The sequence below is a fragment of the Homo sapiens genome, chromosome 13 (genome assembly GCF_000001405.40).
Source record: "Homo sapiens chromosome 13, GRCh38.p14 Primary Assembly".
Classification (NCBI taxonomy): domain Eukaryota; kingdom Metazoa; phylum Chordata; class Mammalia; order Primates; family Hominidae; genus Homo; species Homo sapiens.
The window spans coordinates 85,027,576-85,315,933 of record NC_000013.11 but is presented as its reverse complement, the minus strand read 5'-3'; the positions used below and the strand labels follow the sequence as shown (position 1 = coordinate 85,315,933).

The window sequence follows — 288,358 nt, the reverse complement described above, 5'->3', positions numbered from 1 at the left end:
AGTTGAGTTAAAGATAAATTAAAAAATTATTAAAGTGATCATAACTTATAATTTTTCTGAAATTGGAAAACTTTGGTCCTACATCAAATTTAACATAGGTGACTTATCAAGAATCAAGAATTAGGGCCAGGTGCAGTGGCTCAAGCTTGTAATCCCAGCACCTTGGCAGGCCGAGGCGTGCAGATCACCTGAGGTCAGGAATTCAAGACTAGCCTGGTTAACATGCAGAAACCCCATCTCTACTAAAAATACAAAAAAATTAGCCAGGCGTGGTGGTGGGCGCCTGTAATCCCAGCTACTCAGGAGGCTTAGGCAGGAGAATTCCTTGAACCCGGGAGGCAGAGGTTGCAGTGAGCCGAGATGGTGCCATTGCACTCCAGCCTGAGCAACAACAGCGAGAATCCGTTTCAAAAAAATAAATAAATAATTGAGAATCAGGAATTATTAATTTTGGGTCATTTCATACAGAAATGAGAATATGTAAATATTCGCTTTGTATTAAGAAACACCTTTAAATGCAAACACACATACAAAAAATACACACATGAAAAAAATGTCTCAAGAAATAGGATATTATAATGTAATCATTACAGGTTTTTCCTGTTTATTTAAATTTCAACATAATGTACAAAGTCATAGAGGCATAAACTTTAATAACTAGACAGCTTTTTATTAAAAACATTTACACATATTTTTTATAAATATAGAGATTTTTCTTTTTAAAATTCACTTGAATAGCAAAGTGAGCTTTATTTATAGACATAATTTTCCTTAAGCAATTATTAACTTATTTTTTTCCTGTTTGGACAATGATTAAAACTAGTGCTTACAATCAAAGCTTTGTTATTTGTTTTGTTGAAAGTGAAGAGATGGTATCGTGAAATTTAGGGAAAAAAAGGACAATTATTCCAAAAGTGAATGAAAGTAGTCCATTTTGTTTGCTGAAATGGCATCCTAATCATCTAACCATCTCTTCCTTTGACATCTAGAAGTCTTCATTGTATGCTCAATGATGAATGCTTTGTTCAGACTGAACACTTTAAGCTGCTGGAAGTAAGGGCATCTGCCAGTTTTAAGCTTATGTGGCCTTAAACAAAACCCCTTCTGTTGTTTGCCTGACAGAGGAGCATACATCTCCTCTTTCAGCAGAAAGCCTCTGTTGAGAGCCTAAACTTCAAGTCCTTTTGCCAAACAACGCCCCATCCATGATCAAAGTAAAGCAGGAATATGACATTCAAGTTTATGTTCAGCATCCTTAGCAGACATTGACTAGAAAAAAAACCTTTAATTTCAAAAAAAATAATTTGATTAGTATCTGCAAGTTGGCATTTCACCAAAGACTACAATGCCCAACAACGTAAAAAAAAAAAAAGGCTTTATTTTGGCCCCATTTTAATTACTTTCAGCCTTTGCTACTCTCTCAACTTTACCAAACATATTGGCCTCAGGGGTCTTCATTGTCTTTGAGGCAATTCTTCAAATTATCCGCAAGATTTATTTAAAATTACCCTTTGTATACCTCTTCTATATCACCTTCTCAAATTCTTTATTTTACTAGAATCAAATCTAATCCCTGTGCTGCATAGAAATAGCTCTTGTGAGGTTAACAGTCTCCTCCAGGTGACTGGGCCAATGAGTCTGTTTGTGATCTCCTTATACCACACCTCAATAGTATCTGAAACCCTGCCAGGTACTTACTTCATTAAAGCATTTATCATACTTTATTATTTATCTACCTCAATTTCCCTTGACAGAGGCCAAGAAATGCCTGTGACTTCTTACCAAAATTGTCTAGCAAGATTCTTGGTACCTATAGGAACTCCAAAAATATTGAACAGATGTGCGAATAATGAGATGGAATAGAGTCTTTTAGTGTTCTTATCTGATTCTCTTGAGTGTCTGGGTATATGGGATCATTACATCTCCAAGGACTTTGAAGTTAGGTGTGAGTCATACGATCGTTTCTATCCAGTGAATAATTAGGGGAAACAATGTGTGTGTCACTACCGGGCCAGGGCTGTAACTGCCATTGCAAGGCCCTCTGGCACTTTTTGCGTCTGCCACAGTGATCTTGAAAGCATGTGTTGGGAGGAGATGCTATGTAAACAAAAACAAAGCAGTCAGAAACACTACCTAATAGAGAACAACTGCTCTGGAGTTTCACCCAATACCACAAGAGGTTTAAATTTCAGCAAGAAATAAATTTCTTTTTTTATTATGATGAGATATTTTCATGAACAACAAAGAGATCACCACAGAGACAAAAGCTACTCACTTTCAACTACTGAAGTCTGCAGAACAAGAGATAATGCTGAGTCCCCAGACCAGTTGCTCTTAATATGTTGTCAGCAAATCCCTGCTTGTCAGCTGGGCACTTCCAGGGGTGCATGGTGAAAACAATTTTCCTTGTACTACTAAGACAATATTTTTGTTTTCACTATGATGGGTGCAAAAACAGTGGTGAGTAAAACTACCAGCAGCTTACCAAGTACCAAGGCAATGAAACCAAACAGCCATGGCAGTCATTGAATTCCTTACCCCTAAGCAGTTCCAGGAGAAAAATACTAATTTCCTTTAAGGGTACTTTTGGTGAAAATTTATTAAACAGAAAAATATTAATAATTATTATTTATTTAATTTCATTTATTCCTGGTCCCTGAGTAAACATTGTTTTAAGGTTTGTTGTATAAAAATGAGAATTCTGCATATAGCACTTCTGTGTCAGGAGAAGAACTTGTGTGATTGTTTGAATTGTAGGCTGAAGTAGCAGCATTTTCATGAAGTTTTTACTTTAAGGAACAACAGGCAATTGAAGTGTAACTTATCTAACTTGGGTTATTTTTAAGTTTCTCAAAAGAGCATAAAGTAAGCCTATCTCTTCAAGAAAAAGAAAACAACTTAGAGTAACAGGTAATTAAAAGCATCAATAAAGTACATTTTTAAAAATAGTACAACAGAAGTTATATGAACTGTGAAGATATAACATTTGTATCTACCCAATTTAAGCTTCACATTGAATGGTTAAAATGCCAAGTCTTTCAGAATATTTTATAGAATACAGAATAATAAAGAGGTAGAGTATAGAAGAATAAACCTGACTAGCTCACTACGTTAAGAAGAACAGAGAAAAAATGCATCAAGAGATATTTAAGTCCATTTTAAGTCCAAAATGAAACTCTATACCCACTAATCCTGGAAAAAGAAGTCCTTTATATTTAGGTCTATATTCTTTATGTAGAAAATCCTGTGTTGTTGAAAGTTTTCCTAATGCATGAAACATACCTATTAAAGTGTGTGTGTGTGTGTGTGTGTGTGTGTGTGTGTGAGATATTAGTAGAACTTTGTTCAGGTTCTATATTCTACCAGAAATATTTACTTCTAATATTTTAATAAAGTATATAAACAATATCTCAACAATTTTACTACAGAATAAAAGCCTTAAGCAAAAGTTAAAGATGATGTTAAAATGTGAAGAATAATTTTAATTACTGATCATTCGTTAAGTTGTAGAGGGATGTTAGACATAAGTCAGACATACTGACTTGTTACTAATAGTCTGTGGGAAGACCAGACACTCAGAGTCAGTGAGGAGACCTTTCTTTAAACAGGCCAGTGACCACAGAACCATTTTAAAAGGCCATTAAAAACGATGTCAACAGATCTCATTTTCCCAAGCTAATTAACAAGAAGCAGACACCATTGAATTACATGTCTATGAGACCGTTTCTCTAATTTTATAAGGCTGTGCTGGCATGGACATATTTCCACTTCCAACCTCTCTAAGAGGTTATTCATATGCACGAAAAGAGAAAGAAAAGTAGACTTGTCTCCCTACTTATCTCAGAAAACAGCCCCTACCCATCGTGGTTGTGTTTATCTGAAGTATCATCACGTTGGATCTATGAGCTGAATTGTCAGTCTCATTGGCCTACAGGATTTGACAGAGTGTTTTTAAAGTTGGATTTTATTTTTTAATTGATTGCTTAGGTTAATCCCTTGTCTTTACTTGGCCATCTAGGAATGGGATTCTACTAATAATACTTTCATAATAGACAATCCAAGGTATAATAGTACAGAATGGTAAATAACAGAAAGAACAAGAGAGAGAGAACATTCAAAAGCAAATCCAGTACTGTCTTCCTGCTCACAGGGGTGACCAGAGCACCTGAAACTGGGAATTGATTCAACCTAAGGTTGTTGCCAAAGACTGACAAAACAAAACAGAAAAAAATAAAACAATGTAAACTAAGAACATTCAGCTGCAATGTCCTCCCATTCCTTATCCAAGTGGGTAAAATAGTTTACATCTTTTAGTTCAGTTATAAGATAAAGACAATACATTAATCTTAACATAAGTGACAGATTTGGTCCTGAGCCTCTAAACAAGGATAATCCAGCAATTCAGTACATTTCTCTACTTCAAGGAACTATTTCCCCTGTTCCAATGATGGTGTTGGAATGGGTAATTTTAAACTCAGTATTCTGCCCTTTAAACTTCAAGTATGAGAACACGATTCAGGTGTTTACAGTAACTAATATGTCTGCATCAGAGAACTGGTCCAGGGATGAAACATTACCCATTTTGTTTTTTTAGTTTGAGGTGAATTTTTTTGTCACTTGTAATCTAAACAATTACTGAGACAAATATTAGAGAAACCTTTTTTCATTTCTTCATTTTGAAGAAATTTCTAGCATCTCAAAATGATTCAGGAATATGAAGGGTTTTTTGTAGCACTTTGATTATTAAATCATTTTTTAAAAATATGCTACCCCTTTGAGAAGCCACTCCACAATGGCCAGTCAACATGGATTGTCATGCCACGTAAGCAGAGTCCACTGAGAACAGAGTCAGTTGTGCTTTCCACAGAAAGGATCTAGGAGAAAGTATAGTAACACATCTTGCTATTATTGGTTAACCCCGTGTTAAATTAAAAAAAAACATTTAAGCATAAATTACTCTTTGAACCTTTCATTATGCACATATAATAGGATGATGTTCATGTTTTTCCCACTGTCTAACATCAAGGAGCAGAAGTGAGACCTCAGTATATTCTCACATGTAGCCATCTAGCTTGGAATCTAGTCAAGAGAAAGTGCCATCCCCCTTCTCTAGTTCCACGGTGGAGGAGACACCTGCTTCCATTCAAACTAAGACAGGAGGACAAATCGCATGAGATATGTCTAATAACTGACTCATTATAATATGTCTAGATTATGTAAACAAATTATAATACTAATAGGGCTTTGTTTCACTTGTATTTAAAATATACACATATATAACAAGCACAAGGTAATGTCTCGATCAGAGGCAGAAACAAAATACACGTGCACTGTGTTTCTTTTATGCAGTATTTAAAAACATGCACAAATAAACAACATATTATTTATGGGTAAAAACTCGATAAAATAAAAAAAAAGCTACGATGAAACACAAAGAGAGAGGAAATTGAATAGGTAAGGAATCCATAATGTATTTAAAATAATTAAAATATTTTTAGACTGCTTGGTAGGAAATAGGGTATTTGTTGTTGCATGATTTTTATGCCTTTCTTATTTTTATAAATACTGTGTGTATTTGCTCAATATTCAAAAATTACTTTTATATAGTATATTTTTCTGAATTTGTTTTATTTCATAATAAACATTTTTAGACCAGTTTTAGGTTCACAGCAAAAGTGAACGGAAAATACAGAGAATATAATTGATGAATTGTCCAAATGTATAATGACATGTATTCACAACTGGAGTATCATAAACATTCTTTTCACTGCCCTGAAAATCCTCTGTGTTCTGCTTCCTTCCTCCTCACTATTCCCTGACAATCACAGATTCTTTTACTATTTTCATAGATTTGCCTTTCTGAGAATGTCATATAGTTGGTGTCATACATATGAGCCTTTTCATGTAGGCTTCTTTCACTTACTAATATGCATTGAAGTTTCTTCCATGTCTTTTCATGATTGCATTACTTAATTAGTTTGTTTTATTTCAGAACTAAAGTTCACATATGTATTAGTTAGAATTGGTTACCTAGAATATGCAAGTTGAAATTGTGTTATTACAGATCTAATGATGCATATCATAATGCCTATCTTCATGGACATTATAGTTTATTAGCAAGGATAATACACACACATGCAGATGTCTGTGACATTTTTTTTCCAAGGCTGAGATTCCTAAAAGGACATTCCTAGGGATGAGATCTTTAATTAGAAATCATTTAGGCAAACATGAATAAAACTCAGTTTTTGTTTGTTTGGTTGGTTTATTTATTTGTTGGATACATCTTTCTTTAATACTGACATAGAATAGATACACTTGAATAAACAACCAACAGTTCAGCAGTTTCTTGACACTACCCTTGCAGGTGCCTGGTCACAGAAGAAAATGAACAAACAGTCTGGCATAATAGATATTGTCTGTATTAATTCCTTCTAATGCTGCTATGGAGAAATACCTGAGACTCGGTAACTTATAAAGGAAAGAAGTTTAACTCACAGATCTGCATGGCTGGAAAGACCTCAGGAAACTTACATCATGGAGGAAGGAGAAGCAAACACATCCTTCTTCACAAGGCGGCAGGGGAGAGAAGTACTAAACAAAGGGGGAAAAGTCCCTTATAAAACCATCAGATCTTGTGAGAACTCACTCACTATCATGAAAACTCCATAGAGTAACTGCTCCCATGATTCAATTACCTCCTACCAGGTCCCTCTCATGACACGTGGGGATAATGGGAACCACAATTCAAGATGAGATTTGGTTGGGAACATAGCCAAATCATATCATTGCCATTTATAGAATTCCTACTATGTGATAAGTATCTTATTAGGCAATATATGCACTATATTACTTCAAACCAAAACTTTACCATTTGTGAAATATATCTAAATAACAAAGAAGACATCTATTCAATTAATTATAAGATGCTATCAGTTATAACTTGCACCCTAGTTTCAGACATGTAAAATGTGAAAAGAAAATTATTAGAATTAAAATGTGTTATTTTTCTCCCTTATTCCTACTACATTATAATGAAGTATAAACATTATCATTCTTTAATGCACAAGATCATTGAGGTTCAAGATACTGTTGTTTGACAAAGTTACAAAGACAGAAAATGAGATAATTCAATCAATATTTGGGTACTCAATCTCTATAAATCCTGATACTGTTAATTTGGAAATACAAGTTACATTCAAACTAACGTAGAAGAAAACTAAGAATTTATAGTTAAAAAAGATAATTTCTTAATAATAATAAAACACACTGATTAGAAAATAGTTTTAAAACCACTATTGGGTCATTATAACTATTCTGACATTTTCTAATTCTTTAAAACTAATATTAATGTTTTCATGTTAGAAAACTCTCTATTCTTACATTTTTAGATTTAAAAATTTCCCATCATAATAATCAAGATATGGAATCAACCTAAGTCTCCTACAGCAGATGAATGTATAAAAAATATGTATACTTATATAATGGAATACTATTCATCTGTGAAAAAGAATGAAATCCTGTCATTTTCAACAACATGAATGAGATAGCAATGCATAATGTTAAGTAAAATAAGCCCAACACAGAAAGACAAATATCACATGATCTTTCTCATATGTGGAATCTAATAAAGTTGATCTTATAGAAGCAGAGAGTAGAATGATGGTTACCTAGAGGCTGAGGTGGGGGATAACAGCAGAGAGGTAAGAATGAAGAGAAGCTGGTCAATGTTACAAAGTTACAATTAGATAGAAGGAATAATCAATTGCTTGATTGCTCAGTAGGGTGACTGTATTAGTCTGTTTTCACCCTGCTACAAAGAAGTACCTAGACTGGGTAATCTGTAAAGGAAGAGATTTAATTGATTCATAGTCCCACCTAGCTGGAGGCCTCAGTAAACTTACACTCATAGTGGAAGGTAAAGGAGAATCAAGTACCTTCTTCACAAAGTTGCAGGAAGAGAGAAGAAGATCAAAACGGGGAAGCACCAGACACTTACTAAATAACCAGATCTCCTTGGAACTCACTCACTATCACAAGAACAGCATAGGGAATGCCACCCCCATGATCCAATCACCTCTCACCAGTTCCTTTCTTCGACAAGTGGGGATTATGAGAATTACAAATCAAGATGAGATTTGGTGGGGACACAGAGCCAAACCATATCAGTGACTATAGTTAACAGCAATGTAAGGTACATATCAAAATAGCTAGGAGAAAGGATTTTGAATGTTCTCACTCCAAAGATACGATAAATGTTTCAGATGGTAAATATAATAATTACCCTGATTTGCTCATTATGCAATATATATAGAGACAAACATCAATTGTACCCCATAAATATGTATGATCATTATGCTTCAATTTTTTAAAAGTACATTTTTCCCAACATATTAATGTTGCTGCTCAAACGATTGATTTGCCCTAAGCACTTTTTTTTATGGCTTGTCAAAGGGACAATTGCCATTTCTCTGATACAATCCCTAACTAGCTTGTAGTCTTTATACAAAGGACAATACGCCCCTAAAGAAAATTCTTCTCTCTTGCGACTTTCCTAACTGTAGTCAACTAATAATCACTAAGTTTCTTCAGTGTTTATTCTTCCTTGATGTCACGATTTGATTGGTTCCTTGATCTTTCAAACTCTACCCGTTTGTATGGCAATAAAATCTATAGAGAATTAGCAAGTTTCATTAAAAAGGAATATTTTGAGGCAAATTCATGAAGAAAGAAAGATTAGTGTTTTTCAGAACCTGGGGGGTTGGGGGAGATTGTGGAGTAACTGCTAGCAGGTACAGTTTCTTTTGGGGGTGAAAAAAATGCGATGCTATAAAATTAGATAATGGTGATGGTTGTACAACTCTAAATAAATTAAAAACCAGTAATTGTGCACTTTAAAATAATGACTGTTATCACAGCTTAATTATACCTCAACTGTTATTTACGAAAGTAAAAGCCTCCAAAATGTTCTTAAAAGAGAAAGACAGCTTGATTTTGGAGTTAGCTAAAATGGCAGTAAGTAAAAAAGACCAAATATTTAAAAGTATTTAAAAATGGAAAAACAGCTGAGCGTGGTGGCTCACACCTGTAATCCCAGCACTTTGGAAGGTTGAGGCGGGTGGATCGCCTGAGGTCAGGAGTTCGAGACCAGTCTGGCCAACATGGTGAATCCCTGTCTCTACTAAAAATACCAAAATTAGCCTGGCATTGTGGCAGGTGCCTGTAATCCCAGCTACTCTGGAGGCTGAGGCAGGAGGATCATTTGAACTCGGGAGGCAGAGGTTGCAATGAGCCGAGATCACACCATTACACTCCAGCCTGGGTGACAAGAGCAAACTCCATCTCAAAAAAAAAAAGAAAAAACAAAACAAAGGACAAAATAAAAAGAGGTTTAACATACTTTTATATTTTTAAAAAGAATATTTAATGAATATTTTAAAAATGATTTTAGTGCTTTTTAATCATTATATTTTATAAACATATTCAATAACACCATTAACCTAGATATTGTATATGTTAATAATCATGAAAGGAAATCCCTTGTAAATAATATCTTCAAAATGCTGAAAAGAAAAACTAACATTGAACATAGTAATAAAAATAATAAAAAATAAAGAAGTGATACCAATATGTCTAAAATTGAAAAAGGTTTTTTGCTTATGCTAGTCTAAAGAATATCAAGTTGTGTAGCATGTGAGATTTTGTGGCAGTCAGTAGATCTCTGTATTACAATTAGAAAATCAGCTGTGAATGATGAGATCAGGGTGTAGGAGCCAACGATGTGAATGATATATCTCTGATTATATTTTATTATATAACTAGACTTTGAAGGCATCCTAATATTTTGTGTGTTTAAAATATAAAATTAAAGCAAAAGTTAAAAGTATTTTGATTGTATATCCATAGTGAGATATAGTCAAAGAACAGAAACAGTTATGAGGAGATCTTGAGTGTCAATTCTTTATTTTTTCCAGTAATTCAAAAAGCTGTAATACTTTGAAATTATTAAATAATATTGTATATATAATTGTATGCATCAATATAAAGAAAAACATTTTCAAGAGGTTAAATACAGCTTTTCAGAATAAAGGAAATTATAGAAAAGCCCTGAAATGTTAAAATTGAAATAGATAAAATTTAGTTTTTTTTTCAAAAATTCCTATTTTTTACATTTGCCCACTCAGAAGGTCAAGAAGCTATAACCTCTAAATGGCAAGTGTCCCAACCACTAGACCCAAAACTGTGAACTCTAAATACCATTTCCCATTAGATAAACAGCTCTTCAGAAGAATGGCGATCCTAGGACCACTGTGTCAGAAGACAAGGAAGCTGACAAAACAAGAAGGTGTGTCAAAGGAGAGAGGCATCAACAGGAAGGACCCTATTGGCCCGGAAGTGGGTCACTTTCAATCATGACTTTAAGAAATGAAACAAATTATATATTTTTTAAAATAATGTTTCAATTATTAATATATGAATATTACATATTCATATGTTCAAAGCAAATGGGATATAAAATTCCTGAAGTTTATAATAATACTTTTTAAAAAAACCAAGGTGACCTAAGTAAAATGTAGTTCTAAAATTTGAGGGTCATCATTGAAGTATTAACTTCTTATCTTAAAATTTGGCAGACAGAGAAAATTAACGTATTTATTTTGACTTTCTTGTATACTTATATCTCAAGGTAATCAAATAACTCTAGTTGATGAAAGAAAGTTTTCTTTGCCAAAAGAATTTCAACTAGTAAATGTGGAAGGAATATGAAAATTAGACAATCATTATTTTTCAATCACTAATAAATGACTCAAGCAAAAATCATTAATAGATGAAATTAGAAGATGAAAGCCTGAGGAGAAATTATATAATGAAGGGATAAGTCACCACTTAACTCCCAGATATCTTAGAAGACAGCAAGACTTTGTATTTTGATATGTTACAACAGAAACTACACAGCACCAATGTGACTGCATTCTTGCAGAAAAGAATATAACCTGACTCAAAATGAGGTTTAAAGCTGAGTCCCGTGTGTAGGAAATACAGAAGATACAGCAAAAATATTAAATAGCATAAAAAAATGAGTGAATAGATGTATAGTAAAACTGACCTGATTTCAACAAGAAATTACATTTTTTAAATAATAGGATTATACTGCGGATTAAAACAAAACAAACAAACAAACAAACAAACAAGATGGTCAGGCACAGTGTCTCACACCTGTAATCCCAGCACTTTGGCAGGCTGAGACCATATGTCTGTCTCATACCTGTTGTTTGAGACCAGCCTGGGCAACATTGCGAGACCCTATTTCTAAATGAAAAAAAAAAAAAAAAAAAAGTGATGCATGGTGGCATGTGACAGTACTTCCAGCTACTCCAGAGGCTGAGGCAGGAGAATAGCTTGAGACCAGGAGTTTGAGTCTGCAGTGAGCTGTAATATTGCCACTACACTCTAGCCTGGGTGACAAAGCAAGACCCTGTCTCAAAAAATAAGTAAAAATTAAAATAATAAAATAATAAATGCAAAGTTTTGAAAGAACCTATCCTATGAACATATAACTCCTTGCCTCTAATATTCATTTCTTGATTCTATTATACCACTTAATATGTTGCATATTACTTATCTCTATGATTCACTCTTACTAATTTGAGCTCCTCAAAGTCGGGGATTGTATCTTATTCATTGATGATATATTCTCATCTATCATCGTTCTTGATTCACATAGAATAGCCATATAAAACAGGTTTATTCAATGAATAGATTTGAAAATGTCTCCATTGGGAGATGTATTAGTTTTACATTCCTATAAAAAGTTATTGCAAACTTAACAGTTTATAAAAGCATTTATCACATAGATTCCATGGCTCAGGTGTTCAAGCATGTCTTTATCTGGTTGTCTGTTAAGGGTTTCATAAGGAGTAGGCTGGACTGCACTCTCATCTGGAGGCTTGCTTCCATAATCCGTCAGGTTGTCGGCAGAATTTGTTTTTCCTACTATTGTAGCACTGAAAGTCCCAGCTTCTTGCTGTATGCCGTTTTCAGTTCCTAGAAAATGCTCACAGTACTAGCCACATGGGGATCCCCAACATGGCTACTTACTTCCTCAAGCACTGGAGGAGAGTCACTAGGGTGAGCCCAAGTTTGCTGGCAAGATGGAGTGTTACATAACACGATGTAATTATGAAAGTGACATGAAATATTTTTTGACATATTCTACTGTTTAGAAGCCATAGAACCAAGTTATAAGTCCTGTCTACACTGAAGTAGAGAATAATACAGAAAGGCATGAATAACAGAAGGTGAGATTATGGAGGGCAACCTTACAATCTGTCTAACATAAAACATTATGTGTAATTGGTTGTATTCATCCTTTACAAAAGTAAACTGCCAAAAGTATAACCCTACTGTAGAATTCAATCTGTTTGAAAGCAGCCATAGTTAAATCCCCAAAATTCTTACTTTAAATATACTTTTACTTTAAATATATTTGATTTTATCAAATAAGAAAAGCCATTTTCACTAGGCTAAATTTTTGTAGATATTGACAGGATAAAATATAGTTTCAGTAAAATAATACATTATAATTTTTTATTTTTTTATTTTTTATTATACTTTAAGTTTTAGGGTACATGTGCACAACATGCAGGTTTGTTACATATGTATACATGTGCCTTATTGGTGTGCTGCACCCATTAACTCTTCATTTAACATCAGGTATATCTCCTAATGCTATCCCTCCCCCCTCCCCCCACCCCACAACAGGCCCCTGTGTATGATGTTCCCCTTCCTGTGTCCATGTGTTCTCATTGTTCAATTCCCACCTATGAGTGAGAACATGCAGTGTTTGGATTTTTGTTCTTGCAATAGTTTTCTGAGAATGATGGTTTCCAGCTTCATCCATGTCCCTACAAAGGACATGAACTCATCATTTTTTATGGCTGCATAGTATTCCATGGTGTATATGTGCCACATTTTCTTAATCCAGTCTATCATTGTTGGACATTTGGGTTGGTTCCAAGTCTTTGCTATTGTGAATAGTGCCACGATAAACATATGTGTGCATGTGTCTTTATAGCAGCATGATTTATAATCCTTTGGGTATATACCAGTAATGGGATGGCTGAGTCAAATGATATTTCTAGTTCTAGATCCCTGAGGAATCGCCACACTGACTTCCACAATGGTTGAACTAGTTTACAGTCCCACCAATAGTGTAAAAGTGTTCCTATTTCTCCACATCCTCTCCAGCACCTGTCATTTCCTGACTTTTTAATGATCGCCATTCTAACTGGTGTGAGATGGTATCTCATTGTGGTTTTGATTTGCATTTCTCTGATGGCCAGTGATGATGAGCATTTTTTCATGTGTCTTTTGGCTGCATAAATGTCTTCTTTTGAGAAGTGTCTGTTCATATCCTTCACCCACTTTTTGATGGGGATGTTTGTTTTTTTCTTGTAAATTTGTTTGAGTTCATTGTAGATTCTGGATATTAGCCCTTTGTCAGATGAGTAGGTTGCAAAAATTTCTCCCATTCTGTAGGTCGCCTGTTTACTCTGATGGTAGTTTCTTTTGCTGTGCAGAAGCTCTTTAGTTTAATTAGATCCCATTTGTCAATTTTGGCTTTTGTTGCCATTGCTTTTGGTGTTTTAGACACACATTATAATTTTTTATATTGAAAAGTATCAATGTCCTGTTTTTGGTGTTTTGTGGTTCTAATAAGCTTATCTGTTAATAAATTGTTTATCTCTGAAAAAGAAATATTTTTGTATATGCAAAAATTGTATTTCTATAGCTAGTTTATATATACTTTTGAGACTAAAGATTTCTACATATATATATATATATATATATATATATATATATATATATATATAGAAAGAGAGAGAGAGAGAGTGAGAGATGAAGATATATAGAATCAGATGTAAATGTAGGCGCAGGTATTATTCCCCAAGTTTGCAGGAGCACTGAAATTGTAATAGAACCAACTTGCTTTTTGAAAACTGGGGTATGATAAATCCAACTTAATGGTGAGTCAAAAGAAAACTGAAATGAGAGCATGACTATATTTGTTCTCAGCTCACTTTATTCTTTTTCTTCTTTATAGCTCTCTTCATGGCTTTCTAACCCTTACCCCATCATCACATATTAAAATTCATATTAAAAAACTCTACAAACAAACAGGAAGCCAGGACTCTAGCTCGAACTGAAACTGAGGAACAATTACTTTCTTATTGCTACATGCTGGTTTGGTTTGTAGATCTGTTGACTCTCACCGAAGACTAAAATTTGCCCCTTCCCCACTCAATTATATAAATTATGTGAGTGAGATAGTTATCTCACCAAAATCAGAACCTTAGGTCATTGAGCCAGCACCCTAGTAATTCTCTGTGAAACATCCTAGCAATGTCTCTGCTACAGCCAAAACACTGAAGTGTCACTTACACTCAAACTTTGTACAACTATCATTACTCCCTAACAATTCTTTGCCCTCATTTAAATATTGAACAAAATATATTTAATTTTAATTTTTTACCGTATTGGCTTTATTTCAAATACAGTTTACTTTGTAGATAATATAAATTATTATTCTGTAATAAGGCAACACCATTAACTTAGATAACTTTTGTGAAGTACAATTAGAAGTAGTTCTTGTAAACCTACTATTCTATCTGAGATTAGTAAGTGATAGGGCTAGACAGATACATGCTAGTGTGTATATCCAGCCTTCTATGTGCTTTTTATTCAAATGTCTAGAATATGATTGACAGTCTTCTAAACTTAAAATTATCAATATGTACACAGTTGAAAACAATGTGTACTTTTTTAACACAGTTAAAAAAGTCTAAGACTGTTAGTTGGAAATAGAATGTATAAATAAAATTTACTTATATTGCTAAATAGTAGTTGAAAATTGGTTATTTAATAATGTATATGTTACATAAGATTATTTTTACTTTCAGAATATACTGGTTGCCAGTCATGTTTATGGGTTTCTAGACCCACATGCATAATTTGGAATTTGAGAAGAACTAAAGAGCAAAAATGTCTCTAATATGATTAAATTTGTAAAACAGAAATTGCCTCTGGAGCCCTTCTTGAGCTTTCACTTGAGGGAAAGTGATTTAGCCCTTGAATCAGATGTCATCCCAACAAAGAAATAGCATCTACTGACCTCATAATCAACACTACCATCCTATGTTTATAAACTATTTTTTCCTTAGATATTATTTAAAACATCATACTAAATAATGAATCATTGAGATAACATTTTATATTAATGTTAAATGAAGGGGCTAAAGAATATATTATATTTATAGGCTTTAATTATGAATTCTAACAAATGATTTAACCCAACTGTGACGTCTTATATTAAATTCACATTTGCCTGTTATTAATCAAATGTATTTCTACTACTAGAATTATAAAATACAAATTTCAACCCAGTAAGCAAAATATAAATCTATGTCAAATGTTAATGGGACCACTGTTTTTTCTATGACTAAGTATCTGGTAACATCTGTTCTTAACATGTTTTATAAGTCAAATTTCACTCATTTATGTTTTGTGGTATGGATGTCTGCTGCCTCAGCAAGAAAAACACAAAAATTGACCAGTGCTAATCAAACTGTTAAAAATTTTGAAGAAAACAAATTACTCCTACTTTCATGTGGTTCTGTTCTTTTTCTATTTGTTCCACGAATAGTTAGAAATAAATACTTTTCATGTTAATGGGTAAATCTGTTAAGCATTTCAATTGTTTTATATTTTTGTTTTTATTTTGGATGGTCCTTTAACATGTTTTTGTTCTTTACTTTTAATTGTTTTCATATACTCATCCCTATTTCCTTTAGAATTGAACAGTCTATATGTAAGACAATGAAGGACAGTATGAAACAGGCTGCATTTCACTTCGCCTGATAAATGACGCCTGGAGATACCAATTAAATAGTTTAGAGGATGGATCACAGAAATACTGAGACTGGGAGCTTAACAAGTCTTTACCTCATTATAAAAAGTTTTTGATGGGAATCAAAAATATATTATAGATAATAACATTTTATAGATATGTTAATATTGAATAATAACATATATCTGTAAAATGAAATAACTACCTATAACATGGGACGATACACATGAAGGCCACTTACCTACATCTCAAAATTTCTTGGCAGTATGTAGCTTGAGCTCCATGAGTACACTTTCATGAAAATATGCATTGATTTGACTCAATGAGGTAAGAACAACCAACAAGTAAGTAAATATACTTTCTTATGATTTTCGTTTGGTTGTTCATAGATACATGTACAAAGATGTTCATAACAGCATCCATTGTAATAACAAGCAATTGGAATCAACTCAAATGTCCCTAGATAGGGAAATGGATGAATAAATTTTGGTTGATCAAATACTATAGATCAAAATATATATATACAGCAACCACCATGAAACTTTTAAACGCAATTTTGTTTGTATTTCCACAAAGCCTTTTGAATGCTTATCACATATCTTTTAGGGTTTTTAGGATGCATCAGAGACCAAAACTAGCAAAGGTCCCTGCTCCTCTGGAAATTACAGAAAAATATGATGAGTTGATTAATTAAGAAATAGTTTAAATTATTTTTAAAGAATATTTTCTTTACTGCTCATATTCAGCCATGTAAATAGTACATGTTTATTATAAATACGTTCTAGCATATAACTGTATATTATGCATGTGATAAAATATATAAAAATAAAAATTTAGAATAAAGTAAAGAGAAATTAAGTATTTAAAACTTATTTTATTAATGGCAATACCCAGCATTTTTAAAATTATTTAATTGATACATTATATTTTACATATTTATAGGGTACATTTGGCTATTTTACGTACATAGAATATAAAGATCAAGTCAGGGTATTTGGGATATCTCTCACCTTGAGTATCATTCCTATGTATTAGGAACATTTCAAATTCTCTCTTCTAGCTACTTTGAAATATACAATACATTACTGCTAACTCTATTTAGCCTACTCTGCTAACATTAGAACTTATACCTTCTATCTAACTACATGTTTGTACCCATTGACCAACTTCTCTTCATCAACCCCTCCCACCCACACACTTTTTCCATCCTCTAATATATGTCATTCTACTCTCTACCAACAGGAGATCAACTGTTTTAGTTCTTATATGAGTAAAAACATGTGGAATTTGTCATTCTGTGTCTGGCTATTTTCATGACCTTCAGGGACATTCATGATGCTGCAAATGCCATGATTTCATTATTTTTATGGCCAAATAGAATTCCATTGTGTATATATAACACATTTACTTTATCCATTTGGCTGTTGATGGACACAAGTTGATTCCATATGTTTGCTATATTAAAGTAAAAAGCTTCTGCTCAGCAAAGGATACCATAAACAAAGGGAACAGACAACACGTTGAATGGTAGGAAGTATTTGTAAACTATTTACCTGAGAAGGCACTAATACCCAGAATATACAAGGAACTGAAAAACCTCAACAGAAAAAAAAAATCCCATTAAAAAGTGGGGAAAGGACACAAATAGACATTTCTCAAAATAAGACATACAATGGCCAAATTGTGTATGAAAAAATACTCAACATCACTAATTATCAGGGAAATGCAAATCAAAACCACAATGAGTTATCATCTTACCCCAGTTAGAATGGTTATTATTAAAAATACAAAAAATAACATCTGCTGGCAAGGATGCAGAGAAAAGACATCTCTTATACATTGTTCATGGGAATGTAAATTAGTACAGCCACTATAGAAAAAAGTATGAAGATTTCTCAAAAAATTAAAAATAGAACTACCACAAAATCCAGCCATTCCACTACTGGGTATTTATCTAAAGGAAAAGAAATCAGCATATCAAAGAGACAGATAGCAACCAGTATTTCTAGAATTATGATGCTATTATTATTATAATGAGTGGTGTGTTTATATTCAAAGTTTTATAACTCTGAGCACTTTTTAATACAGTGACTCAAAAATCTGTTTCTAAATAACATCTGTCCTATTTCTTGAATTTAATAACAAACTTCTGCTAAAATTTATACCATAGAAAGTTAAGTGCCTTGATTTTTAAAAGTTGATATTCTACATATAGTTAAAAATACTTTTTGCTACAATTAGGTTTTAGTATAACTTCTTTCATCATTGATTAAAGCAGGAAAGTAGATGAATTTTAAACAAAAGCAATTATACAATGATGGAAACACTGATTGATCAAAATTTCTAACACTATGTTCTAAAATTAACTGGCTACTCATTATATTCATATCCACATATGCAAACATATTAAGTATCAATATGTATACATCAATTAGTGGTAATTATTTCATTATAAATTGGAAAAAAATGTACATTTCATCTTTTCAAAAGTCTTTACCTAAATTTCATTAGTATCGTATTTTCCCAAATTACTTAAAGGAATTAGAGTTAAAGAAAATATATCCATATCACTATTAAAAGCAAATTTTAAAAAGTTTATACTAAAATAGGTTACAGGAATATTAGAAATTGTACATAGAGACAGATCTAGAATGTCTAAATATAATAGAACATTTAAAATGCATATAATTGCAGTATTGTGTTTTACAAAAACTTATTTGAAGAAACTACTTATTTTAACTATAAGAATTTAAAAATAAATCTAACTGTCTTCCAAATACTAGTGTAGATAACAACTTACCTGGGTAACAAAGTAAATATATGGTCTTTAGAAAGAGTCACCCATTTTAGCATTTGTGGTAAATTCAATTGTCTGTGTGAATTAAATGTCTTGCTTATTGCCCATTTTGCTCTGTATTAAGTGCACTATTGCAAAATGAATAAAATATATAGTCATGTTTAAACTAAAACCATTAAAAATTCAATTTCTTCCAGAGGAGTTTAATTTACCAAGAAACATTAAGTGATTTTTGGATTAAAATCCAATTTTCCTGATATTGTACAATCTTATGCAACTTTATAACTCTCTAGTTCTTTGTTTTAAAGCTTGTGAATAAAATTTCCTTTTAATTGAAAGCATTTGTAATTTACAACTATAAAACTTTAAGGTTATTTTTTATTTAAAAAGTAGTATAAGCCTTATCTGTAGATTGAAAATTAAAGTTTTAAAAGAAACTTTGAAAAGAGAATGAAAATTAGAAAATTATTTGTAATTAAAAGTAAAAAATAAATTAAGAGCACTGTTCTTTATCTCTGGTTAAACTCAACTCAGGGACATGGAAATTATTCAGACAAAAATTGAATTTCTCTTCTACTTTTTCATCTATTGGGCAGGTAAGCTGTTATTTTGGAAAATAGGATAAGTAAAGTTAAAAAATGCTGCTTAAAACTTTAGTTTTACAAAAATAGATTTACCTTAGAATTTTTAAAATAAAATTGTTAGCTTTGCAGGTCAACACATTCAAACTCAATGTATCTGAGTTAGCTCATGAGATAGTACTGCAGAATCGTGCCTTCCTTCATCACCCCTCAACCTCAAGATCTGGGTGAATCCTTCTAATGCAGATGACCACTGACCGATCTCAGGAGGTGATATGAGACTAATAAAATGAGTTAGAATGTAGAAGGCCCCAGAAGAGCATTAGCCGTTATTATTATTATTATTATTTACTAATAAGAGCATAGCATCTATTCGTTAACCAAATGTTAATATGCATTTTTTTATTTTTACATTTTCTACAGGGAAGCTTACTTTTCCATGTTGAACAATTGTTAAAAACTATCCTCCTAATTTTGTTAGTAACCACTTAATAAATTTACTCAAATTACAGAATTTTTACAATTTCAGCTCTCTCTAAAGTGAAGATCTGACATGTAAGGAAAAAAATCGCTTTTATGAGAAAGGATGTGACAGGAGACAGTAAGAGTAACAGTTTACTGGGCCTCTAGCTTTCACGAAGAAAAAAAAAACCTGGGAATTTATATAATTTTTAAAACCAAATATAAAGTGGTATGTTATTACAATTCTTTATCTCAATATTTAAAATCATATATAGAAGTCAGATGCACAGATGCTGAGCAGATAGAAAAAAGATGTTTCCTCAACCCTCAATTATCTCAGGTCTTCCATACGAAGTAAAATCATTTATATTTTTAAAAAGTAATAGCTGTATTAATATGAGTGCCAGTGGAGATTTTAATGCTCACATACTTCTGAGTATGAAAAGTATCTTTACTGTAATCCCAGCACTTTGGGAGGCCAAGGTGGGCGGATAACCTGAGGTCAGAAGTTTGAAACCAGCCTGGTTCAACATGGTGAAACCCCATTTCTACTAAAAATACAAAAATTCGTCGGGCGTGGTGGCAGACACCTGTAATCGCAGCTACTCAGGAGGCTGAGGTGGGATAATCGCTTGAACCCTGGAGGCGGAGGTTGCACTGAGACAAGATTATGCCACTGCACTCCAGACTGGGGGACAGAGCGAGACTCTGTCTGAAGAAAAAAAAATGTATCTTCAACTAACAGCTATTCATTAAATCCTGATAAGGACATAGACTTACTCAGCTAACTGTTGTCCCAGGCACAGAAGGCTTGATTTGTTGTTGTTGTTGTTGTTTGTTATTGTAACAAGAGAAATTAGTCAGTTTCAAACCAATTGATGTGAATTTGGATTCTCAGACTTTATGAAAAAGGTTGACATAATACCAAATTCTAACAGGTTAGGCTATAATTCCAAGAAAGCAACTACTTATTAACAATGCTCTCCAATTTCTGCTGTTCGTGATTACTTAGTCAAGACAAATTGTGAAATATACTAAGACACTACACAGTTTGCTAATATTCAGAGATAAAACAATAAAACAAAAATTATTATCCTCTGAGACCCCACTGTTGGTGGTTGGCCACTGTAGCTCCCTGTGGGGAGGGCCTACAGTATGGCTTGCATGTCACTCCCTGGGTATTCAATTCAATACATGGCACCCGTGGTTGACTGCTCATAGGGGAATGACCAGAGAAGAAACCCTCCTCCGGGGGACATATATACTGTCTGTGTGGCCTATTATGAGCTCCCCCATGACTTTGGCACAGAAACAGGACTCAAAGGAACCATGGGGAGCTGAGAAGGTGTGGTACCATTACTCAGGGCAAAGCCCTTGGCAGTTGCATTGTTATCCAGTTGCATTGTTATCCAGGCAGTTGCATTGTTTCCATCAGGGATGGAAAGTTAGCCTGTATTTTGCCTGAGGGATGTGATCTACTTCTGTTAGTACCTGTGCCTGCTCTGACATTTAGACTGTAGGTTAACATGCTTCAACTGCATTGTGGCCGGGGCCCACACCTATGCTGAGGTGACCCATGTTTCCAACTGTTGGATCTGCACTTTCCCCCTTCCAGCAGCAGCTGCTGCTTGCCTTGGCAGATACATCCAGCATCTGCAGAGAGCTGGACATGGCTGGAGACTCTACGATTCCTTGAGTGCTCTTCCAGCTACCTGCCACTCACACACTGACTCCCCTCGGATCTCAATTAGAACCTGACATATATATTTATTTATATATACTGCTCAAAGGAAGTTGTTCTAAATGAAGTAGTTGCTTTAAAGGAAGTAAACATTGAGAAAAATTAGATCCCTTGCTTTATATCAAATTAAGTATATTCTAAGATGTTTAGTGTTTTTTTTCTACTATGGGAAAAATAGGCCCCCACACAATATTTTATCAATAATGTCAAGTATATACAAACACCTCAAATATAACACTGTTGCCAAAAGTGCCTGAGACTCAGATCTTAGCAAGCATTATGGGTAGTTTAGAGGGGAAAATTGGGGCTAAATTACAAGACTTCTACCCCAGGGATTCAAAGGTATACAGTTTCTATTATTCCTTCATAAAATATATGTGTATTTTAGATATTTTTTCTCTTCATTGAAGCAAAAAGTCACTCAACTATGCAGGTTTATGCAGGTATAATTTACCTTAGAAAAGCCCTGTTCGTTTGAACTGAAACTCAGTTTAGTTTTTTTTTTTTTTTTACAAGTAATCAGTCTGTTTTTCAGCCACGGCTTGAGCTGGTTAGCCAGAAATTCAAAGAAATTTAATGGAAACACATGATTTCTGATGCACTTTTATCTTGGTCTACTAGTTTGTAAAACAGTAGAAGACTGAAGGATTACAGAGTGCAGAATAACAGGAAAACCTTTCCAAGACTCACGTAACTGTAAGCTTCCTTAGCCCTCCTCTTTTCTTGCTGCTACCCTGCCATGTGATCAGCTTCAATCTGGACGCCAGCTGTCTTGGGCACTACTGGAGAGGTGATTTTTCATCTCTACAGCCTTATATCTCCCTGTATGCATCTTTACTCCTTCTCTTGGGGGCTTGAAGATGCTTTGGATTAGAAGAAATAGAGTCTAAGGGTTGACTTGACATGTTAGTTTTAGAGTCTGTGTTCCAACTATGTCACATTAAGGTCTAAGAGTTCAGGGATCTAAGCAAAGATTATAATTCAGTGTTAGTTTCTTTCAAGCCTAATTGAAAATTAGAATCACCCAGGGAGATTCTGTGACCTGGCCTTACTCCTAAATGTTATGAATTAATTGGTTTCAGGTGAGGCCAGACAGACTTCATTTTCAAAAGCTTCCACGTGATTCTAATATACTACCCAGGTTTAAAATGTCCCAATTCTTTTAACAAGACCTTTAGAGCTCTATCAACAGAACATGGTGTGCTCTAGATAGTAAGGTATCCTTGTAGTTACTATATGTGTGTTGGCTCCTAGAAATCATAAGAAATTCATGATAAAACTGTAAGATTTTTACTGATTACAAACTGTAATTGTGCTGCCAAAAATATTGTCACATAATATTAAGTATATATATTATTAGCCTTGCTAAGTCTATTGTCCATCTAGGAGTCGCTGAGCACTTCATATTTGCTTCTAGAACTGCCCAAGCAGAACCTATCCACCCATATATAATGTTTTCCTGTTCTCTTGTGTGTGTATTTTCAGTCAAGATGAATAGAGAGTTTAGTTGTTGCATTATTTTTTATTTTTCTACTTAATATTATTTTATATGGTTAATATGGTCCAATATACTTTTGAAATTTTTGAAATGATGTTAAACATTTTCCTTTTAGATATTTGCTTCTATAAAATTATTTTTGTTATAAATATGACAGTGATTAAGTCATTTTAAAAACTGGCTGCATCAGTAAATTTTTCCTTCTCATATACTCAAAATATATAAATACCTTACAGGATCATAACATGTATTTCCAAATGGCTTCTTAAAAAATGACTGTCATTATAGTATGTAAATTAGAAGATAGATGGAAATTGATACTTCATTGTTCAGTTGACTGGCCTTTATCAGTACATGCTCGTTTATTAGCATGTTTATATTTTTATTTGTAAAGCTACTGGTCATTTGCACTAGTTTAATCATATACTGTCTGCTTCTACATCTCACTAATTCACTTTTGAAATTTTAATGTTACTTAATACACTTGAAAAGTCTCCATTTCCATTATTTTCTCATTTTAACAAAATGTATTATCAAAATTGTTCTCACATATTCTCAATGTATTTTAAATGTCTATGTTTTTTATATAAACATTATGCTTTATATATCAATTATATTTACCCTTTCTTATGTTATTATAGCATTTAGAAAGCCCTTTAAAATACTACAATCAGATGCAGTGCAAATTTTATTGGTATGCAGATGTATTTTATGAATTGTTTTTCTCAATACACGTGGAAACTATTTTGTTGTATAGTTTAAAAAGAAGCTGTAGATTGATAGCAAAACCACTTAGTAAATGAACCGTTTTCCTTTTGGTGTTGAGAGACTGCAAATGACTTTTTTTCTACAAAATCATATGGTCTCTGGTGTTTTATTGCAACATATTTTTGGATAAATGGATAGTCCCAGACTTAAGGTGGTTTGACTTATGATGATTATTTTTCCAAAATATTAAGATTTTCTTAGAATCCATAGAAAGTTCAATGCAGGCATCCTTTAGAGATTGACTTAATCACCAGTTCTTAATTGCCTTTGTTACCTTCTATGCCAGTCAGAAAAATAGAATAGATCAACTTCTCTTCTCTAGCCCCATTAGGGTTGAGGGAAAAATTTGGAAGTGTGTGTAGCATAAGATGAAAGTCTTTTGAAATTCTTAACAATAGATTTATATGTTATATTACTCCCGAGGATGGAGTTTTCCATACTTGTAAGTATGATATAAAAGAAAAGCTTCTGATCATTTGTCATAAGCATAACCATAACACCAATGGTATTAAGTAAATATCCTATGGGTGTATGTTTGAGTGAGTGATCATGTGTGTTTGATGTCTCCATTAAATTCAAGGAAAGCATAACTTGTTAAAAGAAAAATGTGGAAAAGCAAAACCCTAGCAAGGTGTTACATTTCAATATTTCTTTTTTTGTATAGGTCTACTGTATGAGAGAGTGAGAATATAATCCCTGTATTTTCAAAGCAATAAATTTGTCTTTTAATCAGAGAATAATGCAACTTGTTTTTTAATGTTAATAGGCATATGAGATTATGTGAGTAGGTAGGTAATCTATAAACATAAAAATTATATCCATGGGAGAGGATGTAATTTTCCCAAATTACACATCTTTTAAATAACAGACAAAATGAAAATGGAGAAGGCAAGTAAATAATCCAGCTTAAAGCAGTTGTGATAGAGATAGAAAATCAAGAATGAAAATCCACACTGTAGAAACTAATCACCAAGAGGCAATACCACATTTAAACAGCAGTGCACTTTGTTGGGTATAATATGCTTAAGTCTCAAAAACATCTGTCAATAATCATGGCACTAATTCCTGGAAACCCTGGCATTACTGATGAAATGTTAAAGAGTTAGGCCAGGTTCATGGCTCATGGCCGGGCGCAGTGGCTCATGTCTGTAATACCAGCATTTTTAAAGACTGAGGTGGGCAGATCACTTAAGGCTAGAAGTTCAAAACCAGCCTGGCCAACATGGCAAAACCCCATCTCTACTAAAAATACAAAAAAAAAAAAAAAAAAAAAGAAAATTAGTAGGGCATGGTGGTGCATGTCTATAATCCCAGCTACTCAGGAGGCTGAGGAGAATCAACTGAACCTGGGAGATGGAGGTTGCAGTAAGCTGAGATTGTGCCACTGCACTCCAACCTGGTGACAGAGCAAGACTCTGTCAAAAAAAAAAAAGTTAAATAGTTTTGGATTGAGACACACTCTTCATGGAGAGCCTGTTCTGTCAGTATACAGGCACCTAGAAATACTTTGGAATATGAATTATAAACAACCCAATAGCTAGGTTTTTGGTCAGGTGGCTAGAGTGGCAAAACTGTAATGTCCATTTACTTGTATTTTCAGTTTTAATTGTAACTTAGTTTTATTTTACAAAGACCCAGATGCCTGGGCCAAATAATGCAGTATGCCTGGATAACATGTGTTTTGAAGACTTGCTTTAAGCCTGAAGGAAAAACACAAGATAAACAGCACTCTAAAGATTTGGCAGTACAAATATTGGAAAGAGGGGTACTGCCATACCATTCCAATGTCAGACCAATCACTGATCAAAAAGAAATATTCTTAGATAAGCCCTCATTTTAAGGTTTCTCCAGCTTTAAAATCATAGAGTTAACTATTCAGTTATGTAGCCATACAGTTTACATCAGTTAATCAAACATTTAGCGAACATAAGTATGTTTATGAAGCATTAACTGAATGATACAGAGGAATTTATTCCAAAATCCAGTGTTTTCCAAGCAACGAAACATGGGACAGAGCCATTCCATTAAAAAAAAGTATCCATTGACTCAAGGTAAAATGAGAAATATGAGGAAAATATAATACTTTGATTATTTTTGTAAGCAGATATGTTCAAACTAATGGAAACATTAACAAGGGTCTGATTTTTTTGTCAATGAAGAAAAATATTGAACCTCTAAACACAGTATTAGTACAACAAAACACAAAAATTGGAATAGCATTTAAATTAAATACATGTGAAAGGAAAAATACCTATCCTGCTGAATTCGTCTGGCTCCAACTAAATCACACATTGAATTGTAATCCTCAATATTGGGAAGAGACCTGGTGGGAGGTGTTTGGATCATGGGGCCAGTTTCCCCCTTGTTGTACTCATGATAGTGAGTGAGTTCTCATGAGATCTAGTTGTTTGGAAATGTGTAGGACTTTCTCTCTATTCTCTCTCTCTCTCTCTCTCCTGCTTCGCCATTATGAAGATGTGCCTGCCTCCCCTTCACTTTCCACCATAATTATAAGTTTCCTGAGGCCTCCACAGTCATGCTTCTGGTACAGCCTGCAGAACTGTGGGTCAAATTAAACCTATTCTCTTCATAAATTACCCAGTCTAAGAGTAGTTCTTTATAGTGGTATGAGAAAGGATTAATACAGAAAATCGCTACCAGATAAGTAGTGCATTGCTTTAAATATAGCTGAAAATGTGGAAGCAGCTTTGCAATTGAGTAATGGGAGTAGTTTGGGGGACTCAGAAAAAGAGGATGATGAGGGAAGGTTTGGAACTTCCTAGAAACTTGTTGAATGGTTTTGACCAAAATGTTAATAGTGATATAGACAGAGATGGCCAAGCTGATGAGGTCCCAGATGGAGATTAGGAATTTATTGGGAACTGGAGTAAACGCCACTCTTGCTATGCTTTAGCAAAGAGACTAACGACATTGTGTCACTGCTCTAAACATCTGTGGAATTTTTTAACTTGAGAGAGATGATTTAGGGTATCTGTTGGAAAAAATGTCTAAACAGCCAAGTGTTCAAGAAGTAAGCTGGCTGCGTCTAACAGCATGTTCTTATATGCATTCACAAAGAGAAGGTCTGAAGTTGGAACTTACATTTAAAAGGGAAGTAGAGTATAAAAGTTTGGAAAACTTGTAGCCTGATCATGCAGTAGAAAAGAAAAGCCCATTTTCTGGGGAGAAATTCAAGCCACCTGCAGTAATTTACATGAGTAAAGAGGGTCCAAATGTTAATTGCCAAGACAATGGGGAAAATGTTTCCAGGGCATTTCAGAGACTTTTCCAGCAGCCCCACCCATATAGGCCTGGAGGCCTAGAAGGGAAAATGGTTTCATGCGCTAGGCCCAGGGCCTCACTGCTCTGTGCAGCCTTGGGACACAATGCTCTGCTTCCCAGCCACCCCAGCTCCAGCAATGGTGAAAAGGGACCAAGGTACAGCTTGGGCCATTGCTTCAGAGGGTGCAAGTCCCAAGTCTTAGTGTCTTCCACATGGTGTTGGGCCTGAGGGTGCACAGAAGGCAAGAATTGAGGTTTGGGAGCCTCTGCCTAGATTTCAGAGGGTGTATGGAAACAACTGGATGTCCAGGGAGAAGTATGCTGCAGGAGCAGAGCCCTCATGGAGAACCTCTACTAGGGCAGTGTGGAGGGAAAATATGGGATTGAAGACCCAACACAGAGTTCCCACTGGGGCACTGCCTAGTGAAGCTGTGAGAAGATGGCCACTATCCTTCAGACCCCAGAATGGTAGATCCACCAACAACTTGCACTGTGTGCCAGGACAAGCTGCAGGCACTTAATGCCAGCCTGTGAAGGCAGCCTCAGGTGCTGTACCCTGCAGAGCCACAGGGAAGCAGCTGCCCAAGGCCTTGGGAGCCCACCTTTTTCATCAGTGTGGACCTGATATAAGACATAAAGTAAAAGGAGATTATTTTGGAGCTTTAAGATTTAATGACTCCCCTGCTGGGTTTTGTACTTATATAGGGCCTGTACCCCTTTGTTTTGGCTGATTTCTCCCTCTTGGAATGAGAACATTTACCCAATGCTTTTACGCCCATTGTATCTTGGAAGTAACTAACTTCTTTTTTATTTTACAGGCTCATGGATGGAAGGGACTTGCCTTGTCTCAAATGAGATTGGACTTGGGACTTTCGAGTTAATGCTGAAATGAACTAAGACTTGGCAGACTGTTGTGAAGGCATGATTATGTTTTAAAATGTGAGAAGTACATGAGATTTGGGAGGGGCCTGGGGCAGAATGATATTGTTTGGCTCTGTGTTCCCAGCCAAATCTCTCATTAAATTATAATCCTCAATGTTGTGGGAGGCCTGAGGTGATTGGATCATGGGGGTGGTTGTCTGCAGTTGTTCTCATGATAGTGAGGTGAGCTCTCATGAGACCTGGTTGTTTGAAAGTCTGTAGCACTTCCTCCTTTGCCCTCCTCTCTCTCCTGCCTCACCATTGTGAAGATGTGCCTACTTCCCCTTTTCCTTCTATCATAATTGTAAGTTTCCTGAGGTCTCTCCAGCCATGCTTCCTGTACAGCCTGCAGAACTGTGAGTTAATTAAAGCTCTTTTTTTAAAAAATTACCCAGTCTCAGGTAGTTCTTTATAGCAGTGTGAGAACAGACTAATATACCTGTAAGTAAAATAAAACAAAAATTAATTCAAATTAAGCACATAAAAATGAAGATAGTGCAAAGGAGAGGAGCACAGCATTTAAAAGAAAATAAGGCAATAAATCAACCAGATAAAACTATGTATAATAAAGCCATCTCCATTTTCCTTAACAAAGGTAATGATTTTAGAGACTACCTATGTAGCTACCATATATATCTCTACCATATATATCTACTATATATCTATATTTACTATGTATATATAGTAGAATACTATATATACATGTATCTACTATAGATATATGTCTACTATATATATATAATATATATATTAAATATATTTCTGTGTCCCTTCTTGGCCATTCTATTGACTTCTTTCATAATTAAAATTCAATGTTACTGTTCCCTGATGTCACAAATCCTGGGATCTATTATTATACATCATGTAAAACCTGGAATTAACTAGATTACAGTTATGATATACACATAATTTATTTTTAATAAGTTAAAACTGATTTGCTATGTTTGATGTTAATGAGTATTATAGGGAAGAGCTCTAAAGTAACAATTACTAGATTGAAACTAAGAATAATTTTCTGGGCATGTTCCAATATTATATCATATGTATCATATGTCTTCTTTAGAAATATGAGAGAAATATCTCTGGTTCTCAACATCAACATATTTTTTAACTGTTGTTGTGGTGCTATAATGAAACATTTCTTAATTTCATTGCACTGTGATGCAGGGGTGATAGAAACCTACATTTGCTTTATTCATTTAATGCAAATAAACTTTCTCTCTTTCTGACCTCATTATAGTATGTGGTTTCAATAAACCAGTTTTTGCATTTTTTCTATTGCCCTATAGAACTCAGTGTCATTTTAGTATTGGTTGAAAATACTACCCATTACAACAGATAACTAGGAGGGCAGAGGGGGGAGGCATGGTAAACTTATGATTTCCCCAGTTTTGATTTATTGATCAAAGTGAAAAAGCACTGACCTACGGTTTCATTGTGGTAAAAGACCAGCATCATATTCTATAATATAGTTTTATAATACTTTTGACACATTATCTATATTCCAGTTATTCAAATACTGGCACCCATTGTCCATCAAGCCTGGAACTATATAAAAGAGTCAGTTTGAAATTTACGTTAACCAACCTTAACCTTTGTGGCACAAGGGAAAGTGTCCACAGTTTTTCCTTTCCTAAGAAAAATCAGCTGGTTTTAAAACCACAAATATTTTCCAGGAAACACTGCCATAATCACATCATCTTCTTGGCATAACTTCCCTTTCACCACTGAGAATTGCCAGTCTGTGAGTGGGATGTTTATGTGTAGAAGAAATCCACATGGAATAAATGAAATAATAAATATAGCTTCAACTCCCCAAGTTAATTACTCTGAAATCTTAGTTCAGATAATATAGGTTCATAAATTAATAATAAGTAAATAAATAGATATGAGTCCAAAATCAAGCAAGAGGTAGTTTTGTCCTGGAGGTAGACTTCCAATTACTGCCATTTGCTACTTTACAGACGTGGCGTCTTTGAAAGGTTGGTCAAAGAGGGAAGGAGATTATCAGTTTCTTCTGTGATTTGTTCAAATTTCTCTTTAAAAAGTGACTATCTCAAATGAGCTGCTGAAAAATAAGAAGCAGCCAATATTAAGATACATATATGTCTGTATGTGCACGTATGTACACACCCCATACTGTCATACACACATGAGTTTGTATGTCGCATACTAATAAACTTAGAACACTATGGAAATTTCTGGGAGGCATTAATTTATGAGAAAAATGACTACACACTCTTTCTTCTCACATGATTACTGGACCATAGTACATTTTCCTATTACTGACTGTGTTGATAGTTTATTGCTGACAATAGCTATCCACTCTGCTCTGCCAACCTCTGCTGATATTTTAATTGTTTTCCTTTGTTTTTATACACAGTTGAAAGTTTTGAGATAAATAGCAATTAAAATATACAAATATGTTCAGTGGTAATCATCAGCCTTTTCTGCAACAAGCCAAATAATGAGACTTTGACAGTATTTGATGAGTTTATATTCCATTAAATTTAAATTACAATAGAAACATGTTTTCAGTGCTAGATTATAGCAAGTGCAAAATTCAGAAGCAACTAATCTTAGTTGTCTATGCATCAAGAGTAGACCATTATTATTGACATTATGAACATCTCCAGCATAAGGCGACAAAAGCTAACCTTTCTCAGGGTCATGTGAAGTGGACATTTTACAGTGAATAGGTTTAAATACTCCATATGTTGAAAATTGTTTTAGCTATTTGATATTTTGCTGACAAATAAATGTCTGTTACTTATTTCTAAATGTATACCTGATTTTTATTTAATAATAATTGTAGACTAATGAAAGGCATTAAGAAATGTCTTTACTTTGTTAGGGAGAGAGTAAAGGACCAATGTCAAAGTGTAAAGTTTTATATGTATAAATCTAATTTATTTACATCTCATTTATATATATATATATATCTCATACATATGTCATATATATGTATATACATGATAAGATAATTTTTGGCAAAGCACTCCTCTGTGAAATCCATGGTTTTTAATCATCTTTATGTCATATTATCTCCTGGACAATCCCCATTTCTTTTCTCTGTCTGATCAGACTCAGTCCCGCGTCTGAGGTCAAACTAAGACTCATTTGTTCTGTCAAAATTATATGGAGTACACTTCAAAACATGAAGTGTTTCCTTCTTTTCCATTCCTTAACTACTTCTTATAAATTGTATATATGTTTAAGATGCTTCATTATTGCCAAGCTCTCAACTAAATGAGTTATTGTTATTTACTATGCACAAGGTTTATTTTGTGACCCCTATAGAAATAGACATTCTTGTCAGTGATTGAATACAAAATTCTCTATCTTTTCGTAGAAATTGTGCAATGTCTCTTTCATGATGTTCATGCAAGAAATGTGTATTGCTTTGATATTTTTTGGACAGATGATTGATGAATTTTATAATATGAATCAACTGCCATAAGCAGGAAAGGAAGGATGGATCATTCCTTAAATTCAGAATGTCAGGTGTATTTACCCAGTCAATATATATCTAGCCTTATTAGTAGGTCTTTTAAGCTAAAACTATATAATTTAGGGATTTTATAGTACCGCTTCTCTAAACACCAAACTAAATGAACAATTACTGAAAGCTATTTTAAAAGAACTGAAAAAGACATGTTGTAAAAATACATATCTAAAGATCTTTGTAAATATGCTTCCTTATTAAAATTATTATTAAAATCTATATTAAATTTAAAGTCGATTTAATGTTAAATTTAATTAAAATATTATTAAAATTACTATAAGCTCCTGTCTACCCATCATCGTTGCCAATTATGTTGTTTCTTCATGCTTCTTTTTCAAAAATTAAGAGAAAAGTGTTTGATGTTTTACTTATTAAAAATTTTTTTTGAAAGAATAGCTTTTCCTCACTGCCAATGGTATTGAATACCTCTTTTCCTTTTGAAATTCACCTCAGTTTTTTTGGTGTGTGTAAAGAAGATTTCATGAGTCTTTTTCATGAGCCTGACATTGTTATGAGTGCTTTGTATGTATTAAAGCAGCTAAGCCTAATCTCAACTTCATGAAATACTTAACTGATATTATCCTCAGTTTAGGGATGAGGAAACTCACACAAAGAAGTTGAGTAACTTGTACAAGACCGTATTCTAAGAGGTGGTGGAGTTAAAATTGGAACCCAGGCAACTTGACTCCAAAGGCTGCCTCATAATTCCTACCATGCCTTTTCCATTCTCCTTTTACTTTGCTGGCCCTATTGTTTCACTGCTCAAAAGCCATAATATTTCCATTTCTATTATAAATGGCAAGCTTATCTCACAATGTAAACATTCACTTCTAGAGGAATTTACTCATGAGTGGCTCTAACTCAGTATCTCCTACACTCCTCTGTCACTCAAAATGCTTGTTGAAAAGTTCCACTTGTGCCTTAAAGTGTTGTCAATTTGAATTCAAAGTGTTCTGTGGCAGTTTAAAGAAGGGACAAAGAAGACAAAGTCTGCTTTATCAAAATTCCAACAATTCTATCACTGCTTGTCCAATGATTAAGGCTAATGATATGTCTCCCAAAGCCTCTGGCTAACAGCATTCTAACAATCACTGTCAATTTTTCTTCCCTTTTTCTATATGTTCTCTTTCTGTTATTGTTCACTATCAGCTCTACTCAACAGCTCATATCTTTTTTTTGTTTTGTTTTGTTTTTTTGTTTTTTTTTTAATTTTGTTAGCTGCTTTCCTACAGGAAAGATTCTCAGTATCTAGTTTTTCCACCATACTTTCTCTTCTACAATTCCTGTCTTAGACAATTTGTGTTGCCATAAAGGAATGCCTGAGTCTGGGTAATTTATAGGAAAAAGTGTCTCATGTTTTTGCAGGCTGTACAAGATGCATGCTGTCCACATATGGTTTTGATGAGGGTCTCACACTGCTTCCACTCATGGCAGAAGGCATAAGGGAGCCAGCATATGCAGAAACCTTATGGGCAAGAGAGCTAGCAAGAGAGAGAGGCAGGAGATTCCATGCTTTTTTAAACAACCAGCTCTCCAGGGTACTGACAGAGTAACGACCCACTCACTACAGCAAGGAGTGTACCAAGACGTTCATGAGGAATTTGCCTCCATGGACAAAACACCTCCCGTTAGGCTCCACATCTAACACTGGGGATAAAATTTCAACATGAGTTTTGGGAGACAAACATCCACACTATAGCATGTCCTTACTTCATTAATTTTAAAAAATACCGCTTTTCAGTAATGCAGCAGTATTACTCTTCTTGAAATATTTTAAGGCCATATATTCTCTAGACAATCCTGTATGAATTGTTCTAACAAAAGCCCTCCATATGTGCCAAATTATTCCTCAATTATTGCTGTGCAACATCTTCCTTTAAACCCACATGGGTTATTGGGCCACCCTTGTCCAGATATTCCATGTTCACTCTACCCTTTACTTTTGGTCACATAAATATTTTTTTCCCTCTGGAAAAGTAGCTCTTATTTTTTCCAATTACTGAGATTTTTTTTCAATCAAGATTTGTATTAAGCCCAAGCATCTCCATAAAACCTCTGTTGCTACCCTAGTAGACAATTGTCTCTTCTCTAAACTCTTAGGTCACATTGCATCTGTCTACTTATTTGTTTCTTACCATGCAATAGTGTTTTGTGGTTTCTATTTATTCCTATTTTAAGTCCTACCACAAGCCCTATATCTTATTATTTGTGTGTGTGCAAAATCATTTATTTGCATCACCATTCTGTAACATAGAGCTTAGAATATATTAGGTATTCAAATATGAGGTTGCTGATACACACAAAGTATTTCAGCAAAACCAGTTTGAAAATATAAATAATAATAAATACATTAATTAAAAAGCTTAGAAATAGATCTAATTAATGTACTTTAAACAGACAACTAATTTATCAGATTAAAAATGTTACATATTTTGAAGGTGATTTATCAAAAAGCTGATTTTAAAATGTGATTGTTTTGCAAAATTATTTTGCTGTCCCCAATTTTTGACTCATAGCTAATTAACCATGAATATATATTTCAAAGTGTGGTGAGTGAATCAACTGAAATAGGAAGATAAAAAGTTTTGCAAAGCATAAACTCAGGAGAAAAAAAAAGCCAATATATTAATCAAGGTTATTTAAATGTCATTGAGAGTAGGAGGTTTTTTAATGTTTATACTTTTTACTTTCGGAATTTGTTAGTACTTCAAGTTTGTTTAAAATACTTTTGGTTTGATTGTTTAATGGGGTAAACAATTGCTGTTTTATGGGCTATATTTTTAGTGCTTTTAAATGAAATATATTCAAAAACCAAATGAAATACCTAATAAAATTTCAACTTTAGTGAAATTCAAACAGCTAGCAATGTATTTTATTCTACCAATTGCCTTGTGTGTTTTTTAGGATGATGCCATAAAAGAAACATGTTTCTTGTATTCAGAATATCAGAATTTGAGTTCTTGCTATTCACTTTATCTGTAAATTTTTATATATCATTTAATCAATCTGAACTTCAATATTATAATTTATACTATTAAAATTTGATTATTGGCCTTTCTGGGTTGTGGGTAGAAATAACATAATGAATATGAAAACACATTACGCAACTCTTAGAAAGTAGTGAACCACAAATATTGATTGAATCTGGATGTTTGGAAGCATTAAAGCAAAAAAGTTAACTGTACATTTAGATTATTCTTCTATATATTCTAACCCAATTATAAAAGACAATATACTTATAATTGAGAATGGGATGCTATGGTAGATATTACAACTGATACCGCAGAAACACCAAGAATAAAATGAGCTACTATAAACACTTGTATTCCAATACATTTGATAACCTAAAATGAATGGATAAATTCCTAGAAACATAAAACCTCTCAAGACTGAATCATGAGGAAACAGAAAATCTGAACAGACCAATAATGAATGAGTAGAGATTGAATTGGTAATCAAAAAATTCTCAAGAAAATAAGCCAAGGACCTGATGCCTTCAACGGTGAATTCCAACAAACCTTTAAAGAATTAACACCAATCCTTCTCAAACTCTTGCAATAAATTGGAGAAAAGGGAACACTTGAAAACTCATTTTATGTGGCCAGCATTACCCTGACACCAAAGCCAAACAAGGACATTACAAGAAAAAATGACTGGTTAATATTACTGATGAACTTGGATATAAAAATTCTTAACTACTGGCTAACCAAATTCAACAGCACGTTAAAAGAATCGTACACATGATCAGGTGGGATTTATTCCAAGGACGCAAAGAGAGTTCAACATATGCAAATCAGTAAATGTGATACACCACATTAAAAGAATGAAAAGTAAAAATAATACAGTCATCTCAATGGATGCAGAAAAGGCATTGACAAAATCCAACATCATTTTAAGATAAAATTACTCAACAAACTAGGTTAGAAGGAATGTACTTCAACATAATAAAGGCCAAATATGACAAGCCCACAGCTAAACATAATACTCAATGGTGAAAGCTGAAAGCTTTTCTTCAAGATCAAGACCAAGGCACGAATGCCCCTCACTTTCACCACTTCTATTCAACAAAGTGTTAGATGTACTTGCCAGAGTAGTTGTGCAAGAAAAATAAAAGTTACTCAAATTAGAAAGGAAAAGGTTAAATTGTCCCTGTTTATACATGTCCTGATCTTACATGTGACTCCATCAAAAAATTTTAGAACTAGTAAACAAATTCAGTTTCAGGATACAAATTAACATACCAAAATCAATAGTGTTCTGCACAGTAACAATAAAGAAATTGAAAAAGTCTCATTAACAGCATAAAAATACTCATAAATAAATTTAACCCATGATGTGAAAGATCTGTACACTAAAAACTATAAAACATTGATGAAATAAATTGAAGACAGAAACAAATGGGAATTTATCTCATGTTCTCAGATTGGAAGAATTTGTATTGTTAAAATGTCCATATTACCCAAAGCAATCTAATGATCGAATGCAATTTCTATCAAAATTCTAAAAACATATTTTATAGAAATAGGAAAAAAAAAATCCTACAATTCATGTAGTATCACAAGAGGCCCCAAAAGACATAGCAGTCTTGAGCAAAAAGAATAAAGCTGGAGGCATCCTACTAGCTGATTTCAAAACACTCTATAAAGCTATGCTAATCAAACAGTATAGTACTGGCATAAAAACAGGCATATAGACCAATGCAATAGAGTAGAAGAGCCCAGAAATAAATCCATATATATATAGTCAGTTGATCTTTAATAAATGAGCCAAGACCATGCAATGGAGAAATACAGTCTGTTCAATAGTGGTGTTGAGACAACTGTCTGTCCACATGCAGAAGAATGAAATTGGGCAATTATCTCCCAACCATATTTAAAAATGCACTCAAAATGGATTAAAGACTTAACATAAGACCTGAAACTTCAAAACTATTAGAAGAAACCACAGCAAAAAAAAAATATATTGACACTGATCTGAGCAATGATTTTTTTATATGACCTCAAAAGCACAGGCACCTAAAGCAAAAATAAATAAACATTCATTTTGGAAGGAATAAACTAAGGGGCATGTGTATATAGACATTCATTTTACAGAGTGAAACATATTTACCACAGGAAGAATTTTAAATAGAGTTTTCATTAAAGTTTTGTTTCCAGTAATATTGAGGGCCTATCTTATTCTAAATGTCTTTCTCACTCCAAATCGTGCTCACACCACACATTTCTTTTCATGTTCTGATTATAGCTACTCTAACTATAAAGAAGAAAATGGCTGGAAGCATTTGTTTTACACAGGCACAATCTATAAAGATAAGCAATTTGATGAAATGAAATTACTAAAAATTTTCATCCATTTCCCTAAATCTTCAGCAAGTAGACCTTCAATCTAGGAAGAACAGCAGCAGGTCTCCCTGTTGGTCTGTATTTTCTCAGTACCAGAAAAAAATCAGATCAACTGTAGAAACCTAGAGGCTATTTTTACAGGAGTTCTGTTCAGGACTTCTTCTTTTGTGTTTCCAACATGTGCATTTCATTTGGAGGAAATGATAGCCATACAGTTTTGATTCGTTTACACTCAGTTCCTAAAAGTACAGTGTTTTAAAAGGTATTTGACGTCCATGGAATTTCTGAGCCTTTTTATAAGCCAGTTTATAAAAACCAGAAACTTAAATTTTGCTAGCATATGAAATAAAATACCAAACAGTTTATATATGCTAAGAAAAGTAAAACTCTCAAATCTATGAATGGATGTATATATTACACAATTACTTGTTATCTTCACTTTCTTACTCCTAGGATTTTGTTTGCACATTCTCAGTGAAGTAAAGAATTGAAATAATTATTTACAAAGTTCATTAAAATGTTTTTTAGTGAATTATATGGCTAATTCATTACTTTTTAGTTTGTTTTGTAATATATAAAATTTTCATCCAAATTTCCCTGAACTACATGCAAACATTTTTATGTCCTTGTAGCATTTATTTTGAAAATAAGACATGAATTTGAGCTGTTTGTATTCTACTAACTGGTTTTGTGATATTAGGAATTCCAGAAGCCTAAAACGTATATTTTAGAAAATTGTAATTATAACAAGCTTTTGAAGCTATAGTTTGCCATTAATTTTTTTTTTACAAAATTGTTTATTCAAGTAAAAAGTCTAACTCATAACTTGTGTATTATTTAACACTAAATAATTCAGAAATGCAGAACACCTCAGAGACAAGCATATACACTGCAGATACTGGTAACTAAATAAAGAACCTAGTTCAAGTTGATTTCCAATAGCCAGCGGAATAAAATAAACATGAAGTGGAAATAAATGAAAATAAGAATTTCTTATTTGATTTTAATCATTTTTATTTCTCAAATTGAGGAATTTTTTTTTAAGTTTGTTTTACTGCCCTGGGTCCAAAATCAACTCATTCAAATCTCTTCAATCTTTTTTTTTTCCTTTAACACTTTATCAAAGTCATTAGTTACCATACTGGCTGCATGGTGGGATTCAATGATGTCATAAAATCAACATGCTTTGTCAAATAGTATATCTCTTACTCACTCTAATCAGCAGCTAACTGATGAATGGCATTCCTTTGGTGGGCAGAGTATCTCTCTGCATAGTTACATATTTATTCAAAAGCAGATAATTTGAGAGAACTTACATTAACTTAAAGGAGAAAATGATTTTCTAAAAGCATTCTTTTGGAGTAATGTATGCTATCTGTACGTGTCAAAATCTTCACATGCAATTATTTACGTTTTTACTACAACATTGATTTTTACAGTTGTTGTTCCATGTATTATAATATGCATACTTTATCAAAGTAGGATTATTATTATGCCACTTCCTGAAAAATTAAACTTACAATATTAAAATGCCTTTTACCAAGCACCACCCTTTTTTGCAATTGTTATCATATAGTGGAATCTGTATAAGTAATGATTTTGAAAGTTGTTATTAACTGTATTTACATTTATGTTTTTCTTTATGTCATCCTGAAGATTTGAGTTTCCATTTGGTGTCAGCTCCTTTTCACCTAAAGAGGCTTCTTTAGCAATTTTTAATAATGCAGTTCTACTGGTGGCATATTTTCTCAGCATGTGGTTATCACAAAGTCTTTATTACACCCATTTTTAAAGAATATTCTCACTTTATCAGAAATTATTTGTTTAAAGTTATAATGGTAGTTTCAGGTTTTTTGAAATTTATTTTACTGTCTACTCTGACCTCCATTATTCTTAATCAAGAATCAGTCATCTCTTACATCTTTCTAAGTAATTTATCTTTCCCTTTTTGGGTCTAATATTTTACTTTTATATTTTTTTTTTTACCAGTTTGCCACTGCAGTTTCTAGATATGCTGTTACTTACATAAATCCTGAAGTTTTCTGATCTAGATGAATCTGTATGTTGATGATCTAAACTTTACACTAAATTGTTGAAATCCTAATTTGTTTGTTTGTTTGTTTGTTTATTTGAGACGGAGTCTCGCTCTGTCGCCCAGGCTGGAGTGCAGTGGCGCAAACTCGGCTCCCTGCAAGCTCCGCCTCCCGGGTTCACGCCATTCTCCTGCCTCAGTCTCCCGAGTAGCTGGGACTACAGGCGCCGACCACCACACCTGGCTAATTTTTTGTATTCTTAGTAGAGACGGGGTTTCACCGTGTTAGCCAGGATGGTCTCGATCTTCTGACCTCCTGATATGCCCGCCTCGGCCTCCCAAAGTGCTGGGATTACAGGCGTGAGCCACCACGCCTGGCTGAAATCCTAATTATTTATATCTCTTTCAGAGACTCCAATTATATAAGCAATATACCTATTAATTTTTATCCAATAGGGCACTGCTCTGCTTATTTATTCTTTTTATTTTTAAAAACCGGTTTTTTGTTTATTTGTTTTTAACTCTATGTTCTTTAGTGTAAATTACTGATCTTGCTATCTCTTCAATGTCACTGACTACTTTTTGTGCCACCTTTACTTTGTGTTAATGTTGATCCAGTGAAATTTTACATGTTTAGTTCTATAATTTACATTTGGTTTCTATTTCTCTGCCATGATTTTCCAAATGTTCATTTTAGGTCAAGCTTTTGCTTTAGGATCATGAATATATTTACAATAGACATCTTAGCATTTTTATCTGCTGTTTCCAACATCTGGCTCATATTGAATTTGTTGACAGTTAAAAAATAAAGCTATGCATTATGTTATCCTCCTTCAGTAGATGTCCAGTATTTTTTAAATGCATATTGTATAATAGGGGTGATACATTGCAAGTAGCTAAATTATACTGTCTTCCTTTAGAACTTGATGAGATTTTATGTCTCAGATAGTAAAATACTGACAGCTTTTTCAAGCATTGCAGACTCATCTATTTAGAATATAATTTTGATAGAAAGATGATGGTATGGAGTATACTATACCTACAAAGTACTGATTCTGAGCTACTCTCTTTTAAAAAATATTTTTTTCATCAAATCATATACTTTCCCAGCTATTGTTTTTTCATTCAAAATCTGCAGGTAATGTTCATCAGACTGGTATCAGAGTAAGAGAGAATATTGCTTTATTGTTATTGGTCCTATTGTTTGTTTAGTTTTTACTTTTTAATTATTGCTACAATTTTAATTCTATGAATAATGAGAAATTGATGTAAATCATTTTTAGACATGTGTTTATGAAATTATAACGAAGAATTTACACTCTAATCATATGGTTTATATATTTAACAAATCTGAAAAATAAAAAAGAATCCTTTACTAAACTATTTTATGTTTTTACCTTGATAATGTGTTTAGAAAGTTACTTTTTCAGAAGTATAAGATTTATTTTATGCTTTATTTTATTAGAAATAAATAAGAAATAAAAGCACTTATTGAAAATGTGAAATTGCTTTTATCCTGTATTTTTTCCTCCATAGAACACATACTTAAAAAATTAATTTTATACTGCTGTCAATATTTCAAAATCATATAAAAAACCATTGTTTAAAATATACTCAATAATATTTTAACATGACTAAACTAAAAACACATTACTTAAAAAATATATTATGGTACTAAATAAAATGTGTGTTCATACTGAATAAATTAAGAAGTCTCAATAATGAATGTAAAAACAGACAGGATTATACCCATATGTAAGAGACAGAAAAACATTAAAGATGGAGGTCCTTTTATTCTTCAAGAAACATTTGATTATAAAATCATATACTTAAAATAATTTCCGAGGTCTTAAACACCCATTGATTACCAGTACCTTAACAGCTTATTTAATTTTCTATTTAAGATCTCCATATTTATAATATGGTATCTTAACCATTCGACTTAGTTTCCAATTTGGCCTTGGTGTGTTTTAAGTCTTTCCAGATAAAACATGAGGGAAAACCAGATTGTTCCTTCACTCAAATTTTCACAGATTCTAAAAAATTTTTATAATAATATATCATTTCTAGCAAAAACCTCATATGTGTAATAAAATAAGATATATCTTCAAAATAAACTAGCCAAGTGCACAGTTAAAATGTCCAACCTAGAAGACTTGCATTCTCGAAGATAATTATTTCTCTCTGTCAAGGAAGTACACTTTATATACAATCTGGGTGCATCTGGGAATGCCATCTGGGCTTACCATGTATCTTTCCCCTATGGTTCTTGGGGAATAAGGGGAACTGATAAGAATAGGAGGTGCATGATATTTGCTGTGCTCTGCTGCAATGATGTCCTTTGCTCTACCTCCAGAGTCTTTGTCTTATGCTAGCATCCATGAAACTGGGGCGTATTAACTTGTTAGGCTTCAAGCAGGATAAAATCTGAGTCCTGTTAGATTTCTTGACAGTATCTATTAATCACTAGCTGTGTAATCTGAAATATGCTATCTACTGGACAATATACTTTATGAATATCACAGTGAATGATATCCACAGTGAAAAAGACCCATTAGCAAAACGCTGTTATTAATGTTGTGATCAAAGCAAGCAAAAATCAGACACAGAAATAAAAACAATATGTAGGACTGACAGGAGGCTTGGGATGGAGTTTATAAAGGATTGTCTGAAAATGACTCTAATTAACAGACTTTGAAGGTGAAAGGCCAATTTTAAGAAGAACCTTGTCACCAGAAGAATGGGTCAGAAAGTAACACAAGGGGAATCAGCATGTTCACCATATCTCAAATGACAACACTGATGTATGTTAGAGAAAGTTACATCTAGTAGTATAGCTAGAATATATGGCGTGAGAAGAATAATGAAATAGGCAGAAAATGGGTACATGGTGTTAAAGAAAAAAATATTCTGACACTTCTTAAAATTGGCAAGAAGAACTTTGAGGGATTGGGCTCAATTCAAACTTAATCTAAAGTAAAGATCGCTGGGGATCTGAAGCCAGGGAGCAATGCAATGGGGTCAGTGGATGGAAAATTACTAAGAGGGGACATCAAGGGTAGGACAATTCTTACTAAACTGACCCAACAAGATTCTTGAGATAGGCAGGCAAAGGACATATACATCAAGGGTGGGATGAAGAAATATGAGCAGATATCAAGGATGATCAGGTATCAAAGGTGGAAGGAGGAGTTTTACAAAAGAGACATAGAATGATTCCTGCTAAGACAAGGCTATTGGTAGAAGACAGTGCTTGTGTCAACAGAAAAAGTGAGGATTATAAAACATTTTATAGGCCATACAAAGTAGTTTACTTTCTAATTAAGATACAAAAGATAGCTATGAATAAATTTCTACCAGAAGAGAAACAAGATTGACTTTTTTCCCAGGGGATAACTTCTGCTGCTATGTGAAGAGCCAGGACTTGAAATCAGTGATATTTTGACCTAGTTATGAAAGTGGATTATCAAAACTTAACTAATTTTTATGATTTATATAGAAATTCTACTAAAATATCCTTTTCTACATTTTCCTTTTGTAACAGGTAAAATAGAAAGCAAAAAATATGTTGTATATCTATTATCGAAGTTTTTCATATTTATACCTTTTCCTTGTGAGACTGAAATTGTTTTTGATTTATTTTTAAAGCTTTTATTTCATAATTATATTATTTATAGCACAAATAATACATGCATATTTTTGAAAATCGATCAGTACAGATAAACAAAGGAAAAATTGTTATAAGTAATTTGTTATTACTATCCAAAAATAAACACTATTAAGATTTTGATGTACCATGTGAGACTTGTGTGCTTATGTGTGTGTGTGTGTGTATTCATATATAGATTCTTTTTTTTCTATTTTTTGGGGGTAACAGATGGTGTTTAGTTACCTGGTTAAGTACTTTAGTGATTATTTCTGAGATTTTGGTGCACCCGTTACCCAAGCAGTGTACACTGTACCCAATGTGTAGTCTTTTATCCCTTGGCCCCCTCCCACTCTTCCCTCTGAGTCGTCAAAGTCCATTGTGTCATTCTTATGTCTTTGCATTCTCATAGCTTAGCTCCCACGTATAAGTGACAATATACGATGTTTGGTTTTCCATTACTGACTTACTTCACACAGAATAATGGTCTCCAGTTCATCCTGGCGAACACGGTGAAACCCTGTCTCTACTAAAAAATACAAAAAAAATTAGCCGGGCGTGGTGGCGGGCGCCTGTAGTCCCAGCTACTCTGGAGGCTGAGGCAGGAGAATGGCGGGAACCCAGGAGGCGGAGCTTGCAGTGAGCCGAGATCGCGCCGCTGCACTCCAGCCTGGGAGACAGAGCGAGACTCAGTCTCAAAAAAAAAAAAAGAATAATGGTCTCCAGTTACATTCAGGTTGCGCACATGCCATTATTTCATTCCTTTTTATGGCTGAGTAGTATTTCCATGTGTATTTTTGTGTGTGTGTGTGCGTGTGTGTGCATGTAGATAGATAGATACTTTCTATGGCATATATATATATAGAGAGAGAGAGAGAGAGAGAGATCATTTTCTTTATCCACTCAATTGATGGGCATTTGGGCTGGCTATTTTTGCAATTGCAAATTGTGCTGCTATAAACATGCGTGTGAAAGTGTTTTTTTGTTGTTGTTGTTTGTTTGTTTTTTGTATAATGACTCCTTTTCCTCTGGGTAGATACCCAATAGTGGGAATGCTGGATCAAATGGTAGATCTACTTTTAGTTCTTTAAGGAATCTCCACACTGTTTCCTATAGTAGTCGTAGTAGTTTACATTCCCACCAGCAGTGTAAACATGTTCTCTTTTCACCATATCCATGCCACCATCAATTATTTTTTGATTTTTTAATTATGGTCATTCTTGCAGGAGTAAGGTGGTATCACATTGTGGTTTTGATTTGCATTTTCCTTATAATTAGTGATGCTGAGCATTTGTTCATATGTTTGCTGGCCATTTGTGTATCTTTTGTGAATTGTCTCTTCATGTGCTTAGCCCCCTTTTTGATGAGATTGTTAGTTTATTTCTTGCTAATTTGTTTGAGTTCCTTACAGACTCTGGATATTAGTCCTTTGTTGGATGCATAGTTTGTGAGTATTTTCTCCCACTCTGTGGGTTGTCTATTTTCTTTGCTGATTATTTATTTTGCTGTGCAGAAGCTTTTTAGTTTAATTAAGTCCCATCTATTTATTTTTGTTTTTGCTACTTTTGCTTTTGGGTTCTTGGTCGTGAAGTCTTTGCATAAGCCAATGTCTAGCGGGGTTTCTCTGATGATATCCTCTAGAATTTTTATAGTTTCAGGTCTTAGATTTAAATATTTGATCCATCTTGAATTGATTCTTATATAAGGTGAGAGATGTGGATCCTGTTTCATTCTTCAGTATGTGGCTTGCCAATTATCCCAGCACCATTTGTTAAATAGGGTGTCTTTTTCCCACTTTACGTTTTTGTTTGTTTTGTCCAAAACCAATTGGCTGTAAGTATTTGGCTTTATTTCTGTGTTCTCTATTCCATTCCATTGGTCTATGTGCCTACATTTACACAAGTATCATGCTGTTTTGGTGACCATAGCCTTGTAGTATAGTTTGAAGTCAAGTAACGTGATGCCTCCAGATTTGTTCTTTTTGCTTAGGTTTGCTTTACTTTTTTTTCTTCCATATGAATTTTAGGATTTTTTTTTCTAGTTCTATGAAGATTGATGATGACATTTTCATGGGAATTGCATTGAATTTGTAGTTTGCTTTTGACAGTATGGCCATTTTCACAATATTGATTCTACCCATATATGAACATGGGATGTATTTCCATTTGTTTATGTCATCTATGATTTCCTTCAGCAATGTTTTCTAGTTTTCCTTGTAGAGGTCTTTCACCTCCTTGATTAAGTATATTCCCCAATATTTTATTTTTATTATTATTATTGCAACTACCGTAGAGGGGTTGAGTTCTTGATTTGATTCTCGACTTGATCACTGTTGGTGTATAGCAGTGCTACTGATTTGTGTACAATCATTTTGGGTCCTGAAACTTTACTGAATTAATTTATCAGTTCTAGGAGCTATTTGGATTAGTCTTTAGCATTTTCTATGTATACAATCATATATCATCAATGAAGAGTGACAGTTTGATTTCCTCTTTACCAGTTTGGATGCCTTTTATTTCTTTCTCTTTTCTTATTGCTCTGGATAGAACTTCCATACTATCTTGAACACAAGTGGTAAAAGTGAACATCCTTGTCCTGCTCCAGTCTCGGGGAAATGCCTTCAATTTTTCCCCATTCAGTATAATGTTGGCTATGGGTTTATCATAGATGGCTTTTATTTTTTTAAGATATGTCCCTTCTATGCCAATTTTGCTGAGGGTTTTAGTCATAAAGGGATGCTGGATTTTGTCAGATGCTTTTTCTGCATCTATTGAGGTGATCATGTGATTTTTGTTTTTAATTCTGTTTATGTGGTATATCACATTTATTGACTTGTATATGTTAAAAAATTCCTACATCCCTGGCATGAAACCCACTTGATTATGGTAGATTATCTTTTGGATATGCTGTTGAATTCAGTTAGCCAATATTTTGTTGAGGATTTTTGCATCTATGTTCATCAAGGATATTTGTCTGTAGTTTTCTTTTTTGCTATGTCTTTTCCCAGTTTGGTATTATGGTGATAATGGCTTCATAGAATGATTAAGGGAGGATTCTTTCTCTATCACCAGAATCAGTGTCAATAGGCTACATACCAATTCTTCTTTTAATGTCTGATAGAATTCAGGTGTAAATCCATCTGGCCTTGAACTTTCTTTTGTTGGCAATTTTAAAATTATCATTTCAATCTTCCTGCTTGTTATTGGTCTGTTCAGAGTTTCTATTTCTTCCTGGTTTAATCTAAGAGGGTTTTATATTTCTATTAATTTATTCATCTCCTCTAGGTTTTCTAGTTTGTGTGCATCAAGGTGTTCATATTAGCCTTGAATGATGTTTTGTATTTCCATGGTATCAGTTGTAATATCTTCCATTTCATTTCTAATTAACTTATTTGTACCTTCTTTCTTCTTTTCTTGGTTAATTTCACTAATAGTCTATCAATTTTATCTTTTCCAAAAAACCAGCTTTTTGTTTAATTTATCTTTCATTTTTGTTTGTTTGCTTTAATTTCATTTAGTTCTGCTCTGATCTATGTTATTTCTTTTATTCTGCTGGGTTTAGGTTTGGTTTGTTCTTGCTTCTCTAGTTCCTTGAGGTATGACCTTAGATTGCCTACTTGTGTTCTTTCAGACTTTTTGATGTAGGCATTTAATGCTATGAACTTTCTCTTAGTACCATTTTTGCTTTATCCCAGAGGTTTTGGTTGGTTGTGTCACTATCAACTTTGAGTCAAATAATTTTTTAAATTTCTATCTTGATTTCATTAATGACACAATGATCATTTAGGAGCAGATTATTTAATTCTCATGTATTTGCATTGTTTTGGAGTTTATTTCCAATTTTATTTCACTATGGTCTGAGAGAGTATTTGATATAATTTCGTTTTTTATTTCATTTTTTTTTTTTTTAAGATGGAGTCTCACTCTGTCACCCAGTCTGGAGTGCAATGACATGATCTTGGGTCACAGCAACATCCACCTCCCGGGTTCAAGTTATTCTCCTGCCTCAGCCTCCCAAGTAGCCGAGATTACAGATGTGTGCCACCATGCCCAGCTAATTTTTGTATTTTTAGTAGAGTCAGGGTTTTGCTATGTTGGCCAGGCTGGTCTCGAACTCCTGATCTCAGGTAGTCCGCCACCTCAGCCTCCCAATGTGCTGGGATTATAGGCATGAGCCATTGTGCCCAGCCTCAATTTTATTAAATGTATCGAGACTTGTTTTGTGGCCTATCATATGATCTATCTTGAAGAATGTTCATGCACTGTTGAATAGAATGTATATTCTGCAGTTGTTGGGTAGAATATTCTGTAAATATCTGTCAAGTTTATTTGCTCTACAGTGTAGTTTAAGCCCGTTGTTTCTTTGTTGACTTTCTGTCTTGGTGAGCTGTCTGGTGCTGTCAGTAGAGTATTGAAGTCCCCCACTATTAATGTGTTGCCGTCTACCTCATTTCTTAGGTCTAGTAGTAATTGTTTTGTAAATTTGGAAGCTCTAGTGATAGGTACATATATATTTAGGATTGTGCTATTTTCCTGTTGGATTAGACAAGACGATTTATCATTATATAATGCCCCTCTTTGTCTTTTAACTGTTGTTGCTTTAAAGTCTGTTTTGTCTGATATAAGAATAGCTACTCCTGCTCATTTTGATGTCCATTTGCATGGAACACCTTTTTCCACCCCTTTAAGTTTATGATTCCTTGTGTGTTAGGTAAGTCCCTTGAAGACAACAGATTCTTGGTTGTTGAATTCTTATCAATTTTGCCATTCAGTATCTTTTAAGTGGAGCATTTAGGCCATTTACATTCAGCATTAGTATTGAGATGTGAGGTATTATTCTATTCATGATAGTTGTTACCTGAATACCTTGAGTTTTTTTTTTTTTTTCATTGTGTTGTTTTATAGGTCCCATGAGATTTATGCTCTAAGAACATTCTGCATAAGTGTATATTGAGGTTTTGTTTCAATACTTAGAATTCCTTTTAGCAGTTCTTATAATGCTGGCTTGGTAGTGGCAAATTCTCTCAGCATTTGTTTGTCGGAAAAAGACTATATCTTTTCTTCATTTATGAAGCTTGATTTTTCTGAATACTAATTTCTTGAATGATAATTGTTTTGATTAAGGAGGCTAAAGATAGGACTCTAATCCCTTCTAGCTTGTAGGGTTTCTGCTGAGAAATCTGCTGTTAATCTGATAGGTTTTCTTTTATAGGTTATCTGATGCTTTTGCCTCACAGCTCTTAAGAATATTTCCTTCATCTTGATTTTGAATAACGTGATGACTATGTGCATAGGTGATTATCTTTTTGCAATAGTTTCCTGGGTATTTTTTGAGTTTCTTATATTTGGATGTCTAGATCTCTACCAAAACCAGGGAAGTTTTCCTCAATTATTCCCTCAAATATGTTTTTTAAATGTTTATATTTCTCTTCTTCATTGGGATCACCAATTATTTTTAGGTCTGATCATTTAACATAATCCCAGACTTCTCGGAGGCTTTGTTCATTTTTTAAAATTCTTTCTTCTTTGTCTTTGTTGCATTGTGTTAATTTGAAAGCCTTGTCTTGAAGCTCTGAAGTTCTTCCTTCCACTTGTTTAATTCTATTGTTGACACTTTCCAGTGTATTTTGCATTTCTCTAAGTGTGTCTTTCTTTTCCAGAAGTTGATTTTTTTTATCTATACTATTTATTTCTCTTTAAATGTTTCCATCCATATCCTGTGACATTTAAAAAAAATTTCTTTAAGTTTTTATTCATCTTTCTCTGGTGCCTCCATGATGAACTTACTAATCAGCCTTCTGAATTCTTTTTCTGGCAATTCAGAGATTTCTCCTTGGCTTGGATCCATTGCTGGTGAGCTAGTGTGATCTTTCAGGGGTGTTAAAGAACCTAGCTTTGTCATATTACCAGAATTGTTTATCTGGTTTCTTCTCATTTGGGTAGACTACGTCAGCGGAAAGATCTGGGGCTCAGGGGCTGCTGTTTAGATTCTTTTGTCCCACAGGGTACTCCCTCAATGTGGTGCTCTCCCTCTTCCCCTAGGGATAGGGCTTCCTGAGAACTGAACTGCAGTAATTGTTATTTCTCTTCTGAGTCTAGCCATCCAGTGGAACTACCAGGTGCCAGGCTGGTACTAGGGAGTGTCTACAAAGAGTCCTGTGACATGATCTGTCTTCAAGTCTCTTAGCCATGGACATTAGCACCTGCTCTGGTGGAGGTAGCAGGGGAGCAGACTCTGTGTGGGACCTTGGTTGTAATTTAGCTTAGTGTGCTGGTTTTCTCAATTACTGGCTGTGCTAGCAGTAAAATTCTTCCATGGACAGACTCAGGACCTCTGGTTAGCCAGGATGTTACAGGCGGTGGAATTAGCTGTTGTTTTCTTCTTTCTTGGGACAGGGTTGTTCTTTTATTAGTTGCTGTAAAGGTTTGTATTGGTTGGCCTCTAGCCAGGAGATGGTGCTGGTGCTTTCAGGAGAGGATCAGCCACAGTAGTATAGGGAGGATACAAGCTTGCACTAGGGTTGCTTGGGTAAGTCCTCAGGTTTCTCAGGCAGTGGGCAGGGCTATAGAGCTCCCAAGAGACTATGTCTTTTTTCTTTGGCTACCAGGGCAGGTAGAGAAAGACCACGAGTTGGGGGTAGGACTAGACTAGATGTGTCTGAGCTGAGACTCTTCCTTGGGCAGAGCGTGCTGTGGACACTGTGGAGGATGGGGGTGTGTTTCTCAGGATAATAAAGTTATATTCCCAGGGGCATTATGGCTGCCTCTGCTGCATCATACAGGTCATCAGGGAAGTGGGGGAAAGCTGGCAGTGACAGGCCTCACCCAGCTTCCATGCAGCCAGAAAGGCCAGTCTCACTCCTGCTGTGCTTCCCCAACAGCACCCAGTTTATATCCAGGAAGGTGATGATGAGCAGGGATGGGAACTTGCCCCAGGCCACAAGCCTCCCTGCTGAGAAAGCAAGCAGGGCTCTCAGGCTTCCTCCCTCTCCACTGCAGCTTCTGTGCTCCCATCTGCACTTCCTGTTCACTCCCCACTCCCGGATTCTGCCCTGGAAAATTTACACTCAGTCAAAATTATTACAAATTTCCTCTGGAAGTTTCCTTCTCCCTGTGGTCTTTCCCCAGTTTCACTGGCAGCCCTCCGCAAGGACCCCTGCGAGATCAAGTCAGAAACAGGTTCCCTGGGCTTCCATGAGGACTGGGAGTGCCTATAGGGCTCGTCCTGCTGTTTCTTCTACTTTTATATTTTGCACAGCTATCTAAATTCATGTCACCTCTAGGTAAGGTTAAATCCTTCTCCTGTGATCTGGATTTTTAGGCTCCCCAGAGAGGATGTATGTTGGGAGGCAGACTTTCCCCACCTCACGCTTTGGGCACTCCCCGTGTTTCTGCTGTTTCTCAGAGTTTGCAGCAGCAAGCCACTTCTTTCAAAGGGTCTGTGCATTCTTTCCGTTTTCTTGGTATGTTCCTGCAGTAGCTCTTAGAGCAAAAGCTCACAATGTGAATCTCCACACACAGTTCTGTCCATCTGAGTGGGAGATGCAAGTAAGTCCTGCCTCCTATCTGCCACTTTTCAGGATCCATATATCAGTTTCTTATTATTTTCAACGTTGTAAAATGTAGCTACATAGTGATTAATCGTACCATAGCAGTGAAATCAGAAAGCACATAACCCAAATGTAACCCATGCAGTCTGTATTATTCAGCAAACTCATATAGGAGATTAAGCTCCCCGGTCAACCTATGTTCTGTCATTTTTTGATAAGAGCAAAATGAATTAAAGTAATAGAGCTGGCCTGATTATATTACCTGATTAGCAAGATGAGGCAGGTTAAAATTCCTCAGTGACGTATCGTGTATATAAATAGTGCTCTTGGCATAGAGTAATAGAAGTAGCTATAATCCAGATCAATCCAGGATCATGATCTCTTTTGATGGATAGATTTTAAGAATTTATAACATGATACTTCATAATAGTTCAATAACCACTACATCAATAGTGATATATACACGATATGTCACTGGGGAATTTTAACCTGCCTCATCTTGCTAATCAGGTAATATAAAGGGTTTGGTGAGTAAGGAGAATGATAGTAATGTTACAACAGAGTTACAACCTATGGAATGATAGTTTTAAGAATCAGAATTAGAAATCACAGTGAAATATTCTACTATGGTAAGGATAGATTAAAAACAAGCAAAAAAAAAACACATGCCATTCTGTTTTCACATATTTTAATTATATTTCTATATGGATTGAATAAAATTTATATTATTTCCTTCTAGATATTCTTTCACTCAGGAGACAAAAAACATTGTATTGGGCTTAGTTTTAAAAAAATATTCTCACAATCCACGAACTCTTCCTGTTAGTGCTTATTTGGAATCACTCACCTTAACACCTTGGAAAAAGGTCTTATGGAAAAAACTTGGAAAATGTTGGCTCATGGTAGCAGCAAATGTGATCCCCTCAGAGAACTCTGCTACAGAAATAGCTTCACCTGCAAATGTATAGAAACAGAAAGGCAATGTGAATTACTATTCTCTTGAATTGTAAAATTGTCTACAGGATAAGAAATGGAAAACATAAGCAGCCATCCCTCTTGAGAAAAAACAAAGAAATCTCCTGTTCTCTCTCTCTCCATACATAGCTCACCAGCATAGGGGATTGAAGATCTCCACACTTCTGGCTTTTGTTACATATTTGAGGAAATCTTTAAGTTATAGGTATCTAAAGTCCTTGCAGTACAGATTATTTGACAAAGAACCAACTCAACAGAGATCGTAGTTGTTCTGCTGCAAAGATAATTGGCAGGGAAAGCATAAAGACAAAATCTGCCAGCACTAGAACTGTCAGGAAAAGGTATATGACTGTGGCATATTGAAGATAGAGACATTATTAATAGAAGGTATAGGCAAAATAAAATGAGGAGGTAGCTCCAACAAATAAAAGAATATGAGAATTATTGTATTATGTGGAGTTACATAGAATACATTTTTCTTAGTGGTACAAAAATGTGTGAGCATCATGTATGATTACTTGGTTCAACAGGAATCAAATAATGCCCTAAAGCACCACTGAGTTTTATATACTTCCTGTTTTAAAGCAGAATTTTTTGCATTTCAATAGTTAGTATATTTCTACATGCATACATTAAACACCCACTCTTTGGAGGACCTCATCTCATGTCTCAAAAAGAGCAAAGGCAATTATAAACATATATATATATATATACACACACACACACAAACATATATATGTATCATAAATAGCATTGCATATATGTGTATATGTGAATATATGTATCATAAATAGCACTATATAATGCCAATATATATGTATGTGTGTGTGTGTGTGTATGTTTGTGTGTGTGTGTGTGTGTGTGTGTGTGTGTGTGTGTGTGTATGTATATATATATATATGATTCAGGGCATGGGAGCCCAAAAATTGGGGCTTAGCTCAGAATAGTTCTTGGCTTCACTCAGGAAAGATTTCTATGACAAGCTGTTGGTCTTAGCAACTTTTGTTGAAGCAGCAGTGTACAGCAGCAGTGAAGGTACTGCTCCTTGTGGAGCAGGGCTACCCCATAGGTAGTGTGCCCAGAGTAGCAGCTCAAAGGCAGTTCTGTAGTCATATTTATACCATTTTTAATTTCATGCAAATTGATGAGCAGATTATGCAGAAATTTCTAGGAAAAATGTGATATCTTCCAGGTTGTTGAGTTATTGGTATGGAAAGAGGTAGTAACTTCCAAGTGTTGCCATGCTATGGAAAATTGCCATGACAAACTGGCGGGCATATCTTACAGAGAGGTGCTTTCCCCTCTTCCCTGATTTAACTAGTCCTCAATCTAGTTTGAGTCCCACCTCCTACCTCACAAGCATGCATTATTTACAATAGAGTATTTAAATAGGTAGTTCAAAATCCGTGTGGTTATATCCCATGATCCCATGATAATAGAATAAAATAGTGCAAAGTAAAACAAAAGATGTCTACCCATAGACTGTAGAATAAGCTTCAGAAGATTTCAGAGAGGACCTGAAGTCCAAGGAAAAAACTGAATAGTAAATACTAATTTTCCTTATTGGCAATTGGCTTTTCCAGAGAGAGGACAAAAATTTTTCAAAACTCAAAGAAATATAGGGTAAAAATAGTGTTCCAGGGACTAGAAATAATTTATTAAGACTAGTGCTTAAGTTGGCATGGAGGATGAGATGAGCGATATTGGCAATATCTCAGCCATTGAGACTTACAGAGTAGAGCTGAGTTTCTAACTGGGCTGTTCTTGAGGGTCAAAGTGGTTGGGAGTTGGTCTTGTTTGTGAAATAAAAGGATAAAGTTTCTTTCATAACTGTAAGTTCATTTAAAGAAAAGGGTACTACAGCTGCATGAATAGAAATGGGCCAAATTACTTTGATTAATATTTCAAGAAGACAGAACACTTAATCTTTTCTTTAAAATGTTAATAAATGCTCATAAACCTGTGCTTTGTCAGCAATAAAAATGAAAATCACTAGTTAAAAGTGTTTGAAGAGTTCTGCTTTTTAGAAAACAAATAATACAAACTATGTTTCCTTCAAAATTTCAAAGGAAACATCTCAATTATGTGATGTACATGTTAATACTTTTGCATATAGCATATAAAAGTGAAGACTAACTAAAACATGTATGTCTGTTGATAGTAACCTGATGCAAAAGAAAAAAAGTAAAAGTTATTGGTTCCTTGGTACACATTCGCATGTGACTTAAGTGCAAATTTATTGCTAAAATGCAAATATTTTAGATGTTTACATAATAATGTGGCTTCACATGCTTATCTTAGTCACAAAGTATACCAGGACATAAATCCATTGCTTACTGTAAGATTGGAAAGCAGTGAAAATATTTCATAAAATATGGATTTGTTAGCAGAAAAGAGTTTTCTTTCTTACTTAATATTCGTTGCCTTCTAAAATATCCTTGGAAAAAATATGCAGATCTTTAGTAAAAACAAAATAAATTCTATAAAATTATATCAGTTTCAGATTAGGATATTTATCAATGTTTAAATTTGAGGGAGCGGAGACAACTCCATTTAAACTCTGATATTTCTAATTTTCAGAAATGGAAAGTAGATTGTGTCTTCAAATCATTTCTTCCTGTTCTCCTTTATATATTCAGTTAATGTAAAACAGAGGAGAGAAAATAGATGTCTCCAGAATAAAAGCAAACCAAAGTTTATCATATTTTAAAAGATCAAAGAGGAAGAGACAGAGGGAGGGAAGGAGGGAGAGAAGAGAAAGAGAGAGAGAAAGGGAGAAAGGGAGGGAGGAAGTGAAGAAAAGGAAGGAAGGAAGGAAGGAAGGAGGGAAGGAAAAACAAAACAAACAAAAAACACACGCACACAGAGAATTAGCAGCTGTGGTAAATATTTTTTATCTCTAATCCATAATAGTTTCCAAACACAGGGGTTTCAGGTATGAGCTCTTACCACAAAATTTCCACTAGGGGCAGCTTTGCATATGTGAGAACTAATGTATTACAAAATAAAAGTGTACAGTAAGAGTTTGCATATAGCATCTAAATTTTGATTACCAACTATTTGTTAGAGTGAGAAAAGGTTGGGAAATCAAGAAGTACCACAGATAATGAATTGTTTTGTTTTCTGAGAAGAAGTTGGTGCTAGAGAAAGGAGAATAAAAGGGAATACTTCTTTGATGTTTGTGCTGGCAAGCAGACCTTTCTGCTGGCTAACAATGTCTATACATTTTCAGTGTTTATATAAGGGAAACCTCGTAGAATAAATGAAGTGATGAGGACAGAAGAAACAAATGGAATAAAAGCAGAAAGTACAAATGAAGATTAGATTATTGAATATGAGTGTAAACATTTTATTTGTGGTAGCAATATTGATAACATTAATTCAAGATTATCAGATAACAATAGCAAGACTGTTATTTGAAAATAAAGAGTATCAGCAATAGAGCCCAGAAAATTTCATCTACCTCTGCAACCAGGAGTGGGTAAAATTTTTCTTGTATCATTACTTTTGTGTCATTATTAGTAAGTTAATATGAAAGTATGTGTAAATAAACCAACAATGGAATAGACTGACACATAGTCAGGATTCTAAAGATTTTAGTTTTGTCCTTTACTAATTTCCTAAAGGTCTAATGAACAGATTTCCATGGCAAAATTATTTTTCAAAAAGCAATGAAAACAGTGACAGTAGCAATCAGAGCAGCAGCAACAACAAATATCATTGCTGCTGCTGTGGCTCAGAACATGATAGCCCACAGCATGGCATCTTGGCATGCTGAGTAGTTTGTAGTAAAAAACATTAGAAGGGCCTTAGAAGTAAGGTCTTCCTGACCTCCTCCCATCCTCCTGTCTCACACCTCTCTTTCTCACACTAAAGAGAATCCTAGAAGCCAGAATTCTTATACCCCAAGGCCGGTCATAGAAACTAGAACTCCTCTCCCAGAAAGCAAGCCATAAAATGTAAAGAGATCACCCTCTTCCTTCTCCCTTTAAGAGTCTAATTCCAGAGAGGTACTGCCCATTTCTGGGGAGTGGAAGTGGAGAAGAGGTAATGCTACACAGGCAGACCAACAAGAATCTTTGTACAAAGGACTTGCTGGATTTCTCACCTCAGTGTATTATCATTACATTATACCCTTTGGTGCAACCCCATTTTTACATGGCTGACCCTTTTTTATATCCCACGTATAAAGTTTTCCCTGGAGTCTTTGAGTCTTCATTTCTGATCTTTCATGTCACATACAATTTTGATTAAATATATTTGATATGCTTTTCTTTTGTTAATACGTCTTTTGTTATAAGAGTGCTGGCTTTGAACCTTAATGGTGGTGAGAAAAGGCTTTGCACCTTTCTGCCCTATGCTGCCTACCTGTATACCTGACATTGGTGATTATTTTTGTGGAAAACAACTTGGAATGTCTGATTTAGATTCTTGTTTTCTTGCCATTGTTTTATCGATGTATATAAGGATTAAATCATTTGTGAGGTACTCATTCAAAAATTTTGTTTTTCTATTATTCTTAATAAAATTTGTGAAATGTTTGAACAATTAGACATTAAAATGATTTTTTTATTGGGAACATGGAGATAGTTTATCATCAAATACAGTTTTATACTTTGGCTTTTTACCAATTAGATATATTCTTTTCCAAAAACAGTTTTCATGTAACTCTTTTATTGATTTCTTTGTTAATATATTGGAATTATTTTACACATAATCATGGGAAAATCTTATAAAATAACTGCCAAATGTAAAACTAAATACCTTAGCTGAATTTTTTGACCTTTGTTTGTGGGTTTCAATTATGATACTTTTCTTTAAATATGATACTTTCTGTTGATAGATGATACATATCCTACCTATTTGAAAAGATATTTCCTTGCTAAAAATTATTGACATTTAACAGTCTTCCATTGTCTCCCTGCTTATCACAATAGTGACAGAAATTAGCATGTAGTAACATGTTTAGGAATTAAAACTAGGATTCTAATGTATGGAGAAAACTGTGCAAATATAGATATATTACAAAGAATACCCTAAATCCCTATTATATGCCAAAGATCTAGAAATAGTAATGATATCTTAAGGATCTATCAAGGCTTTGTTGTATAAAGAATGAAGTAAAAATAACTTAAGAAAATTATTATTTAAGCTATTGGAAAATTACTGAATCTAAAACAGATTTAAAATTGATTATGTTGGCTGTCTACATTAGCTTGATTAATTCAATATGATATATTACTCTCTTTACTAGTCATGTAAATATGTCAGCAATGTTTACATGAAATCTGAAAAGTGTTTTATGAGACATGTTAAAACCATTAAAACTGCAACTTATATGCCTTCTTTTAGATACTCAATCATTTATAACCTCTAATTTTCAGATGAAGTTGAGTCATAAGCAAAGAACAAATCTGTCTTAACAGTGCTTATTTTAGTAATTAGCTATTATAAGTGACTTCTTACCTAATCAGTACACAATTGTTTAAAAAATGAATTTTCTATCATGTGCTAAAATAGAAAACACCCATTTTACTATCATGCTACCAAACATATGTTAAATAAAATTAAAATTATTTTGTAAAATGTAGTTTATGTTTTCAGTTAAAGAAATTTTGGTAAATTGCTTTTTGCGCGAATAAATTTAAAATATAATCTTGATTAACACAGACAAGGACTTACACTTAATAATTTATCCAGGTCAATCATATGAAATAATCGTTTCACATATATGAGGACATGAATACATTTTAATTTTCATATGAAATAAGATGCAATATATATGAGGATAATTTTAGGTGAGAAGTTGGTATCACCTATGACTGTCTATTGACATATTGGATATTCATATATTGGATATTGCCAATTGACAATTGTCTATTGAGACATTGGATGTTATCTATTGTCTATTGTCCTCTGTTGGTTTAAATTATATGATACTTTTCTTTGAAAATGCTATTAGACAATATCCAGTATATTGATAGACAATTGTCCAACAGACAATATCCAATATATCCAATATAGTCTATTGTCTATTGGACAATTGTCTACACTGGATAACTGTCTATTGACATATTGGACATTGATATATTGGATATTGTCTATTGACAATTGTCTATTGATATATTGGATTTGTACAAATGTATGTCAGTGAGGCCAGCAGAATAAAAGCATCATTTTTCTCAGAGAGAAACACTGTGATTCTGGGTTGCATATAATACCCAACATCCTAGAAAATTAAATGTTAGATGTTTTCCAAATCATCCTTGTAAAAGTAACATCCTTCAATAGTTATGTTCTAGATGCTTGGGTGAAATATATATGCATATATCATGCACACACATGTAAATACATATATATATATGCATACACTTATATCCAAACACACACCTACACTTTTATTTGTAACAACTACCACCCTGTAAAGCTGCCATAGCTAACAATTTTTTCCATTACATATTATATTTATCTTTAAACCTAAGGAAGCAATGAAAGGAAATTTAAAATTGACTCATTTTCATATATATGAAACGATTAAATTTCTATTTCTCAGCATATTAAAATTATCTCCTTCGGCCTCCATGACCAAAACCATGTGTTTACTTGTGCCTTCATAAGGACTTCTCAGCTCTTTGAGCTTCCTTACCTTACTCCCTTCCCTAACCAAAGTCAGTGCCCCTAAGGACATCTCTTTAGACTGATTCTCTACTGACTGCACCCTACCTTGGCAAATGTGTCCACACTTATCATTTCAAATACTATTTCTGGTATTTTTTCCAGCTTTTGCTTTACTCACATCAATCTTTTCTTCTCACTATCACCATCATCTTTCAGGTTTATCTCTGTTTACAACCAGAATATGTCAATATCTGAATATTGACAAAAACACAAAATGAGATAAACTTGTTAAGATTGACACAATACATATTCCCATATCAGTTTTATATGAATGACAATTAAATTTTTTTGTTTCAGTCTCTATATCATTTAGCTGATGGCTTGAGCTTTTACTTTAAAATTTTCTCCAAATATACTATTTTGGGTGTTCTTTTGTTTCAACAAAATGATTTATGTACTTTCAATATATCTTCAGTAACTCCTAGATTAAATAATCTTGGCATGCAAATTTTATTTTTTAAATTCTTACAAATTCAATTTGTCTTATAAAATCACCAATGCAGAATATGAAATTAATTCCAAGGTAGAAATTTATTATTGGAGAATCCAAAGCTTCAGCTTCATATGTGATAGCAGGAATGACTAAACCTCTGCATATAATTTTGCATACAGAATTTTTTAATAATCTACGTTGTACTGAAAGACATAATCCATGTTTCCTGATACAGAATGTTCTTTTTTTTCTCAAATTATATGTACTTTTTTAAATCTAAAATGTCTAAGTTTACTTAGACCTAGTTGTGTGCTAAAATCCAAACAAAAAGAAAGGATTCACTGCTCTGTCACTAAAATTATTATTGCTACCATTGATTCAAAAGTTGGAGACATTATCATGAATAGTAATTTTCAATTTAAAAAACTTTCAAGTTAGGTGTTATTCAATATTGGGGTATGGCCAAAAAAAATTCAAAGTCTTCTGTAAATGTGTGCCTTTTAAAAAAGTCACTATTAGTAAGATACATAAACAAGGCAAAGAGCGATAAAAATGGAAGTAAATTATTATTTTCTAGCATAAAATGTTTTGAAATATAATGAGTTAAATTTTTTATTTAGCCGTATACCTGATAAGAAAAATAAGCAAGAAGTAACAGAAATAACAGTACTGAAAACCATTTACTTATAAATAATAGTGATGTGCTAGTAGAGAATAAACATTAACACTACCTTGTAATCATGTCTTGTAGGTATTGGTTTATGGAGATCTACTTTAATAATTGTTCTGGCTAATTTCTGTTACAGAAACTAATTTCCTCCTTTTTTGATTATTGTATTGAGAAAGCTGAATGAATAGGCTGTTTGCCAGGCTGTTGGCATTCAATGTAGAGAAAGTGTGTACAACTGTTTCCATCAAATATTAGACTGCAGAGATTTTGTTTGCAGGGCCCTTATCTAATCTATTCATCTATCTTATCTATCTATCTATCTATCTATCTATCTATCTATCTATCATCTATCTATCCACCTACCTATCTACCTGTCTCTTGAGCCGTGGAGCTATCTATGCCATATTTTTATAAATAATCTGAGGAAATATGCTTCAGGTTGGAATTGGCTATTTTGAAATTTTTACTCAGTGTTTTAAATTTTAAATTTTAAAGTTTATACAGATGAAACACACCCATCCCTTCAACTTATTACACCCTTTTCAAAATATTTGAATGACATACAGTGCAGTTTCAATACTTGTTAACTGGGTATAATTCAAACCACACTTGTCAGCAGCCATGCCTTTATCCACCTTACCATTTTGTACTCCACACAGGAGAACACTCTTACAACCTTTGGAACTCCAGAATGAGGTGTCATCAGGATGAAGAAAATGACTAGGACCTGCAGTGGGATCAGGAGTAGGACCTATGCAAGATTTCTGAGAAGCCGAGAAAGGTATGCAGAAGCCAAGATCAGAAATTATGGATTATTTAGGCATTGAAGAGGAGTTATAGGAAGTCAGGTAAATAAAATTTTTACTAAATTCAGAAGGATTAGTGTACTCAGTCATTTAATCCTGTTTGAACATTTGACTCAAGCCAACCTACCCCCACTTTGTTTTCCCGTAATCTTAACAATTTTCAGATAATTGTTTCCTGCCCCAGTGTGTCAGAGTCTAAAGATAGAATCCCAGCCTTAAAATTAAAACAAAGCATCTGTTGCAAAGAATAAAGCTGCTTTTTCCCCCTCAAATAGTTAAGATCCATAGTAAAAAAAAAAAAGAAAAAACAAATTTGGAAAGTTGTTTTGTTTCTCAAATTAGAAGTGCAATAATATTACTGTCTTATTTGAACAAAAAGTATGTGATCTATCAATAATTTTCACTTAGCTTACTATTTCTTTATAAATTAAACCAATCCAGACATTTTCAAAATGATTTCAACGCTATTTACTTTGGATAAATCAGTCACAGTGGAAATAAAAAACTGTCTCTCAACTATTTTAGATACCTCATAGAAGTGAATTCATGCAATATTTGTTCTCCTGTGACTGGTTGGTTTCGCTTAGCATAATGCCCTTCAGGTTTACTCATGTTGTAACAAACGGCAGTTATTTTAGTTAGTTTGGGCTACTATAATAAGATACCATAAACTGGATGGCTTAAACAACAGCATGTATTTCTCAGAGTTCTGAAGGCTACCTAGTCCAAGATCAAGGTATTTGCTGGTTTTGTTTCTAGTGAGGGTCCTCTTCCCAGTCTACCATCTTGATGTATCTCTACATGGCAGAGAGGAAAAGGAAGCAAGCTCTTTCCTGTCTCTTATAAGAGAACCATCTTTATCATCTAATCACCTTCCAAAGCCTCCATCTTCAAACACCATCACCTTAGGGATTAGGGTTCAAACATATGGATTTTGGGATGACACAAACATTCAGTCTATAGCAGCAAGATTTCCTTTTTTAAGGCCAAAAAATATTCCACTGTATGTATATACAGCATTTTCTTTATCCGTTCAGCTGTAGGTGGACATTTAAATTATTTCTACATCTTGATTCATGTGAATAATGACTGAAATGAACATGGTAATGCAGACATCTCTTTGAGATCCTGTGAGTAGAGAGACATGGAGAATTGTTATTCAATTGATATAAAATATCACATATAGAATCATTAAGTTCTGTAGATCTACTGTACAACATTATGCCTACAGTTAACAGCACTGTATCATATTCTTTAGAATTTATTGAGGGTAGATATCATGCTGTTTACTTACCACAATTTAAAAAAAAATTCTTAGTTTGCCCTTAAACTTCTCCAGGTCCCATTTTAAACCACGAATGCACACAATCTTACATATCAGTATACAAGACAGAGGTCATATTCATTTAAATTATAACCACACATTACTCATGAGAGGAGACACAGCTTGCTAATCCAATATTTCCTCTCTACTTTCTCCTGGTTCCTGATGTTGACATAACAACCCCAGTCCTTTCATCATAAGCAATACGTGAATACGAGGAAGGGGTGAAACTGCGTGCCTTCACAGGATTACTAACTTCCCGCAGATTTAGAAAGTGCTGCTGATCACCTGAGAGTTCACCAGGTATATAAAAGCGGCATCAATCTCTGCCACTTTTAAGTTGCCACTTTTAAGAACCTCACTATTGACAAGGCCACAGTCTTTTCTCAGAGATGTATCTGCCTGATACTTAGCAGCACATTCATCTATGCATTCAATTCATAAAACATTCATAGAGTGAATATTCTGTATTAGGTATCACTTTAATACTGGGCATAGAATCATGAACCAGATAGTGAGGGTATTGCTCATGTTAAGCATTCAGTTAAGAGAGAGTTGGCCGGGCGCGGTGGCTCACGCCTGTAATCCCAGCACTTTGGGAGGCCGAAGCAGGCAGATCATGAGGTCAGGAGATTGAGACCGTCCTGGCTAACACGGTGAAACCCGGTCTCTACTAAAAATACAAAAAATTAGCTGGGCATGGTGGCAGGCGCCTGTAGTACCAGCTACTAGTGAGGCTGAGGCAGGAGAATGGCGTGAACCCAGGAAGGCATAGCTTGCAGTGAGCTGAGATCGCACCACTGCACTCCAGCCTGGGCGACAGAGCTAGACTTCGTCTGAAAAAAAAAAAAAAAAAAAAAAAAAAAAAGAGAGAGAGTTAAGATGAGTGTTATATTGAATAATGAAACAATATTGTATACAAAATGTACATACTTACACTGGGTTGCAAGAGGATACTTTCTTCTTTTTTTATTATACTTTAATTTCTGGGATACACGTGCAGAACGTGCAGGTTTGTTACACAGGTACACACGTGCCATGGTGGCTTGCTGCACCCATCAACCCATAATCTACATTAGGTATTTCTCCTAATGCTATCCCTCCCCTAGCCCCCCACCCCTCAACAGGCCCCTGGTGTGTGATGTTCCCCAGCCTGTGTCCATGTGTTCTCATTGTTCAACTCCTACTTATGAGTGAGAACGTGCAGTGTTTGGTTTTCTGTTCCTTTGTTAGTTTGCTGAGAATGATGGTTTCCAGCTTCATCCATGTCCCTGCAAAAGACATGAACTCATTCTTTTTTATGGCTGCATAGTATTCCGTGGTGTATATGTGCCACATTTTCTTTATCCAGTCTATCATTGATGGGCATTTGGGTTGTTTCCAAGTTTTTGCTGTTGTGAAAAGTGCTCCAAAAAAGATATGTGTGCATGTGCCTTTATAGTAGAATGATTTATCACCCTTTGGGTAATGAGATTGCTGGGTCAAATGGTATTTCTGGTTCTAGATACTTGAAGAATTGCCACACTGTCTTTCACAATGGTTGAACTTTTTACACTCCCAGCAACAGTGTAAAAGCGTTCCTGTTTCTCCACATCCTCTCCAACGTCTGTTGTTTCCTGACTTTTTAATGATCGCCATTCTAACTGGTGTGAGATGGTATCTCATTGCGGTTTTGATTTGCATTTCTCTAATGACCAGTAGTGATGAGCTTTTTTTCATGTTTGTTGGCTGCATAAATGTCTTCTTTTGAGAAGTGTCTGTTCATATCCTTTGCCCACTTTTTGATTGGAGTTGTTTATTTTTTCTTGCAAATTTGTTTAAGTTCCTTGTAGATTCTGGATATTAGCCCTTTGTCAGATGGGTAGATTGCAAAAAATTTCTCCCATTCTGTAGCTTGCCTATTCACTCTGATGATAGTTTCTTTTGCTGTGCAGAAGCTCTTTAGTTTAATTAGATCCCATTTGTGAAGGACCTCTTCAAGGAGAACTACAAACCACTGTTCAAGGAAATAAGAGAGGACACAAACAAATCGAAAAACATTCCATGCTCATGGATAGGAAGAATCAATATCGTGAAAATGGCCATACTGCCCAAAGTAATTTATAGATTCAATGCTGCCCCAATCAAGCTACCATTGACCTTCTTCATAGAATTAGAAAAAAAATACTTTAAATTGTATATGGAACCAAAAAAGAGCCCATATAGCCAAGACAATCCTAAGCAAAAAGAACAAACCTAAAGGGATCATGCTACCTGACTTCAAACTATACTACAAGGCTACAGTAACCAAAACAGCTGGTACTGGTATCAAAACAGATATGTAAACCAATGGAACAGAACAGAGGCCAAAGAAATAACACCACACATCTACAACTATCTGATCTTTGACAAACTTGACAAAAACAAGCAATGGGGAAAGGATTCCCTATTTAATAAATGACGTTGGGCAAACTGGCTAGCCATATGCAGAAAACTGAAACTGGACCCCTTCCTTACACCTTATACAAAAATTCACTCAAGATGGATTAAAGACTTAAACATAAGACCTAAAACCATAAATACCATTCAGGACATAGGCATGAACAAATACTTCATGACTAAAACACCAAAAGCAATGACAACAGTTTTTTTTTTAAATGGAGTCACTCTGTCACCCAGGCTGGTGTGCAGTGGCATGATCTTGTCTCACTGAAGCCTCCACCTCCCAGGTTCAAGAAATTTTCCTGCCTCAGCCTCCCGAGAAGCTGGGATTACAGGTGCCCACCACAACACCTGGCTAATTTTTGTATCTTTAGTAGAGATGAGGTTTCACCACGTTGGCCAGGCTAGACTCGAACTCCTGACCTCAAGTGTTCCGCCTGCCTCGGCCTCCCAAAGTGCTGGGATTACAGGCATGGGCCACCATGCCCAGCCAAGAGGATACTTTCTGAAGCTGAAATCTGAGTACTAATAAATATCTATTCATCTAAAATTCAGGGGAAGCATTCAAGCACAAGGAACAGCCATTGCAAAGGCCAAAACTGTGGAAGTAGCACTCTATCATTAATGAAACTAGAGATGTCCAGGATGGCTGGAATGTGATAAGCATATGAAACTCCTCTATGCCTTTCTCTCATTTGTCCTCATGGCCCACTTTTAATACAGACATTGCTGTGGGAACCAGCTTTGCACAGGTAAAACCTGTCTCAGCTCTCTGCCTTACTACGCCACCCCCTCGAGCTTTCTTCTCCAATTGTATAGGGATGACTTGGCATTGGACCCCTGGGAGAAACCTTGACCCTCTGGCATGTGGAAGCAGAGGTTTGGGACCCAGTGAATGGGAACCAAACACTGTGTTCATTCCCTCTGCTTTCTTAAAGTAACAAACAAACAAAAAGAACCTCTTTACTTTTATCTACTTATTGTCACCAAGCTTTATCTCATTCCAGGCATGGGGAATAAAAAGACATTTTGTGGTGCAAAACTATGTCTCAGTCCATTTACTTTTTCACTTGATGCTGTGTCCTCCAAATAACTGATTTACAATCTGCTGAATTTTTCCAAACTTTCAAGTTTGGAGTATTGTACAGAAGAAAAAAGCAACAGACCTTTAATATTTCAAGTTGTCTGTCTGCCTCGGGTGAATAATGTACATACCTTTCTGTCAGAGTAATGGAGAGGTAGATATGCTATGCCACAGTGGACAGGTAAATACAAATGATCCTTTCGCTGCCTTCTTTCTGTTTCTCTTGTCAGCAGGCACTGGCACTCCAGCACAGCAGATACTTGAGGAACCAGGTGCTGGGGTAGAAGATGTCAGGAAGAGTAGAGCTATAAAGCAATCTAGAGAATGGGAAGATCCTGTGAGATGATTAGTGGGAACATTTGGTGTGTAGCCTTTTGAGAATTTAAGAGATTTCTGGTTCTTTCCCTTTCTCCGAGAAACTCAGAATTCTTGGGATTCAACACTGATTTTGAATAATAGCAATATATTTCAATCACTGTGTTAAGCAGCCTATATGCATGTTTATATATATATATGCGTATGTGTGTGTGTGTGTATATATATATATACACACACACACGCATATATATATACACACACATACATAAACACATATATATCTGTGTGTGTAGGATATGTAGGATATATACATATTATATATATTTTACATATATAGTTATATACGCTTATATATATATAAAGTAGGATATAGATAGATCAATAACATTTAAAAACATAGCATGAGTCAGGCATAGATTTATAAAAAATAAAACTCAAATTCAGCAGGTATATAACAAAATATTTTATTGGAAATATTTTTTACCTTAGATCACAATATTGGTTGACCAGCGATCTATCAGTAAGCTCATATCATATAGGACTTCTTCGTGATGATTCTGAAGAAAAATATAGAAATATAGTAAATGTGTTTATTAAAGTCATGAGTTTGTGATTATACAGAAAAATACAAAAAAGCTAGAAGTTGAAATTACAATTTTATGGTAGGATATGAGATTGCATAATTAAATTATTCAGTCTAGGTTTAGACAGACTTGTTCTAGCATTGTGTCTTAACAGTATCAAATGCATGGTCCATCACAAACACATAAAGCTGGTATCCATTTGCAGGCAGACTCTATGGGTGGCTCTGTTTTTACTCTTTATATTGGTCAATTTCAATGAGAGATCATTAGTTTCGCTTTTGTGAGAAAAACTATCAGAAAATTCACTTCTCCCAACAGGACTTAACCAAGACATTCTAATCATAATCCTTTATTTCAAGAAATGTCACTAACAAGGCAAGCCAGGCATCCATTGCCACCCTGGTAGATCTTTATGTGGATAAAACTTGCCTTTAAGCTGCAGACAGCTCTTTAATCTTATAATGGTTCAGAATTGTCCAACTGTATTCTGTTTTTAGACTTTTCACGGGAAGAGAAATCCACCCTGAGTGTCTTATTTTATTAACCTATTTGGCTGGATAGATCAAAGTTTTAAAAATAATAAGACCAGGATTTCCATTACTTTATATAATGATACAATTCTCCTACAGTTCTTGTGATTTTAGTACCTACAGAGATTAGAACATTTTTATTTTATATTTGGCATTGTGTAAATTTAAATCACAGAGTTGTTCTCATTATTATATTTGAGATGTAAATTCTTAAAAACAAATGAAAATATACCTATAAATCTAACGTTTCTTTAAATACTGCAAGCAAATAATAGCTTAAATAAAATAACATCTAAAAAGGTCACATTTTTATGACAAAATCTAAGTTTTTAGTGACTCCTTTTTTCTATATTACTATTTTTTACACCACAAACATACTAGAATATCACAATTGTGTCACTTCTCATGGCTCTTTACTTCATTATTTTATCTCCCCTTTTTCTTTTCCTTTTATTAAAGCAGCAGAGGTCTGTTTGGAGCCCCCCTGCTTGGCACTGCTGCAGGGATTTAAACTTCAGCAGGTTCAAAGAAAACAAGAATTATAAGGAGAAGCCTTGGATTTATATAGATGCTTTTGAAGAGCTCAAAGTATGAGAAACCTTGCATGGTCAGGGTTAAGGTTACAAAGGGTAGACCATGCAATCGCTGTGTTCTTGTCAGCCTCTCATCCTTCTGCATGATTCCAAAAACACCTTACTGAAAATGGTAGGTATATTATCAGTTAGAGTCCCATTAGGAAACACAGTTCTACTCATATTTTTCAAGAGTCTTTATGAAATATTTACAGAAGTAAGGGCCAGGTTAAGGGAAATAACAAAGGGCATTGAGACATTCAGAGTCTAACATGTCTTTCCTGGCCTTACACTGGAAAAGATAACAGGAGGAAATCATGCTACTGAAGCGCAGTGAAAGTTAGCGCTGTGGACGAAGGGCTGGCCAAGGGGTGCCGTAGTGATCAGTAGATATAGGCACAATCTTAAAATGCTGCCCGCAGCAAGAAGGGTGGATAAGGGCGATTCCTCCTCCTTTCCTCTGATCTCTCTGTAGCTCCAAATTAGCTCACCTAACTGGAAGCCAATCTATATGGAAGCCTGAGTGATGCAGTCTGTAGAGGTCCTTCTATTAGGACACAAAGAATAGAGAATGAATGTGAAACAAGGCAACAACAACAACAAAAAAAGGCACAGTCATGACTTTTGCCATTTCGATTTTTTTTCCTTTGCTCAAAGTGAGTAATTTGTATTAAGTAGAGGGAAGACAAGATTTTAATAAATCATAATATTACTGTGGGATGATGTCAATTAAGTCATCCTGCCACTAAAATATAAATTGTAACATTAGCCAGCTCCAGAACTCATCGTATGAGGGAAAGAAAACTGGGGGAAGAAAGAGGCTGAAATAGCCAAATAATAATAGATAAAGGAAGTGCATAGCTGCGAAGATGTGAGGAAATGTACAACACATGGAACATAAGAACACAGGTAGAAATAGTCTTTTTATTTTGCTTAATTATATTTTGTTCATGGTTCTTATAATTTTCTATATTTAGGTACTGATTTCTTTGAAATTATATATCCCCTACATACCCAAAGTAGTACGGTTCCAGTGGCTGATCATGTTGCATACAATAGAAGCATTTCAATGCATCATTTATCTAATCTTTCAGACTCATTCTTCAGTATTACAGGAATGGTATAGCCCTTCAACTTTATGACCATAGGCTAGTATTGAACACAGATTTCAATCAGTCAATCAATCAATTTGTTTGATTCAGGAATTTATGCTAACATATGAAATTACAATGCACAATTCGATAGATACCACCCTGTTTAACTCTATATTAGCCTTATTCCTGTAACCCTTTTGGGATCCTTTTCCACTAATACTCCCCCAACTTAGCTGATAAACATGGAACGATTTCACTGTTCCTTTGGTGTGTATGTATGTTCTTTGGGAGCCAAATTCATTTTTTTTTTCCTCTGGACCATGTTGGAGTTTAACTTTTGTTAAATTTTCTGGACCTAGTGATTGTTCTTAAAGAACACAGAGTTCTCCTTGCAAATAAACTGACTGTGATAAAATCATGGCATGATCTTTATTGAAGGAAAGACTTGTTCCTCATGCAGGGAAGGATGGGCCTGGAATCCCGGTGTTCAGATTCGTCAGCACCTGCCAAATCTCAACTCCTTGTATTTCAAAGCCCTTTTGTTTTCCATCTACTATTTGAGACCTAGCATTTAGCTGACCTGCTGCTGGGCAGCCTGCATAGTAAGATTTTTGCTTTTTAATGATGTATTAGCGAAAAACTGCTTTAGATTTGAAATACTTATCAGAAAAGCCATATATCGTAAAAAGGACCAATGCAATTCTTAAAATAAAATCATAAAGTAAAATAAAAGATGCATTTTTTTCTCATAGTGGTTTTGATTTTCATTTCTCTAATGACCAAGGATGATGAACTTTTTTTCTTATGTTTGTTGGCCGCATAAATGTCTTCTTTTGAGAAGTGTCTGTTCATATCCTTTGCCCACTTTTTGATGGTGTTGTTTGTTAATCCTGATAGTTTTATGTTGGGCTAGTAATAAAGCCTAATGGTGATTGAATGAGTTTAGAGAAGAAAAATGCACTGGGCACTGAAGTAATATTATGTTATAATTCTATCATTGGCATATAACTGTTATGCATATATATGCACATATATCTGATTGCAAAAATTTATAATAAAATAAAGATATGAACTTAATCTCAAGGATGTGATAATTCAGGAAAAGTTATAATTCAGTAAAAAGTAGGAGCAGCCCTCTTAACCTAGTTTTCTTAATAACAGAGCCGAGGTCAAAACTTATGTGCTAATATTTTATTAAGATGTGGTGGTCTCAGAAAGACAAGAATAAGACAAAATGAAAAGTGTTTCAGTAAACTTGGTCATAGTTCTGCAACACACATACAGGACTGCTTGGCCATGCTGGATATATCCTCAAAGACCATTTAAAACAAATGGATCTTGGTATGGTCCATATGGGTGAGGAAGGGTAAACAATGTATTTGTTTGCACCTCGCATTTTTTGGTCTCTCATTGTCAAATCTACCCCCCCCACCAGTACTGTCCAGCCAGAGAATGGAATATTCCCAGGACTCTATCTCTATATAATCTGAGGCTTTAGTTGCTGAAAATAGTTGCTAAAATTATTTTTTGTTTGTTTCGTTCTTTTAATACCTGAGAACAGAAATAGGAAGAAATACCCAAGTGAATTGTCTTAGTTTTAGATATAATTCTGAATCTGTTTAAAGCTGGACTCTAGCGCACAGTTTCTATCACACAATTTGTAGCTGACGATGCACAATTTTACAAACGGATAGATACGCTATGCAGTTCACTTTTCAATCACTTGTCTTCACTAGGGCAAGTTTATGAAAACATGAGGAGACGTGTGCCAGAGAGAAAAATTCTTGGCTCTAAAATGTTCTAGAATTGTAGAATTCCAAGCTGCGTCTCTCCAATCAGGCCTTTCCAGTGACTCTTTGTACCATCTTTATACACTATACATACTTAAAGCACCATCAAATATGCTGAGTAATGTGGACTAAGTGCTTTTTCACACATCTTTGAGTGACTACAGAGCTTCTGACTCTGTCTCAAAGCAAACACCTTCAGAGGCACCCAGTAAATGGGGCTTAGCTACACTCCTAAATGTGATATACAATGTCTGTAAAATCCAAAGACCTTCACCAAACACTGATCCTCTTTCATGAATATAGGATGTGAAAGGTGCAAAAACTCATCCTTTATCATAGAAAGCATATCCCACCATATTACAGACTATTTGAATTTTAAAGATTTCAAGATTTCGAATAACCATTTAATCTCTGCTAATTTTATCTGTCCACCTCTGGCACACATTTTCTTTCTATATTGTTTAGGATATTTGATACTCCATACTCACTGGATCCAATTAGCATGATGTAATTAGTACATTGCGCCAGTGGAATGTCTAATGAAATGTCAACATTACCAAAGTCCCTGCAGAATAAATTGTAAAGAGAATAAGAAAATTAACATAGCTCTCAGGCAAGACTATTAGTGTGTACTACTGCCTTTGTCAGGTAACATTTAATTGCTTTCAATTCTCTCTACTGATGGAATATCAAGATGTAATAATTCACCACTCAATACCATGTTGTTCTGTCCTCAGTAAAAGATACCATATCTGCAGTAGCAGTTGCAATTGGGGCTGCCCTTTGGTTAAGTTCAGAGTTGTCCACCACCACCCATTTGTTATCTGCAGAGGGCAGACAGACAATTGAATATGAGGTATAGAGAGGACAGCTACACTGGCAACCTCCAAGTCTTTATTAGCATCACTAATCACTGTACATCATCATGCAATGTGTTATTGCTTCTAAATTACTATGTTGGCAAAGTGGGGAGAAGTGTCTGTTTTTATGTGGTCTTTCTGACCCTAATATGCTGTAACCTATAAATTAGTGACCAAAGGTTTGAGAATTTATTAATATATCAATCCCAAGTTATTAAATTTTGACTCAGAAGAAATAACCACGGTTGTGTTGGTGGCCCCTTCTCTTCAACTCTAAAAAAAAAAAAAAAGTAAAATTTTTAGCATATGGCCTTAGTAACTCCAACTCTATCTGGAAAACCATGATGGCATTTTTTGTTGTGTGGTGTCAGTGTCAGAAAAGACAACTTATCAAACATTTCTTACAAAGTCTTGACATTTTTTAAAATTATGCTGGTAAATCCATGCATGTCCTTTGGCATTACAGGGCTCTTCCTCAAGGGGACCTGATCTCTACCTGTGGAAATGACCTATGGATTTGTGAACTAGAAACTGAGGGAAGAACCATACTTTTCCCTTTTTTCCATGTTTCCCGGCTTTAATGAAAGGTACAATTGGTATGCAAAAAACTGTATATAATTAATATAAGTGTACAGATATGTCCAAACCCACAATTTGGTGGGTTTGGACATATCTGTACACTTGTGTTACCACCACCACAATCCAGATAATCAACATGTCTATTCTCTCCCAAAGTTTTCTTGTGTCTTTTGTGTGTGGGGGCGGGGGTGTGTATGGTAAGGATATCTGACATGAAGTCTGCCCTCTTAAAAAATGTATGCTCCCCAGTTCTTGAGCTTTTATTGATACAAATCAAGTCACACCATAGTTGGCTATCCATCTCTTTTCTAGGAAAACCATGATCTATTTAGTCATTATCACAAAGCCTTGTGGATCAAGTTATCTTGATGGCCTCTCAGGAATTGTTGCCCATTAATAGTAATGCTTTCCTCGTTGATTCTGAAGGGTAAGTTTTGCCATCTGGTTTTGGCTATGCCATAGTCCCACCATGTCTATTGATTATTAGGTGGTCCATGGCATTATCCTCCCACTGAAAACTCCACCATGCAGAGAATGATTACCATTGAAATTCTAAGAAATGTTGGAGTCCCCCTTATCAGTGGATTCCCTACTAACTTAGTCCTGTTCTTAGGAAACTCTAAGAACATAACCAGGCGATTTAAGGTCACCTGGTCTTGTATGAATCCATTCTAGCATTTCCACCTCTTTCTACTTTTGTTCCTTTTTCAACACTCTGGTTCTCTTTCACAGTTTTTGAAAACCTTTATTGAGGTTTTTCAATGAAGAAGTTCATTGAAAACTGGTATAGATACCACATAGGAATTTCCAAGACTATAAAAAGAAATGAATTTTTTAATACAGTTGGTCCCATGAAAGTATCAGTAGTCTGGTATATTGTTTTCAACATTTTTTTTTGTGGCAAATTAAGCTTTTAATATCCAAGTGGAAAACCATTTTAAGAGATCTAGTTGAAGGAGTCAGAATCGGAAATGTGTTTAAGTTTTGGGAATGTACACCAAGTTGGGTGGTATTGATGTGGTTCCAGGAAACAACTGCAGTTGAGACCCAGTAAGCTGTCTGTATAAGAAGGAGGAAGGAAAACATTGGCAAATAAGTTCTCAGAGAAAAAACAGACTAAATAAATTCTCATGTCAAGGCCCTAACCAAATGGAAAGGGGTTTAAGGCAATTTTCCAAGCTGTACAAAGAGAGAGATAATCAGAAAAACAAAGCCAAAGTTCATTATAAAAATGAAGCAAAGTAGCAGAGAAACATGGATTTTTATTAGGAGTATCTCCAGTTGGCAACGGTTTGTAAATCTAATCTAGAACAAAAATAAGAATAGTATTTTTGGACTCTGCATATTCTTGATAATGAAAATTATAAACCTTTTTTAAGTTAGACACAGAATTGGCAATTCTAAGGCAAGACTAACATATTTTGGCAGGTCTAAGAAGAAAGAAGCTAAGAAAATAATTCCTGCTCCTTAGTTCTGCTTGTGCGTGTGTTTTTTTGAAACAAAATTAAGTGAAATTATTAGAAAATTAGAACATCTTGCCTAAATTATAAGTATGCACTTTTCTAGTAATTCCTTTGATGTTTAGATCGACATGTTATGCTAATATGTAAAATAACTTCTAAATAAATGTCACCTCTACCATTTTCCAGGGCCTATGAAGAAAGAAATGTAATATTAACAATAATTTTCTGTTTTTAATAAATGGTTAGCTAAACGTATACCAATCTGAAAAAAAATGCTTATTATATAATTTAAAGGTTTCTGGAGGTTTTGAAGACATAAGATACCAAACTAATATGAGAATATTTATACAATCATTATAAAATTAAAGAAAATACTAACACATAATTTTCAGAATTTTGGCTTGAAATGTCTTGAGTTTTATGTTCAGATATTTTGAACCTTTAAATAAATAATTAAAATAATGGTTTCCATCTTAAATCAACAGAAAAACTTAAAGAAGCCTAAAATTTTATAATTAAAGCTATTAGTATTTCAGAAAAACATGGATCAATATGATCAATTTGGTTTCGTCTTCATGTAGGCAGAATATAGTAATTCTTATTTGGTGTTAGTGAAGATGTTATGAAGGCACATATGCTTCTGAATGTTTTCTCTTCTGTTGCCTACATTATAGCATTAGAGAATGCCAGGCCAAGTGTGACATCCTCAGCAAAATTGAAAACCAGGGTGTCTTAGGTCAGTCAGAATCAAATACATAACTAAGGGATTGAGAGATTTAACAAATGAGCTGAGACAGAGATGGACACTTTGAGGAAAACATATTATTCCACCTCTTCACTTTTCTGGGTTGCATGCACTCTAGCTTATTTCCTATGACTGCTCTTTTAAATGATTATTCAGCTCTGCCTAATTTCATGTTGAAACAATTCATAGCATTTTTTAATTCCAAAACAATGTTTGCCTTTCTATTAGTTCTCTTGGGCTCTTTTTCAAGTATGAGTTTTAAATAGTCTCTGATACTTTGGTTGTTATTGAATGCTTTGTTAATACATTTTATCATTTTATAATCATTATTTAAAGGTCTTATCCAAGAAGGGTTCTATTTTGTAAAACTCTTGAAATGTTATTTCTCCTTTCAGTTGGATCTTCTGTCTTTTATTCATTATATAATAGATTGTTCAATAAAACAAAGATTGGACAGTACCTGCTGATGGACTTGTGATTAAGTTTGTAGGGAGAATTGGCAGGAGCAAGCCAGGAGTGTTATGAGGTGTGAGGGGCTGGGGAAAGAAAGATTTCAGGAACAGCTCCCATGATCCTGGCCTAAGTTTATAGGAAACAATGCCATTTACTGAAATGGGGAAGAAGTGGGATTTAGGGCAGATGTAAAGAAAAGAAACAGACATTTTAATTTTTAAATAAATTGTGATAGAAATCTAAGGTATTTTGTGTGCCGTTCTGAGTTCCTAAGAATGTTTGCCTTGAAGCTAGCTGTCGGACTATTTAATGGATTATTTACTTCTAATCCTACAAATGAACCTCCACTAATTGAAGTAATTCACATATGTTTGTGTTCTTTGCAACTAAAAGAAGCTAACTAATAAACTTACCAAATTTAGGAGATGACTATTTATGGCCATGGGTATAAAAGTGTATTTTCATTGTTTTTTTTTCTTCTTTTTTGGTGCACATGTTGTCAGCAGAAAAAATAACAGTCAAATATAAATTTTAAAATATGTAGAATTCTTAAGAATTAAGTTAAATTTCTGTTGAATTTGACACATATTTAAGAGGCTGAGAGTAAATTTTAAGGATCAGAATTAGGATAAATGATGTAAGTAAAAGTCTATGAAAAACATTTAAAATAGAATTATAAAGATTAATAAGTTGATAGGTATCCAGGAATGAAGAAATATTTATCTTCCCAATTAGGAGGAAACCTCACTCTACCTAAACTAGATAGAATGGATTATGTTCTTTGCAACTGAACCCTAAAGGACAACACTCCAAGGGGAAATTAATGTGAAATAAAATGCTGAACTTCAAGAAATTGGTTGTGATGGAGGTCTATTCTGTCATATATATATATATAAGACCTATATGAAGTATTTGAAGCCAGAGGAAGTTTGCAAAGGTACATAGTGCCAGAGAAAAATCCCAACTGAATATATAAATTATATATGAGTAAGTGTAAGAAATATTTTTAAAGTACAGTTTTATATGCCAAGGAAGAATGGTGGAGTGTTGTGAGAGATCATGTCAGCAACATCATCTTAGATTAGGAAAAAATGCCAAATTGGGTGAGTTCTGGGGATATCAACCATGATTTTACTATTTGTATGAGGCTCTGTTTTTGTGCAGAAGGACAGTGGGTAGCAGTGCAATTTTAAGGAAAGGGAGATCTGTTTTTAGTGGAAATGAGTAAGCACCTTGCTATGTCTCCCAACCTTAAAACTTTTGACTTTGTGCCAGTATGTACTTGAAAAGGTCCTTGAGGTGGAAGCTAGGCATAGCCAGGAAAAGAAGTGGTGCATTTCGGGGAACCACGGAGAGAAAGGGAGAAGAGGTGGATTCACAACTCTGTTAATTCACATTTACCATTTTACCACATTTAACATTTTACAATGTTTAACCATTTTTATGAAACAATATGATAGAAAGCACACACATATGTACATATACTTTGAGGTTACTGTTACAATTACTTATTTATTAGATAAAAAGAACAATAAAGAACTGGAACTTTTGCATTATATAGATTAAAAGATACACTATTATACTTGACAAATTTTGTTCATGAATAGATTCTTATTTGAAAATTTTTGGTTAGGGATAAGTTAGAATACATAACTCAGAAAATATAACATGATTTCTAAGTTTGAGTAGATTGTCAAAGCAATCAAATATATAGAAGAGTAGTTAATGATTTTTTTCTTAAATGTGCGATAAAATTACTGGGGCCATGAAACTTAACAATAACAAATAAAAACATTTCTTGACAACAAAATAAACAACTAACATACTTGAAAATGAAGCCATACTCATACAATTTGCTCTAGATTTAGCTGTGTTAACATTCAGCAGGAAGTTGTCACAGAGCAATAAACCTGCGGTACACACAGATGGCCCTACCTGTAGGAACAGATATCTGTACTCATCTGTGACAGCAGATCAACATTTTATTCTTCTTATTTTCTCTAGAATTTCTGAGTTACTATTTTTCTATGTAGAAACAAAATATGCATTTATAATTGTCTTTAACTTTTGGAATTATATTAATTGAATTAGTTTGAATCATAATTATTATTCTATTGACAAAATGAAATCATTTTCATAGTATTTGATTGATTTGATTAGTATTTTAACCTATAAGGCAGTTAGAAAAAGTTTTATTATAGATATATATGCATTAGGAAACTGACCCAGAAAAAATCAACATTATTCAACTTCTAAATTCCAACCAAGGATCAACAAAATAAATCATTTGGTTACAAAACGGTGCTACAGTATTTTGCTATAGATGTTATTACTTGTAGAGACTTGAATTTGTGCTTAAAGATGACTAAAATTACCTTACTATAAGTTAAAATAAATCAACTTAATACTTTCATTTGCCAGACATGATGGCTCACACCTGTAATCTCAGCACTGTGGGAAGCCGAGGTGGGAGGATCGCTTGAGCCCAGAATTTGAGACCAGAGTGGGCAACACAGTGAGACCTCAACTCTACAAAATTTTAAAAGTTAGCTGGGTATGGTAGTGCATGCCTGTGGTCACAGCTACTTCGGGGGCTGAGGTGAGAGGGTCACTTGAGCTGGGGAAGTTGAGCATGCAGTAAGCTCATTATCCTGCCACCATACTCCAGCCTGGGTGACAGAGTGAGACCCTGTCTCAAAATAATAATAATAATAATAAATTAAAGAACACTTTAATTCAATTTTAAAGATCCAGTACAATATTTTTGTCTCACCATCACCTTGATGATTTGTGGATTTTCTTTTCTTTTTTAACTTTATATAATAAAAAGTAGAAGAAAAATTAGAGCAGCAAGGAAGCTAGAAGAGAATAAATAATCACGACTTATTTGTACCTTGTCCCTAAGATGGTTAAAGACTTCCCTTAGACTTTCCTAAAATTAGTTTGGAAATGTGATTAGGTCCCATATGACTAGAGACAGAAAAGTTCTAAGACTTCTGTCTATAATATCTTGTCCTTATCCGACTTGAGTTCCCCAAACCTTTTTTCCAATCTAAGTTCATATTCTGAGAAATATTTTCTAATTCACTCCCCAATTACCAGTGTGATAACCTCTCCTTCTTGATATTATATACTTTTAGCATTCTTTACTGATCTCCTATAATGTACATTGTGGCTATAATTATTATTACTTTATCATTTATATTCTGTGCCATGTGTATCAGTGATGCAATTCTGCATTCCAGGTGATTATGGCTCACCATTCTTCTTCCATTTGCCAGTTTGGGGATGTGTAGGACAATATCACTTTGGCAGAGAAAAAAGGAAAAAAAATTATTCATCTTCGAATCATTGCTTCAATCAATCCTGAAGCTCATCTTATTAATATTTCTGTATTTTTCTTAGTTTTAATGGATTTGCAGTTATATTCAGGCTAAAGTGTCATAAAATGTAAACATTTATAAGGTTCCATAAGCTGTTCTTAGAACTTATATGAACAATCTTAATCCATTATCTCACAATTTGTGAAGTTGATAATAATTATCCCCATTATTGGGATCAGGAAACTGAGGCCTAGAAAAGTTAAAAACATACCCAGGTACACAGACTAGTGAGTGGCAGAGCCAGGATTCCAATTCAGGCAGTTTGGTGTGATACCCAATCCTTGTAAACAATATGCCATATTGCTTCTGCTAGCTCACAACTCACTGTATGTGTCTACCTTGCACTTTAGTTCTTTGCAGATAACTTTTTTATTGGTATTTATTGGTATACATATCTCCAGTATTCAGCATCATGCTTGCAACATAATCAAATACACTATTATGGGCAATATGGGGTATGTTCCTTCTATAAGATAAAAAGTAGTGGGTAATAATCTACTCATTAATTGTTTCAGCAAAAAAGAAAAAAATTAACTAGAGAAACTAAAAAACTACTGTCATTATTTTTGTCTAGACACTTCCCCAATGGCATCTGTCCTAAATATTCTTCAATACTTGTTCCCAACATGTTTTGAAGATAATATTTTAGTTTACAGAATAATAGCATTTGAATAGCCTGGTGGTCAACGACTCATCTCACTTTATTATCGATTTTTTATTCAAAAATTATTAAATACATGCTAAGTATGTATTGAACCATGCTATGGAGTCAGTGAAGTCCCTTTCAGTATTGCCTCTTGATATTATGCAGGAGGTTATTTTATTTATTTATTTATTTATTTAGAGACAGAGTCTCTCCCTGTCGCCCAGGCTAGAGTACAATGGCGCGATCTTGGCTCACTGCAAATTCCACCTCCTGGGTTCAAGGGATTCTTCTGCCTCAGCCTCCCGAGTAGCTGGGATTACAGGCGTGCACCACCATGCCAGGGTAATTTTTGTATTTTTAGTAGAGATGGTGTTTCGCCATATTGGCCAGGCTGGTATCGAACTCTTGACCTCAGGTGATCCACCCGCCTCAGCCTCCCAAAGTTCCAGGATTACAGGCGTGAGACATTGCGCCCAGTTGGGAGGTAATTTTAGAAATTCTGTTAAATATTGGCTTGAGGAAATATGCACATGGTGATCCCTTATTGTCATTTCCAGTGTCTCAGAGAAGTCAGCTATAGTCAAGGGCTTTTGATTTATTCTCCTATAAATAATATAAGAAACAACAGTTGATAGTGGTTTGTTGGTTCAGTGGGTTTGATTTTTAGTCTTGAGAAAGAATATGGAAGAGAGAAATGAGAAAAGAAAAGTAAGTTCAATATTCCAATAGGTATTTTGCTACAGCTACAATTATAATTCTAAAATTTAGTTACTGTTTTTTATTGATAATTCTTTTTTTGTTGAAAGCAATATTATTTCTTCTGAGTAGCATATCACGGTGAATCAGACTTAAAACCGTTATTAGCATAAATGTTTTCTTTTCTCCATTAACTCTTACCACACTAAATAGAATTATTTTAACTGTTCCTTACTTAGTAATTACCGTGTGGCTTTTTAGTGCTAACTTCTGTAATAAAAAGGAAATGTATGAACATATTTAATTGAAAATTATAGTAATAAAAAAGATGCATTTCACTTATCTTAGCTAGAATAATTATTTTCTTGTTTTCTATGTTAAAGTATGCTACTTTAAAGATGTCATTATTTTTTATTTTTTTATAAAATATGTATCTTATGGAGAAAACTAAATATACATGCTGCCTGCTTTATTTTATTTTTAAAAAATTATTGAGATTTTTTTAAACATTGATAAACTTTATTATTTATAGCAGTATTAGTTTTACAGGATAATGAATGGTAGTACAGATAATTCCTATTTACCCTGTTATATCCCTCCAGTTTTCCCCATTATTAGGGTTCAATATTGAATTGCACATTCTATAGGTTCTGACAAATGTATACAATATCATTTATCCACCACTATTGTATTATACAGAATAGTTACACTACACTAATATTCTTTCGTATTTCACCAATTTACCTCTTGCTCCCTCTTACTGAATCTCTGTCAACCACTGGACATTTTACTGTCCCTATAGTTTTATCTTTTCTGTAAAGTCATTTGGTCGGAATCATATAGTATGTAGTATTAAATATTCCCAGATTGGCTTCTTTCACTTTGCAGTACCCATTTATGGTGCTCCTTGTCTTTTCATGGCTAGTATCTTATTTCTTTTTATTAGTGCGTAATAACCCACAGTAGAGATGTACCACAGTTTAGGTATTCATTCATCTATTGAAGGACACTGTATTACTCAGTGTTCTCCAGAGAAACAATCAATAGAATGTATGTGTTTATCGGCCTGTCTGCCTGTCTGTTGGTTTCTTTATTTACTAGAAAGAATGGGATCAGCCTACCATTTAAATGTAAATCTCATCCAAAAACACCCTCACAGACACACCCAAATAATGTTTGACTAAATATCTGTGGAATCCATGACTCCATGATCCAGTCAATTTGACACAGAAAAAGTGACTCATCACAAATATCTTGGCTGCCTCCCAGTATGGAAATCAGAAATAAATTTTATGTAAACATTACATAACATTTTTTTGTGTGTGGATGTAAGTTTCTAAATCATTTGAAACAATACCAAGGAGTGTAATTGCTGGAACATATAGTGAGAGTATGTTTAGATTTGTAAGAAAATATTAAACCATCTTCCAAAGTGAATGTACCATTTTGCATTCCCAACATCAGTGAATGAGGATTCCTGTACCAGCATGTGCTGCCGTCAATGTTTTGAATTGTAGCCATTCTAATAAATGTGTAGTGATATTGCATTATTATATTTAATTTTTAATTCTCTAGTGACATATCATGTGGACCATAATTTGAATGCTTGATTGCCATCTGTATATCTTTTCTGGTGAGGTGTCTATTCAGATTTATTGCCCCCTTTTAAATTGGGCTGTTCATTTTCTTATTGTTGATTTTTAAATGTTCTTTCTATATTTTGGACACAGATCCTTCATATGACTTTCTCCCTGTCTGTTATTTGTAATTTCATTTTTTAAAAAGAATAATGGTTTTTAATATTAATGAATTTATTTATCCAGTTTTTCTTTCATAGATCCTGTTTTTGTTGTACCTAAAAAGTCATTATTAAGCCCAAAGTCACCTAGATTTTCTCATACACTATCTTCTAGGAGTTTTATATTTCCATTTTACATTTACATATGAGCTCTATGTCTAGGTTATTAATTTTTGCAGGTTCATTAGTTGAAAATATTATCCTTTCTTAATTAAATTGCCTTCAATTATTCATCAAAGATCAGCAGACTGTATTTGTTTTGGTCTATTGCTGGGTTCTCTATTTTATTCCATTGTTCTATTTATCTATTACTTTGTCAGTATCAACTGCACTGATTATTATAGGTGTATAGTAAGCCTTGAACTATAGTAGTGTCAGCCCTGGACAGCCTTTGTTCTGCTCCTTTAATATCCTTGGTTATTCTGTGTCTTTTGCCTTTCCACACAGACTTAGAATCAGGTTGTTCATATCCACAAAAAGCATGCCAGGATTTTCACTGGGATTATATTGAATCTGTAGATCAAACCAGAAGAATCCAACATGTTGACAATATTGAGACTTTCCACATATGCAGAATATCTCTCTATTTATTTAGATTTTATCAGTGCTTTGTAGTTTTCCTCATGGGGATCTTATACACATTTTGTTAAATATATATTTAAGTATTTAATTTTTTTGGAAATATAAATGGTATTATACAATTTTCAAATTCCACTGTTCATTGATGGTATATAAGAAAGCAATTGGCTATTATATATTAACCTTGTATCTTATTACTTTGCCATAATTGCATATTGCAGTTTTTTTGTTTTTATTATTGCTGTTGATTGTTTGGGATTTTCTACATAAACAATAATGTTATCTGTGAGCAAATACAGTTTCAGTTCTTTATATCTCTGTCTGTCTATCTATCTATCATCTATCTATCTATCTATCTATCTATCTATCTATCTATCTATCTATTATTTTATTTTCCTGACTAATGGCATTAGCTGGAACATCTCATATGATATTTAAAACCAACAAACATTGTTCCTGCTGCAACAACAATAAGCTATGTGTGACTATACTTTATCTTGTTGCTTATTTCTCTCTACAGTTGAAGATCAAATAACTTGAAAAGTAACTACATTGGAAAATCTTCTAAGTATATTTTAATTTTGAAACAAAATAAAACTAGACAGTTTGCCTAAATTAGTGAGAAAAACATTAGTTTAAAAATTAGAGAATGCATGTCAGAGGAAAGAATACAACTAAATAATCTAAAAGAAGAGATTTTATACAATGTGTTATATATTTATATGAAAGAAACCCTTTCTTAATACAATTTTCATGTTAATTGTGTCATTTCATTCATTACCTAATGTACAATTGGAAAGTTTGAAAAAGCTAGTTTATATTCAAAACAAAACAAAAACTTGAGAATGATTTGATCTTAGGAATTCATTATGCATTATCAGTTATATTGGTAAAATTAACTAAAAAAGCTGGTTTCTTCTATTGAAAAATCATCTCACACTTGATAGTCTACTGCGTATTCTCTACATGGAGTAAACAACATACTGTGTATTAATAAGACCCCACTTAATCTGGGATATTTTGAAAGGCCTTAATGTGTCGGATAAATGGTAGATATAATGAAAAATGTCTTTTAGTGGAATTGATAGTAAAAGATTTATGCCTAGATAGCTTAAAGAAAAAAACAGTACTTTTGTGATATAGCTAATTAATGCTTACCAGGAAAGTATTATAATATTAGGATCAGAACAAAACACTGTTTTCAAAAGTAAACATACAACTTTACACAGATATAGTTACTTTTCTCCCTGTAAAAAATTTATATAAGTGCTATATCATTCTGTATTTGCATTTACCTTATAAGACGTTTTATCTACAGTAATTTGGCTATTGTATACAATGGGCCCTCCGTATCCTTGGGTTCTACATCTATAGATTCAATCAACCTCAAATAGAAAATGTTTGGAAAAAAATGGATAGTTGTGTCCATACAGAACATACATACATTTTTTTCTTATCATTATTCCTTAAACAATTAAATACAACAACTATTTATGTAGCATTTATATCATATTAGGTAGTGTAAGTAATCTAGAGATGACTTAAAGTGGCCAGCAGTGTGTGTAGGTTATACGCAAGTACACCATTTTATATAAGGGACTTGACTGTCTGTGAATTGCAATGTCTGGAAGGGGTCTCACCACAACCAATCTACCACAGATACTGAGAGATGACTGAATAGACTTTGCAGAGCAGTTTCTTTTCCAGGTATAAGTGTGATTTCAATTTGCTGTGAAATTTGAAAAAATAATAATAATATGCTCTTTACATTAAGGGTACTAACTTTTTTCTTATCCTACTAACACATCCTCTAATCAAAATAAATAGGAATATATGAATTGGTTTAAGCTAAACACCCCTCTAAAGTTTCTTACACATATTTTTTGCATAATAAACAGCATTGCTACCACATGGTGTTCAATCTATTTGTGTGTCCTACGTAATCTCATCAATTCTTTTTGCATATTTTGTTACCAAGCCTGTCATGAATATATTACTTATTATTTTTCTTGTTTCTCACCCACATTTTCTCCATAGGCTTTTCTAAACAGATGACAGCCACAAACATATTCTAATGTTCTCACTCATCACTATTTTGTAGTATTGATATACCCATGCCACTACCACAGTTTATACTATCTGTGAACTAAAACAAACATTTTTTTAAGTTCACACATTTTCAGGTGGCTCTGTTAATGTTTGAGAGCTGGTGAATATCTTACAAATTATATAAGAAATTCTTCCTGATAAAATATTAACACCTACATAGTCTCTTGATCAGTCAATATAATTAGTTCTCAAAAGGTCAATAATAATAATACATTATTTACATTATCAACAATTACAACAATATTTACTGAATGCTTAATGACCTTGTGTATCGAATTATATCATTAAACCAATGTGGCAGACATTATTATTATCCACTTTTAAGAGATGGAGAAATTGAAGTTTGTAGATAAATATCTTGCTCAGGATTTACAAAGAAGGTTAGTGATGCAAAGAATTTTTAATTCAGAGATTCTGATTTAAAAAAAGTCTAATCATTGCGCTGCTCTAGTTTATTTATTTGTGAACACCTCACAATTATTTCCTAATAAGTATTTTTGCTGTTTTCATTGATACAGTAGAAATCAAGAAGTAATTTATTTATTTATATTACTATAAACCTTTTAAGTATACAGAATCTTTAATAGCTATACAACAATTTCAAGACAAAACAAAAGGATCTTTCATGAGCAGCAAAATGTATCAACATTTATCTGATGGCATGCAACAAAGTCTCACCACCACCACCACCACCATCCTCACCACACCACTTCTCTACTAGGCTGAAAGCTGCTTAAAAATGGAGCTCATGAAATTTATCATGAGTGTCTAAATTGATCCTTCACAGTGTACTTAGTATACTATACTGATTAATTAATTTTTGCATACCTATTTTGTTGGAAACAAAAAAGAATAGACTGCCTCAGATAGATAATAAAATTTTTATTCTCAAATTTCAAAGGAGAGTTTCCTTTCTTTCGTCATTGTCATTTGACTCTAAGAGACATTTTAGAAATGTATATTCAATTTTTCTTTTCTTTTTCTTTTGAGATTTGGGAGAAAGAAACCAGGCTATGGTGGTCATGCCCTATAATAGAAATAATTCTTTATTTTTAAAGCTCAACATAATTGGAAACAATCAATATTGGAAAGATAATCTCACTATGACAATTCTATATAGATGAGTAAACCTATATGGGTAATAATAACTTATTGCCTCAGAGTTTAAATGCATGTCATTTAACAAGTTTTATTTTCATAATTAAAAATTGCAGCTTTATTTTACATTTTTAACTCATACTTCTTTTAAGTAGTAAATAGAGACGGAAATAGTAAATAGAAGTAATTAGGTGAATAGTATGGTCCAGTGATTTCTACTTGGATGGCAGTTCTGTTCGAATTTTCTGATGCTCTTTCCAGTATCTCAGATGGCTTCAGGTTGTCAGATGGCTTCACGTTGCTGGTCTTGGAATAAATTTGCTATTTAGTGCACAGGTGATCAGGTGTGACACAGCTCTGCAGAAAACCTTTCTTCACACTTGATAGATGTGTGTCACTTTGTAGACTATAAATGGTGTCTGGTGAAGCAGTGTTGCTGTAGAGGGTACCTTGCAACAAAGGACATGGCATAGATATTAAACCAGTTACAGTTTTAATTACAAGAGTTCTTGTACAGGAATTCTATAGACTCTAAGAGGTTACTTATCACACAGGTGGAAAGTGAAGGCTGCGTTACTAGTCACTGAAATGAATATCAGTAATATCTGGTTGCTCTGGGTAGTATCCTATAATTAACTAAGTAATTAGTTAAGTATAATAATTTGGAAAAAAATTATAAGCAAGGCTCAGAATATGAGATAATAGATGCTCATTAAACATTAGATCATCATTTTTTTTCTGGAAATGAATAGCTACAATAACAACAAATACAAATTTACAAAGTATCATATTTTTTCCTGGAAGTTGATTCATAAAAGCATGAAAACTATTTAAAGACATAAAGCATAATCATGGATATGAAAGTCTTTAAAATTTAATTGGGGATGCAAAATAACTATATATCACAAAGTATTGTATATAATTAGTACTGGGGAATAACCTTTACCTATATGTCTTTGGGTGCTTAAATTGTCAGATTATGTGCAGATTCAATGAATAGACCAAAATTTTATGTTTAAAAATTAAATCTCATCTCTTATTTTGAAAAATCTTTTGGTGAAACTATTTAAGTTTTATTGTAAAGATAATGCCTCATTTCAAAGAATCTTGGGGCCCATCACGTTTTGCAGAGCGTGTGTAAGGAATGCATAGTTTTCATCATACCCATACTAGAATGTGTAGCATAATCTCCATTTGAGATGAACTAACGAAAACATCTTGACGTTATGATTATGGACATCTGCCTTTGTTTACATTCATCTCAGCTTAATGCAGAAAATGTCAAAGAAAGAATGTGGGGGTGAAAATTGTGTATCTTTCGGTTTTACTTTCATTGCTTAGCACAAAGGATGAAAAGGCATTGTGCTTCTTGTGTGGTAAGCATTTAGCTAATGGATGCAGAAAGCAAACAAAGCTGAAAGGAAATGTTTTATTGCCCCATTCTGGACCATATGAATTTTTGCTGCTTTTGTTATTGTTGTTTTTGTTGTTGTTGTTGTTTAAATGATTTGAAATGTCTGGAACTTCACCAAAATCTGGAACTGTACCAACACAGAACTTTGTCTTAAAACATCTTACAATTTTGCTTATTCTCTTGCCAAGCAAAAGAAGTCACACATGTTTGGATAGAATAGAGAAGTCAGAGAACTGAAAATAAAAAGGACAATATTTTCGTTAAAGTAGTTTAATTTTTTGTCCCATTACAATAAAGACAAATGGAAAATAGAAAATACTTTGAAGAAAAACATGACACTTTGATGAAAATACTCTGATGAAAATCACAAAGTAATCTGACTCTATTCAAATGAAATCATAAATATCCTCGGTTAATATATATGGATATATTATGCACTTATTTTAATATATTTTTAACTGAGGATATTTATAATATTGAAGTATGTCCTTTTATTATCAGGACAAATGGATATCAACACTCACATTTTGTTTTATACGTGTATAACTTTTATTTATATATAATTGTCACATACAATTGTCTTCTTGATATATATGCTTGCAAAATCAGCTTGCATTTCCACCGACTCTTATTTTCCAGATAAATCTGAAATTCAGAGCATTTTTGTACAAGTGTCCATTATCTTAATTCAATCTAGAAGATGCAAGCAAATTCCACTTTCAAACGTATATGCATACTAACTTGCAATTCTTTCTTTTTTCATATGTTTTAATGCTGTAAACTTTCATAAATTCTTCTGTTTAATTAATGTCTAATGAAAAAATGAGAGGGTAATTTTTGAATTTTTACACTGAATTCAATTACTTGTTCAAGATGACTGTGTTAGCATTTCATACAATAATTGGTCTTAATATAAGGAGGTATTCTTTTCTATTTTAGAAATAATTTACTAATATCTTCCTGTGCTAAAAAATATATTAGCATTGTTACCATTCCCCTCCCCAAGCATGTCCTTTTCCTCTCTCTAACTTACTATTTGCTACAGAGTTTAGTTAAGGCAATATTTGGTGTTTACATTTCTGTGTTTATTTATGAACATCTGGATAACCGCAGAGACATGTTGATTAGTGCTAAAGGCAGGATGGCAACATCAGCCTCACCTGGCAGCTTTTCAGTTGGAGTAGTAGCTCTGGGAGACACTTCTAGAATTTAAATTGGAATCTACACATTAGCAAGATTTCCCAGGTATGCTTTTGAAGATTCTGATTTAGTAGATCTTAAGTATGACTTGAGATAAGATTATCTAAATATCTCCAAAAATATCTTACATGACGCCAGTGCTCTGGTTCTCCAAATACTCTTTGTAGCAAGAATGTAGGAAACCATGATTACCTTTTCTCTTGGTATAACATTTTCTAACAACTATATTCAAATTGACTTTTTCTACTTATTTTTTAAAATAAATATCTGTCAGTAATCCAGGCCTGTATTTTCTGACAGAACTCAATACAGTCAAATGCACCAGGTTACAGATCTTTCTTCTCTTTCCCCCCTTCCCTTTGGGAAAAAGAGCCTTGCAATTTTACATTGGCTCTTCTATTCTGATTTAGAAAGGTTGAGCTTCACGTCAGACTCAGCTGTAGTCCTAGGTCACTATCAACTAGCATCAGACCCTGCACAGCCATAGAACTTGCGGGACCTAGTGAATACATGAAAACCCTCTTTCAAAAAGCAAGAAAAAACTGTCAATAATGGGACTAAAATATAAAACTTTCATTGTTTTTTCTGCAGTTTCATCTCTCTCTCTCTCATTGTCATGGTATCTTTTTAAGTGTTTTTTTCTAAGTTTAAAAAATCAGATTAACACAATTTTTTACTGTTCATCTTTATATTACGCAATGCCTATTTTAAATACATTCTTAATAGCTTGTAACTCATGTGAAGGATCACCAAAATTACTTAAATTTTATTGCATCATTTGTAAACTCGCATGAATCTCATTCTTAGAAGTGTGAAAGCACTACACAAAACTACCTAATGTATTCTTATTTCACTTGGTAAACCCATTCTACCAACACTGTATACTACTGGTTTACTGATGAGTAAGAAAAGAAGCTGTGACTACCTGACATTTCCCTTTCCTTCTTTGTCATCATTTTTTTTAATTGCATGTGATTTACTAATACGGGGAAGTAACATGAAAAATAAAGAATATGATAGAGTTCCTTGGTCATTCTTGTTTCTTAGAATGTGATTAGCTTTTTTGCTTTTTTTTTTTGGCGGGGTGGTGGGGGGTGTGTATGGAGAGCGTGTCCCCACCGTATTGCCCAGGCTAGTCTCAAACTCTTGGCCTTAAGGAATCTTCTTGCCTCTTTGTCCCAAAGTGCTGGGATGACAGGCGTGAGACACCATGCGTGGCATTTTATGTGCTTTCAAAGCAAGTTCTGGTTCAAAAGGAATGTGTTGCTTCTCAGGCTGTCAGTGCCCCACTTAATCATATATGCAACACAATTACCTTGCACCAGCTTGGGGTCTTGCTAAACTCCAGGGCATCTTGTGACCTCCAGAATTGTGTGCTCCTGAGGCATGTAGAATGCTATATACAAATGGAATGTTACAGAATTGCAAACATATATTTTCTCCTTATGTACATGTGACATTCATTGTCCTATAGGGTGTCACTTACAAAAGGTCAAATATAGAATTATTAAGAATTTCAAAGGCAGTTAGCAAGGCATTAAACCGAGTTCAGGGTTTCTGCTCCGTGCTACTGCACTGGTGGGACATCCTTCAGCTGGCCTGGACTAGCAAACAGAGCTTTGGCTTTTACTCTTATGTAATATCACTTGCTTCCATGAGCCCATGTCTTTTTCTTTATTGAATAATTTATTTATAGGGCAATTTTCTCTCTTTTACAATAGGATCACAAAAATGATTGCAAGTAGTCTGTGATCCGTGTAGGAAAATATGGCTTATGTAATGTAATTCAGTATGTGGATTTTTACTTATTCAATTTTTGTTATGACATTCACCTGCATTCCAATTCCTACCTGGCGCTATTGGATATAAAGCCTCTTTTGTTTTCTGTCTCAAACATGATCTTCCTATATTCTGTTTAGGCAAAGAAAGTAAGCAGCTGCCTGTGAAATCTGAGAGAAAGAATTTCTCCTTACATACACTACATCAAATGCACATATTTTCAATGTGTCGTATACTCTGGGATTTGGGTAACTCGTGCCGAAATTGCTGAGCCTTTCTGGATTCTTGTCTTTACAACGGGCACATTCTCATTTGTGTTCACCATTAAACAAGTAGGTATGTTTATGCTTCAACGTCAGCTACAATTTAACAAAAGCTTTCCATCTTCCAGTATGTTGCTGACTTATCTGTTTATAATCTTTCCTTCACACTTTTCAAATAGCATTTATTATTTTAATAAAAATAACACTTATTTTAAAATTATAATAGTTATCTGAACATAGGAGTTTTTGTTGGTTTTGTTTTCAGTTTTGCAATATGTTTTCTGAAAATTTTCTGGAAGTCAAAATGTGCAAAAATAGAGGATATTGAAAAGCCAAATGGTTTTTAGGTTTATGTTTTAATGTCGCAGATGATCAATGATGCTTTCTCACTGTAGAAATGTATTAGTAGCTTTCTTTTTTTTTTTTGCATTAGAAGAGAAAGCAGGTCGGGCATGGTGGCTCACGCCTGTAATCCTAATACTTTGGGAGGCCGAGGCAGGCGGATCACCTAAGTTCAGTTCGAGACCAGCCTGGCCAACATGGTGAAACCCTGTCTCTAGTAAAAGTACAAAAATTAGCCAAGCGTGATGGCGGGCACCTGTAGTCCCAGCTACTCGGGAGGCTGAGGCAGGAGAATTGCTTGAACCCGGGAGGCAGAGGTTGCAGTGAGCCAAGATCACACCATTGCACTGTAGCCTGGGTGACAAGAGGGAGACTCCGTCTCAAAAAAAAAAAAAGGTAGACAAAGCAAATGAAAAATCAAACAATAAACATTATTAGTTTGAATATCTTAAAGGAGAATTTCCAGAGGCACTCAGACTTGAACATTTTTCTTGGCAGTGACACTATGATATTATCTATTACAAATTTACATTCTTTAGAATTCCTTGGGAATATTCTTTGTTTAAGCTCATCATCTTATAAAGATTTAATAATTGGGATATATAGCAATTTGAATTTAGAAAATGAATTTATATAATATGTAAGTAAAAATAATTCTTAATAATCATATAAAAATTTTATCATTCATATATAGTCTGGCATGGTTCAAAATATAATGAAAAAATTATTGTAATGGTTTTTTTTTGGCAGAGTCTTGCTCTGTCCCCAGGCTGGAGTGCAGTGGTGTGATCTTGGCTCACTGCAACCTCTGCCTCCCAGGGTCAAGCGATTCTCCTGCCTCAGCCTCCCGAGTAGCTGGGACTACAGGTACACGCCACCACGCCTAGCTAATTTTTGTATTTTTAGTAGAGATGGGGTTTCATCATGTTAGCCAGGATGGTCTTGATCTCTTGACCTCGTGATGCACCCGCCTTGGCCTCCCAAAGTGCTGGGATTACAGGCATGTGCTACTGCGCCAGGCCTGTAATGAAATTTTTAAATGAACAAAGGCAGACATAGTCAACACTACACTTGTACTTCTAATAGAGCAATATTCTTCCTCTCATTATAGCCATTAATAATTTATGATCATTATTTTTCTACATTTATTATAATGTTCAAAAAGCATTCAGTATTTTTCAATACATCATCTGAAATGATCAATCAACCACTTCATTATCTTGACTACATAGAAGCAATAGGGAAATATTTGAAGGATTTAACAACATCTTGCCCAACCAGGGCAGGCACTGACTTTAACAACCTTTAAGATGGAGCCAGTATATACAGGTTCAGCATCATCCGCAGATCCAGCATTTAAGGGGTCAGGCAGAATACTAGTTTAGGAATAATGCAGATTACTTTCAGGAAAAAAGTGTCTACGGACTAATCAAATATATGCATTAATAAAGAGTCTAGGAGACTGTAGTGACAGACTCTGGCTTACAGGTTTTTGGAAAATCATATGTTATAATTTCACTGTGAGTGTGGTCCATATTTCTTCTTTATACCTTAAACATCAGAACAATATTATGAAACTGTGGCATTAAATATTAATTTGCTGATGAAAGGTATAATTTTAATATATGTTTATAGTGAAAGGAAAATATTAATCAAATACAACTAAATGATAGAATAAAATGAACACTGTCTTTTTTCTTTTTTTTTTTATTCTCTTAAGAAAATTTGTAACTCTTTGTTTCCTTACTTATGGAAAAAATAAAAGTTGTAAATCTAACTTACATAAACCACAAAAAAACTAAATACATTATTTTGTTCACTTTAGTTATTTACGCTATGTTTACATAAAGTGAATAACAAATTTCCAAATGGCTAAAAGTTTTTACTCGATTATGCTATGATCAAACTTAATAAATAAAAACCGTCATCTAATTCTATGAACATAATATGTTATTTTTTCAGCCCTGTTTCATTTAACATTATATATTTATCTGCTCCTCAGTTAAAGCAGACATAAGCGATACAATGTTATATGAGACTATCATATCAAATATGTTACTATCATTATTGCAAATGATTCCTCAATTTAACCTTTTTTAAGGCTTTGTGTAACAAAGAATTACATTTAATTGTGTTTGGGCCAGGCGTGGTGGCTCATGCCTGTAATCCCAGTACTTTGGGAGGCCAAGGCAGGCGGATCACCTGAGGTCAGGAGTTCGAGACCAGCCTAACCAACATGGAGAAACCCGGTCTCTACTAAAAATACAAAATTAGCCAGGTGTGGTGGCACATGCTTATAATACCAGCTACTCAGGAGGCTGAGGCAGGAGAATCACTTGAACCCAGGAGGCGGGAGTTGGAATGAGCTGAGATCACACCATTGCACTTCAGACTGGGCGACAGAGTGAGACTCTGTCTCAAAAAAAAAAAGAAAAGAAAAAGAAAGAAGGAAGGAAGGAAGGAAGGAAAGAAAGAAAAGAAAGAGAAAGAAAGAAAGAAAGAAAGAAAGAAAGAAAGAAAGAAAGAAAGAAAGAAAGAAAGAAAGAAAAGAAATACATTTAACTCGGTTTAAGTAAAAGGAACATCTGTCAACATTGTATACCTTCCCTTAGGGATAATAAGCTGTTGCAGTTGTTTGTTGTTTAGTAACTAAGTTACCTGGTGTGGCATGAACAAACATATTTGAGATTTCATGTTTCTTCCTGCAATGACTTTTATGAATTACCACACTCTATTTAAAATACATGCTAATGTTCTATATATAATAGGACTTACATATCTTAAGTGGATTCTTGGCACACAGAAATAAATATGTTTCACTTTATGGCAGCTGCTGAAGAGTCCAATAACTATTTTGCTAGAGCTCTTTCAACAGGCCTTCCTCTACATAGTTTTCACTCGATGCATAACCTCACAAGAGTTTTTCTGACAAAATCTTATTATCAATGGTAATTGCAATTACTAGTATAAATATGATATGCTGCATGAATGGATTTAAATTGCAAAAAGAAAGCTAATTTTTTGAAATTTTGATAATTCAACAATAGTTTGCAAATAAACACTTGGTCAAAGACAGCTATGGAAATATTCTGCTCTAGGTTTCATTTTGTTTCACAATGATGTCAACTACATTGCAGCAATATGTGGCACAGCTAGTAGCAGAAAGAATCCGATTTAACTTGGAAATATGTTCACAGAACATTGTTAGTATTCACAGCACATATTTCCAACCCATAAAGAGGAAATACATAAACAAAATTAAATAGTGAACCAAAACCTAGGAGTAAACGATGCAATAGAATTTAACAAGTCCTTAAATTAGTACAAAGCTTAAAAGTAATTAGACATTCCATTGCTTTTATTTTTAGTGCTGTTTGAGGCAAATTTCTAAGCATGACTATTTTTCTCAAAAGATATAAATTAAAACACCTGCTCAGTTGCCTTCTGACGCCAGTGGATTATTGAAGGCAAGGAGAACATAGGTGCACAGGATAGCCCCAAATCAGCAAATATTTGAGATCTATGTTGCCCTGTGAGTTTGGGTGGCAAGGGCATCTGATGGACATACGATGAAGCCTATGCTTTTTACTGTGCTAGAGTAGTAAATTTATTTGTCCCTGATACAGGGGTTTCATGCCTTCTGCAAACATCAATTTATTAAATGGTACTGGCTATCTCGTTAATTTCTTTATATCGTTAATTAATGCTATCATTAATGAAATGATATATGCGTGTATTTACTTCCATGTCACTTTGTGCTTGCTAAGTGCAGCTCCACATGAGAAATTGTTTTTAATGCTTTTAACAGCTTAGTACTAAGGGTTTTGTTTCCTTTAAGGAACTCATTTTATTCTCTCTGTTAGAAATAATAAATAATCATGTCCCAACTTTTTAATTTTCTTTTGGTGGCCAGGAAAACTTTCAGCCTGATGTTTGTTATTTATTTTAATTTGCATATTCCCATTTTTTTGGCCTCAAACAAAGCAAGACATAATAAAACAAGCAAACAAATAAATAGTATCATGTTGTCTATCATCAACTGAGATTGGTGGATACTTCACTCTGGTGAATTCCTCACTTACCCTACTCTCAGAATCTTGAAAAATGTAAAAATTGGCAAATGTTAGTGATTTTATTTTTGACAAGTCTTTTCTTGGGAAGATGTAGAACTTTGTATAATACTTTGAGCTATAAATATAGAACTTTAATACTGGATGTTAAATGTGCAACCACATTAAGCTACCTAAATAAAATTGAAATTTATAAATGATACTTCCTATAAAATGATTATGATCTATGGAATTAATGGTCATAATTTAGGTAGCTCCAGTTATGTAGCCCTTTGTTTTCTTAGGCAGTTTACACCACTTGGCAAGCTCTTACCAAGTTGGACTTCATATATTCAGGTCATAGCCTCATAGTCCATGATTTGGGGAAGGCCTTTACTGCTTGTAACTATTATAACTATTAACTTTCTAAAAGTTTATTTGTTTTGAAAATTCTTTTTGCTTTGAAGATCCTTTAAGGTATCTAGATTGGGTTCAAAATCTATTAATGGTTATAGAAGAAAAACTCATGAATGCTTTATCTATTAATTATTTCAAAGTGATCCTCTAGGACTGATGAGAGCAGAGAGATCTAATCACAAACCAGGATTCCATTTAAATAGATTCTGCAACTCCCAACACCTACTAGGAAGCAAAGTGAAATATAAAAACATGGTTTCTGGTATCAAACTTCTGGGTTTCTAACTCTGTCACTCTCTCGTGCTTAGATGAGTAGCTTTGGGGACTTTTCTAAGCTTGATGAGACTTCATTTTTCTTGACACAAAACTGAAATAATAACAGTTAATCAGCAGGACTTCTTTGTGTTACTAATCAAGATAACATGAAATTCACAGCATAAAAAGAGCACTTTACAGAATAATTTTCCTAGAATGTTTAAGGCATGTTAAAAATTATAAAGTATAGACTTTCCTCAATAGTTTGCAGAGTTATAGGATTTTTTTTTGTATGATTTAATCCATATTTTTGAAGTCATGGGTAATTGTGTTAACACGTCAGTTTATAGCAGACAGAAGTGCTTCTGTGTGTTAAATAAATCTGAATTCAAATTCCATTATGTTTCCCAATCAAGCTACTGTGATAACACTTCTGACATGTATGTCTTTTTTTTTATTTTTTTATTATGCTTTATTTCTTTATTTTGCTATTGAGTATTGTATTAGTCCATTTTCACACTGCTATAAAGACATACCCAAGATTGGGTAATTTATAAATGAAAGAGTTTATTTTATTTTATTTTATTATTTGTGTGTGTGTGTGTGTGACAGAGTCTTGCTCTGTCACCCAGGCTGGAGTGCAGTGGCCTGATCTCAGCTGACCACAAGCTCTGCCTCCCAGGTTCAAACGATTCTCTAGCTTCAGCCTCCCTCATAGCTGAGATAACAGGTGCGTACCACCATGCCCGGCTAATTTTTATGTTTTTAGTAGAGACGGTATTTCATCATGTTGGCCAGGCTGGTCTCGAACTCCTGACCTCGGGTGATCCTCCTGCCTCCATTTCCCAAACTACTGGGATTACAGGCGTGAGCCACCCCACCTAGCTGGAAAGAGGTTTAATTGACTCATAGATCCACATGACTGTGGAGGCATTGGGAAACTTACAATCATGGTAGAAGGCAAAGGGGAAGCAAGCGCCTTTTTCACAAGGTGGCAGGAGAGAGAGGAATGAGGAGAAACTTCCAAACACTTATGAAACCATCAGATCCCAAGAGAAGTCACTATTATGAGAACAGCCTGAGGGAAACTGCCCCGATGATCCAATCACCTCCTTCCCTCGACACATGGGGATTACAATTTGAGATGAGTTTTGGGTGGGGACACAGAGCCAAAACATATCATTCTGCCCTGGCCCCTCTCAAATCTCACCTCTTTTCGCAATTCAAACCAATCATGCCTTTCTAACAGTCCCCCAAATTCTTAAGTCAATCCAGCATTAATTCAAAAATCCAAGTCCGAAGTCTCATCTGAGACAAGGCAAGTCCCTTTCGCCTATGAGCCTATACAATAAAGACAAGTTAGTTACTTTCAAGCCACAGTAGGGGTGCAGGCACTGGGTAACTATTCCCATCCCAGATGGGTGAAATTGGTCAAAACAAAGTGGCCACAGGCCCCATGCAAGTCCAAAATCCAGTGGAGCAGTCATTAAATCTTAAAGCTTCAAAATTATCTCCTTTGACTCCATGTCTCACATGCAGGGCACACTGATGCAAGGGGTGGGCTCCCAAAGCCGTGGGCAGCTCCTTCATGGGTTGGCCATGAGTGCCTGTGGCTTTTCCAGATGAACCATTCAAGCTGTTGATGGATCTATTATTCTGGGGTATGGAGGACAGTGGCCCTCTTCTCACAATTTCACTAGGCAGTGCCCCACTGGGGACGCTGTGTGGGGTCTCCAACCCCACATTTCCCTTCTGTACTGCCCTAGCAGAGGCTCTCCATGAAGGCTCTGCCCTTGCAGCAGACTTCGGTCTGGACATCGGAGCATTTCCATACATCCTCTGAAACTACATGGAGGTTCCCGAACCTCAATTCTTGACTTCTGTACATCCACAGGCCCAACACCACATGGAAGCCACCAAGGCTTGGGGTTTGCACCCTCTGAAGCAACAGCCTGAGCTGTACCTTGGCCCATTTTAGCCATGGCTGGAGCTGAAACAGCTGGGATGCAGGGCACCAAGTCTGGAGGATACACAGAGGAGCGGGACCCTAGACCCAGCACAGGAAACCATATTTTTCTCCTAGGCCTCTGGGGCTATGATGGGAGAGGCATCTCTGAAGGTTTCTGACATGCCCTGGAGAACTTTTTCCCATTGTCTTGGCTATTAACATTTGGTTAATACCATAGCCTCATTACATATGCAAATTTGCATAACCTTGTTATTTATGAAAATTTCTGCCACTGGCTTGAATTTCTCCCCATAATATGGGTTGTTGTTTTTTTTACTATCACATGGTCAGGCTGCAAATTTTGTAAACTTTTAGCTCTGCCTCCCTTTTAAACATAAGTTCCAATTTCAGACCATTTCTCTCAAGTTCAAAGTTCCACAGATCTCTGGGGCAGGGGCAAAATGCCACCAGGCTGTTTGTTAAAGCATAGCAAGAGTGACCTTTGCTCCAGTTTCCAAGAAGTTTCTCATCTCCATCTGTGACCACCTCAACGAGGACCTTATCGTCCACATCATTTTCAGCATTTTGGTCAAAACCATTCAACGTCTCTAGGAAGTTCCAAACTCCCTCATCTTCCTGGCTTCTTCTGAGCCCTCCAAACTGTTCCAACCTCTGCCTGTTACCCAGTTCTAAAGTCACTTCCACATTTTCAGGTTATCTTTATAGCAGTACCCCACTCTCTGCAGTACCAATTTGCTGTATTAGTCCGTTTTCACACAGCTATAAAGACATACCTGAGACTGGGTAATTTACAAAGGAAAGAGGTTGAATTGACTCACAGTTCCACATGGCTGGGGAGGCTTCAGGAAACTTACAGTCATGGCAGAAGGGGAAGCAGGCACATCTTACATGGTGGCAGGTGAGAGAGACAGAGCGAGGGAAGGAGGAACAGTTAAACACTTATAAAACCATCAGATCTTGTCAGAACTCATTTTCACAAGTTGCAACTGTTATTACTGCTACTACTAATAGTATTATAAAGGAGTTTATTTTATTTTATTTTGTTATTATTATTATTTTTTTGTGCGTGTGAGACAGAGTCTCGCTCTGTCACCCAGACTGGAGTGCAGTGGCCTGATCTCAGCTCACTGCAAGCTCTGCCTCCCAGGTTCAAGCGATTCTCTGGCCTCAGCCTCCCTCATAGCTGAGATTACAGGTGTGCACCAACACACCCTGCTATTATTAATACTATGAATAACAATAGTATTAGTAGTAGTAATGATTATTTAGTTTACAGTAAGGCAACTTAAAATATGCAGGGAAAACACACTACAGTATGTCCCATCTACGTAGAGGATGGCAAAATTGAAATGTAATCTGTCCTGATTCAGATTTTTTCTATTTTTTTCTTTTTAACTCCAGTAGTTATATTGCTAATGTGTCCTGATTACTAAGAGTGACACAATAAAGGCTAAATGTGTGTTAGTTTTTCTAATGACAATATGAGTTTATCTGAAAGCTGTTCTAATAATTAATTATTATTCATGATAATGGTAATAGAGATGCAGATTAATTTTGGAGATGAGTAGGTCTTAATGTATACTGATTCCATCAAGCAGATTAGTTCCACTTAATATTAATCCATGTGCCATTTTCCAAAACCTTGTCCTAGTTTACTGCTTTGACGTTATTTCCAAACACCTACAATATTATTGTAAATATTATTAAGTATAATTAAATTTTTAATTTTAGACTGGAATGATTTTCATCCTTTATATAAATATCATATGCCATTTATTAAGCTATTGTTTCTCTGTTCTGAATCAATTGTTTCTTACTATGCTTTGTGATGCAGAGCCTAAAACTCTGCAAAACACATTTCTGCTTTGCCAGCTAGCACCCAGCTAGGTACTGCTAACCAGGGCCATTGGAGAGAGACTACAGGGCTGGATAAAAAAGAAGGAAATTGTACCTTTCTGTCTGCCTACTGCTGCATTCTGCTCCCATTACTATTGCTGTATAATAAATTATCCCAAACTGGAGTGACATAAAACATCCCTTTTTTTTTTAGAACACAAATTTGCAGGTCAGGGACACAGTGTGGGCTTGACTAGGCAGTGCTCATTTGGGTTCCCCTCTGCAATGGCAGTCAGATGTTGGCTAAGGCTGCAATCATGCAATCATCTCATGCCATAATTATGCCCATTGCTAGCATAGCTGCTGGCTGTTAACTGGGAGATCAACTGAACTACCCACAGAAGTGTATATAAGTGGCCTCTTCAGCATGGCAATGTAGAGTGGACAGACTCTTTATATGGCAAGTGATTTCCCCAGCAAAAAGTGTTCTAAAGACCCAAAGGAAAGCAGAATTTCAGAAATTACACAGCATCACTTGCAGGGCATCCTGGTAGGGCATCCTGTTGGTAAGGGGTCTAATAATGATTCAGAGGAAGAAGACATAGATCCCAACTCTCTACAGAAGGAACATCCAAAAGGTCTGGGTGCCAGACCCATGAAGCGCCCTTTAGAAAAGACTCAGAGCTTCAGAGATCTTACTTTCAGTTCTTCAAGACCCCTCCTCCAAGATTCAAAATTTTAATCATCTTAACCTTTTCATTTTGTTCCCCCAGTCCTAAGGAACACCTTAGTCTTTTTCAAAATTTACCCTTTCAGCTATCTAACTAACTTAACATCTAGTTAAAAACTGTTAATACTATTTTTTCTAGGTAAAAATAAATATAATTTCTGCCTCTTCATTGTATATGATGACTCACATAGAAAGAAGTGACAAATGAAAACTATGTTAAAAGTTAGGCAAAAATCTGAATGACATATTTCAAACAACTGCTTCTTAAGAGTTTAATCATATCTTGGTATGTTGATATTTTATATTATATAAATTATAGCATTTGATCAAAGACCAACTACTGCCTGGGTTTGGCTATGTTCACATTCCCTTAATATATCTTGATCTTAGACATTTTTACATCAAAGTTTAATGTGGACTATTATAGTAGCTAGAATATGAATAGAAAAGTTGAATAACATTGGCAGTGTAAGATAAGAACAAATTCCAATTATATATTGACAGACTGAAAATAACCTTATTATTAAAATACATTCTTACAATATATGTTTAATAGATTGAGTCTCAAAGGGGTCAAATTTCTTTCACACAATTACAAACTAAATGGGAGAATACACCTTAGAATAGTTGTATTTAATTTTGGATCCTCCTTTAGTGCTATTTCTATGAAACCATTAAGTCCCCCAGGTGGCCAGTTACAATTTTTTTAAGATTAAAGCTTGTTGTAAATTACAGTAGAATATCATTTTCAGGAACATTTCATAAAGCCAATTTCAAAGCTATGAACTTTTTACTATTTCCTGAAATTTTACGCTCTAATTTAAAATCTCCAAACTCTAAAGTATGTATAAAAACCTATACATTAGAATGCCTCATGTTTTGAACTATTTAATAAAAAAAGATTATTTGAAAGTTTGAGTCAGTACTTTAATTTTTGCCGAAATAACACTAAATTTTAGACGTGCTTAATAAAATACAGGAACTTTTCACTGTGATTAGAGAGCTTGCTAATTTATTTTTTTCTATCTACCTATCTATTTTATTAAACATAATCATAGGCTTAAACATTCAAGCAAAATCCCTGTAAACTATCATGAATTACTTTGTAAGAGAAAATAATGAGGCTCATGGCTACTGCCCAGCTTATAATAGTCCATTTTTAAAGCAAAACTTCATTCATTTGCCAAAATATTTGATGCTTGTGTCATCATGCTACATTTAGAAGTGAACATAGATAATTGATTCCAATTCCTGCCTATTGTAGGGAAGTCTGTCAGAAATCACCAAATAAGTTCAGAATTTCTGACATATAATTAAGTAATAATTTTTGATATTGTTTTTTACTTTTTACTTTTGACTGAATTTCACAATAGACTGGCAGTTCCTGTCCTTAGAAAATAGAATGTTGAGTGCATTCTCTGCCCTCTAATGGGGAACCAGTCATGCTTAACTGCAGAAACTTTGCTTTGAGAGAACAGGCAAACTCTAATTACCAAATAATCAACACTACCGCTGTGCAGGAGCATCCAAGTAATTGCGGATTCTCACATACTGGAAATAACATAAATAGTATTTTAATAAGAACTATGAACACTTAGGTTGGTTCCTCATCCATTTCTAGAAATTTCATCCCTTTTTTTTGGATCAAATTTCTTTTTTTTTTTTTTTGAGACAGAGTCTCCCTCTGTCTCCAGGCTGGAGTGCAGTGGCGAGATCTTGGCTCACTGCAACCTCCACCTCCCGGGTTCAAGCAATTCTCCTGCCTCAGCCTCCCGAGTAGCTGGGACTACAGGCATGCGCCACCACACCCAGCTAATTTTTGTATTTTTAGTAGAGACGGGGTTTCACCATGTTGGCCAGGATGGTCTTGACGTCTTGACCTTGTGATCCACCTGCCTCAGCCTCCCAAAGTGCTGGGATTACAGGCGTGAGCCACTGTGGCTGGCCCACATTTTTATTTAAAATAATCACAATGGAGTCTACTCTAGAAAGACCTTACAACACTTCCTTCAAAAGTCTTAAAACCTAGAAGAAAAAAAATGTGTGTGTATATATACCCACATATATATGATACATACACACATACATACATACGATACATATATAAACAGGCATTAAAATATTAACTGATTGAGCTCTGTAATAAAAGTATATAAATACTACCCAATCACAAGTTCAAGAGAGTGGATAGGCCGGGCGCGGTGGCTCACGCCTGTAATCCCAGCACTTTGGGAGGCCGAGGCGGGCGGATCACGAGGTCAGGAGATCGAGACCATCCCGGCTAAAACGGTGAAACCCTGTCTCTACTAAAAATACAAAAAATTAGCCGGGCGTAGTGGCGGGCGCCTGTAGTCCCAGCTACTTGGGAGGCTGAGGCAGGAGAATGGCGTGAACCCGGGAGGCGGAGCTTGCAGTGAGCCGAGATCCCGCCACTGCACTCCAGCCTGGGCGACAGAGTGAGACTCCGTCTCAAAAAAAAAAGAAAAAAAAAAAAAAAAAGAGAGTGGATAACTGGAATGGTTAGACTTATTATTAAATAATCTTTTTATTTTATTTTACTTTTAAGTTCTAGGGTACATGTGCACAACGTGCAGGTTTGTTATATATGTATACATGTGCCATGTTGGTGTGCTGCACCCATTAACTCGTCTTAATTGTAAACTAGTAAAGAAAAAAACATAGAGTAAAAAACACATTTTATTTCTGGTTGCATTCCTATGTTCTCCTCCAACAGGTACCAAAATAAAGTGTATCCTAGAGTTCTTTAGCTTCTTTACATTGAAGGCCAGACCCTCAAAAAAATGAAAGTTCTTCATTTTGGGTCTTCTGAATCACTTACTCAATCTCACATTCACAGGGAGAATTTATAGGAAACAGATTAGCTTACCCTTGATGGTTAGCTTCAATATTTCGAAGAAAATTAAAAAGAGAATGAGAAGTTTAAGGATTTAAGGAAAGAAAAATTTATCTTGATATGTGTAAAGTGGCATGGAATGCAGAGAAGATATTCACTATTTATTAGACATGGACATAAGTAGATTGGAAGGAATATTAGGGAGATGATTAGGCAAACTGTTCACTTACCTTCACTCCACTTAATTCCATTATTCACAATCAAATTGCTTATAAAGTCAGAGCCTAACCCTTTTCATAATTCTATTCTCTTTCCTTATTTAACCCTGATATATTTTCTGTTTCTGCTCTTTACTTTCAGGATGATGGACCACCTCTAGAAAAAAGCCTTAGAGTGTTTCCCAACATTTCATAACTTAGAAGATGAAGATGATTCAACAAAAAGATAGTTAAAAGAAAAAGCCGGCTAAGTAAAATGAAAAGCAAAAAAATAGTGAAAAATCATAAAATGAGTCCTTCAAGACTTAGTGGTTGATCAACCAAACACAATGAAGGTGAGAGTCAAATAAACTGAGCACTGAAAAATTAAAATGAATGGTAAAAACAATAGCCTTGTTTGACTATGGAAGAGACAAAGTAGATCAGTGAGCAGAAAATACTCTTTTGATTACATTTGCTAAAGTGGGAAAAAGAAATTGCCATCAATTAGAGAGTGATATCAAATGAAAGTTTCTTCATCTTTTAAAGTGCAATTTTTACAACATCTTATTTTGCTTAAGGAATTGTACTGAAAAGATAGACATTTTTTAGTCAGGAAGAGAGAAAGTAACTTGAAAGACACTTGAGAAACATGCCTACTTAAGAAAGGCAAGAAATGACAAAGTCTTGTATACAGGTCGACTGGATAGTCTCAGATAGGAAACAGTTTGTTATACAAAAGAGGCCCTAAATGAAAGTAGATTTGTTGTCGTAGGATTAGGAAATTCCACTCTCACCTTTTCCTAGTTTTTTTTTTTTTTCAGTAAAATAAGAAACTCATAAGATGAGAGTGAGAAGATGTATATGTTTGAAGAAAAAGGATGCAAAAAATACAACTGAAAGAAAAAGAGATCATAAATCAGAGATATGTAGTAGATTTCCAGATGCAGCTGAGGACTCAATGTTTGTGATCAAGCATCTAAACTAACCAAAATCTACCCCTACTATGGGCTTTTCCCTCTCCATATTCAAGAATTCTATTCAGAGTAAAGAAAAGGTGGCAATTTGCATTCAACTACGGTTAAATCAGAGAAAGATAAATTGTGTGTGAAAATTGAAAAGATTACTAAAATAATTTGCAGTGGGCTAACCAAAAATAAATGAAATAAACTACATATGAATAAATATTAACTTTTGATATTCATCATGAAGTGAATAAAATCTTTTCAAATGAAGCAGTTTCAATAGATAGGATGGGAGGTGGGCAGAAATAAATAAATAAATACTGGAAAAAAATCCCTCAATAAATATAGACAGATATTGCCACATTATAAGGTCCACTGAGATACACTGAATAATAAATAATAAACTTTAAAAAGCATAGTAGCAAAGTGTTGTGAAATTTTACAATGTCCAAGTACAATTTCGAGTGGGGATAAAAAAGAAGTGATCTAAGGAAAATTATAGCCGGAGGCCAACCAAACATTCTGATCAGCAAAACGGTTGATGGAGACAGCAAAGCCATTAAAGTGGAAAGGCAGGAACATGGAGGGGTGTAAAGATAAGACAACTAAGCATATTATCAATATTTTATTATTAATTTAAAATATATTTATAGAAAAATTGAGCAGAGCCTATATTTGATATGTTATTGTTAACCAAATTCTATAGTTTATTCAGATTTCCTTAGCTTTTATCTAATTTTCTTATTCAGTTCAAGGATGCTATCTAGGATACCACATCACATTTATTTACAAAGTTGCCATCATCTCTTACCTGGATTACAGTAACAGCTTCATATCAAGTCTCTGCTTTCTCAACTTCTGTCACTGCTTCCATATTCTAATGCTTTTTGCATATTATTTAGTCTTTATCCGCTAGCAGATAAGCAGTATGACCACAGGTATATTTTGCTTATCAACATATCCCAAGTATTTGAAATATTGCATGACATTTAGTAGGTGTTCAACAAATTGTAGTATAAACATTTTCAGTACTAATTGTCTTTTTAAAAAATTTTATTGTATGTCAGCAAATTATAATTGTATATATGTATTGGTTACAAAATAATGTTATGATATATGTATACATGTAGACTAATTAAATCAAGCTAATTAATGTATCCACCACCTCAAATACTAAATTTTTTGTCGTGAGAAAATTTTAATTTTATTCTCAGCAATTTTGAAATATACATGATTATTAGCTGTATTCACCATGTTATGCAAATGATCTCAAAAGGTTTATCCTTCTTGTGCCACTGAAACTTTGTACCCTTTAACCAACATTTTCCCATTTCCCTAACTCTGCAGCCTCCAGAAACCACTATTCTATTCTGTTGCTATAAGTTCATTTGTTTTGTATTCCAATATTTTGAACTTTTTCTCAAATCCATGGTGTTTGTCGTGCAATTTGACACAGTGGCTCTAAAAACTTAAGGCAATAAGCTTACTGTGAATCACACGCACTTAGCCTGTTTTTGTTGTCTTCAACTTTCTACAAACTTCCACTACCATTAAAGCCCCTCTGCACGTATTCTTACTCTCTCTGCTTATCCTGGTCATCATTAATACTTATCTACAGGTTTACATTCAGTCAAGCTTTTCCCCCTGAATAAAATTAATTCACTCTTCTCTCCTACTTCTAGTCAACTCAGCCTAGCCAAAAATTTTGTTTAGATCTTCAGATATTGGTCCCTAATCTTTAAAAACAAATTAAGTCACACACTGGTACCTTGATAAAGCTCTGCTTATGAATATACTTTATTGTTTACATTTAAAATGTAAGCACTTTAAAATCATTGGTCCTTATAATTTTTCATGAGTCTTGCTGATGCGTGCATTTTGAAAAGTAGTGTCAGAATTGAACAAAACAGTAAATGTCTTAGACCATGAAAAATAATTGAGATGATTTTTACTTGATAAAATTAAAGGCCATTCAATAAAGGACAATCTTAGTACAATAAATCCCTATGCATTATTTTCTTGATATAAAATATGCCATCCCACTTGTAAAATTGCTATAATTAATGGCCCTCAGTTTTAGTATGTTCACACCTTCTAAGCCTGATAGACACTCTACTGGTGTGCATGAACTGTAGCCTCAGCATGTTTCTCATTTGCAGTGAAACTTTTGAAGATAATAGTATCTATTTTTGACAGGGCACAATGAAGCAGAAAATGGGCAGATGCCATGAACTGTATAATCAGTACAAGGAAGATTCTAGCTAGCATTCACAGTACCTCAGACAAACCAAGGAGTATTTAGTGGTTAACTCTAATGTAATGACAATCAAAAGCCATCTGTTGTGAAAGCCTGCAATACAAGGACCTGCTGCTGACCCACACACATTCTAAAAAGACATTTAGAGAGTTAAATTAATACATTATACTTTAAAGAAAGAAATAATTACTGATTGATATGGTTTGAATTTGTGTCCCTGCCCAAATCTCATGTCGAATTGTATTCCCCAGTGTTGGAAGCGGGCCTGGTGGGAGGTGATTGGATCATGGGGGTGGATTTCTCCCTTGTTGTTTCTGTGATAGCGACTGAGTTCTCATGAAATCTGGTTGTTGGAAAGTGTGCAGCACTTTTCCCTTCGCTCTATGTCTTCTTCTCAGCCATGAGAAGACGTGCCTGCCTCTCCTGTGACTTCCATCATTATTGTAGGTTTCCTGAGGCCTCCCCAGCCATACTTCCTGTGCAGTTGGAGAACTGTGAATCAATTAAACCTCTTTTCTCATAAATTACCCAGTCTCAGTTCTTTACAGCAATGTATGAACAGAATAATACATTGATAAGCTGCATAAAATTTATTTATTAATTTCACAGAATATAAGACATTGCAATGTAGCAACAGATGTCAACTTTCAAAGCATTTGTTTCAATGATTTATGTGTCAGTTGTTCAATTGACTTTAAAAGGATCATTTTTCATGTGTTTAAAAAAGTGTACATTTTTTCCCTCATAAAATTATCAGATTAAACCTTCTACTTTTAATATAGTATGCTTTAAACACTTAATAGGTAGCATATTTAACAAATGGTATTAATTTTAGAGTCTATAAAGCCAAAGTATTTTTACTGCGGTGGTTATTCTTGATTTTATTTTCATATTTTTAAAATCATTTTACATATTTCAACTAATGTGAGAAGTATCTAATTTTCCTTTATCAAATTCTAGCAAAGTAAAATGTCTCACAAGTAGTCAATGTTACTGTGTGATTTCAAAATTTAAATTTAAAATGTGAAAACGTTGTATGCAAAGATCAAAGCCTTTGAGATGATACATTGATTTTCAAACTAAATTGCCTGTATTAATTTCCCAGGACTGCTATAATAAACTTGGTGCCTTATAATAACAGACATGTATTATGTGAGAGGTGTCAGCAAGGCTAGTCTCCTTATAAAGGCACCTGGGAAGGAACGCTCCCATGCCTCTCTTCCAGCTTTTGGTGACATTAGGCATCTTTTTCTTGTAGATGTATCACTTTAATCCTTGGTCTTCACATAATACTCCTTGTATGTCTTCACACCATCTTCTTTTTGTATGTGTTTGTGTTCAAATGCCCCCATTTTAAAAGGACACCAGTCATATTGGTTTTAGACTCACTCTAATTAATTCATCTTAACCTTGTTAAATCTGCAAAGACCGTATTTTCAAATAAGTTACCTTCTGAGGGACTAGTGTTAGAACTTCAACCTATATTTTTCTGGATGACGCAGTTCAGCTGCGTGCCCATGTTGGAATATCATTTCTGCCACTGACCATTTCTGTAGCCTTAAGCAAGTTATACAGTCTCTGTGAGCCTCCATTTATGAGCTGTTATGAGGAATAAAGACTCTAATACAGGTATATGAAAAGTACTTAGAAATATTGGCTATTATGAGTCTTACCCAACAATAATGTCTGTTCTTTTCCAATGGCTTTTTACTATTCAGTATTTTAAATCAATATTTTACTCTTTGATAGTAGATAAAAATTTATGTTCAACACTTTTATCTGGCTTAGAAAATCTAAGTTACATTGGCTTGTCAGGAATTGCCAACAACAATGGCACAGTATATCCTGACCCAGTTCTCCACCAAATCAGCATAGATCCTGACTGTCAGGTCAGTCACCACTTCAGATTACTTCCTATCCTTTTAGTGTATATGGCCTTAGTCAGGTCACCCTAATGTTCTCGTAAGAATGAGACAAAATAACTAGAAATCTAGGTCACGTTTGCCTTTCTGTATTAGTCTTTTCTCACATTGCTATAAAGAACTACCTGAGACTAGGTAATTTATGAAGAAAAGAGGTTTAATTCACTCACAGTTTCACAGGCTTAACAGGAAGCATAACTATGAGGCCTCAGGAAACTTACAATTCTGGCAGAAGGCAAAATGGAAGATAGCATGTCTTACCATGGTGGAGCAGGAGAGAGAGACAGAGTAAAGGGACAAGTGCCATAAACTTTTACACCGTCAGACCTCATGAGAACTCACTATCATGAGGACAGCGTGGGAGAAATCCACACCTTAATCCAATCACCTCCCATCAGGTCCCTCCCCCCACATTGGAAATTACAATTCAACGTGAGATTTGGGTGGAGATACAGAATCAAACCATATCATTCTACCCCTGGCCCCTCCTAAATTTCATTTTCTTCTCACATTTCAAAACAAACCATGCCTTTCCAAAAGTCCCCAATGTCTTAACTCATTCTAACATTAGCACAAAAGTCTAAGTCTAAAGTCTCATCTGAGACAAGGCAAGTCCTTTCTGCCTATTAACCTATAAAATTAAAAACAAGTTAGTTATTTCCAAGATACAGTGGGAGTATATGCATTGGGTAAATGCTCCCCTTCCCAAAAGGGAGAAATTGGACAACTCAAGTGGGCTACAGGCCCCATGCAAGTCTGGAATCCAGCAGGGCAGTTATTCAATCTTAAAGCTTCAAAATAATCTTTTTTGACTCCATGTCTCACATGCAGACCACAGTTATGCCAAAGACCAACTCCCAAGGCCTTGTGCAACTCTGCCTCTGTGGCTCTGCAGGGTACAGCCTGTGCAGCTCATTCACAGGCTGGTGTTGAGTGCCTGTGGCATTTCCAGGTGCATGGTACAAGCTGTTGATGGGTCTACCATTCCAGGGTCTGGAGGACAGTGACCCTCTCACAGCTCCACTAGGCAGTATCCCAGTGGGGACTCTGTGTGGGGGCTACCACCCCACATTTCCCTTATGCACTGTCCTAGTAGAGGTTCTCCATGAGGGCTCTGCCCCTGCAGCAGACTTTTGCTTGGACATCCAGGCATTTTCATACATCCTATGATATCTAAGTGGTAGTTCTCAAACCTCAACTCTTGCCTTCTGCACAGACACAGGCCCAACACCACAAAGAATCTGCCAAGGCTTGGGGCTTGGACCATCTGAAGACATGACACAAGCTGTACTTTGGCTCCTTTTAGCCATGGCTGGAGCTGGAGCAGCTGAGACGCTGGATGCCATGTCCCAAGGCTGCACCAAGCAACTGGGCCCTGGGTCTGACCTACAAAATCATTTTTCCCTCCTATTCTTCTGGGTCTGTGATGGGAGGGGCTGCCATGAAGGTCTCTGAAATGCCCTGGATACATTTTCCCATTGTCTTGGCTATTAACATTCGGCTCCTTGTTACTCATGCAAATTTCTGCAGCTGCCATGAATTTCTCCTCAGAAAATGGGTTTTTCTTTTCTACTACATGATCAAGCTGCAAATTTTCCAAACTTTTATGCTCTGCTTTCATTTTAAATATAAGATCCAGTTTCAGATAATCTCTTTGTTTACGCATCTGAGTGTACATTTTCAGAAACAGTCAGGTAAACATCGTAAATGCTTTGTTACTTAAAAATTACCTCCACCAGATATCCTAAATCATCTCGCTCAAGTTCAAAGTTCCATAGGTCTCTAGGACAGGGGCATAATACACCCAGTCTTTTTTGCTGAAGCATAGCAAGAGTGATCTTTACTCCAGTTCCCAAGAAGTTCCTCATCTCCCTCTGAGACCACCTCAGCCTGGACTTCATTGCCCATATCACTATCAGCACTTTGGCCAAAATCATTCAACAAGTCTCTAGGACATTCCAGATTTTCCCACATCTTCCTATCTTCTTCTGAGCCCTGCAAACAATTTCAACCTCTGCTCATTACCCAATTCCAAAGTTGCTTCCACATTTTCAAATATCTCCTGGTACCAATTTTCTGTATTAATTCATTCTCACACTGCTATAAAGAACTACCTGAGACTGAGCAATTTATAAAGAAAAGAGGTTTAATCGACTCAAAGTTTTGAAGTTTTGCAGGAAGCATGAACACAAGGCCTAAGGAAACTTAGAATCATGGCAGAAGGTGGAGGGAAAGCAAGCATTTCTTTTTTTTTTTTTTTTTTTTGAGACGGAGTCTCGCTTTATTCCCCAGGCTGGAGTGCAGTGGCGCAATCTCTGCTCACCGCAAGCTCCGCCTCCCAGGTTCACGCCATTCTCCTGCCTCAGCCTCTGGAGTAGCTGGGACTACAGGCACCTGCCACCACGCTCGGCTAATTTATTTCTATTTTTAGTAGAGACGGGGTTTCACTGTGTTAGCCAGGATGGTCTCAACATCCTGACCTCGTGACCTGCCCTCCTCAGCCTCCCAAAGTGTTGGGATTATAAGCGTGAGCCACTGTGCCCGGCCAGGGGAAGCAAGCATTTCTTACCATGGTGGAGCATGAGAGAAAGAGAGAGCAAAGGCCAAAGTGCCACACACTTTTAAACCATCAACTCTTTTGAGAACTCACTCACTATCATGAGAACAACATGAGAGTATTCTGCCCTCATGATCTAATCACCTCCCACCAGGTCCTGCCCTCAACATTGGGAATTCAAATTCGACACGAGATTTGGATTGAGACATAGAGCCAAACCATATTACTCTTTCAGAAATGTCATTACCACTATGAAAATGGACCAACACAAACGAAGTTTGGAAAGATACTTCTTACAGTCAAGAATTATACTAAAACCATATAAAAATATTAAATTATGAGATATAAAAATAACATGATATAATTTTAATCACTTTTAATAAGAGTCTTCCATAAAGAATCAAAAAAGTGGATACATTCTTTAAGGTAATTGAACCAATAAAACAAATCTTCCCAGTTTAAGAAGAGCATAAACTATTGAAATACCCACATTAAATTGAAATTTATTAAAGTTTCTAAAATGTCCCACAGTAACAAAACATCTTTAAATTGACCTGAGTTAAATGTTTATCCTCGGGAGAAGATTTTGTTCGTTTCTTTGAAAACAATCTAGTAACATCCCTTTAATATCAATTTGAGAAGTGCTATATATATACCTTTGAAATTATACTTCCTATATGAAATTTTGTATTCTTTCCTAACCCTTCTCCACCATTCCAATTTATAACTTTCAAAAGTTAAAATTATGGCTGACGTAATATTAAAATGAACTTGTGTCGAAACTTTTTCTTTTCAATGGGGTGATCAGAGAACATCAAATCTAATTCGAGGAAAATTCAAGGGGAACTACAGAAAAAAATGCTGGAATAAGCTTGCTGCCTTACACACAAAACTACTTAGTGTCCCATGAATTTGGGGGTTATATTTTCTATTGAACAGTAATAATGTCCTTCCACATATGAATGCAATAAAGAGCATTAACACACTATTTTTTCTACTTACCAGTTACTTTCCTCAATATAAAGTAAAATATATGGACAAAGAGTTACTTGTTAACATTGATTATGCTGATACTGTGTCCAGAATTGGTGGGTTCTTGGTCTCGCTGACCTCAAGAATGAAGGCATGGACCCTCACAGTGAGTCTTACAGTTCTTAAATGTGGTGTGTCTGGAGTTTCTTCTTACTGGTGGGTTCGTGGTCTCACTGACTTCAGAAGTGAAGCTGCAGACCTTCGCAGTGAGCGTTACAGCTCTTAAAAGCGGCGCATCTGAACTTCTTCGTTCCTTCCCGTGGGTTCATGGTCTCGCTGGCCTCAGGAGTGAAGCTGCAGCCCTTCATGGTTAGTGTTACAGCTCACAGGTGGACCCAAAAAGTGAGCAGCAGCAAAATTCATTGCAAAGAGCAAAAGAACAAATCTACCACAGCATGGAAGATCTACCACAGCATGGAAGGAGACCCGACTGGGTTGCCTCTGCTGGCTTGGGCAGCCTGCTTTTATTCCTTTATCTGGCCCCACCCACATGCTGCTGATTGGTCCATTTTACAGAGAGCTGATTGGTCCATTTTACAGAGAGCTGATTGGCCTGTTTTGACAGAGTGCTGATTGGTGCATTTACAATCCCTGAGCTAGACACAGAGTGCTGATTGGTGCATTTACAATCCCCTAGCTAGAAATAAAAGTTCTGCAAGTCCCCACCAGGCTAGATACAGAGTGCTGATTGGTGTATCCACGAACCCTGAGCTAGACACAGAGTGCTGATTGGTGCATATACAATTCTCCAGCTGGACATAAAACTTCTCCAAATCCCCACCCAACTCAGGAGCCCAGCTGGCTTTGCTTGGTGGATCCCGCTCCGGGGCTGTGGGTGGAGCTGCCTGCCAGTCCTGTGCCGCGTTCCCGCACTCTTCAGACCTTGGGTAGTTGATGGGACCTGGAGCCGCGGAGCAGGGGGCGGAGCAGGGGGTGGCGCCCGTAGGGGAGGCTCCGGCCGCGCGGGAGCCCACCACGGGGCGGGGGGCGCTGGGCATGGCGGGCTGCGGGTCCTCAGCCCAGCCAAGCGGAGGTGGCTGAGGCCCGGGGCGAGAATTCGAGCGCGGCGTGGGCGGGCCGGCAGTGCTGGGGGACCTGGCGCACCCTCTGCAGCTGCTGGCCCGGGTGCTAAACCCCTCACTGCCCGGGGCCAGCGGCGCCAGCCGGCCACTCCAAGTGCGGGCCCGCGGAGCCTGCACCCACCCAGAACTCGCGCTGGCTCGCGAGCGCTAGGCGCAGCCCCAGTTCCCGCCCTAGTCTCTCCCTCCACATCTCCCCTCAAGCAGAGGGAGCCGGTGCCGGCCTCGGCCAGGCCCAGAGAGGGCTCCCACAGTGCAGCAGCGGGCTGAAGGGCGGAAGGGCTCCTCAAGCGTGGCCAGAGTGGACACCGGGGCCAAGGAGGCGCCGCGAGCGAGCTAGGGCTGCTAGCATGTTGTCACCTCTCAATATGACAATGCAAATATTAGTTACAAATTATCAAATGGGTGTTTTATTATATTTACCTGGGAATAGACTTTAAAGTTTTACAAACAAATATCCAAATACAAACAAGAAATAAGGCGGCCTTGGTATATAAAACTATTCATTTATTGATTCATTAAAATCCTGTATCTTTCCTGTGATTCAGTATGGACATTGGATTACATATGACTTTATGTTCCAAGTATGCATGTGTCTAACATCAATTACAACAGTTTACGTACATGAAGAGTTCAATGTAAACAGGCATGTTTGTAATTAAACTTATAAGCAAAAAAAAAGAAAAATCTTTCAACTTGTTTAAAATAGGCAGTCTAAAATTGCTTTTAGGTTTTATTCTCTAATATACATAAAATTAAAAAAACTGGTTTCTAGTCTACAAATATGCATTGATTATAATCTTTTATTATGAGGCTTAATTTATTTCCAGTAGATATCAGAAGACAGAAGGAATGGAGATTAATGATAATGATAATACAGATTATCTTAGTCATTGTTAAACAAGTATTCCTAGGTATACACATATAAGTAAAACCAAGTTTTTGGAAAAAAAAGATATATTGCAATACAGTGATAATATGCTGCTGTTACATATGAATCATGTTATTCTTTAATATATTCTGGGTGAGTTCTCTTACTTTCTATTTATTTTTTTATAATTACAGGTGCAGAGAAAAGTCAGTGGGTTCAGCCTTGCCAGATAAAAAGTAATCAAAGGTAAAAATGAATCAAGATTACTTTTGCATAAACACGTCTTCTTTAAATCAACCTGATCTCTCTTTGAAACGTAATATCTCATATGAATTTAAACATCTTTTTTCTTGCATTCTTCTTTTCATAAACAAAGGAGTTTTTAAAAAGTTTCTAGTAGCAATTCTTTGATATATAGGGTCTATTCTCTTCAAAAATTAAAGTACATAAATAAATTACAAATTTAGGTTATAAATTTAATAAATTTGTCTTCTACTTGTTGGGAAAATATTGAGAATAATCAAAAATTAAGGAATAAATCTGAAAATTATAAGCATAGATATTGTGAAGCAGTACAAACAAAACATAAAAACTTTAGATAATTTAGTCTAAAAATTAACTCTTTTCTCTGAATTTAAAGATGTTAGAACACATTTGCTAAACTAAATGAAGAAGATTAATTGAAAACCTATCTAAAGTGGATTTTTTAATAATTTGGAAAATAGCACATGATACCTTATGGCTGGTATATAGCTACACTGACACATTTAAGCCTATTTTGGGAAAAATAAACCAAAAATAGGATATTGATCTATGGCTTAAAGACGTTGGATATAAAGAGACAATTATGCAGCTAAAAACACATGGGTATTTATTATTTGTGAAGTGATTTTATTTCAGAATTGAAGTTTATGAAAATGGCATATCACTTTTATTTAATTAGTTATACTTTACCAACTTTCATTGTGACAGTTTTTCTTCAAATTGTTTCCATAGAAATTGCAAAACATAAATAAAAATACATTTAGTATAACTAAAATTCCTACACATGTTTAAGTATGTTCTTTTAAATACTTTATTTTTAAATAAAATTACATATATTTATCATGTGCCGACATAATGTTTTGAAATACATACACGTTGTTGAAGGCCTAAATTGTGCTCACTGACATATGCATTACCTGATATACTCATCTTTTGTGTGCGTGTGTGTTTGTGTTTGGTGAAATTTACTCTAGTAGTGATTTTCAAGTATACAATGCATTGTAATTGACTGTAGTTGCCATGTTGTCCAATATATCTTTGAATTTATACTTCTTATATGACTGACATTTTGTATTCTTTCCTACCCTTCTCCCCCAGTTCTTAGTAACCAGCATTATACTCTATCCTTTTGTGAGTGAAACTTTTAAAAATTCCACATATATGTGAATTAGCCTTTCTGTGCCTAGCTCATTTTACATAACATGATGTCCTCCGGGTTCATCCATGTTGTAACAAATGATAGAATTTCTTTCTTTTATAAAGTGAGATAGTATTTCGTTGTGTATATGTACCACATTTTATCCTATGATAGATACTTAGATTGACTCCATTTCTTGGCTACTATGAATAATGTTGCAATGAGTATTTCTTTAAAATACTGATTTCATTTCCTTTGGATATATACCCAGTATTTGGATTGCTGGATTATATGTTAGCTCTGTTTTTAAGTTTTGAGGAACTTCCTTGCAGTTTTCCATAATAGCTTTACTAATTTACATTGTCACCAACAATATGCAAGTGTTCCCTTTTCTCCACATCCTTGCCAGTACTTTTTATCTTTCATCTGATTATAAAAAACATTGTAACAGGGTGAGATAATATTGTGATTTTAATTAGCTTTTCTCTGATGATTAGTGAGGGTGAGCATTTTTTTATACACATATTTACCATTTATGTGTCTTGTTTTGAGAAAAATCTTTTCAACTCCTTTGCCCATTTTTGTAATTGTGTTGTTTGTTTTCTCTCTGTATAGTTGTTTGAGTTCCTTACATATTCAGGATATTAACCCACTGTCAGATGTATAGTTTGCAAATATATTTTCCCATTATATAGGTTGTCTCTTCACTTTGCTGATTGTTTCCTTAGCTGCGCAGTAAGGTTTTAGTTTCTATAATCTCATTTGTAGGTTTTTTTTATTTTGTTGTCTGTATTTTTTGGGTTATATCCAAAAAATAATTTCCCAGACCAACACCATGGATCTTTTCCCCTGTTTTCTTCTAGTAGTTTTATGGTTTCAGGTCATATGTTTAGGGATTTAATCTATTTTGAGTTGATTTGTATATGGGGTGTGAGATTAGGGCTTAATTTCATTCTCTGCATGTGGATATCCAGTTTTCTCAAAACCATTTATTAAAGAAAATGTCCTTCCTCTATGGTTTGTTCTTGGCACCTTTGTCTAAAATCAATTGACAACAAATGTGTGGATTTATTTCTGGGTTCTCTATTCTGTTCTATTGGTCTACATGTATGCTTTTGTGCCATTACTATGCTGTTTTGATTACCATAGCTTCATAGTATATTTTGAAGTTAGGTAGTATGACACCTTCAGCTTTTTTCTTTTTGCTCAAGCTTTGGTTACTTAAATATGGAGAAAGTAGTATGTTCCATTCTCCCTCCATATGAAATATGTTCTTATTCTGGTGCTTAAAAGGACCATTCCCTTTAAAATAAAGCATGATCCATGGACTGTCAGCAGGAATATCAGCTGTTAGTGTGAGAGAAAGGCAAAATTTCAAGTCCCACCTCACGTTTTTAAATCAGAATCTAAATGTTAACAAGATGGCCAGTGGTACCTATGTGCATTAAATTTTGAGCAGAGCTGGAATTTGCAATAAGTTAAACTGTTGCTCTCACAAGCATCATTTTTTAAACTCTTGATTTTCAATTCTTCATTTTGTGGTGACAATGACAAAAAAGACTTGCAGTTTAACTGTGAGCCTTGCAACATACTTATACATTAATTGATAAGAATTTATTATTATACCCCGTTTGGCTTTTTTTAGTTTCAAACCAGTCTCACTATATGAAAAAAACATGGGGTATCTGCATAATAACTATAAACTAGTTTGTGATTAAAATAAGACAATAAAAATAATCTACAGAACAATATCAAAGTTGAGAAAGCGTGAGTGAAAAAAAGTGCTCTGAGGTTTTGAAGTTTGAGATTTCATTAGTGATTAAATTAAACGTTTCTTTTTTCAGTGTAATACTTTATTTTCTATTGTATTAAACAAACGCCAGGAAAAACATTATACATTTTAATAATTTAAGTTCTTATGTTGACATTTTTGAGTTAACCAATAAAGTAATATCAATAATTATCCAATTAGTTAACACAGAAATACACACACACACACATACACAAAGATTTCAGAGAAAAATCAACTAACCCAAATGAAGAAAGGATAAGAAAGAGAAAAAAAATCAAAGAAACAGAAAGTGAATGCTAAGTAAAAAGCATAAAATAAAATGGTTGGAAAGTCCAAATAATAGTAATTAAGACAGATATAAATGGCTAACAATACAATTAAAAAGAACTTTGCAAAATCCAGCTATTTTAAAGGGACACCTAAAAAAGGAATAAGGATCAAAGATAGCCCAGGAAAACTTTAAGCACATAAGTGAATGTAGCTATTTCAATATTAGATGAAGCCTTAGAAGAAAGGTCCTTAAAAATAATGAAACATTTAATTCAGCAGGTAGATATTACAAATATAAATTTTTATGAACTTACATGCAAAAGCTCAGAGAGTAAGGTTGCTGTTAACCTAAGAAGAGCTGCCCAAGTTCTTTGAAGGATGGAAAAACAAATAAACAAATAATAACAAGAATACATTATATTTTTATGACTGAAAGGTGGTACCTGGTTTACTTAGAACAGCATGCACAGCTAGCAGACATAGGGGACAGTTCAGATTATCAACAAAGTAGATGAGCTAATGCATATAGCTGGAATAGATTTTAAAGCTTTTGTGGATCAAAGACAGACCAGCCAATGGGCTGATACATGGCTTTTACCTGGAATTAATGCAGAGAATTACGGAAACAAGATAAACCAAGATGAAGATAAGATTTGGGGAAATGTCTGAGGTCATGAATCTCTGAAATTAATAAAGGGAAAGAATTTATGAGGCTATGATTTTGTATTTTGTATCTGAACTATATATACTGTTTTTCTGTCAGTCTTTGTGTTTTATGAAGATATTCTGGGTAGTCATCACATGGACATGCTGATTAGGATGCATTCATTGACACCTCTGTTTTTGGACTCTATAAAGGTCAGCCAAACATATGGCCCCAAACAGCTTATATTCCTAAATCTTGCCAAGTTTGGAAAATTGAACCTACATTGTATATCAGAAAAAGACAATTTTATTCAGCAACTCATAAGTATTTTGTACAGACCAGGGTACTGTACAATATTATCTTCTAACTTAATAGCCCAGTTTTCTCTGTGGAAGCCAGGTATGCTTAGAGTATTACAGTGATGCCAGCAACTGAGGTTTAAACATGAAAAAGGTTGATATTGTTTCAAAAATGTCTAACATCGTAACAGGACTGAAATAAGTCATGCCTAGTTGGAAGTGTATGCAGCCTTCGATCTTGCTAATGCATCTTTATTAGTTCTCTTCAGTTGCCTTCATTAGTCCTCTTCAGTTTGCCTTCACTTGGCAAAGCATATATTATGTGTTTTCAGTCTCCTGTGTGTCGAGCTAATCCTAGCTCAATGAAAAATGTTGATAACATGCAAATATTTTATTATAATGGTGATATTTTGCTAAGGGTTTACATTGAAAATACATATTTACATATTACTTTGATTACTACCAAAAGAACTAGAATGAAGACAAAATCAGTGGTTTAGCCTCTCCCAGCCTATGTTAAGCTCTATGTATGCTGAAAGACACAGCCTATTAAGAACAAACTTTTCATCTACAGTTACCAACCACAAACAAGAATTTTCAACTGGAATCTTACATCTGGGAATTTTACTGTGAACTCTATCCTAAGTCATTAGCTAACTACCAAAATTGAGTGCTTCATACAAGTAAAGCACAAAAGCAGTGAAAATACAATAAAACAAGCCTTGCCATGAAAACTGCTACCTTCTCAAGACTCCACAGAATTAGAAAAACATCTGTAGCTAATTTCACATCTTGGTTGAACGTTTGGTAAAAAAATGCTAAGGAGACTGAACACTGAAATTTCTTCAACTGTTAGGTATAAGTGGGTAGCCTATTTGTGGGCTCAAAGGGAAACAAATTATTTTACTGTCTTATTGATAAAACAAAAACAAAACAAACGTCATGTCCCTTCAACACTACATTATTATCTTATAACAAGTCTTTTCTGAAACAAGCTTAAGATTGAACAATACCTCAGATTTTCACTAAAGAAATGACACTTCAAATTACGAAATAATTCTTATCCAAAACAACTTAGCCATTTTTATGGCCATGTGTCTCTCCACCCATTATACCCAGAGACTTACAGTATTAGTTATTACACTGCTGATAAAGACATACCCGAGACTGGGCAATTTACAAAAGAAAGAGGTTTAAGTTTAACTGGACTCACAGTTCCATGTGGCTGGGGAGGCCTCACAATCATGGCAGAAAGCAAGAAGGAACAAGTCACATCTTACGTGGATGGTGGGAGGCAAAGAGAGAGCATGTATAGGGAAACTCTCATTTTTAAAACCATCAGATCTTTTGAGACATATTCAGTATCACGAGAACAGCACAAGACAGACCCACCCCCATGATTCAGTTACCTCCTACGTGGTTCTTTCCATAATATGTGAAAATTGTGGGAGTTACAATTCAAGATGAGATTTGGGTGGGGACACGGCCAAAGCGTATCACTTACTGTTTTATTAAAACTTAAATTTTTGGCTCAAGTTGCACCTTTATTTACAAGACTCATCTATTGAAAAGAAAACATGGATAAATACAAATTTGTGTCAAGCTGTGTAATAACATCATGATGCTAAACTACTGCTAACATATAACACATACTATCCCTAAGCACTGGAATGGGACTTGTGTGCAATTCTTAGCCGTAGAGTGTACAACCATGAGTTAAATGAAATATATTTTACTTGGATTTATAGGCCATAGTAATTATTTACTATATAATTAGGTCATTGAGGCCTCTAATACTGGGTGATAAACACACACCGACATAAGGTACTTCCTTATGAAAACAGGTATGACAATTTAATCATAAACTTATTTATGCTATGTAGGAACATATCCATAGGAAGCAACCCTATCAAGAGTAAGGCAGACAGCTTGCATGTAGTCACCATACTTTCTTCTCCAAAGAAGAGCTCTCCAGGGCAAGCTGACTCAGCCATTCTTAAGTACCTAAACATGGTTATATTTCCCTCTGACTTTGAAACAGAGCCAATTGTCCCATAGAACTAATGTTTATTGTTTTCTGATAAATGTAGATATTGACTTCCTGGTCTTAAAGCTTGAAACTTGTATCTGTCTTATCTGAGTTCCTTCCTCAGGAAACTGACCATCAAGCCTCCCAGATGGTATCAGGGAACTGAAACTCACCAGATCCTTGAATCTGGACAATGAGATGTCAGACCCCTCACCCATCACGATTGCCTAACTGACCACCTCCTTCCTGTTGGCTAACTTATCTTCTTTAACCCTCCTTAATTCCTGTTTTCCCACACTTAAGTTACAATCCTTCCCTGCTAAATCAACCCCCAATTGTAGTCAGTTGGGGAGATGCATTTGAGACTGATCTCCCATTCTCCTTGGCTGCAGCACTTGAATAAAGCATGTCAATACCCATTGTCTTAGTGATTGGCTTTCTGTGGGGAGACCAACAGGACCTAGACTGAACTCCTGGTGTTTAGGTGACAACTTATCTGAATCTATACACATCTAGTATTCAAGGGATTAGAAACAAGAAGTATTTCATCAGGAACAGTCACAAGACTCTCTCTTTTTCAAATAGCATGCATTTTCAGAAGACTGGTGCGTTGTTCTCCCTTTCTATTGCACCTGGTTTCACTGCAGCATACAGATAGACTGCTTTGTAGAGCTAATATTGAGGATAACAGGATAGATGACCTGAGACACTGACTTTCATTCAGATGGTACCAGGGCCTTATAGTCATTTCCTAGGATTGCCACAACAAACTACCACAAACTGGCTGGCTTATAAAACTCATACATTTACTTTCTCACATTTCTAGAGGCTAGAAGTCTGAAATCAAGTTGTGAGTAAGACTATGCACTGTCGTCAAGCTTCTATAGGTTGTCAGTAATCTTTGGCATTCCTTGGTTTGCAGCTGCATAATTCCAATCTGTTTCCATAGTCATATGGCCATCTTCCATCTGTGTATTTGTTTTCATATGTGGTTCCCTTTTCTGTGTTTCTGTTTGTGTATCTCTTCTCCTCTTATGAGGACACCAGTCATGCTGGATGAAAGACATACCCTACTCAAGTATGACCCCATTTAAGTTACATCTAGTTATATCTCAAAAGGCACTATTCTAAATAAGGTCACCTTAACAGGTACTAGTGAGTAGGACTTCAGCATACCTTTCTGAGGAACTCAATTGAATGCACCACAGTGCTCTCTCCACTAACATGAGTACATCCATTATAAAAATAGGTTGACTATGGAGAATTGATAGAGCTCATCACTTTGAAAAATCAGTGCTCATACAGGCATACCTCAGAGATAATGTGGGTTCAGTTCCAGACCACTGCAATAAAGCAAATAGGACAATAAAACTAGTCCTACAATATTTTTGGTATCCCATTGCATATAAAAGTTAAGTTTACACTGTACTATAGTTTATTGAGTGTGCAGCATAATTATATCTACATTAAAAGTGTACACACCTTAATTTAAAAATACCTTATTTCTAAAAAATGCTAATGATCATGTGAGCCTTCAACAAGTCATAATCTTTTTGCTGGTGGAGGGTCTTGCCTTTCTGTTAATGGCTGCTGATTGATTAGAACGGTGGTTGCTAAAGGTTGAGGTGGCTATGACAATTTCTTAAAATAAGTTAACAATGAAGTTTGCCTCATGGATGGACTTTTTCTTTCATAAAAGTTTTCTCTGTAGCCTGTGATGCTGTTTGGTAGCATTTTACCCCCAGTAGAACTTCTTTCAAAATTAGAGATAATTCTCTCAAATTCTCTTGCTATTTATCAACTAAGTTTATATAGTATTCTAAAGCCTTTGTTGTCGTTTCCACAATGTTCACAGGATCTTCAGCAGGAGTAGATTCCATCTGAAGAAACCACTTGCTTTTTCATCCATAAGAAACAACTCCTTATCCTTTAAATTTTTACCATAAGACTACAGTAATTCGTATCTTCAAGTTTCACTTCTAATTCTAGTTCTCTTGCTATTATCACCACATCTGAAGTTACTTCTTCCACTGAATTCTTGAACCCTTCAAAATCATCCATGATAGTTGGAGTTAACTTCTGTACTCCTGTTAGTGTTGATATTTTGACCTTGCCACACATTATAAATACTCTTAATTGCATCTAGAATGGGGAATTCTTTCCAGAAGGTTCTCAATTTACCTTGTCAAAATCCATCAGAGTAATCTAGTCTAGAGCAGGTATAGCCTTAGAAAATGCATTTCTTAGATAATAAGACCTGAAAGTCAAAATTACTGCTTGATGCATGGGTTAGAGCGTAGATGTTGTGTTAGCAGGCATAAAAACAGCATTGATCTTGTACATCTCCAGCAGAGCTTTTGGGTGAGGAGGTGTATTTTCAATGAACAGTAATAATTTGAAAGGATTCTTTTTTTCTGAGCAGTAAGTCTCAACAGTGGGCTTAAAATATTCAATAACTATGCTTGAAACAGATGTGCTGTCATCCAGGCTTTGTTGCTCAATTTTTAGAGCACAGGAAGAGGAGATTTAGCACAATTCTTAAAGACCATATGATTTTCATAATGAGCTAACACTGGCTTCAGCTGAATGGCCCCAGCTGCATTAGCCACTAACAAGAGAGCCAGCCTGTCCTTTGAAGCTTTGAAGTCAGGCATTAACTCCTCCTATCTAGCTATGAAAGTCTTAGATGGCATCTTCTTCCACTACAAGGTTGTTTCATGTACAATAAAAATTTGTTGTTTAGTGTAAACAACTCCTTGAATTATTTTAGCTAAATCTTCTGGATAACTTGTTGCAGCTTCTACATCACCACTTGTTGGTTCATCTTGCACTTTTATGTTTTGGGGACAACTGATTTTTTAAAAACTCATGAACTAACCTCTGTTCACTTCAGACTATTCTTCTGCAGCTTCTTCACCCCTCTCAGCATTTATAGAATTGAAGAGAGTTAGTGTCTTGCATTGGATTAGATTTGGGCTTAAGGGAATATTGTGGCTGGTTTTATTTTCTAAATAGGTAACTAAAACTTTCTCCATATCAGCAATAAGGCTGTTTTGCCTTCTTATCATATGTGTGCTTACAGAAATTACACTTTCAATTTCCTTCAATAACTTTTCCTTTGGGCTAACTGGCACAAGAGGCCTAGCTTTTGGCCTAGATCAGTTGTTGACATGCCTTCCTCATTAAGCTTAATCATTTCTAGATTTGTATTTACAGTGACAGACATGTGACTCTTCCTTTCATTTGAACACTTAAGAGGCCATTGAAGGGTTGATAATTGGCCTAATGTCAACAAAGTTGTTCTCAGAAAATCAGGGAGACCCAAGGAGGGAAAGAGTGATGAGGACAGCCCATCTGAGGAACAGCCAGAACAAACACATTCACAGATGAAATTCAACCTCTTATATGGGCACGGTTCCTGGTACTCTCAAACAATTACAATAGTAACCTCAAAAATCACTGATCACAGATCACCATAACAGATATAATAATAAAAGTTTAAAATATTACAAGAATTACCAAAATGTGACACAGATGCACAAAGCGAGCAATGGGAAAATGTCACTGATAGGCATGCTCAACATAGAGTTGCCACAAACCTTCAATTTGTTTAAAAAAAAAAATCACACTATGTGCTAAATGGAATACAGCAAAGCACAATAAAATGAGGCATACCTGTAACTTAAATCACTATTTTTTGTTGCTAATATTATCATAATGTTTTCAGATTTCATATGTAAGTAATTTTTTTTTTTTTTTGAGACGGAGTCTCACTCTGTTGCCAGGCTGGAGTGCAGTAGTGCGATCTCAGCTCACTACAACCTCTGCCTCCCAGGTTCAAGTGATTCCCCTTCCTCAGCCTCCCGAGTAATTGGGACTACAGGTGCGTGCCATCATGCCCAGCTAATTTTTTTTGTATTTTTAGTAGAGATGGTGTTTCATCATGTTGGCCAGGATGGTCTCAATCTCATGACCTTGTGATCCACCTGCCTTGGCCTCCCAAAGTGCTAGGATTACAGGTGTGAGCCACCGAGCCCAGCGATAATTTTTTTTTTAAACAATCTTGCTCTGTCGCCCAGGCTCAAGTGCAGTGGGGCAATCTTGGGTCACTGTAGCCTCCACCTCCCAGGTTGAAGTGATTCTCCTGCCTCAGCCTCCTGAGTAGCTGGAATTAACAGGCACCCGCCACCATGCCCAGATAATTTTTGTGTTTTCAGTAAAGATAGGATTTCATCATGGTGGCCAGGCTGGTGTTGAACTAGGCCTCAAGTGATAGGCCAGCCTTGGCTTCCCCAGGTGTTGGGATTACAAGCATGAGTCACCGCACCTGGCCCTAATATAAGTAATTGAACAATAAAAGCTAGTTTAAACTTTAAGGTATATTAATACAAAGAAATTCCATCCTAGCTCTACTTTTGTTGCCTCTATTGTATATAGTAGTAGAGTGTAGCAATGCAAATAAAAAGTTATATATGTATTAAGGTAAAAATAAATAAAGTCTCCCTTTGAAATGCTTTATTTTAAATGATGTGCCATCTTACAAATATTCAATAGTATAGGACTTAGAAGCTTAGTCACTGAAAAAAAACTTATTTAGGTCTAACATTTGGGCCTACTTCTGTTTCTTTCCTCCATATTCCAAAGCCTGAGATTTGTGCAGGTCTTTAAATGTAGAGAATGAAGTATGTGAACTTTTACTGTGCATTTCCTTTGATGAGACAGAACATATCAGAGGCTAAATCAATAGAAAACTTGTATCATAAGTACTTTATAAATATTTTTAAAATAAGTTCTAAACCTGGGATTATATTGGCTAGGAAATAAGAAACTAAAACCTTACATTGATTTAATGTTTCTCTCTGAACCTGTAACTGAAACGTGATAGAAGTTTACTATTATTTCTTATGAAGGCCCTGTTTTCTCTTTACCTCAAATTAAGCACTAAACTATAATTACAGATAGCTTTTGTTTTTAATTAAAGAGTTAATGTTACTGATCAAGCATCATGACAGAGATTGCACACTAGATTTTCTGAGTGATTTCATACACAAAGTCTTAATTGATAACATCTAATCTCTTTTTACTTTAGTATCATCAATGTAATTCATATAGGCATGGCAATTAGATGCTAAATGTGTGATTAAAGCAGTCAGTACATTTTATCAAATTTAAAAGAAAATTCCTTAAATCACCATGACGTGTATGTAAGCATGTCTGTTTGTATATATGTGTATCCATTTTCTTCACTATTGTCAACATAGCTAGATTTATTCTTTATTCATTAGGTTGTGCATTAGGTAAAGTACATGATATTAAATCCATGTTGCATGAAAATGCCAAACTCATAGGCAATTTGTCAAGATGCCCAATTTAGAAGAAGGTTATAGGAAAAAATATTGTCAAAGCAATTGCAACATTTATGTTTCCATTGGCCAAAGGTCAAACAGCCATTGAAATGTTTGGGACACAGATTAATGATCATTATTTAAATATTTCCTCCTCTCCAGCTTCACATTTTTAATATGCATGTAATTACATATTCACATTTAAAATATTATTAAAATATAATGTTATTAAATATAAGATTTTATACTATAAAATATTAAAATATTATAAAATATTTTAAATTATAAAATAAAGTGTTATTAAAATATAACATTATATATAAATATATAAAATATAATAATATTATATATAAAGAAACCCAAGCACAGACATGCACAACCAAAGTTAATCATGTAAAATATATGTCAAATGAAATAGAGAAAATAAACCACTGAGTTTTAGTCCACTTCTGTCTGCTATATGTCATCCTCTTCATCAGTTAGGCCCAACATTGTGGAATACAGCAATCATTTATAGAACTTAAAGTTTGAAGTTACCTAATATTATGTGTAGGTATTAGGTGTAAAATAGAAATATAATATCATACACAAAATATATTTTGAAAAGGTTGCTATATTAACATGAGCATTTAGAATTTAAAGTGTACTATATTTCCTATGGATACTTGATTATGCAGAGTCTGTATATCCAGTCTCTGTACAAATTAGTATAAAAGCCAAAAAGCTAATTATGTTTTAATTTAATATAACCTTTCTCCTAATTCATAATTCAACCATGCAACTGCATATAGTATTGAATTTCATATTATTTGTGCTACTTTTATTATATAACCTAATGTTAAATTAGACACATATTACATAATTGAAAATATTTAATGAAATAAATATTTAAATAAGACTTATGAATTAAATCCAGCTTTTGGAAATTTCCTCAAACTCCTTCACTAAAATAATGGTCTTATTTTAGTGACCGTTGGAAAAATCCCCATGGGAAGTTTTCTTTATTGTGTTCATATATATTTGGATGATGATACCAGTTTAATGTAAATGAATGATCATTTCAATTATCATTGAAATTTATTTCACTTTAAATATACCTGATATTTATCATTTTATTCAAGGACAACAATTATGATGACATCTCAATTCTTTATCTTAGTATTTCTCTTCTATTATTGAATTCAGAAATCTTTGTAATCTATTAAGGAAGATAGTGCTTGACTGAGACACATTTTTATATCCAGGTAGAACATATTTCTCTCCTTGTCCTAGAAAACATTGGTCTTACTTGACAAGATCAAAACATTGCAAAAGCTTAGAAACAAAAACATACCCAGATAGCAATATAAGTCTGGCTTACAGAATTATGCATTCATTTTTTACATATTGAAGCCTATTACTGCACTGCTTATATATAAGTAAACTGCAATGAAACCACTAGCAAATCTCATGCTCAATTTCTTTATCAATACTGAACATTTACTTTGTTGACTCTTCAAATTAAAGAAAGTAGACTTTTGAAAATTACAAAGGTAACGAGTAAATATTTTATTAGAAGTCAATCAACATCAAAGCATGTAGAATAAATGTGAAATCAAAGGTTACCCGACCAGGCTGGGTGCAGTGGTTCACCGCTGTAATCCCAGCACTTTGCGAGGCCGAGGCGGCCGATCTTTTGAGGCCAGTAGTTCAAGATGAGCCTGACCAACATGGCAAAACCCCGAAACTCTGTCTCTACTAAAAATACACACAAAAATTTAGCCAGGTGTGATGGCGGGCGCCTGTAATCTCAGCTACTTGGGAGACTGAGGCAGGAAAACCACTTGAACCTGGGAGGTGGAGGTTGCAGTGAGCCAAGATTGAGCTACTGCACTCCAGCCTGGGCAACAGAGCGAGACTCCATCTCAAAAACAAAAAACAAACAAAAAAAACCACAAAGTTTACCCAACCATATTCATATGATCTCTCTTCTTCAATATTAATGATTACTAACAATTTGGAAAAAAAAATCGTTAGAGCTGTTTATATCCAGACAATTACATAATTGTTTGAGAGGTAACTAGATAATAACGTTTTCATTCATCAACTTCCTAGAAGTTCCTTGTGCGTCAGGCACTCTACAGATTTTGGTAATGCAGTAGAAGGCATAATAGAAAATTTCCTACAGGAGTTTACGTGGAAATTATAAAGGAACGATATAGATATACTAAATAAACTAAACAAATACAAAGTTGATGAGCAGTGCAAAATAAACCAAGAAAAAGGAATTGCCCATATATATGTTCTCAAAACAATTTGCATGTTCTTGATTACTGTAATGGCTGATTGTTCCTCCTATATTTTGATCATTTATATATTTTTATGCATCTTTTCATGTTCTTTACTGGAATAAACAGTCTGATTCCATTTTTGTTTTTTATACTGCTGTTAGCTTTTAAGCCAAACCACCTTCCCTTTCACTCTGTCACACATCTGAGTGAGATGATAAGAAAGATCAAGTGTTCCCTTATATGCATGGGAACTCTAACTAATACAAGCCCCACCAATTACCTACCATAAAATCCTAAAGTAGCCACCCCTCCTGCTCTCCAGTGAAACTCGTTTGCAGACCTGCAAGACAGCCTGCCTGTTCACCCCAGAAAGCCTTTGCATGTGAATCTAAATTTGTTCTTACACTCTTGGTATATACATGGTATCCATTAGTCTCAACATCAGAACCACATTTTGTTGGGGGTGGGAGGTCCAGTTCACCTCCATGAAATGACCACAAATTTACCCTCTTTTACAAAGGGGTTCTATTATGTTATCTAAATATAAACTCAACATTCTGGTGTCTATTTCCATCTGTATTTTATTCTTGCTTTGGAAGATATCCTGGTTTGCCTTACATCCACATAGTATAATGAAATTACTTTACTGTTATTCGAAAACCATTAATGTGCTGTACCACATCCATTCTCCACCCTGCTCTGTGCTCTGGTAGACTCATCTGTGTGGACAATGCCAGGCATCCTTAGCCTTGGACTTCCATTAGATTTTGGTTAATAGAAGATGCTTGCATGAGATTTCATGCTGGAGAGAACATTCAGGATATTAATATTTTTAACTTTTATTTTAGATTTAGGGGTACATGTGCAGGCTTGTTATACAGGTAAACTCATGTCACAGGGATCTGTCTTACAGATCATTTCATCACCCAGGTATTAAGCCTAGTGCCCATTCGTTATTTTTCCTGATTCTCTCCCTCTTCCTACCCTCCACTGTCTGGTAGTCTGTTGTTCTGGTCTCTGTGTCCGTATGTTCTCATCATTTAGCTCCTATTTATAAGTGAGAACATTTGGTATTTGGTTTTCTGTTCCTGCGTTAGTTTGCTAAGGATAACACCCTCCGGCTCCATCCATCTCCCTGTAAAAGACATGGTCTCATTTATATTTATGGCTGCATATTATTTCATAGTATATATGTACCAGATTTTCTTAATCCAACCTATCATTGATGAGTGTTTAGGTTGAATCCATGTCTTTGCTATTATTAATAGTGCTTTAATGAACATATGCATGCCTGTGTCCTTATGATACAACAATCTATATTCCTTTGGGTATATCCAGTAATGGCATTGCAGGGTCGAATGGTAGTTCTCTTTTTAGCTATCTGAGGAATCATCACACTGCCTCCCACAGTGGTTGAACTAATTTACACTCCTTCCAACAATGTACAAGCATTATTTTCCTCCACAACATCGCCAGCACCTGTTATTGTATTCCCCAAATTTCTGCTCATCTTTTGTAATTAGTCCTTTATTAGTCCATTTTCGTACTGCTATGAAGAAATACCTGAGAGTGGATAATTTATAAAGAAAAAGAGGCTTAATGAACTCACTGTTCCATATGGCTGGGGAGGCTTCACAATCATGGCAGAAGGTGAACAAGGAGCAAAAGCACTTGTTACATGGCAGCAGGCAACAGAGTGTGTGCAGGGGAACTGCCCTTTATAAAACCATCAGATCTCATGAGACTTATTCACTATCATGAGATAAGCATATCACGAGCATGGGAAAATCTGCCCATGATTCAATTGCCTCCCATCCAGTCCATCCCACAACACATGGGGATTATGGGAGCTACAATACAAGATGAGATTTGGGTGGAGACAAAGACACACCATATCAAGTTCCTTTATTAAACTTCCATTAAAATCCAGTCTAAGTGAATAATTTGTTTCCTGCCGGTACCTGATATGTAAGCTCTAAATATTTTGTACAGTCTTCCATTAAACATAATTCCTATACCATCTGGATTAGCGACTTTTTGCATAAACAGTACTAATCCATGTTATTTATTTATTTATTTATTTTATTTTTATTTTTTTGAGACGGAGTCTCTCTCTGTCCCCCAGGCTGCAGTGCAGTGGCGTGATCTCAGCTCACTGCAACCTCTGTCTCCTGGGTTGAAGCGATTCTCCTGCCTCAGCCTCCTGAGTAGCTGGGATTACAGGCACAGGCCACAATGCCCGGCTAATTTTTGTATTTTTAGTAGAGACGGGGTTTCACCATGTTGGTCAGGCTGGTCTTGAACTCCCTACCTCGTGATCCTCCCTTTCAGCAAGATATAGTCCAACTTCAGTTACAAGGATATGTAACCAATTTGACTTAATTTTACCACTTATTCATTTAATTATAACCGTATTTTAACTATTTGTGCTCTCCAGTGTTCTCTGAACTGCCTCATTTCATTCTTTGTGGTATCTTTGTCCAATGTTGAGTTTTGCAGATTTTCTAGCAGTGAAGCCAAAATTTGTTTTGTTCTATATAAGAAATTATATCTGAATACTTAAAATGCTTTATTTATGACTTATAATTTATATCCTAATATATGAGAATATTTCCAAAATATTCCAAAATAGCATTATCGTGTCAGGATTCTAACCCTATGTTCATTATTACTATTGTTAAGTTCTCTTCTATTAAACATATGAAATGGATTGTTTAGAATGTTTTATTTGGCACTCCACATTCTTCACGTACGCCCGATCCAACATTCTTTCCTGATATTTGGGAATAGATTTTTGGATAAACTGCTCAACTTTTACAATAACATCGACAGGGTTAATTTTTTTTTCTTTCCAGCTGCATCTTATTTTTACTTTGGAAGATGTCCTGTTTTTGTTTTCCTTTTATCCAAACAGTATTTTAATGTGGTCACATGAGAAACTTCACCAATTAAACTCACAAAAACACAATTTTATGTTATGTGTCCATTAAAGTCTAGTGTATTGTGAAGATATTATCTTAGATTTATCTCTTTGCAAGGAAATGTGAAACGGATCAAACAGTTCTAGGCTCAATGCGAATGGGTAGTTCTCAAATGGCATTTAAAATCTCTTGTATAAAACTTACGATATTCTGCTTAGTAAATAAAGTGATATATAACACTTAATTCTAAGAAAAAATCAGAAACAAAAAAGTATAATTATAATCAACTGGTATAAAAGGAAAGGCATAGCGGTATATGTCTGTTACAGAAAGTTAAAAGTAAGAATGAGAGGAATTTGATATTACAATATTGTGTTGCTAAAAATATGAAAGGCCAGATGGGGTGCATCACAGGGACTACAAGGCAATTGGCAGTAGAAATCTTGTACTTGAACCATTAACAACATTTGACAAAGTCTACCAAGTAAGTGATATGTTCAATAACTGTAACACAATTATGTGATTCTGGTTGTAGGAAGAAAAATGAGAGCATGATTAGCAATTAAAAAACTATCAATCATGAATGCTATCTCAGATTAAGAGGAAAAACACACAAGAAATGATCTATGATCCCCTTATGCTGATTTAGCCTAACAATGCCTAACTAGATGAAGGGGGCATAATGTTTGACAACTGTTTTTGAATCTTTAATGCACAGTTGGTGACGGACACACCAGATAGTTATCTCTTGACACAGAAAGAAAGACAAGGCTAATTGTTCTTCATAAGGAAACATAATAGAGATTTGTTTGTATATAAGCCATCTTTGGAGAGAATACTAAGTTTCTTACCTCTTCAAGAGTAATTAGAGAAACTATGATTGCCTCTAAAGTCAAATGTCAAAAGTGGTAATCTACTCAGAGGATATGTTAATACAGCTGCTTTGAACATCTAAAACTATTAACTGTGAACTCTAAAAGTGTAGTTTGTCCCAAATAAAAAAATAGAGTTAACTCTTAACACTTACAGGTTATGATATCAACTACAGAAATGTTGTTAATTCATTCATGCCTATAAGAAATATTCAAATACTGAAAGAATTTATGTAGTCACTAGTTTACTAATACTCTCAGTGCCCATAATGCTTGACAGGCTACAGCTTCCAGCTGGGTTGACATTGCCAATTATTCTCCATTTCAGTGTAATGAAGTGATGCCTGATAAAGATATGATATTTTATGCTGTAGTAGAAAAGATATGATATTTTTATGCTGTAGTAGAAACTAAGAAGGCAATGATAATCTACTACTTCAATATTTGAAGCCACTATGTCTTTAGGTGACAAATTGATGTCTAATATATAAAGCCATTTTGTATTTAGGTGACAAATTGATGTCTAATATGTAAAGGCACTATGTCTTTAGGTGACTCTGTCACTAATTCTAATACGCTTTACGTATTAGAATTTTCCATTGCTATCTCCCAGTAAAACATGCTATAATTGAAGATTTTTACTCAATGTAATATATTCCATGCTTTAGGCATATTCCATACATTAGTTACATGATGTACATGTTCCATACATTTGGCAAATAATGACTTTATTTGCTGCACGGAGGTTCAAACCCAGGCTTTTTTTTCTGTTTTTAAAGATGGAGGATGCACATGTCTTCCTGTGTTGTCCAGGATGGTCTCAAACTCCTGGGCTCAGGCAATCCTCCTGCTTAGGCCTCCAAGGTGCTAGAATTACAGGCATGGGCCATCACACGCAGTGATATTTTTTGATTATTCTCACAATCTCATAATCTTTTACTTGTCCATTTTTTATTAAGAAATTTTTCTGTTATCCAAATCATATGTTAAAGTTTATGTTCTTTATAATATTATTCCTATTTCTTTGGTTCTGCTGTTAAAAAATTTGTTTTTCAACATTTTACCTCTACACTTCTTACCAAAGCCTTATACAGAAAACCAATTTGTTGGACAGTAAATTCAATGAAATAATTTTATTTTTCTTGACTACTGTCTTCAGATATGTTTTTTCCAACTTCCATTACAGCAACATAGGTATATCCCATTGGTTACTATCCACTTGTACCTATAAAGTAGAGTGATCAAAGTTTATTTTATCTTAAATTTCAATTTTGTACGTTATTAACATCCCAGTGGTAGACAGTCTTGACATTAATGACTAGGCATGGAGAGGAAGTATATCATTATTTTTCAGTTTCCATCAGCTAATCTTTTTTTCACTTGGATCTTCAAATCACAGCACTTAAGTGGGGTAGAAAGGAAAGAGGAAAAAAAATGTCCTACATAAGATGGTATTTTTGCAATTCTTGACTTGACCATCCATGCTCAGATTCTGGCTCTTTCATGAGTGCTTGTATGACTTTAATAGGTGGAATGTCATAGGACATCCCATTGTGTATTTCTCTGACACAGAAAATGTGTTGTGATGTGACCTTCTCTGTGAACACTCTCTATTTCTTCTGGTTTCCTTATGAAAGTTGCTACATTCTGTCCTAGTAAGAAAGCTCAAGCTAACCTTCTTGAAACACTTAGACGTTCGGGAAAATCACATATTCTTTTCATGCCAAATGGCTCTCACTAATGAATCCTGTCTCTTTTCTCTGATATCGTTGACTTATCTTCCTGTAAACAAAAGTAGGCACACAATGCAGATCACCAAGTCACTTAATTTAGCAGCATTCAATCAGAGAATTAAATGTCAGTCCCTTCTTTCTATAGGAACGTCCTAACACTGTAGAACATTTTAAAACCTCCTCACTATGTTTGGGGAAATATAGACCTTTTTTCTCCATGGTAAAGAACTTTTTACCATGAATGCAGTCCTCCTGAAAACTCCAGACTTATCCATCCAATTATTCAGGTGATATCTTCTGTAAGTGTGAGGAGTAGTGATTGGGCAAAGTTATACTTGCGGTTGCTGGGTTATTCTGCTATTCCTTGTTATATCCAAATAAGTCATATCTATCAGTTATCTTTAGAATGTAAACTTTGTGTTTTCACCTATGGTGATTACTTGGAATGAAACAGTAAAAATTTTGTTAAACATCTATTTACATTAAAGCTGTTAGATTAGCCATAGCCTTAAAAAATTACCTTCAGTGATTTTCTCTGCTTCGTTGTAGTGTAGAATGTATTATTAATAAAAAAAAATTAACTCAAGATGGATTAATGACTTAAACATAAGACCCAAAACCATAAAAACCCTAGAAGAAAATGTAGGCAATACGATTCAGGAAATAGGCATAGGCAAAGACTTCATGACTAAAACACCAAAAGCAATGGCAACAAAAGCCAAAATTGACAAATGGGATCTAATTAAACTAAAGAGCTTCTGCACAACAAAAGAAACTATCATCAGAATGAACAGGCAAGCTACAGAACGGGAGAAAATTTTTGTAATCTATCCATCTGACAAAGGGCTAATATCCAGAATCTACAAGGAACTTAAACAAATTTACAAGAAAAAAACAACCCCATCAACAAGTGGGCGAAGAATATGAACAGACACTTCAGAAAAGAAGACATTTATGCAGCCAACAAACATATGAATAAAACCTCATCATCGCTGGTCATTAGAGAAATGAAAATCAAAACCGCAATGAGATACCATCTCCTGCTAGTTAGAATGGCGATCATTAAAAAGTCAGGAAACAACAGATGCTGGAGAGGATGGGCAGAAATAGGAATGCTTTTACACTGATGGTGGGAGTGTAAATTAGTTCAACCATTCTGGAAGACAGTTTGGCAATTCCTCAAGGTTCTAGAACCAGAAATACCATCTGACCCAGCAATCCCATTACTGGGTATATACCCAAAGGATTATAAATCATTCTACTTTAAAGATACATGCACACATATGTTTATTGCAGCACTGTTCACAATAGCAAAGACTTGGAACCAACCCAAAAGCCCATCAATGATAGACTGGATAAAGAAAATGTGGCACATATACACCTGGAATACTATGCGGCCATAAAAAAGAATGAATTCAAGTCCTTTGCAGGGACATGGATAAAGCTGGAAACCATCATTCTCAGCAATATAACACAGGAAGAGAAAAGCCAAACACTGCATGTTCTCACTCATAAGTGGGAGTCGAACGATGAGAACTCATGGACACAAGGAGGGGAACATCAAACACCGGGGCCTGTCGGGGGGTGGAGGGCTAGGGGAGGGATAGCATTAGGAGAAATACCTAATGTAGATGACAGGTTGATGGATGCAGCAAACCACCATGGCACATGCATACCTATGAAAAAAACCTGCATGTTCTGCACATGTATCCCAGAAAAGTATAATAAAATTTTTTTAAAAAGAATGTATTATTAATTATTGTGTAAAATTATTGTCTCCATTTCCTCTGCACTGAGAAGTCATATCACATTATTGAACCTATTTCCTTGTAAGTAACCAATATTTAATTGCTAAATCTAACGAGTTTATATATTTACTGTTCTCTCTTCCTTCTCCGTGAACACTTCAGGTTCTGTAATATATAATTTTACTTGCAAATTAGCCAAAATTCTCTTGACTAGTCTCCCTGTTGTTCACATTCATGTGGCTGCATACTCACATGGGTATGGGTGAGCACAGGTGTCTACTCCTTTTGTACTTACATCATAGGCACAAGGCATCAATTTTTTTAAAGGTATCATAAATTAATCCCACTATACATTTGAAATCAGAAATTTTAACCAGATTAAAAAACCTGTGCCACATTTCTAATATATTACTTAAGCCACTAAATTTTCCATCAAATAATTCTCCTTCAAATTTTGTCTACTACACTAATCATCCTTGTAAGCAATACTACACCTAAGGTAACAGGACATTCTCTCATGTACAGGATAACAAACATTAAATTAGAACTTCCTATTAGCCTAGTCTCAACTGAGGAATTACTGTCACTTGCATTTTCTGGAATACTCATTACATTACAAACTGGATTAGGATTTTTTTCCTGCATAATGAAAGAAATAAGGACAGTTTTTCAGTCTTTCTCTTTATTTTTCGTGTCCTTAATTCTTTTTAAGGGTATTGGTCAGTAGTTTTAGAACACCTCTTAGTTTGGTTTGTCTGTGTTTTCTTATGATTATGGGGTTTTATGGAAAAAAATCCAGTGTTTTCTTCTGAGGTGTCATATTGTATCAAAGGATACATGATGTCAACATGGCTTATTACCAGTGATGTTAACTTTGATCACTTGATTAAGATGGTGTCTGCCAGAACTCTCCACTGTAAAATTACTATTTTCTCAGTCCATATGCTCCATTTTTCCCTTTTCATGTTGACAGTGCATCACTAAATCTTACCCATACTTCTTGAAGGGGAGAGGAGTTAATCTCCACCTTGCAGAGGAGGATGCTACACGTATTAGTCTGTTTTCACACTGCTATAAAGAACTACCTGAGACTGGGTAATTTATGAAGAAAAGAGGATTAATTGACTCACAGTTCCAAGGGTTTAACAGGAAGCATGGCTGAGATGCCTTAGGAAACTTACAATTATGGTGAAAGTTGAAGGGGAAGCAAGCACATCTTACCGTGGTGAAGCAGGAGAGAGAGAGAGAAGGAGAAAGTACCACACACACTTATACCATCAGATCTTATGAGAACTCACTCACTATCATGAGAATAGCAAGTGGGAAATCCACCCTCATGATACAATCACTTCTCCCTAGCCTCCTCCCTTGACTCATGGGGATTACAAGTCAACGTGAGATTTGGGTGGGGACACAGAGCCAAACCATATCATTCCACTCCTGGCCCCTCCCAAATCTCATGTTCTTCTCACATTTCAAAACCCAACAGTACCCCAAAGTCTTAACTCATTCCAGCACTAACACAAAAGTTCAAGTTCAAAGTCCCATCCAAGACAAGGGAAGTCCCTTCCACCTATGAGCCGGCAAAATCAAAAATGAGTTAATTACTTCCATGATACAATGGAAGTACGGGCATTGGGTAAATGTTCCCATTCTAAAAAAGAGAAATTGTCCAAATCAAAGGAACTACAGGCCTCATGAAAGTCTGAAACCCAACAGGGCAGTCATTAAATCTTAAAGCTCCAAAATAATCTCCTTTGACTACATGTCTCCCATCCAGGGCATGCTGATGTAAGAGGTGAGCTCCCAAGGCCTTGGTTCTGCAGGGTACAGCCCTCATGGTTCTGCAAGGTACAACCTCCTTGACTGTTTTCACAAGCTGGCATTAAGTGCCTGCAGCTTTTCCAGGTACATGGTGCAAACTGTCAGTGGACCTACCATTCCAGGGTCTAGAAGACACTGGTCCTCTTCTCACAGCTCCACTAGTCAGTGCCCCAGTAAGGACTCTGTGTGGGAGTTCCAACCCTACATTTTCCCTTTGCAGTGCCCTAGTAGAGGTTTTCCATGAGGACCCTGCCCCTGCAGCAGACTTCTGCCTGGACATCCAGGTATTTCAATACATCCTCTGAAATCTAGGCAAAGGTTCTCAAACCTTAACTCTTGCTGTCTGCATACCTTCAGGCCCAACACCACACGGAAGCCACAAAGGCTTAGGGCTTGCACCCTCTGAAGCAATGGCCTGAGCTGTACCTTGGCCCCCTTTAGCCACAGCTGGAGCTGGAGCATCTGGGACACAGAATGGCATGTTCTGAGATGCCACAGAGTAGTGGGGCCCTGGGCCTGGCCCATGAAACCATTTTTCTCTCCTAGACCTCTGTGCCTATAACAGGAGGGGCTGTGGCAAAGGTCTCTTAAATGCCCTGGAGATATTTTTCCCATGGTCTTGGCTATTAACATTTGGTTCCCCATTATTTATGCAAATTTTGGCAGCCAGCTTGAATTTCTCCCCAGAAAATGGGCTTTTCTTTTTTACCACATGGCCAGAGTGCAAATTTTCCAAACTTTTTTGTTTTTGGCTCTTCCTCCCTTTTAAATACAATTATAATTTCAGACTATCTATTTCTTCATGCATATGAATGCACACTTTTAGAAACAACCAGGCCATGCTGCTTAGAAATTCATTCTGCCAGATACCCTACATCATCTCTCTCAAGTTCAAAGCTCCAAAAATGTCTAAGACAGGGGCAAAATGCTGCTAATGCATAGCAAGAGTGACTCTTGTTCCAGTTCCTAGTAAGTTCCTCATCTCCATCTGAGACCACCTCAGCCTGGATTTCATTGTCCATATCACTATTGACATGTTGGCCAAAACCATTCAACAATTTTCTAGGAAGTTCCAAATTTCCCAAATCACCCTGTCTTCTTCAGAGGCCTCCAAACTGTTCCAACATCTTCCCATTACCCAGTTACAAAGTTGCTTCCTGATATGGTTTAGCTGTGTCCCCCTCCAATCTCATCTTGAATTTTAACTCCCACAATTCCCATGTGTCGTGGGGGGAACCCAGTGGGGTGATTGAATTATGGGGGTGGGTCTTTCCTGCGCTGTTCTCATGAAGTGAATGAGTCTCATGAGATCTGATGGTTTTAAAAATGGGAGTTTCCCTGTACAACCTCTCTCTTCACCTGCTGCCATCCACATAAGATGTGACTAGCTCCTCCTTGCCTTCTGCCATGATTGTGAGGCCTCCACACCCGTGTGGAACTGTAAGTCCAATAAACACATTCTTTTGTAAATTGCCCAGTCTTGGGTATGTCTTTGTCAGCAGCATGAAAGCAGACTAATACAGTAAATTGGTACCTGTAGAGTAGGGCACTGCTGAAAAGATACTTGAAAATGTGGAAGTAAGTGACTTTGGAACTTGGTAACAGGCAGAGGTTGGAACAGTCTGGAAGGCTCAGAAGAAGAGAGTAAAATGTGTGAAAGTTTGGAATTCCCTAGATACTTGTTGAATGGCTTTGGCCAAAATGCTGATAATGATATGGACAATGAAATCCAGGCTGAGGTGGTATCAGATGGAGATGAAAACTTGGCTACTGGAGCAAAGGTGACTCTTGTTATGTTTTAGCAAAGAGACTGGCAGCATTTTGCCCCTGCCCTAGAGATTTGTGGAACTTTGAACTTGAGAGAGATGATTGGGGGTAACTGGCAGAAAAAAATTCCAAGCAGCAAAGCATTCAAGAGGTGACTTGGATGCTGTTAAAGGAATTCAGTTTTATAAGGAAAACAGAGCATAAAAGTTTGGGAAATTTGCAGCCTGACAATGTGATATGAAAGAAAATCCCATATTCTGGGGAGAAATTCAAGCCAGATGCAGAAATTTGCATAACGAGGAGCCAAATGTTAATCCCGAAGACAATGGGAAAAATGTCTCAGGGCATGTCAGAGGTCTCCACAGCAGCCCCTCCCATCACAGGCCCAGAGGCCTAGGAGGAAAATATGGGCAGGTCCAGGGTCACCATGCTGTGTATAGTCTAGGGAATTGGTACCCTGTGTCCCAGTTGCTCCAGCCATGACTTAAAGGGGCCAAGGTACAGCTTATGCTGTGGCTTCAGAGGATGAAAGCCACAAGGTGTTTAGCCTGTGGGTGCACAGAAGTCAAGAATTGAGGTTTGGGAACCTCTGCCTAGATTTCAGAAGATGTATGGAAATCCCTGAATGTGCCTGCAAAAGTTTGCTAGGGGCGAGGCGCTCATGGAGAACCTCTACTAGGGTACTGCAGAAGGGAAATGTGGGGTGAGAGCCCCAACACAGAGTCCTTACTGGGGTGCTGCCTAGTGGAGCTGTGAGAGGAGGGCCACTGTCCTCCAGACCCCAGAATGGTAGATCCACCAACAGCTTGCGTTTTGCACCTGGAAAAGCCATAGACACTCAACACCAGCCCATTGAAAGCAGCTGGCAGGGAGCCTGTGCTCTGCAGAGCTACAGAGGTGGAGATGCCCAAGATCATGAAAACCCTCCTCTTGCATCAGCGTGACCTGGATGTGATACATGGCATCAAAGGAGATCATTTTGGACCTTTAAGGTTTGACTGCCGTGCTGGATTTTGGATTTGCTTGGGCCCTGTAGCTCCTTTGTTTTGGCCAATTTCTCCCATTTGGAATGGGTATATTTACCCAATGCCTGGACTCCAGTTGTATTTAGGAAGTAACTAACTTGCTTTTGATTTTACAGGTTCACAGGCATAAAGGACTTTCCTTGTCTCATCTGAGACTTTGGACTATTGAATTTTGAGTTAATGCTGAAATGAGTTAAGACTTTGGGGAACTGTTGGGAAGGCAAGATTGAGTTTGAAATTTGAAGGCATGAGATTTGGGAGGGGCAGGGGTGGAATGTTATGGTTTGGCTCTGTGTCCCCACCCAAATCTCATCTTGAATTGTAACTCCCACAATTCCCACATGTTATGGGAGGAACCTAGTGGAAGGTGATTGAATTATGGGGGTGGGTGTTTCCTTTGCTGTTCTCATGGTAGTGAATTAGTCTTGTGAGATCAGATAGTTTTAAAAATGAGAGTGTCCCTGTGCAAGTTCTCTCTTTGCCTGATGCCACCCACATGAGATGTGACTTGCTCATCCTTGCCTTCTGCCATGATTGTGAGGCCTCCCCAGCCATGTGGAACTGTAAGTACAATAAACCACATTCTTTTGTAAATTGCCCAGTCTTGGATATGTCTTTATCAGCAGTGCAAAAGGAAACTTACACACTTCCATATTTTCAGGTATCTTTATAGTAGTGCCCTGCTCCTGGTACAAATTTTCTGTATTAGTCTGTTCTCATAGTGCTATAGAAAACTACCTGAGACTGAGCAATTTATGAAAAAAAAAGAGGTTTAATTGACTCACAGTTCCACAGACTTAACAGCATGGTTGAGAGACCTCAGGAAACTTACAACCATAGCAGAAGGCAAAGGGGAAGCAAGCACGTCTCATCATGGCAAAGCACGGGAGACAGAGGGGAGGAGGAAGCACGATACACCTTTAAACCATCAGATCTCATGAAAACTCACAATCATGAGAACAGCAAGGAAGAAATCTGCCCTCATTACCCAATCACCTCCCACCAGGCCCCTCTTCTAATATGTGGGGATTACAATTTGACATGAGATTTGAGTGGGGACACAGAGCCAAATCATATCACTACCTAAATGTATTGTTTGGAAACTTCTTTATGAAACATATGTCCCTGTTGTTTTCTATTAATTATATCTTAAATGTGTCTCTCTATTCTGTTCATATGTCTTCATTTCCACCACTAAATATCTTTTCCAAACTACCACTCTCTCTCAACTGGATAATTTCTTTAGCTTTTCCCCAATATACTCAGAGTAATCTCTGTAAAACCTCAGTTCATTCCCATTAAGAAGGTTAGAAGCTGCTGCTTGCTTTGACTCCTACTGTCATTTCCAACTATCACTGGCTTCATAATTCTCTTTTTATTTATCTTTTCCACTTATTCTGACTTTCCATGAGTTCAGATACTTATATTTATTCTTGCAAAGAGTTACACATGTTCATTCCATATGTTGAATACTTCTCCCATTCTATTCACTGAGAAAATGATTGTCCTTTATTCTAATGGAAGGGCACCCTTTCCTGAATTTCGTAGTCAGATCATAGCACCTAATGTCTCTCCTTAGTTGCAGTTGTGTCATTGCAATGTCAGATTATTGTGCTTGATGATTTAGTCAATATGTATTTCCCCACAGAAGCAGGAGTTTTTGTTGTTGTTGTTGTTTTCTAGCATTATACAGAGCATGACACATAGAGTTTGTCCTTTTGGTGTACTCAATAAATTTTGGTTATATTAATTGAATGAATGAATGAAGATTAGCTAGTAAAATTTAGATCAAACGTATTTAGGAATTGTTATCTAGGGAGTATCAAGGAAGGATAAGGTAAATATTAAGTCATTTAATTGATTCGCTATTATAGTTCATATGTTTGTTGCTTTTTTCCTCTTCCTCGTGTTCAAGATTCTTCCAGTCCCTCACTATTTGCTTAATCTCTTTTCTCTTTATTTTTCTATAACTGTTGTATTAGTCAGGGTTCTCTAGAGGAACAGAACTAATGGGAAATATGTATATATATATAAAGGTGACTTTATTAGGAGAATTGACTCACACAGTCACAAGATGAAGTCCCACAGTAGGCCATCTGCAAGCTGAGGAGCAAGGAAGCCAGTCCAAGTCCCAAAACCTCAAAAGTAGGGAAGCTCAGAGTGCAGCCTTTGGTCTGCAAGGCCCGAGATCCCCTGGCAAGCCACTGGTGTAAGTCCAAAGAGCCCAAAAGCTGAATAATTTGGAGTTCAATGTTTGAGGGCAGGAAGTATCCAACATGGGAGAATGATGAAAGTTGGAAGACTCAGCCAGTCTAGTCCTTCCATGTTCTTCTGCCTGCTTTATTCTAGCCATGCTAGCCGATGATTAGATGGTACCCACCCAGATTGAGGGTGAGTCTGCCTCTCCCAGTCTATTGACTCAAATGCTAATCTCCCCTGGCAACATCCTTACAGACGCACCCGGGAACAATACTTTGCATCCTTCAATCCAACCAAATTGATAGTCAGTATTAACCATCACAACTATTACCATTGTAGGTTGTTTGCCATTTGCAGCCCATTTGGTTTAGTTCATGATTACCTGCCGTTTGTCTCACCATTTAATAGAAATTCGTATTTCTCCTCAATTTACTTTTTTTTAATCTTGAATGCCTTTTTTGGACTGTTCAGATTATAAGTTACAAAAGCCAACTTAAAGTACCTACATATAAGGAGGGATATTTTGAAATACAATAGATGTGCAGTGTGATTCTATAAAACACAAGAACCCACAAAGAATGAGTGGATTAAGGACCTCGATCGATCTCCAAATCATGGCAATTACCTCCTCGTGTCTTATCTCCTCTGTGCATATCCGTTATTATTCAGTGTGTGCTCTCTCTCTAGGCATGCCCTTCCTCATTCTTCTTCAGCAGATTTCACCACATAGTAGACATCTTGGATTTGCAATTCCACCTTTCTTTCCTAATGTTAAAAATTATTATAGGTGAAGAAATTGTTTATCTTAATTAATTTGTTGACTTAAGAGAGCAGTAATCTGGAAAATGTATTGATGAGTAAATTCTCAGGAATAAAAAATGTTGATGACAAATCTTGTTCCAATTACAGCTTTCTACATTTCTACCTAAACTCAGTGTTCTCGGATAACTTGACCATTCCATCCATAACATGAGGAGAAAGCATCTTTCACAGGGTTATGGATAGAATTAAATTAAGTAACCTATGTATAGCAACTTTTACCATAGCTGAATGAGAGTAGCCACCATATATATTAACCATTATTTAAATTAAAAACATGTCAGAATCATGGAAATACATTTTACCATAAATTATATAGTCACCTGACTGAAAGTGCTTTTGTATATTATTTTGAATATTAAATTGTTTTAAATATACAGAAGAAAAATTTTATGAGAAAAATAAAAACAATGTAGATAAATGATTTATTCATGAGGTTAAATTGGAAATAATATGAAAAATTGAAATAATTACCTTGTTACTGGCAAAATATGTTGCATCTGTTTGCTATCGTCTCAGTGATAGTAAAATGAAGATTGGTGACTTTAATTCCAATTTCAGAATAAAAATGAACTTTATGAGGTGAATATTTTTCACTTTGACACATATAATTAGAAATACAATTTTCATATTTATGGTAATAAATAACTTACATTTCAATGTGTATTCCCTTAAATTCATATTTGTGTGCACTAGTCTTTGTCTGGATAAGAACTGTATTCTGATGCAGCTCTCCTTTGAACTTTCTTTTAAATATTTATTTATTTATTTATTTATTTATTTATTTATTTATTTATTTTTGAGACAGGGTCTTACTCCTGTCACCCAGGAGTGCAGTGGCATGATCACGGCTCACTGCAGCCTTGACCTCCTGGACCAAAGAGATCTTCCCACCTCAGACTCCTGAGTAGCTGGGACCATAGATGTATGACACCATACCTGGATAATTTTTTAATCATTGTAGAGATGAGGTCTTGTTGTGTTGCCCAAGCTAATCTGGAACTCCTGGGCTCAAGTGATCCTCCTGCCTTAGCCTCCTAATATGTTAGGATTACCCAGGCATGAGCTACTATGCCCAGCCTAAACATTCATAAACAAAATACCATGGACTCTTTTCTATGGACCCACCTGGAGATGAACATATATCCAGACATTACTAAACAGCTATTTTTCCTAAGGCACATATTCCCCACACTTTGTATTGATTTGAGATATGCCCTGCAATGAACTAGAACAGAAAAGCAAATGCAGTTTTACATGAGTGGAATTGTAGTGTTAAATAAATTGCTTGGATGATTATCCATTTCATATTCATAGCTCTAAATCTTTAGAGAATCTGTCTCTCAAAGGGTATCTGGTACATTGCAAGGGTAAACAAGTGAAAAAGATAGGAAATAGTGATTTCAGGAAAGTTTCCGGAAATGGACACTTCACAGAGGTTGTAGCTGAGACAGGGGATGATATTGTGGGAAAAAAGAAGATAAAATTAATGTTAGTGAAAATTCCTTTTTGGTGTTTTTGTTTTGTTTTGTTTTGTTTTGGTTTTGGTTTTTTTTTTTTTACACGGAGTCTCGCTTTGTCACCCAGGCGGGAGTGCAGTGGCATGATCTCGGCTCACTGCAACCTCCACCTCCTGCGTTCAAGTGATTCTCCTGCTTCAGCCTTCCAAGTAGCTGGGATTACAGGTGTGTGCCACCACGCCCAGTTGATTTTTGTAATTTTTAGAAGAGACGGGGTTTCAACATGTTGGCCAGGCTACTCTTAAACTCCTGACCTCAAGTAATCCACCTGCCTCAGCCTCCTAAAGTTCTGGGATTACAGGCGTGAGCCACCACGCCCAGCCACATTAGTGAAAATTTCTAAAAGGCATGTGGGTATTATAATTCCACCTGTCTAAGAATCACTATAGGATCTTTTAGTACTTCTATTTAGGTAAAGCCTTTTTCAGATTAATAATGTTAAAAATAATAATGATAATGGCACTAGATTAAAGAAGTCTGGTGAAGTCTGTTTTTAAGACTTTTGGATTGCTTAATTTGCCTCCTTAACATAACACTTCCATCTAAGCTCCATCTAACAACAGTGAAGCTTAATCTGGAATCCCAAAATGTATGTAAATATGAACTCCTGTTTGGCATCCATCTAGCTACATGACACACTCAGAGAATAAATTTTGTTTATTTGCAAATTATTTTCCAGGACAAAGTCGGTCAAAAAATGAGCCTGTGATTTTTACAAGATTGTGCCAAATGTAAAAAATACGTAAAGACAGGTTTCCACTCAAAAGAAAACATTGTACTTAAAAACACACACATAGATATATATAATGGAGAAAAGATAAAAGAAAAAACTCTAAAAAAAGTAATGAAGTATCAAAATGACATTGACGTTTTTTGATTTTCATGTTTTCTAATTTTGTGCACAATTTATGTGTTTTTTTCCTTTTTTTTTGAGACGGAGTCTTGCTCTGTCACCAGGCTGGAGTGCAGTGGCGCGATCTCGGCTCACTGCAAACTCCACCTCCCGGGTTCAAGCCATTCCCCAGCCTCAGCCTCCCAAGTAGCTGGGATTACAGGCACCTACCACCACGCCTGGCTAATTTTTTGTATTTTTAGTAGAGACAGGGTTTCCCTGTGTTAGCCAGGATGGTCTTGATCTCCTGACCTCGTGATCCACCCACCTCGGCCTCCCAAGATGCTGGGATTGCAGGCGTGAGCCACCGTGCCTGGGCTGTGTTTTTTTACTTAATTGCTTTCACTTTTGTGAAATTAGTTACAAAATCCATATATTAGATTGGAAGTGTGATATGTCTTTTTTTAATTTGCATGACAATTTGGATCCTATATAATCAAAATCTAATAAATCAACAACTTTTGCTATAAGCATAACATCATATGAGTTTTGTGTTGAATTAATACATTGAATAAATTTGGGAGATTTTAGAATTTTAGTCTAAGTATATACTTTTTTTCTCATAAGGAATGTATATAATTCTGTCTAAATGTTGTCTAATGATACACTCTTCATAAATTTCCACTGAAATATCGCTATAAAAATGAAGCCTCATTATTCTCAAAAAGCATGTGGTGTACCATCTAATGCTATGATTCAGGTTAATAACCTCCTACTACACAGCCAACAAAGTCAGATGCAGAATAGTACTGATTGTCCTATACACCCTCTCAATCAAAAGAAAATATGTTTGTAAGTAGACAGGAAAAATACTTTGGGCCTTATATACTGTCTATGTGTAGGCACAGAGTTCAATATTTGCCAGACATAAAACCCTGTATAAAAATAGTAGAGTTTTTGAAATAGCCAAGGTTTTCTCCTGTATTCTCCCACCTTAAAAGCTGTCAAATAGAGTAACCATACAATCCATCAATCCCAATACTGGGTATATGTCCAAAGAAAAGGAAATCAGTATATAAAAGAGATCTGTGCATTCCCATATTTAATGCAGCACTCTTCACAATAGCCAAGATATGGAATCAGCCCAGATGTGAATGAGGAAATGTGGCCCATATATAGTATTAATACATATACACAATGGAATATAATTCAGCCATTAAAAAGAATGAACTCTTGTCATTTGCAACAACGTGGATGTACCTAGAGGAGGTTATGTTAAGTAAAATAAGCCAGGCACCAAAAGACTAATTTTGCGGTTCTCACTCATATGTGCAAGCTAAAATTTTTTTAAAACATTGAAGTCATAGAGATAGGGTAGTATGATGGTTACTAGAGGCTGGGAAGGGTAGCAGAGAGGGGGTGGATAAGAGAGGGTTGGTTAATGGCTATGAATACAGTTCATTAGAATTAATAAGATAGAATATTTGGTAGTACAACAGGGACTAGAATTAATTATTCGTTGTACATTTTTAAATAACCAAAATTAGAATTAGGAATATTTCCAACACAAAGAAATAACAAATGCTTGAAATGGTGGATACCCTAATTACCCTGATTTAATTATTACGCATTGTATGTGTTTATAAAAATATTGCATGTACTCCACAAAAATATAAAATATGATGTTTTTATAATAATTACTTTAAAAACAATTAAGCTTGCCATCATTTTCTTTTAAATAATACATAAAAATAGGCTTTATTAAAATTAGGTAAATAGATGTATAGTCTATACGGTGTATGGTATAATTCTCAAAGACAAATGCTGGAAGTGTGGCCGCTCATATTTTGCAAGAGATAATTTTTCATATAAACAGTTTTTGTCAAAATCTCAGGGGACCAAGCATGGGAAAGAGGAGATTATAGGATTTTCCTAAATGAAGGGCATTAAGGTATTATTAGACAAAGAGCCATGTTAAAAGTGAAAATTATGAAACACAATTGGTGTGTGACATTTTAACATATCCTATGTTTTAACAAAATGATATAAGGATAAATAAGAACAAATAAATAGAAAATTTTACATTTATAATTAAACCTAATACCACAGAAATCAAGTACACAATTCCTTTTTTAAGCTATTGGTCTCTGATAGTTCTAGACTTTTAGTTTTCCTCTCTTAAAGTCCCTAAGTAATATTAATCTGTTCTTCATCTTCCTGGACCTCATGAATTTCTCCCTCTTTCATTACCTTGCACATGTATGGGAAGTATTTCCTAAGCAATGCTTACACATCACAAAGCTGCCCTGCTTGTCTTCCTGCCACCTGTCAGTGAACAGGCACTTGATGGCTGCACCTCTCCTGTGTATTACATAAAGATCACAGGATTGGCAACTTGTGAGCTGCTTTATCTCTCCCTAAAGCCTTTCACAGCATTCGTGGCCATCCATTAAATCTCCAAGGCACATCTTATAAGGGATTGTAACATTTTCAAAACTTTCCTGAAATTTGGTGATAACAGAATTACATCACAATAGGGAGTGATTAAAGCAGTTATGATTCTCACTAATACCTGTCAAATGTGCCAACTATCTCTCTAGGGTTTCTCCCACTTTACTATCTCCTTAGCCTTTCTATCAATATTACCTTCAACTATATCCTTCCTAACTAAAATCTTGGCCACAAATCCTGTGAACACCAAGAAGAGAGAAACAGTCATCACTTTCTTCCCAATCTCACAGCAGCAACTGCCTTTTTAACAAACATAATCTCAGGCAGGCTTTTCTCCCAAAAGAAAGAAAAACCTCCTTTTTCTTTTCTTCTCGTTGATTGGAATTTTTCTGATCGAGAAAGTGAATTTTAGCTTGCACAGCAAACAGTTCCATTAAAGTGATTTTGCTTGTTTTACATTGTTTTGTTTTCTTTCCCACAAATAATAACATTTATTCAAAGATAAGTTTAGCTCTCATCTCTCAATAACCAGGAAATCTACTAAAAGTTTTTAAAAATAATGAAAAGTGCTTGTATATATCTAAAGATCAATATTTCAGAAATGTGAGAATTAAATTTTAGGCAGAACACTCAGTTTAGCACTTTTAGTAGAATCTTTACTATAATTAATTTGTCTCATTTTCAGTCCAACGCTATCTCGACACTAGGATGATACCTTAAAGATGGTGACTCTCTCATAGGAGTTAGTGCTGGACAGTCTGGTATCTTCTCTTCCCCAGAAGTATGGTAAATAAACATGAATACCTGGGAACAAAACAAAGGAGGGGTAGTTATTATTTAAATCAGTTGGTCATAAGAGTTGTCTCTTAGGAAGTAACTTTTTAATTTTGGTCTAAAAATGCAAAAACATCTACACCTACCTAAAGACAATGCAAAAAAATGCTAAAACATGTTCACCTACTTAAAGACATTACGGACAAGTCCAGGCATAAACAAAACCATGTGAAAACCCGTTAAAGCCAGAAGGGTTTTTGTATTGTAGAAACTGAGAAGGACACTAGAACATCTGAGAGGTAAGGGGGAAGCACAGTATGATAATTTTCTATTTGGGGAGGAAGGAAGATTGTGCTGGGCTTTGAAGTTTATGATGAAATATTTGAATTCAGTCCAAGTGAAGGGAACGTTATAAAAATTTTGATAAAGGACATGATCTGAGGTACTTTTTTAAAATAACATCACTCTGGCTTCTGCCACTTTTCTTCTGGGGAAGAAATGAAGGCAGGGAGTTTGCTTTGGAAACAACTGTGCTGTCATCCACAAGATACAGTAGAATATTGGGCCAGGAAGATTGCATTGGATATGAAGAAGATATTTTAAAGGTAAGATGTACATGACTTATGGATTAGCTGAATATTGATATAAAAAATAAAAGTATCAAGATAATTGCCTCATTTAAGAATTAGATAAAGCGCTGAACTAGATATATAATTTTTGAACTTGGCAACATATTGTTGACATTTAATGTTGTGGAAATAATTGAGAGTACATAGAAGTGCTAATTCATTTTTCCTGAAAATCAGTTGCCTTTTGTGCTTTATGAATTTCCAAATCTAGTTACAAGCTAATGAACACGTGCTAGCATGTAAACTATTTTGCTGTACATTTCATCTACTACTTTAACAGATTGATGTTTTCAATGTTATGTCAACACAAACCTAATTATACTAAATGCTTCCCATCTGTATATCTAATGCAATTTCAAATCTTGGGAATAAAGCTTGAACTCGAGATACCCTTGACTTCTATCTCTGCCACTATTCATATGAATATCTGATTCATCAAAAAAATTTAGTGGTCTGTCTTCAAAATATGTTTATAAATGGTCTAATTCTCATTGTATAACCTTGGTTAAAGCTACAGTTAATTCCTGCTTACACTGATGTAGTCGCCTAAGTGGTGATGAAGTAGTCTGAGTGGTCTCCCTACTTCTACCATTGCTACTTTTTAGTTTGTTAGCAAGAGGGAAGCCTAATTGATTCAGATATGTAACTCCTCTACTTAAAATCTTTCACTGAGTTTAAAATGCAAACTTCTTACAATCATCGAAAAGTCTTTCCCATTCTGTTTTCACCTTCCTTCTCTGTTTCTTCCACTTCAGCAAGGTTGGCCATGGCCAGCATCAACCATGCTCCTGCCTCAGGGCCTTTGTACCAGCTCTTTTCATTACCTGAAATGCTCTTCCCCCAGATATCTACATGTCTGAAATGACTTCTTCAGGTATTGTCAACTGTCATCTTCATAGTGAGGTCTTCTGAGACATGCAAATTACAACTGCCACAGTATCTTTATCCCATTTTCTCTGCCTTTGCTGCATAACTCTTACTATTAAAACACTTAATTGGGGCCGGGCATGGTGACTCACGCCTGTAATCCCAGCACTTTGGGAGGCTGATGCGGGTGGATCACGAGGTCAGGAGTTCAAGACCACCCTGGCCAAGATGGTGGAACCCCGTCTCTACTAAAAAAAAAAAAACACACACACACACACACACACAAAAATTAGCCAGGCGCAGTGGCAGGCGCCTGTAATCCCAGCTACTTGGGAGGCTGAGGCAGGAGAATCATTTGAATCTGGGGGGCGGAGGTTGCAGTGAGCCAAGTTCGCACCACTGCACTCCAGCCTGGGCAACAGAGTGAGACTCTATCTCAAAAAAACAAGCAAACAAACAAACAAACATTTATTTGGATTGTTTCTTTTTACCAACCACTAGAAGTTTAGTGAGTTCCATAAGGGCAGGTATTTTTGCCAGCTTTGCTCTTGGATATAAGCCTAATGTATGGATGAAGTTTCTGCCACCTAAAAAATAAATTTAAGTGAGTGGCTACAGATCTTTCAAGTTCACTATTTTCCCCATAATTGTATATTCTTTTAATAACAAGAAATGAAATACAATAAAAATGCATGTAATTATAATTTTTGAATTAAGAGATAATGCCAAACAGTATAAATTAGTAAAAGAGTAGTGTATCTGAAAAAATTACTGAAACATCTCCATAATAATAATAATGCTAACATGTATTGTTTGCTTATTTAGTGTCTCATGTTTCACTTAGAACTTTTTTTCTCTGTTTTAGATTAAGGAAACTTTTTCAAATCCACAGCCAGTGAGTTGTACAGTTAGAACACAATCCTATATTTCTGATCCCAGAACCTGAGCTGGTAAATACTCTTCCGTTCTGCCTCATGTTTAAGAATTTGTTTTCAAGCTTGGTTCCAAATAAAGATTAACCTTGGGCTCCTTTAAAAAACATGTTGCTAGTCTTCTTTCCTCACATATGAAATCTGAATCCTTTGGGGTTAGTGAACAGGAGTCTTTTTAAACAAACAAGTAAAAAAAAAGTTTCCAAGTGAAACTGATATGTTGCCAGCTTTAAGAATCATGGATACAGAGCATCAAAAAATAATTCAGCCAGAAAATAAACCATCTAGAAAAAAATGTTTTATTCATTGGAAGATGCAGAAGTTAAGGAAACTAGGAAACAATTTTTTTGCTGTCTGATAGATGTATAACTTCACAAAAAACATTTCACTGGTCTCTGAAGTAGCAAACTAATTTCTAACAAAAACTTAGATAATAGGGTATGAAATCAGCAATGAAAACAATGTGTATAGTAAGAGCACCAACACTGCCAGGAATGTTTTTAAATAGTTCATATCTACTTTTTAATGAAAATTCACCAAAATGTATGTTTACATGATAGAATATGCAATGTAGTTCAAAAGTTTTGTAAGTGCAAGTGGTTTCTTTTTCTATCCTGTCCAAATTAACAGAAAACAACAATAATAAAACTGTACTGAGGAATATAATCACTCAGGCAACAAGTGTATTCATTTTAATTCATGGTTTAATTAGGAACATATTTTAAGTAGTGTCAGGGAATGTGAAATATATATATGTGTATATATATATATATGCACACACACAAATGTATATATATACATATATACTCTGTGCTCAAAAATTAAGCAGCAAAGGGGAGAAAACAGGGCCAGGGATAATTAACGCTAAATAACACAGGAATAATATACTGACCATTGGAATCAGATGGGATGTGAGTGCAAAGAAGTAAGTGGAATTAGTGTGGTGTAGAGATTAAATAGCACTGGGAGTTGCAGATATCTGCACTCCCCAACCCACCACCACCATTTTGATTGAAGTACGGTTGACAGCCTAAAGGTGTCCAACTTTATGATTTGATATATACGTATATATATACACACACATTGTGACATAGTCATCAAAATCAAGCTAATTAATTAACGTATCCATCACTTCATATAGTTAACATTTCCTTTCTATTTTTCTTTCTTTCTTTCTCTTATCTTTGTTACTTTTATTTTATTTTCATGATGAGAATAATTAAGATCTACCTTCTTAGCAAATTTCAATTGTCCAATACGATATTGTTAACTATAGTCACATTTTTTTACATTAGATCTTTGTACCCCTGGAACAGCATCTACCTATTTTCTCAATCCCTCAGCCCCTAATAACCACCATTCTACTCTCTGTTCTTATGAGTTTGATTATGTAGATTCCACGTATAAGTAAAATCATACAGTATTTGTCTTCCTGCACCTAGTTTATTTCACTTGGCATCATATTCTTTTGCTTCATCTATTGTATTAATTCATTCTCACACTGCTATAAAGAACTACTTGAAACTGGGTGACTTCAGGTAGTGAAATAGAAGAAAACAGGTTTAATTGGCTCACAGTCCTGGAGACTTAACAGAAAGCATGACTGGGAGGCCTCAGGAAACTTACAATCATGGCAGAGGGCAAAGAGGAAGCAAGCACATTTTCTCATGGTGGTAGGAGAAAAACAGAGAGAAGGGGGAAATTCCATACCCTTTTAAACCATCAGATCGCATGAGAACTCACTCACTATCATGAGAACAGCAAGGAAGAGATCTGCCCCCATGATCCAATTACCTCCCACCAGCCCCCTCCTCCAAGTCCACATAAGATTTAGGTGGGAACAAAATCCAAACCGTATCATCTATGTTGTTAAATATGTCAAGATTTCCTCCATTTGTAAGGTTAATTAATATTCCATTGTATAAATATATCACCTTTTCTTTATCCATTCATCAGTTGGTAGACATTTGAGTTATGTCCATTATCTTGGATATCATGAATATTGCTGAAGGGAACATGGGCTAGCAATCCCACTTCTGGGCTATATATTAGGATCAAAATTTTTATTTCAGCTTCCACTGTAGCAAGTCTAATAGTTGTTCACCAATATTCAGACTCCCCTTATTTAATCCTAATACTGCAAAATTTCAGCTGGTTATGTGTGCAATGTATTTGATATTATAGTTTCCAGATCATTTTTCTTTGTTGGGACCACATTCTGCCCAATGAGATGAAAGCAACAATTATACAAGCCTCTTCTGATCCACACCCAGGAAAGAATTATGTGATTACTACTCAGCTTTGCCCTCTTCTTTATGGCAACAAAGGAAATAGCTACCTTGACCTAAGAGGTGGAAAACATATTTGAGAATGGTAGATTGCCTTTATCCCTGGCAACTAATTACCTTTGAACTGTTGTGTGAAAGAGAAATACATATTTATCTTGAATGTGTCACTGTATTTTCAGTTCCTTGTTTTTTGTGTAGCACAAGCACTAACTCATCTGCTTATAAGTTCTGTAAAATTACTCAAGTCATATATCTATTTTAATTTTTTTGGATTACTCATTATAAAATAGTCACATTAATATTATAGGACTTAGAGGACTATACATACTAATATATGTATAGCACTTGTGGTATGGTTTGGATATTTGTCCCCTAAAAATATCATGTTGAAATGTAATCCCAGTCTTGGAGGTGGAGCCTGGTGGAAGGTGTTTGGATCACGGGGACAGGTCCATCATGAATGTCTTGGTGCTGTCCTCATAATAATAAGTGTGTTCTTACTGTTAGTTCACATGAAAGCTGGTTGTTTAAAAGATTGTGGCACTTCCCCCCTCTCTCTCTTGCTTCCTATGATGTGCCTGCTCCCATATGCTCTCTGCCATTATTGTAAGCTTCCTGAGGGTCACAAGAAGCAGACACTGGCACCATGCTACCTTTAAAGCCTACAGAACTGTGAGCCAATTACTGAAGCTCAGGTATTCCTTTACAGCAATGCAAAAGCAGACTAATACAGAGCATTGGTATCAAGGAGTGAGGCATTGCTATAAAGATACCTGAAAATGTGGAACTGGCTTTGGAACTGGGTAATGAGCAGAGGCTAGAAGAGTTTTGAGGACTCAGGAAAAGACAGAATGATAAGAGAAAGTTTGGAATTTCTTAGAGACTGGTAAAATGATTGTGAAGAAAATGCTGATAGTAATATGTACAGTGATGGCCAGGCTAATGAGGTCTTAGATGAAAATGAAGAATTTCTTGGGAACTGGAGTAAAAGTCACCTGTAGTATGCCATAGTAAAGAGCTTTGCTGCATTGTGTCCACATCCTAGGGATCTGTGTAGAGTTGAACTTAAGAGTAATGACATAGGGTATCTGGAAGAATAAATTTCTAAGCAGCAAAGTCTTCAAGGGGTGACCTGGGCAGCTACTCATAATCTATGATTAGATACCCAGGAGCGAAGGAATGACTTAAAGTTGGAATTTATAATTAAAAGGAAAGCAGAGTGTAAAGGTTTAGAAAATTTGCAGCCTGGCCCTGTGGCAGAGAAGAAATCTAAGGAGGCTATGGAGCAACCACTTGATAGAGAGATTAGCATGACTAAAAGAGAGCCAAATACTACTATCCAAGACAATAGGAAAAAGGACTCAAAGGCATTTCAGGAGGCTTCACGGCATCCCTTCCCATCTGTGGCCCAGAGGCCTAGGAGAAAAGAATAATTTGGAAGGCCAGACTGAGGGCCCTGCTGCCCTGTGCAGCCTTGGGCCATTGATCCCTGCATTGAGGCTATGCTGGCTCCAGCCTCAGTTCAAAGTGTCCCAGAAACATCTCTGGCCACTGCTCTGAAAGGCACAAACTGTAAACATTGGCCGCTTCCATGTTTTGTTAAGCCTGAAGGCACACAGAATGCAAGATTGGCAGCTCCACCTAGATTTCAGAGGATGTATAAGAAAGCCTGGCTGTCCAAGCAGAATCCTGCCACAGGGCTGGAGCCCTCACAGAGAATCTCTACTATGGCAGTGCAGAGGGGAAATGTGAAGTTGGAGTCCCCATAGCACTTTCTAATGGAGCTATGGGAAGGGGATGCCACCTTCCAGACCCAAGAATGGTAGAGTCACTGGCAGCTTGCAACCTAAACATGGAAAATCTGCAGGCACTCAAGTCCAACCCATGACAGCAGCCACGGGGATTGTACCCTGTAAAGCCAAAGAAGTGGACCTGTTCAAGCCTTGGGAGCCCACCCTTTTCACCAGTGTGTCCTGGATGTGGGACATGGAGTCAAAGGAGATTATTTTGGAGCTTTAGAGTTTAATGGCTGCTGTGCTGAGTTTCAGACTTGCATGGGGCCTGTTTGATGCTTTCTTTTGGGTGACTCCTCCCTTTTGGAATAGAAACATTTGCCCAATGCCTGTACCACCATCTTATCTTGTAAGTAGATAACTTATTTTTACTTTACATGCTTATAGCCAAAGGCGATGATTCTCAGATGAGACTTAGGATTTTGGACTTAATGCTGAAACAAGTTAAGAATGTACTGAACTATTGGGAGGAGATATTGTATTTTGCAATGTGAAAAGGACATAAGATTTAGGATGTCTGGGTTGAATAACATGGTTTGGATGTTTGTTCCCTCCAAATCTCATGTTGAAACATAATCACCAATGTTGAAAGTGGGGCCTGGTGACAGGTGTTTCAGTCATGGGAGTGGGTCCCTCATGAGTGACTTTGTGCTGTCCTCATGATAATTACTGCATTCTCACTGTTAGTTCACATGAGAGCTGGTTATTTAAAAGAGGGTTATGGAAACTTGCCTCTCTCTCTTGCTTCTGCTCTCACTATGTGATGTGTCTGCTCCTTCTGACGCTTCTGCCATGATTGTAAGCTTCTTGAGGCCTTGCTAGAAGCAGATGCTGGCATCATACTTTCTGTAAAGCCTGCAGATCCGTGAGCTAATTAAAGATTTTTTTCTTTATAAATTACCCAGTCTCAGTTATTCCTTTATAGCAATGCAAAAAAGCCTAATACAACTTAGTAGCCCATGTACAGCACTTAATAACCAATAATTATTAAGTATGAAAATATAAAAAAACTAATTTATGTTGTCCAGCTTTATTCATTATAACTTTTATAAGTAATCTCTCAGTTTATGGTGAAGACGTCTCAAATAGATACATTTTAATAATATATTTTTAGAGCTATTGAATTAAGACTAATCTATTTTTTATCTTTTCTTACATTACACCTAGCCAAGTATATATTCAATACCTATTTTATTAATTCTTATCTACATCAAAGTCCATAAAACTTTTGTCTGTATCAATCTAAAATCTTTGGACATATTGTTTAATTTTTTGTTTTAATTCATTTTAAAATTAATTTAACGAATAACATAAATGTTGATGAATTTGTTTTTCAATCTCTAATTTTTCATATATAAACTGATTTATATGATGTATCATATGTGAACTGATTACACCTCAGAAATTAAGCATTTTTATGATCTAAAAAAACTGCATGATCTTCTTCTATAATAATACTGGTAGGTACTATTGGTACTCTGCCTTCTAACCTTACTTCTAGTAGAAGTAAATATTCTTCTACTTTAATACAATTATGGTGAGAAGTATGTTTTATATATCAATAAGAAGAGACCCATCACTCTGCTGAAAGTCCATGGTACTTCATTTTTAAAACACTAACTATGTTTTTCTTATTAAAGAAATCTACAGATATCAAAACATCACTAAACTAGGCTAGATTTTTGGGAAGATGCAACAAAGTATATAACTTTTCCTTCCCCACACCAAATACATGTGTAGCCACTCAAGTCTTTGTTAAAATGGTGAATATGTGAATGAGATGAACATGAAGTACCCAGCCCATGCAGGTAGCAGGAGAGGTGGGAGAGGGACTGGCGGTGATAACATAGGAGCATTAAGTGTGAATGTAATATTTGAAGTTTTAGCTCAGATAGCAATTTCCTAAAGAGAAACTTTGCCTACTTTGGAATATTTTCCATAACTAAAATGAAGTGGAAGGGAAGCTTGACTACACGTGTTTGTGTAACTAAAGATTAAAATATTGGTATTTGAATAAAAAATATTTTAAATGCATATGTTTGCAATAAGCAAAACATTCAAAATCACTTTTCAAATTTTATTCTCTCTGATTCAGAGTCAATGAATTCTAAATATTTATATTGATTTAATTAATTATTATCAGCCAGCTCAATTCAAACTGCATTATCTGACTAGAACATTTTTATTGTTGAGAAGAACATGAAAAGAGGCTATTTAGATTAGAATGGTCTTGATGTTAGTTATAACGCTTCATTATGCACATTAAACCATTTCTAACTGAATTCATTCAGTTGAATATAAAAAATAATTGAATAATCAGGGAATAATTTAGCTATAGTCTTGAAACTATGAATAAATATCGTGACATATTAACCAAAATATAAACAAGTTTATTTAACCAAAATATAAACAAGTTTTATTAGAGTACAACCAAATGCTAACTATTTACAAATCTTCCTAAACAATTTAGGAACACATATCATATAGAATATTTTTAAATGTGTTAAGGAGCTAGGTTTATCCACAAACAAGAGAGTCTGAAGTCAGGTCCAGTAGTTATTTTAGCAAGGTTCTCCACTCTTCTTCCAGTACAGATAGGTAATCTTCTAGAAAATCAACTGTCTAATCTGTTCATTTGAGAAATCGCCTATGTTTGGGATGTTAAACCTTCTGGATATTTTTATTATTTTGTTCTTAAATATGACCACTGGGTAGACTTATTTGGGTTTTAAGGTAGCCATTATATATTTCCCCAAGTATTTTGGCCTGAGAAACATAGCTTGTTGTTTCTAAAATATAAACAACAAAGTTTAGTGCACGTACTAGCTTTCTAATGATAGCCAATACAGAAATACAGTGAAAATAAAATAAATCCTTTTGGGCATAAGTTTAGAGTTTTCCTTCCTAGCAGTTATTTTTTGTATGGTAGGAATTAGTAATGCTTAGTAACTTTTTGACAGTCATCTGAAGACTAGTTTTATATGAGGCTTCAATATATTAGTGAAACTGGAACAAAATATTCATGGCTATATAAGCATCTGACCTACTTCAACATTGTGTTACAGCTTTAAATAAAGCTTCTCCACTCTCCTTCTTCATTACCTACACATAGGAAGCCAGGGAAACTAACTTTGTAATCTATTGATCAATTCATTTGCTACAAATATTACCACTGTGAACACTGTAAATTATATTTAAATACGGTGTAGCCATCTGTAGGCGGCTTGTGTTAGTCAGCTCAATTAGACCCCTGCCTTATCTCAAGAAGAGAGGGCTTTCTGTATCCCAGGTTCTTGTCTTGGTGTACCGGAAGAATTGGATCACACGTGGGCTTGGGGAATGAGTACAAGGTTTTATTGAGTGGAATTAGCTCTCAGCAGATGGGGGAGCCAGAACGGAGATGGTTTTCCCCTAGAGTCGAGCTGCTCAGCGGCCCGCGCTCTCCTCTGACCACCCCAGCCAAACTCTGCGTCATTCCATGGGTGGATGGCCTGCCGGTGTGTTGGTGTGCTCTTCCACAGGTGTGCTCCCCTCAACATCTAGCCGCTTGTGTCTTCTTCGTTGATGTGTTCCTCTCGATGTCAAGCAGCTGTGTCTTTGCCTGCTAGGGTCTTGGGGTTTCTGTAGGCACAGGATGGGGGCCTGGTGGGCCAGGGTGGTCTTGGAAAATGCAATATTTGGTCATGAAGGCAGGAGTGCTTGTCCTCACCTAGGTCCGTGGACAGAGGCCCGGGGGTAGACCCCTAGCCAGGGAGCCGCCTTTCTCTACCCAGCACTTCCCTGCCCCACTTCTGTATCAATAGGAGTTGTACTGAATCTGTAGATTGCTTTGGGTAATATGGTCATTTTAACAATATCAATTCTTCCAATCCATGCACAAGAGAAATCTTTCCATTCATTTGTGTCTTCTTCAAATTCATTCATTCATGTCTTATAGTTTGGTTTTTTTTTTTTTTTTTGGTATAGATCTTTTACCTCCTTGGTTAAATTTATTCATAAATATTTTTTCTCTCTGACGCTATTGTATATGGAATAATTTTCTTAATTTTATTTCTAATAATGTCTAGCTACTATAAAGAAATGCAACTGATTTGTATGTTGATTTTGTACCTTGGAACTTTGAAAACATAGGAAAAAACCTCCCTTACATTGGATTTGGCACTGTTTTTTTTTTTTTGGATGTGACATCAAAAGCACATGGAACAAAAGGAAAAATGAACTGAGACCACATCAAACTAAAAAGCTTTTGCAAGCAAAGGGAAAAAATACACAAAATAAAAAGGCAGCTTATGGAACGGGTAAAAAACTTGCAAATTGTATATCTGATAATGTGTTAATATTCAAAATATGTAAGGAACTCCCACAACTCAATAGCAAACACACAGACACACACACACACACACACACACACTCCAATTAAAAAATGAGCAAAGGCTTGAATAGAGAATAGGGAACCCTGTACACCCTTGGTGAGAATGTATATTGGCATAGCCATTATGAAAACAGTAAGGAAGATTTTTCTTACATTAAAAATAGAAGTGCCGTATGTTCTAGCAGTCTCACTTTTGGATACCCAGTCAAGGGAAGCGAAATAAATGTATCAGAGAAATATCTGCACCCCCTGCACCTCTCATTTTCATTGAAGTAATAGTGATGTTGCCAAGATGTGGAAACATAGTGACATTGTCAAGATATGTCCCCCCACTGGGAAATGGGGGAAATAGAAAGATATTAGTCAAACGGTATAACCTTTCAGTTATAAGATGAACAAGTTCTGAGTATCTAAGGTACAGCGTGGGTGGTGATGGATGTGTCAACTAATTTGGTTGTGGTAATCATTGCATAGTGTATATGTGTCAAGTCATCACATTGTACACTTTGAATATGTATAATCTATATTTTTCAATTAAATGTTTCAAAAATAAATAAAATATTTTTATAAAAAAATTCAATGTAGAAACTTCATCTAATATATAAAGAATGACAATATGTACATGACAATTGCAGCCTATGTCTACCATTCATAATCAAATTATTCCTTACCATGACACTACTTCAGGTAATTGTAACACTCAGATACCTATGCTGTATTTCCCAGGGTGAGATCTGTTGCAATAGGAAGCCAAAAAACGAGGGGAAAATAATTACCTGAAATGCTGAATACATCCTAAAAATGGTTAAAACATCATGTATAGTTAGAAAGAATATTTAAAGAAATAAAAAAATTGAATTTTGTGTCATTTATAGAAACAGAAACAAAAATATTAATGAATTTTATTAGGCTCTGGGAAAAATATAATGTAATCAGAGGGATAATAAACTTTAGATCCTTCCACGAAGGACCTAACATTATGATGAAAGAGGGAAGTAAACGGAAAATTATATTTTGGCATGGTAATGATTCATGTTATAATCCATACAGACTATGGTGGTGTGGAGATACAGAGAAAAAACAATTATTTCCCCCTGCACTGGTCCGAGAAGTCTCAATATAATATGACATTGACTTCTGTATAGAAGGGGGTCACAGATGCAAGATATTAAAAGTTGAAAGAGCACCAAATTCAAAAGCATTCTGTACTTGTGTTCAGTCCACAGTGAATGCTAATAAAGAAAGGAATATTTGAATTATTGTGCATCATTGTTATTATATATATGGTACACTGTGGTGTGTTTGTGTGTGTACTTTTTTCAGCATGATTAGATGCCTTTCTATTCTAACATATTAAGACTCTGATAAATGTCTAACAACAAACAGCAATTACTGCTCCAACAATTGACTATATCTACATCATGGCTGTTTCTGGACTGTAAAGTAAATATATCTATTTGCTTTATTTATATTCAACTCAAACTTTGTCATTTATTCTAGACTCCCATCTATATTAATTGAGCAGAAAAATATATGTGTATACATGCAGGTTTTTATATGTGAGAGAGTGTGTGTGTGTGTGTGTGTGTGTGTGAGAGTGAAAAGAGAAACGCACAGTTACATAGAACAGAGACCCAGAGAAGCATGCTTGCATTTTCAGTAACAATTGTACACCTTGAACTGCCTGTTTTAGTAAAGTAGATAAAGAACAAGCAATTTTTATGGATTACATTAAAATTCCCTATCGATTCTGAGTAATATTTCTATTATTTTAAGTGAATAGAGGTTTTGATAAAGGCAAATTAAAACTACTTGGCCTTGCTAAATTATATGGAAGAAAATAAATTGGCGTATGAAATTCACCATAAATTTTCTACAGATTTTGGAACATTAAGCTGGGTAAGCATTGTGAAATTGGCACTTGGTTTAATCTTACTTTGTTAACAAGCTAGTTTTGCACTGAAATAGAAAAGCCACCCGTGGTTTCATCTTAACAAAAGGATACTTGGCTTGTTAATGATTTAATCCTATTTCATTTACTATTTGAATACAGTCATGTATTGCTTAAGGATGGGGATGCATTCTAAGAAATGCATCATTAGGCAGTTTTTTCATTGTGTGATCATCATAGAGTGTACTTACACAAGCCAAGGTGGTAGAACCTACTACACACCTAGACTGTATGGAAGAGCCTATTGCTGCTAGACTATGAAGCTATATAGCATATTCTTCTATTGAATACTATAGGCAATTCTAACACAATGGTAAGTAGTTGTGCATCTAAACATGTACAAATATAGAAAACGTACAGTCAAAATATAGTCTTATAATCTTATTGAACGATCAAATATGCAGACCGTCATTGACCAGAATATTGTTATGCAGCTCATGGCTGCAGTTCATACAGAATATTTAAAATTTTGTTTATATATAACTTTTTATAACTGGATAAATGTGGCAGAAGTTATTGGCTTAACATTAAAGACAGTGCTAACCAATTTTGGGGAATTTTGATAGATATTTGCAATAGGTAAAATATACATAGACTATACATATGCGTATATTAATACATCTGTACGTATTTTCTTCTCTTCCATGTCCATGAAGAACAGAATAGAGAATAACAGAAAGGGACAAGCAATAGTACAAAAAAAGTTATATCGTGAAGGTATATGAAGAATAGACTTGGCCAGGCACGGTGGCTCACGCCTCTAATCCCAACACTTTGGGAGGTCGAGGCGGGCAGATCACTTGGAGTCAGGAGTTTGAGACTAGCCTGGCCAACATGGTGAAATCCCGTCTCTACTAAAAATACAAAAAAATTACCCAGGCGTGGTGGTGGGCATCTGTAATCCCAGCTACTCGGTGGCTAAGGCTGGAGAATCGCTTGAACCTGGGACATGGTGGTTGCAGTGAGCTGAGATCATGCCACTGCACTCCAGCCTGGGCAACAAGAGCAAAACTCTGTCTAAAAAAAAAAATAAATAAAAGAATAGGACTCAAAGAGCTCTCAAATTTTGAACAGAGAGCTTGAGTGTGCTCTAAATAATATGTACCTATAGAGAATTTCTAGAAAAAAGATAATCAGTCCCATTGTTGGAATTCAGGACTCAAAAAGCAGAATATATTTTAAAGATTTATAATATTTGACAGGTTTTTCAGTGGATATATTAAATCTACAGATAATTATTGATTTATTTAACTTATGCATTTACCGGCAATTAATCTTCTTATCTGTGTTATTATATTACTTATACTGACAAGAGTCACCTAGCTTATTTTACAAAACATGTTATTAGAGTTACTGAAATAAAAAGAAAATCCACAGAAAGGTACTATTTCAAAACATTGATTACCTGGGTTGCAAAAAGAAATACATGTTTGTGGATAGCTAGCTGGAAAGAAACCTGTATTTGTGGCTTTAACATAACTATTCTTTAAAGTACTAAAATAAACTTGCTTCTTTATACCGTTTCTGTGCACTGTCTGAGATGAAACTTCCTTATAATCTACATTTCTCCTCCTGTTACAATAGTAGGAGTTTATTTTTGAAGTCATATATATGTCTGTGTATTCCTTTTATTATGATCACTTTGGAATAATGTGATAATATCAGAACAGAATTCGATTCTGTGCTTTTTATATCTTAGTTTTTTCTGCATTATCTAGATTTTCTATTGAAACAGACACACACACACACACACACACACACACAAAACAGGTATGTATGACTTCTGTTTTTACCTCCAACATGGAAAGAGCTTGGAAGCTGCCATTTCCATTCTTACAATAAGAAAAAGCTAAACAAACTGAAAATAGAGTACTTTTGGGGGGTGCATCAGGGAACTAAATGAATAAACAAAACAAAACAGATACATAACAATGTAATGCTGCTCAACTATAAAAAGAAATGAGCTATCTAACAACACAACGGTATGGGTGAATCTTAAGTAAATATTAGTGAGTGAAATAATCCAGACTGAAAAAAATTACATAATCATTCCTAGTATATGATTTTTAAAAAGAACATTAAAATATCAGAGATTATTAGGGGGTAGTAAAGTTGAACACGGAAAGTATAGAGTATTTTTTAAGGGTAATGCAGCTATTCTGTATGACACTATAATAGTGGATACATGATATGATACATTAGACAAAACGCATAAAATTTTACAGCTCAAAGAACGTCTTAATTCATACAAATTTTCAAAGAAGTTTAGATAGAAGGGATTCCAGGATGGCATTTAGAATTAAAAAAAAAAACTGTAAGTATATGAAATGGCCTCACTAAAAGAAGTGGGGAAAAAGACACTCACCTAAGTGACTTTGGAAACAAGTGGCATATATAATATTAAATACTAAAGGAATTGAACATAAGCATTCTATTTGGTAAAGTTATCTCCCCCAAGGAAAAGGCTTAGCAATTCTGATACTGCTATGCATCTATACTGAAACTGAACATTTACGTTAACCGATGGTGGATGGTGGGAAACAAGTTTTTTACTGTTGAAGTGAAAGATTATAGACAAAACTGAGAAGAAGACTAGAATTATTTGGAAATTGATTAGAAATGGAGATTTTAATATGAACTATGTAATTTAACATAAATATACATAATTATATGTAGAAATAGATTTGCATGTTCCTATAAATATGGGTATAAACATGGGTTAATACATAAATACCTAAATATGTATGTGTGTGTGCATGTTCGTATATATATTCACACACACAAACTCATGTACATATATTCTATACACACATTTTCATATATGTGTGTGTGGATATAAATATGTCTGTGTGTGTGTGAAAATCTATTCCTTGCTCTGTTAGGTGAGGGGCTAGCAACAACGGGAAAGTGGTAGCAACAAACCTGATGCCAGGATTTTGATTTATTATACCATGATCCAAGGAGGAGACATAGGACTCTATAGAGAAATGACAGTCTCAGACTACTGCAAGTAATATACAAAATGATCCTGGAGCATCTTCTCATGTCATAAAGCAGAAACTACTCAGAAAACAAAACAAAACAAACATATACACACAATGATATGGTATGTCAAAGGGGCACAGGAGCCAAAAGAAAGCTGTCAATGGTGGAAGCTGGATGAATTTTGAGAAGCAAAACAAAGTAATACTGGATTAAGTAAAAAGCATAAAATAAATATCCATGAATCCACACTGATGTAAATTATTGAATAAATATATGAAGAAGAGACAGTCTTCAGTGCAGAAATACTCCAAATACTTTAGGTAGATACTCTGCTATCAAGGAGGTGGATTATAACTCCCGATTCCTTAACTATGGGCGTGTATAGTGACTTGCATTCAAAGAATATATGGAAATGGGAAGAATCACAAGTGTAATTAGCAGCGGGACACCTAACAAAGAAACACTACATCAACCAGGTTGAAGGTGATGAAGGTTAACATAAATAGTGATAAGTTTTGGTGATAATAGGTATTAATATTGTTGATACAAGTGATAAAAGAACACGTCACTTTCGTGGTCTGCCTCCTCAAAACACATAAGCTCAATTTAATCATGAGGAAAATAATAGATAAGTTCCAATTGAGGGGCATTCTACAAATTATCTCTCCAGAATTTCATAAAACTGTCAAGATCACCAAAAATAAGCAATTCTGAGAAACTGTTATACCCAGTATAAACTTGAGGAATCAAAGCAACTAAATGTCATGTAGTGTCCTGAATGGGTCAGTAAAACGACATTAGGTAAATCTTAAGGATATCTGATACAGTAGAGGCACTAATTACTGCTAATATTTCAATACTGGTTCATTAATTGTAACAAGCGTACCATGCTAATGTGAGATGTTAATAATGGATGTAAAATATCAATAATGATAATAGTCATTAAAAATAACTGGGTATGTATTGTATAGATACTTTTCTATTTTTGCAATTTTCCATCAAACGTAAGACTATTTTAAATTAAAAGTTTATTTAAAGCCACAGATCTTATATTATGCTAATCTTCACCAGTCATCTTTGTATATGACCACCTAATATCTGCCTAGAATTTTCACATATTTATAAACTCGAATAATTATCTCAAAATATTGTAAATACAGTAATTTTAGCAGACTGTACAAATGCAGAATGCGGTTGTTTGTGGCAAACCTGGTCTGTGGTCCCATTCATGTTTCATGGTCCTACATCACCACCACACGCAACTTACCCCTGGAGGTTAAGAGTATATCATATATAGTAAAGTAAAAACTGTTTAGAAACAGTTTTCAGAGTCCTAGATGTTGTTAGCCATGCTGGTGGTGTTGTATGTATGGAAACAGAATATGTATGATGTGGTGTGATTTTGTGAGTGTTTCTTTGGCAACGAAAATAAAGAAAAACTAATAAATCAGCAGAAATGTTGAGGCTGGGAATCATGGCTTCTACCTGTAATCCCAGCAATTTAGAGGCCAAGGTGAGAGGATTGCTTGAGTCAGGCAGTTTGAGACATCAGCCTGAGAAACATAGTTAGAATCCATCTCCACAAAACAAAAACAAACAAACAACAACAACAACAACAAAAATTAAAAATTAGCCAGGTGTGGTGGTGCATTCCTGTGGTACTAGCTACTTGAGAGGCTGAGGGAGGAGGATAGCTTGCTTCAGCCTGGGCAACAGAGCAAGAAAAAGGAAGGAAGGAAGAAGGAAGGAAGGAGAAAGGAAGGAAGAAGGAAGGAGAAAGGAAGGAAGGAAGAAGGAAGGAAGGAGAAAGGAAGGAAGAAGGAAGGAAGGAGAAAGGAAGGAAGAAGGAAGGAAGGAGAAAGGAAGGAAGAAGGAAGGAGGAAGGAAGGAAGGAAGGAAGGTAGGAAAGAAGGAAGGAAGGAAGGTAGGAAGGAAGGGCTCATCACCAGTACTGTAACTTGATAGATGAATGCACTTCAGCTTCTTATTAGAGATTAGTTTGAGGTTTTGTTTGAAAAAGAAGTTTCCCTACTAAAAATAAGGTTTAAAGTCAATTTGGTCAATTAAAATCTTATGAAAATTTATTTATTATTTTAATGAAAAGCATTTTATTGAAAGTATTTAATATTGAACACAAGCACTTTGAGGAAAGAGAGCAAAGAGTCATATATTAACGGGGCGTAAGAGTTCAAGGCAAAAAAAAAAGCGAGAAGCATGCAGACAGGAGATTACTTACACATGCATTCTAAATTATCTTTGGATTTCCAGTGACCTACCTAATGTGGACACATAATAACTTTATATTTTATGTATAAGCATAAGTCTAAGACAGTACTATGACAATGGAAAAGAAATATGAGATGGAAGTAGAACAAATTTTTTCTAAATCTGTTGTTTTGTTATCTAAAGATTATTTAAATATTCAATCTGTAATTTTTTTGTGTCAAGTTACCATACAATTTTTTAAGTATTTTATTTTATTATTATTATTTTTTGAGACAGAGGCTCACTCTGTCACCCAGACTAGAGTGCATTGGCACGATCTCGGCTCCCTACAACCTCCCCTCGCTGGTTCAAACAATTCTCCTGCCTCAGCCTCTGGAGTTGTTGGTATTACAGGCTCCCCACACCATGGCTGGCTAATTTTTGTATTTTTAGTAGAGACAAGGTTTCGCCATGTTGGCCAGGCTGGCGTCAAATTCCTGGGCTCAAGTGATCCACCCGCCTCAGACTCTCAAAGTGCTGGCATTACAGGAGACAGCCACCAAGCTGGCCAAGTTTCTGTGCAATTTTCAAATGTTATATTCAATTTTTGTGCATACACTTTCATTGACCAAAACAAAGATCATGGACCAGTGATGGTCAGTGGAACACATCTGGAACATGACTGCTGTAATACAATACCTAAAAAATAATAAGTGCTTGGTAAAAGACTTCTATTATTAACACCTAACAATAGGTCTGAGTCAACCATTAAATAATCATCTTTGTGAAACCATTATTGAAATGGCATAGAAATTTCATGTAAATAATATTAAAATTATTCTAAAATAATAGAAGCAATAAAAAAGTATACTTGTAGAAAAATAAGCATTAAACTTACCTCATATTTCCCTTCATAAATAATAAATGCCACAAAATAAAGAATAAGGTTCATGACAATGTTAGTAGAAAAATTCTATAGTCTAATATAATTGTAAGAAGCATTTTTTTAATAATTGTAAGAAGCATTTTTTTAATTTAAACATCTTACATATGCAATCGTTGGAACATAGCTTATAATTAAATTCTGCTAACCCAAGTTAAAACAAAACTGAAGCATCAAAAATAATGAAAACCCCTAGCTATGCTTTCCAATTTGCAGCAAAATAGGAAAGCAATGGCACATTTCCAAATAGAAATGATGGGAGGTAAGAGTGGATAAGACAGGAAAAAAAAATCTAAAAACTCAAATATAAACACAAACAAAATGACAACCATAAGATGAAATAAAGCATTAAAAAATAAATGTATATATTGTACATCTTCATAAGATGCAGAAATAACTAAAGGGTTACAGAAACAAAGCAGAAAAACTGAAACAGATCAGTAATCTTGTATTAATTGAAATATCAAAAAGTAAATTCAAAAAGTAGATAATTTGAGTTTTTATAGCGTTCAAGATTCTAGGAAAAGAAACATTCAGTTCATTTATTAAAATATTCAATGTGTGACTCTAAAGATTGAAGAAATTAATAGAAAAACAATAATAAAACAGTATCACTTGAATAACAATGCTAAAATAAAAATCCTAAAAAGACTGTAATGGAATACATATTAAAATAGCCTACTACATACTTAATATATATTTGGGCAAGAGAAAAAGGAAATGTGGCCAAAAAGTTTTAAAAATATGTTATAAATCATAAGTGGTCATATAAATGTGACTTAAAATAGTAATGTGAATTCTTTCTCTTACATGAAAATATCTAAGATTTTTAAAACCATGTTTAATGCCTTAAGTTTTAAATTTGTGCTATAATGAGGAGTATATTTACTGCAGCTGAGATTACTCAGCTCAGTAGACCCAGTTTCTAGGGGGGCTGAGGAAGGAGAATTGGTGGAGCCCAGAAGCTTGAGTCCAGCTTGGGCAACATAGTGAGACCCCCATCTCTAAAACACAAACTAATAAACAAAAAATTTGTCAATTCAGTAAAAAAAAAAAAAAAAAAATTTTAAAGATATATATATATATATATATATATATATACACATATGTATTCTGGAATACACATCTTTTAATACATCAGACATTAAATTACAGTTCCATACATATTTATAATTTGGACTCTGGAAATACTTTTGTAGGAATCATTTATAGGAAAATTATATGAAAAAAGATATGCTTTAATAAGAAATTTTAAAATGATTGTTTGGCTGGGTGTGGTGGCTCACACCTGTAACCCCAGCAGTTTGAGAGGCTGAGGTGGGCGGATCGCTTGAGCTCAGGAGTTCATGACCAGCCTGGGCAACATGGTAAAACACCATCTCTACAAAAAAAAAAAAAAAAAAAAAATATATATATATATATATATATATATATATATGTCAGCTGGGCATGGCAGCACAGGCCTGTAATCCCAGTTACTTGGGAGGATGAGGTGGGAGGATTGCATGAGCCTGGGAGGTTGAGGCTGCAGTGAGCCAAGATCACAACACTGCAGAGCCTGGGCAACAGAGCGAGACCCTGACTGGAAAAAAATAAATAAATAAAATAAAATATAAAACAAAATAAACAGATTGTTTGTAGCCTTCCTTATTTACGTTTTAATTTTGTTGTTATGTTTTTTGGTCTGACACATTGCATACATATTGTCAAAATTTTAAAAATAGACATTAAAAATGGACAAAAAATATAACATCATTCACAATCTGACCATCTAGGTATATACAAATGCTGTTCACATTCTCCCGATAATTATTTGTTTTTGCAATTGTGACAATTATACACATACAAATACATATACAAACACATTTTAAAATGTTGTTTCTTAACAGCACATGAGTTTAACATGTTATAATTCATAAAATTAAAATTTTAAATAAACAGTAAAAAATTAAACATTAAATTATAAAATTCATTAAGCCACATTATTAAATTACAGATTAATTATCTATGTAACTGAAATTTGTATGCAACCTCACATTGTTGAAATTACAGCTAAGATATTTTATTATGATAATAAATACTGGGAGAAACATTTTATGATTTAGGTGAAATATCAGAAAGGTAGTTGAAAATATAGTAGAAATTATTCATTTTATAAATTAATCCAAGAAAGCAGAACTATGAAAATTTATTAGTAAATCAGAAATAAAAGGAAACATGTATAAAAGTTAAAACTTTTAAATAAATCTCAAAATCATTTTAAAAAAAGTTTCTTGTTTTTCGACAACTGTATTATTTATCTTTTTCTGTGTAACAAATAACCCCTAGAACTTAGACCCTAAAATAACAAACACGATGTCATAGTTTATTTGGGTGAGGAATCTGAGTGTGACTTTCCTTGGTCCTCTTGTTCGGGGTCTCACAGGCTGCAATCAAGGTATCAGCCAGGACTGCAGTCAGCTCAAGCTTAAGCAGGGAGGATTAGCTTCCAAGCTCACTCATGCATTTGTTGGCAAGATTCCATTTCGGGTTGTTGGAACAAAGGCCTCGAATCCTTGCTGGCTGTCCTAGTTCTTTGCAGCATGTACCTCTCCATAGGGCAGGAAACACATGGCAGCTGGGTTCAGCACAGCAAGCAAGAGAGAATGTGTAAGAAAATGCTAGCAAGATGAGAGCCATGGTGTTTTGGTAACCTAGTAAGTCACATACAATCACTTTTGCACTATTCTATTCCAGAGAAGTGGGTCACTAGATGTAGCCCACACTGAAGGGGTGGGGATTATCCATCTTGCCTGAATACCATGAGAGGGATCACTGAGGACCGTCTCAGAACCTGTGCACCACTGTGACATATTTAGTGAGAGTATAGTATGTGATAATACCACTCAAAATTCTGAACAGTTTTTGGTTGGACATTCTCATGAATGACAGAGATGGTAAATTGGTACAACTTTCAGGATACCAATCTGAAAATAGATATTAAATACCACGTTTTATTTTAATCTGACCAAAACTGTCTATTGTTAGGTCTTTAAAGACATGAGAATGCATGTGCACATATATGTAATTATAGTAATGGCCATCGCAATGTGGTTAACAAGAAGAATCATTTTGAATTTTTGCAATAATGGATCAGTTAAATGGCTGCATACTTAGCATTGCTATTTTAAGTGATGTTTAGAATAGTTCCTATTAATATAGATAAAAACAAATTACAGAGTAATGAAATAATGTATGATCCTCTTTTCATTTCTCACTATCTGTGTATCCTATCCATATATCTATCTATGCATGTATATATATAAAATGTTTATCTACAGGTTCTGGGATGGCAGTTGCTTTTTTTTTTTTAAACTTTAGCTTTTACGTAATTAAAATTAATATATGGCCAGACACAGTGGCTCACTCCTGTAATCCCAGCACTTTGGGAGGCTGAGGTGGACGGATCACGAGGTCAGGAGATCGAGACCATTCTGGCTAACACAGTGAAATCCCATCTCTACTAAAAAATACAAAAAAATAACAGGGTGTGGTGGCGGGCGCCTGTAGCCCCAGCTACTCGGGAGGCTGAGGCAGGAGAATGGCGTGAACCTGGGAGGTGGAGCTTGCAGTGAGCCGAGATAGCGCCACTGCACTCTAGTCCAGGCGACAGAGCAGGACTCCGTCTCAAAATAAATAAATAAATAAATAAAATTAATGTAATAAAAATTAAATTTACTTTCATGAGAAATGGGTAACATTTTATTTTAAAGAAGTTATAGAATTGAAACGTGAAAAGTAGAAGCAAATACATTTGCTTTTCAAAACACCTGCAAAAGTAAGAATAATAAAAAAAGGAAGGAAATAACGAAGGCAAGAAAAAAGGAAGAAAAGAAGGACTAAGAAAAAAGAAAGGAAGAAAGGATGACAGAATAGGATGAGGGAGTGTGGAGAAAGTAGAGAAAGAAAGATTATATTACCATATTTAACTCTCCATTCTACTTTACCCTGGTGAATTTAATTTTGTATGTAAGGCAGTAGCTTGGATTTGTTCACAAGTTACTGTGTGCTCATTTTCTTTAACTGCATAAACACTCACATATGTTGAATGATAGATTGAATATTTTATTACTTTCTTTTTAGACAAAAAATTTGGAAGTCATAAAACAGAAATCGATATTAAACTTTAACAGAATAAAAATATCTTTATTTTTGCAAGTATTTATGTGTGTGTTGGAGGAGTGTATTCTCTAATAAATGATGTATCATTTTCATGCTCTGATGTGATGCAAATAATTAAAAATTTTGGTAACTACTGATTTATTGGACAATGTAACAATTTTGTACACTCGATGATAGTCTTTTGTTTCTTATGAAGATATTTTATTGCTTAATTAAGTGCAACTTTTTAGAGACAAAATCATGCATATATCATTTAATCAGTTTCACTGTATAAGCAAAGTGAAGTGGAGAAATATTGGATTGGAGACTGGAGGTCTCTGTTCCTGTTCCCAGATATAAGGCTGACTGAGGACATAGCCTTGACATTTGACTATCAGTTGGAAATGGAGTGAATCATAACTACCTCTCAGAGTTACTGTTGTTAAAATTTAATGAAACAGTGTATAGCAAAAAAATAAATTGTAAGCAAATAACTCAGATTGTTCCTAGGTAATCCCATCATTTATGTGCAATCAGTAAGTTCTCTATTAGAATTATAAAAATGCTCTGTAAACTTATCAGCATAGTTATTTTAAAAACATGTCAAATTTAATTAACATTTTACAGATGTTTGAACCAGTTATTGAACATAACTAAAAGAGTAAGAGTACATAATTTTAATTAACTAAATTCACTATTAAATGGGCAGGATTGTGTGAACACATCTGTGAACAGAAGCTTCTTTATAAAAGAATCTATTGCAACCACAAAACCAAACAATATTTGTGTGAGCATATTGTAAAATCAATGAAAATAATTATCATTTTAAAATTTTGCTATGACATTAGTCTCTAAAATCATATTATGGCTCAAAAAAATTGAACTACAGCCAAGTGCAGTGGCTCACGCCTGTAATCCCAGCACTTTGGGAGGCCGAGGCTGGGAGATCACAAGGTCAAGAGATCGAGACCATCCTTGCCACCATGGTGAAACCCTGTCTCTACTAAAAATACAAAAATTAGCCGGGCGTGGTGGCGGGCGCCTGTAGTCCCAGCTGCTCGGGAGGCTGAGGCAGGAGAATCCCTTGAACTCGGGATGTGGAGGTTGCAGTGAGCCAAGATCGCACCACTGCACTCCAGTCTGGCAACAGAGCGAGACTCTGTCTCAAAAAATATATATATATATTTTACATTCAGAAAAATCTATATGTTTGGACCAAAGATAAATTACAGATAATCTCTTTGAAATTATGCTATAAGGTAAAATTCCATAAAAATTGTTCTCTCAATAGAAATAATATGAAGATATTTTGGTATAGTATTTTCAAACATTTTATTTATGAAATATATTTCCAGTCAAAAATGCATTGAATAAAGTATTTCAGTTCAGTTTATTTTTTTATTTTATCAAATTTTAATACTTTATTTTATCAAATTTTAATATCAAATTTTAAAGAGAAGCAACATTTTCTTAAGTATGGAATCATGTGGTAATTTGTAATTTATTTTACTTAATATTAAATATTAAATCTTGACATCATGATTGATATAATTTCTATGCCAAATTCAAAATCTTAAATTAAGTATGAGAATATGTTTATTATGACACCAAAAACAGGTATATTTGAGTTTCACATTTGATCTTTGAGTGGTGAGAGGCATTTACATGAGCAAGTCCTTTATTCTTGCTAATACAACATTCTCTTTTAGAATACAGTTTGCCTTTTGTGTTTGTGGATTCCTGTGTATGGATTTAATCAACCACTAATCAACAGTAGAGACTCCAAAAAGCGGTAAAGAAGAAGGGGGACAAGGACTAAAAACTACCTACTGGGTATTATGTTTACTATTTGGCCGGTGTGTTCAATAGAAGTCCAAACCCCAGGATTACACAAAATATTCATGTAACAAATCCATACATATATTCCCTGAATCTAAAAATACATGTATATGTTCAAAAAATTGTGTCTGTACTGAATATGTACAGATTTTTTCTTGTCATTATTTCCTAAACAATACAGTATAACAACTATTAATACAGTATAACAACTATTAACAACAGTATAACAACAATACAGTATAACAACTATTTAATACAGTATACTGTATTAAACAATACAGTATAACAACTATATTAAGTTTATTATAAATAATTATAGATTATTATAGTAATCTAAAAATTATTTAAAGCATACAGAAGGATATGCATAGGTTATATGCAAATATGATGCTATTTTATAGCAGGAACTAGAGTACCTGCAGATTTGGGTATGTGCAGAATATCCTGGAAACAATTCCCCACAGGTACCAAAGGAGGATTGTAGTTCAATAATTTTAATCAGAGCTGGATTATCTGCTCCTTATAAATAATTACAATTTTTATTCTTTGGATTAGAACAGCAGTGATCATCCTCTGCTTCATATGGGGAAAAATAGACTCTAGAATGCTTAGCTGGTTGAATGTATAAATAAATGAATAGTCTCTATAACTCAGTCATTTGAATCTTCATTATTATCATGCTCACCATCAGTTTGTGTATAGATATAAAGTCATTTTGAGCATAGTGGTGCCTCAGATAGAACAGGCATCTCTTAAACTACAGTCATCTCTCTAATTCTCAACGTTTTTGAATCTCTTCTACTCTATTAGTCTATCCCTCTGCTCATCAGTTTAGTCCATTTACATCTATTATTTGTATGTATAAATTGAAAACATAATACATTTTTTTGCTTAACAGGATATCCACAACTCCATTAACCTCAAAACCCTGCTTTATAGAACTCTATAATCACATTATATTTTTTCTAATGTTCAAAAATAAATAGGCTGGGCATGGTGGCTCAAGCCTATAATCCTAGCACTTTGGGAGGCCGAGGTGGGCAGATGACTTGAGGTCAGGAGTTGGGGACCAGCCTTCCCAACATGGTTAAATCCTGTCTCCACCAAAATACAAAAATTAGCTGGGTGTGGTGGCATGCACCTGTAGCCCCAGCTACTCAGGAGACTGAGGCAGGAGAACCGCTTGAACCCAGGAGGCTGAGGTTGCAGTGAGCTGAAATCACACCACTGCACTCCAGCTTGGGCAACAGAGCAAGATTCCATCTCAAAATAAATAAATAAATAATAAAAATAAATAAATAATGTTTTGGGAAAAATTTCCTATAATTTTAGAAAAATTACATATGTACTATTACTTTATTCAGTGAAAAATAACCACTGTTTTTGAAAAGATTGCATGCTTTTTAAAATGTGTATTTCAAAACTTTCACAAAATATGAACTAAGTGCATAGTTTTAATATTCAGTGACTCTCTTTTTAATGGCTTGGCTAACCCTTACTCTAAAACATCTACATCTATTCTCAGTCTTTTTCTCTTCTCTCCTTTTTTAAAATGTCTCAACTATTCTTTCAATTTTTTTCTCTTTCAATTTATTTTCATGTTTTTACTTTTCTTTTGGATGACTTGAGTGTATCATTACAATCAAATGCTCATTGCTTATTGCCAGTGAATGATAACGGCTTTGTGTTACCTTTCTCCAAAAGTAGTGGGCTTTAGGATATGTTTTGTCTTATTCTACGATAAAATGTGTACCATATAAAAGCTGTATCTCCATTGCAAACCTCAAATCATTTATGTTATCATCAGTTCATGCTGAGTTCTTATTTTGTGGCAACTCAATATATTTTCACAAATGTAAGGTTATTTTCCTTGTTCCTTTTTATGGCAACATGCATTTCCTTAAATTTACAGCTATAATAAAGAAGCTGGTTGAACCACTTAATATCTTTTTATCTTCACCTCTAGGATCAAGATAAGCTATATTAAAGATTGATGTAGTCTTTATAAAAAAGTGCCTCATTAGTTGGCTGCAAGAAAGTCATCCAGCCCACAAAAGGAAAAAGCTATGTTCTAGCTTTAATATGTGTTTAAATAAGAAAAATTTCCCCATAGCTAATTCTTAAACATAAATCGCTAAAAGCCTTTCACTCTTGAGATGCAATTATACTGAAGTGCTCTAAGTGGTGAGCTGTATGATAATGGCATTTGAAGGAAATTTTTGTCTAGCATGTAGAAGAGTAAATCAAAGCCAGTTGAGAAGGGACTATGTTTACGGAAATATTTCCTTATCATGAGAAATAAACACTTCCAAGTACTCACTATTTTTATGACAACCAAAGGCATTAATGCTTGTGAAAGCACTTCACAAATTTTTCAACCTATGCAAATTGTTCCCTTGTTATCTAAAACATAGTATGGAAATGGTTTGCATAGACTTGGAGTCCCTATTATCAAATTAATAACAGCTACCAGGAAGAGCAGTTAAATGAGAGTGGTTAGGGGGAAGTTAACTTTTCTTAAAGAGTATCTGAAAACAAACAAGAGTAGACACAACTATGAATGAGTCTTGAAGAAGTTAATCATATTTAAATTTCATTCTAGGACACTGCTATCCTTTTTCCTTTTTAGAACTTGGGTATCATGCTGCTTCTAAGTATAATTAAAGCAATTTATGTGCTATATTCTTAATAAATCATTGTCTTTCTATAGCATGGTTACAAGCTAGTGGGATATGTCTTATGTCACAGGTTTTTAAAATGCGTTTTATGCATATAGAAAATCTAATTAGATACAACTCCTATTGGACTGCTGTGAGCCCAATATGTAGGCATAGTGCATAGAAATAATGATTTACTTTTCAAAGAAAAGTGGAGGCATTTTATATCCCTGCATTTTTTACTCACACTTTTCACTTTTGAGGAATATTTTATCTATATTAGATCTTCTTGAACAAACAAATGCACTCTATTCCATATTTTGAAATCATTAGTGATTCTGATAGATTATTTTTAGTTAGCACTATTTGGGGGTATTAATCCAAAGTAGCACATTAAAGCAAGTTGCACAAAGAAGTGACCCCATGCTGATACAGCAACAGCAACGACAGCTGTATTCAATTGGCAGACACTTTCAAGGCTTAAGAGAAAGGCAAGTGAATGAAAGACGCAGAAAGCTGGCACACAGGGCTGCACAATAAAATGCATGCTTATTTCAGTGTTGCTGGATATAATATCCCAGGAGTAGCCTAAAATCTGGAACTTCATGTGAAATACTGTTTTTTTTTAAAAAGAGTGTCTGGCCCAAGCAAAGCATGTCTGCAGTTCATATGTGCCTTGTCAGATCTAATTTTTTTCAGACCAAATGTAAAGCATTCTATCAGAACTTTATTAGATTGCATGTAATAGATAAAGTCAGTGTTATTAATTAACAATATCTTATTTTTTCACATAAAGAGAATCTTCATATAGGTAGATGATGACACTAAGTTCCATATAATTTGTTTCCTTCCATCTGTTTTACTCTGACATTCCTAAACATTGGCTCCCACCTTATGGGCCAAGATAAATACTGTGAAAGAAAATCGAATCTTTGGGACACAAACTCACATATACTGAAGGGAAAGTTAAGCTTGGGAACTGAGTCATGCAATACTACTTTCCTTTTGTTCCCAGACAGATAGCTGTCATTTAACAACCCTTGTGTTGTTAGCCTCATGTATGTCATAGTCTCATCCATAAGCCAGGTTCCCACAATAGTAGAAGGTCACATATCTCCCTCGATGCCCTCCCTCAGAAATCTTTCAAGATCCATATCCCACCTATAAACTAGCCCTGAAACTGAGTTCTGTTGAATCTCACCCTGACGATGTCAATTACTAGCTTATCTTCATAGGTACAGGACAAGAACAAGATCAGAAATCATCCTTCCAACTACACTGAGAGGAATGCATGATTGACTTTCCTCTACTCCCTCTTTTCACATCCTTATCTTATGTAAAATGTAGATGTACTGAGTACCAGGCAAATGCATAATTGACTTTTTCCTCTGCTCCCTCTTTTCACATGTAAATTGCAGATTTACTGAGCCCTAATCAGAACCTCACAATAATGTAACCATTTGCCTCATGCCTACCTTCTTTTTTGCCCTCCTGCCTACTCTTTCCCCTTTAAATATGGAAGTCCCCAAAAACCTCTTTGGAAAAAGCACAGGTCACAGAGGCTCCTGAACTTGTGTTTTCCCCATTGCATCTTCAGTCTTTGACTAAACAAACCTCTTTCATTCGAGGCATCTGGCTTGGTCACTTTTTGGTTAACAATCCTAAAGCTCCACCCATTGCATTCTTGTTCCAGACTCTCCTGTCAGGTTTCAATCAGCCTGGTTGTGGTAACTCCTCACAATGACTCAGATGTTATATTAGTCCATTTTCATGCTGCTAGTAAAGACATACCCAAGACTTGGGTAATTTATAATGAAACAGAGGTTTAATTGACTCACAGTTCTACATGGCTGGGGAGGCCTCAAAATAATGGTGGAAGGTGAAAGAGGATCAAAGTTATGTCTTACATGGTCGCAGGCAAGAGTGCATGAGCAGGGGAACTGCCCTTTTATAAAACTATCAGATCTCCTGAGACTCATTCACTATCATGAGAACAGAACAGGAAAAACTTGCCCCCATGATTCAATTCCCTCCCACCAGGTCCCTCCCACGACATGCGAGGATTATTATCATTCAAGGTGAGATTTGGGTTGGGAGGGGACACAGAGCCAAACCATATCAGTTGCCAATGAAATGCTTTAGAATTGAAGGTTTATTGAAAGACTTTTACACACCACCAATCGTGTACACATTCACCCGACACAGTCAGTAATAAGAGGAGGGGTAACAAGCCCCAGCAAGTAGCATGGGAGAGCAGCACACTGAGTGATGAGCTGGGCAGCTCTGGATTTCCCATGACATGCTGACAGGGCTTGGGGAGGGGGTTCACTGCTCTTTCAAAGAAGAGTTTTCTGTGGCGTCTGAGGAGAGGAGGCCTCAGAGTTTTCATGGGCAGAGCGTCTGCAGGCATCCTGGCCATGATTGGTTTCTTTGATGTGTTATGGCCCTCCATAGGAATGTCCATGGTCATTATGTAAGCCACCTTTTAGCTTCACTTTCTTGTTTGGTCTTGGGGGTGCCTGGGCACAGCAGGCATTATCATTGCCTCAGTCCATTATTCATGTTTTTCACTTTGAGGGGTCGGCAGTTCCACTGTGGGCTGAGTCAGTTGTCATAAGTAACTCCATTTTGATACATTTAGGATCACAAAACTTTATTACATAGCACAGACAGAAAGTCAGAGGAAGGTAAGATTTTAACACTTCTCTGTTGAGAAATTTGATTGATATCACATGACACGTCTGCTTTTGTCTAACAGGGCAGAACTTATCACATGGCCATTTGATATGCAAGATGGAAGTGGGGAGTGCTATCTTATTTTAGGTCACCATTAGCCCAGATAAAAATAAAACATTTTATTATAAAAGAAGAAGAGGAAATATATAATGTCATAAACAGCTATGAAGACTTTGCTACAGAATCTTTTAAAGACAGGAAGTTGCAGAGCCTGATTGGCTTGAATAACATTTTCTTTCTTCAATTTATTAACCATGTGTCTTTAGGCAAGTGGTATTAGCATATAAGCATTAGTTGCTTCATCTTTAAAAAACTGATAAAAAGGTATTTACTCATATGTTTATTATAAGATGGGAAAAAGTTCTTAGAATGATGCCCATCACATAATAACTGTTAGAATGTATCAGCTATTGTTTAACAATATTGACATAAAATAGTGAAGAAGAAGCTACTTCAAGAAAGCAGAAAAAAACATCTGATAGGACTCTAACTAAGAATAGCCTTAATCCACAGATTTGGAGAGAGCTAGTCTGAAATAGGCCATCCATGATTTATGATGCACCTACTTTCCTAAGGATTTAGGACTGCTTAAAAGAGCAAAATATTTAATACCTTAAAGGAACTTAAAGTGGAATAAATTCAAGGTAAGAAGAAAATAATACTCCAAAAAACTCTATGTGGCTAGAGTTTATAAATTTCTCTATTCTATAAATTATGACACTAAGGCAGAGTGTGCTTAAATAATCTTCCTAAGGTCACCTGGCTAGGAAATGTTGAAGCGAGGGTACCAAGTCAGACAGTCTGAATTTCTAAAAGCATAATGTTAGTTACAAAACCAACTCAAAGGGAAGACTATCATTCAATAGACATGGGGGTTGAATTAGAGATCAGGCAGCTTTCTCTATCATTGACTTTCACAAGGATATGCAGAAGAAAGAACGTGTGTTAAGCATCAGAACTATCTGCAGGCCTAGTGGTGCTAAGGTGACAAAAATACAGAATGTTGCTGTTTTTTGTTTGTTCATTTCGGTTTTCTTCAAAAATATATGTTTCTTTGAAAGTTATCTTAGTTTTATTATTTTTTTAAGGGAAGAAAGCATTAGCAAAATTACTAGAAATGCTTAAAACTTTTAGAATTGCCGGCCAATTATTTTTGCAAAAAAGATTTAAAGAGAATCCAATTCTTATATGTCAAATGAAAAGACAATTCAAACTTAAATGAACATAATCTGGGAATGACCCTCACTTGGTTGTGAATATTATCAAATATTGCTGCTTCAAAGACATCATGTTCTGACATGAATAGCATACTTATTTGTCTTACAAAAAAACAACTTTATTCATAACATTTAGAAGGTTGTTTCTTCTTTTGTTTTCTATTGTGGCAAACCCTAAAGCCGTGTGCATGTCTACTAAAGATGTAGACAAGATTGAAGCTAATTGAGCTTTTTTATCTCCATAGGCACTTTATAGAGAGACTCCATCAGTCAAAACATTACATTCTTTCCACTTTGTTCAAGCCACGATGCTTATAATAAACCTATCCTCCAGCTATTTTCCATGTTCTTACTGTACCCACTGTTACTGATTATATATAATGGCATGCTGATGCCTATATTTAACCCTCCTACAGTTCATTGTTAAAATTAGTCATTATGGAGCAGATCACATCTTATCTTTGTATGTTTAAAGCTTGCTGAACAAAGACAGCAGGCTAGTCCTAAATGTTATATGACAAGAAAAGCATGGTTTAAAGCAATAATGTCCCAATTATGTTTAATCTAAGAAGAAAAAATTAGGATGCCTGAACAAGGTGTAATGTGCCTTTTTGTAAAACTGTCAAAATCCTTGTCATTTTTTTTTCCTTAGAATTACAAAAGAATTGCTGTGGCTTAGTTCTTTTAACAGAAGCTTTGATTGCAAGCTTTGATTTGCAAGCTATTGCTCTTAAGGAAGAGAAAAAATCACATTAGAAAATTATAAAAGAAGAATATGAAGTAGAAAAGGAAAACTGATACTAATTTGTAAAAGTATTTCACCAGTTTGTTTTCTTTTTAGTGTGTAGCAAAGGTGTGATGGAAATATAACGGTAGACGAGAGCACATAGTTTTAAATAAATAAATGTATTCCTCCATATAAAGAAAAATGGGTGTGGTCATTACTTGAATCTATGAAGATGGTAAGTTATAGTGCCCATTTATTCATTCAAACACTCATTTGGTCTTGCATTGAGGTATTTTGTAGATATGATTAACTTCCACAATCAATTGACTTAAATAAAGGGGATTGTCTGCATAATGTGTGTGGGTCTCATCCAATTAGTTAAAGGTCTAGAAAACAAAATTTAGGCTCCCTGAGAAATAAGAATTTCTGCAATATCAGCTGACTTAGAGCGTCCAGACTGCTGGAGTGATCTACAGATTTTGAACTTGCCACCCTTCACTAGATAAACAAAATCAGTCACTCTCTCTATATATATGTAAGTATACACACACACACACACACACATACATATATGACATATACACACACCTATACATATGTGTTTATATAAATACACATGTGTATTTTATATATATAGAGAGAGATTCTTATGCTGACCCACATAAGATATTTTGCATATCCACACATATGTATATGTATATATCCACACATATGTATTTTTGTATATGATTTACATAGCAAGCTAAATTATTATATCAGTCAGGGATCTCCAGATAAAGCAAACCAGTAGAAAAAACATATATATATATATGGTGTATATAAAACACCCATATATATGTTTTTTCTACAGGTTTAGACATAGATATGTGTATATATATGTATATGTATGTATATATATGTCTATATATGTGTATATGTGTATTTATATGTCTAAAAACATTTATGTACACACATATGTATGGGTGTGTGTGTATGTGTTATATATATGTATGTGTATATATATGCTTTTTTTATTATATATACTCCCTTTTAATATATATGCATATGTGTGTGTATTAGATTATAAAATGACTACTTCATCCACTCTACCTTACAGTGAAAAGTGCCTGACATATAATAGGAACCCAGTAACAATTACTTTTCTTCCTTATTTAATTTCATATATCATATTGTTCACAATCACTGTTTTGCATGTGAATACATTTTACATCATTATAAGATAGAAGCAATATGTAATATTAAAACAAATCAGTTTTTAAAATGAATACATTGCATTCTAAAATTTTAAAGTTCTTTTATGATGTTGATAGGTCCTGCAAATTACTTAAGTAAAAAATGTAATAAATACTAAGTGTAAAATTATGACAATTAACATTTCAATCTAATTTTTATATAGAGTTAACAGTAAAATTGAAGAAAACAGAATGACTAGACTTATTCACTGTTTAGGATTGGGGAGGCAAGGGGTCTTTGACTGACAAATCAGCATAATGCTGTTGCTACATCCATTTCTTTCCAAATAAATAAGTTGAAATGTTTCTATTAAAGAAATATGTCTCATTTTACTGGTCTCAGTAACTTCACCCTTAGTCTAGTGCAGTAATCAAGAGGGCAGACCCAGAAGCCTGAGTTTTAGAAAATCTTGTAGGACTTTGTGCAGATTGACTTGAATGTACCATTACTCCCCACCCCCAGCATCTCTCCATGTTAGGATCCTCATGTGAAAAATGAGGATAATAACATCCTTCCTCATTGAGTTGCTGAGTGTATTTCGTGGCTTAATACAGGAAGATTCTAAGAATAGCGTCTTGCACATAATATCTTTCAAAATATATTAGCATATTTTTGCTAAAATGATATAATGGAACATAATTACATGGGGCTTAGTTTTATCAAATATAAATATTTAAATAAGACATAATGAAGAAAGCAATGTAATTTTTTTCCTATCTCATGTATACACCTAGCTGTTTTATGATTTGACATCACAGGTCAAGAATATGTTATTTTCAGCATTCCTAATGGTTTATGGAAAGATGTAAATATATTTAATTCCAAAAGCTAGTAAAGATAAGATCCTGAAAGTCTGACTACAAATGGCAAAGGGAACACTGGTAGTTTGTCTGCTGAAAAACTCCCCAATGTCTTCTATAGCCTTTGCTTCACCACTATGCCACAGGGAAACTGGGATGAGGGAAGATACAGGGAGTAATTTTGAACTGTAGTGAGTTTTGATCAACTAAAATTATCAAGATAATTCCTTTTTCTCTTGTCAAAATAGTAACATCTAAGTTTCTTCCAGTAAGTGGATTTTGTTTTTATCCTACCTGTGTCAGAAAGAAAAATGGCCCCTACCCCAGATATCCACATCAAATTCATAAAACCTGTGAATGTGTCTTGTAAGATGAAAGGTGTGATTAGGTTAAAAGTCTGAGGAGAGAGCTATTTTGGGAGGCCGAAGTGGGCAGATCACTTCAGTCCAGGGATGTGAGATCAGCCTGAGAAATATGGTGAAACCCCATCTCTACAAAAATTACAGAAGTTAGCTGGACATGACAGCTGGCACCTGTAGACCCAACTACTCAGGAGGCTGAGGTGGGAGGATCACTTCACCCTGGGAGGTGGAGGTTGCAATGAGCCAAGATTGTGCCATTGCACTTCCGGCTGGGTGACAGAGCAAGATTCCATCTCATAAAAGAAATTAAAAAAAATGAAAAATAAATAAACTAAACAGAAAGAGCTAGATCCTGGAGTATCCTGGATTATCGAGGTAGATCCTAAATGGCATCACAAGTGTGTTTATAAGGTGAAGGGTGATTTCATGCAGACACACACAGAGAAGGCAATGTGAAGATGGTGTCAGAGATTGGAGCGATGAGGCTACAAGCCCAAGAATGCCAGGGCAACCACTAGAATCTAAAAGGAGCAAAAAATAAATAAAAAACAAACAAACAAAAAATCAGATTCTTCCCTGGATCCGCTAGAGAGGACCTGGGCATGCTGGATTTCATGGCCTCCAGAACTGTAAGACAATACATTTCTGTTGTTTTAATGACCAAATTTGTGGTAATTTGTTAGAGCACACTTAGGAAACTAATACAATACCTTATGACTTTAGAAGTTAAGAATGTTTAACAAGAAAGAAAAGGATCTCCATTCTGCTAGGCTCTTGATATGGTTTGGCTCTGTACCCCCACCCAAATCTTATGTCAAATTGTAATCGCCAGTGTTGGAGAAAGGGCCTGGTGGGAGGTGATTGGACCATGGGGGCCGACTTCCCTCTTGCTGCTCTTTTGTGAGTGAGTTCTGACAAGATATGGTTGTTTGAAAGTGTGCAGTGGCTGGGTGCAGTGGTGCATGTGTGTAATCCCAGCATTTTGGGAGGCTGAATTGGGTGAATTGCTTGAGCCCAGGAGTTCAAGACCAGCCTGGGCAACATGGCAAAACCTCTTCTCTACCAATACAAAAAATTAGCCAGGTACAGTGGCATGCACCTGTGGTCCCAGCTAGTCAGGAAGCTGAAGTGGGAGGATTGATCACTTGAGCACAAAAGTTTGAGGCTTCAATAGGCTGTGTTCGCACCACTGCACTCCAGCCTTGGTGACAGAGCGAGACCCTGTCTCAATAAACAAATAAATAAATAAATAAAAACAAGTGCGTAGCACCTCCCTCCTCGCCCTCTTTGTCTCCTGCTGGCCATGTGAAGACGTGTCCATTTCCTACTCACCTGCCACTATGATTGTCAGTTTCCTGAGGCCTTCCCAGAAGCAGAAGCCCATATCACCTGCAGAACCAGGAACCAATTAAACCTCTTTTCTTTATAAATTACCCAGTGTCTGTGGGCAAAGGATTACCCAGGTGCCGAGGCAAGAGACTGAAGGCATAAACTATTTCAGTATAACAAAGAAAATAGTTAGAATGAAGAATAGTTATAATACAAATTAGATATAGAGATGATCATGGACATTATCAATCATTAGTATAAACATTATTAATCATTAGCCTTTAATATTACTCTTTGTTGTATTACTCATATTACCAAGGAATAACCGGCGAGTATAGGGTGAGGAGCTAAAGGGACATTGTGAAGAGTGACCAAAAAGGCAAGAGGTGGGCCCTCTGTCATGCCCGCATAAGGGCCACTTGAGGGCTCCTTGGTCAAGCGGTAACGCCAGTGCCTGGGAAGGCACCTGTTACTTAACAGACAGGTTAAAAGGGAGCAAAAGGGAGTCTCCCTTGGAGTCAGAGAACACTTTGCTCCAGCAGCTTCTTGTGGGAGGCTGGATATTATCCAGGCCTGCCCGCAGTCATCCAGAGGCCTAAACCCCTCTCTGTGGTGCAGTGCTTCAATGGTCATGCTCCTTGTCCACTTTCATGTTCCTCCCATACTCCTGGTTCCTCTTGAAAGTTCTTAGAAGATAGGGGTAGAATAAATAGTAAAAGTCTTAAAGTCTTTGATCTTTCCGATAAGTGCATAGAAGAAAATGCTCACATATGTTGCCTTCCCTCTCTGCTTCAGCTACCTAAAAGGGAAGGGTCCCTTGTCCCATGATCACATGACTTTCTTGACCTTATCAATCACTTAGATGACTCAGCCTCCTTACCCTGCCCCCTTGTCTTGTATGTAATAAATATCAGCGCACCCAGCCATTCGGGGCCACTACCAGTCTCCGCATCTTGGTGGTAGTGGTCCCCCGGGCCCAGCTGTTTTCTCTTTATCTCTTTGTCTTGTGTCTTTATTTCTTACCATCTCTCGTCTCCGCACATGGGGAGAACACCTGCTAAGCCCCATAGGGCTGGACCCTTCAAGTCTCAAGTACGTCTTTATAGAAGTGTGAGAATGGACCAATAAAGCTCTATAATTGAGGCAAATATCTTGATCAAGCGTGGGTATCAAGATTATAATCTAAATTAAAGCATTCCATCTATCTCCAAACATCATGGCATATAACAAAATATTCTGAACACTATGATGCTTTATTAATAGCTTAATAATTCAGAGGTGCTGACACTTTTCATTCCACCCATAAAAAGAAGAAGTAAACAAGTGAAGGTGCAGTACTTTCTCTTGGTATAGAAGGCTGCTTCTACAGAATTCTTTCAGCCCATAAACAGTGGTCAAGATAAAGCACACACACTCAGGCTAAAGACACTTGTCTGCCAATGAGTAAAAATAAATGAGTCTGAGTATTGCTCTGAGTATAAAGCAAATCGAACCTTAAGCCTCCTACCACCACAGGGTCAAGAGAGGGCCTGTGCACTGAGGCAAATAACTTTCTGGGCAAGTAACAGTCGTCATCATCCCCACTGGTAGAGGAGCAATAGTGAAGAGTGCTTGAGCTTTTTTACAGTTCCTCCTCCACATTTCTGATGCTGCCGTCTCTGTTAATTCTCCTGTTGTATTTGCTAATCATTTCATTAGAATTTTTCAAAGACATTATCATTATTCTTTTTCATGGATGACAAATGGTTTTTCAGGGACAGTTTATTTGTTCAATAGGAAAGAAACAAATTTCATCAGATGAAAAAGGCAAAAAAAGCCACAAACTCATAGATCTTCTAATCTCCCCCTCTATTTTTATTTGTTGATGGGCAAAAAGAAAGAAAATATATCTCTGTCAGGTAAACTTTCCATCATAATTAAGCCCTTAAACTGCCTTCTCACCGTGAATAGACGCTGACACTTGAGACAGCAAGCAGTACCCACAATCCTCCCTGACTCAATGGCTTACTGGATGACTTCCAGTGGATTCAAAATAGGATTTGAGGTATTCCCTCCAGGTTACCACCCGTTTATGTTATTTGTACTGAGGATCTCCAATTCTGATTTGATAATTTATTTAGAAAAATACAATATATTTTTATTTTCAGCCCTTGCCAATAGCTCCATCTCTAAGGAGTCTCAAGAATTCTAAAGGCAAGCAGATGGTCATACACTCATGCCTCACTGCTATTTCCACTCTTCTTTTTACCCCTGGGTCCCTAAATTCCCATTGAAAATCTACTAAACCTTTACTTATATCTTGTTTTTTTAATGCATCTTTACAAAAATTCAGGTAAGTATTTTTTCTAATAAATATATTTAATGTATAACTTTCTAGGAAAATGAAATTTTTACTACAGAGAAAATATATATTTGCATGACATATTAGGCCTTAATTCAGCCATATTTCTCATTGCATTCTTCATGTATACTTCGAATTACAGCTATATTTTTCTCCAACAACATGATATGCTGAACTTCAGGTGTGAAAATTAATTAGTTGATGTAACAGATATTTATTGAGTGTCTACTATTCTCTAGCCTCTGTTCTGGCCCCTTAGTATATGCGATTGAAACAAAAGGGTAAAGATACCTACTCTAATAGAATTTACCTGTTAGAGAGGAGAGACAGAAAATTTTATATACATGTAATTTTGAAGTGCTGTTGAAAGTACTATAGAAATAAAATCAACAAGATGAAAGATAAAAGGATACAGGCATTGGTACAGATCAGACTATGGGAGTGAAAGAATGCAATTTTATATGTATTTGTTAAGATAGACCTCAATGAGATGGAATTTGATTGAAGGGGCAAGGGATTAAGTCTGTGGATGTTTGTGTCTATATTTTAATTTTAACTTGTTTGTGCCTTTATATTTAAAGAGGGCTTCTTACATATAGTTTAATACTGCTCTCTTACCCAATCTGATAATCTCTGCCTTTTAATTGGGGTATTTAGAAAATATGGTTTAACAGTACTTTCTGGGTTGATGGAAATGTTCTATTCTGCACTGTTACTACATGATAGCCACTGGCCACAGGTCACTATTGAAAACTTCAAATGTCGCTAATATTGATGAAGACTTGAATTTTTAATGATTTTAAAATTTCAATTATTTTAAATTGAAATAGCGACATAAGGCTAATGGCTACCATGTTGGACAAAACAGGAGGCCTTTGAAGTTTTATGCAATTATGAATATGTTTTCATTTTCATCTACCATTTCACTATTTGTTTTCTATTTACCTCTACTGTTCTTTGTTAAATTTTCTATTTTAAATTTTTAAAAGCACACCATTATACATATTTTTTGTGAGAGAGTCTCTCTGTCACCCAGGTTGGAGTGCAGTGGCACAATCATGGCTCACTGCAATCTTCACCTTCCGGGTTCAAGCAATTCTCATGCCTCAGCCTCCCAAGTAAGCTGGGATTACAGGTGCACACCACCATACCCAGCTAATTTTTGTATTTTTAGTAAAGACAGGGTTTCGCCATGTTGGCCAGGCTGGTCTTGAGCTCCTGACCTCAAGTGATCTGCCTGCTTCGGCCTGCATTGTGCTAACATTATAAGTGTGAGCCAACATGTCTGGCCCCATTATAAATTTTTTATTATTATTATACTTTAAGTTCTAGGGTACATGTGCACAACATGCAGGTTTGTTACATATGTACACATGTGCCATGCTGGTGTGCTGCACCCATTAACTCATCATTTACATTAGGTATATCTCCTAATGCTATCCCTCTCCCCTCCCCCCAACCCACGACAGGCCCCAGTGTGTTACGTTCCCCTTCCTGTGTCCAAGTGTTCTCATTGTTCAATTCCCACCTATGAGTGAGAACATGCGGTGTTTTGTTTTTTGTCCTTGCAATAGTTTGCTGAGAATGATGGTTTCCAGCTTCATCCATGTCACTACAAAGGACATGAACTCATTTTTTATGGCTGCATAGTATTCCATGGTGTATATGTGCCACATTTTCTTTTTTTTTTTTTTTTTGCGGTCTTAGTGGCTCTATTTATTTTTCTTAAAAATATAATAAATCATTATTATAAGTAGTAATAGAACTCCAGGTGGCTGGATCAATAAGCTCATAAATATGAAACAATTCAAGTTTTAGTGAAAAATTTCTTAGTAGGAATATATAGTTACAATAATTATTGAAGGTTGGCAATGACACTTTTCTCTTTTTTTTATATATTCTTTAAAAAATATATTATCTTTTAGATGTGTAAAGTTAACCATATTCACACAAAGAGACTCTAGGATAATGCACAGCTGTCAATACAATAGGCAGCATAGTCTGTAGTATAAATAATTCCGATTTTACAGGACTTTACCATCACAGTGTGGTTACAATGGTTTTTCAGTTCTTCAAAATGTATACTTTTTCTTTTTTTTTTTTTTTAACTTTTGCTTTTCTTTTTTTTTTTTTTATTATACTTTAAGTTTTAGGGTACATGTGCACATTGTGCAGGTTAGTTACATATGTATACATGTGCCGTGCTGGTGCGCTGCACCCACTAACTCGTCATCTAGCATTAGGTATATCTCCCAATGCTATCCCTCCCCCCTCCCCCCACCCCACAACAGTCCCCAGAGTGTGATATTCCCCTTCCTGTGTCCATGTGATCTCATTGTTCAATTCCCACCTATGAGTGAGAATATGCGGTGTTTGGTTTTTTGTTCTTGCGATAGTTTACTGAGAATGATGATTTCCAATTTCATCCATGTCACTACAAAGGACATGAACTCATCATTTTTTATGGCTGCATAGTATTCCATGGTGTATATGTACCACATTTTCTTAATCCAGTCTATCATTGTTGGACATTTGGGTTGGTTCCAAGTCTTTGCTATTGTGAATAATGCCGCAATAAACATACGTGTGCATGTGTCTTTATAGCAGCATGATTTATAGTCATTTGGGTATATACCCAGTAATGGGATGGTTGGTCAAATGGTATTTCTAGTTCTAGATCCCTGAGGAATCGCCACACTGACTTCCACAATGGTTGAACTAGTTTACAGTCCCACCAACAGTGTAAAAGTGTTCCTGTTTCTCCACATCCTCTCCAGCACCTGTTGTTTCCTGACTTTTTAATGATTGCCATTCTAACTGGTGTGAGATGGTATCTCATAGTGGTTTTGATTTGCATTTCTCTGATGGCCAGTGATGATGAGCATTTTTTCATGTGTTTTTTGGCTGCATAAATGTCTTCTTTTGAGAAGTGTCTGTTCATGTCCTTTGCCCACTTTTTGATAGGGTTGTTTGTTTTTTTCTTGTAAATTTGTTTGAGTTCATTGTAGATTCTGGATATTAGCCCTTTGTCAGATGAGTAGGTTGTGAAAATTTTCTCCCATTTTGTAGGTTGCCTGTTCACTCTAATGGTAGTTTCTTTTGCTGTGCAGAAGCTCTTTATTTTAATTAGATCCCATTTGTCAATTTTTTCTTTTGTTGCCATTGCTTTTGGTGTTTTGGACATGAAGTCCTTGCCCATGCCTATGTCCTGAATGGTAATGCCTAGGTTTTCTTCTAGGGTTTTTATGGTTTTAGGTCTAACATTTAAATCTTTAATCCATCTTGAATTGATTTTTGTATAAGGTGTAAGGAAGGGATCCAGTTTCAGCTTTCTACATATGGCTAGCCAGTTTTCCCAGCACCATTTATTAAATAGGGAATCCTTTCCCCATTGCTTGTTTTTCTCAGGTTTGTCAAAGATCAGATAGTTGTAGGTATGCAGCATTATTTCTGAGGGCTCTGTTCTGTTCCATTGATCTATATCTCTGTTTTGGTACCAGTACCATGCTGTTTTGGTTACTGTAGCCTTGTAGTATAGTTTGAAGTCAGGTAGTGTGATGCCTCCAGCTTTGTTCTTTTGGCTTAGGATTGACTTGGCGATGCGGGCTCTTTTTTGGTTCCATATGAACTTTAAAGTAGTTTTTTCCAATTCTGTGAAGAAAGTCATTGGTAGCTTGATGGGGATGGCATTGAATCTGTAAATTACCTTGGGCAGTATGGCCATTTTCACAATATTGATTCTTCCTACCCATGAGCATGGAATGTTCTTCCATTTGTTTGTATCCTCTTTTATTTCTTTGAGCAGTGGTTTGTAGTTCTCCTTGAAGAGGTCCTTCACATCCCTTGTAAGTTGGATTCCTAGGTATTTTATTTTCTTTGAAGCAATTGTGAATGGGAGTTCACTCATGATTTGGCTCTCTGTTTGTCTGTTGTTGGTGTATAAGAATGCTTGTGATTTTTGTACATTGATTTTGTATCCTGAGACTTTGCTGAAGTTGCTTATCAGCTTAAGGAGATTTTGGGCTGAGACAATGGGGTTTTCTAGATATACAATCATGTCGTCTGCAAACAGGGACAATTTGACTTCCTCTTTTCCTAACTGAATACCCTTTATTTCCTTCTCCTGCCTAATTGCCCTGGCCAGAACTTCCAACACTATGTTGAATAGGAGTGGTGAGAGAGGGCATCCTTGTCTTGTGCCAGTTTTCAAAGGGAATGCTTCCAGTTTTTGGCCATTCAGTATGATATTGGCTGTGGGTTTGTCATAGATAGCTCTTATCATTTTGAAATACGTCCCATCAATACCTAATTTATTGAGAGTTTTTAGCATGAAGGGTTGTTGAATTTTGTCAAAGGCTTTTTCTGCATGTATTGAGATAATCATGTGGTTTTTGTCTTTGGCTCTGTTTATATGCTGGATTACATTTATTGATTTGCGTATATTGAACCAGCCTTGCATCCCAGGGATGAAGCCCACTTGATCATGGTGGATAAGCTTTTTGATGTGCTGCTGGATTCGGTTTGCCAGTATTTTATTGAGGATTTTTGCATCAATATTCATCAAGGATATTGGTCTAAAATTCTCTTTTTTGGTTGTGTCTCTGCCCGGCTTTGGTATCAGAATGATGCTGGCCTCATAAAATGAGTTAGGGAGGATTCCCTCTTTTTCTATTGATTGGAATAGTTTCAGAAGGAATGGTACCAGTTCCTCCTTGTACCTCTGGTAGAATTCGGCTGTGAATCCATCTGGTCCTGGACTCTTTTTGGTTGGCAAACTATTGATTATTGCCACAATTTTAGCTCCTGTTATTGGTCTATTCAGAGGTGCAACTTCTTCCTGGTTTAGTCTTGGGAGAGTGTATGTGTCAAGGAATTTATCCATTTCTTCTAGATTTTCCAGTTTATTTGCGTAGAGGTGTTTGTAGTATTCTCTGATGGTAGTTTGTATTTCTGTGGGATCGGTGGTGATATCCCCTTTATCATTTTTTATTGTGTCTATTTGATTCTTCTGTCTTTTTTTCTTTATTAGTCTTGCTAGCAGTCTATCAATTTTGTTGATCCTTTCAAAAAACCAGCTCCTGGATTCATTGATATTTTGAATGGTTTTTTGTGTCTCTATTTCCTTCAGTTCTGCTCTGATTTTAGTTATTTCTTGCCTTCTGCTAGCTTTTGAATGTGTTTGCTCTTGCTTTTCTAGTTCTTTTAATTGTGATGTTAGGGTGTCAATTTTGGATCTTTCCTGCTTTCTCTTGTGGGCATTTAGTGCTATATATTTCCCTCTACACACTGCTTTGAATGCGTCCCAGAGATTCTGGTATGTCGTGTCTTTGTTCTCGTTGGTTTCAAAGAACATCTTTATTTCTGCCTTCATTTCGTTATGTACCCAGTAGTCATTCAGGAGCAGGTTGTTCAGTTTCCATGTAGTTGAGCGGCTTTGAATGAGATTCTTAATCCTGAGTTCTAGTTTGATTGCACTGTGGTCTGAGAGATAGTTTGTTATAATTTCTGTTCTTTTACATTTGCTGAGGAGAGCTTTACTTCCCAGTGTGTGGTCAATTTTGGAATAGGTGTGGTGTGGTGCTGAAAAAAATGTATATTCTGTTGATTTGGGGTGGAGAGTTCTGTAGATGTCTATTAGGTCCGCTTGGTGCAGAGCTGAGTTCAATTCCTGGGTATCCTTGTTGACTTTCTGTCTCGTTGATCTGTCTAATGTTGACAGTGGGGTGTTAAAGTCTCCCATTATTAATGTGGGAGTCTAAGTCTCTTTGTAGGTCACACAGGACTTGCTTTATGAATCTGGGTGCTCCTGTATTGGGTGCATATATATTTAGGATAGTTAGCTCTTCTTGTTGAATTTATCCCTTTACCATTATGTAATGGCCTTCTTTGTCTCTTTTGATCTTTGTTGGTTTAAAGTCTGTTTTATCAGAGACTAGGATTGCAACCCCTGCCTTTTTTTGTTTTCCATTTGCTTGGTAGATCTTCCTCCATCCTTTTATTTTGAGCCTATGTGTGTCTCTGCATGTGAGATGGGTTTCCTGAATACAGCACACTGATGGGTCTTGACTCTTTATCCAATTTGCCAGTCTGTGTCTTTTAATTGGAGCATTTAGTCCATTTACACTTAAAGTTAATATTGTTATGTGTGAATTTGATCCTGTCATTATGATGTTAGCTGGTGATTTTGCTCGTTAGTTGACGCAGTTTCTTCCTAGTCTCGATGGTCTTTACATTTTGGCATGATTTTGCAGCAGCTGGTACCGGTTGTTCCTTTCCATGTTTAGCGCTTCCTTCAGGAGCTCTTTTAGGGCAGGCCTGGTGGTGACAAAATCGGTCAGCATTTGCTTGTCTGTAAAGTATTTTATTTCTCCTTCACTTATGAAGCTTAGTTTGGCTGGATATGAAATTCTGGGTTGAAAATTCTTTTCTTTAAGAATGTTGAATATTGGCCCCCACTCTCTTCTGGCTTGTAGGGTTTCTGCTGAGAGATCCGCTGTTAGTCTGATGGGCTTCCCTTTGAGGGTAACCCGACCTTTCTCTCTGGCTGCCCTTAACATTTTTTCCTTCATTTCAACTTTGGTGAATCTGACAATTATGTGTCTTGGAGTTGCTCTTCTTGAGGAGTATCTTTGTGGCGTTCTCTGTATTTCCTGAATCTGAACGTTGGCCTGCCTTGCTAGATTGGGGAAGTTCTCCTGGATAATATCCTGCAGAGTGTTTTCCAACTTGGTTCCATTCTCCCCATCACTTTCAGGTACACCAATCAGACGTAGATTTGGTCTTTTCACATAGTCCCATATTTCTTGGAGGCTTTGCTCATTTCTTTTTATTCTTTTTTCTCTAAACTTCCCTTCTCGCTTCATTTCATTCATTTCATCTTCCATTGCTGATACCCTTTCTTCCAGTTGATCGCATCGGCTCCTGAGGCTTCTGCATTCTTCACGTAGTTCTCGAGCCTTGGTTTTCAGCTCCATCAGCTCCTTTAAGCACTTCTGTGTATTGGTTATTCTAGTTATACATTCTTCTAAATTTTTTTCAAAGTTTTCAACTTCTTTGCCTTTGGTTTGAATGTCCTCTCGTAGCTCAGAGTAATTTGATCATCTGAAGCCTTCTTCTCTCAGCTCGTCAAAGTCGTTCTCTGTCCAGCTTTGTTCCGTTGCTGGTGAGGAACTGCGTTCCTTTGGAGGAGGAGAGGCACTCTGCGTTTTAGAGTTTCCAGTTTTTCTGTTCTGTTTTTTCCCCATCTTTGTGGTTTTATCTACTTTTGGTCTTTGATGATGGTGATGTACAGATGGGTTTTCGGTGTGGATGTCCTTTCTGTTTGTTAGTTTTCCTTCTAACAGACAGGACCCTCAGCTGCAGGTCTGTTGGAATACCCTGCCTTGTGAGGTGTCAGTGTGCCCCTGCTGCGGGGTGCCTCCCAGTTAGGCTGCTCGGGGGTCAGGAGTCAGGGACTCACTTGAGGAGGCAGTCTGCCGGTTCTCAGATCTCCAGCTGCGCGCTGGGAGAACCACTGCTCTCTTCAAAGCTGTCAGACAGGGACATTTAAGTCTGCAGAGGTTACTGCTGTCTTTTTGTTTGTCTGTGCCCTGCCCCCAGAGATGGAGCCTACAGTGTCAGGCAGGCCTCCTTGAACTGTGGTGGGCTCCACCCAGATCGAGCTTCCCTGCTGCTTTGTTTACCTAAGCAAGCCTGGGCAATGGCGGGCGCCCCTCCCCCAGCCTAGCTGCCGCCTTGCAGTTTGATCTCAGACTGCTGTGCTAGCAATCAGCGAGATTCCGTGGGCGTAGGACCCTCCGAGCCAGGTGTGGGATATAGTCTCGTGGTGCGCCGTTTTTAAGCCCGTTTGAAAAACGCAATATTCGGGTGGGAGTGACCCGATTTTCCAGGTGTGTCCCTCACCCCTTTCTTTGACTCAGAAAGGGAACTCCCTGACCCCTTGCGCTTCCCAGGTGAGGCAATGCCTCGCCCTGCTTCGGCTCGCGCACGGTGCGTGCACCCACTGGCCTGCGCCCACTGTCTGGCACTCCCTAGTGAGATGAACCCGGTACCTCAGATGGAAATGCAGAAATCACCCGTCTTCTGCGTAGCTCACGCTGGGAGCTGTAGACCGGAGCTGTTCCTATTCGGCCATCTTGTGACCAAAATCCACATTTTCTTAATCCAGTCTATCATTGATGGACATTTGGGTTGGTTCCAAGTCTTTGCTATTGTGAATAGTGCCACAGTAAACATACATTTGCATGTGTCTTTATAGCAGCATGATTTATAATCCTTTGGATATATACCCAGTAATGGGATGGCTGGGTCAAATGGTATTTCTAGTTCTAGATCCTTGAGGAATCGCCACACTGTCCTCCACAATGGTTGAACTAGTTTACAGTCCCACCAACAATGTAAAAGCGTTCCTATTTCTCCACATCCTCTCCAGCACTTGTTGTTTCCTGACTTTTTAATGACCACCATTCTAACTGGTGTGAGATGGTATCTCACTGTGGTTTTGATTTGCATTTCTCTGATGGCCAGTGATGATGAGCATGTTTTCATGTGTCTGTTGGCAGCATCAATGTCTTCTTTTGAGAAGTGTCTGTTCATATTCTTTGCCCACTTTTTGATGGGGTTGTTTGTTTTTTTCTTGTAAATTTGTTTGAGTTCTTTGTAGATTCTGGATATTAGCCCTTTGTCAGATTAGCAGATTGCAAAAATTTCTCCCATTCTATAGGTTGCCTGTTCACTCTAATGGTAGTTTCTTTTGCTGTGCAGAAGCTCTTTAGTTTAATTAGATCCCATTTGTCAATTTTGGCTTTTGTTGCCATTGCTTTTGGTGTTTTAGACACATAAAGTCCTTGCCCATGCCTATGTCCTGAATGGTATTGCCTAGGTTTTCTTCTAGGGTTTTTATGGTTTTAGGTCTAACATTTAAGTCTTTAACCCATCTTGAATTAATTTCTGTATAAGGTGTAAGGAAGGGATCCAGTTTCAGCTTTCTACATATGCCTAGCCAGTTTTCCCAGCACCACTTATTAAATAGGGAATCCTTTCCCCATTTCTTGTTTTTGTCAGGTTTATCAAAGATCAGATGGTTGTAGATGTGTGGTATTATTTCTGAGGGCTCTGTTCTGTTCCATTGATCTATATCTCTGTTTTGGTACAAGTACCATGCTGTTTTGGTTACTATAGCCTCGTAGTATAGTTTGAAGTCAGGTAGCATGATGCCTCCAGCTTTGTTCTTTTGGCTTAGGATTGACTTGGCAATGAGGGCCCTTTTCTGATTCCATATGAACTTTAAAGTAGTTTTTTCCAATTCTGTGAAGAAAGTCATTGGTAGCTTGATGGGGATGGCATTGAATCTATAAATTACCTTGGGCTGTATGACCATTTTCACGATATTGATTCTTCCTATCTATGAGCATGGAATGTTCTTCCATTTGTTTGTGTCCTCATTTATTTCCTTGAGCAGTGGTTTGTAGTTCTCCTTGAAGAGGTCCTTCACATCCCTTGTAAGTTGGATTCCTAGGTATTTTATTTTCTTTGAAGCAATTGTGAATGGGAGTTCACTCATGATTTGGCTTTCTGTCTGTTATTGATGTATAAGACTGCTTGTCATTTTTGCACATTGATTTTGTATCCTGAGACTTTGCTGAAGTTGCTTATCAGCTTAAGGAGATTTTGGGCTGAGACGATGGGGTTTTCTAAATATACAATCATGTCATCTGCAAACAGGGACAATTTGACTTCCTCTTTTCCTAATTGAATACCCTTTATTTGTTTCTCTTGCCTGATTGCCCTGGCCAGAACTTCCAACACTATGTTGAATAGGAGTGGTGAGAGAGGGCATCCCTGTCTTGTGCCAGTTTTCAAAGGGAATGCTTCCAGTTTTTGCCCATTCCGTATGATATTGGCTGTGGTTTTGTCATAGATAGCTCTTATTATTTTGAGATACATCCCATCAATACCTAATTTATTGAGAGTTTTTAGCATGAAGGGTTGTTGAATTTTGTCAAAGGCCTATTCTGCATCTATTGAGTGATGCTGGCCTCATAAAATGAGTTAGGAAGGATTCCCTCTTTTTCTATTGATTGGAATAGTTTCAGAAGGAATGGTACCAGCTCCTGTTTGTACTTCTGGTAGAATTCTGCTGTGAATCCGTCTGGTCCTGGACTTTTTTTGGTTGGTAGGCTATTAATTATTGCCTCAATTTCAGAGCCTGTTATTGGTCTATTCGGGGATTCAACTTCTTCCTGGTTTAGTCTTGGGAGGGTGTGTGTCTGCATGAATTTATCCATTTCTTCTAGATTTTTCTAGTTTATTTGCCTAGAGGTGTTTATAGTATTCTCCGATGGTAGTTTGTATTTCTGTGGGATCGGTGGTGATATCCCCTTTATCATTTTTTATTGCGTCTATTTGATTCTTCTCTCTTTTCTTCTTTATTAGTTTTGCTAGCGGTCTATCAATTTTGTTGATCTTTTCAAAAAACCAGCTCCCAGATTCATTGATTTTTTTGAATGGCTTTTTGTGTCTCTATCTCCTTCAGTTCTGCTCTGATCTTAGTTATTTCTTGCCTTCTGCTAGCTTTTGAATGTGTTTGCTCTTGCTTCTCTAGTTCTTTTAATTGTGATGTTAGGGTGTCAATTTTAGATCTGTCCTGCTTTCTCTTGTTGGCATTTAGTGTTATAATTTTCCCTCTATACACTGCTTTGAATGTGTCCCAGAGATTCTGGTATGTTGTGTCTTTGTTCTTATGGGTTTCAAAGAACATCTTTATTTCTGCCTTCATTTCGTTATGTACCCAGTAATTCATTCAGGAGCAGATTGTGCAGTTTCCATGTAGTTGAGTGGTTTCGAGTGAGTTACTTAATCCGGAGTTCTAGTTTGATTGCCCTGTGGTCTGAGAGACAGTTTGTTACAATTTATGTTCTTTTACATTTGCTGAGGAGTGTTCTTCTCAGCACCACATCGCACTTATTCCAAAATTGACCACATAGTTGGAAGTAAAGCACTCCTCAGCCCATTATAAATTTTTAATTCCACTAGTGCTACAAAATCACAAAATCTAGGAAAATAAGCTTTAAATAATATGCCTAACATGATTCTACAGTACTCTTTTTCTAATGTTGTATTCCTGAATACTCTTCAATCTCATTTTCAGTTCGTTTATTTTTAATATTATGATCTGTAGAAGAAAAGTAACTTAGTATTTCCTTTAGCACGGTTGATTGAAATTTGTTTTTATTCTAAATAGTTGGGATAGGCGAAGTGTGTGACTTACTGACGTCCTTCCAGTTTTTAGGAATGGAGCAGGTTTGCACTGCATGTATACAAAATTCTAATCATTGTAATGAGATTCCATCAAAAAAAAAGAAAGTAAATATGTATACACACACACATACACACACACACACGCATATATGGTGTTATAATGGCATTATATAATAATGCACCATTATTATTGAACATTGACCCGACAGAATAGAGGGGTTTTTTGTTTTTAGAGACTAGGCTTTGTTGTGTTGCTCAGGCTGGGGTGCAGTAGTGGCAGGTTGTCTTACTGCAGCCTCAACCTCCTGGGCTCAATCTTCCTGCCTCAGCCTCCTGAGTAGCTGGGACTACATGCCCAGCTGGTGGCTCATGCCACCATGCCTGAGTAATTAAAAAAATGTAGAGATGGAGTCTTGCTATATTATCTAGGCTGAGAATGGAGCTTTTTTAAATCACTAGCCTTTGACAAAGTTCCAAATTCTTGCAGTTTTATAGTTAGAAGAATTCTCCACATGTTAATGCTGGTTTTATACATTTTAAACACTGTTTTCCTTTTATACTGACATATTTCCACTTGCAACCCCAGTGCAAAAGAACCCATTTATGTCACCCTCCAACCTATACCCCTTAGTTACACAATGCAATGCTAAGTGAGTTGGTGCAATGTGTGGTAATAGTAGTAATACCTTGGTTCTCAAAAATGCAGTAGGTTCCCTTATGGGGTGAGAGGATACTGTCAATGAAGTTAGAGTGAAAAGACACTGCAGTTTTACCCAATATTGTATAATTATTGTACTTTTATTATAGATTTTTATATAACCATACAATCACTTTAACACATTACTAGTGTCCCTCTCATAGGACTGAAGGGACATGTACAAGTGAGGGGCTCTGAATTTTAAACTTCATTAACTTCTGCTTTTAAGAATGGGCCAGAGTTTTTTCTTATGTTTTAGTTTGGATTTTTAGAACCATGGCCAGAAATGAGTATCCTTGTGCAAGATATTTTTTAAGTGCTGTCTGGACACAAGGAGTAGAAGTAGTAGGATAGAAAAGATGCATATATCTAAGCAAGAATGAGGTCTTACTTGCCTGAATCCACCCATGGGCAGCTCTAGTGCATGTGCATGAAGTACACCCAGAATTTGTCCATTTTTCTATCCTTTATGCATTCATTGACAGTCATCTGACCCAGTGACAGTGAGTTGTTGGCTGCATTCTCTGAGAAAGGTGGATAACTGATGTGTGAAGCAGGTTCTCTTTCTGGTTATCCCTTTTGATTTCACTCTGTAAAAAAGTCACTATGAACAACCAACAATTAAGAGTGTAGAGTTATTTGTTCACTTATTTTGGGCAGAGTATATGAATATATTATTTGGAATGTTTCTGATTTCTGCAATAGAGAGTTGTCCATTCTTCCTTATTTATTTATTTAAAATATGTATTCATATTACTACTAACTCATGGATATTTATTTATATGACTTGAGGTATTATTGAATTTTATTTATTTTCATGCTTGAATTGTTCCAATTTTGGACACTGGGGGCTCTGTCAGTTGGTTTCTGTGTCCTGTTGATATAACTTTATCCATTTTATCTTGAGTAAGTCTTACTTTATGTCACTATAAAATGCTCATCTTGTACAGTCTTGCCCCATCCTAGATTAAGCCATTTCTCCAAGAATCCCTTTTTCCAAAGCTATAGCTATAGCTTTGAAATGAGAGAAGTTTTGAATGATCTGTGTGGTAGAGGGTTAGAATTGGAAGCAATTAAACTCATTCTGAGCTTAATATAGATACAGATAAGTACATATAGAAATATTTATACATGCATGTATATACAAGGGTTATATACATATATATTGTAGCTCTGTCATCTGAGAGGGCCTAACAGCAATAAGCATACCTATTGCACAATTATTGCAATGTACCATATAGGTATTATATATAACTAAATAATCATTATATATTATACCATAATATATATAGCACCATAAGTAGTGTTACTGGGAATTAATTATATGTGTATATATGTTGTGGGTATATATGTATACACACATAATTAATTCCAAATAATATGATGTGGCTTCTCCATTGCCTTTAAGGACCTCTTCGCTCTCATAAACATGCCTGATCTGTTTTCAAAGTTACACTATCCCCAAACTATCAGTTTAAATATTTTTTTCCTGAACATTACACACACTAAGAGACTCCAGTGATAAATGATGGAAATTTCTACCTACCCACATCCATCACCATTAATGTTTGGACTGCTATTACAGCTAAGATCAAGTGTGCCAATGGTTTATATGCCATGGCATTTAGCATATCTTGACTCAATTCTGTTTTTCAAGTATAGGCAGACACTGTATCAAAAGAGTAGGATAATTTTTTAATAAAATAAATTTTTAAAAACAATTTCTGGTAGAAAAAAATATTCTCCAGCTCCTCAATTGCACTGTGTTACCTTTGTTTCTACTTGTGTCTGGTACACTAGTATGTAAGAGCATAAATTTATTAATCTTTTAATAAATTTATATTTATGTCCTTACTGTCAGCATGAACCATTACTAGGAAGTGTGTGTGTGTGTGTGTGTGTGTGTGTGTGTGTGTGTGTGTAGGAAGAAAAAACTGGGGTGCAATGAATGCCATCATCCCTATTCCTGCATCATTTTCTGCTTTTCTGCAGATGGCTTTCTTTTCCTTTATGCTAGGGTATTTGGGAATGTGTTAATTTTGCATCATTCTGAACATTTTCAGGTCGTAATACCAGCATTTTTAATATTACCGCTGGAAGGCTTAGAAGTGTGTCTTTGCAATGACAAAATACATTGAGAAGCAATTTACATCCTAAATAATTGTGGCTGAATGAAAATGGAGATTGACAAAAAGGTATATCGGATTTTTTTCTTTAATTGAGTAAATTTCCAGTGATTTATTTTGTGCTATTTTTTGATAAGAAGAATGTTTTCCTTGCCAAGCAAATTTGACAGTGTAAAAGATCCAATTTATTGAAAGAAGTTCATGTAATAGCTGCATAGAGAGTGTTGGTCTCCACCCATTTCAGCGCTTTTCTATGACCAGTTCTCCCTCGTGCTCTTCTCTTCTCTATGTTCACATAAACAACACTGCTTGGTACGTAGAGTGCATATAAATGTTGTATATTAAACTAAGGCTGATGAATAGAAGTTCTGGACACATCAACTATACATACTATTTTAAGCTGTCTCAAAATTTTTCTAACTTATACTAAATAATTTAATGTCAGAATTAATTATCACATAGAAGTAGCTCCCTGCTCTAAGCTAGCAGTTAAAAATAGTGCTTTATTTATTTATTTATTTTTGCAAAGAGATTCAAGGAATTGCTAATACTAATATTGGGGTATTTTTTACTTTAATATCTAGGGCAAGCAATCATCTATTTTAAACAACAATTACAAAAATCTATCAGTAGTTCGTATTTTCATTAAAGTATCTTTTACTGGATTTTTTTTATTATACTTTAAGTTTTAGGGTACATGTGCACAACTTGCAGGTTAGTTACATATGTATACATGCGCCATGTTGGTGTCCTGCACCCATTAACTGGTCATTTAACATTAGGTATATCTCCTAATGCTATCCCTCCCCCCTCCCCCCACCCCACAACCATTTTTAAATGTTGCTGATAGTAATAACTGGGATTGTATTAAACTTACTGTGACATAACTGTTCAGAACATCAAGTTTACTCAAAGATTTTTGGGAGAAACACTGAACATTAAAACAAAGTAGGACATAGAGAGTACATGTGCATAAATGTTAAGAATGAATTATGAAGATCTAAGTATGTTTTGACTTTGCACTCTAAGCAGGTGAGGTAGACCATATTGTGCTGTGCTAGCTTTCCATTCCCCCTCCTTACTGCTGAGGGTGCATTCCTGGAACATGTTTGAGGAGCTCTATAGAGGAATGGCCAATTTAAGAAAGCATATTGCAAGCAATATAACCAGCAAAATGGACCACTTATTGAATACAGGCCTAGGCAGCGTGGTTGGTTTATATACAAGTATTGAGTTTAAATATTTCAGACTATGGCCCCAGGGAAGTGTAGTTTGTCAGTGGATGGTTTGCAGCATGAATCTAACCAGGGTATTTTTATTTACAAAAAAAAAATTTAAAAACCTTTGGGCTAGAAATGAAAAACAAATCGCACACATACACTGTGCTTATACATGAAGAATTTCATTTAATCTGATAATACTGTTCATAGAGCCTATGCTGACAAGTTTTATGTTTATGTAAAAGTAATTTCAGTTTTTGCCATTGACAGTAATGGCAAAAACTGCAATTACTTTTGCATCAACTTAATACTATATAAATAAATCTAGAATATAGCTACTTTCCTATTAAGAAGTAAAACTTTTTAAAAAATAGCTTATTTCCTAATTAACTTTAATATTCATTCTGTACTTTTATTTTTCTAAAATATATATTCTATATAAAAATTCTGCATATTTCTATGTACAGTGCATAAGGAAATAAATCCATCATTTCAAAGAGCATTTGTTTGCACAGAAAATACTAATATTAAAGATGTAACAAGAAAATACTACTCTAAATGTATGAAAAAGAAAAACTCATGAACAATATATTTCTCTTAATGTAGAGTTTGCAGAAATACCTATTAACTCCAATTTCCAAATGTCTATTACTTATTGCTTCTGAATAATTATTCATTAGTATTTTTGTATTTTTCCTGTTTTAAAAATAATTTTTACAGACCCTCTGCCTTTTTTTAAAGGCTATTCCATCTTTGGGGAGTTCTTTAGCCAAAGTCTTCCATGGAAAACAATGTTAGGAAGAATTTGTGGAGAAGATACAGAATGTATAGATCTCTGTAATACACCAGTGGTTTTGATATATCCTTATCCTCTCTGGAATGCAGAGTAGGTAGGAAAGAATCTACTCTTTTCATGTCTTTTGATGTAAACACTCTGATTTAATTGCATCTAATTGGACATTTCAGTCAAATTGCAATTTCAATTTCCTGAGTCATCTTCAACATCTATGACATGACATGCAGAAGTAAAAAATTATCAGATTTAGTGCTATTTTATTGTTAGAAATAGCTTTCAGAAGTACATCAGTCAAGTGTGTATTTCTGCTTGAATGTGTGTGTGTTTCCACTCCAAAGGCTTAAGAAGGTTGTTACTTCCAATTAAGTAGAAAAATGTGAAAAGATATGATGTTATAATTAGCTATTAAATTTAACTGCTATAATTAAATAAAATTAATTATGTGATTTTAAAGTAGCAAGTGAAGAAATTAGCCATAAAAGGTCAATTTTACATAACAAAATATAAAATTAGTCTTCTACATTTACTTAAATTTTAGAGCATTAGTGAGGTTATCACCTAAGAAAAATTATTTTTAGAGGCCCACAATTTTTTAAAGTCTTACGAATATTCAATGTATTCAAAAAAATGAGCAAAGTGAATTTTTTAAGGGTAAAAGATCCTAAGTTTTATAAAAATGATTATTTTTGAAATATTTCCTTAAGTATAAAGGTACCAGATAGTCCTGTTTATATTGATACATTTCTTCCATTTCTTCAACAACTATTTAGCATTTAACCAACATTTATTTATTTTTAGATTCATTTATTTTTTGAGACAGAATCTTACTCTCTTGCCCAGGTTGGAGTGCAGTGGCATGATCATGGATCACTGCAGCTTTGACCTTCTGGGCTCAAGTTATCCTCTGACTTCAGCCTCCTGAGTAGCTGGGACTACAGGCACCTGCTGCCACCATGCCTGGCTAATTTTCTTTTCTTTTATATATTTCTTTCTTCTTCTTCTTCTTTTTTTTTTTTTTTTTGGTGGAGATAGAGTCTTGCCATTTTGCCCAGACTGGTCTCAAACCCCTGGGAGCAAGTGATCCTCCTACCTCGGCCTCACAAAGTGCTGTGATTGATTACAAGTGTGAGCCACTGTGCCCAGCCTTTAAGAAACATTTATAGAACACCTCCTTATCTTCTAGTAATGTATCAAGGAGATGTAATATTAAACAGAACAGACATGTTTCCTGAACTCATGGGAATAAAGGCATGATCAAAATAAATAACATAAATGCAAATAGTATAATGCTATAATGGATTGTTTTTAGAATGCTCTATTTGAATATGACAGAGGGTTTTTAGGGTGGTCTGGGAATGCCTTTCTGAGAAAATGAGACACAAGTTGAAAAATGGGGTCAACCAAACATCCAACCATGAAATGTGTGAAGAGAATAACAGAGCCATGCAAAGGGTCAGTTTGGAATTGTTAAATTTGAAAACTATATTGGAAGTCCGAAGCAGAAGTTTGAACTGTCAGGCGAGACCTTTGAGCATGTTGATTGCATTCAAAATGTAAAAATGTATTAGAATAATTATGGCAAGAATAATTAGAAAAATTGTGGCATATACACACATATGTACATACATACATATGCATACATATATTTATGTGTGTAATATACACACACAGATGTACGTACACACATCTGTGTGTGTATATATGTAATGTGTGTAATATACACACATATGTAAAACAAACAACAACTTGTGCCCAAAAAGACCTGAGGGAAAAGAACCCAAAATTTGGACACTTGCATAGTTAAATAAAATTAAGAAGTAGAGAAAGGATGCAGGAAAGGATGTAGAAGTAGAGAAGTAGAGAAGGATGTAGAAGTAGAGAAGGATGCAGGAAAAAAATAAAAGATAATATTTGAATAACAGAGAACATAATTCAATTCAGAGTGTTATAAGGACTCAAAAGATGTATTTTAGTTTGTATGCTTAGTTTTTATGGAATGCAGTTTCACAACACTTTTCTGAAATCTTTGGGACAGATATAATTCAGAAACTTGAATTGGTCAGGTGTCAAGTTAATAATACGCTTTATAAGCTGTGTATCATGAAACACCTTTAATGAGTCTAAAGTAACACTCTAATAAAATGTATTAATATTTCAGCAACAAAATGTAAAGATATTCATTCTAAGTAAGATAAAGAATGTAAGTGACTTTGCATTAATTCAGATCTGGTTTGAAAGCTTTTTTTTTTTCCTTTTTAGATCTTATCAGTTTTTCTGTTTTGGAAGTTGAGGAAGACGTGTTATATTCCTATATTAGAAGATCTATTTATGCTGATTAATATGAGCCAGAAGAGAAAAGGGATGGATGATGCAGAAGACACATAGAGATCTGATAAAGTGAAAATTCTTACAGTGGCAAAAAGATGGGTTTCAGTATGCTTTTGTACATTAGGGAACTCATTTTCCTCTGGGTGGTTAAAAGATTGCCAAGGAGAATTTTAGCATCGACAGTTTTAAAGGAATCAATTTTCAGCAACTCAATTTTCATGTGAACTTTTCTAAAGCGATGTCGCTGAAAAATTTATCTATACTCAGGATACACTTTTTTGTTCCCAAAAGAATGGCATCATTCAAAATCTTAATGTAGTGCATTATCCTGTGGTGGATTACTTCTGGAGTAACAAATAGCAAGGCTATCTAACGATAATTCAATATTTCAGTCTAAAGTTTCTCATTCTTCATGTTCCATCTACATTTCTCTCTCTCTCTCTTTCTCTGTCTGTCTATCTATCTATCTATCTATCTATCTATCTATCTATCTAATCTATCTATCTACCAATCTATCTACCTTTCTATCTATCATCTATCTGATCTATCTCTAGTAAAGTGAAGCCTGGCATTTAGAAAAGTGGCGTATTCATCCATGTTGAGGTGTTGTGAGTTAAGATATAGGTAGGAATAAAATGGAAAACACTTTCCTTAAATATATTTTATATTCTCCTACTATTGATTCCTTTACAACTATTTCAATTTAAGAAGAAAAATGTCAGATAGTGTGATATGAATCATGTTTGAGAAATATTTCCTTGAGAGTTTGACTAGTGCAACAAAAAATATCTGTAAGGGACAATGAATGTTAAAAATGGTTTTATTCCTGTGCTCGAGCAAAACCTACTCTTTTTATGTATTCTCAATTTTCAGCCCTAGAATGTGTTATTAACTTGAAAGAAAAACTCTCCCAAAGATCTAAAAGTTATGCTGATTTTTTAGAAATAACTAAAGGTTTTCAAGACTACCAAAATTTCAAGCTACATGGGACAATTACCAATGTATGGTGTGTGAGGGGAAGACTGTAGTAAGTTTAGATGTCACTGAATATTTTTCACTAAGGGATTTAAAGCATTTTATACTATACAAAACAATAAAATGTCTATTTTATTTTCAGTGAATTTATTTTTCTTGGAAAAATATTTATTAAATTCTACCTCATTAAGAAACAAATATCACAAGCATTTATAGATTAACAGTATATTGATTTGTTTCCTAACTAAATATATCTTTCTCATTCAATACATCTACAGGAAAAGTTTATTATAAGTCTAATTTTATCTATAGAAAAATATGATTTTTTGCCTACTATTCAATTACTTCCAAAATTAGAAACAAATTAAATATATGCTCAAGTAATGATGTGTGCACAAATATATACATATAGAAAAACAATCAATGACTTTAATCCTATCTTTCTTTTCTCATTTTAGGCACACATCATGCAAAATTATTTGTTTTAATAATGTCAAACAATATTTCTCAGGTTTATGTAAAACATTACTAGAATTATTATTTATATTATATCTAAGTGGTTTCAATATTGCTAGATTTTAATTATTCATCATATAATTTTTGCTCTAGAATTCATTTCTTGTTTTTAATAAGCTCCTTTTAAAATGGGCCTACCCTTCCTTAATTGTTTTTTTTTTTTCACTGTCATGCCCACCTTTCAGTGGTGCCTTTGTTTTAGCCTTTTTTGCATACTCACAAACCAATCAATCAGCATACACTTTCCCATTCCGAGCCTATAAAAGCCCTGGACTCAGTCGCACTTTGGGATTGCCTGCCTTTGGGCAACGGGGGCAGCTACCCGACTTTGGGTAAAGTAGGGGTTGCCCTCTCCACAATATAACAAGTATATTAAAATAAATTAATTGGGCTGGGCATGATGGCTGACTCCTGTAATCCCAGCACTTTGGGACGGCATGACAGATGGATAATTTGAGCCCAGGAATTCCAGACCAACCTAAGAAACATGGTAGAACCCCATCTCTACAAAAGAAAAAAAAATTAGCTGATCATGGTGGTGTGTGCGTGCCTGTTGTCCCAGCTACTCAAGAGGCTGAGACGGGGGTATCACTTGAGTCCAGGAGGTTGAGGCTGAAGTGAGCTGTGATTGTACCACTACACTCTTGCCTGGGCAAAACAGCAAGACCATATACCAATCAATCAATCAATCAATCAATCAATTTAGTCATTTTGTGTTAGAAAGCAGCTTTGTTTTAGATGAAGTGTTTGAGGTTTGGTAGCTATGGCCCATATGTTGAATGGGTTAAATAGAAAATTCCAGGTTTGATAAAAGTATATTTATAGCACACAAAATACAATAATATTTAATAAAAAGATTTTAATAGTATATAATGTAGTACAAAATATTTCGGTTGAACTAAAATTTATTGTTGATTGGTTTCAACATGCACCTTTGAGTGACAGAGCTATGTAAAAAACATTTTGAAAGTCTCAGTAAATCAGTTTGGGAAATTTTCCAGAATTCCTAAAAGAGGATAATTCTAATCATTAAAAAAAAAAAAAGTCTTTGAGGTGAAATGGTGTCCAATTATTTGCATTCAAAAAAATTAAGGACCTAATTATGTCATAAGCTGATAGAACATGAGAAATAACATTTGATGATAGATCACCATGTGAATTTTATTGTATAACTAAAAAGTGTATTTAAATTATTGACTAACATTCATATAATACATAGCCCCTTGTTTAATTATGTATATGTGTATAGAAATATGTTTGTGACATGTATAGAGTTTGTTAACATTTATAGATATTGAAAAACAGATCATAAATTGTAACAGTTTTATCAATGGCAGTGTCACATTATTTCAAGGATGCATGAAACATGAACCACTTGGAAAATAATAACCACATTCATCTTTTTACAATGTGAATTTCCAATAAAATATTATGTTTAACAACTGTTTACTAAATTGCAATTTAGCTATGCTGTTTTGATAAATTGTGAGTTAATAAGAATAAATCAATACATCTTTTTACCTCAATCTTGAGGTAAAAAAGACAAATCAATTCACAAATTTTCAACTTATATTCATTCAACTTATATGTTACATGGGAAAATATTTTATATTCACATACCATATTCCTTGTAAATACACATATACAAATTAATTTGTTGAAAAAGTATAGAATTCCATTGAGAAAGTGAAAGTGAAATGTATATATACAAGTTTTATGAGAAAAATGGTGCAAAATATAGGAATGTTAAAGAAAATGCCTCATACAGTTTTCAAATACATAATAATTAGTATAAAATTATATCACTGAAATTTCACTGTACATTTTTAAAAGATATTTAGTTTTAAAAAATATATCAATATTGTTAATATCTCATAAATATCACTTTCTCAACTATTTAAACCCATAGTGAAACACTTAAGATATCAACTTAAAATATCTAAGTGGGATTTTCTAAATTAAGATGTTATGTGAGCAAAAAATACTTTTGCCTATAGTGGGGGACTGATCTTAGAACTGATAGCAGCAGAAGGCAGACAAACCCTAGGCAGATAGGGATGGGCCCCCTGTGAAACTCCACCTACAACCCAAAGACAGTTTAAAGCCTGAACGCCAAGCTACAAATCTCAGATAAATCCACAGACCAGATTGACAACCTCTCTTCCCATTTGGTGCACTTTCCTCTGATTGATCCCCACCTTTCACCAATTTTACCTGCACATACCCTTCTTTGTTTTTTTTTACACTGTCATGCCCACCTCTGAGTGGTGCCTTTGTTTTAGCCTTTTTTGCATACTCACAAACCTATCAATCAGCATGCACTCTCCCATTCTGAGCCTATAAAAGCCCTGGACTCAGCCACACTTTGGGATTGCCTGCCTTCAGGCAACAGGGGCAGCTTCCTGACTTAAGGTGGAGTAGGAGATTGCCCTCTCCATATCCCCTCTCTGCTGAGAGTTGTTGCTCAGTAAAACTCTCTCCCCTGTTCACCCTTCAGCTATCAGCATAACCTCATTCTTCTTGGATGACAGACAAGAACTCAGGACCCATAGAATGTAGGTATGAAAAAGGCAGTAACACTGTAGTCCTCTGTCCTCCATTGGTGCTTGGCAGCCACCCCATGCAATGGGAAGCTGCAGTGAGGCTGGGCCAGCCCCAGAGCTGCAGGCTGGAGTGGGGGCCACAGGACTGAAAGAGCTATTAGCACACTCCCATTAGCCAGGCTGCAAATGGTGGGACTGAAAGGGCTATTAACATGCTGTAACATCTCCTTTGGAGCTTTGGAGTGCTGGCATACCTGTTCAGCCACCATGTGATTCCCTCATCTAGATGCTGGTGCACAGGGCGGAGGCAGGTCGGGGCATGCCTGGCCCAGCTGCTGGCTGAGTGCAGATTCTGTGGTAAGCATGGGATCTGGGCAGAAGTGTAAGCCAGGTGCAGTGCTTTGGGCCAACTGGGCATGGTGCTTCCTGTGGCAAGCCCAGGGCTGACTGAGGCCCAGGCAGGGTCATTGCCAGCCACTGAAGTCTCTGGCTGGCGAAGGGGCACCAAAAAATCTTGTGTCAGAAGTAAAGATAATTCTTCCACTGTATCTGTAGAGAGGAAGTTTAGATGTAGACTCCAGTAAGATCGATGATTTAATTTGGTTAAAATGAGAGGGCTCCTTTTCTGAGGGCATTAATTTCTCAAATAAGTATTATATATTATATGCAAATTCACTCCAGATTCCCCATGAACATATTATATAAAGCAGGGGAGAAGCATAGAATAGGTTTTAATTTCATAGAGAAATATTATTGTCTTGACATTTGTCTTTGTGTCTTATATTCCCAAATCTTAATCTCATAGTGGAAAGAATAGTAAATAAAGCTGATGATAATACAGAAGTGATGGTGGTCATAAAGTGAGCTGAATCAATGTATCCAAAACACTAGAACTCTGTGTCTGTGTCGTTTTTACAAACCATTTATTACAACTCTACCTCAATGTTCTCACTTGTCATACAAAGTATGCTCTCAAAACAATGTGACTCCAAATATGTGAGTGTTTGGAGTAGTAGTAATTGGCTTAATTCTAGAGATGTTGAAATATTATAGGCTAGAAAATAGGAAGGCTATTCATAACTTAGAAAGAAACAATGTGCCACAAGATTAAGATCTGAAAAAGGAATACACACACACATGCATGCACATACACACGTGTGTATATAACAACATGTGAGACTTTTTCTGAGGAAGTGTTTCGAATCAGAATAGAAGAAATGGAGTCATCAGAAGACATATGATATTTGTAGCAAACTTAAAAGTAGCATTGCATTGCTTAGGGATAAATGCATTTATAACAAGCCTACAAAGCATACCAAAGTTACACAAGAACACCAATTGAGAGTAATAGTTACTTCTTAGAGGGAAGGGAAGATGAGATACAGATGAGTAACTCAGGCACAGCTTGAGTGATTACAAGGATGTATTATATTTTAAGGTAGATAGTGGGAAAATAAATATATGTTTTATTAATAAATGTAAATTAATGTGCTGTCTTTATCAATATGTCTATGTCATGTACTTCATCTTTTAAAAAACTGAAAACATAGTTTTCAGTCCATAGTTCATCCTTTGTACCATAGTCCATGCTTCACTACAACTTTTCAGTTTATGAACTCTCACGCAGATTGAGCTAATATTTCTCCAAAGGCACTGTTTACACTATTTGATCTAAACAAATCTACTGATAAAAAGCAATGACTTGCTTAATTGTCCAAAGCCAGGTAACTGGTTTGAACACATCTCTTTTTGAGCAGATTTGGTGTTATGGTCTTCTACCGACATGGTATGATTACTAAGTCAGGAACGAGGTGCAGACGTGTAAAAATTTAGTTATAGTGGGTGAAATTCTGGTTAGTGGCCCAGGAAGATTAATCCACCTTTTCCCCATTAAATAATTACCAGAAGATAAGATAGACATTATAGAGAATACAGACTATGATACAATGCTTTATTTTCAAGTAAATAATAAAGCTATTTTTGGTATTATTGGCACTTCTGTATTTTGGAATGAAAAGAGCCTATTTATTTAAAAGTGAAGAGTATATGCTCTCAGCCATTTTTCCAGAATCACTTTCTCTTTATTCTCTTTTTGTCTTTCTTTTTTTGTGCTATACTTCCTAAATGTAAATATCATAATGGGTTCTGCTGTATACACTTAAATAACAAAGAAAATTATTTTCCATCTAAATGAAGCAGGCTCTTTGGGACTCTAATTCTTCCCAGATTCCTCTTTGTACATTAAGTTGACTTTTCAAGTAAAATATACCACATGTACCAAAGCTCTGACGTCTACTGCTACATGTGTTTCTTCAAAGACAGCACCTCACTTGTTGATCTCTTTGCCATTCTGATGCTGTCCCAGGATCCTTTCTATTGGTCTTTTTGAACATCCTTTGAAGTGCCACATGTAACTGAAGAAAGTCCTGGGATGCATCAGCACATTACTAATTCCAGCTGCAAGCAAGCTTCCTGCTGGAGCTTAGGAACTGGAAAGAGATCATAATATGCCATCCATCTTGTTAAAATAAGGGCAAAAAGAAAGTTGTTAAAGGAAAAAATTTAAGGGAGATGACTCTCAAAATAACCTGTATGCAACTAATCTAAAGGGATCTGTCACAATCAGTTGAATTTAGTATTAGCTACTGTATTCTTATAGCAAATATCAAACAAAATAATGACTCTGAATCACTGGTTTTAATGCACATCAGGATGTTTGCTCCTTTTGTTCTTTACAAATCTCATCTCACCATCACCTTTACTTCACTTTTGGATATAGGATAAATATATATTTTTAGAACGCATTCTTGAAAATAACAAAAACAGCAAACCTCTGTAGGTTGCATATTAAAAAAAAATAGCCAAACATTAGCACCGTTAGTACCTGCTGATGTTTGTGAAGTTAGTAGGCAGGCTGGTCCTTAGTGTGATGAAAGAAACATTTTCAAAATCAAGCTAACAAAATGATCAACATACTGTGTTCATGTTCTACTTGGCCAAAGCCCAGATAATTCTGTTGAATTATATAGTGTTTGATTTGGAGTGCCTGCTTCTCTTCTTACTGTCTTTATTCTAGTTATACAAAAGTGCTGTCACAAAGTTTAATTTCTTTTAATGCAGTAAGTATGTAAATTGATCATGTGAATTCATATTCAAGTTCCTCCTACCACTCTTAAAAGGATTTTATTGTGGGGAAGGTGAATGCAGATTTATTGTCTTTGTCAAGCTCATTTTCCTTCAAAATAAAATTGCTCACTTTTATTTCTTAGTTTTTCTTTGTCATTTTAGATGTTCACAGAAATCTGGACCACTTCAAATCCCCATCTTAGAACTCTTCATCATAGCCCATTGTTGGAGGAACTAGAAACATCTTGTGAGCCATGCTCTGGTTTTGATTACAAAGTTTTGGACCTCTTTAATCTTAGTACATAGCTATCCTAAAGACATATTACCTTCTCTATCAGTCTGAGGATTCCTATTTTCTAACTCCTGTATTACAGGTTCCATTTTGGGGTGTTGTGTATTCTGTTTCATGCCTGTCTTGGAAAATAAATCTTCCAAGAGTTTGCTCTGAAAGGATCTGTTTGAATTAATTTGTGTGTGATCATGTATAAAAAGCCTTTATTCCACTGGGCGCGGTGGCTCACACCTGTAATCCCAGCACTTTGGGAGGCCGAGACGGGTGGATCACGAGGTCAGGAGATCGAGACCATCTTGGCTAACACAGTGAAACCCTGTCTCTACTAAAAATACAAAAAATTAGATGGGTGTGGTGGTGCGCGCCTGTAGTTCCCGCTACTCGGGAGGCTGAGGCAGGGGAATGGCGTGAACCCGGGAGGTGGAGCTTGCAGTGAGCTGAGATCGCGCCACTGCCCTCCAGCCTGGGCAACAGAGCGAGACTCTGTCTCAAAAAAAAAGTAATAATAATAATAAAAAGCCTTTATTCTACACTCTCAGCTGATTAATTGATAGTACAGATGAGTTTAAAATAATAAATTGTAAAGAATTTCACTTCAGAAATTTTTATTTGCTTAAAAAATACATAACATAATACGTATCATCTTGACTTTTTTGAAGTGCACAGTTCAGTAATGTTAAGTATATGCAAATTACTGTGAAATAGTTGTCTGCAATTATTTTAGCTTGAAAATCTGAAACTTTATACCCGTTAAGAATAAACAACTCATCTTTCCCCTCTTTCCCCAGTCACTGGTAAGCACCATTCTACTTTCTGTCTCTATATATTTGACTACTTTAGATATCTCATATATGTGGAATTGTACAGTATTTATCTTTTTGTGTTCTACTTACTTCACTTAGCATAATGTTTTTAAGGTTCATCCATGTTGTAGCATCTCACAAGATTTCCTTTGTTTCTAAGGCTTGATAATATTCTGTTACATGCATATACCACATTTTGTTTATCCAGTCATCTGCTAATCAACATTTGAGTTACTTCTATCACTTGGCTATTGTTACTAGTGTTATCATTAATATGGGTGTGCAAATATACTTTGAGACCATGCTTTCAAAAATGTTTTGGATATATGCCCAGAAGTAAGATTGCTGTTTCATATAGTAGTTCTATTTTAAATATTTTGAGAAAACTCCATGTTGTTTTTCACAGCAGTTGCACCATTTTGCAATTCACCAAGAGTACACAAGTGTACTAATTGCTCCACATTCTTGCCGATTTTTTTCTGGATTTTTCTTTTGTTTTGTTTGGTTTTTGTTTTTTATTCTTATAGTAGATATCCTAATGGATATGAAGTGCTATCTCATTGTGATTTTGGTTTGCATTCCTCTGATGAGTAATGATGTTGAACATTTTCTCATATACTTGTTGATCATTTGCATATTATCTTCAGAGAAATGCCTATTCAAGTTTTTGAACCACCATTTTTTAAATTGGGTTACTTGAGTCTTTTATTGTTGAGATGTTGTTTCTAACAAATTCTGAATATTAGTCCCTGAGCAGATATATTATTTGTAAATACTTTCTCTCATTCCATAGATTATCTTTTATTCTGTTAATTCTATCATTTGATACACAAAAGTTTAATGGAGGTCCATTTGTCTATTTTTATTTTTATTGCCGGAGGTTTTGGTGCTATATATATTCACTGCCAAGTCTAATGTTAAGGAGCTTTTCCCCTAGAAATTTCATAGTTTTAATTTTTATGTTTAGGGTTTTAATTTATTTTGAATTAAATTTGGTATATGATGTGAAGGAAGAGTCCAACTTCATTCTTTTACATGTAGTATACAGTTTTTCCAACACTAATTCATCAATAGATTTTCCTTTCCCTATTGAATGGTCTTGGTATCTTTGTCAAATCATTTTACCACATACGAGTAGCTTTATTTCTGGGCTTTCTGTTTTATTCTATTGGTCTATTTGTCTTTATGTCAGTACAATACCTTTTTGATTACTGCAGCTTCATAATATGTTTTGAAATCAGGAAATATGAGCACTCCAGCTTAGTTACTCTTTTTCTTGTTTTGGCTAATTTGGGCCCCACAAAATTCCAAATAAATATTTGGTTAACTTTTTCCTTTTTTGCAAAAAATTGCTGTTGAGAAATTGATTGAGGTTGTATTGACTCTGTAGATTGCTTTGGATACTATGGACATCTTAACTATGTTAGTGTTCCAAGCCATGAACCTGGTATATCTTTCTATATATTTGTGGCTTCTGTAATTTCTTTTAAAAATATTTTGTAGATTTCAGCACACAAGTCTTTCACCTTCTTGGTTAGATTTACATGTAAGTATTTTTTTTCTCTGTTGCTCTATTACAATAAAATAGTTTTGTTAATTTCCTTTACTGATTGATGACTATTCATGTACAGAAATGCAACTGATTTCTTCATGTTGATTTTGCACCTGGCAATGTTGCTGTATTTGTTTATTAGTTCTAACAGGTTTTGTTGTTGTCGTTGTTGTTGTTGTCATTATTGTTGGGGAGGAGTGTTTCTTTCTAATTTCCTACTTATAAGATTGTGCTATCTATGAACAGAGATAATTTTACTTCTTCCTTTCCAGTTTAGATGTCTTTTATTTCTTTTTCTTGTCTAATTGTTATGGTTAGAATTTCCCATAGTATGGTGAATAGAAGTGGCGGAGTGGGAATTCTTGCCTTGTACCTAATGTTGGAGGAAAATCCTTCAGTCTTTCCCATTGAGTATGACGGTTGTGGGTTTTTCATAAATGGCCTTCATCCTGTTGAAATTGTTTCCAGTTATCTGTAGTTGGTTTTTATCATGAAAGGGTGTTGAATTTTGTCAAATGCTTTTTCTGCATTAATTGACATTATGATGCGGATTCTTTTTCTTCATTATGTTTGTGTGTATTACAGTGATTGATTTTTGTATCTTGAAACACCTGTGCATTCCAGGAATAAATCCCACTTGGTCATGGTGTATAATCCATGTAATATGCTGCTAAATTGGGCTTGCTAACATTTTATTGAGGATTTTTGCATCAGTATTTCTAAGGAATATTGGTCTCTAGATTTCTTTGCTTGCAGCATCTTGGGCTTTGGTATCAAGGTAATTCTGACCTTATATAACAAACTTGCTAGTGTTTCTGTTTAAACTTGTTAAAGAGTTTGAGGAGAATTGGTGTTAATTCTTCCTTAAATGTTTGATAAAATTATTCAGTAGAGCCATCTGGTCCTAGCTTTTCTTTGTAGGGAGATCTTTGGCCATTGATTCAATCTCCTTACACATTATTAGTCTGTCCAGATTTTTTATTTCTTCTTGATGCAGTCTTGGTAGGTTGACTGTTTCTAGGAATATACTCATTTCTTTTAGGCTATTCAAATTATTGGCATACAATTGTTTATGACATTCTCCGATTGTCCATTTTATTTTGGTGGCATCTGTTATATTATCTCCTCTTTCATTTCTGAGGTTTTTTTTTTTTTTGAGTCTTCTCTCTTTTTTTCTTAGTTAATATAATTAAGGGTTTGTCAATTATGTTTATATTTTTAAAAACTCTTAGTGTCATTGAATTTTTAATTGTTTTTCTACTCTCAATTTTGTTAATCTCTGTTCTTTATTGTTCCCTTCCTTCTGATTTTTGGAAGTTTTGGGTTCAGTTTATTCCTCTTTTTCTAGTTTCTTAAGGAGTAAATTTAGGTTATTGATATTAGCTCCCTTTTTGTATACATTCACAGTTATAAACTTTCCTCTTAGTACTATTTTTACTTCATTCCATAATTTGCTATGTTGCATTTTCCTTCTCATTTGGCTAATTCACCAAGAAGATAGAATAATCGATGTATTTTACAACTTTCCTTGTGTCTTTTTCCTTGACTTTTTGGTCATTGAAGAGTATGTTGTTTAATTTCTACGTATTTGTGGATTTTCCCATTTTCTTTATAATATTGACTTTTAGTTTTATTTTATAGTTATTGTCAAAAATACTTTATATGATTTCAATTTCTTTTGAATTTGTGAAGACTTGTGTTGTAGCCTAACATGTGCTCTCTCCTGAAGATTGTTCCATAGGCACTTGAGAAGAATGTCTATTTTGGTGGTGTTTAGAGGAGTGTTGTGTGTATCTGTGTTACATCCAATTTGACTGTAGTATTGTTCAATTTCCCTATTTTTTTCTTTTTCTAATTTTTATTTATTTATTTATTTATTTATTTATTTTTTTTTTTGAGATAGAGTCTTGCTCTGTCGCCTAGGTTGGAGTGCAGTGGTGCGATCTTGGTTCACCGCAACTTCTGCCACCTGGGTTCAAGTGATTCTCCTGCATCAGCCTCCCGAGTAGCTGGGATTACAGGCATGCACCACCACGCCCGCCTAATTTTTTTGTGTTTTTAGTAAAGACGGGGTTTCAGTATCTTGGACAGGCCAGTCTTGAACTCCTGACCTCGTGATCCACCCATCTTGCCCTCCCAAATTGCTGGGATTACAGGTGTGAGCCACCGCACCCAGCCAAATTCCCCTATTTTTTTCTTTATCTTCTGTTTTATTTATCTGCTATTGAAAGTGTAGTATTAAAATCTCCTACCATTAGTATGCTGCTGTGTATCTCCAACTTCAGTTCTGTCAAAATAGTTTCATATGTTTAGGTCTAGTATATAAATATTCATAATTGTTGCATCTTCTTGGTGAAGTAACTCTTTTATTGTTATATAATATCATTTTGTCTGTTATAAAAATGTTTGATTTAAATCTATTTTTGTCTGATGTAGCTTCTCCTGGTATCTTTTGGCTATCATACAAATAGATCGATTTTTCCCAACTTTTTGCTTTCAAGCTATGTGTGTCCTTAGATCTAAAATGAGTCTCTTGTAGACAACATATACTTGGATACTGTTTTTGTTTTCATTTTTTGAAATCCACTCAGCCAATCCACAATTTTTGTTTGGGAAGCCTAATCCACTTAAATTTAAATTAATTACTATTAGAGAAAGACTTACCCTTGCCATTTTGTAAATTGTTTTCTGTAGATCTTATAAGCTTTTTGTATCTCCTTTTATCTCTTACCGTCATCCTTTATGATTCATTGATTTTTTTGTAGCGCCGTACTTTGATATCCTTTTCATGTCCTCTTCTGTATGTTCAAAGACATTTTCTTTGTGGTTACCATAGCAATTACATAAAATATCTTAAAGTTATACCAATATATTTTAAACTGAAAACAACATTCAAAAACTCTTCCCTTTAACAGCTGTACCCCCACATATTATGTTATTCATGTCAAAATTACATCTTTATATCTTATGTACTCACTTTCATACATTTCTCATTTTTAATGCTTTGCTATTTATATTATATACACCAAAATTACTGTAGTATAGGTTACTGTATTTCTCCATTTGTTTAATTTTCCCAGAGAATCTTATATTTCATATGACTTTATGTTGCTCTCCACTGCACTTTCATTGCAACTTGAAAGACTCCCTTTAACATTTCTTTTAGAGAAGGTAACATGATAACAAACACTTTTGGCTTGATTATGTAGAAAAGTCTAAGTTTTTTTTTTTTTTTTGAGACCGAGTCTCGCTTTGTTGCCCAGGCTGGAGTGCAGCGGCCTGATCACAGCTCACTGCAAGCTCCGCCTCCCAGGTTCATGCCATTCTCCTGCCTCAGCCTCCCGAGTAGCTGGGATTACAGGTGCCCACCACCACACCCAGCTAATTTTTTTCTTTTTTATACTTTTAGTAGAGACAGGGTTTCACCATGTTGGCCAGGCTGGTCTCAAACTCCTGATCTCAGGTGATCCACCTGCCTCGGCCTCCTAAAGTGCTGAGATTACAGTCATGAGCCACCGCGCCTTGTCAGATACAATATTATGTTTTGACAGGTTTATTTTTTTTCTAACAGCTTTTTGAATATATTATTTCACTCCCTTCTGGCCTACAATGTGTTTGCTGATAAGTTTACTGATAATCTTATGGAAGTTCCCTTTTATGTGATGAATCATAATTTAGAAAGTAACTTTCCAGAATACTGTAGTGGGATATAGTCATCCAGTGTCATAAACTGGAAAGGGAACACATGAATCTAACTTCTTTTTAATCAAAAATCACTCAAGTCTCCTTACTTAACACAGTTCCCTCAGACCAATGGCAGAGATAACTGTCTGTGTTGTTTCTGGAGCCTTCTGAGGATACTTTATTGTAAATTGGGCTTGCAGCTTTATCCACTACTATGATAACACTGTCTTAATCATCTACTAACCAACTTTCAAATTTTGTTGCTATTATCATATCTCTTGTTCTTCATTATTCTTCTGGGTTATTATTTTTAATTTAATTTTCATTATTTTATTTGGGATTATAAAGGAGATATAAGCATCTATAGAATTAGTTATCTTAAGTGTTAATATTTCCATGTAGACTCAAGTGAGGACTTTTTTTTACAACTCAATATTATTTTCTATGGTGTCAATAAAATATATTATGTATTTCATTTCCAGGGTCTCTATTATCAGTTCATTACCAAAAAGAAGCCATTTAGTTAAAACATTCTGATTACCACTCTAGTTCTTCTTTCTATTAAGTGGTCTAGGACCACTGTTTTAGTTTGGATTGATTGATTGATTGATTGATTTTATGCTATAAAGAACTGACTGAGACTGGATAATTTATAAAGGAAAGAGGTTTTGGCTCCTTGTTACTTTTGCAGATTTCTGTAGCCTGCTTGAATTTCTCCTCAGAAAATGGGGTTTTCTTTTCTATTTCATTGTCAGACTGAAAATTTTCCAAACTTTATGCTCTGCTTCCTTTTAAACATACATTCCAATTCCAAACCATCTCTTTGTGAATGCATAAAACTGAATGCTTTTAAGAGCACCCAAGACACTTCTTGGATGCTTTGCTTCTTAGAAAGTTCTTCCACCAGATACCGTAAATCATCTCTCTCAAGTTCAAATGTCCACAGATCTCCAGGGCAGGGGCAAAATGCCACCTGTCTTTTTGCTAAAGCATAGCAAGAGTCACCTTTGTTCCAGTTCCTGACAAGTTCATCATCTCCATTTGAGAACACCTCAACCTGGATTCATTTTCCATATCACCATCAGCATTTTGGTCAAAGCCATTCAACAAGTCTCTAGGAAGTTCCAAACTTTTCTACATTTTCCTGTCTTCTGAGCCCTCCAAACTGTTCTCAACCTCTGCCTGTTACCCAGTTCCAAAGTCGCTGTGACCTTTCTAGGTATCTTTATAGCAGCACCCTACTCTCTGCGGTACCAATTTACTGTATTAGTTTGCTTTCATACTGCTATGAACAGCTGCCTGAAACTGGGTAATGTATAAAGGAAAGAAGTTTAATTGACTCACAGTTCAGCATGGCTGGGGAGGCCTCAGGAAACTGACAATCATGGCAGAAGATGAAGGGGAAGCAAGGTACCTTCTTCAGAAGGTGGCAGGAAGAGTGCCAGATGAAAAAGAAACAGCCCCTTATAAAACCATCAGATCTAATGAGAACTCACTCAGTATTATGAAAACACCATGGGGGAAACTGCCCTCATGATTCAGTTACCTCCACCTGGGTTTTCCCTTGACAAATGGGGATTATGGGGATTAAGGCATTACAATACAAGATGAGATCTCGGTAGGGAAACAAAGCCTAACCACATAGGCTACCTTGCCACTTATAATTAACTGCTGTCATTTGTCCTTTGCCACAATGTGTTTCCATTATTATTTCTGGAATTTTTAAAACAATTTTAATGGCAGAATCCTCCATTTTCATCCATGACTTAAAGAAGAAATTACTAGAGAACTCTTCATAGACACTAGTTTTCTTCACACCAATACATTTGTCATTACATAGTGAAACGGGGTGTCATCTGACACCTTCACAGATATTTTGAGGTAAGTTGTTGATTTGTATTTGGTAAAAGTCCTTCACTACTTCTATCTTCTTAAGTCTTAGACTCCTTCTAATTTTCAACAAATAATATCTGGCATCTCAACTTCATTTAGCATAGGTATGAAATACACACTCTAATCATTCACTTTAGCAAACAATTTGCACCATTCCCACTCTTGAATTTATGTGTTTAAAGAGTAATTTTAAGTACTTCCATATAAAAAAATAGTTCCATCTAAGTTTGACTTATTTCCTCCTTAGCCTGAGCCTCTTTCTTCTACTTTGGTGCCAGACTTTGTTCTGTTCCCCTGGGACATACTCTTATCTAACTCTTTTAATAGGTCAGGACATTTGTCTCAATGCAACCATGACAGAGGGTGTAGAATTCCTACTGCAAGGTAATACTCTTGGATTTGGATAAAGATATGTGTTGTTTCAAATAAAATTATAATGGGTGCATAAGACAAGGGGAACAGATCCGTTTTTGTTGTCAACAAAAGGTTCAGAAGGATTCTTTAGTTTGCTTTATTCATAGTGTTCCCAATTTTCACTGAAAATGCAATTCCAATTCTCCGTGTTCAATGTTGTTCCAATTAATACCTTGATGGTCACATAGTATTTATTGTGAAGCTGCAAAATTAATCTAGGCTTTAAACGGCAATTTGAAGGGACAGATTCTGCATCTGATTTTTTTGCAATATGAGACTTATGGTTAAATGATCGAAGGAAATTACAGAAGCTTCTTGGTCAAGTGAAAATTTTTAAACTGAAAATTTAAAATCATGCGTTTGTAATTTTCTTTCCTTAAATTGTGTGTGTTACTAATCACCAGTTCACTCCACAGACCTCCATATTTTTTCTTTTGTTAACGAAATGGCTTATTACAGAGGCCACACACTTTACTAAAGTATGCCTTTTTAATACCCTTTATTTCAGGCAACCACAGTGATAATGTAAGTACCCAAGTGCCTAAGACATCAACACATGGTAATGACTACCAGTAGCCATATACCAGTGTTAACAAAATTCTGGCTGTTTTCAAAATCATCCATCTCTGAAATAAAAAACCCAGATTTTTTATTTCTTGTGTATCTGTAGCTTGCAACAGCACTGTACAATGACTCCGTCAGGCAGATCTGTCAGTACTGAAAAGACAATTCACTCTAGCTAATTTTAAGGAGACATAATTGCTATTATAAATTAAGTTATTAATCTAATATTAGGAGATCTGGGAGACAGGAATACATACTAAATTAAATATTCAGGAAACTCTTCCATTGCCACACTACAGAATGAAGCTATCAAATAGAGGAGCCTACTTTGTGTAAGAAACTGTGAAATATAAAAGCTGCCTGTTGAGATAAGAAGATGTCATCACTGCTTCTGGTCCCAGAGTCACATCCACCATGACCTGATTCATATCAGCAAAACTGATGCATTTTGCCTTCCTCATTGTCTCCATGACTCAATTGCAAATTCAAGTCATGTACCAGTGAAACTGCTTAACAGAATATAAATCATATCTAGAATCCTAGTATACTGGAAGACAGTTAGAGGGAATCTTGAGCAAACCAATCTAAATTATCTGCTTCATCTGATCGCTTCAGAAAAAAAAAAGAGAGAAAAAAGCATATTGAGTCAGTTTACAGGTAATTCAGCTGGATATGTCAGCACGGTGTCAAAGTAAGCTTCTCTGTCATTACAGCCTTACCAAGCACTGGCACTAAAGAATACTAGAGCAGGGAAATTCTCACAGTAAGTAGAACTAGAAATTCTCTACCTTATTTGCTTTATGCCTAAAAGAATAATTGCTCTGAGGTCAATATCTGTACCAGTTCCTATCATGTATCTGATGGTCAGGACTTAGGTCAGAAATTTGGAATGGCAGAAGCTGAAAAACTGGAATTAAAAGGCTGAGCTGTACATACTGGGCCACAAAGCTGCATATGTACATAATTTACGTTAATGCTTTTCAAATGGTGTTAGGATACTATATAAAAGATACGTGACTGTGTTTTACTGCTGCTACTGTAGCTCCAATCTTATATCTTAATATTCTCCCAGGAGTGATTTACTGCTTCCAAAGTTGGGAAATCATTTTTTAAATGCTTATACCTCTTGACAGAAACCATATTTACCTTAATATAATGTTTCAGATGTCAAAACACTGGGAGGGAGAGGAGTGGTGCATGGCATTTACTAATAAAATAACTTACATGGTAGGGTGAACATTCACTGTAGGCCAGACATTGTCCTAAGTGCTTCACATATTTTACTTATCTAATATACACAGCATTCTGTTAATATTCTGTTCTGCCCAGCCTGAAAAGGCAGGATGGATACTCCTACATCGAAAATTCAGTTCAGATGTTGTGACTGATGTTGCTACATGCTCACACCAGGAGGATAGGAAAAGGTTTTCTGCAAATATAATTGAGTCTGAAGGAACACGAAGGTCTCTCAAAATGTCTTGAAACTGCAAAGAAGGAAGAATGGCTTAAGATTATTTTATGAATAGGGGTGCGACTGGGGGTAAGAGCTCCTCTGCATGGGCAGGGGCTTAGATGATGTGATTCTTTCATCAGCAGCAAAGGACGGAGAACCTAGACTTTCTCATCAGCTTGTGCATGTGTGGGGAACAAGGAAAAGAAGGTGGTGCAAAATTAAAAACTGATAGCAGTCAACTATGAAAACATGGTTACAGATTCTTTATTATGCTTCATCCTTGCTTTTTGACTGCTGACTGTAACATGCCATGTTGCATTTAATTGAATTTGGATATGTTTAAATCAGCCAATACGATGCTCTATGATGCCTGCATCCTGAGGCGAGTAAGGAAGGTGAAAGTTCCCACTGAATGCCTGATTAAGATCTCAGCATTGTGTCTTTCGATAAGTGAAATGAGTGCCTTGGTCACATCAATAATATTTAGAACTCTGAAATAGACAAATGTGTTTTGGTGAGATCTCGTATTTTGGCTTTAGTATATGTAGCCTATGTAGAGATGTTTGTTATATTGATTTATATTTTGGGTTTCTATAAGGCAGGAGATTGCCAGAATTCTTCTCCTTAATGGAGGTAACTTTTATTCAGTGGCTCGAGAATCTGTAAAAATGTTCAGGTGGGGCTAATTGTTAGCCAGGGCGTCTAGCGCTGACAGCTGCCTGAGGTTTGGCCAATTGTGTCATTTGGGTCTGGTCTTTGATCAGAAAATTCTCATTTATGGGATGAAAAGCAGAAGGAATGAAAAGCAGCCACTCTGCACTGAGTTCTATCACATTCATGGGTTCAATACGATCCACAAAGTGTAAGAACTCATTCAAGTAATCTCAAGAAACTCCCCAGGTAGCCATGAGGTGTGGCAAAAGCTTACTCCTTCAACACCATGGAATCTGACAAAATACTAAACTGAGGGGAGGCCAACCACTTCCCATAAAAGGGATATACCGGAAGGTACAGGTTTGGTCCATCTGGTATCAAGGAGGCCTTGGCGGCCATGCAGAATGTGTGAGTCATTGCTTCCATGACCCGAGGCACACAGAACAGCAGGGTAGGGAGACTCACAAGTTCAGGGACTGTGAGAGCTTCTTTTTCCAGGAGAACATAGTGTGCAGCCAGCAACCGCCTCTCTAAGAGCATATATCATGGGAAAAGAAAGATAATGTTGGGTGGGGCAGGGGGAGGATTCCTCGCACATGGGAGGGTTAAGGGAGACAACTGGAAGATATTCAAAAAAAGCAAAGGGAAGGAAAAATGATTACAGAAAAACAAACAAAACAGGGATAGAAGGATCAATGGTATGAAAAGGATAGAATGATGTACCAAAGTTTTTTTTTAAAAAAGAGGGTCATTTAGTACAGGAATGTCCTGAAAGATAATGTTCAACATGAGTAGAAATAATTTTATTAGAAGTGGTAGATGTGGAAATAGGTTTTGATTTGAGGTATAAATGTTGAATAAGCAATTTAAGAATAAAAAGATAAAAATCAAATTATATTTAAGAAGGACATGGATTTCAGTAAAGATTCCTTGTATTTTTTTCTTTTTGGGGTGTATATATTTTAAAATAAGTTTTATTGTGTATATTTAAGGTATACAACATGATGTTATGATACATTTTTTATTACTTACAAAAATTAAAAAAATTAATGTTTGCTTTAGACATATAGAAAATACAAATTAGAAATTATTATGAATTCTATTCTCAAACTTAAACACTGCTAACAATTTGTATATATCTTTCCTGAAATACATTCTCATTTATGGAATCCTATTACATATACTGCTCTGAAAACAGATACTTCTGACAAGCTATGAGGGCCAGTAGATACTAATACATTATCATTTCAACATACTTTTATTTTGTTAGACTTACAAAATATATATATTTTTTAATTTCTCCTTCCTGTGTTTTTGTGATAATAATTATTTATATATCAAACCTATTAGCCTATTTTCCCCATTATTCACTTAGAAAAAAATTAACAGAGTGCATATACACCCACATATGCTGAGGTGATAATTTTTTTTTCACTGCAAGGAGCTGTGAATGCTTATAAACTGAAAATAAAGATCCAGAAATGAAAATTACTCTTGGTAGAAGCAATAAAATACATGCAGTTAGGTCTCTGAGGGAACAGGTGAAATTCTGATTCATGAAATAAAGGAAAAGACTAGGCTTAGATAGAAAGAGGATATTATTTTACTGAAAGGTGAGAAACAGAAGAAAAATGTAAGTGGTTACATGTGCATACAAAAACTTGAGAGGATACTTGAAAACAATATTCTCTGCAAATAGCAGTTACATAGTTAGGATAGATATCTGAGGAAAAGTGAAATTTTATTGTTGGTAGACAGGAAAAAGGTAGGAAGAAACAAGAAAACTGGCAATTAAAATGAAACGAGAAGTCATGGGATAAGATGCACTTGAAGCTTCACAAACCCACAAAACGAAACGTTGCTTTTGATTTTTCAAAGTGTTTCGAGGACCTAGATTTAGGAACATTGATACAGTTTATAGGTGAAGGAGCACAACACAATTTTTCTCTTTGGAGTATAGTCTGGAGAACAGTTGATGTGATATAAATGTAGTCAAGGCCAGAAAAAGGAGAAAATGAAAAAAAGAAGATTATAGGATTGGGAGAATGAAGGAAAGACAGAATTTAAAAGTGGGATGCTTTCATCCATAAATATAGAAAAATAAGTATGCAGCAGAAAGGAATTTTATGGCCTTCCAGACGCTGGGTAAATTAATATGTCGTGGAGCTTATAAAAAAAAGGAAATAATCACAGATCAAAATATTTGGTTTAAATGTTGAGCAACACTCTGTTTCAGCAACCGTAAAAACTAAATTTTAAAAATCAGATGTGTAAAAACATGTAAGAGTCAAGGAAACAATAAAGACAAGATGAGCAAGAATTCCAGAGAAGGAAGGTTTCTTTCTAGGTGAGCTGGCAATCACCAGGTATTTTGTTCCTAGGAGTACTGCAGAATCTAGTCATGAGCTGATCTGGTGCGCCCAGACAGACTCCACTTGAAAGGGAGAGAAACCAGTAGAGCTTGTGGTAATCACTCGGAGCTAGCTGCCATTTGAACATGGAAACCACGAGGCCAAACTCATAATCATATTTTCCTTTGCCCAAAACACAACCCTTATTTTAGGCTGTGGGTGAAGTGTTTGGTTAGAAGCTAAAAGATGAAGTTTTCTGCAGTCTCATAGTGCTTGGCAAGCAAAGGCCCCACAGAGGGAGGGATTCTGCCACAAGCACATGGCTAGTCTTCCTGTCCAGGCACTTGCCAGAGTTTGAAGCTGCCTGAAACAGGAAATTAAGAGCTAAACTCAAAAATTCCAAAGGGAACAACTAAATCTCTTTCATTCTTCCCGGGATGAACAGCCACAGCACCACACACTGCTGAATCCAATGTCCAGGACACCTTCACTTAAGGGACAGAAGTGAATCCCCCTCTGACCAAGGTTAGTGTTAACGTAATCAGCAAAACAAATGATATTTAGTACAATTAATCTTATTGTAAAATGCAAGTAATAAAACCAACCTCATTAACTTTTGTAAAAATTAAATGAGAAAAATATTGTGTGTGTGTATATATATATATACACACATGTATACATATACATGTATCTGTAAGCATATATATGTTTAAATAGAAGGATAGTTCTTATCAGGAGAGCTCTGCCTCCTAACCTAAATACCTCTAAAGGCCCAACCTCCTAACACCATCATATTGGGAATTAGGTTTAAACATATAAATTTGGGGGAAGCACAAAGATTCAGACGATGACACAGACTGACCTAACAAAAGCACAGCGAGGTTTCCAAAGATGAGTATTGAAGAACCTGGACAATGTAAGATTCACACTTCATTCTAAAGAAAGACTCTTTCAATGAATTATATCCAAATAAATATCTTCGAATTCCTTAGAAATTAATAGGACACTGGGCGCAGTGGCTCACACCTGTAATCCCAGCACTTTGGGAAGCCGAGGCAGGTGGATCCCTTGAGGTCAGGAGTTCCAGACCAGCCTGTCCAATGTAATGAAACCCCGTCTCTACTAAAAATATAAAAATTAGCTGGGCGGATGTGTTGTGCACCTGTAATCCCAGCTACTAGGGAGGCGGAGTCAGGAGAATCATGTGAACCCAAGAGACAGAGGTTGCAGTGAGCTGAGATCACGCCCCTGCACTCCAGCTTGGGCGACAGAACAAGACTCTGTCACAAATAAATAAATAAATAAAGTTTGTTTTAAATGTGTGTAGCAAAATGTACAGGCATACCTCCTTTCATTTCACTTTGCTTTATTGCACTTCACATATTTTGAATTATTTACCGGTTGAAGATCTGTGGCAACCCTGCTTCCAGCAAGTCTATCAGTGCCATTTTTCTAACGTGTTTACTTTGTGTTAATATGTTTACTTTGTGTTTCTATTACACATTTTGGTAATCTGAGCAATATTTCCAACGTTTTTGTTATTATTACATCTGCTATACTGATTTGTAATTAGTGCTCTTTGACATTACTATTGCAGTTGTTCTGCATGCCATATCCATGCCCATATAGGATGACAAGCTTAATTGATAACTGCTGTATGTGTTCTGACTGCTTCAGAGAATGATCATTGCCCCACCTCTCTACTTCCCTCTCTACTTCTTCACAGGCCACCTATTTTATTCCTAAAGACACAGCAGTATTGGAATGAGGACAGTTAATAACCCTACAATGGCCTCTAAATGCTCAAGGGACAGAAAGAGTTGCATATCTCTAACTCTAAATAAAAAATTAGAAATAATTAAGATTAGTCAGAAAGACATGTAGAACGCCAAGATAGGCCACGAGCTAGACCTCTTGTGACAAAAAGTGAGCCAAGTCTTCAATGCAAAGGAAAAGTTCTTGAAGGAAAGTATAAGTGCTACTTCAGTGAACCCAAGAGTGATAAGAAAGTGAAATGGCCTTATTACTGTATAGAGAAAGTTTTAGTGGTCTGGATAGATTAAATCAGCCCCAGCACTATCTTTAGCTAAAGACTAATACAGAAAAAGACCCTAACTCTCTGCCATTCTCTGAAGGCTGAGAGAGGTGAGGAAGCTGCAGAGGAAAATTTAAAGCTAGTGGAAGTTGGTTCATGAAGCTTTAGGGGGAAAAACAAAAAACTGCCTCTGCTAACATAAGAGTGCAAGGTGAAGCAGCAAGTGCTAATGTAGAAGCTACAGCAAGTTATCCAGAATACCTAGCTAATATAATTGATCAAGACAGATGCACTAAACAACAGATTTTTAATATAGATGAAACAGCCTTATACTGGAAGAAGATGCAATCTAAGACTTCCATAGCAAAAGAGAAGTCAATGTCTGGCTTCAAAGTCTTGAAGGATAGGTTAACCCTTGGGCTAATGCAGCTGGTGACTTTAATTTAAAACCAGTGCTCGTTTTCCATGCTGAAAATCTAAGGGCCTTTAAGAATTCTGCAAAATTCACTCTAAAATATAACAACGAAAATCCACACGACAGCACATTTGTTTACAGCTTGATTTACTGAATATTTTAAGCCAACTAGTGAGATCTACTACTCAGGAAAAAAAATAATAAAAAGATTGCTTTCAAAATATTACCACCCACTGACAATACACCTAGTCACCTAAGAGCTCTGATGGAGATGTACAAATAGATTAATGTTGTTTCTATGCCTGCAAACACAACATCCATTTTGCAGCCCATGGATCAAGAAGTAATTTTACTTTCAAGTTTTATTACCTAAGAAATAAATTTTCTAAGGCTATAGCTGCCATAGATCATGATGGATTTGATGGGTCTGGTCAAAGTAAATTGAAAACCTTCTGAAAAAGAGTCACCATTCTAGATGCCATTAAGAACATTCATGATTTGTGGGAAGAGGTCAAAATATCAACATTAACAGTAGATTGGAAGAAGCTGATTCCAACCTTCATGGTTGACTTTGAGAGAGGTTCAAGATTTTTGTGGACGAAGTAACTGCAGATGTGGTAAAAATGGCAAAATATCTAGAATTCAAAGTGGAACCTGAATATATTACTGAATTTCATCATCAAATATTAATGGATTAGAAGCTGCTTCTCATGAATGATCTAAGAAAGTGATTTCTTGAGATGGAAACTACTCCTGGTGAAGATACTGTGAACATTGTTGAAATGTCAATAAAAATTTTTGATTAGTACATAAACTTAGTTGATGAAACTGCCCCAGAGTTTGAGAGAATTTTCCCCAATTATGAAAGAAGTTCCCCATGGGACGCGGTGGCTCACACCTGTAATCCCAGCACTTTGGGAGGCCGAGTCAGGCGGATCACCTGAGGTCAGGAGTTTGAGACCAGCCTGGCCAACATGGCGAAACCCCGTCTCTACTAAAAGTTCAAAAAAGAAAAAAATTAGCTGGGTGTGGTGGCGGACGCCTGTAATCCCAGCTACTTGGGAGGCTGAGGCAGGAGAATTGCTTGAATCCAGGGGGCAGAGGTTGCAGTGAGCCGATATCGCACCATTGCACTCCAGCCTGGGTGACAAGCACGAGACTCCATCTCAAAAAACAAAGAAAGAAAGAAGTTCTACTGGCTGGGTGCAGTGGCTCACTCCTGTAATCCCAGCATTTTGGGAGGCCAAGGCAGGTGGATCACGAGGTCAGGAGATGGAGACCATCCTGGCTAAGACGGTGAAACCCCGTCTCTACTAAAAATACAAAAAATTAGCCGGGCGTGGTGGCGGGCGCCTATAGTCCCAGCTACTCAGGAGGCTGAGGCAGGAGAATGGCGTGAACCCGGAAGGCGGAGCTTGCAGTGAACCAAGATCACACCACTGCACTCCAGCCTGGGCGACAGAGCAAGATTCTGTCTCAAAAAGAAAGAAAGAAAGAAAGAAAGAGAGAGGGAGGGAGAGAGAGAGAGAAAGAAAAAGAAAGAAAGAAGTTCTACTTTAGGTAAAATATTATCAATCAGCATTACATGCTACAGAGAAATCTTTCATGAAGAGTCCATCAATGTGGCAAACATCATTATTGTCTTATTCTGGAAGTTGCCACAGCCACTCTAAGCTTTAGCCACCACTACCCTAATCAGTCAGCAGCCAATAGCATCAAGGTGAAATCATCCACAAAAGAAAAGATTATTATTGCTGGAAGTTCAGTTGATTGTCAGCACTTTTTACAATAAAATATTTTAAAATTAAGATATGAATATTGTTTTCTAGATTATGCCATAGTACATTTAATGTACCACAGTATAGGGTAAATATCATTTTTGTATGCGTTCAGGAACCAAAAAATTTGTATGACTCTTTTTATTTTGACATTGGCTTTATTGTGGTGATCTGAACTGAACCTGCAATATCTCTGAGGTATGCCCGTATGGTGTTTTTATTTCGTTGTATGTTTCATCATGTACAGCAGTATTTTATTAGTGTAATAGTAAGGACCCAAACAAAGAGTCTCTCCCATTATTATTGTTCCTCAGTTGGGCAAATCCTTTAGAATAATTGCTGTTGAAATTATGGTTTTTAGATTTGAGTAGCTCCCTCCAAAGAACCTAGGTATATCACAATACATATATGTATTATTAGGTCACCTGTGACCTAATAAAAATGAAGCCAAAACATATAAGTTGTAAAAAAGGATTTATGATCTATGTCATTTCTGTGAATGACATGCTTTATAGTTGGAGACTCAGAGTAAGTAGAAGCAATGAAATATCCCTGATCCCTTCAGACTTGTTTTTTTCAACTGCACAAGTAAAAATGCTTTGTTTTTAAATTTTTGTCAACTACATTTATCTAATATTCCAAGAGGCAGGACATTGATGAATGAAGCAATTGAAACAAGGAAACGGTTTTTTCTTTTTTAAAAAATAATTTCAACTTTTATTTTAGATTCAGGGGTTACATATGCAGGTTTGGTACCTGGGTATATTGCATGGTGCTGAGGTTTAGGGTAAGACTGATCCTGTCACCCAGGCACTGAGCATACATAGTACCCAACAGGTACTTTTTCAATTTGTCCCCTTCCCTACCTCCCTCCATAGTCCCCAGTTTTTTTGTTGCCATTTCTGTGTGCATGAGTACCCAAAGTTTAGCTCCCACGTATGAGAATCTGTGGTATTTTATTTTCTGTTACTGCATTCATTCACTTAGGATAATGGCCTCCAGCTACATCCATGTTGCTGCAAAGGACATGATTTCATTCATTGTTATACCATGGAGTATATGTACCATATTGTCTTTATCCAATCTGCCATCGATGGGCACCTAGGTTGATCCCACGTCTTTGCTATTGTGAATAGTGTTGCAATGAATATGTGAGTTCATGTGTCTTTTTGGTAGAATGATTTACTTTCTTTTGAATATATATCTAGCACTAGCATGAAATGTTTTTCTATTTGTTTGTATCATCTGTGATTTCTTTCAGCTGTGTTTTGTATTCCTCCTTATAGAGACCTTTCAACTCCTTGGTTAGATGTATTTCTAGGTGGTTTTTTTGGTGGCTATTCTAAATGGATTGCATTCTTGATTGTATTCTTAGCTTGAATATTATTGATGTACAGAAATGCTAGTGGTTTGTACATAGAGTTTGTATCCTGAAACTTCACTGAAGTTACTTCTTCATTCCAGGAGCCATTTGGCCTTGTCTTTAGGGTTTTCTAGGTACAGAACTATATTGTCTGTGAGGAGAAGTAGTTTGTCTTCTTTTCCTATTTAGATGTCTTTTATTTCTTTCTCTTTCCTGGTTGCACTGGCTAGCACTTCCAGTACTATGTTGAATAGAGTGGTGAAAATGGTCATTCTTGTCTTGTTCTAATTCTCGGAAGGTGACTGCTTCTAACTTTTGCCCATTCAGTATGATGTTGGCTGTGGGTTTGTCATAGATGGCTGTTATTATTTTCAGCCATGTCCCTTAAATGCTTAGTCTGTTGAGGGTTTTTATCATGAAAAGATGTTGCATTTTGTCAAAAGATTTTTCCACATCAAGGGTATCAGAATCATGATATCTGATATTTAAGGCTAGAGCAGCATGGATAATTGGTTCCAGACAATGCTTTGAGATTCGACAACTATATATTGGAAATGAAGTGTCTTCATATTACCATCCTAATACAGCTTACAGCTACAGAAAATAATGTTCACACCTACTTTCAAATGAATGCTTGAGTTAGATAAAAATAATTTGCATGAAATGAGTAAATAATTTTTTCATTGCTAGCATGTATATACAATATATATAACATTATCGCTTGTTTTCTATTTTTATTGACTTAATATGAATTATTATTTGTGCCATGGCCATTTTGTTTTTGCTCTTGTATACAGAAATGTTATAAAATACATTATGAACAGACTTACATGAATGGCATTCAACATATATTTTACCTGCCTATCCATTAACTCTGTGAAATCAGCACCTTAGATTCTTAGTTTCATTTTATAACTATAATCTAACTCCAAAAGCAACATAAATGTTCTCATATATTTAAATCTATCATGCTTAAAATTGAATCCAGAATTCTGGAACAGAGAAATAAGTAGGGTGATTTCTGAAAGCACAGAGACCAAAATTATACTACACACACACACACACACACACACACACACATATCATAATCCAAAAGGGGTTAAAACTACTTATAATTGGCAGGGCATGGTGGCTCACGCCTGTAATCCCAGCACTTTGGGAGGCTGAGGTGGGCGGATCACTAGGTCAGGAGATTGAGACCATCCTGGCTAACATGGTGAAAACCCATCTCTACTAAAAATACAAAAAAAAAAAATAGCCGGATGTGGTGGCGGGAGCCTGTAGTCCCAGCTACTTGGGAGGCTGAGGCAGGAGAATGGCGTGAACCCGGGAGGCAGAGCTTGCAGTGAGCCAAGATCGTGCTACTGCACTCCAGCCTGGGCGACAGGAGTGAGACTCCATCTTGGGGGAAAAAAACAAAAAAACTACTTATAATTAACAATAACACAATAAACATAAAAAAGCAAAGCGTTTTTATTTGGACACTTAAAAAATCTAGCCTGAGGGTTAGAAACTATGTGGTAAGTATGATACTTAATTTACCTTGATCATGTAACATTTGACATAAAGCAAACTCTTGTTGAAACTCAGGGGTTGCTTTTTATGGATGATCAAAGTAAGTAGTTTCTTGAGAAGGAATCTATTATTGGTGAAGATGAACTGAACATTGTGGAAAAGTCAACAAAATATTTAGAATATTGCATAAACCTAGTGGATAAAGCAGTGGCAGGGTTTGAGAGGATTTTCTCCAGTTTTAAAGGATGTTCTACTGTGGGTAGAATGCTATTAAACAGCATTGCATAGCGTGGTTCAGAGAAATATTTCATGAAAGGAAGTGTCAATTAGTGCTGCAAACTTCAACGTTGTCTTATTTTAAGAAGTTGTCACAGCCACCTCAACCTTTAGCAACCACCACCCTAATCAATCAGCAGCTATCAACAATGAGGCAAGAACCTCCACCAGCAATACGATTCCCACTCAATAGAGTTTCACATAATTGCTAGCATTCTTTAGCAACAGGCAATAATTTATTTCTAAATTAAAATACTTATATTGGTTTTTAGACATAATGCTATTGTACTCTTAAAAAACTACAGTATAGTGGCCGGGCGCGGTGGCTCATGCCTGTAATCCCAGCACTTTGGGAGGCCAAGGTGGGCGGATCATGAGGTCAGGAGATCGAGAGGATCCTGGCTAACACGGTGAAACCCTGTCTCTACTAAAAATACAAAAAATTAGCCTGGCGTGGTGGTGGGCGCCTGTAGTCCCAGCTACTCGGGAGGCTGAGGCAGGAGAATGGTGTGAACCCGGGAGGCAGAGCTTGCAGTGAGCCGAGATGGTGCCACGGCACTCCAGTCTGGGTGACAGAGCAAGACTCTGTCAAAAACAACAACAACAACAACAAAAAACACTACAGTATAGTGCAGGCATAACTTTTATATGGACTAGAAATAAAAAAGATTGTGACACACTTTACTGTGATATTTGCTTTATTGCAGTGGTGGGCTTAACTAGCAATATCTCTGAGGTTTTCCTGTACTTGGTTGAACATATGGCAATCACCTTATCCTTCAGGATGTTTGATTTTTGCAGGGGCAAATCTGGCAAATTAATTAGAAATATCAGTTACTAGTACTTTTGCATCCTTTAATATTTAAGGATGACATTGTTTCCTGGCAGTTTCTATGGGATTGTTATTATTTTAATTTAATACCCATTTCAGAGGCTTCAATCTAGCCGTTCTGTTTATATTAGCTCATAATCTGTGGCACAAAGAACCAAAATGGTGGGATTGTATGATTTAACAAGTATGTTTATTCTAATGCGTTTGGGGACTGGGTAAATAAATGACTACCCTGTAGTTCTGTAGATAGACCCGGTTTACCCACTGTGATCTGGGCCAAGGGTGACATTTCATTTATTACCTGATTATCATATACCATAACATATCTTCCCAGGTCAGGAGCCAATACTGAAATATTCCACCTATGAAATATATCTTATTACACTGTATATTTTGAGACTGGTTAATTAACCACAGGAGATATGTAGTGCCAATGGAACCACTGTGAGTCAGACTCAAGCCAGAATTAGCTTCAACTATCATCTAACCTGCACAAGTTGTCTCTCTGATTCATGGCCTATGTTGGATTTTAGATCATTGAAGATCAGTGTCAATTTAGAGCCAGCATCTAATAATCCCTGTATTAATCCATTTTCACATTGCTATAAAGAACTATCTGAGACTGGGTAATTTATGAAGAAAACAGGTTTAATTGACTCACAGTTCTGCAGACTGTACCGGAAGCATGGCTGGGAGACCTCAGGAAACTTACAATAATGGCAAAAGGGCGAAGGGGAAGCAGGCTCAGTCTTCACATAGTGGCAGGAGAGAGAAAGAGTGAAGGGGGAAATGCTACACACTTTTAAACAACCAGATCTTGTAAGAACTCACTGACTATCACGAGAACAGCATAGGGTAAATCCGTCCCAATGATCTAATCACCTCCTACCAGGGCCCTACCCTAATACTGGGGAGTGCAATTGAACATGAGATGTGGGTGGGGACACAGATCAGAACCATATCAACCCCTAACAGCTCTGAGCATTTCATGTCTCTAATGTATTGTGGATAGGACAAATTTACGGTGTGCATGAGGTATGTTACAGAGTACCTTCAGAGTTTCTGGATTCCCCTTTATCGAAGGTCTGTTGGTCTGTGATCTGTTTAAGTGAATGGGTAAGAAGCCATGAATCTCCACCCTATTGGTTCAACTTCTTTGTCTTCCTATTAAACTTATAATAAGCATCATTTTTATTATTTGCAAAATTTTATGGGAAGCCATAATTTAAAGTTTTTCTATTTCTTAGGTATTTCTTGACACTATAACCAATTAGCCATATACTCAGATGCCTGATGGCTTGCATTTATCCTTGCCTTTGATGGTTAACAGTACCATTTGGCCTCTATTGTGCTAGGATCCCATTATTCCCATTGATAGCTGGAAACTCAATTCATTGCAACATCGTCCAATATCCCCTATGACCTACAGAAGTCAGTAAGCTCAGGTGACTGTACATCTTTTCAAGGATGCTCAAATGCCTTTGGAAATATTCACTCCAAATTACTCCTTTTCAGTTTGTCATCTGTTTCCTTCTGAGAAATTTACCTTTGCCTATATAAATAGGTGAGGGCAAACAACTTTTTAAAAAATTTATTTTTATAGCCTATCTTCTTCCATACTATGTTTTGTATTTCTGTGACTGGGATATTTTGAGATCTACATTGCACTCTAGGCTGGAGGTAATTAGGGCTTGTGGGTTGGGATCCTGAAGAGTTTTGGTTGTGTGGCAACTGCAGCTGGTGAAGTCCTTGGAAGTTGTTATGCAGGGATGGCAAGTTCCCTCCAATAGTGATGCAAAGACTATTTGGCTGAGGAAGGAGTTTCAAGTGTCCGGGGGTCTTACGGTTTTTAATCTTATCTGATTCTTTACAAATGTCCCCCTTCCATGTATCAAGGCCCCACTCCTTACTTGCCACTGACCTTATATTAACTAACTTCAGAGGTCAGATAGGGTTGAGATTATTATTAATGCCACAACTCTGAAACACTCAAAAGGCCCTGGGATTGCTATACATGTATCCATGCTTTCAATACAATAAATAAAGCATTCCTTTACTAATACTGTCAAGGCTTTTTAATAGTTGTTGTTGATGCTGTATTTTTGCCTTCACTTAGCACTTCAGGACTCAGACTCAGAAAGATGCCTCATAATTAATGTTAAGGTTCACTATGCAAAGATGAATTGGGAAATGGAGATCCATCCTCAGAGAAACTGAATGGTTTAGATTTAAACGTTTTGTGTCTGTGTCTTTCTTTGTCACTAGCATATAGTCGACCAAAGCACATGTTGGCATTTGAAAAAAGTGGTATGTGTCAGGAGTTTTCTCAGTCTCTTTTCATGAGGGAGGGTTTCTGTGGGTCTCCATCGGATCCAGGCTTCATGCAGTGAGCCTAACTTTAATCCTGTTTCTGGCCATGGGAAGCAAACCAGCACAACCACTGCACAATTATAGCTCAGAGATCTGTGACCTTAAAATCTTATCTCCAGTTCTTGTAGGAATTTTTCTGTCATACACAGTTCTATTTTTCTTTCTGTAGCTCAGCTGTCTTAGGTATTTTTCTTCATTGCATTTAAGTAAACATTATATGTTGAGACATAGGGGATTATTGTCAGAGCGGGAATTTACTGATCACTTTGGAGGTATGTACATACATTTTATTGATGGTTGGAAATTCATAATTTTTCATTCAGAATATTAAAATAAAATTCAGTTGCATCAATATGTTCCCATCACAATGTGACATTTGTTAACTGCATTCACCATTTATAGTTACTATTAAGATTAAATAAACTACCCAGGTTATTAGTTTTCTATTGCTGCTGTAACAAATTACTATAAACATAGTGGCTTAAAATAACCCAAATTTGTTATCTTTCAGTTTGCTATGTCAGGAGTCTGAACTAGGACTTACTGCCTAAACTCACCATACCTGTACGGCTGCATTACTTTCTAGAGGCTTTAGGGTAGAATTCATTTACTTGCCTTTTCAGCTTCTACAGGCCACCCCTAGTCCTTATCTTGTGGCCACATTCCTTTATCTTCAACACCAGCAAGATTAAGTTGTCATTTTCTCTGAGCCTCCTTCTCTCCCATCTCTCTGATTCTGACAATTCTACCCCTTCTTCCCCATGTAAGGATCCTATGATTACATTGGTTGCACTGGGGTTAGCCAAGGATAATCTTCTGATTTGAAAGTAATCAAATTAGCAAACTTAATTCCAGCTGTAACCTTAATCGCCCCTTGTCATGTAACAGAATGTAGTCACAAATTCTGGAGATTAGGACATAGATATTTTTGGGAGGCCATTATTTTTCCTATCACACTATTTTTGGGTTAGCTCTTATTAGTTTGAAACATATAAATAGGAAAATCTAAGGGTCGTTAACATTAAATCCACATTCAATATAACTTCATTTTTAACTGGAAAATTCTTACACAGATGTATCCAACAAAATATGATTTTAAGCAAAGTAATCATAGCCTCCCTGTTAGACAATCATTTTTATATATTTTCCACATTTGCAGAAGAGAGGCTTTGCAGTGGGAGAGCAGAAAATGCCAAAGAAACAATGGTTTCTTTTTTGGGGATAGCCTTTTCATCTGACATCTCTCAGAAAACTATTCCTTTTAAATCTAAATTACAGAGGACCACAATAACCTTATCCCATTGTAGTTAGTTGAATCACCAAACTGCTGCATGTTCTTCCATTAAGAAATTACTGTATTTTCTACAATTGCACCAAATGTAATTTAAGACAAAGCAAAGAATAAGGATGTATTCATTCTTTCATTCATTCATTCATGCATGCACTCAATTGTTTTTAGCGTGTATTGCAGGCCTAAGAAACTTTGCTATTTACTATGGATATTGTTATGAGAAACAAATACTTTTTATCTCACTGTAATTTCTTTCATTTTGTTTTAATCTAGGTATTAGTAATCAAACACACTTGTTGAAATCCATAAATTGTGCTTGAATTTTATTTTAATTTTTTGTTTGTTCTAGTGGTGATATTGATTTTGGTTTGCCCAACTTTGCCTATATCCAACACAGTTGATACTGTTATGTTGATCCTCCGACTGTGTTAACCATTAACACGTTTAATTATTGTTGCTTCAGTGCTTTGTGGAAAAAAATTCTATTGTATATTGAAAAATTTTTTCTGTTATTATATGATTGAGTTTTTATTCTACTTCGTTGAGTGAGAGTTCTAACTTCCTAGAGTAACATACGTAAAATAACAGTAGAGAAAACTTTATCTATGTCTATGAATATATATAACATGATTACAGCGCAATACACTGTACTGCCCGTTGAGATATTTTAATTGATTTCTCATTCTGTAAGCCACCACAAACAGCCCTCAGCACTACAGCAAAGTAGTAGAAGTTATAAAGGTCCACATATATATACCCTATTCACCTGCAGGGGAATGAATTAAATAGCACCTGAGCTCATGTGTGGCACTTGGGCAAATTTAAACTCAGGCCTAGCAAAAAAGGCCACAGAAATATAGAGATATTATTTCTTAGGAGTTAAGAATTTGGATTTTTAGGATGGAAAAATATTAGTTTAGTAGCATGCAGTAGAAATGCACAAATAAATCTTGATGATGTAATGTTTTATATAATAATATTCTCTTGCTTTGCATCAGTTTTACACGTGTGTATATCTTTGCAGAATGTTTCTTAAAAATTATTTTCTTTGTTTTATGTATAAATTATGGTTACTTTAACCATAATATTTAGTTTATTTCCCATCTATCAAGAAGGTTATATAATAATAATAACTTAGATTTCCAAATAATTGTGTGTTTACATAGGTTTTAAAAATATATTATTCTATAAGATTCTATTTCCTTTTGCTATAGATTATTTCAAACTGCATTTTGATTTCTTCTAATTGCCTTTTTCTCCACGTGTGTGTATTTTTAAAAAAACTGTTTTGAATATTCCAGATTCTGATTATCTTGGTGGAATCTTGGAAAAGCTAAGCAGCTTCACTCTTAATAAACAGACCTTGATCAGCAACAAGTAGTGCAGAGGGAGCTCCTTACAACTCGACCAGTGAACCCAATTTGAGAACTGAAGGAGAAATCAATATCTATGCAGATCAGGTATTGCTAAGAGAGTGCTGGTATTAGAGCTGAAAAGGTGACCTTGTTATCTTTGAGAAAATTAATGAATATCAACCTACCTATGGTTTATCAAGAAAATTTTCCTGGATTAATTATTTTCTTGCTAATTTTAGTCAAATAAAATTCTTTCTGAAATTTCTTTCATCCATGAATATTTTTTACCAGAGATAGCTGAAATTAATTATGACTTACTCAGCTTCTAGACATTGCTTATCCTTACTAATTATCTCAAATATAACTAGCTTGAAAAGGTTACGTGCTAAAACTCAATTTTTCAATATAAGCTAGTTATTAAAACATCTTTTTGTCTCTATTTTCTCAGAAAAATGAAAAAATTAACTTATCTTCAAATTGGAAACATTTTCATATTGCAAATAAATATGAAAAAAGGGAATGACTTCAGATACTACCAAATCAAAATGATTAGACAAGATTCTCTATGCCAAATAGATGCTCGATAATGTATATGTTAACACAAATAAACAATGCTTACTCTTTCAGCGAGGCTTAACTTTAGATAGTTTTGTTTTCTCAAGACATAAACAATTTAAAAAATAAAATAGGTGATTAGCTGTTGGCATATTTGCAATGAAAAATAAAGTAAACCCATTTCGTTACTGTCTATCTTATGCTTGAAATAAAGCATACTAAGCCTGATAATTTCATAGAAAAATCCACGTATTAATAAAATATGCATTCATAAAACTACACATAATTTTGCTCCAAATATTGCTAAAATTAATGCATTTATATTTTTATAAGAGTTTTTAAAAGTTTTCTTATGATTCTATACTATCTTGGATATTGTGCCTCTCTATTTTAAACCAATTTATGATGTATGAACACGAAGCAATCAAGATTGTTTTGGAGAGGTTGTTAAAGAGGTTGGACTTGATTTCAGGTAGGACATCTGGGATTTGGAAGGATACCAAGATGATCCACACCTCAGCTTTAAAGTAATTATTCATTTTAACTGACCTCATGTTAGACATCCCCTGGATAAGGTAACATTTTGCTGATTTACTGATTTATAATCTATTATCTACTTTCAATTTTGTAAGAAATAGTTTCAACTCTGAAGGAAAATATAAGTGTCTTTTTCACAACAAAGCCTCCCTGAATCAGTATGGATACTATGTATGACCTTTGTACATGTTTACTTCAGAACTTGCAATGCTTTTTAACCCTTGACAAACAACTGTATTCCATGTATGGTTTAAGAAAATCAAATTTGCAAGCACTATAAGATATATTAGGACAATGAATATAACACAAAAAAAGCCACATCTTCATTCTCCCTCATCAATTTCAGGTCTATCCTTTAGGATACATTTAGAAAATCCAGTACTAGTTTTGCTGCCCTGATTGATGTCTTCATAGGTAGTTTTCTGCATGTAATCTGAAAATATTTCCTACACAACATGAGGATCAAGTGTGAGAGAATGTTAGAGCAAATCAAATTGAGCAATACATTTTGACTGACAAATAAAATAAACCATCTTTTGAATACCTTGGCATTTGTGATCATATGCAGGGTTTTTTACCTGTCCAGGTAAAAAACCTGGACAGGTTTTTTTTTTACAGGGTTTTTTTTAGCTGTCCAGCAAACCATTGCTATACATTTTTTTTAACTACCACGCTCCTATTATTTAAAATAATCACAATAGAATTAGCACTCAATTAAATATTATGCTTCTGCACAAAGCTTTTACTCCACTTTACAGTTTAATTTTGCATACAATTAATAACCATAATTAGTTCCACAGGGAAGACATCCTATGGGGACTGTTTCTTCCTGGGATGAGTAGAATGGAAGCCCTATGCATAATTCAGTTCGTGGAGAAGAGCAAAGGCTGGACTCATGGTCCCAATTTGGAGGTGAAGCATGGTGACAAACGTCAATGGGAAGCATACACATTGCAAAGTGGCTTCTCTCAGGTAATCTTAGCATTTAGAAACAAGAACAGAGTCTCTGAAAGTCAGAAAACTAGGAGTCCTTGGTTATCAGCTTCTCTAAACTAGGCTGCAAAATTAACTTCTTAAATACTAGGTTTTCATTTTAGCCTCTCGTGTTTTACATTTTCAAATGCACATTTATCAAATTCTTACCTGGCATTTATTATGATCTTGGCAGTGTTTTAAATACTTTAAGATTATAAATTCAATTATACCCATAAGAACTCTAAGAAGCAGATAATATGTTATTCTCATTTCAGAGAAAAAAAACTGTCAGGAGGAAGTTATGAAGGTCACACAGCTAGTAAATAGCAGAGCTGGGATTTCAGAATCTATGATTTTAACCCCTGTATGTGCTGCCTCTGTGATTAAATCACATTTCTCTTAGGATTAATATAAAAATAGCTGACATGGTGGGTTTTATGACCTAGAGTGATCTTGTCTCTGCCAACAACTTCATATTCATCTCACACTGCACCTTCCATTAATTTCTAAATGCTGGTTGGTTTCTCAGTTTCACAAATCTCTCATGTTCCTTCCCTCCTTGTAGAAGAGTCCATGCTGTTTCTTCTTTTCATTGTATTCTTCTCGAGCCTCTTTAAAATTACTTACCTTTCAAATCTAAAATAAACAGTTATTTCTACAGAATAGCCGCTAAAGCCCTACCCCAATCCCTATCCTAATTAAGATTTATTTATTTTCATTTACATGAATGGTTTCTTTAATAGTCAAAAATCTCAGTTGGTAATCATGCATTTATTATGATTTGTGCATAATTAGATTCAAGTGTCTCCCAACAGAATACAGTCTTTATGAAAGCAACAATTATTTGCCTGTCTACTAATATGTTCCAATATACCAGCCATATTAAAAGAAATTGATTGATGTTTAATAGTGGCAAGGCACTGAATATTTTTCCAGGAGATATTATAGTTTATTGGGTAGAAAACACTTGAGTACAAATACTTTTTTACAACCATTTATTCAATGAAAAAAGCAATAATATTATTTAATCTTCTTGTGTGACATTCTATGTCAAAACCATTCATTTATCAAATTTTAAGTCTTTATTACCATTTGTACAATCCTTTAATATAAATATAGAAGTCCTATTAAAATTTTTTTTCTGGCAAGCATTAGAGGACTTATATTATCATTTAAAATTATACCTGCAGTTACAGAAAATAAAACGTATCTACATGAGAAATTTTTCAGTGAAATGAAAGCATTTCTACTTCTTAATGTTTGGTATTTATGTTTGGAAAGTTTTTAGTGAAGTATACTGCCCCTTTAGAAATAAAAATGTAAATAAGCATACAAAATAGTACCTACATATATTTAAGATCTGACTTTGACTTGCTAATTTTGACATTTTTAGTTAATCTCGTACCTCCCAAATTGCAAATTCTGAAAGTTGTACATGCCAATTTCTTTTTTTCGCCATTTTCATAGTGTGAATTTATACTGGGCTCACACCTAGCTAGAATACAGATGATATACTCCAGTTATTTGTGTTCGTTTTGCAGCCAGGTATGGGTATATTCTGGCAAAGAATATAGGCGGAATTAATGTGTACAATTTCCTGGTTGTTTCCTTAGAAGGTGGGTCTATGTCATTTATTTTCTCTTTTCACCTCTCAGCGTCTGCTGTAAACACCGGGTCGTGAGTTGTCTGTGAGTGTATGAATGAAAACATTCCATAGAGATTGTGTGGCCATAATACACAAGGAGCTGGACTCCAGGTAACTTTTTGAAATAGCATGCCTGACAAGCTCCAACTTTTACATGACAGAGAAATAATTTTTCTTTTTAAAAATTTGTTTTTCAATTTTTTTAATGTTATGGGTTCATAATAGTTGTATATATGTATAAAGTATACATGATGTTTTTAGACAGGCCTACAATGTGTAATAATCAAATCTACCTGCCATTTTTTAAGCCACTCTTACTTTATGTCTCTTGCACTTATCTGATGTCTTAGTCTAACTAAACTATTTCCCACTGGGAATAGTTTGTAAGTTTACAGGAAGAGGTTTGCAAGTCAGCAATAAAAATGCATATGCACATTTCATATATATGTCATGTAATATACATCAAATATTTCCCTTGAAGTAACTAAGATGATTCCAAGCTTAGATTTAATGAAATCTTTATTTTCTCAGTCACTGATATACCTGATAATTTGTCACTAGATCACTAAATTTGCTATTTTGCTTATATAAATTTTTATCAGGATTTTATTTAACGTGTCTTATTAAATACTTTATACTTATAGAGTCTTGGAGTTTCCTAATCCATCAGTTTGATTCAATAAATCAATAAAATTCCAATTCTGGCCAATAAATTTCACCTGTCCTCCAATACTTTTAATTACGTTTGGAATATATACTGTGAAATGCCTTTTTTTTGACAATGGATAAAAGTTTTGGATGTGCTTCCACAGAAAGAGAAGGAGTCTGATCTGTGTGAATTTAATTCCACTTTCCCTCAAAGCATTATCTAATACCTCATTTAGTACTGGATATCTCAGTCTTTTCCTTTATAAAACAATGTCATGCAAGGATTTCTTGGCATAACTTCCCAAAAGGGAGATGATGTTCCTCAAGGCATTTATGAAACTGTAAAATGCAATTAAATAATATTTTGATTTTTTATGGATATAAGAGAGATATGCAATTCTCCAAAATTTACGAATTAGAATAAAAGGATTTATTTTCAATGTTGAATTATAAAATAATTCATGGCAAATAAGACAAAAAATATTGAAAGATAATAGTTAAAAACTGCAATTCTGGCCGGGCATGCTGGCTCACCCCTGTAATCCCAGCACTTTGGGAGGCTGAGGCAGGCAGATCACCTGATGTCAGAAGTTGGAGATCAGCCTGGCCAACATGGTGAAACCCTGTCTCTACTAAAAATACAAAAATTAGCCAGGCGTGGTGGCGCATGCCTGTAATTCCCAGCTACTTGGGAGTCTGAGGCAGGAAAATCACTTGAATCCGGAAGCTGGAGGTTTCAGTGAGTTGAGATCATGCCATTGCACTCTAGCCTGGGTAACAGAACAAGACTCCATCTCAAAAAACAAACAAACAAACAAACAAAACCCCTGCAATTCCTACACAACACAATATTTCATTAAACGTATTAAGTTTATTAAAAAATAAATGTTTAAAAAATTGACTAAAAGTTACATGGAAAAGCATCAACTGCCAACCTGGGCTTCAGAGCAGGATCCTGTCTCAAAAAAATAAAAATTAAAAAAAAGAAGAAGAAAAGGAGTCACCATTGATGACAAGGTTTGAGGATAGCAGAGCCTCAGAAAAATTATTGCAGGTTGTGAAAGGAAAATATCTTGGGCCCCCAAGATCACTAAGGAAAACTCCAGCTGGAAATTGCTTAGGGCAGACCTGCCTCCCATTCTATTCAAAGCCACTCCTCTGCTCACTGAGATAGATGGATATCTGATTTGTCTGCTTTGGAAAGGCTAATAAGAAACTCAAAAGAACTATTTATGTATCACCTATCTGTGACCTGGAAGCTCTCTCCCCATTTTGAGTCTTCTTTCCTGCCTTTGCATCAAGTTGTCTCACCTTTCCAGACCGAACCAATGTACTTCTTGTATATATTGATTGATGTCTTATGTCTTCCTAAATGTATAAAACCATCTGTGCCCTCACGACCTTGGGCACATGTCATCAGGACATCCTGGGGGTGTGTTGTGGGCGTGTCCTCAACCTAGGCAAAATAAGCTTTTTAAATTAACTGAGACCTGTCTCAAATTTTTGGGGTTCGCAAGGCGTATCAACAAATTTATCAACAAAGGAATGTGGTAGAATTGCTGTGATCTCCAAAGTATGTGTATAAAGATAAATCTAAGACTATTAAGGCAGCAGATTGGTTGAGATATTTTCAGTATCTCATTTTCCAAAATGCACTCTTTCCTAGAGGAGTAATGTCTGAAGAGAGTTTTTCAGTTCTGCTTTTCTACCTCTTTCACAATCATCCATTTTTCTCCACAAACACACAAAACATTTCAATTATTAACAACATAATGCATTTCTGGATCCTTCTAGGATGACAAAGAGTCAATTTGATTCTAAAATATATCCCCCATAGAGGCTAAGCAAGAAATATTAAAGGGGACAGTAATTGATTACATAAAAATGACAAAATCATGGCAAGTCTTCATGCTTTAGCTAGTTGATAGTTATATTAGAGTCAAATTTCAAAAGTAATGTGTTTGTCATGAGGGCATGTATTAATGTTTCTATTCAAATTGAAAAATGATGTAAGACACTTTCTGACAGAAAGTAGGCCTGATGTAGCTGATTGGTTTGACTATGGAGTCTGGCCTTGCCAATTCGTTTACATAACAGACATTTTACATACATGAAACAAGAAAAATATGCTGCTCTGAAGTTTTAATGAAATCTTATTTAAATTTCATTAAAGAATTTATATGATATACAATATGGCAAAAATTACATCTTTGCAATTTAATAAAAGTATAAAAATTTCATATGTCAACTTAAAGGTGTGTTAGGGAGTTTATTCATGGGACTATGAAAGGAAGAAAGAACGAAGAAAATTGGTTTTTATGGATTGCTCTTTTGCCATTTTTATGTGAGTGATGATGAATTAATAGTAGTACCTGTTTTCACACATTATGATTTATTCCCAGAGAACTCAGCTGCTTGAGTGCAAGCAGAGAAACAACAGAAGAGTATGTTCACCTAGGTGTTTTGTTGCTGTTGTCATTGTTGTTTTTAATCACAGAAGACAATGAAATGAGGAGAAAGACTATTGAGTTGTTAGGGTATTAAGGAGGTTAGGGTATTTAATTAGAAAGACCGAATAGATAGATGAAATGTGAAATCAAGTGGACGGATTTCTGATGTTATTACATAATGTTTCTGCTTAGGAAAGAAGAAAGTGATTGAAGAGCTCATTTTAACCCTTAAAAGTACTATTTATATTGGGGCTTTCTAGGAAAAGGTAAAGTTGCTGAGAACATGGTTAATCCATATAGTGATGTCATACTTTAATGTAATCATTATGGAATCTGTGATCTGCAGTCATTATTAATACACAGGAATCCTCTCAAATTGTGTCTCAGTTTTTGGCTTGGGAAAATTTTACCCAGCTTATGTTCTTTCTGGGTAAGAGTTTAATTTCCTGTGTTGAATTTTGTCAATTTTAGTACCTATATATATAATATATAATATATATATTAAAAACTATTTTAAAAGTGCAAAAGATTTATACAACAAAGACATGGAATCAATCTAAGTGCCCATCAACAGTGGATTGATTAAGGAAACTGTGGTATATATATATCAAGATGTCATAACATTTTTTCTGTGGAAAATAATATAGTCATAAAAGACCATGTGTTGTATATTTCAATTTTTATAAAAGGTCCAGAATAGGAAAATCTACTGAAATAGAAAGTAGAATCGTAGTTGCCAAGGACTGAAGGAGTCAGTGAGTTGGGGAAAAGAGATATTGGGCCCCAGCTAGTAGGTATAGGATCTCTTCTTAGGAAGATGAAAATTATCTAACCTAATGTGTAGTGATGATTTCACAATTTTGTAAATGTCATGATGCCACATTAAATTGTAACCTTTTATTTGATACACTGCCAAACATTATCTGAAATAAGCACTTGCATTTAGTATTTGAAATATTGCTCCCTTTTGATTCTAAGGCACCTCTTAAGCAATACAGTTTTTGTATCAAGTTTCCACAATTGGCCAATGTAATTTTAAATTATAGCATTTAAAATATCAGTCTACCAATATGAGTTATAGCATAAATACATTTATGAAGTAGTAGTAAGTCCCAGAGGGAACACTGTCTAAAATTTGGACTAAAATAAACCCACTGAAATTGTTGCTAAAATAGTTGCTATGACTTCATGTTTTGGGACCCTCAGCCTAATGTCTGGACTGTGACCAACTAATTTGTTCACCCAACTATTTTGCACTTTTTGTTAGAAAGTATTGTTAAGGGATCTCTCTCAGATTCAAATGTTCACAGACAAAACAAGAAAACACTGTGGAAACTCCTTAGAAAGTTTTGATAAGTGACCTGAGGTAAAGTTGGACTAAAGAATGCTAGTATAAGGAACGCTCTGAATTTTTTATTCACCAGGTTTGGCTTGAAGAGTGGGCTTACTGGGGTCTATGTCTATCTTCTTTCTTGAGTACTTTCCTATTAAAAGACATGTAACAAAAAGGGGCAGGCGGGAGAGAGAGACAAATAACAGTGTTCTTAACACAAAGAAAAGAACGGAAGTTTTCACATCTGATCAGATGATCAAAGGGTCTCTAGGAAAGGTTTTTTTAACACAAGGATAGGAAATTAAATTGGTATTTGAGGAGCTTTGATGCAAAGAAATTAACATTCAGACACAATCTAATTAATTACCGATAATTATCATGTTCTGAGAGACACTCAAGCTACATGCCCAAGGACTTGCAGAAGCAAGTGCTGTTTCTGAATGGAAAGCATTGTGACATAGAGAGGAAAACAGCTTAATTTTGTTCTCCTTGGACCTCCAAAATTGTCAAATTCTGGCTTCCCAATAGTAATACTTAAACAGCTTTATAAGGTTTTAAATTTTTTTAAATTTTCTTTTTTTGAGACAGAATCTTGCTCTGTAGCCCAGGCTGGAGTGCAGTGTCGCAGTCTCAACTCACTGCAACCTGCGTCTCTTGGGTTCAAGTGATTCTCCTGCCTCAGTCACCCGAGTAGCTGGACTACAGGCTCCTGCCACCATGCTCTGCTAATCCTTGTATTTTTACTAGTGGCAGGGTTTCACCATGTTAGCCAGGCTGGTCTCGAGCTCCTGACCTCAGGTGATCTGCCTGCCTTGGCCTCCCAAAATGCTAGGATTACAGGCATAAGCCACCATATCTGGCCTTCCATAAGGTTTTTAATGGTCTTGGAGGATTAATTATTTGATACTGTCTATAGAAAGTTGAACATTTTGACTTACTTAAAATGGGATTATGAGACTGGAACAGAAAACCAAACACCGCATGTTCTCACTCATAAGTGGGAGTTGAACAATAAGAACACAGAGACAGGGAGGGGAACATCACACACAGGAGCCTGTCGGAGGGTCGAGGGCAAGGGGAGTGAGAGCATTAGGACAAATACCTAATGCATGTGGGGTTTAAAACCTAGATGATGGGTTGATAGGTGCAGCAAACCACCAGGGCACATGTGTACCTATGTAACAAACTGCACGTTCAGCACATGTATCCCAGAACTTAAAGTAAAATAAAAATAAATAAATGAAGAAAAACAATGGGCAATACAATGAGCAACTTTTATCTACCTTAGCAAGAATTTACTGGAAAAGTTCGGTCAAAGTCATAAATCACATCAATGAAGATAGTAGAGTGGTATTTGTAAAGACAGCTAGCTAGTATAATTATGTTAGTTGCCAGCTGGGTGCAGTACATACTTTTTGTTCAGTGATAAAAAGAGAGAAAAAAGTTTGGAAATGAAAGCCACAAAAGAGAAACAGACTGTAATAAATATATGGACACCTCTTAAAAGACACCATCAAGCAATATGAAAACAAAATCTCTTGAATAAATCTAACAAAACATCCACTAAACCACTGGATCCTTGAGACCAGTCATTCTTTATTGTCAATTTTTTTAACTTACTGTATTTAGCACATATACACACATACATATATTATAAACACATTTTAGCAAATAAAACTTAGTTTACTTCCTGGGGATGTGATTTGGACCTGGTGATAAGAGTAAAATGCAGAAGCAGAGGTTAATGAAAGATTGTCCATACAAATTGTTATGAGGCAAACGCCATAAAATCTTACTGATTAACTGGATGACAAAAACTACAAGCTGAGCTTCAGATGCCCACCTCAGAAAATGTCTCAAAGTACATTATGGAATCTCTTAAGAATGTCTGTTTATAAAATAAGAATAATAAATCCTTTATCTTATGGTGTTAGGATTTCACTATTGTTTTAAAATGTGTCAACAGCATAATATTACAGGTTATATGCGAATGATTATGCTATCCATAAGATTGGATGCATCACAAAGCTAAATAGAGCTACAAATGGCATAAAAATTTTCATCAACCCAGGTCTGAAAGTAATTCACACTTTTAACCTTGGAATCCCCCAACCAATAGTTGTCCAAAACTGTCTCATGTTTGGATTTTCCTGTCTTTTTCCTTCACTTCTCCTTTTCATGTGTGTGTAAGAAAACTCATTCATTTCACATCACAAGTAGATTAAGCTGAGCGAGTGGCATCAAAAACATGGAAAAAGGTGAAGTGAAGGGATGTTATACAAACAAAGCATTCAAAGCAGATCTGCAAATATATGACAGCTGTCACAGCATAGCACTGACGCATCAGTGAGAGGTCAAGAACTGTCTTCAAGGCAGAAGTCAGAAAAGCAACCACTAAAAAGGAGATCCATTTCCATAAAAATGGGGGTGCGGTGGAGTGGGGTGGGGTGGGTAGGGCAACAGTGTGATAGTAAATCTGGGGAATAGGCATTTGAAGCTAATAAAATGTCATAGTCACATTAAAACTGCAAAGATAAGCATTATATAATACAAGTGACTCTAAAACATATAGTGAGATTGTATATGAAGCAAAAAATTATATTTAAATTATCTCTTCATTCTTGAGCAAAGTAGTTCCATTATCTCTAATACAGCAAACTCTAAAATGCATTTTCTGCCTCATTGCAATTCACAGCAAATGGCCCAGATCAACATTCTGAAATTGTAAGTAGTTTCTTTAGCCTTCTAATAGGACTTAGCTGTATGACTTCAGTATCCAGATTTCTGCCTCAGTGAGCAATAGCTCAGAGTTAAAATATTAAGTAGACTAAATATTAAACACATAGTTTCTCCAAGGACATATATAACAACACATGGTACTTTAGGAAAGGAAAAAAAGCACAAGAAAGATTGCCTGCTGGGTCATCAATTTCACTATTTTGACCTCTCTAACCCAAAGGGTTGATTTAAATGGTTTAGCTCATTTTTTTATCATATATAAATAATAATCTGGTAGATTGTTCTGATCTTCATAGGGTAATATGAAAAAATATAATCCTTTCTTTCTCCATTTCTTCCAGCTGTGCTATAAGTACCTGCAGTTTTCAAATGCAGTCAGACATACATTGGAAGGGCTAGGAAGTTAAGACACAGTCTCTAGGCTTGGCTCTGCCAGCTCTACAGAAGTGCACGGAATATAACCATGAAGAAGCCTGGGGCTTTGGCATCAGTGAGACTGGGATTAACATTTAGGAAAGTAACTTAACCTTTTGGAGGCTCACTGATCTCATCTATTGAATGAGATCAATACACCTGTTTGATTTTTTTTCTGTAGAATTTAATTCTAGATAATTTGAGGAGTCTAATAAAGTGTTTGGGACAGGAGAAAAGGCAGGTATTATTCATTGTCATCAACGTTACTGGACAGGTCAGAGAATAAGGAAGTAATAGTAATATAAATCTCAGTTAAGGAATTAGTAAAAATTTGATTCATAACTTCTTTACATGAAGTATCCAAGAGCCCAAATGAAATAAAAACACTCTAAGAAAATTATTTAAAAAGTGACTCTAAAGGCAGATGTTAAAACAAAGTGAAGAAATACAAATAGATAAATGAGAAAAATAGTTACAGGGAAGGAAAAGCCTTAATAGATTAAAGGTAATGTTTAAGAAGGTATAGGATATCAGCACATATTGCATCTAGAAATAATCTATCTTTTATTTTGGCAATTTATGAACATGCTTTTTATCCTAAAACCTGAGTATTATAATTGTATTCAGCAACAATACAGGTATAAACCTTACCCATTCTTCAGTGCTGCCTCCTCCAGGAACGTCTTTCAAATTCCCTGAAAATGAATTTATAAAGACATTTGCTTATACCTTGCTTAGGACACCTCTCTCTACCTCAGATAGGAACAGTGTGCACACTGTTCCCTCATACTGGTCTGCAAATCCTGCATGGGGGAACAAGTCAAACCAGATTCAACTTAGTTCCTCTATGTGGCCTCTCGTGAAGACATATGTGGCTTCACAATGGGCAACAATTGGACTTGTTCATGAATCCTTTTGCTCTTTTTCTATGGCCTGTGTTACCATCCTACACTCACTCCCTTCTTATGTGCTCCCCTTTGGTATTTTTATCATTTTCTCCTGCTTTTGTATCTTGGTCATAGCCACCCTGAGGGAAATGCTAGAAGTACTCCCACTCCAAAATGGCCCCAGCCTACTTAATGGAAATTGGCCAATCTCTCCTCCAGATATTTAATTCATTCTTACTTCATTATATGACTGCATTATAGGACTCAGTTTCAGCTGCAATATTTTCTCTATGTGTATAATAAATGAATTTAACAAAAGTAAGTTTTCCTGAAGGAGTTAATAGGTATATTTTGAAAACAGCAACTTGATTTTCCTGAGTGGTATATTCTACATGCCGTTTCATTTGTGATTTCAGCTATTCTATTATCTAAACAAACTATGCAAGACCCAGAAACAAGTTATTTGAAATACAATACATATAGTGTTTTGGAACCCTGAACTATTATAGAAAGTCATCATCCATGCCATGGTTCAACATCATAGGAAAGGAATACTTAAAAAGAAACAATTACTTTAAAGATCATGTAAAATAAGTGTTTTGAATAATAAACTACTCTCATTACACAATCTTAACTTATATTATAATTATTATTATTTACATGTTAATTTTTAAAGCTTTATTAATGGAAATTTAATATATTAATACTTCATATATTCATATGATATGTCACGATGTTTAGATTATTTTAGTGCAAGTATTAAGTTTATGAAAAACAAATGTCCTTATTACATGTTTTATTTTACATATATATTTGACTAATCAAACCTATACGACCTACTCACTCAAAATATAATGATGTTGATTATTAGTCTCTCTTTTGTTTTAACCAAATAACAATAGACTATACTATTATTGAAGATAATGAAAAATGATATCTTTGTCTTAGATTTGCCATCATTTGTTTTCCAGCTACTTGCTTCTGGTAAAAATGAATTTAAATATCATGGAAACACCACTGAATTCCAGAAAATTGCATAATCATCTCTAATAATATGTTTCTATTGACATCATCTGAGTGTCATTACACAAAAACACTTCAGTTAGCACAATAAACCAACTGAAAACTTTAAAATATTTTATTTAATGTGAAGAGTTATGTGTGTAAACAGTATAATTAAGAACAATCAGATGAAGGTGGCAAGGAGCCACATACTAAGTCTACAAAAGTAGGAGAATAGAAATACAGCATCCATGGATGTAAAGTTCATGATCTAATGTAATCCTTGTAAAAGGAATGTATTTGAATTAATGTAATTCTTATAATAGGAACATGTTTGAACTTAATTTTAGTTGTGCATCTTAGAGAGTTCAGAGAACTATTAATGTTTGCCTAAATTAACTATGTGAATTCATCTTAAGGGTTTTATTTAATCAAAAACGCTTTCATTTTCTGTTGTTTTAAGGAACTTAGAAAACTATCAGATATCTGGAAGTGAAGTAAAGCTTATGAAGAAAAAAGCAGTGTGGAACTGCAGTGATTTAAAAGAAACAAGATGGGACCCATACACTCAGCATTAAAACATATAAATCTGTAATTATTCTAGTGAATTTGATAAACAACTTCATTTCTAGTATGTTACACTCACAAAGCTGTAATTGAATTGAACTAAAATTGTTCAAGAGCTAAATATTCAAGGTGAACACTAGGTTCTCTGTTACGTGATGGATCTTGTCAGTGTTAAAAAGATGTCTATCGAAAAACCAAACTTGGCACACCTTGTGAATTTTTAAAGAATATTTTAATACACCTGTTTCATTTTTAACAGTTTTCTCCATCCCAACTCTATGTCTCTCTTCATCTCTTTCAATATCACTGAGTTTAGTACTGAAGAATGTGTCTATAAAACAGCCGCAATAGGATCTTGCTTTGGTCAGACACTCAAACTTGCCGTTAAACAGATGCTGGAAGGCCACAGTCTATAAAGACATGCCACTCCACAATGAGTCTCTGAGAAAACTAATGAGCCCACACAACTTCAATGTACTCCTTAGCCCATAAGTTGTAAAACAGCTTTTTAAAAGTTAAAGCCTGGCCGGGCGCGGTAGCTCACGCCTGTAATCCCAGCACTTTGGGAGAACGGGGCGGGTGGATCACAAGGTCAGGAGATCGAGACCATCCTGGCTAACAAGGGGAAACCCCGTCTCTACTAAAAATACAAAAAAATTAGCCGGGCGTGGTGGCGGGCACCTGTAGTCCCAGCTACTAGGGAGGCTGAGGCAGGAGAATGGTGTGAACCCGGGAGTTTGAGCTTGCAGTGAGCCGAGATCGCGCCACTGCACTCCAGCCTGGGTGACAGAGTGAGACTCCATCTCAAAAGAAAAAAAAAAAAAATGTTAATGCCCTTTTCAGTTACCTTTCTTTTTTACTAATAAAAATATATTATTAAATTTTAATTCTCAGCATCAAGATTGATTGATACTATGAACAGATACATGAATGACATTTTCTGAAAGATAAGATTACATATATACATATCTATTCCTATCACTGTAACACTGATTTGTAAATTTAAACATTGCTCTTTTCCGCTGGGAGAGGTGGCTCACGCCTGAATCCCAGCACTTTGGGAGGCCGAGGCAGGCGGATCATCTGAGGTCAGGAGTTCGAGACCGGCTGGGCCAACATGGCAAAACCCCCGTTTTTATTAAAAATACAAAAATGAGTCGGGCATGGTGGGGCGTGCCTGTAATCCCAGCTACTCAGGAGGCTGTCAGGAGAATTGCTTGAATCCGGGAGGCGGAGGTTGCAGTGAGCCAAGATCGCGCCACTGCACTCCAGCCTGGGCAACAGAGACTCAGTCTCAAAAAAAAAAAAAAAAAAAAAAGAAAAGAAAAAAAATTGCTCTTTTCCTTTGTTAGAGTTACAGCTTTCCTAAATGTATTATGCTGGGTCACATTATCATAATCACAGTAACCAAGAAATTGACTAATAATTTAAGTATCTACTGGCTGGGAGTGGTGGCTCATGCCTATAATCGCAGCACTTTGAGAGGCCATGGCAGACGGATCACCTGAGGTCAGGAGTTCAAGACTAACCTAGCCAACATGGTGGGCCCCATCTCTGCCAAAAATACAAAAATTAGCCGGGCATGGTGGCGGGTGCCAGTAATCCCAGCTACTCAGGAAGCTGAGGCAGGAGAATCGCTTGAGTCCGGGAGGCAGAGGTTGCTGTGAGCTGAGATCGCGCCATTGCACTCCAGCCAGTTGACAAGAGCAAAACTCTGTCAAAAAAAAAAAAAAATGCCATAAATAAATAATAAAATAAAATAAAATCTATGACTTGGTAATTCAGTAGATTTGTATGTGTGATCTTTTGTATCTTGACTAAAAGGAGGTGAGTGTTAAGATTCAGAGATATCATTCCTTTTGACTCTTGTATACTCATGACATAATAGGGCAATAAGAGATATATTGTTCCTTTCCAAAACAAACACCCAAGTGAAATGTTATCTTTTACAGACATATCTATCTTGAATTCATGGAATCAGAATTATGCTAGTGACATTTTTGCAAAATAAATCAGAAATATGTTAAATATTATTTGCTTTTTTCTCTACTTTATTGATATACAAATGCTTTCTCTTGAAGACCAAATTTACTAGCAAAAATGTAACAAGTATGTATCTGTTGATAATTTCTAAAACTGTACTGTAAACCATAATCTTTCCTCAAAACTCTCAACCCTAATATTCTACCAAGGAATACCTTTATTTGGATGTTTGTTGTGAAAACACAATTTCAAAATTAACTCTTTTGGCTTCCTGACAAATATTTTTTTGCTCTTAAATTTTCTACAGTAAATTGTATGTTTCTATATCTCTTTTGGCAATCATCGATTGTTAAAGAGTTAAAAGAATTACAAGTATATATTAGCGGTATTATGTTAATATCTGGATTTTGAATGTGAAAAAAGGATGCATTACTACTGAGTGACCAAGGATTTTCCAAAAATTGCATATCTTTTTTGGTTGGACAAAGTAATAAATACAATAGCAGGATATGATTGAAGGATTCTCACAGGCTGTGATACTGTGAAATAAAAAATTTATATTTGGTTTCTGCTCCATTTCTGTCACAGAGCTTCTAAAACCCTTGTAATTTCCTGAGCAGTAAGGGTACTGTACACATATTTTTTGTCTAATATGTGGTCTTTGGGCCAGGTTTCTGTCACAGAGCTCCTAATCCTTTGGAAATTCCTGGGTAGCAGAAGTGTCTTTTGTTCTAACGAGGCAACTCTTACTGGGTTTCTAGATGGGGCTGATCACCCTAATGACCAGGCTTTATGAGAAAATTGGAAATTTTAGCTCCATCTTGCATTTCTGGAAGGAGAGAGGGGCTGGAGATTTTGATAGTAATTGATCATTCCTGTGTGATCAATTATTATGAAGCCTCCATAAAAATCCCCGAAATATAAAGTTCAGAGAGTTTCCAGGTTGCTGGGCACATGGAGGTGCTAGGAAGGTGGCACACATGGAGAGGACATGGAAGTTCCCCACCCCTTCCCATACCTTACCCTATTAATCTCTTCTGTCTGGCTGTTCATCTGTATCCTTTGTGTTATCCTTTAGAATAAACCAGAGAAAGTCAGTAAAGCACTTTTTTGAGTTTTGTTAGTCTCTCTAGAAAATGATGTAGCCCAAGGAGAGAGTTGTGGAAAGCTCTGATTTCCAACCAAATAAGACAAAAGCTGTGAAAAACCTGGAGCCTACTCTTGTGAATGGCATCTGAAGAGGGGGACAGTCTTTGGGGACAGAGCCCTTAACCTGCGGGTTCTGACACTATCTTCAGGTAGCGTCAGATTGAATGGAATTACAGGACACCCATCTTGTGCTGGAGAACGCTGATTGGGTCACAGTGGTATTGTCTGTTGAGTATGAGATTAGGAACAACAACTTTTTTCCTATTTTATACACAAGCCTTCCTACATCATGTTTGTGTGTTTGTGTATGTGCTCCTACAGAAGAAGTTAATGTATCCCTATTTGTATATATTTGTATATAATGTACTTAATATGCCATTAAATTATATATATATGTTTTCTCATTGCCATTTTTTTACTTGGTCTGAGTTGGAAGCATGACAGGCCAAACTAATGTTGTGTAATTTTTTTGAACTGTTTGAATAGTATTCAACAATTTCCTATTTCTTCCCATTAAGATGAAGATTTATTTAATTCATTACCATTATTGTTTGAAATACAAACTCACAAAGCTAAAATCAAAGGATATACAGAGTTAGCCTTTCCTATCCATGGGGTCTGTATCTGTGGACTCAACAAACCACAATGGAAAATACTTGAAAAAATAAAATGCTTGCATACTAAACATTTACAAACTTGTTTTGGTCATTATTCCCTAAATAATACAGCATAACAAGTATTTACATAGCATTTACATTGCATTATGTATTATAAGTAATTTTGAGATGATTTAAAATACACTGGAGGATTTCATAGGTTATATGCCAATACTATGCCATTTTAGATATGGGAACATGAGCATATAGCTATCTGCTGGAGCTCCTGGAACCAATACCCCACAGATACTGAGAAAAAACTGTATATATTAACTATCATAAAATCACTGTTATAAATATGAAGCAAAACATAAAAGAACTAAGTAAAAAGAGACCTATTAAAATATTGACTAACTGTAATTTTTTTAATTCAGGGAAATTACATGTCTACATATTTTATGTAAATTTGTAGCAATTAAACTTTGCTAGATAACATAAAAAATCAAATTATTCAAGATAAAACCAAAAAATCATTTAGAGATAGAATGGGGATGAACATTTCCTCAATGATCTAGCATAATGCTTTTTTAAAAAAGATTCAGAGTTAAGATAATTCAGATCTCAGAGGTTTATACATTTTTCCAATAAAGCGCCAGATTCTAAATATTTTAGGGTTTGAAGGCCATATGGCCAATTTTTTTTTTTGCCAATCCTCAACTGTGTCATTGTAGCATAAAAGCTGACATAATCAACACTGGACAAATGGGTCGAATTTTTCATTTCTTTTTCAACACAAACAGATTGGTGACAGGGTTTATTCAGCAGCACCATAGTTTGCCAACCCTGGAAGATGATTAGTTTTAGAACCCATCAACTTGCATACAATAGTAGTAATATTTGAATTTCTTTTTAATTTTCTTTTTTTTTTTTCTTTTGAGACGGAGTCTCCCTCTGTCGCCCAGGCTGGAGTACAGTGGCGCCATCTCAGCCCACTGCAAGCTCTGCCTCCCGGGTTCACGCCATTCTCCTGCCTCAGCCTCCTGAGTAGTTGGGACTACAGGCGCGTGCCACCATGCCTGGCTAATTGTTTGTATTTTTAGTAGAGACGGGGTTTCACTGTGTTAGCCAGGACGGTCTCGATCTCCTGACCTTATGATCCACCCGCCTCGGCCTCCCAAAGTGCTGGGATTACAGGCGTGAGCCACCGCGCCCGGCCTTCTTTTTAATTTTCATGACATTAAACTGACTTCCTGAACGAGGTGATTCACTCTAAATTCTGCTCCTGTCAGACAGAAATATGCATATATAAGGTAAATCACAAACTTGATATTGCCGTGTACTCTAGAACAAGACTGTTTAGGCTTGAAACCCTCTGTGTCACACAATAAATGTGATTTCAGTAAAATGTTTTCACCAGATTTGTTTTGTCCCATCTTGTAACCTAATTATTTTGACATAAAATGAAAAAAAAAAGAGCATTTTGGAAAGGCATCCACAATAAACCATACTGTTTTGCTAAGAGATCAATATTTTTATTCTTCCAAATGCCAAAACTGCATGAGAAAAGTAAACTAATATTTTTCAAAGATATAGTTTATGTTTTTGTGTTCTGTTGGCAATTAACATAAAACATTGGAATATAATAGATGAAAGTGACATTACAAATTAAGATAATTAAGATTAGCAATGATTTCATTATTAATATGCTTGCCAAGAAAAAGACAAACGTCTTCTATGTGAATCATCTGCAAATTAATAATGGAATCAGAGGATGGTATACAGAGGGTTAAAATCAAGAAAGCTCTTGAGGGCAATTTAATATATGATTAAGGAGTTTCTAAAATATAATTTCTTATGGTAAGACTACTAAAATAATATGAATGAGAATGCACAAAACCTTAAATGACTTGTGTAAGCATAATGATACATCTGAAAACTAGCATGTTACGGATAGTTTAAGAATTAGCAATAATAGCATAATAGTAAGGTGTAGGTAGAGATGCAGAATATAATTTTTTAATCAAATCCAACTTTTTTGATTTATCATGTTGCTCAAAATGTGACAGAAAATGGAACAGTATATGCCTTTCCTTGTTTATATTTACCTCAGAACAATCCATTTTGAGGAAAAGACACACACACATCTTTCCATTAAAAATAGTTGAGATTGACTCATGTATTTTTAAACCATTCCATTTCTGTTAATCATTGATGATATTGGTACTTAAAGACAGCCTGTTTTCACCTTGCAATTTCTTATTCAGTTGGATGCACAGACTACAGTTTTCTAACGTAAGTGGTTTATGCAAACATTGATTTAGTATTGATGCAAAAATCCAAATATTAATAGTTGACAAGTTTGTCATAATTGGAAGATGTAAAATGAGTCAATTTATGATTTTGTGTTTACTGACACAAATAAAATATGTAAATGATATAACCAGCACAGTGTAGGCTAATATATTGACTATATATGACAAAGATTCAATTTATTTCATATCCGTAAAGAACAGAAATATTTACTCTGTCAAAATTAATTACGTTTTTTGTGCCATGTTATTTCTGTTGTAAAAAATAGAAAGTTTCTTGGCCATTTTCAAATTAAAAAAGTTATATTATAAAAGTTTTATATTTAAAATAGGAATATTAAATATAAGCTAATAATTCACATTATATGTTTGTTTTTAAAACACCAATACTGTGTTTTCTATGCATATAAACTCTGTTTTATTTGAATTGCTTATAAAATGATTCCCAGACTCTTCCTTTTCATAAATTAATTTACAAATATAGTTGCTTTTTTTGTAGGGCAAAAAAAGTAATAGAAAACTTAACTTGTAACAGCTGATAATGTTCTTTGTTCTTATTAGCAATAAAATGTAAGTTTAAACTATATGTAAAATAAACAGATTAAAAATGTAAAAACAAGCTGTGCACGGTGGCTCACACTTGTCCTCTAGCATTTTGGGAGGCCAAAGCGGGTGGATTCCTTGAGCCCAAGGGTTCAAGACCAGCCTGGGTAACATGCCAAAAACTGTTTTCTACAAAAAATACAAAAAAAATTAGCTGGACATGGTGGCATGTGCCTGTAGTCCCTGCTATTCGGGAGGCTGAAGTGGGAGAATCACCTGAGCCTGGAGAAGTCAAGGCATCAGTGAGCGATGAATGCACCACTGAACTCCAGCCTGGGTGACAGAGTAAGACCCTGTCTCAAAAAAAAAAAAAAAAAAAAATTTAAAAATAGGAGCACAAATACCATTATACCATTTTACATATATTTGACAAATTAAATGCAATATTGACAAATATGTGGTAATGCAGCCTGCAAAAACTTTTAAAAACTTAAAATAAATTGGATAATATTTTGTCAATATAAAGTGTATTTGAATACAGAAAGCATCTTACTACAGAAATGTGAACAAACTATAGATTTCTATTTCTAAAACACATGAATGGAAATAATCATAACAAAGGGAACCTGTAAAATTCAAGAGAAGTGTAACAATGATAGCATCTGAATATTTAGTTAATACATGCTTATTGGATGTTTTCTTTTAATCACGAGTGAATCCATCTAATTGAACCTGCTTCCAGCCAATATTTTTTTCTCCACACATGGCACCTCACATTTTAAACTAGACTTGTAAATGACCCTGCTGTACTGTGTATTTAGTCTGAACATTTGGACACACTTCACCTTCCACATTAGGATAATTTTAGGTATCCAAATTTGTCCGTTTGTTTTTATTTTTATATTGCATGTTAAATCAACCTATCTGTACTTTAAAAATTATTGTTACATTTATATGTGCCAATTTTATGTTTTTCCTCATCTGTGATGTCTTCTTTAAACATTTGCCTCACAAGATATCTGGCGGTTGGGGGAATACTTATAGGGTGAATAAAGTCTTCATATAAATTTACAAGCAAATGGCAAATTATTTCCTAAATAGGTTTTAAAAACTTCTATAAGATCTCTTCCTTTAGATATTTTATATAAATTTTTTTCAAAATACACTTTAATAACATTGATTTATAAAACAATTATAAATAAAATTAAGTGTAAATATCATATATGTCATATTTGATAATACCTGGCCTTTATTATTATTGAAGCAGTTAGTAATTTGGGGGTCCTCTGATAATATGTGAATTTTATTGTGTTTTACTTTTAATTTTTTTCTATGAAACACTACAGACAATATTTCATGAAGAAACTATAATGTAAAGTTAAATTTTTTACAAGTGTATTTTTGTTTTGTTTTGTTCCAATTATGTCCCTAAGCTCAACCATATTGTATTTCATTTGTGGCGTTTAATACTTGAGGTGAGCCTTACTGTGAGCAGCTCCTATAAGCAATGGAAAGTTCTAGACTATAACTTTTAACATTTCTTTCCCTCAAAAAAGTGAAGATTGCAATAATTATGTGATGAAGGCAGGGGAATATTTTTCCATTGCACAAGTACTGGATGACTGAATTCTTGTAGGAAAGAAAATGTGATTATATAATTTTCAAATGTGATTTATACTTTCCATACCCAGAAAATTATAATATGTAGAATGTTATAATAAGATGTATTCATTCCAAGGAAATGAACTCTATTTTATGGTTAATCATATAGAACACAGATCTCTTTGACTATAATTAAATTGACAGCAGTTTTTGCAAAAGGCCGATGAAGTCGATGACCCGGACACAACCCTTTTATGGAACACTTTGGGGAAATAACACAGGAGCCTTGATCACAAAGTATTATTGGTCTACTGATCCCGACAAAAACCATATTGTATTCACGACATTTAGACTTCAAAATTTTACCAAAGGCTCAATTTTTATATTTTACAACACATATACTAATGTGTGCTCTCAGAAAATAAGCAAATGTATATTTTATTTAATAAAACACTGTTAAAAGAAAAATGTTTATATACCAGTAGCACATTTAAACAATTATGTAACATTAGTACTTCAATCATATGCATTTAAGCATACCTTATACATACTTTTGAAATAGTCTAAATTTGCTGTGCTTTATATGTGAGGTTGCAGGAAGATGAGAAAGAAGAGTGATATGGAATTAAAGGCTGACAAATTTGCAAATGTGGAAAATTTGATGGAAGAATCACATAGTGTTTAGGAGAATTTATAAAGTGCTCCTGCCTCTAGCATTAAATGAGGATCTGAAAATGTGGACAAATTTAGTGAAAAATATTCTTAATATATGATTTGGTTCGAATTTGTGTCCCTGCACAAATCTCATGTCAAATTGTGATCCAGAGTGTTGGGGGAGGGGCCTGGTGGGAGGTGATTGGATCTTGGTAGAGGTTTCTAATGGTTTAGCTCATTCCCCTAGTGTTACTTTGTGATGGACTTCTCCCAAGATCTGCTTGTTCAAAAGTGAGTAGCACTTCCCCGATCTCTCTTCTTCCTGCTTCCAAGTAAGACGTGCTTGCTTCCCCTTTGCCTTCCACCACGGTTGTTAAGTTTCCTGAGGCCTCCCCAGAAGCAAAAGCCTGTACAGCCTGCAAAACTGTGAGCCAATTAAAATTCTTTTTTAAATAAATTACCCAGTCTCAGATATGTCTTTATAGCAGTGTGAGAACAGACTCATACAATATATTATTATGGTCCTATTCAATTTAAACAAAATTAATAATAGAAAATAAAAATTTCTTAAAAGTTCATTTTTCCCCTGATGGCTAAATAGCTAAACTCTGAAAATGTAAAGCTCAGAAATTTTGCAAAACAATTTCTAAGAAACACATGGCGTTGCTTGATATTATCCAAAACAGCTTCTTGTTTTTAAATTTTATTTGTCATATTTAGAAGAGAGTATCTACTGTGCTATGCATCAGTAGTTACTTAAATAAAATCCGAAATAGGGCTAAAATTCAATGGAGGGCCATTTCTTTGGAATGTTGTGATGATATCACTATCATTTCATTTGCTATGGTGTTAGCTATTTAACCTCTTTCACTGATTTTCTGGTTACTTGGCTACAGTTAATGAAATTTACAGGAAGGAGGGAAGAGAGCTGAGAGTAAAGGGAGAAGGACATAGGGTTTTCATGTAGAGAGAATAAGAGATTACATCATGTTTTAATATAGGACGTTATTCAGATGAAATAAATCCAGATTAGCTTTTCCTGCTTTAAAGTATTAGGCCAGGATAAGGATTAACACTTACAACATCTGAATAAAATTGGTTTCTTTAGAACAGTGTTTGGTGGCTTGAACACAACATACAAAAGCTTCGTATAATAAAATCTGTTCTTCACTTATCATAAATATAACAAGCCATATTTTCTTTACAAATAAAAGTTTATCTTCCTCTTTTAATAAATCATTGCCTTATTGGTTCAACGGTAAGTCACTTGTTGCTAGTTAGCATAGAAGCAATGCATTTTCTATGTATTATTTAATCTTATTTAACACATAAAGCTGAATATCTGAGATTTCCTCAATTAATAATATTAAAATCAAAATGTTGCCAATAAGACTTACGAAGTGAAAATGATGTCTAAAATGCAGATAAGTTATGGTGTGATATATGCATGCATTTTCATAGAAGAGCCAAATTTGAATCTGTAATCTCTTGATCTTTACAACTCTTTTATCTTCTGTCAGTCTTGCTTAGCAATGCATACTGACCTGATTTCAGTAGTTGATCATCTTTATTTCTGATGTTAAGGTGTATCACATGTCCAAACTTGACCTAGTTCCATTTGGCACAGAGGGAAATCGTCATATATAAGTGTAAAGCTACATAATAATACCATGTTTAGAGTTTTCTTTGTGGGTATTATCTGTTTTATTATCATATGCATTTTTAAATGAGAGTATCGATAGCCTAAAAGAGAAACATGGAGATGGAATTTGAATGATGTTAATAAGATGATATGACACAGCTTTGCAGCATGTTTTCGTTCAATTTTTAGTTGAAGAATAGACATAATTCTATTTCATTCCTACATCATTTCTTTCTCACATAATCTCTGAAGTTAGTGCACCATTTCCTTGGTGCTGATAATTACATTCTTCCACAATCATTTAGAGAATCATAGTAATAATAATAATGGATATAGTTATCAAGGCAATAATAATTACTTAGTATTTGAACTGTAAATATGACTACCTGAATTCAAATCGTGGTTTTGCATTCTGTTATTTGTATAATCTTGAGCAATTTACTTAACCTCTCTCTGTTTCATTTCCTTATCTTCAAAGGAAGATAAAAAAATAACTGACTTCATGAGATTTGAAGATTCTATCAAGTAATAGTAAGTGTTGGCATTTGGCATTATGCAAGCTTGCTTTAAAAAAGTGAACAACCTCTCTCAATTAATCCTTATAGCCTGTTTGAGGCAGTCACTGTATATTTTTGCCAATTCCAAGTGAAAAAATGAAGCTCTAAAATGTTAAATAACTTCCCCAAAGATACAGATAGAAAGTATACTCTACCCAGGCCTAGTGGCGCCAACCTGTAATCTCAGCTATTTGTGAGGCTGAGGTGGTAGGATCGCTTGAGCTCAGAAATTCAAGAACAGCCTGGGCAAAATATCAAGAACCCATCTCTAAGAAATAGTAATATGAAAAGCAGAATCTAGATGTGGGGGCTTGTGTTTATAACTTAAATCCGCTACTATTATAACACTCCCTATCCCTAATTCATATAAACAAGTACGTAGGTATTGTAGTATGTGAAAATGTCCCTTAACATTTAGAATGTATACGATAAGTCTGTAAACTATTAAATATTTGAGAAGTTGAAAGAGTGGTTATTTATATAATCATCTTAAAATGTTTAGAGATAAATTTAAAGTGCCTAAACAGAAGAAAATAAAACAGCTTATTTAGTGGATGCCAAAATCAAAATATAAAATACCAAAATGAAAATTCTCACATTTCTCATTCATTAAAAAGTTTTCATTGTTTGTTTATTATTCAATAGGAGAAAGCATTTAGTGCATTTTAAAGTTTTATTTTAGTTGACAAATAATAAATATTTATATATATGTATGGAATAGGTGTTTTGATACATGTATACATTGTAGAATGGTCAAACAGGGTAATTAGCATATCCATCACATCAAATAGTTTCCATTTCTTTTCTATGAGAACATTTAAAATTTTCCTTTAGCTATTTTGAAATATTCAAAAGATTATTATTAACTATAGTCACTTTGATGCACAAGAGAACACCAGAACTTATTCTTCTATAACTGTAATTTTGTTCCCATTGGGCAACATCTTTCTTTTTTTCATCCACTTTACCCACCCCACTCAAAGCCTTTCATAGCCACCATTCTATTCTTTACTTCTGCAAGTTCAACTGTATTAGAATCCATATATGAGTGAGATCATATGGTGTTTGTCTCTTTATGCTTGGCTTATTCCACTTCAGTCAATCAAAGATTAAATGTACTCTAGCCTAAAAGCTTAGCTATCCAGCATTAAAAAAAAAAAAAGACCAAACAGTGAATATGACATTCCCTACAAAAGAGAAGAAAAACAAAAACAGCAATAAAGCAAAATAAATTTTTTAAAAATTATAGCATTCAAATAATTTTATCTCTGAGTCTCAATTTCCTTTCTGTATAATGGGGATGAAAAACATTAACTTTTACACAAAAATCTTTGAAAAATATCACTATTATTCAAATAAAATATTTTATATTTTCTGTTTGCTGTTTTTTCTGCAACTTCATACAACACTCAAATCTCAGATGTCATTTAATATATAATATAAAGTTGGGCCTGATGCGGTGGCTCACACCTATAACCCCAGCACTTTGGGAGGCTAAGGCAGGAGGATCACAAGGTCAAGAGATCAAGACCATCCTGGCCAACGTGGTGAAACCCCATCTCTACTGAAAAATACAAAAATTAGCTGGGCGTGGTGGAGTGTGCCTGTAGTCCCAGCTACTCAAGAGGCTGAGGCAGGAGAATCGCTGAAACCCAGGAAGCAGAGATTGCAATGAACCGAGATCAAGCCACTGCACGGTAGCCTGGCAGAAGAGCGAGACTGCATCTCAAAAAATAAAAATAAATAAAATAAAGTTAGGTGTATTACTACTAAGTTGATTTAAGATTGTATAATAGGTACTACATAAAAGTCTGAATCATATATTAATAGAGGATCATCTGCTTATAGATTTTAAAAATTTCAATGTACCCAACAAATTCACCTCATTTGGAATAAATATATATCATTCTTCTTATTCCTCAGTGATATTTCGCTATCAATCTGTTTTCCAGTGTAGACTTTACTAACAGCACTAGAGTTTTATAAATATCCAAGAAAATATTCAGGAAATTCTACACCATTTGACTGGTATGAGATATTTTCAGTTCCTCCCATCTGGGAAACCATCTGAAGCTCATGAGCAGAAAGAGTCACCTGAGAGAATACATGTTTTTGTTTATTTTTTTCTTATTTGCAATTATTCCACTTCATGTTCACACTGACTCTTCTAAGAACCATTGTTCTAGAAAATCCTCCAACCCCTGATCCTTTCTATGTTGCTGATATGGTTTGGTGCTGTGTTTCCCCACCCAAATCTCATCTTGAACTGTACACCCAAAATTTCCACGTGTTGTGGGAGGGACCCAGTGGGAGATAATCTGAATTACGGGGGTGGTTTCCCTCATACTGTTCTCATGGTAGTGCATAAGTCTCATGAGATGTGATGGTTTTATCAGCAGTTTCAGTTTTTGCATCTTCCTCATTTTTCTCTTGCTGCTGCCATGTAAGAAGTGCCTTTTGCCTCCTGCCATGATTCTGAGGCTTCCCCAGCCATGTGATATTGTAAGTGCAATTAAACCTCTTTTCCTTCCCAGTCTTGGGTATGTCTTTATCAGTAGCGTCAAAACGGACTAATACAGTAAATTGGTGGGCCGGGTGCAGTGGCTCACGCCTGTAATTCCACCACCTTGGGAGGCTGAGGCGGGTGGATCATGAGGTTAGGAGTTCAAGACCAGCCTGACCAACAAGGTGAAACCCTGTCTCTACTAAAAATACAAAAATTAGCCAGGCATGGTGGTGAGCACCTGTAACCCCAGCTACTCGGAAGGGTGAGGCTGGAGAATCACTTGAACCTGGGAGGCAGAAGTTGCAGTGAGCTGAGATGGTGCCACTGTACTCCAGCCTGGGCAACAAGAGTGAAACTCCATCTAAAAAAAAAAAAAAAAAAAAAAAAAAAAACCAGTAAATTGGTAATGAGAGTGAGGTGTTGCAGAAAAGATATCCAAAAATGTGGAAGTGGCTTTGGAACTGGGTAACAGGCAGAGATTGGAACAGTTTGGAGGGCTCAGAAGAAGACAGGAAAATGTGGGAAAGTTTGGAAACTCCTAGAGACTTGTTTAACAAAAATTCTGATAGTGATATGAAAAATAAGGTCCAATCTGAGATGGTCTCAGATGAAGATGAGGAATCTGTTGGGAACTGGAGCAAAGGTGACTCTTGTTACATTTTAGGAAACAGACTGCTGGCATTTTGCCCCTGCCATAGAGATTTGTGGAACTTTGAACTTGAGAGAGATGATTTGAACTTGAGGGTATCTGGTGGAAGAAATTTCTAAGCAGCTGGATTGACAGAATGGTGGAATAGCCTTTTGAAGTCACAATTACAATGGCAACTATGTGACAACAGTTTGCAGGGCTGGGACAAAGTTCTCCAGAAGGCTGTGTATGCTCTGAATCACCATCCATTATATGGTACTGTTTCTCCTATAGCCACGATTCATGGGTCCAGGAATCAAGGGGTGGAGTGGAAGTGGCACCACTCAACAGCCCCCCTAGTGATCCACTAGCAAAATTTTTGCTTCCTGTTCCCATGACATTGCATTTTGCCGGCCTAGAGGTCTTAGTTCCAGATGGAGGAACACTGCCACCAGGGGACACAACAATTATTCCATTAAACTGGAAGTTAAAACTGCCACCTGGACACTTTGCGCTCCACCTACCTTTAAGTCAACAAGCTAAGAAGGCAGTTACGGTGTTAGCTGGGGTGAGTGACTCGGACTATCAAGATGAAATCAGTCTACCACTCCACAACAGAGGTAAGAAAGAGTATGCATGGAATACAGGAAATCCATCAGGGCGTCTCTTAGTATTACCATACTCTGTGATTGAGATCAATGGGAAACTATAACAGCCCAATCCAGGCAGAAAAATGTAAAAAGAGAGACTGGCCTTGCCTCCCAGCTTACATCTTTCTCCCATGCTTCTTGCCCTAGAACATCCGACTCCAAGTTCTACAGTTTTGGAACTCAGAGTGTCTCTCCTTGCTCCTCAGCCTGCAGATGGCCTATTGACGGACCTTGTGATTGTGTGAGTTAAGACTTTGGGGGACTGTTGGGAAGGCATGATTGGTTTTGAAATGTGAGGACATGAGATTTGGAGGGGTCAGGGGTGGAATGATATGGTTTAGCTCTGTGTCCCCACCCAAATCTCATCTTGAATTGTACTCCCATAATTCCCACGCATTGTGGGAGGGATCCGGTGGGAGGTAATTTGAATTTTATGGTTGTGAATAACTCTCACAAGATCTGGTGGTTTTATCAGGGCTCTCTGGTTTTGCATCTTCCTCATTTTTCTCTTGCCGCTGCCATGTAAGAAATGCCTTTCACCTTCCACCATGATTCTGATGCCTCCCCAGCCATGTGGAATTGTAAGTCCAATTAAACCTTTTTTTCTTCCCAGTCTTGGGTATGTCTTTATCAGCAGTGTGAAAATGGACTAATAGTGTTGCTATACTATTTTTAATTGCTATTTGACCCATGTAAATAAAAGATTGAAGATTGAGAGGTTGGTAAGTGGTAGTAGATTATAAATGATCATTGACATAAAATAAGACCAATTAAGAAAAATTATAAGTATCATTTAAACCAGTTTGACATTATTCATAGTAAATATAATAATTTTCAAATATTTTGAGCATTAGCATATAAAATGTTTCATACTTCTCTAAATTAACTTCACAATCATTGTGGTAGAAGATAAAAATACAGGAGACAAATACGAAAAATAAATGATCTTACTCTTCCGGTTATGTATTACTGCACAACAAACCACTACACAACTTAGTGACCTGGAATAAGAACTACAATACTTTTTTCGTTCATATACCTGCAATTTGGGAAGAACCAGCAGGACAATTTTTTTCTGCTTTATCTGAAATCAGCTGGGGCAACATCTCTGGGCCTGTGTGTTCTTGGTAATTTGTCAGATTTTTTTAAGATAATGTCCTTTTTTTCCACAGTAATTTTCCTAAATCTAAAATGTGATTACTTGATGACTCTTATAACAGCCACTTTTGAAAAACAGTTTGTGAAAGTTGACAATATGACCCAGAAATCCCACTCTTAGGCAATTACTCCAGATAAATGAATGTTTGTTTTCATATAAATACTTATATTTCTATAGGAATCTTTATTTATAATCATCATAACCTTGAAACAAACCAAATATTTTTTCAATTAGTGAGTGGTTTATCTATATTAGTCTTCGGTTTATCTATATTAGTCTTTGGTTTATCTATACTATTGATATACAGAGCAACATGAATGCTCTGTTCTCAAATACATTATGATAAAGAACCTGTATATATAACACATCATTATGTCATTTATGTGATATTTTGGAAAAGGCAAAACTATAGAGCTGCCTAACGGAAAAGTAGATGACAGGGGATAAGAGTGTGTAGATGGCTTGATTTCAAAAGGCAGTTTGTGGGCATATTTTTTTAAAAGTGTATCAGTTCTATACCTTCATTGTGTTTGAGGTTACATGAATTTGGGCCCTTATCAGAACAAATCTGCATACAAAAAGAGTGACTTTTACTGTATCTAAATGTATACATTTTCTATTGAGGTAAATTCACATTACAAAAAATTCACCATTTTAGCCATTTTAATGTATACAATTCAGTAGCACTTAGTACACTCACAATGTTGTTCAGCTATCACCATTAACTAGTTCCAGAACATTTTCATTAACCTAGAAGGGAACCTTATATAAACGTTAAGTAATCACTTATCAACCTCCACTTCGCCCTAGTTACTGACAACCACAAATCTGCTTTCTGTCTTTGTTTATTCTTTATATTAGATATAATATAATATATACAATATCTTGCCTTTGGTGTCTAGCTCTTTTAACGTAGCATAATGTTTTCATATTTTATCCATGTTGTAGCATGTATCATAATTCTATTATTTTTTATGACTCAATAATACTCCATTATATGGCTGTACTATATATACATTTTTAAAATTTGATGGTAATTTGGATATTTTTCACCTCTTGACTATGGTAATAGTGCTGCTATAAACATGCATATACAATTTTTGTTTGAGCACCTGTTTTCAATTATTTTAAGTACATAGGAGAAGAATTGCTGGGCCATATGATATTTCTTTTTTAAAATTTATTGAGGTTCTTTAATATTCTTTTCCATAATGGTTACACTAACTTACATCCCCACCAACAGTGCATGAGAGTTCCAATCAGGATTTCTCCATATCTTTTTATTTATTTTTTCATTCTTTCTTCTTCTTTAAAAAGTAATACTGTATAGCCACTTGAGAGTATAAAAAGATGATTTTGATTTACATTACCCAATCAGTAATGATGTTGAACATTTTTATGTACTTATTATGTATTTCAATATCCTTCTTAGAGAAATGTCTATTCAAGTCATTTGCCCATTTTTTTAATGGATTGTCATTTTAATTTTGAGTTGTAAATTTTTTTCATATAACCTAGGTATTAGAAACTTATAATAAATATAATTTATAGACATTTTCTCCCATTATATGGGCTTCCTTTTGTGATAATATCATGTCATGGATAAAAGTTTTAAATTATGATAAAATTATATTCATGTATTTTTTACTTTTGTTGTTTGTGTTTTTAGCGTTGTGTGTAAGAAACTTTGTCAAATTCATGGTCATAAAGATTTATTCTATGTTTTCTTATAAAAACTTTATAGTTTTAACTATAGGTTTTTGATTCATTTAGAGTTAGTTTTTTAATATGGTGTGAGGTAGGCCTCCATCATCATTCTTCTCCATGTGGATATCATGTGTCCCAGCACTATTTGTTGAAGAGACTATTCTTTATCCATTGAGTAGTACAATGGATTAAATGTTTGTGTCCCTCCAAATTCATATGTTTACATTTTAAACTCCAATGTGATGACGTTCCAAGGTGGGACATTAGGAGGTTATCAAGTCATGAAGGTAGAACCTTCATGAATGAGATTAGTATTCTTATAGAAGGGATTCCATAAAGCTCTCTTTACCTGTTTCTTCCAAGTAAATGTCCAAGGAGAAGTTGAATGTCTGCAACACAGAAGAAGGCCCTTACCAGAATCCAGCCACACTGGCACCTTGATCTGAGACTTTAAAACTCCAGAACTGTTTTTGATAAACCACCCAATCTAAATTTTCTCATGTAATAATGCATAGAGATGATAGAATTGGGCATTACCATCTTGTTTGAAATTTTAAGAAGAAAGCTTTAACACTTTCAACCTTGGGTATGATGTTTGCTTCTGGTTTTTCATAGAGTCAACTTATTTATAATGAGGAGGTTTTCTTATATTCCTAGTTTATTTTTTTAAATAATGAATTTTGTCGAATTTTGCCAAGTATTTTCTCTGCATCAGTTGAGATGATCATGATTGGTTTTGTTTTGTGTTCCTTTTATTCTGTTAATGTGGTGTGTAACATCGATTGATTTTTATATGTTAAGCTATTCTCACATTCCTGAGAAAAATCCCATTTGATCATCCCTTTAATATGTTGTAATTGAATATTTTATAATCCCTTTAATATGTTGTTGGATTCTGTTTTCTAGTATATTGAAGATGATTTTTGCATCTATAGTCATAAGGGATATTGTCTTGTAATTTCCATTTCTTTTCTTCTGATGCCTTTGTCTGGCTTTGGTAGCAGAGTGAGTCATGCCTTACAAAATAAATTAGTATTCCTCATTTATTTTTTGGAAAAGTTTGAGGATTGCTTTTAATTATTTTTAAAATGTTTAGCTGCATTCACCAGTGAAGCCATCTGGTCATGAGCTTTTATTACTTTAGAGCTCTTTGATTACTGATTCGATATATTTACTTTTTGTAATTCTGTTCAGATTTTCTCTGTTGAGTAAGCTAAAGTAATTTGTGTTCCTAGAATTTTGTTTCCATTTTATTTAGGCCAACTAATTTATTGGAGTAACATTTTACATTGTATTCACCTAAAATCCCTTTTATTTCTTTAAATATTTTTAAATTGTAAGATGGTACCAATGGAATGCCAGTCAGAAATTCATGCACCCAAACCTGAAGAGGCACAGACATATTCAAATAAAGTAAGCCTAACACCAATTTGTGTCATTGAGACTCAGAATATTTACATGCCCTCAAAATATGTCTATATCACCCCAAATCACTGAATAATTATAAACTCCACTTTAAAGATTCATATATACCATAATAGTATGTTAGCAAATATGTTAAAGTACTATATTTAAGAAGGACTCATTCAAAACAAACAAAAGAAATAGACAAACAAAAAAACCAGGGCAATCATATGTGTGGAATATTCAGAAAAGAATTAATACAGATAGCACATACATGACAGAAGAAAATGTTCACTTGGGCCCTAAAAAATGCCATTTTGTATCTACCAGGTTGGATTTGTTTTAAATAATCAGGTTTCAGTATCAGAATAGTCTAGAGTGAGGGAAAACATATATGACTATTTTGTTGTTGTTGAAATGTAGCTTGGGACAAACTTCTGGAATGCGATTTGACATAATTATTAAACTTTTGAACTTTATCAAAATTTTCTACAGACTCTATTGACTTTACATTACCTTGCAAATGTGTCATAGTAATTCTCAAAGATATATTTACAAATAGCAAACTTAAATATAAACACGTAAAATGTGATTTTTTTGCCTCGTTTCCCTTAATTCTTTAAGATAAAGACAAAATAAAATTATAAATTTTAAAGTCACTGATATTATACATTTTATCATTCACGTAAAGCTATTTTATAAGCTATAGTAATGATTTTTCTTTTGTAAATTCCAGTTCTTGTCCTTTGTCTATTTTATCTGGAAATATTTCCACTTTATCATGAATTCATTATAGTTCATTATGTAATAAAATATTAATGGTGTTTCAGATCATAAATAATTCCTTTAAATAAGATTTCTAGTTTATAATTGGTTTTTTAATGTTATAGTTCCACATCTTCATAACATTATATTGTTTGTAGATTGTGTGTGTGCACATGTAGCGTGTGTGAATGGTCGGTGATACAGAATTCATGTAATTTGTAAAGGAATAATGCTCTATATCCACTGCAGCCTAGGGACATGGTGAATATATACAGATATACATCTCATATCTTGCATAGATGATTTCTACAAAGGTTTTATTGGACTAGTTTTCCAAAAGTGCAATTCTTTTAGTATTATAAGCTATTGTTTGACTTTTTCACTATCTTACATTCTTTCATTTATTAGATTTCCTATTTATTTCTTATATTTAATTCTTTTCATTGCTTTCTTATGTTGTCTTTCCTCTTTAATTTGACTGACTTAAAATGCTCATATATATGATTTTACCATATTCACTGAAAGATTTTAATTTCACTCACAATACCATGTGTGATTGAAAGAATTCCTGAATAGAAACTGAATAATCAGGGCCAGAATTTGAATTATTTCATTGATTGTGTCACGTTAGATGACTATTCAAATTATCAAATTCTCAGTTTACTGACTATAAATTAAGAAGATACTTAAGCTCTGGGATCACTATTAACAAAATAAACTTTTAAAAAGTAATTTTGAGACAGCCAGATATTGAAATTTTTTAAGATAATATAGAATTGTTTTTTACAGCAACAAAAAGTTTCCAGAATAATAACTTGTTTAATTTTGACTTCTCTCTAGTACAATCACACAGTAATTTTCCTTTTCCATTATGGGAAAAATGATCATACATTTTTAGATTTAAAATATATAATATGGTCATTTAAAAATATATTTACACCATGTTGAAAATGCCAATCAGTCAAAATATTCACTAGCTGCAAATTTACATTCAAAGACAGCCGGTTATTCCCTGTTTACATACTGTGCACTGCAGCTGCGGGGCAATTTCCCTATGTGTAATGAAGTTAGAGAGTGTGGCTATAATTGTATGCCAGAGAAATACAATCACTTGCTATTAACAAGTTTCATTTCTATAAAAGGAATTATTGAATATTTTAGTGCATGTATACATTCCCATAGAAGTCAACTTTTTCAGAACTTTGTAGTAACCATATCATCTACCAGATCCAATCTAGTTCTTTTTCTACACATGCTCTTAAGGTGATAACACTGATAATGAGAATAAAAATTTGCTTATGCTTTAATATTAATTCAGCCTACTCAACTTTTATAAATCAATACGTTTAATTTACTGATTTGTGTTATTCAGTTGTATTACAACCTGCAAAAGAGAGGAAGAAATGTTCATATTTTAGATGAGAGAATTAGAGAAACTAGATTTTACTTTTCGGAAGGTGTCAGCACTTTTTTCCTTGAGTTAATGCTCATCTTTCCTTCAACATATAGTCAATTTAAAATAGAAATTAATAATTCTTAAATGTGTCAAACTTTGGACATAATATGGTATAAACCTGTATCAATGATGTGCTTTCTGTTTGTACATGGGTCTAACTACACATATGAGAGTGGGTTTTAGAGTAAAAGCAGAAGACAGAAATATTCCGAAGAGCTTTTAGTTAGCAGTTTGACACATGAATAGCTAAGGAAGTTAACTTCATAATAACAACTTCTATTTTTGCAACCAATAGAATTATAACTGATGAATAAAAAAAAGATGACCAGTTAAAGTTCTTTAAATTTTTATTTTAATACTAGCTTTTCTTCTAGACACTCAAAAACCATGATTTAGGACTACCATATGATCCAGCAATTCTACTGCTCTACATATATCCATAAGAAAGGAAATCAGTATATCAAAGAGATGGCTGGACGTGGTGGCTCACACCTGTAATCCCAGCACTTTGGGAGGCTGAGGCAGGCAAATCACGAGGTCAGGAGTTGGAGACCAGTCTGGCCAATGTGGTGAAACCCCGTCTCTACTAAAACTACAAAAATTAGCTGGACATGGTGGCATGCGTCTGTCATCCCAGCTATGTGGGAGGCTGAGGTAGAAGAACTGCTTGAACCCGGGAGGGAGAGGTTGCAGTGAGCCAAGATCAGCCTGAGTGACAGAGCAAGGCTCCGTCTCAAAAAAAAAAAAAAAGATAGCAAAGAGATATCCGCACTCCCATGTTTATTACAACACTATTCACAATAGCCAAGATATGGAATCAACCTGAGTGTTCATCAGGGATAAAACAATGTGGTACATATACACAATGGAATATTATTCAGCCACAAAATGAATGAAATACTATCATTTGCAACAACGTGGATGAAACTAAAGACACTATGTTAAGTGAAATAGGCCTGGCACAGAGGAGATGGTTGGTGGGTGCAAAAATTAAGTTAGAAAATTCAGTTAGAGAAAATAATATCTAGTGTTCAGTAGCACAATACAGTAACTATATTAACAATAATTTATTGTGTATTTCTAAATGATTCCAAGAGTGGAATTAGAATATTCCTAACACATATAAATGATGAATGCTTGATGTTATGGATATCACAATTACCCTGGTTTGATCATTACGCATTGTATGTTTGTATCAAAACATCACATGTATCTCAAAAATATGTACAACTATTATGTATCTGTAATAAATAAAATAAATTTAAAAGTTTTAATTACAAACAGTAGTTATAAACAAATATTTAAATCAACAATTTTATTCTAAGTGCATCTGAAAGAGAATTTTCAGGGCCAGAAGCACCATTTAATAAGAAACATAATTTCTGATACACTGAATACCAAGTTATAGGGCGTATGAGAAGGTACTCTTCATTTCATAACTACAAGAGTCGCTTTTGTCTTTAGCTTGTGAATGACTAAACGTTCCTGTGTCTACTTTCAGCACTTTTCCTCCAGTTTCTCAGTGTATTAAGTCATGTCCCTGACAAGTAACAAATTCGCTGTTACAGTACTCTGACAAAAAATATTAATTTTTATTAACTAACTAGTAACTAGTGAAAAAACTATGATCATATGTTAAATGTGGAAAATGCATATCTATACTACTTATTTTCTTAAGCTTTGGAGTTAACACAAAGCCATAACACAGTGCAATAATGAATAGAAGGCTTTCAGAAGATGTGTGTGAAGAAAGTAATTGATTGAGACTCAATTTTCACAACTCTCAGATAAGTTTCTTTAGAAATTTACATTTCCTGTATATCTTGCAGAAAAAAATGTTTGCCTTCCTGAAAATCCTGAAGGTTAAATTGTCTTAGCTCCTTTCAAGTATAAAAAGATTCTTCTCTTTGAATATTCATTTTAAAGACTTGTTCTACGGATATGAGGTAGAAGGTAGGACTCGACTCTGGAGGCAGGGCTCAGACGCCGGACCAGATTGAGGACTGCTAAAACAGTGTCAGGGCAGAAGCAGCTTTCTGTAAGATATGCCCACCAGTGCTTTTTACCATCGCCATGGTAATGGCACGTTAGTTTACCATTGACGCAGCAACACCTGGGAGTTCCATGGCAAGGACCCCACAACCCAGAAGTTACTGCCGTTTTCCTAGACAATTCTGCATAAGCCAGCCCTTAATCTGCATGTAATTAAAAGTAGGTATAAAAATGACTGCAGAAAGGCCGAGCATGGTGGCTCACACCTGTAATCCCAGAAGTTTGGGAGGTTGAGGTGGATGGATCACCTGAGATCAGGAGTTCTAGACCAGCCTGGCCAACATGGTGAAACCCGGTCTCTACTAAAAATACAAAAATTAGTCGGGCGGGATGGCAGGCACCCATAATCCCAGCTACTCGGGGGGCTGAGGCAGGAGAATCACTTGAACCCGGGAAGCAGAGGTTGCAGTGAGCCGAGATCGCGCCATCACACTCCAGCCTGGAGAACAAAAGCGAGACTTAGTCTCAAAAAAAAATAGAAATAAAAAATAAAAAAAAATAATGACTGCAGAACTTCCCTGAGCTGCTACTCTCAGCACACTGCCTGTGGGGTAGCCTTGTTCTGCAGGAGCAGTCATGGAGCTCTGATGCTGCCTGAGCTGTAACATCCCCAGAGCTGGAACACTGTCACTTCAATAAAGCTGTTTTCTTCTATCACCAGCTTACCCCCCTTGAATTCTTTCCTGGATGAAGCAAAGAACCCTCTCAGACTGAGCCCCAATTTGGGGTTTTCCTGCCCTGCAACAAAAACACACATAAGAGAAAATTTCACTTAGCCTTTTCTAGTCTAATACACTTTAAAAGTATATTTCATCCAATTGTATTAATTTTTGCATATTTTGTACATCATGATTTTGGCAAAGTTAGGGAAAGAAGTTTGCATGCATTTTGAATAATTTGATAGTTTTAGTACATCTTTAAGCAACTACTGTTGAAATTGCAGGTATTTAAAAGGACAAAACCAATTAAATTATTTTAACTATTTAAGAAATTTAAATAATGATATCGCTGAATTCACACATTTTATAAGCACATGAACTAAATGAATAATACATATAATCATTTTCTGTAATTATTTTAGTATGTAGTATATAAAAATGGGAGTCACTTTTGTATCTAAGGGTATCTTATTTCCTCCGAACTTGAGGGGTGTTTTTAAATGTCAAGAATTTAAGAGACTGAGCCCCTTCATAAGCATACAATTGAAGTCAGGCATAGCAAAAGCACAGCAGGACAAAAACAATTAGTTCTATATAATCATCTCCATCTGCTACATGTAAATCACCAGCTTCCTGATCATACACCTATTGAAAACTAAATGAGGTGCAGAATGTGGCCAGTAACTGATCCTGAGGGATGAATTTGAGGGGGGGCGTAAATGAAAACAGCTGGAGACCATTCACATTAACTCTGTTATCTATCCAATGTTTCTGCTTGAGTGATTACAAAACAAACTACTAAACTATTTCACATCTATTCATTAACTAATCTAATAGCAAGTCATGTTTCTAGCAGAATATCCTATTGGTGGAGTTTTTAAAATAGTTTATTAGGGAAAGATGCTTTCCCTAATTATTTTGAGGGTTTTTTTCTCAGAAGACCTCTATGTTTTCCTCTTAAAGAATTGGAATGTTATTATAGGCAGCATTTCATTTCTGAATATATTATTTAAACAATTTCCATAAACTTTCAATAGCTTCTTTTTGTAATTTCTTTCTGTTCAAATTGTCTAATAATATGCTATAAGGGAGCTGGCTGATGGCAAGATATGGCATAATAATTGTAAATGAAAAATAAAAACCCACTGACTGAATGGACCGCCTTGTGGTCAAGGAGACCCCAGAAAAAGCTTAAAACTGGGTTCTTAGCCATGATGGGATAAGAGGTCAGACATGTCTAAACTGATCAGCGATAATATTAAAATAGAGATCATAAGACGGACAGAATAGAGTCTTTGTAGCAATGAGATATCAAATTATAAACAGGACCTAAGGCCATGCCAGGCAAGGGTTAAGGCAGGCGCCCCTACACTTAAAGAATAAACTATGTTCTAACCGTCAAAAAGTTTTTATTTCCCTCTAGCAGCTAAACAAGCACTGTCCTCAAGATCAGCAATATTAAAACATTCACAACTCATTCAGCTCATAGACACTGGCTAACTGAACCCCTGTTCCACTAGCCATAACTACAGCTTTGACTAGACAAGCAACTGATTTCAGTAACTTTCTCCTGAAAAGAACACCACCAACCACGGACTGGTCCTGGCTGGTTCCCAGAGGCTGTGCACTTGTGTAACTTCGTGTCCTACATTTTACCTTTGGCATATAGGGTCTAATTGTAATACATTTAATACATTTAAATGTTAAGTCTCCACTCCAAAGTGAACATGGTTTATATGTTAGATGTATGTTTAATATGCATGAATCAGGACCGCCTTCCTGAATATTCATAGCTCCTGCTCTAGCCCATTAAATATGTATGTTTAGCCAACCTGTTCCACATAATACTCTGCCCCAACCCCTGCTCCTTCGAAGTGACTGTCTCTGGTCTCAGCCTGTGGGATGGCCACCTTGCAGGTTATAAAACTTTGTAAAAAATAAAGTCTTCTCTCTTTTCCAAATTTGTAGATATTTGTGGGGTGTTTTTTCAAGTTAACACTATGTTTCGATATTGTCAAGGCATTTTTAATCTCTAAATTTTCTTTTATAACTTTTGAAAAACAAATTAACCACTACCTCTTTGCTAACGTTTTAAGAAAAGATACATGTTTGATAGATTAGGAAAATTAATATTTGAGAAGATGTACAGTCATCAGATTGAGTTTTAGATATTAATTAGCAAAAGTCATGATTTTTTTCTTTAGTCCAACCCCAGCTTACATTTCAGTAGTGTTGTCATTGTTTGATCTCTTTTTTTTTCTTTTTTCCTGAGGTAACAGTGTCCTTAATGCATATTCATTTCCTTTTTGGTAAGTTACAGTCTCATTTTTTGGCATTTACAAATAATGATAGACTAAGTCACATAAATTTTACAGGGAGGAAAACCTTTAATGTGTTCCCTATCATCTAGTGAAGAGGACTACTCCAGAATATCACTCACAAAAAATTTTACCTTTGTTAAGTCTATATTTAGTGTTAAAACATTGAAGCCATATTATTTTTTTCAAGTTGTAATCATTATTTATTTTCACTTGTGCATTTTATTTTCATTGTAAAGATAGAGATTTCTTAAATATTTCAATGTTTTGTAGGCCATTTAATAATACATATGGACTCTTTAAAATCCTCCTAAAAGACACATTTTTAAAAGTGATATTGTATACAGCAGGTATAAATTTATTTTTGGATGGGAGAGTGACTTTTCTGGGAACCTAGAAATAGTATTCGCATTGTGGCTTAACGAATAAGCCTTCAGTCAAAGCTTAAACCACTTAATCCAAATAGATTAGATTTATCTGATATTAAATAAGTGGTTTTATCTATTTGTCAAATATAGTCCAGTTAATCAATGTAAATATGGCTTTTCTAATTATTACAACACATATCTGTCTTCACAAGTGTTAGTAGTAGTTTTGATTAAAATTTGCTTTATTACACTGATTTTGATAATTGATAGTTTCAGATAAGTAGTAGCAGATTCTTATGTTAGCCTAGAATTTTCTGAACAGTTGTATTAATATTAAATTAGGTTATAGTTTGAAATAATACAGATAATAATCAGGTCCTTCAAAGATCTAAGGGGAAGTTTTATGATTGTAACTTAACATATCATAGGGAAAGATACTATTTATAATGATTACCCAATATGTGTGTGGCTCAAAATATTGAGTTTTTCACACTGGGCAAATTTAAAAGTCATTGTTGACTTAATCATTAGATGCAGCTTTCAAACTTCAATGCTACTTTCAGATTTGTATTTTCAAATTCTATCCTTTAATAGCAAACAAAAAGGAATAAAAATAGACACTGTTATTGCCCTGAATACCAAATGGCTTCTGGTCCTAAGACTAATATACCATTAATATCAATTAAATATCTTTTAACCTTCTTATATTTATTATATGGCCTATGTTCTAAAAAGTTTATGATAGTAACATGTCATACAGTATTTGAGTAAAACTGGTTTTTATGCTCATAATCAGTAAAACTTAAAGGAAACATTTGAGGAAATATAAAATGTTTGAACTAGTGTACGACTATATTATTTTATACTGCTAAGAAAATAGCCTGTGGTATTAAATTTGAAATATAAAGATAATTTTACCAAATCTAAGAAGTAAATGATAAACTATCAAGGCAATGCAGAATATTGTCTAAAACCAAGAGCTTCTCTACATTCCTAAAGTTATTTACTTAGACTCGATTTCCTTTCTATTCCTTACAACTTACCTAATCATATTTGAAGATGCTTACATTTTGTTAACTAAAATAGTAATAGAAACTCTGCATGACAATATTATCATTTTATTTATTAGTCCTACTTTCACTTTAGTAACAAATGTACTAATAAAAAGATTTGCCTTCTGAGAACATGAATTTCTTCTATGAAAAGTTGTATAACTCTTAAGATGGAAGGTGTTATGAATTAAATTATGTACCTTCAAAATTCATATGTTGAGCCCCTAATCTCAAGTGTCACTGTATCTGAAGATAAGGCCTTCAAAATGATAATTAAGGCTAACTGATGTAATAAGAGCAGGGCACAACTAACAGGACCAACATCCTTACAAGAGGAAGAGACACACATCAGAGATTTCTGTCTTCACATGTTTAAAGAGCAGAGAGCACTGTGAGAACAAAGCAAGAAGGTTGCCATCTAGAAGCCAGAAAGATGTGTATGACCAGAAACAAACCCTGGCAGCACCCTAATTTGTACTTCCATCTCCAGAGCTCAGAAAAAATAAATTGATGTTATTTAAACCACCCAGTCTGTGGTACTTTGTTATGGCAGCCTGAGCTGACTAATTCAGAGTGTCTATGAATGAGAAGGAGTTTATAAATTTCTAGGCAAATGCTTGATATATAAGATCAATGAATATCTACTGCAGGAGTGGTCCTGGAAGTTAATACATCAGAATATACTGTGTGATGAAATATACAAAGTTTATTGTATGTCTTTTTACTAAAGCTTTGCAAATGTATTTTAATAAAGAAAATGAGGTGCAGGAAGTCCTAGTAAGAACAATCAGAAAACAAAACAAAAACAAAAAATAAAAAGCATCCAAATTGAAAAGGAAAAAGTAAAATTATCAGTTTGTAAATAACATTATCCCATATGTAGAAAACCACCCACACACAAAAACGCTGCTAGACCTAATAAGTAAATCAAACAAAGTAGTGGTGTGTTAGTCCATTCTCACACTGCTATAAAGAATTGCTTAAGACGGGTAATATAAAGGAAAGAGGTTTAATTGACTCACAGTTGCCCATGGTTGGGGAGGCCTCAGGAAACTTGCAATCATGTCCAGAAGGTGAAGGGGAAGTAAGGATCTTCTTCACAAACAAACAATAGAAAAAGGAGAGAAAACCACCACTTATAAAACCATCATATCTTGTAGGAACTCACTGACTATCACAAGAGCAGCACAGGAGAAAGAAAACAGCCCCCATGATCCAATCACCTCCCACAGGTCCCTCCCTCGACATGGAGGGATACAGTTCAGATGAGATTTGTGGGGAACATAAAATCAAGCCATATCATTACACCCCTGGCCCCTCCCAAATCTCATGTTCTCACGTATCAACCATACAACAGTCACAAAATTATGCCTTCCTAACAGTCCAACAAAGTCTTAACTCATTTCAGCATTAACTCATTTCATCAAAAGTCCAAGTCCAAAGTCTCATCAGAGACAAAGTAAGTCCCTTCTGCCTATGAGCCTGTAACATCAAAAGCAAGTTAGGTATTTTCAAGATACAATGGGGTTATAGGCATTGGACAAATGCTCCCATTCCAAATGGAGAAAATTGCCAAAGCAAAGGGGCTACAGACCTTATCAAGTCGAAAATCCAGCGGGGCAGTCATTAAACCTTAAAGCTCCAAAATAATCTCCTTTGACTCCATGTCTCACATCCAGGATATGCTGATGGAAAAGGTGGGCGCCTAAGGCTTTGGGCAGCTCAGTCCCGTGGCTTTGCAGGGTTCAGTCACCATGGCTGCTCTCATAGGCTGGTGTTCAGTGCCTGCAACTTTTCCAGGCATATGGTGCAACTGTTGGTGGATCTACTATTCTGGGATCTGGAGGATGGTGACCCTCTTCTCACAGCTCCACTAGGCAGTGCCCAGTGGGGACTCTGTGTGAAGGCTCCAACCCCACATTTCCTTTCTGCACTGCCCTAGCAGAGGTTCTCCATGAGGGCCCTGCCCCTGCAGCAGACCTCTGTCTGGACATCCAGGTATTTCCATACATCCTGTGAAATCTAGGCAGAGGTTCACAAAGCTCAACCCCTCTTCTGCACACCCTCAGGCCCAACACCATGGCCCAACACAAGGCTTGGGGCTTTCACCCTCTGAGGCAATGGCCCAAGCTGTAACTAGGCCCCTTTTAGCCACAGCTGGATTTGTAGTGGCTGAGATGCAAAGCTTCGCAGAGCAGTGGGGCCCTGGGCCTAGTCCATGAAATAATTTATCCCTCTTAGGCCTCCAGGCCAGTGATGGGAGGGATTGCCTTGAAGATATCTGAAATGCCCTCAAGACATTTTTCCTCACTGTCTTGGTTATTAACATTCAGCTCCTCATTATTTATGCAAACTTCTGCAGGTGGCTTGAATTTATCCCCATAAAACGTTTTTTTCTTTTCTATTACATTGTCAGGGTGGAAATTTTCCAAATTTTATGCTCTGCTTCATTTTTAAACATAACTTCCAATTTCAAATCATTTATCTCAAGTTCAAAGTTCCACAGATCTCTAGGGCAGGGGAAAAGTGCCACCAGTCTCTTTGCTAAATCATAGCAAGAGTGACCTTAGCTCTAATTCCCAATGATTTTCTCATCTCTATCTGAGACCATCTCAGCCTGGACTTCATTGTCCATATCACTATCAGCATTTTGGTCAGAGCCATTCAACAAGTCTCTAGGAAGTTCCAAACTTCCCTGTATTTTCCTGTCTTCTTCTGAGCCCCCTAAACTACTCCAACCTTTGTCTGTTACCCAGTTCTAAAGTCACTTTCACATTTTTAGCTTATCATTACAACAGTATCCACTCTACCAGTACCAATTCTCTGTGTTAGTTCATTCTCACACTACTATAAAGAAATGCCTGAGACTGGGTTATTTATAAAAGAAAGAGCTTTAATTGACTTACAGTTCTGCATGACTGGGGAGGTCTCAGAAAACTTATAATCATAGTGGAAGGTGAATAGGAGCAGGAACCTTCTTCACAAGGTGACAAGAGGAGAGAGAAAACGACGACTCGTAAACTTACCAGATCTTGTAAGAACTCACTCATTCACTATCTTAAGAACAGCATAAGGGAAACTGCCCCCATGATCCAATCACCTCCCACCAAGTCCCTCCTTTGACATGCAGCAATTATAGATCAGATGAGATTAAGGTGGGGACACACAGATAAACCATATCAAGTGGTTTACAGAATCAATAAATGAAAGTCAGTTGTATTTATTCAGACCAATAACAATCTATTTTTAAAAAAGGAAATCAGGAAAATAATTTGACAATAGCATTAAAAATAATAAAATTTCAGAATAAATTTAACCAAGAGGTAAAAGATATATTCATTGAAAACTATAAAATATTGATGAAAAAAAACTGAAGACATAAATAAATAGCAAGATACACTGCCTCTGTCTGTGCTTTGGAAGAGGTAATTTTGCTAATTGTCCATGCTACCTAAAGTGATGATATAAAGCTTCAATGGAATCTCTATCAAAATTTTCACAGAAACTGAAAAGAAAAAGCAATTCTAAAATTGGTAAGGCACTGAAAAAGAGCACAAGTAACCCAAGCAATCATGGGAGATAAAAAGTCAGGCATCACACTACCTGACTTCAACATATACTATAAAGCTACAGTAACGAAATCAGCATTGTACTGACATAAAATTAGACACATAGAACAATGAGACAGAGTAAAGAACAAGGAAATAAATCCACACACTTATAGCCTATTGATTTTCAACAAAAGTGCCAAGAACACACATGGGGGAATGAATAGTCTCCAATAAATGGTGCTGCGAAAACTAAATATCCACATGCAAAAGAATAAAACTAAGCCCCTATATCTCACCATATTAAAAAATCAACTCTAAATGGATTACAGACTTAAATATAAGACCCAAAGCTATAAAACAAATAGAAGAGATCATAGGGGAAACAGTTCATGACATTTTCCTGGGCAATGACTTTTTTGATAAGAACTCAAAAGCACAGGCAATAAAAGCAAAAAAACAGAGAAAATAAGATTATTTCAAATTAAAAAGCTTCTGTACAACAAAAGAAATAATGAACAGGGTAAAGTATTTTATTTCTTTGGAACAAAATAAAATATTTGCAAACTATACATCTAATAACAAGACATTCATAATATCCAGAACATATAAGGAATTCAAACAACTCAATAGAAAAACAAATAATTCAATTATAAATGGGCAAATGACCCAAATAGACATTTTTCAAAAGAACACATAGAAATGACTAATAGTTTACATGAAAAAATGCTAAAAATCGCTAATTACAAGGCAAATGCACATTAAACTCATGATGAATATCACCTCATCCCAATTTGAATGGCTGTTATAGAAAAGACAAAAAATAACAAATGTTGGCATGGTTGTGGAGAAATGGAAAATCTTGTACACTGTTGGTGGGAACGTCAATTAGTGCAGCCATTTTGTAAACCATCTGGAGGTTTCTCAAGACATTAAAAATTGAACTACTAGATGATTTAGCCATCTCACTATTGGATATTTATAGAAAGGTAAGAAAATTAGTGTGTCAAAGGGATATCTGCATTATGTTTATTGCAGAACTATTCACAGTAGACAAGATATGGAATCAACTTACATGTCTATAGATGGATGGGGGAATAAAAACATTGTGGTATACACATGGACATGATGAAATATTACTCGGCCATTAAAGAGAAACAAATCCTGCCATTTGGGACAATGTGGATGAACCAAGAAGACATTAAGTAGCATAATGAAGTTACAGAAATAAAAATACTGCATGACCTCTCTTATATGTGGAATCTAAAAATCATGAATACATAGAAATGGAAAGTGGAATGGTGGTTACTAGGGGCAGAGAGAAGGAAGATACAGATCAAAGGGCACAAACTTTTACTTATTTAAAATAAATAGGTCTAGCAATCTAACGTATAGAATTAGGACTATATTTAATAATATCACATTATATAATGGAAATATGCTAAGAGATTAGATTTTAGGTGCCCTACCACACACACACACACACACACACACACACACACACACACACACACACGGGGTAACTACGTGGCAACAAGAATTTTAACATGCCTGACTGTAATAATTATTTTACTATTTAGGTGTACATGAAAACATTGTATTGTACACCCTCAATGGATAATAAAAATAAAAATAAATAAACAGGCACATGAAAGAATAAAGGGAGGAAGAGTGAGGCAGTAGAGTGAAGGTCAGAGAATGAGATAAATAGACAATAGCTGCATCAGAGAGACGCTACACTGCTAACTTTGAAAAGGGAGGAATGAGGCATGAAGCCAGTGAATGCAAACTGCCTCCAGAACCTGGAAAATACAATAAATTAGAGTCTCCTCTGGAGCCATCAGAAAGGAATGCAGGCCTGCTGGCAACCTTGATTTTACCTCAAGAGACCAGTGTTGGATTTCTGACCTACAAAACCATAGGTAGTAAATTTGTGTTTCTGAACCATTAAAGGAAAAAAGAAAGATAAGAAAGATAAAGAGTAATGCAAAATGTTATACAAAACTGAACAGGAGTGATGGTATATTTTTAAAACAAATAGTTCAAAAATGTAGCACCAGTAGAAAAGTCATGTAAAAACAACTGCAATAGAAACTTTTGAGGAAATAGGAGCAATTGTGTGTTATTTTGAATTGTTTATGTAAGTTTGATGGAAATATTTTCTTTCCTTCATATTATTTATCATTAGAGATAGAAAAATAAAGTAATTATTTTTTTGCTTAACAAATATAACAAATATCTTTCTCATATTTAAGTGGAAACCATTAAAATAGACTTTCAGATTAAACTTGCATTTGTAATATATCAACCTCAAGTCAATGTTAAAAATGATTTTATTATCCTAAGAAAAAAATCAGATCACCAGGGACGTCATGTAGGAATTGTTTCATTATGAGATGTGGGCCAAAAATTGAAATTTGTAATGAATTGGATTTTTTTCTAAGACAATATGAAATAAACATAATATGAAGATAGTACTGTGATAGAAAATAGTATAGTTTAGAGGGTCCAGAAAATAACTATCTAGAAAAAATTCTGCCATTAAAAACACAAATAAGTACTTTAAAACATGGGAGTCTATTTTTTCCTCTTATATTCATAGGGCTAGAACTGAACAAGGACTATTATTTTAAATCCTTTTTAGTATTCTAAAGTTATACCATTATAATATTTTACAAATAATCAATTAAAGCTATTTAATCTATTTATGCAGATTTTCTCCTCCAAATTAGACTTGTTAAATTACATAAATTTGGGCCAACTTTAAATTTAGAAATTTAATTCTCAAAGTAAATCCTGAGAAAAAATACTTTAGTTATATGAGATATTGAAGTACACACAATATTTTTCTCTTTTGAGCACTATGTATAGAATGTATGAGGATCTTTTCTTTCACTTCATCTTGTCCTTTTTGGAATTCTACTTATTTATTTTATTCTAATTTTTTTAACAATTATAAGATCAAGTTTATTTTGAATATACAATTGATTAATCCCATATGCTGTTAATGAACACTTATGCTGTTTTCAGTTTCCAGCTATATAAAATAAATAATGTACTATGAACATTCTTGCACATGTCTTTGGTGCTAACAAACATTTATTTCTGTGGAATTCTATTTAGAGCCAGTGTGATCTTTCTGTTCAGATCAGCCCTGCAGGGCTGTTGAACAAAATGAATAATGAGCCCAGTGGGACCTGACTAGGTATGTCTCAGTTTGTCATGCGGAAATTAACTGAAAAATAAGAAATTTGCAATAAAATTCTATGACTTTTGGTGTCGGTCTCCATTGGTAAGAATTGGCAAGCATAAAATACCTAATCCACTATACAGGATATGAACTGAAGTTTTTTGGTTTATAGCTTTCTTTAAAAGACTTTTTATATGATTTTACACATTGTGAAACACTATGTAAGTAAACAAAAGGTGAATATATTCTTTCACCATAGTATGACAATGCCAAGACTATTTCTATAACTATAGTTTGCCGAAAATCCATAGTCTATGCATTCACTATTGCAAGCATCTGGATGAAAATTGAAAATGTGAACCATCACCCATACTATGCCTGTATCCTATATTCCAGATGCTGATCTGTCACATATAAACAGATTAAAAACTGTGCATATTTGATGAAAACTTCATTTGTAACCAACTGATTTAGAGTTGTTCAAATTTTAATACTTTTGTAGACATAAATGTTATCATTTTACCATCTTTGATTCAATATTAAGTTTTTTGTATCATATAAGTTGATATTTTTCAGTGACAATGTTATCAACTCATAGAATACTGATTAAATGTGTAGGCATATAGAATTATAGAAGGAAACAAAAAATTCAACACTGATCAGAAAATATTTTAACACGAACAGAGAGGAAGATGTCTGCTCATTCATAAGCAAATTACTTTCAACTAGTTTTCAACACATATACATAGATAGATATGTTTTCTTATTAGCATGTTTTTATTTTTGAAATACTATGTGACTTTTAAAAGTAAAAAGAATTAAGAGAATAACATACTGTTAATAGGATAGAAAACTATTAATTTTTCAGTGTACATTACACTTAAATAACAATCATTACAAGGTAAAAAAATAATAATAATAACAAACCCAGAAATGTATTGTAAAGATAAGTCCCACTAGGGTATTTGACATTTAAAAATTTTCATGAGTATTCATTGTTTTAAAAGAAGTCTACCTTAGTAAATTGTGTATATGTGTGCTTTAGCAAATCTGGTAGAATTATAAAATAACATATCAATTTTATTTTTAGATAATTGCTTCCAAACATTTATTCATATAACAGGAAATATTTGTTGTGACCTGCATTTTTAGAGTATCTGCTAAACGTATGCATTTTTTCTTTTAACATACATGGAGCTTATTTTTGAAGATAGAATCATGTTATAAATTGTTTTCTGAACTACATTATTCTTCTCCTTCCTTTTTGTTTTAACCTTGTCTATTTATTTATGTAATAACTATAGCTCTACTTTTAGTTATTTCAATATTTACATGTACATTTTACATATTTTATAGTTTTATTATGGAAACATTTTCTGATAAAGTGCATTATTTCTATATAAATCTGAAAACAGATTATTTCAGGCAACAAAGGTAGAGAATACAAGTATGTAGAAAACTGCTCACGAAAGTAAGATCAAGGCAAGATCATACTTTTAGAAATAAATTATAAATTATAAGTATATGTTAAGTTCTGACCAATACCAGAGAAGATCTTAAAGAAAACATTCAGAGCCCTAAACAATGAAGTTATACTACTCCACTGATGTCCAATGTGTAGTTGAAAATAACACAAAATATTAAAATAGGTATAGGAAATACAAGAAGAACAAAAGGTGTGACTTATGATGATGAATAATCCATTGGTTTATATTTAATTATTGGTGATCTATGCATGTGCCTAATTAGATTACTGATTAGTTTGAACTTTGTTTGAATACCATGTGGAAAAAAATATTTAGCAAATGTATTATAGAATCATATTTATCAGGTATAATTGTTTTCCTTTAGTTACACTGAAATCTTCTCTTTGCCTCCCCTGGAAATTGTGATGTTCTTTTTCAATAACCAGTAGCCACAACGAGTTAGCTAGAGCTCCATGTTCCTTAATGTCATGTAATTTTACTTTATAAATATTAATTTGGACAATCTTCACTGCAGTAAAATGAGTGCTTAGCCTAACAGTATCTACAGAATGTTTAAATGGTCATTTGTAAAACACTTTCTTGCTTAACAAGCACATTTATACTTTCATTACCTACGGATAAGTATGATGTCATAGAGAAAATATTGGTCATTATAAATATCAAAAGACTGAGGAAAAGAGAGTGTTCCTGTATTATCAGAGTAAGGATTTCCATGAGTAAAAGCTTCCTGAGGCCTCCCTAGAAGCAGATGCTCCCATGCTTCCAGTACAGCATGCAGAACTGTGAGCCAATTAAACCTCATTACTTTATAATTTACCCAATCTCAGATATTTCTTTATAGCAGTGTGAGAAATGAACTAACACACAAAATTGGTACCAGGAGTGGGGTATTGCCGTAAAGATAACTGAAAATGCGGAAGCAGCTGTGGAACTGGGTAAAAGGCAGACATTGGAACAGTTTAGGGAGCTCAGAAGAAGACGGGATGTTGAGGGAAGATGTTGAACTTCCTAGAGACTTGTTGAATGGTTTTGACCAAAATGCTGATAGTCATATGGACAGTGAAGTTCAGGCTAAGGTGGTCTCAGATGGAGCTGAGGAACTTATTGAGAACTAGAGTAAAGGTCACTTTTGTTATGCTTTAGGAAAGAGCCTGGCTGTATTATGCCTGTGCTCTAGGGACCTGTGGAAGTTTGAACTTGAGAGTGGATTTAGGCTATTGGGTAGAACAAATTTCTAAGCAGTGAAGTGTTCAAGATGTGGTCTGACTGCTTCTAACAGCCTACACTCATATGTGTGAACAATGAAATGGCATAAAACTGGAACTTATATTTAAAGGAGAAGCAGAGTGTAAAAGTATGGAATTTGAAGTATGGCCATGTGGTAGAAAACAAAAGCCTATTTTCTGGGGAGGATTTCAAGCAAATGGAAGAAATTTGCATAAGTAAAAAGAAGCCAAGTGCTGATAGCCAAGACAATGAGAAAACCCTCTAAGGCATTTCAGAGACCTTTATGTAGCCCCTCCCATCACAGAACTAGAGGCCTAGGGGTATAGAA

General features: G+C 35.2%; 2 long non-coding RNA genes across 2 annotated transcripts, besides 4 other annotated features; both read left to right on the top strand.

Annotated features, from left to right (window-relative positions):
* Nucleotides 37,866-38,160: an enhancer, noted in NCBI's record as "tiled region #7103; HepG2 Activating non-DNase unmatched - State 24:Quies". NCBI's record gives its function as "activates a minimal TATA promoter and a strong SV40 promoter by Sharpr-MPRA in HepG2 cells {active_cell/tissue: HepG2}" and the evidence as "EXISTENCE:reporter gene assay evidence [ECO:0000049][PMID:27701403]".
* Nucleotides 74,626-74,920: a silencer, noted in NCBI's record as "tiled region #7086; HepG2 Repressive non-DNase unmatched - State 24:Quies". NCBI's record gives its function as "represses a minimal TATA promoter and a strong SV40 promoter by Sharpr-MPRA in HepG2 cells {active_cell/tissue: HepG2}" and the evidence as "EXISTENCE:reporter gene assay evidence [ECO:0000049][PMID:27701403]".
* LOC105370291 (uncharacterized) lies at nt 110,453-204,138 on the top strand. Its single transcript, XR_002957485.2, has 5 exons — nt 110,453-110,644; nt 111,902-111,953; nt 198,611-198,742; nt 200,635-200,783; nt 202,949-204,138. It is a non-coding gene; the product is annotated as an uncharacterized LOC105370291 (long non-coding RNA).
* LINC00375 (long intergenic non-protein coding RNA 375) lies at nt 167,877-250,847 on the top strand. The gene is made up of 6 exons (NR_126383.1): nt 167,877-167,906; nt 237,014-237,172; nt 238,952-239,131; nt 240,790-240,890; nt 247,906-247,934; nt 250,716-250,847. It is a non-coding gene; the product is annotated as a long intergenic non-protein coding RNA 375 (long non-coding RNA).
* Nucleotides 206,842-207,342: an enhancer, noted in NCBI's record as "H3K4me1 hESC enhancer chr13:85682727-85683227 (GRCh37/hg19 assembly coordinates)". NCBI's record gives its function as "activates a minimal SCP1, AML or CMV promoter by ChIP-STARR-seq in naive and primed H9 embryonic stem cells {active_cell/tissue: H9 hESC(naive and primed)}" and the evidence as "EXISTENCE:reporter gene assay evidence [ECO:0000049][PMID:30033119]".
* Nucleotides 207,343-207,843: an enhancer, noted in NCBI's record as "H3K4me1 hESC enhancer chr13:85682226-85682726 (GRCh37/hg19 assembly coordinates)". NCBI's record gives its function as "activates a minimal SCP1, AML or CMV promoter by ChIP-STARR-seq in naive and primed H9 embryonic stem cells {active_cell/tissue: H9 hESC(naive and primed)}" and the evidence as "EXISTENCE:reporter gene assay evidence [ECO:0000049][PMID:30033119]".
* Nucleotides 250,848-288,358: the final 37,511 nt, after the last annotated feature.